General features: G+C 38.6%; 7 protein-coding genes and 2 long non-coding RNA genes across 18 annotated transcripts; 3 read left to right on the forward strand and 6 right to left on the reverse strand.

The window, feature by feature from the left end:
• Positions 1-30,319: 30,319 nt before the first annotated feature.
• On the reverse strand, positions 30,320-149,523 carry LOC134212179 (uncharacterized). Of its 6 annotated transcripts, none has more exons than XM_062689804.1 (16): positions 149,316-149,523; positions 59,953-60,202; positions 50,914-51,146; positions 44,076-44,240; positions 43,591-44,012; positions 43,400-43,510; positions 43,174-43,326; positions 33,960-34,348; positions 33,784-33,889; positions 33,329-33,718; positions 33,063-33,267; positions 32,327-32,534; positions 31,706-32,269; positions 31,324-31,644; positions 30,925-31,262; positions 30,320-30,863 (listed from the first exon to the last, which is right to left on the reverse strand). In XM_062689804.1, the coding sequence occupies exons 2-16, from the start codon at positions 60,018-60,020 to the stop codon at positions 30,511-30,513; spliced, it is 4,026 nt and encodes a 1,341-aa protein (XP_062545788.1). In that variant the 5' UTR covers positions 60,021-60,202; positions 149,316-149,523; the 3' UTR covers positions 30,320-30,510. The 6 variants fall into 6 exon arrangements, with proteins under 6 accessions (XP_062545788.1, XP_062545785.1, XP_062545784.1 ...); XM_062689801.1 differs by lacking the exon at positions 149,316-149,523 and adding an exon at positions 149,012-149,289; XM_062689800.1 differs by lacking the exon at positions 149,316-149,523 and adding an exon at positions 67,527-67,677.
• Positions 149,524-160,540: 11,017 nt separating this feature from the next.
• LOC134216284 (zinc finger protein 79-like) lies at positions 160,541-170,198 on the reverse strand. Its single transcript, XM_062695213.1, has 3 exons — positions 170,037-170,198; positions 169,840-169,981; positions 160,541-161,056 (listed from the first exon to the last, which is right to left on the reverse strand). The coding sequence occupies exons 1-3, from the start codon at positions 170,101-170,103 to the stop codon at positions 160,624-160,626; spliced, it is 642 nt and encodes a 213-aa protein (XP_062551197.1). The 5' UTR covers positions 170,104-170,198; the 3' UTR covers positions 160,541-160,623.
• Positions 170,199-173,348: 3,150 nt separating this feature from the next.
• On the reverse strand, positions 173,349-210,863 carry LOC134212180 (MTOR-associated protein MEAK7). 2 transcript variants are annotated; one of them, XM_062689807.1, is made up of 8 exons: positions 210,707-210,863; positions 187,478-187,639; positions 187,191-187,418; positions 186,938-187,125; positions 185,317-185,651; positions 185,007-185,233; positions 174,349-174,531; positions 173,349-174,286 (listed from the first exon to the last, which is right to left on the reverse strand). In XM_062689807.1, exons 2-8 carry the CDS (start codon positions 187,613-187,615, stop codon positions 174,173-174,175), a joined length of 1,413 nt encoding a protein of 470 aa, XP_062545791.1. In that variant the 5' UTR covers positions 187,616-187,639; positions 210,707-210,863; the 3' UTR covers positions 173,349-174,172. The 2 variants fall into 2 exon arrangements, with proteins under 2 accessions (XP_062545791.1, XP_062545790.1); XM_062689806.1 differs by having other exon boundaries at positions 209,998-210,857.
• A 1,567-nt stretch (positions 210,864-212,430) lies between these two features.
• LOC134212182 (bifunctional peptidase and (3S)-lysyl hydroxylase Jmjd7) lies at positions 212,431-220,717 on the forward strand. The gene is made up of 6 exons (XM_062689811.1): positions 212,431-212,673; positions 212,748-212,901; positions 214,254-214,406; positions 214,469-214,635; positions 214,697-214,861; positions 220,339-220,717. Exons 1-6 carry the CDS (start codon positions 212,619-212,621, stop codon positions 220,611-220,613), a joined length of 969 nt encoding a protein of 322 aa, XP_062545795.1. The 5' UTR covers positions 212,431-212,618; the 3' UTR covers positions 220,614-220,717.
• On the reverse strand, positions 220,639-229,601 carry LOC134212181 (uncharacterized). 3 transcript variants are annotated; one of them, XR_009979209.1, is made up of 4 exons: positions 229,442-229,601; positions 222,097-222,799; positions 221,340-221,536; positions 221,042-221,180 (listed from the first exon to the last, which is right to left on the reverse strand). XR_009979209.1 is itself a non-coding variant. In XM_062689808.1 (3 exons), exons 2-3 carry the CDS (start codon positions 222,797-222,799, stop codon positions 220,852-220,854), a joined length of 1,032 nt encoding a protein of 343 aa, XP_062545792.1. In that variant the 5' UTR covers positions 229,442-229,601; the 3' UTR covers positions 220,639-220,851. The 3 variants fall into 3 exon arrangements, 2 of the variants coding, with proteins under 2 accessions (XP_062545792.1, XP_062545793.1); XM_062689808.1 differs by lacking the exon at positions 221,340-221,536 and having other exon boundaries at positions 220,639-221,180; XM_062689809.1 differs by lacking the exons at positions 221,340-221,536; positions 229,442-229,601 and adding an exon at positions 229,080-229,207 and having other exon boundaries at positions 220,639-221,180.
• An 8,510-nt stretch (positions 229,602-238,111) lies between these two features.
• Positions 238,112-239,180, forward strand: LOC134216285 (uncharacterized). Its single transcript, XR_009980593.1, has 3 exons — positions 238,112-238,279; positions 238,498-238,612; positions 238,948-239,180. It is a non-coding gene; the product is annotated as an uncharacterized LOC134216285 (long non-coding RNA).
• A 6,688-nt stretch (positions 239,181-245,868) lies between these two features.
• On the forward strand, positions 245,869-246,617 carry LOC134216286 (cytochrome c oxidase subunit 6C-1-like). The gene is made up of 3 exons (XM_062695214.1): positions 245,869-246,027; positions 246,199-246,366; positions 246,430-246,617. The coding sequence occupies exons 2-3, from the start codon at positions 246,200-246,202 to the stop codon at positions 246,503-246,505; spliced, it is 243 nt and encodes an 80-aa protein (XP_062551198.1). The 5' UTR covers positions 245,869-246,027; position 246,199; the 3' UTR covers positions 246,506-246,617.
• Positions 246,618-258,777: 12,160 nt separating this feature from the next.
• On the reverse strand, positions 258,778-261,084 carry LOC134216287 (fidgetin-like protein 1). 2 transcript variants are annotated; one of them, XM_062695217.1, is made up of 3 exons: positions 260,820-261,084; positions 260,059-260,695; positions 258,778-259,974 (listed from the first exon to the last, which is right to left on the reverse strand). In XM_062695217.1, exons 1-3 carry the CDS (start codon positions 260,939-260,941, stop codon positions 258,856-258,858), a joined length of 1,878 nt encoding a protein of 625 aa, XP_062551201.1. In that variant the 5' UTR covers positions 260,942-261,084; the 3' UTR covers positions 258,778-258,855. The 2 variants fall into 2 exon arrangements, with proteins under 2 accessions (XP_062551201.1, XP_062551200.1); XM_062695216.1 differs by having other exon boundaries at positions 260,059-260,698.
• Positions 261,085-261,872: 788 nt separating this feature from the next.
• LOC134216288 (uncharacterized) lies at positions 261,873-262,601 on the reverse strand. The gene is made up of 2 exons (XR_009980594.1): positions 262,474-262,601; positions 261,873-262,402 (listed from the first exon to the last, which is right to left on the reverse strand). It is a non-coding gene; the product is annotated as an uncharacterized LOC134216288 (long non-coding RNA).
• Positions 262,602-269,295: the final 6,694 nt, after the last annotated feature.

The following is a 269,295-nucleotide window of genomic DNA, read 5'->3' on the forward strand; positions in this document are numbered from 1 at the left end:
ACCACGGTCACATTGTCAGCTATAAGCAAATCCTGACCCAATGATACCTTTCCCAATATCCAACTCCGTAGAGGGTGTCGCTGAGTTGGAGCCTCTCGTTAAGTAAGTACTACACCAACATTTCCTTCCCCTCCCAAGTTACGACAAAGATGGGCTTGGCCAGGAGTAGTAATCCTCATGCTTTTGTATTTTTTATCCTAGATTGAAATCAAGGACCACACCCACCTTGATTTCTGATAGCACTCTGAATAAGGATTTCAAAAGAAAAACAAACTAAGCGATTTCATCGCCACGACGGCGACAACTACAATTATTACAACGAGTTTATTATGGCCTCTTGAAAAAGACACAATCCCCGTGTCGAAACGTCGGGCAAATAATAAACTCATTGTAATAATTGTAAGACTGAACAACCGTTCAATAAATTTAATTAACACGTTTAGTCGATCTATAATCAGTAAACTTACTTTTTACTTATGGGTCCTGTACACCTCCGGTGGTGCAAAGGGCCGACTTGGAATGTTCACCTATCGCTTTAAGGCTCCCCCAGACCTAAACGATTTCATCACCGCGACGGCGACAACTACTAGCCGCGATTCTATCGCTGGGTCGCTGCAGGCAATGTTCTATTTACGCTTCCATACCAACGGCGACAGAATCGCTGTCACCAAGCGATAGAATCGCGTCGTGACTGTTGCGGTCGCGTGTGTTTGGGAGAACCTTTAACCTGTTGCCAGGTTAGATTTCGGTCGACTTATTTTATTTCTTTATTGAGGCTTCGCCGCCATGAGCCTCTGGGTCTGCCTCTGCTGTGATGTCACGCTGGGTGGATGTTATTGGGTCAGCTCACGTTCCAGTCTAAGGATTGTTTACAGATTTCGTTTCCGCCCCTACGTAGAGTGTGGACGGCCCAGCCCCACTTTTGATCCCGGATTTCCGTTGCTATCGGCCTCTGGTGACAACGACGATGGAGCTTGATGTTTGAGATACAGTTGTGAAGCCACCAGGGCCGAATTATATACCGCAGGCATCTGTTGATGAACATCTGCAGCCGTTGAGTGTTCTCCACTGATACACACCATGTTTCACTAGCGTAGAACAGAACAGATTTCACGTTAAAGTTGAAAATTCGTATGTTGATGCGCTCACGTCCCTGCCTGTTTTTCCAGATGTTTCTTAAACTCGCAAAGGCAGCCCTTGCTGTCTTGATCCGTGCGCCTATGTCGATCTTGGTACCGCCGTCTGATGCCATTTGGCTACCAAGATATTAGAAGCTTTCAACATTCTCCAATGATTGCCCGGCTATTGTGAAACTGGAATGGGTCACCGTGTTTACATCCATCGATTTGATTTTGTTGACGTTGATGAAGAAGAGAAGCGCTCGGCAAGGTCGTTGAGCTTACTCTACATATCAGAGCGCCGTTGAGCGAGGAGTGCAACGTCATCAGCGAATTCGAAGTCGTTTAAGTACTCCATGGTTATAAGCTGCCATAGCAACCCGCAGTTTGGATCACGGTCAATCGCACCAGAATCTCGTCAATTGCGATGAGGAACAGCTACAACCCGGATAGAGTCGGATAAGACCCGATTGTGCAGCACTCTACACGAGAAGGCCTCGTACTATGCCTCGATGAGGCTGATGATATTCTCAGGAACCCTCTTGCCTCTCAGGGGACCCACATATTCTCGTGAGTGAGACGGTCGAAAGCTTTTTCATAGTCAATGAATACCAAGTAAAGGGAATCATGGAATTCGTTCACCTGCTCCAGAATGATAAAGAGCGTAACAATATGGTCCACACAGGATATTCCGGCATGGAATCCGGCCTGTTGCCGCCGGAGAGTCCTGTTGTGGACAAAATGTAGAACCTTTTTCATATAAGGAAGCGACTGGTGAAGACCGGATGTAAATCCCTTTGAAATTGGCCAAGTTATAAGCATCCAAAGTCGAGGGTCTCGAGCGTGTCTCCCAGGGGTGTTTAAAATGAGAGCAACGTACCACCGACCATTACGGCGGCGATGCAGGCGTATTTGGTGCCGTGCGAAATTAAATGCATGATTATCACGCAATCTCGCGAATTTTTATCCAATTGGTAAATACTTTCCGTGCTCTGTACAGTAGTGTAGCTAGAGAGGGAGGGGGTGACTTACCACTGAAGCCAACAAGCTGAAGTTTTTAAGGGGAGACAAAATTCATGAAATATTTGTAACGAGTTGTTTTCGGACATCGTGATGCCCGTTGCATCAATTTTAGAACGATATGATATAATCGTTACAGACAGAGGGACAGAAGTACAGAAAGACAGAGAGACCTGGGATATTATATAAGTTATATATTTTTCAAACAACAGTTTTAATTTTTATAGCATAATTTATTAACTGTATAAAACTACAAAGTTATCAACAAACAACACTTATACCTATATTAATTATTTATTTCAACTGCTAGGCCTTCCTTTATAACAGAGCGAGTGCAACCTGGAAAATTTTGCCTATGCTGTTGAACAACTTTGAGAAGAAATTGAAGCTGTTCTTCATTTTGTGTCAGTTTTCCAATCTTGAACTAGTTTAACTCCTCTTTCAGCACAGTCATTCACTATCAAAAATGAATTAATTTTATTTCTACTTTCAACAAATTCTTCCAATTCATCCCGTATACTAGGATCTTGTTTGAGAAAATTTGCAGATATTCCAGAAATTTCAAAAAAATTCATCGTATTTTGAGAAACAAAATCCGTACAAGAAGTCAACTTATCGATCGTAGATACTTTCAATTTTATTTTTCTTACTTCATCACCCTTACAATATTTTGAATTGTATGCCATTTCTTTTCTCTCATCAGTAGATATTTCTGGGTCGAAAAAAGCCAGAGCGACTAGTTCTTCACTAAAGTACCATAGATGATTTGCAAATCTTGAAGCCGCAGCCATATACACATTTCTTGATTGATCAGGGAAAGCATCTCGTAAAGTTATCATTTTTTTTGCCAGGTTTAGATCATTTCGTGCTGCTGATGGGGATAAAGGAGCTTTAAACCAAGACCAAATGTAAACTCGTAAAATAAAAGCACACATTACCGAAATTTTTTTGCCTTTCATCATCAGTCATGTCAAATTGGCCTATTTTATGCCATATTTGAAGACAATATATTGCTTTCGCAATCCGTCTGGCATTGCTATGTGCTCCTGGTGGCGAAAATTTAATTCTTTTCACACCAAGAAATGCTAAAGATAAATTTAGCAACTCTTTATAGTCTTGTCGTTGCTGTTGAATATTGAGTTGGTTTTTCAAAAATTCAATCAAATGTTGTGTTTCATCACCAAGGATCTCAATAATGTTTTCGTCTACCATATTTTCATCAAAGGATTGACCCATAGTAGGCCATGCCGATTTAAATTTTATAAAAATACTTGAAGAAGGGCTTTTTGAAGGAAATAGTTCTTCCTAAGCTGCTGTCATCAAAACTTCGGCAATATGATGCCTACACGCCAGCCATAAAAGATCTGTGCCAATCCGCTTCTCGATTAGGGTACAAGCGCCTTTTTTGATTCCTGTATTTGCTGCTGTTGAATCAGATCCCATTGCACAGATGCGATCGCTTAGTTCCCATGCATTCATCAATTTGCAAACTTCGTTTTTTTTAGCGTGTTAGCTCGAATATAAAACAACGCCAGAAAATTGCGAGATTAAACAACGAACAATATCCCGGATGTGTTTTTCTACTGATAAAAAATATCCCCCCCTTGCCCTCCCTTATTCACCCCCTCCCTCTCTAGCTACACTACTGTACAGAGTACGGAAAGCATTTACCAATCGGATAAAAATTCGCGAGATTGCGTGATAATCATGCATTTAATTTTGCACGGCACCGAATACGCCTGCATCGCCGCCGCAATGGTCGGTGGTACGGTGCTCTCATTTTAAACACCCCTGGGGGACACGCTCGAAACCCTCGACTTTGGGTGCTTATAACTTGGCCAATTTCAAAGGGATTTACATCCGGTCTTCACCAGTCGCTTCCTTATATAAAAAAGGTTCTACATTTTGTCCACAACAGGAATCCGTCGACTACAGCGCCACCTAGAAGCAAAAAACTGAAACGGTTGCGTTTCCCCATACATTTGGATCACTTTTCCCATACAAACTTTGAGCCATTTGCGCACGCCAACCACTGGACCGAAAGAGCTGAAATTTTCAGGGGAGCTTCTGGGACCCCCAAACTGTCATTTAAGGGTGCAAGGTTTGAAATTCAGGATTTCATGCATTTTGGGCCAGTCTAATGGGACATGTGTGTTGCTTGGGATAATGGGCACCTGTAAATCACCTGCGCGCACTGAAAATACACTGAGTTGTATAACAGTGTGTAGTACAACCTTGTCCCCCAGTGTACTTTAATCAAATGTTATATTATATCGAATTATGGTCAATGATAATCTTATATTTAATGGATCATTTTTCTTTCATCCCATGAAGTGTAAAATTACGTCCTAATTACACTCTCATGCTGAAAAGCAATCTCACTTCTACACGATTAAAGAGATTCTTCAGAGTACAGCTTAGTGCTACCGCACAAATCACTTTAGGACACCGAAAAGAAAACAAACACAGCGTGAAATTGCCGTCTGCACATAATTTTAAATTTAGATTTATGTCATATCATTTTACTCACTACTTTTGTCATCGTTAGAGATTTTTGTCTACTCCTTTCAGCAGCCACGGTGTCTCTCGACAACAGCGGCGTGCGATAAAACATGACAACGACATCAGATAATAGAGCTGAAAAATGTAGATTACCCACCATATGACTTGGTTGTTGTTGCTACATCGACTGACTACTTGACACTCCTGGCATTCTATGGGAAAGGAAACGTAGTTTACGATGCGCGTAAGTGGGAAGATGGCGCTAGATGCATTTTTTGTTTCGTAATGTATCACTGTTTTTTCCTCAATTTTTTTAGGCTTTTGGTAAGCTTATGGCTAATTGCAATTAGTTTATAACACACTCTCAACCTAGTGTACTAGATGTTCTTCAAAGGTTATTAATTAAGGTAATTAATTAAGTCAAAATTTGAATCACTCTAATGGACATGCTTAGATTAATTTCACAATTCTCGCTTAACTTTTCAAAAGGTCCTAAGTAACATTTTTTTTCAAAATTTAATCTGAATAATGCAATCAACGTATGTCATGTTAATAAGTTGATTGCAATACTCAAATTAAATCATGAAAAAAAAATGTTACGTAGAATGGCGTAGACGGCTGTTCGGCCACATTGAGCGTTGACGTGAAGTCAATGTCAACTTCTCTCCACGAACAGCCTAGATAGCCGTGTGGTGTCGGCAGCTGGTTATCTGGCTAAGAATAACATTACGGATTGCCTGTTCCAGTGGTAAAAGTCCACCATACAGATGACCCCTAATTCTCGGTGTGATGCGGCTTTATGCTTACCGTGCCTACGAATGAATGGTTAGGGGAGTCTAATAAGAACTTAACCGCAAACGGAGCCTGTGAAGCACCAGGGCCCCCTTCACAGTATTTTAGCCCTCGCTGCGCTAACCGGAGCTATGCCGTAGTTGACTTTTTACTTCTCCGAGATAATCGGCTACTCTTATTCAACCTCATCGTGAGGTTAAATAAGAGTGGGGTTATGAATATGTGTTTTAATTAGTTTTCAACAAATTGTAACCTATATGGATTCGCATTATGCGTTTTTTACAATGTGCTTTGTGTATGTTACCTTTATGGATTCGCATTATGCGTTTTTTCACAGTGTACTCTGTGTCTCGCCCTTGACGTTTGGCTGCGGCTACTCTTGTTCAATCTCAACGTGAGGTAAAATAAGAGTGGGGTTATCAATAGGGCAAAAGACCCAATAGTGGAGGAACTAAGCTAGTTGAACCACCATTTGTTCGTTCACACCACTTCTGTACTTTATTTCGCTTACCTTAAGTATTTATTCGAAAGCTTCTCAATTATATTTCAATCTAAAAATGGTCTAATCGCAGTAGAATCCATCGTTGTTACCTAAAATGATACCTCCAATTATTGGTGCAATGTTCCAATAGTGACGGTATTTTTTAACTTGTGTTCCTATAGTTGCGAATCCCATTGTTTTCATATGATACTCGCAACTATGGGAACACTACCGCAATTATTGGTGCAAAGCAGAGACAAAGATAAGGTATTTTAGTGATACTTTACCGATTTTGATGCGATTTCCAACCTGTTTTATTTTATTTAACTTAATGACAGGTCAACAAATTGAATATTCACATGGGTTGCTGCGTTTAATACGTTGGTTATGTGAAAATAACACTACCGCAACTATAGGAACACCCACGACTATGGGAACTTTTACCCTATGTGTTTTACTTAGTTTTCAACAAATTGTCACTTATATGGATTCGCATTATGCGTTTTTTTCACAATGTACTTTGTGTATGTTACCTTTATGGATTCGCATTATACGTTTTTCACAGTGTACTCTGTGTTTCGTTCTTGACGTTCGGGTTCAGCTACTCTTGTTCAATCTCAACGTGAGGTTCAATAAGAATGGGGTTATGAATATGTGTTTTACTAAGTTTTCAACAAATTGCCACCTATATGGATTCGCATTATGCGATTTTTACAATGTACTTTGTGATTGTCACCTATATGGATTCGCATTATGCGTTTTTCACAGTGCACTCTGTGTTTCGTCTTTGACGTTCGTCCATTGTTATGTCCTCTATGTTTTTGTGACACCTCTCTTTAGTCCCTAGCAGAATGCATGTGAGTCTACATAATTGGCTTTCCTATAAATGGTCCCATTCTCCTTTCCAACTTCACTTCCTCTTCCTTTCCTCTTTTCACTTCCTTTTCCGTCAGGTAAATGATGAGAAAGGCCAGTGAAGGCGATGGCACAAATCTCCCAAATTGAGGGGAACGTGCCTCCTGAGCCGACGTTCTGATACCTGATACCTGATAGACGAATCCAAGTAAAAATAAGAAGAAGACACACGACGGTGTTAACTTTGACAGATCCTACAGTTCAGCATAGGGAGATCATTTTAAAATGCTTATAATAAATTCTAGACAAATTGTAATTAAAATCTGATTGATGTACGGTACGGAAAAAGTTCCGAATTACATATCTGGAAGCTTATCTCAATTTTTTGAATTTTTTCCAAAAATGTATCTATCATACAGTTCGGAACTTTTTCCGTATCATACATCAATTAGATTTTAATTACATTTTGTCTAGAATTTATTATAAGCATTTTAAAATGATCTCCCTATGCTGAGCTGTAGGATCTGTCAAAGTTAACACCGTCGTGTGTCTTCTTCTTATTTTTACTTGGATTCGTCTATACATCGACTGACTACTTGACACTCCTGGCATTCTATGGGAAAGGAAACGTAGTTTACGATGCGCGTAAGTGGGAAGATGGCGCTAGATGCATTTTTTGTTTCGTAATGTATCACTGTTTTTTCCTCAATTTTTTTAGGCTTTTGGTAAGCTTATGGCTAATTGCAACTAGTTTATAATACACTCTCAACCTAGTGTACTAGATGTTCTTCAAAGGTTATTAATTAAGGTAATTAATTAAGTCAAAATTTGAATCACTCTAATGGACATGCTTAGATTAATTTCACAATTCTCGCTTAACTCTTCAAAAGGTCCTAAGTAACATTTTTTCATGATTTAATCTGAATAATGCAATCAACGTATGTCATGTTAATATGTTGATTGCAATACTCAAATTAAATCATGAAAAAAAATGTTACGTAGAATGGGAGAAACTTCGAGCGACCTCAACCTGCTCATTAGACAGGACTGGTGTAGGAGAACCAGGGGTAGCACGCCCATAGGGGTCAAAACGACCCATCCTTGAATAAGGCTAAATATCTTCATTGTGATTAATTTCAATAGTCTATACGATAAAGCAATGGAAAAAATTGCCATTGGATACACACATTTCATGGTTTTACTCTAATTATACATGAAAAACTGGAAAAATAAGTCACTCTTGGAACCAATGTGATGCCCTCGGGGAACCCGTAGAAGGTGACATTTCCGTTTTTAAACCGAAATGAATAAGTGACCACATTTTCCATTTTGGAACCTACCGTGGAGCTCATAGGAGAGGACATTTCCGTGTTTACTCTCACTCACAATCGATTAGCGACCACATTGGCCACTTTGAAACCAATGAGGTGCCTCCGGGGAACCTGTACAAGGAGAAACAGTGAACTCTCCCTTACTCGGTATTGAAGGGACCATCGAGTAAAGGAGGTATCGAGATAGGGAACACATTTATATTTGGCCGTGTGCCGTTTAGCCGAACAGTTAAAATTTGTTTCCTTATTAAGTGAAGTGAAAAGTGAGATGTTCGAAGTGAATAGTGAACAGCAAGAACTGAGCAATGAGTAATGAGATGTTCTAAAAGAGAATAGAGTAGTGAGAAGTGAGTACTGAGAAACGGAAGTGAGTATTGAGTAGTGAGATGTGTGCAGTAACATGTGAGTAGTGGAAAGTGAGAAATGAAAAGTGATAAGAAAGTGGGGAGAAGTGAGATGTGATTATTGCGAAGTGAGAAGTAGGATGTGAGTAGTAAGAAAAACAGAAGCAAGGGGTGAAAAGACAGAATCACCGTCTTCGACCAGAGGTCGCACAGACTGAACACTTAACATCTAGCATCTCTGACAACGGACAGGACATTTACACAACACCCAGTGGACCAGTGGAGAACTTTTCGCTTTGCGAAAAGTTTTCTCCTTACCGGGGCGGGAATCGAACCCATACTCCACAGCACATGCGTCTACACGATTGACGTCGCTAACCGCACGGCCACGAAGCCCACAAGAGAGATGAGAAGTGAGAGATGATAATTGGGAAGTGAGCAGCAAGAAGTTGAGTAGTAAGAAGTGAGTGATGAGATATAAGGCAGAAGTGAGAAGGGAGACAGAAGAAGGAAGAAGAAAAAAGAAGGAAGAAAAGAGAAACAATTCCGTTCCTTATTCTTCATTCCTCGGTTCTCACTTCTCATTACTTCCTTCTCCTAACTCACTTCTCACTCCTCATTTCTTACTTCTCACTACTTACTTCTTATTTGCTCTTCGCACATCTCCCTTCATACCTCTCTTTTCCCACTACTTTTTTCTCATTTCGCCCTTCTACCTTCTAACTTCTAACTGTTAATTTCTCACTTCTCACTTCGCACAATCTTTTCTCACTTAGCACATCTCAATTCTCATTTTTCACTTCTCACTTCAAACTTATAACTTCTTGTATATCACTTCTAACTTCTCGTTTCTCACGTATTACTTTTCACTTCCAGCTTATAAATTTCCACTTATTACTTTTCCCTTCTTACTTTTAACTTTTCACTACTCACTTCGAGCTTCTCACTTCTAACTTCTCATTTCTTAGCTCTTATTTCTCATTTCCTTAGTTCCTACTAATTTCTTCTCGATTCACACTTTTCACTTCTCACTTAGAATTTCTTACTTCCCACTTTTACCTTTTTTCTTCTCACTATTTGTTCTTCACTTCGCACTTCTCACTTATAACTTCTTTTAACTTACGTCTGATTTCTCATTTCTCACTTATTACATTTCACTTCTAACTTTTCCCTTCTCCCTTCACTACTCACTTCGCACTTCGAATTTGTCACTCCTCATTTCTCACTTCCCACTACTCACTTCTCACTTTGCACTTCTTACTTCTCATTTCTCACATAGAATTTCTTGCCTTTAACTTTTCACTTCTCACTTTTCATATATCAGGGGCAGTATGACGGTTCGTAGGGGCCCTCCTTAGCCGTGCGGTAAGACGCGCGGCTACAAAGCAAGACCATGCTGAGGGTGGCTGGGTTCGATTCCCGGTGCCGGTCTAGGCAATTTTCGGATTGGAAATTATCTCGACTTCCCTGGACATAAAAATATCATCGTGTTAGCCTCATGATATACGAATGCAAAAATGGTAACCTGGCTTATAAACCTCGCAGTTAATAACTGTGGAAGTGCTTAATGAACACTAAGCTGCGAGGCGGCTCTGTCCCAGTGTGGGGATGTAATGTCAATAAGAAGAAGAAGAAGATGACGGTTCGTAGAATATCTAGAAATGCCTAGAATAAAAAATGTTCAAAACTACTGTTCCGTACGAAAAAAAAACTAGATGAAACTTCTGCGAGCAGTGAATTTGTCAACAACACGCTGAGCACTGAAAACGACCAAACCACCCATCGCCACCCACCGAACGACTGCAACATCAAAACAAATTGCGATGATAGTTAGCATCAGTCATATATATGACAGGAAACACTGTTGATGGTGCTAACCATCTGAATGAACATGGACCGAATGAATGACATTTACGTGAGTGAACGTGAGCTACTCTTCTCAGGCAGTGCAGCCAAATCTTCTTGAATATTGCAGATCTTTCTATTTTTCGAACATTCCAGATAATTCCAGCTCTTAAAATTAAAGTATAAATATCCTAGCTCGATGCATAACGAATCAGTTAATTTTCTACCGTCGCGAATATACCTCGTAGTGTGTAAATTAAGTGAATGTAAAAATAAAGTAGTGATTAAGTTAAAGTGAAATCTGATGGTGTTGAATCTTTTATTCCGAATCCCGAAATACAGTCCATCCGATCCAACCGGAGTTGGTCACGGTTATAGCGCCAACATAGTGGTCCTTCGAGCCGGATCCAGTGCCGCCTTTGAAAAGTGACAACACCATAACCGCCAGACACGTTTGTGTGGTAACGTGTATCCAACGTGTATCGATCCGAGGAACAGCCGCAAGACCGTCGCGTGTGAATTCATTTCGAAAGGTTCCGTGGAAAATCCGATTCAATAGCGTTTCCGAAAAGTGCTTTATGAGCAACGTCGCGTGTGAAGTAGTTTCGAGAAGTTCCGTGGAAAATCCGACCCGATTGCGTTTCCGAAAGCAACATCGCGTGTGAATTTATTCAAGACTTCCGTGAAAATCCCTATTATTGCACATTGTGAAGTGTTTAACGTTTCCGAAATTCTCGCCACTATGGATCGCACACTTATGACCAGGTCAGCTACTAAGGCTGAAGCCGAAAACAGAAACTACAAGAAAGGTGTACCAACTGGGAGACATCCGCAGACGCAGTAACGCTGAAGGAGCTGTCATCCCTTTCCCGCCAACGAGATCAAGTAAATCTGAAACTAGCGAGAGTGCAGAGAACACTTTCTTCTGCCCAAGATCATATTAGTCTTGCTCAGCTCAAAACCTACATGAAGAAAGTGGATGATGCTTATTCCGAATTCAGTGCTGTGCATACCAAACTCGTTGCAGTGATTCCGGATGAAGCATTTAGACAACAAGAAGAAGTGTACATTGCCTTCGAAGATCGTTATGATCATGTGCGAACAGCTATTGAAGAATTGATGATGGCATATGAATCAAAAACCGTTAAAACCCAAAGCTCACAGCCCCAAGTAATAGTGCAGCAGCAACCATTAAAAGCGCCTATTCCCACATTTGATGGATCCTACGCCAATTGGACAAAATTTAAAGCCATATTCCAGGACTTGATGGCTAATTCTGGAGACTCGGATGCGATTAAGCTGTATCATCTGGACAAAGCTCTTGTTGGTGCTGCTGCTGGGGTCCTTGATACTCAGTGATAAGTGAAGGAAATTACCTGCAAGCGTGGGACATTCTTACCGAGAGATATGAGAATAAAAGGATCATTGTGGAGACGCATATTCGTGGCCTTTTCGACATCCCGAAAATGTCTTCAGGGTCATGTAAGGAGTTGCGACGTTTACTAGACGACTGTACGCGCCATGTTGAGAGTTTGAAATACCTTAAGCAGGAGTTTCTAGGCGTTTCCGAGTTGTTTTTGATACATATTCTTACCTCCGCTATGGACCATGCAACAAGGATGGCGTGGGAAGCAACACAGAAAAAAGGTGAGCTGCCAAAGTATGTACAAACAATCACGTTCCTTCAAGCAAGATGCCAAACGCTAGAAAACTGTGAATTAGCGTTTACGGAACTTAAACTGAATCCTAAACAACAAACTACATCGAAGGCAATCAATATAAAAGTTCACGCCGCAGCAACAGAACCAAAAGGGAATTTTGCGATTTTTGTAAAGGTTCGCATTTTAACTACCAGTGTAACCTTTTAAATACACTGCCGTTTGACAAGAGAATGGAGAAGGTACGTGCCTCCGGTGCCTGCTTCAACTGTCTTCGTAAAGGACACGGTTCCAGAGAATGCTTATCGACAAAATCATGCCAGAAATGTCAGAAACGGCATCATACGTAGCTTCACAATGACGAGGTAAAGCAAGAACCGAAACCCAACGTATCCGTTTTGGTCCAAGATGCCCAATCAGATCTGACCAAGGAGTCATATTTTGGATCGTCAGCTGCAACAGAGATTCCAACCACATCCTTCTCATGCAATTATGCACACTCTACAAAAACAGTGTTCTTGTTAACTGCTGTTGTGAAAGTATTAGACAAAAACGATCAGCCACATTCGTGTCGTGTTCTCTTGGACAGCGGATCCCAAGTCAACTTTGTTACAGATGAGTTTGCAAGCCGCATTGGAAGTCAAAGGCACCGTGTATCTGTCCCAATTAGAGGAATAAACGATGTCAAAACGGTCGCCAATGATAAGGTGGTAGTCAAGTTCCGATCCCGCATCACAGACTATCAAGCACAAGTGCAATGCCTTGTAACGCCAAATGTGACTGGAGTAATTCCTGCATCAAAAGTAGATACTTCGTCATGGAATATACCATTCGGCGTGCAACTAGCTGATCCGGAATTCTACAAACCGAAAAATAGATATGCTTTTGGGTGCAGAATTATTTTTCCAACTACTCCGTCCAGGGCACATAAAACTCGACGATGAATTTCCGGATCTACATGAAACAACCCTAGGATGGGTGGTGGCTGGCGTCTTCAGAGGAAAATCAATGGAAAGCCAAGTTCAACATTCATTCATAGCATCCTTGGATGAAGTCGAAGAAGCTATTCAACGTTTTGGCAGATTGAAGAAGTGCCAACCGTAAGTCCATTAACCAGTGAGGAACAAGAGTGCGAAGCTCATTTCGTCGCCACTCATCAACGGACAAGCGACGGACGATACATGGTAAGGCTGCCTTTTAGAGCAAACGTCAAGGAGGTAAGTGACAGCCGGTCAGTGGCTTTGAAGAGATTCCAAATGTTGCAACATAGGCTTCAACGGGATTTAGATTTGAAAGAGCAGTATATACAATTCATGCGTGAGTATGAAGAATTAGGACACTGTAGAGAAATCCAAGAGGAAAAGATGACCCGAATCAGCAATATTATTATCTTCCGCATCACGCTATACTACGTCCGTCCAGTTCTACTACCAAGTGCAGAGTAGTATTTGATGCAAGTGCTAAACCTACCGAGGCTAATCTGTCGCTTAACGATGTGCTTCAAGTGGGTGCAACAATACAGAAGGAGCTATACGATATAATGCTGAAGTTCTGTACGCACCGGATCGCATTTACTGCCGATGTGCCAAAAATGTATCGACAGATAAACATGCATCCACAAGATACACCATTTCTACGTGTCTTTTGGCGAGAGCAACCATATGATAAACTTCGGGTCTTGGAGCTTACAACGGTAACGTACGGGACAGCAGCAGCTCCGTTTCAAGCCACCAGGTGCTTGAAGCAACTAGCTGAAGACGAATCATTCGATTTTCCTGTCGGTGCAAGAATTGTCAAGGAGGATTTTACGTGGACGACGTTCTTTCTGGGGCAGATTCACTTGCAGCGGCCATCGAAGCAGCAGATCAACTGAGGGCATCATGAAAAAGGAGGATTTTCTCTTCATAAATGGTGCTCCAATTCAAAATCCTTCTTGGAACACATACCAAAGGATCAACAAGAGCAACTGAACGGTTTGGAAGAAAGCGGACCAAACAGCGCTATAAAGGTACTTGGTTTACTCTGGGATCCAAGGGATGACATTTTCCGCATAGCTAAACCCGTTCAACGTGACATACAACATCGTGCTACCAAAAGGATCATATACTCCGAAGTGGCAAAACTATTTGATCCGCTAGGACTTATCTCACCAGTAATTGTCGTCGCTAAACTCCTTGTCCAGCAACTGTGGAAATGTAAAGTTGCTTGGGATGATCCAGTGAACCAGGAAATTCAGGACGCTTGGGACAAATTTTCAAGTGCATTATCAGCTCTGGAGAAAATTTCAATTCCTAGACGGATAACGTTCAACGATGCAATATGCTACGAATTACACGGGTTCGCCGATGCATCCGCTTTGGCGTATGGTGCGTGTATTTATATCAGAAGCATTTTCGCCGATGGATCAGCTAAATTAAAACTTGTCACTAGTAAATCGAAGGTTGCACCGTTACATGAGCTGTCGACACCCCGGAAGGAATTATGTGCTGCTTTACTGCTAACCAGGCTGGTACAAAGAGTTATACCTGTCGTACAAATGGATTTCCGTTACGTCGTTCTTTGGTCAGACAGCCAAATAGTTTTAGCTTGGATGAAGCTACCAACGCATCGACTCAAGGTTTTTGTACGAAATCGTATCCACGAGATTAACAGCAACACAGATGGATATGAATGGCGCTACATACGATCCAGAGACAATCCAGCTGACATTATCTCTAGAGGACAACTTCCAGACGATTTGAACGACAACGAGCTTTGGTGGTACGGACCGAATTTTTGACGAACCGTGAATATGAAGCAGAAGCTGTAGTAGACATCCCTGATCATGTCTTGCCTGAAACAACAAACTCTGAAACAGTTGCAATAGCAGTAGAAGAAGAATTTCCATTATTCAACCGATTCAGTGACTTCAGGAAAATAGAAAGAATCATGGCTCTAGTTATTCGGTTTATTTGCAACACCCGGACAAAGGACAAATCCAAACGAACAATACTGCGATATGTCACGGTCAAAGAGCTTCGGCAAGCGAATCATACGATACTTAAAATGTTGCAGTATTCTGAACTAGCCGAGGAAATCTGTCGAGTGGAAACAGGGGTTCCGTGTCGCAAAATAGGAAATTTGAATCCAATTCTCATCGATGGAGTGCTTCGTGTTGGAGGACGTCTTCAGCAATCTAACTTGACAATGAACCAGAAACACCCAATAATATTGCCAAGCAAACATCGTCTTACAAAATTGATGATTCAAGCTTTGCATATCGAACATCTACATCTGGGTCAAAATGGATTGACGTCTGTAATCCGTCACAAATTTTGGTTGTTAAACGCCAGGTCAACCATCAGACATATTACAAGGACTTGTGTACGATGTTTCCGCACAAGGCCACAGATGGCGACGCAGCTTATGGAAACCTTCCACCATCTAGAGTTACTCCATCACCTCCTTTTGCAGTGAGTGGTGTAGACTATGCGGGACCACTGTGGATCAAAATGGGAAATTATCGAGCACGATACACAAAGTGTTATGTGGCTGTTTTTGTTTGCATGGCAACTAAGGCTATACACCTTGAGGCAGTGTCCGACCTAACATCCGATGCATTTATTGCAGCACTTCAACGCTTTGTGAGCCGTAGAGGAATGATCCATCAGTTGCATTCCGATAATGCAACAAATTTTCGTGGAGCACAGCACGAACTACACAAGCTCTATAAACAATTCCAGGACCAATGCTTTAACGAACGTATCCAATCCTTTTGTCAACCCAAACGAATTGAATGGCATTTCATTCCTCCCAATGCTCCAGAATTCGGTGGCCTTTGGGAGGCCGCTGTAAAATCAACAAAAAGGCATTTGATCAGAGTTATCGGAGATTCTAAGCTATCTTACGAAGAACTCGCAACCGTGCTCACAGAAATTGAAGCAGTACTTAACTCTAGGCCACTGTTCTCAATTTCTACAGATCCCGCAGATGATGAAGTAATAACACCAGCACATTACCTGATTGGGCGTCCACTAACTGCAATTCCAGAACCCTCACTCGAAAATGTACATGCTAATCGGCTGAAACGGTGGAAACATCTTCAAAAGATGCGCGAGGATTTTTGGAAATCGTGGACTAAGGACTATGTTTGCAGTCTTCAACCAAGATCGAAAAATATAAGGAAGGCAACTAACATACGTCCAGGAATGATAGTGTTGATTGAAGACAAGGCACAGCCGCCACTTAATTGGAAACTCGGACGTATATCTCAAGTTTATCCAGGTCCAGATGGATTGGTGAGAGCAATCGACGTATTTTCAGGTGGAGCAACGTTTCGACGATCAATCAACAGGATTGCTGTTTTGCCGATCGAGGACAACAGTTCTCTTCCAACTTGTTGAACTTTCGTGTCAACCGGGGGGTGTATGTTCCGTACGGAAAAAAAAACTAGATGAAACTTCTGCGAGCAGTGAATTTGTCAACAACACGCTGAGCACTGAAAACGACCAAACCACCCATCGCCACCCACCGAACGACTGCAACATCAAAACAAATTGCGATGATAGTTAGCATCAGTCATATATATGACAGGAAACACTGTTGATGGTGCTAACCATCTGAATGAACATGGACCGAATGAATGACATTTACGTGAGTGAACGTGAGCTACTCTTCTCAGGCAGTGCAGCCAAATCTTCTTGAATATTGCAGATCTTTCTATTTTTCGAACATTCCAGATAATTCCAGCTCTTAAAATTAAAGTATAAATATCCTAGCTCGATGCATAACGAATCAGTTAATTTTCTACCGTCGCGAATATACCTCGTAGTGTGTAAATTAAGTGAATGTAAAAATAAAGTAGTGATTAAGTTAAAGTGAAATCTGATGGTGTTGAATCTTTTATTCCGAATCCTGAAATACAGTCCATCCGATCCAACCGGAGTTGGTCACGGTTATAGCGCCAACAACTACCATGCAAACGGATAGCATGATTAGTCTCGGTCGGGAATGGCAAAGGTCAATTTCTCAATCGAAAAAAAACACCAAATATTTCATCCAGTAGCATCATTAGCATTGTTTGTTTGTATATATATTTTCTCAGATTCTCTGTTTTTGTTTAATAATACACACATACAAATAAAAAGTAACAAATACAATATGACTTAAAAGTTTTACATCAAAAATGGCATAGATTTTGAACGTTTTTCATCTCGCGTCAATCAATACTTCATTTCTTACTTTGGTATCCATTGTTCTGTGCTGTAGGGAACGAGTTACAAGGTGATTTCAATCTGTTGATCTATTCTACTGCTGGTGCTCAAGGAAACGGATCCTGAACTCTATGGCTGTTCCAAGAATGGCATGGGAACGTAATGTTTCTAAGCATTGGTTCCTAGTGGGCTTATTTGATGATTTGTTTTACGAAGTTCTCCCGTGGTGGAATTTTTTTTCACTCGGGCTGAAGAATTAAATTGTTGGTACCAGAGATGTTTCCCAGTGCTGTAGAATGGGATCGAGTTTGTGGTGAACAATCATAACAAGAAGAAGCTTAATGAGGTTCAATATGCTATGAAGTCTCACAAATACGGCTTGATTGTGTATGAAGCTTCAAGATTGGCCGAGCCCCTTTACCGCCATGGTTTTACCACGAATCTAATAAATTAAAACGCTAAAGTCATTGCTGTTTTGCCTAACGATGTATTTTTTTGTATTTTATCGGTTTCAAAGGACCAGCCTTATTACTCATACCAGATGAGAGCATTTACTAGTTTTGTGGTTTCTTTGTTTGTTTGCTACTCGTTACAGTTTTATCCGTAACTAAGGTATGCTTTGGTATTTTCGGTTGCTTCATCAGTTTTTTTTTTCTATTACTTGCGATACACTTCTCCATTTCATGGATATTTGGATGGCGGAATAAATAAAATAACACTCACACAAATATATTACTATACAACGGCTATTAATCTTGAACTAGGAGGAAACTACAATCTGCTGTGAATGGATGCAGAACTCTATGGACGCTATTCCATGCCTATCATGTTGGATGTTTTGACACACGCGTTATTTCCACTGTATTACATAATGCGTATTGTAATGAGTGAGTAATAATTTGTTTGCGAGACATTTTTGAATAAAATCTCTTAAAGTGAGTGTAAAACAGCGCACAGATATGCAAAGATGGTTTAGTTTTGTCATACAAAATATCAGAAAAATAGCCATAAAAACTGATTGTACATTTGTTTGTGCGACTTAAATCTAAACTTTTCTACTTGAAAGTAGACCATCACTTACCTAAAATGGAAGCCTAATCACAATAAACAACCCATGAGATAGAGGGAAGATAGTATATAGAATCCAAGTTTAGACTTATGTTGTAAATTTAAGGAACAGAATGAATGTGATGTGAGAGCTCATACCCACCCATCAGTGCGATGCATTTCATACGTATTGCTCTGCAAGTGTACTTGTTGTGAGTGACTGTTTTTTTTTTTTTGGGGTTTTGGATACGACGTGACTTCTAGCCTATTGCGAAACGATTCATTAGTACTCTCCACAAATGCTCAAAATCTATAGCTCCGTCTTAGTCTAGATAGTGACCAAATTTGAATGAATTACAGCTACAGCGTCTATCTGTTGACTCGATTTAGTTGGTTCCATGCATACACATAATAGTACAAGAGTTTGCCTCTGTATTCAGCTTATCGATTAATGATTATGTTTTAGACACATTCTCTGTTCGCTTACGATTCTACGGCTTTTGTTCTCGTTTAATTTTTGAATTTTATCTAATTACATGATCTATAGAAAATGAAATGATTTTTACGAACCACCGCGAGAGCTAATGTTTGATACTTTGAGCTACCGCGCTGCTACAATACAATGTTTGTCCGCATTCCAGTTGCCGACTGTTTCGTATAACACACTAAATGAAAGCTATTCACAATATTGCTATTTTATATGCACCGGACAGCGTCAAAGTGTAAAATGGGGTTTGAAGCTTAGAAGAAAAGCACTAAGTTTGGAACATCTATTATGCAGATCGGTTTCGGGTATAGAACACAATATTAAAAGTTGGAAAATGATAACTTCAAAAATAAACAATAATCGGAAATAAGTACCTTCGAGGATGTTCTATTTGATTGGCGATTTTCAGTGTCACAAGGCCACGTATTCTAATACTTACTGTGGGTTCGGGTTCAATTTGAAAACAAATTCATTATAACAAGCGGGTGAAACAACCATGTGGTGCAGCCATACACATCAAAGACTAATTCTAGACCAACATTTGAAAAGGGCGTAGCAGCGTTCCAGTTAGTCTTCTATGTTCACGGCTATGCATGTAGACGATGAGCTAAAATTATTACATTTTGGCTGTCACGCTTTTTTGAAATGTTGGTCTAAAACTAGATTTTGTACTACAAGTATTTTGATTCTGTAAAACTGGTGATAGGTGGTATATGTTAACTCCATCGATCGGTTTATATGTTATACGTGGAAAATTTCAAGGTGTTCATTTTTTTGTTTCTTTTCATTATAACACCGATACACAAAGATAAACGCCTTGTGATTTTGGGTTGGAACAAATTGTGATTGTGATTTCGAACTGAATTTAAAATTCTTGCATATTCAAGCGGTCTCTTCTACTTTACGTTTATACAGATGAAGGTTACATTTGGGAGAATGTTCTGGCGAATTCTTATTTCTACATTGCACTAACGATCCGAGTTAAAAATTTGGGTATAGTTTTCCTAAAATCCATGTACGCGAGTTCTACTGTTTGGCATGTATACAATACTTTTAATTAAAAAATAATGCGATACTAGGAATAATTGTTTCACACAGGAATAATTGTTTCACACATTGTTTCAACAGCTAAACAATTGATTACTTGAAAAACAACCGATCCAACCAGAAAAACAAACATTTATCTAATTAAAATTAATTGCATATTATTCGGCAACTCGGCCGTACGAAAACCATTTTTTGTTAAATATCTTAACTGTGCATATGCACAGCACATGTTTCGAAATGGACAAATTGATATGAAATTTGCGAAAAATAATCCACGTGTCTTGGAGGGACAGGTGCTGTGCATATGCACAGGCAAGATATTTAACAAAAAAAATATCTAATTGAAAAGATGGTAAAATTTAAAAACTGTGCTCAAAAAAATAGAACATTGATTAGTTTGTAGTTTTTTCAACGTGTTGGCCAAAAAATTGACGTGGTGATCGAGAAGATATCAAAGAAATCTCAATGAATGTGCTTATTTAAGAAGACTCACTTAGACCCGATGGCCACGTAGCGTCTTTGAAGACCACGTGCACATAGCGTTAAAATATAACGCAAGAGTGCATCGGCGCGGCACGGTTCTCGATGCACACTTGCGTCTTTTTAACGCCACGAGCACGCAATGAAGAAGAGACGATAAGTGAGCATAGGGCCTTAGACGAACTGGTTGCTGGTTGCAGCAAGATGTTGGAACTATTCAAGCCATGTCCGAGCATCATCTGATCCGTCAGAAAAAAAAAAAAAACTGTGAGCGTCCCGTCCTCCACGTTCACGAAGTCCGTAAAACACAACGCCGGGACATCACAAAGTTAACCAAAACCTGTACCACAAAGGTATAGTGGGGTGTTGCCCGTGATTTGCATCCAGGCGATCCAGGCGATTGCAAAACAGTTACCGAGGCAAGAGTTGCCACACCACAGTTGGTTGTTCATCATGAGATCACAAAAAGGAAGTCAAACAATTTTGTCAAAAAGTTTTGGATTTTGCGAATCATCTGGGAGTGCGCGAAACTGAACCAACTCTACATCACCAGGATGAATATCTTCAAAAGCAGCTTCCTCCCATATAATGGTGTTGGACAGAGAGCAGATGTTGTATGTTATAAAAAATTATATATTTTATGAGATTCAAAAAACGTCTATCTCCCGAACTAGCCGAAATTTCACCTGATTGAGAAGTTTTGCTCCATCAGACTTCGTAAAACACCTAAGGTGTTGAAGATCGAGCTAGCTGCGAAGAAACATATGTCCCACTATCCTACAAAACAATATTAGTAGTTCCAAGAGCAAGGTGTGGGCTGCTTATAACGGCAAAAATCGAATAATGATAATGATGATGATACTACCATCTATTGTAGCAAGGCACCTGCTGATAGCACTGGCCATATCTGACAAACGATTTGATCATGTTTATATAATTGTTTGCATTTCATCAAACTCCTGTATGAAGAGCCAAAATGAATGGGGTGGTTCCATAAGCAGAGACACTTATGCGAAATCCACGGGATGAATAGAGAATCTCCTTCCAGAAGCAAGTTCGTACTAATAATAATACAAACAAGCCCACAATTCCCAGGTTGACCCAATAGATGGGGAGAAAAGCAAAAATAAACGGCAAAATCGAATAAAGCCATAAAATAACAATCTAATACTGCCATAAATACTTTGAAAGTTAGAAAAAATCTTACTTAAAACGATTACAGTCTTGATTATACGAACGAACTAAAAACCAAAATCGTTATGCAACTATAATGTTGTGACCCTTTTAAACATTTAGAATTAGCATAAAGTTATGGAGTTTTCCCCATCGATCAGCGCACTCACGTAAGTCTCTTCTGATGGACATACAGAAAATCAAATCGACCGATCCTTCTTGATGTTCGGAATAAATGCAGAGCTAACATCGCGTCTGACCTTCGAATTGGCAAAATCGGATTTCATTGCTGGAATTTTCAGTGCGCGATGGTACAAGAGATTGCGATTCAACGCACGCCGAATAGTAGATACAGCTGTGAAGAGATCGTTCGTAGAAGATCTTGGAACTCATACAAAGGGTGCTCCGGAATGTGGCAGGGTAAAAAGCAATGGACGCCCATCGAGAACGCTCTTATCGAAACTAGAGAGAACAACTCGGCGAAAAGCCTAGTCTGATACGAAAATCCAATTTCATTTCATTTAGTCCACATCTAAACAGATAACGCTGAATCAACAATTTGACGCCATAATACACGGTTCGCGGCCACATCTCTCCATCCTCGAATACGCCCCACGCTTTGACCTGGTCGGGTCCAGTAAGCTTCGCGTCACGGTAATAAGTGATCACAAACAAGCCAACGAGATTGTCACCTGTGAGCTTTTCACTCTTGAATATAAGGTTTATTTACCGTCAGCAATGTGTGAGATCGCGGGGGTGGTGACGGAGGGAACATGCGACGATTTGAAACAAGGTATCAGTCGTTTCAAGAACGTTTCTTTGCCTCCTGTTGCGATACTGGATTGCAAACAAATGTATTCGGTGTCGCAGGAGGGAGAGAAGCGAATTTATTCCCCGTTTGACTCTTTCTGTTCGGCTGTATGTACCGAAGGTGATGAATTGTGTTAAGGCTCTATAAACCGTAATCAATCCGATAATGACGATGATTTATTCAAATCCGCACCAATACTAATGCTCTTTTGAAATAAATTTTATATTTTGGGGCTATTTACCGACTTACCCTCCATCATAATATATTCATGGCATTTCCATATTAATTTTTCACTTATCAAAACTAGCAATTACTGAGAAATTGCTGAAAAAACGCTGAAAACTGCTTTTTTCTTCGGCCGACGTTCGTATGTTCATCGAACGCATACTAACGCTCGAACATTCGGATCAAACACATACACACCCGCTTGATTTTTCACTTGATTTTTTCCCACTGTTTTCGTGATTTTATCACTGCTAAAAACTATTCACCAACTTAGTTTCACATTTTTCTTTAATCCTGGACACTAATTAATTCACTCCACGTCCAAAAACTGTCGAAAACTGCTTTCCAAAAATCGAGGTGAGAGACAAATTTGACGACCGTATTGTGAATGTAATAAAATGCGGAGGACTCAAATTCACTAGCGCAATAAGTGAAATGGTGAGCACAAAATCTACGCGAAGCAACTTCATTCAACCCGAACAATACAACGTATACGTCAGCCAACACGCAAACAAAGGTGTGCATACACAAGAAAATAATCATCTCTTCACTGTTGCCAGATTTATTTATTGGAAAAAATCATTGCTGTTTGTCGGATTGAATAAATCAACCAGAAATAAATATTTAAAAATGTTATGCAAGCTTTTGTTACATTCTAAGAGGTGTATAAAAATTTGTAAACCGATAAATACCCATATATTTGATACACCGTGAACATGTGTTATGATATAAAATGAACATTTCGTCAAGTCTGGCAACATTATGTATCAGCTGGCATATTTTTCCACCCACCCCAGTTGTAAACAAAATTTATTAATCACTGCTGCAATTTTTCTTACCAACTGCATCACTATTACAAGCAAGCGATATAGTCATTAATTTGCAAAACATTGTGATGGAGTCTTGAGCCTTAATTGCAAAAGGCTCTATAAACCGTAATCAATCCGATAATGACGATGATTTATTCAAATCCGCACCAATACTAATGCTCTTTTGAAAAAAATTTTATATTTTGGGGCTATTTACCGACTTACCCTCCATCATAATATATTCATGGCATTTCCATATTATTTTTCACTTATCAAAACTAGCAATTACTGAGAAATTGCTGGAAAAACGCTGAAAACTGCTTTTTTCTTCGGCCGACGTTCGTATGTTCATCGAACGCATACTAACGCTCGAACATTCGGATCAAACACATACACACCCACTTGATTTTTCACTTGATTTTTCCCACTGTTTTCGTGATTTTATCACTGCTAAAAACTATTCACCAACTTAGTTTCACATTTTTCTTTAATCCTGGACACTAATTAATTCACTCCACGTCCAAAAACTGTCGAAAACTGCTTTCCAAAAATCGAGGTGAGAGACAAATTTGACGACCGTATTGTGAATGTAATAAAATGCGGAGGACTCAAATTCACTAGCGCAATAAGTGAAATGGTGAGCACAAAATCTACGCGAAGCAACTTCATTCAACCCGAACAATACAACGTATACGTCAGCCAACACGCAAACAAAGGTGTGCATACACAGGAAAATAATCATCTCTTCACTGTTGCCAGATTTATTTATTGGAAAAAATCATTGCTGTTTGTCGGATTGAATAAATCAACCAGAAATAAATATTTAAAAATGTTATGCAAGCTTTTGTTACATTCTAAGAGGTGTATAAAAATTTGTAAACCGATAAATACCCATATATTTGATACACCGTGAACATGTGTTATGATATAAAATGAACATTTCGTCAAGTCTGGCAACATTATGTATCAGCTGGCATATTTTTCCACCCACCCCAGTTGTAAACAAAATTTATTAATCACTGCTGCAATTTTTCTTACCAACTGCATCACTATTACAAGCAAGCGATATAGTCATTAATTTTCAAAACATTGTGATGGAGTCTTGAGCCTTAATTGCAAAAAACTGTGCCACACCGCTCAGTACTGCTGCAATAAACCTCGCTGCGCATCGTACGGAGAGAAGCATGTGGATGGCACGTGCAAGACGGCACCGAAATGTGTCTATTGTAACGAAAGCCCTCCACATGCTCGTGAAGCTTGCCCGACGAACATACAGCTCCGAATCCACCAGAAGCGTTCTCTTCAGCAGCGTTCTCGACGTGGCTACGACGAAATTTTGAGGAAGACCGCTTTACCAGTTGTTTCTGGCACCATCTACCCCTTGAACGATCAAGGTAGCTTTGGCTCCAAAGTTGGAAATGGGGCCTTTGTTTTCAAAGGCCTCCTGAAGCAGCTGGCCTCAAAAATGCCTCTCCTCGAGTCATTCGTATCCTTCGATGACTAATTTCGTCGATAAGGCTCATATGATTTCGATTCTACAGTGAAACTGTCGAAGTATTCTTCCAAAATTAGACATTTTTAAATTTTTAGTTAACAAATTACAATTCGATGTTTTTGGTTTATGTGAAACATGGCTAACACCAGATGTAAACCTTCATTTTCCCGATTTTAACATCAATCGTCACGATCGCGACCTTGGCAACGCTCTTCAGGCACAACGCCGGCCGGTGCCAGGAGCTTCGGTTCGAAGCAAACCACATAGTCCGACACAACTTTATCGCAAATTGTAATGCCTATACATGGTTCAATTCAACCAGAGGAAAAATCCCAATTGCCAGAGGCAATTGAAATGTATTAACAATTACTAAAAATGTAACATAGCAAATAAGGATGATAGTGTTAAGAAAACACGGAACACCTAGTCTAAGAGATGAATGCATGTATTAGATAATTAGCAAATAAAATTAGTTAAAAAAAAAACTTTATCGCAAGACATACGCCGCGTTTAAAGAACTTCGGAAACATGGTTGATCATACTTCACAAACGGTACATCGCGCTCGAGATCAAGTTCAAAAAACTGGTCAAAATGAAAAAACGCGGATATTGGCGCACTTTTGTTGAAGGTTTATCGCGCGAGACCTCAATGAAAACTCTGTGGACCGTCGGGAGAAAAATCCGCAACGCATCGTCAGTAAACGAAGATCGTGAAAGCTCGTCGCGGTGAATACTCGGCTTCGCAAAGAAAGTTTGTTCGGATTCAGCGCCGGTGAAGCAAGAGTCACGTGATGCTTTTGCTGGCAGGGATGATATGGATCGGACCTTTTCGATGATTGAATTCTCACTTGCTCTCCTTTCATGTAACAATTCTGCTCCAGGGATGGATATAATAATTTGCCTAAAAACGCGTCGCGAAGAGGCGCCCATTGAGCTTGTTCAACCAGTTACTGGAGTGAAACATTGTTCCCGATGATTGGAGGCAAGTGAAGGTAACAGCCATCCAAAAGCCTGGAAAACCTGCGTCGGATTGTAATTCATATCGCCTCATCGCGATGTTGTCCTGTCGGAAGCTGGTGGAGAAGATGATTCCCTTCCGGCTAGACAAATGGGTTAAATCGAATACAATGTTATGAAAACTCATATGTGGATATGTACGTTATGTGGAAGATATTGATTTGGAAAATGTATTGGAGGTAACCACTTTCCCTTCGATGGGACTCGAACCCATGACCCTACAGTACGCTAGACTGGTGCCTTAACCAACTAAGCTACGAAGGACCTCCGTCGGCCTTCGCAACCTAGCGGCTACTGAACGAGCTCGAGATTCCCAAATTGGACGCATAGTCAAATCACTCGCAATCCATTTCTCAAGCCATCACTTCCACATGTGTATGGTACACGTCCACATTAGAGAAGCGTGAGTATTTAGAATGTCTGGCGGCTGTACACATTCTTCATCAGCAACTGTACTGATCAAGTGAGGTTGTGTAAGCTATTTGCCAGTCGGTCGTCAAGCTCAGACCCGACCGCATTGCGTAGGCAAGAGCACGCAACTCAGGTTCAGTTCAATCAAAGTTTTCACGTCATTGTAAATTAACGTCCAAGTCGGGTGGTTTAATCTCCGGAAATAGGCAATTAACTTTGATTGAACTAAATCGAATATATTTTTGTCAGACACGATTTGGTTTCCGCAGGGGTAAGGGAACGAACGACTGTCTTACGTTGCTTTCTTCAGAAATTCAGCTTACCTTCGCTAAAAAAGAGCAAATGGGCTCAGTATTTTTGCACATTTGAGGGCTTTTGGTTCAATTTGCGTCGATGTCTTATCCGACAAAGATCACGCGTGTGGACTTTCACTAATTTTGAACAACAATTTGTACAATTTGTTGTCAGCGAAGCATATGAGTCTTTCTCATGGTGACTCGGCAATTTCACGAATTAGCTACATGGAACTCCCCCAGGGCTCATGTTTGAGCCCTCTTCTTTACAATTTTTACGTCAGAGACATTGATGAATGTCTCATGCTGAATTGCTCGTTAAAACAGCTTGCCGATGACTGCGTAGTATCCGTTTCGGGGCCAACCGCAGTTGATCAGCAAGGACCATTGCAAGATACTCTGGACAATGTGTCCACATGGGCTACAAAGCTGGGTATCGAATTCTGGGTATCCGTTGAAAACTGAGATGCTTTTTTATAGACTCAAAAATGGATGACTCCACTAACTTCGGTGTTTTTAACGTTTTTCATAGCGCCTACTTTAAGCTGAAAGAGCCTAGTTCCGTGGATACCGCTGAGCTAGCTGCTGTACACTATTCACGAGCATATTGCATCCCTACCTCCTGACCACTTATTTATCTTCACCGACACTCTAAGTACCCTGGAGGCTGTTCGGTCAATGAAACCTGTAAAGCACTCAGCGTATCTTCTAACCGGGATACGGAAAGATTTGAGTGCTTTATCAAAACGGTCATTCACAATTACCATGGCGCTTATTGCTCGATCCCGGGAAACGAGAAAGCGGACTCTTTGGCTAAGGTGGGCGCTGTGGAAGGTGATGTCTACGATCGGCAAATCACCTTCGATGATGAAACCTTGATCAGCTGGTAGCAGAAATGGACAAATAGGGAGTAGGGTAGATGGCTGTATTCAATTCGCCCGCAGGTGTCGATTGGACAAATCAAGCATCTGAAAGAAATTCAATTTGCAAAAAAAAAAAGCTAACCGCGGTGGAGGTTGGTACTCGGATTCGGATGGCTTTTCCGCAAACGTGACCTTTAAGTGGTCTTGTTGTGTAGGGGTTATCACGCCTATCTAGAGAGTAGGAGGTTGAGGGTTCGAGTCCCTCCAAGATACGTGGATTCTTTTTCGTATCAGTTTAATTATGTATAAGTTTCTAATTATGAGAAAAACCCGCGTTAGACGTATTTCAACATACAAATTTCTGGCGGTTTACTCATGCTAGGCTATAGGGCATTTGCTATGTCGACTTGTGTCCTTGTGTGCCCAAAAGATGCCATTTAATTTTGCTGGGAGACGGTTTGAAACGCAATTTTCGTGTCTAAGTGTTTCCCAGAAAAATGAAAGGGAATCTGTTGGGCACACAAACTGATCAGCAAGCACCTAGATGCTGGCAATGGCAGAATGAAAATCAGTCACTGCCGATAATTCATTGTGAACATAATTATATCAAATATCTTTTGATTCCATTTTGAATTAACACTTGCGAAATTAATGTTTGATCGAGTTCACTTGTTTATATTGAAAAATTTCCGACTACTGTCAGCACGGTAAAAGCAATAACAAATTACCCACCAGGGAAATAACCCAACGCCGTCTTTTTAGCACGTTTATTTAATAATACTTTTATCACAGACAAACAGACATAACACTCGTCAAATTTCCATCGTTCACTGATTTACTGGTGAATTCAAATAATCATTCGTTGGCTAATCGATCACTCGTGGCGCGCGTGTCGGATTTGCTCTATTTTGACGTTTGCTCACTACCGTCATCTAGTTCGTGATTTGCCCAACTAACTGAAATCAACAGATGTCGTTAGTGTTTGAACGACGATTAATTTGATGAGTGAATGTTCAATGTGTTATGTCTGTTTGTCTGTGCTTTTATTATACGATTTGGTCTAATGACGTATTCATTTTAATGACCGATCTCTCTAAAAGTGATATGAAAAAAATATGTTTTCCACTTTACAATATACGAGGTTTGTGTCTTCACGAAAGTTGTAGCAAAACTTCTTCTGAAAAAACTTTGTTGAAGACGCCAAGTTTGTAATTTCACCACTTTTGAATATATATATTTTTTTTTCATAAGCATACAGGCATGTGGAGTTTGGAGACGCATGGTGCATTGTTATACCAACTCCTTGGAACTAAACTTTTTGTTAATAATTAACAATTAAAAGTTTATAATATTCTGCATACCAGTGGGAGCATATTTGCATGAAATTATAATCAAAACAAGACAAAATTTTCAAAACGACTTCTATGCTTTTGTAAACAAAGATTCAAACGACTATTTGACGAATCTTATAGCTCTCCCACACAAACCAACACCATCAACAGGTAGCGGAAACCTTCTCCTACCTATTGGTGGTGTTGTTTTGGTGGGAGAGCTATCAGATTCGTCAAATCGTCGTTTGAATCTTTGTTTACAAAAGCAGATAAGTCGTTTTGAAAATTTTGTCTTGAAAACAACCTGGCATGATGTTAAGGACAAGCATCATAGAATACATTTAAAAATACTCGTATTTTTAAGGGCACACCACTCAATACTGGAGCAACGCACAACTGTCATTTTTATTATTCCACGCATGCTGCGACGCAGCAAACTGAAATAATAAAAATTACAATTGTGCGTTGCTTCCGTATTGAGTGAGTGGTGTGCCCTTGAAAACGCGAGTACTTTTAAAATTGGAGTCTATTATGCTTGTCCTTAAGGCCTACTTAAAGTTCCACAAGAGTAATGGCAAAATATCAAAGATTGATTTCTGTTTTGAACAGTAGGAAATAAATTTTTATAAAACATACTTTACATCCGCTTACAACTCGACAGTTCAAGTATTAAATCATAGTCAATAATAATAAAAAAGATTTGCCGAAAAAACAATTTTTAAGGGGTTGTTGGCATGAAATGTGAAATATCTCCAAAAATAATGAAATTACGAACTTGGATACCTCGACAAAGTTTTTCAGGCGAAGTTTTGCTACAACTTTCGTGTAGACACAAAACTTGTATGTTGAAAAATAAAAAATAAAGTGAAAATTATTTGTCTCACTAACAGGGGGATTGGTCATTAAGCTTAATACCTTCAAAGAAGCGCAACAACTTACCGATAAAATGCCTAGAAGACATTATTACGCTAAATCGCTTAAAAAAATTGTTTAAACGCATTAAAAAGAGATTAAAAAATTCACTGTTTGCTTGCCGGCGCTTGTCAAATCGGTCTTTTCTGATAGCAAAGTAGTTGCGAAAAAGGACAACTAGACGTCTTATCAAAAGATATTTTAGTAACAAGATAAAGATTGCCACTTCCAGAACATCTTTTGCTGGCGAGGATAGGGCGCTGAATGTCAATGAAGGAAAACTCCATATGATTTGACAGTACCGTACCCAACATGTTTCGGACAGCAGAGCAATGGGAACCGAAGCGATAATCTGTATCTTGTAACTAAAATGTCTTTTGGCTTATCTTATCTGATCGTGAGACTTAAAATCGATAAGGTAGATATCGGCAATGGGTATTATGCATAATACACAATGCTGAACGAGTTTTCATATAGCTATAAATTGGTGCCACACATTATGGGCCCACATGCTCATCACAAAACTGTTGACGTGGATGAATAGAAAGCTTGGAGAGGGAAATTTCCATCTCACGCGATTCCTAGTATCTATAACGATTCGGAAACAAACTTTTGCGTTGTGATCAAATTGTGACAACGTGTAAGGGACGCCAGAGCACATCCTTTTATAAACACAATCTAAATTTTGAAAAAAAAATCCAAGTAAAGATATTTCCTTTTCATACCTAATTATCTAATTGATAATATGTATGCTATGTGTAATCAGAAAATCAATAAGGCTTTGATACGTCGCTATATATTTGAACGATTTTGATTTGGAGATGATTTGTTAGAATTGAAACATACTTAATTACGAAATCATACACGATGGCGCACCCAAACTATTGTTGAGAGGACAAAAAATAATAATAAAACGCATACAATTATCAACAATAAATAACCATAAACAAAAAGTATCAACCTTAAACGTGTTACTGTTTCAAATCGAAAACTTTCCCGCAGTTTTCCTGTTTACCGTATACGATTGCTTCCTTCGCTTTATCCGGATCGGAAACGGTGCCGCCGCCCCGCAGCTTCAGCGTTATGATGTTGGCTCTGTTCTCGAGTGCAATCGCCAAGTACTGGCCACCGTTGAGGATCTCGCAGGTGGTGATCTTCTCTTGCGGTGTGTAAACGGCCAGTGATTTGCCACTGTCCAGCTCCCACAAACGGATCGACATGTCACGCCCATCTTTATCTCCGGACAGCAGTATTTTACCCGAAGGATCCAGCTTCAGTAGTGTTACCGGTGCGCTGTGTCCAGTCAGTGTGCATCGGCAGTTACCTACAAAGCGTTAGGACAACATGTGGAATTGTAAGATAAATTTATTTCACGGGCATCCTACCTGTTACCAAGTCCCATATCAATATTCGAGCATCCTCCAAGCCAGCGATGACGCACGTGTTGGTCTGAGAAATGGCTAGCGAAACGGTGTTACACGATGGTTTCCATTTCTTGAACAAGGTACCGCTCTGTAAATCGTATACCACGATGAAATTCGGACTGGGCTCTGCAAGCTCTTTGGCCACTACACAAACGTACGATCCTTCGTGTGTAATGGCAGACAGCGATGTGATGAAGTCATGATGGGGTATTCGGAGGTCGTAGAGCAGCTTCTTTTGCGATAAATGCCAAACAAGTAATGGAAACGGTTTCTGCGTTTCATCGCCACACACCAGAATTCTGGAAGAAAATTTATGGGTTTAAAACATATCATTGGAAAGGATTCCGGCAATTATTTTACCTGCCATCGCCGGACACCAGTAGAGAATTAAGGAACCTATCTTCACCAGCTTTAAACGTAGTAACGCAGTCTCCAGAGTCAATGTTCATTAAATTAACATACATCCGATTTCTTGACAGACATACCAGGTGTGACGCATCATGCAGACCAAAATATGGCATCTTCTGATTCATGACACCTTTCAACGTAACCTTGAACTTTCCTTCATCGAGGTCGACGATCCTAATCTCTCTCCTGCACAAAACAGCCACACCATTATCTCCAACTGGACAAATCGACGATGGCTGTGGCACTCCGAGCAATGTTCGCACCTTACAACACCTGAAATACAAATCGCTTCGTTCAACACACACGCTTAAAACCTTCAACTTCCAATACATACTTAGCAACATCCCACACGCAGATCTCCTCCCTCTCAGTGCTCAGCGATATTACGAAGAACCCATCAATGTTTAAGTTCATTATCAGATCGTAACCCACCGAGGAGATTTTATCATTTCCGCTTTCCTTCTTCTCGTCTTCCGTTACGAAGTTTGGTTCGCTGAACTCCAGCTTCTGCAGATATGTTAACGGGCTGGAATCAATAAAATTGCACCACTTTTTCAGCACTGCATTATCAGCCAAGCTCGACCCGTCGGCCTTCATTTCCGCCGTAATGTACACATTCAATAAGGAAATCATCTGCTGACCGTCGTAGTTCAAAGCCTTGTAGTAAGTCTCCAGAAACTTTTTCAACACCAGCAAATGGGCGAAAGCTTGAACGCCACTATTTTCAGTTAAGTTCGCTAAATAAATATCATTCAACAAATGAACACAGCCGGTAGCGGTTAGTTTCTCGTGAAGCCAGCCCAGATCGGTGAGGAAAGACGAGGAGGCAAAGGATGCTGCACTGGCTTCTAACTTGTACTTGTGGTATGGGAGTTCTATGAATTTCCTGATGTTGAAGCTAAAATAAAATTGATGTGAGAAGTCGTGCATGAGATGTGCAACGTTGGCCACGTACCTTTTATCTTTTCCTTTCTTATCGATGTAGCAGTTTGGCTGCGTCTCAAAGTAATCGTACAGTGTTTTGTGCGCCTCTAGAATGTCCTTCTCGTATCGCTTCCTAGCTACTTCTCTGAGCGTTTTGTCCACAACGATAATGTTTTTGTTGTGCAGAAATAATGGTCCCATTTTCCAGCAAAAATGTGTCCATAACTTTGTGGTGGATCCTGAGAATATAAGTTTTCAATGCCTTTTAATTATTTTAATCTTAGTTGAAAATTTATAACTCTATAAGACATCTGACTATATTTTTTGAGTAATAATCTTCTTAATTAATAGTCATATAGAAACCCATGCTAGAAAAGTGTTGAGTTCCAAATAAATGTGCTTCTCATGCCTAAAGACATGATTCCTCTGAATTCGAACACTCATAATGAAGCCACAAATTCACAACAACCCCAACAAATAAATTAAAAATCTTTCTGGCAGAGCCTGCATGAAAGCAACCAAACAAAAGTAAAAGCTAATGAACAAGAGTCAAGCAGAATGTGCAAGTATTGGGGATGAGAAAAGAAATCGAATTAAATAAACACAAACCATAACTTATTAGTAGACTTTCAGTTCCTACAATTTTTAAAATAATCTAATGAAAAGCATTTGGTGAACATTTTTTGGTTTGAGATTTAGCACAAATAAAACCTGACTAGGCTCATCAAATAGCATGCATGAGAAATCACATGGCAATTACAACTTACCTGTAACTAAATTAGAATTCCTAATAAGCGTAATAATCTCCGTTTCGAGTAGACCTTCCCGCGCCGCTAGCAGCACCGACACAATAAACCTAGTGATAACGCTAGTGAACTTTTCCTCCAGAATGTCAAACACTTTCTCGCTAATGTGTGACACAGATGTATCATCCAGCTCTGTCACTCCGAGCCACGCAAGCCACCAAAGTATCTGCAAAATTGATAAACAAATTGTGTTATCAAAGCTACACATCAAACTGCAGAAGATTCACCTTCGCCTGCACCGAAATTTTCTCGTTTGATTTCTTCCAACTGTCAGGTAACTGTAGAGCGCCATTTGCCGAGTAAATTGCCCCACCTCCGAAACACAGCACATCCTCCCATTGTTCCTGGGTGAACGGACTCAAGTACAGAAAACATTCCGCGTCGGCAATCTTCTCCTTCAGCCGTTTCAGCACCACATCATCTGCTCCGAGCTGATCCAGGCTGGTGCAGCTGGACGATACAGTCAGAACTAGTTTCACATTGTCCAACAGTTCAAGTGGTAGCCACTCTAACGCATCCAAGTCCTGAAGACCATCGACCGAATCGATTAAAATCGTAATCTGCTGCTTTGTGCCTTCTATCAATTGCTTCAGAGCTTCCGAGTACGATTCAATTGTCTGGTCATAAAAAAAGGAAAATCATGAATATATGCATTTCATGTTCGTAAATAATGATGTCTTACATGGTTGCAACGAGTTGGTACACTATTCACCAGTACCGAAATCTGTTCAGTGATCGATCCCAACAACGAGGTGACATCGGAACTCATGGCAGTTAGATTGGTATATCTGGAAAGTATTAAAAATTTGTTTCAAACGTGAATTTCTCTGGCACTATTGGTCCACCTATTCATCATACCTCAAAACTAGATGAGACTCCGGCAGCCACGTGTGAATATTCTGAGAGATTTTCGCCACAAGAACACTTTTCCCGGCACCGGTTTTCCCGAACACCACCAGCGGTTTCCGACGGTTGCTGGTGAGATATTCCTTCACTCGGTCCGTTATGGAGAAATTGGCGCAATTTTCGTTCAGAACACGTGAGTGGCGATTTACCTCCTCGATCTCACTCAACAACCGACGGTCGACTCCGTACGTGCACATGGGAATCGAATATTTACTCATATGCTCATCGGCGATGAGACCAATCTCCGTAGACAGGCAGTTTTCCAGCATTGTGGCGAACTGGTCCTGCTGCTGCGCTATGTTTGCCGAAATGCGAATGATGTGTTTTTCGCTGAGGTGATTCTGAAAAAGAGAAAATTGCTACATCAGTGAATACCCATATGTATGAAGAAAAACCATTTGAGAAACATTGCAATTCTCATTCACAATTTGTATTACTCGAGCGCATGGAAATCGTATAACTTGAATTATCACGTCGAGCTAAAATCTAATAATTTATTAATTCAATTATTTTCATTTATATTCCTATTCCAATTTCAATCCAATCTAAATCTAATACGTATTCAAACAACAATCTAACTAGACCAAACCATAATTCAGGCCAAATCGAAATTCAAATACAATCCAAATCCAAATCCAAATCAGTTTTAAATCCCATCCACATCCAATCCAAATTCAATCGAATTCAACTGCAATTTAAATCCAATCCAAAACTAATTCAAATCCAATCTGAATCAAATCCAAATCCATTTCAAATCCAATCCAAATCCAATCCAAAACCAATCCAAAGAAAATTTCAATCCAATCCAAATCGAATCGAAATCAAATACAAATCCAATCCAAATCCAATCCAAATCCGATCCAAAAAAAATCCGAATGCAACCCTAACACAATTCAAATCCAATCCAAAAACAATTCAAATCCAACCCAAAGCCAAATCCAATAACAATCCTATCAAGATCCAATGCAAATCAAATCCAAATTCAACCACAAACCGAAATCAAATCCAATTCAAATAAAATCCAAATCTAATGGAAATCCAACCCAAATTCAATCCAATTCATAATCCAATCCAAATCCAAATCAAGTCCATTTAAAATCCATTCCAAATCCAAATCAAATTCAAATCCATTTCAAATTCAATCCGAATCCAATTCCAATTCAAATCCAATTTATATCCAATCCATTTTTCAATCCAAATCAAATCAAATCAAAATTTGATTCGAATTAAATCTGATTCCAATTTAAATCTATTCCAAATCCATATCGGAATTCAAATACAATCATATCTAAATCCAATCGAATTTCAATCAAATCCAAATTCCACTCAAATCCAACCCAAATCCAATCCATAAATAAATCTTATCATAGTCCAATCCAACCCAATTCCAATCCAAATCCGACTGGATTCCAATCCAAACAAAATCTAATTCTAAGCAAAATCCGATTCAAATCCAATACAATCGGAATCCTAATCCCAATTAGGCCAAAATCCGATTCAAATCTAACTAAAACGTATTCAAATCCAATCTAAATTTTATTTAAATCCAGTCAGAACCCAATCCAAATCAAACCTGAATCCTATTCAATTTCAATCATAATCTAATCCATATCCAACCCAAATCTAATCCAAATCCGATCTGAATCCACTCGAGATTCAATTCATTTTCGATTCCAAATCCAATCCAAATCCAATCCAATTCCAATCCAAATCCAATCCAAATCCAATCCAAATCCAATCCAAATCCAAATCCAATACAAATACAATCCAAATACAATCCAAATACAATCCAAATTCAATCCGAATCAAATCCAAATAAGATTCAAATTAAATTCAAATCCAATCCAAATCCAATCCAAATTAAATCCTAATCCAGTCCAAATCCAATCCAAATCCAATACAAATCCAATCCAAATCCAATCCAAATCCAATCCAAATCCAAACCAAATATAATCCAAATCCAATTCAAATCCAATACAAATCCAATTCAAATCCAAACTAAAATTCCAATCCAAATCCAAATCCAATCCAGATGCAATCCAAGACCAATCCAAATCCAATCCAAATCCAATCCAAATCCAAAACCAAATCCAATCCAGATGCAATCCAAATCCAATCGAACCAATCCAAACCAATCCAAACCAATCCAAACCAATCCAACCAATCCAAACCAATCCAAATGCAATCCAAATTCAATCCAAATCCAACCCAAATCTAATCCAAATCCAATCCAAATCCATTCAAAAACCAATCCAAATCCAAATCCAATCCAGATGCAATCCAAATCCAATCCAAATCCAATCCAAATCCAATCCAAATCCAAACCAAATCCAATCCATATCTAATTCAAATCCAATCCAAATCCAATTCAAATCCAATCCAAAACCAATCCAAACCCAATCCAAATCCAAATCCAATCCAAATGCAACTCAATACCAATCCAAATCCAATCCAAATCCAAATCCAAACCCAAATCCAATCCAAATCCAAATCCAATCTAAATCCAACCAAATCCAATTCAAATCCAATTAAAATTCAATCCAAATCCAATTCAAATCCAATCCAAATCCAATCCAAACCCAAATCCAATCCAAATCCAAATCCGATCCAAATCTAAATCCAATCCAAATCCAATCCAAATCCAATCCAAATCCAATCCAAGTCCAATCCAAATTCAATCCAAATCCAATCCAAATACAATCCAAATTAAAATACAATCCAACTCCAATTCAAATCCAATCCCAATCCAATCTTAATCCAAATCCAACTCGAATCCAATCCAATCCAAATCCAATCCAATCCAAACTCAATCCAAATTCAATCCAAATCCAATCCAAATCCAATCCAAATCCAATCCAAATCCAATCTAAATTCAATCCAAATCCAATCTGAATTCAATCCAAATCCAATCCAAATCCAATCCAAATCCAATCCAAATCCAATCCAAATCCAATCCAAATCCATTCCAAATACAATCCAACTTCAATCCAAATCAATACAACCCTAATCCAATTCAAATCCGAATCAAATCCAAATCCAATACAAGTCCAATCAGATCCAATCAAATCCAATCCAATCAAAATCCAATTCAAATCGAATACAAATCCAATCCAAAATTCGATCCAAATCCAATCCAAATTAAATCCACATCCAATCCAAATCCAATCCAAAACCAAATCTAAAACCAAATCCAATCCAGATGCAATCCAAATCAAATCGAAATCCAATCCAAATTCAATCCAAGTCCAAGCCAAATCCAATCAAAATTCAATCCAAATCTAATCCAAATCCAATCCATATCCATTCCAAATCCAATCCAAATCCAATCCAAATCCAATCCAAGTCCAATCCAAATTCAATCCAAATCCAATCCAAATACAATCCAAATTAAAATACAATCCAACTCCAATTCAAATCCAATCCCAATCCAATCTTAATCCAAATCCAACTCGAATCAAATCCAATCCTAATCCAATCCAATCCAAACTCAATCCCAATTCAATCCAAATCCAATCCAAATCCTATCTTAATTCAATCCAAATCCAATCTTAATTCAATCCAAATCCAATCCAAATCCATTCCAAATACAATCTCAATCCAATCCAAATCCATTTTAAATACAATCCAACTTCAATCCAAATCAATACAACCCCAATCCAATTTTAATCCAGATCAAATCCAAATCCAATACAAGTCCAATCAGATCCAATCAAATCAAATCCAATCCAAATCCAATTCAAATCCAATCCAAAACCAATTCAAAACCAAATCCGATCCAGATGCAATCCAGATGCAATCCAAATCCAATCCAAATCCAAAACCAAATCCGATCCAGATGCAATCCAGATGGAATCCAAATCCAATCCAAATCCAATCCAAATCCAAATCCATTCCAAATCCAATCAATATCCAATCCAAGTCCAATCCAAATTCAATCCAAGTCCAATTCAAGTCCAATCCAAATCCAATCCAAATCCAATCCAAATCCAATCCAAATCCAATCCAAATCCAATCCAAATCCAATCCAAACCAACCAAACCAATCCAAACCAACCAAACCAATCCAAACCAATCCAAACCAATCCAAACCAATCCAAACCAATCCAAACCAATCCAAACCAACCAAACCAATCCAAACCAATCCAAACCAACCAAACCAATCCAAACCAATCCAAACCAACCAAACCAATCCAAACCAACCAAACCAACCAAACCAATCCAAACCAATCCAAACCAATCCAAACCAATCCAAATCCAATCCAAATCCAATCCAAATCCAATCCAAATCCAATCCAAATCCAATCCAAATCCAATCCAAATCCAATCCAAATCCAAACCAAATGCAATCCAAGTCCAATCCATATTTAATTCAAATCCAATCCAAATCCAATTCAAATCCAATCCAAATCCAAACCAAATCCAATCCAAATCCAATCCATATCTAATTCAAATCCATTCCAAATCCAATTCAAATCCAATCCATATCCAATCCAAATCCAATAAAAATCCAATCCAAATCCAATCCAAATCCAATCCAAATCCAAACCAAATCCAACCCAAATCAAATCCATATCTAATTCAAATCCAATTCAAATCCAATCCAAAACCAATCCAAATCCAAACCCAATCCAAATCCAAATCCAATCCAGATGCAATCCAATACCAATCCAAATCCAAATCCAAAACCAAATCCAATCCAGATGCAATCCAAATCCAATCGAAATCCAATCCAAATCCAATCCAAATCCAATCAAAATTCAACCCAAATCCAATCCAAATCCAATCCATATCCATTCCAAATCCAATCCAAATCCAATTAAAGTCCAATCCAAATTCAATCCAAATCCAATTAAAATACAATCCAAATTAAAATACAATCCAACTCCAATTCAAATCCAATCCCAATCCAATCTTAATCCAAATCCAACTCGAATCCAATCCAATCCAAATCCAATCCAATCCAAACTCAATCCAAATTCAATCCAAATCCAATCCAAATCCAATCTAAATTCAATCCAAATCCAATCTTAATTCAATCCAAATCCAATCCAAATCCATTCCAAATACAATCTAAATCCAATCCAAATCCAATCCAAATCCATTCCAAATACAATCCAACTTCAATCCAAATCAATACAACCACAATCCAATTCAAATCCAAATCCAATACAAGTCCAATTAGATCCAATCAAATCTAATCCAATCAAAATCCAATTCAAATCGAATCCAAATCCAATCCAAAATTCGATCCAAATCCAATCCAAATTAAATCCACATCCAATCCAAATCCAATCCAAAACAAAATCCAATCCAATTCAAATCCAAATGCAATCCAACTTCAACCCAAATCCAATCCTAATCCAATCTTAATCCAAATCCAATACTAATCTAATCCAATTCAAATCAAATCCAATCCAAATCCAATCCAAACTCAATCCAAATCCAATCCAAATCCAATCAAAATTCAATCCAACCAAACCAATCCAAACCAAACCAAACCAAACCAACTAATCTCAATTTCAACTCAATTTCAACCAACCAATCCAAACCAATCCAAACCGAACCAAACCAATCCAAACCAATCCAAACCAATCCAATCCAACCAATCCAAACCAATCCAAACCAATCCAAACCAATCCAAACCAATCCAAACCAATCCAAACCAATCCAAACCAATCCAAACCAATCCAAACCAATCCAAACCAATCCAAACCAATCCAAACCAATCCAAACCAATCCAAACCAACCAAACCAATCCAAACCAATCCAAACCAATCCAAACCAATCCAAACCAATCCAAACCAATCCAAACCAATCCAAACCAATCCAAACCAATCCAAACCAATCCAAACCAATCCAAATCCAAACCAATCCAAACCAATCCAAACCAATCCAAACCAACCAAACCAATCCAAACCAATCCAAACCAATCCAAACCAACCAAACCAATCCAAACCAATCCAAACCAATCCAAACCAATCCAAACCAATCCAAACCAATCCAAACCAATCCAAACCAACCAAACCAATCCAAACCAATCCAAACCAATCCAAACCAATCCAAACCAACCAAACCAATCCAACCAATCCAAACCAATCCAAACCAACCAAACCAATCCAAACCAATCCAAACCAATCCAAACCAATCCAAACCAACCAAACCAATCCAAACCAATCCAATCCAAACCAATCCAAACCAACCAAACCAATCCAAACCAATCCAAACCAATCCAAACCAGTCCAAACCAGTCCAAACCAATCCAAACCAATCCACATCCAATCCAATCCAAACACAACCAATCCTAATACAATCCAATCCAAACCAATCCACATCCACATCCAACCAAACCAATCCAAACCAATCAAAACCAATCCAATCCAAACCAATCCACAATCCGATCCAAACACAAACCAAATCTAATCCAAACCAATCCACTTCAGTCCAAACCAATCCAAACCAATCCAAACCAATCCAAACCAACGCAAACCAATCCAAACCAATCCAAACCAATCCAAACCAATCCAAACCAATCCAAACCAATCCAAACCAATCCAAACCAACCAAACCAATCCAAACCAATCCAAACCAATCCAAACCAATCCAAACCAATCCAAACCAATCCAAACCAATCCAAACCAATCCAAACCAATCCAAACCAAACCCAATCCAATCCAATCCAAATCCAATCCAAATCCAATCCAAATGCAATCCAAATCCAATCCAAATCTAATCCAAATCCAATCCACATCCAATCCAATCCAAATACAATTCAATCCTAATACAATCCAATCCAAATCCACATCCATTCCAATCCAAATCCAATTCAAATTCAATCCAAATCCCATCAAAATCCAATCCAATCCAAATCCAATCCACAATCTGATCCAAATACAAACCAAATCTAATCCAAATCCAATCCACTTCCAGTCCAAATCCAATCCAAACCCAATCCGATTACAATCCACATTCAATCCAAATCCAATCCAATCCAAATTCAAATCCAATCCAACTACAATCCAAATCCAATATTATCCCAATCCAATTCAAATCCAAATCCCTCCCAATCCCAATGCAAATCCAAATCCAATTCAAATCTTATCCAAATCCAATCAAATCCAAATCCAATTCCAATTCAATCTTAATCCAATCCGATTAACCCAATCCGATTACAATCCACATCCAATCCAAATTCAATTACAAATCCAATTCAAATTCAATCCAAATCCAATTAAAAACCAATCCAAATCCAATCCAAATTCAATCCAAACTCAATCCAAATCCAATTCAGATCCAATCCAAATCTAATTAAAATTCAATCTAAATCCAATCCAAATTCAATCCACATTCAGTCCAAATCATATCCAAATCAAATCCGAATACAATCCAATTCAAATTCAATTCAAATCCAATCAAAATCCAATTCAAAATCCGATCCGAATATAAGCCAAATCTAATCCAAATCCAATCCACTTCCAGTCCAAATCCAATCCAAACCCAATCCGATTACAATCCACATCCAATCCAAATCCAATCCAATCCAAATTCAAATCCAATCCAATTACAATCCAAATCCAATATATTCCCAATCCAATTCGAATCCAAATCCAAATCCATTCCAATCCAAATCCTATCCAAAACGAATCAAATCCACATCCAGTTCAAATCCAATTAAAAACCAATCCAAATTCAATCCAAATCCAATTCAAATCCAATCAAAATCTAATTAAAATTCAAACTAAATCCAATCCAAATTCAATCCACATCCAATCCAAATCCAATCCGAATACAATCCAATTCAATTCAAATCCAAATTCATCCAATCTCAATTCCAATCCAATTCAAACCCAATCCAAATCCAATCCACATCCAATCCAATCCAAATCCAATCCAAATTCAATTCAAGTTGAATCAAAATTAAATTCAAAATCCGATCCGAATATAAGCCAAATCTAATCCAAATCCAATCCACTTCCAGTCCAAATCCAATCCAAACCCAATCCGATTACAATCCACATCCAATCCAAATCCAATCCAATCCAAATTCAAATCCAATCCAATTACAATCCAAATCCAATATATTCCCAATCCAATTCAAATTCAAATCCAAATACATTCCAATCCCAATGCAAATCCAAATCCTATCCAAATCGAATCAAATCCACATCCAGTTCAAATCCAATTAAAAACCAATCCAAATTCAATCCAAATCCAATTCAAATCCAATCAAAATCTAATTAAAATTCAAACTAAATCCAATCCAAATTCAATCCACATCCAATCCAAATCCAATCCGAATACAATCCAATTCAATTCAAATCCAAATTCAAATCCAATTCAATCTGAATTCCAATCCAATCCAAATCCAATCCAAATCCAATCCACATCCATTCCAATCCAAATCCAATCCAAATTCAATTCAAATCCAATCAAAATCCAATACAAATCCAATCTAAATCCAATTCAAAATCCGATCCGAATATAAGCCAAATCTAATCCAAATCCAATCCACTTCCAGTCCAAATCCAATCCAAACCCAATTCTATTACAATCCACATCCAATCCAAATCCAATCCAATCCAAATTCAAATCCAATCCAATTACAATCCAAATCCAATATAATCCCAATGCAAATCCAAATCCTATCCAAATCCAATCAAATCCAAACCAATATTAATCCATTCCAAACCCAATCCAAGTGCAATCCAAACTCAACCCAAATTCAATCCAAATCCAATTCAAATCCAATCTAAATCCAATCCATACTCAATCCAAATCCAATCCAAATCTAATCCAAATCCAATCCAATTAGAATCCAATCAAAATCTAATCCAAATCTCATTAAAATCCAATCCTACTCCAATCCAAATCAAATTCAGAACCAATCCGAATCCATCCACTATCCAATTCAAATCCAACCCAGATTCATTTCGAATCCAATCCAAATCGTATCACAATCTAATCGAAATCCAATCCTTACGTAATTCAAATCCAATCCAAATCAAATTCAAATTTAAAACAAAATAAATTCAAATCCAATTTGAATTCTATCTAACGCCAATCCAAGAGGAAGTTCTAATCTAATGTAAATGCAACCCTAATCCAATAATTTCTGAGGTGTGAATCAAAGCCGTCATCTATTGATTTGTATGATATTTAAATTCACCCACCTTCAAATCATTTTGTGTGTTGGTCAATCTGCGAACCATTTCTGCTTCTACGGATGAGGAATTTTCCGTGACTTTCAACGGTGGGATGGAATTTTGAATCCAAAGACATCGCTTAGAGAGTTCCTGATTGATGAGAACGGTGTTGTTGATTTCCTAAAAGATAATGTAATACTTTTATTGCTGAATCTTAAAACGAATGTAAATAAATCACGTAAATAAGTCGCACCTGCTCAACAACCGTAGTCAGATAGGAATCTCGCAGCTCTTTGGAGAAGACGTCTATTAAAATTTTCAGCAACGTAGAGAGCTCCTTCTCCGATTCTTCTGCCGTTAGATTCTGAAATCACATAAAACAATGTCACCGTTCATAATAAAAAGCAATGCTATAAGAGCACATTTCGGCGATAAATCACTTACCGAGTTATTTTTGGCATTCAAACGGTAGCACGCTGGCTGTGACTTGTCGTCCAATGTATACCACTTCTCCAGAATAGCGCGGTCCGGTGCGCTCAACTCGGCCGTCTGTAGCACCGTAGTAAAGTCTTGATTTTCGATAGTCAGCGGCAGCAACGGGTCGCCCAAAGTGGAACTCAGAAACAAAATCGGAATCAAATAGGAATCGCACGATTGGCGAGCGATTTCCGCCAAGCAGTTTGCCGCCAGATCGTGCCCCCCTTGAGCCTCCAGCGGACCGCTGAGCCAGTTTGTCACGTTGAAACTGTTGCCCCTGGCTTGCAGTACGTGCAGATCGGAAACATGCAACTCAAAACCACGACTTTGGCACTTCTGATTCAAACCCTTGAAGACTTCCCGCAGCACAGTTTTCTCCGTTTGATACCCTGCGGGATGATAAGGAATTGGATTACGAAAGTTGTTAAATTGAAACAGCCGGTTCAACCAACCATCATCGGCCGCCAGAATGTAGAGAACAATCTTCTTATATTTATCCGTACGGCGACTAGCAGCTGGTTTCCCGTACAACGGTGTCAGGTTCTGGGGAAGATTTTGCTGAACCGACAGGATATCGCATGGTGGTGTAGCAGCCATGGGACTGTTAGATGTTGAATCTGCCGAAAATAGATGGAAACCATATAAAAAGGAAATCAATTAACATGGTTGTAGCTAGCAGTGGCTGATAGAATGGATGAAGTGATACTATTTCAAGCCAGCAGGCACAAAGTTGAATGATCTACAACGGATTTCAATAAATTGATTGCATTATAATTTGGTATGGCGACAAAATGTAAAGTAGGTAATTATGTAATTGTTCAAACAAAAATAGCTCAGCCGTAAACAGCTGTAACCCATACATCTAGTGTCACCAGTGTATAGTACAAAAGATTCACGTTGGAATTGATTATTTGGGTTTTGGTGCTATCTGTGATGGGTCTGTCTGAAAATAATGTTGCTGAGGCATTCCACGGGGGCATGTCAGTCGATCCTGAGCGACCATTTCGAAAATATTTGAAACTCTGCACAGTTTTTCAATTTCATCTAAATCGTCATTTTTCGATATCAAATCTTCATATTGAGTCACGACTAACTTTTCAAAAGGGTGTATGTGAAAATGGTTCAGAAATATTTAAAAAGCTGCACAGCAAAAACGGAATGTTCGATTGTTATGATTTTTTCAGCAAAGTTAGACAACTAAATGGTGATTCTTAAGAAAATGTGCACAGTAAAAAAAAAATTTTTTGCCTTTAAAAATATCATTTTGTCACAAAACTCAAAAATCTCAAAACCCTATCTTTTTTCGAACGTAATTTTTTAGGAAAACGGTCCATTATATTAGCTATCTACCATAAAAATTTGGTGATGGTAAACTAATAAACAAAAAAGTCATGACATTTCAAACATTTCACAATTTTCACATTTAGTAAAAAATTTTTTCTGTGTAAGTTATTTCGAGAATTGCAGTTTGATGCAGATTTTATTGTTAAGGGACGTGATTTAAACAAGTTGTTTTCATGATATTTTGATTTAATTATTCATAGCATCTATAAGAAACTTAGACACGATCCAGTGTTGTGATCAAAAGTATTGATAGTGTCATAATTTTCATTGCACGTGACTGGCGAAAAATTCTTTTAATAGTGTTGAAACCTGTTGATAATAACGTTGATAGAAACATATCAGAAATGTTATTTTTAAGACAAAAGCTGCAAAATCAAAGATTTATATACACGTGTACGTCTATAGTTTACCTGCAAAAAATATACCTCTTAGAGAATAGACTTTATGATCGGGAGGAAACGGGTATCTTCAACAACAACAAATGCATGATGGGTACATACCATGACAATGCTCACGAAAAAGCAAAAAAAATACTACTACTAAGGTTGTTAAAGATCTTATAGTAATTTTTTTCTTCAGTCAAGCAAATGACACCAAACTAGTCAGTAAAAACTTAAAAGTGATTTTGTTTATTGAAATATTACGAACAACATGAGTAGCCGCTTTCTCAACTGTTGTAGGCCGTTTGATGGAAAAAAGTGTTCCAAAGAGTTACGAAATCTCACCGAAAGCACCATAGATAAACTGAAAGCGACTGGTTATGCTCCAATGTCCACATTGAATACAAATTTACGCATTTGCACGTCCTGCCGTCTAAACGTTGACAAAAGAGCAATCTGTATATCATCGGTTGAGCAGAGCGCAGGAAGTTCGAAAACGACAGCAACTGAGGAATTGCCAGATGTATCGACAACAACTGAGGAATTACCAGAAGCAGTGTTGTAAAATGTCATTTGCATTCGTTTGTATAATTTTCCCAGAACTTTTTTCAGAAGGTAGCTATCAATTCATGTTGTATGACGAACTTATAGCGGTTAAATGGGCCTACAACTTTGTCTAACGAGACTTTGCTGTAAATATGTAATCTGGGGCTAGGAGGCAAAATGTCATTCAAATGACATTATGTCAAATGACACGTGACATTTTGGAGAGTTTTCACTCTCCAGCCTTTGATGTTATACTTAGAGCAATGTACCCTTGGACAAAAATATAACCCTACTCAAGCGTTATGAGTACATTCAAAATTATGGAAGAAATTTTGCTTCTAAAGAAAGTTATGAACAAATTAGTCAAATGACATGCAGATGACATTTTACAAGCCTGACCAGAAGTATTAAGTGCTGAGAGCCTTGCCACCGTACCATCAGCGAAATCTGTTTCAACAAATCAATCGGAAGATGAGTGTATCCAAAAGGTCAACATCGAACGCTTTAACGAGGGCATAGCTGGGATAAAAGTGACTCCGATTAAATGGAGAAGATGGACTACGTTTATTACCCGGAGAAAAATACCGTGAAATAAACGAAGCTGTACGAAGAAACCTCTTCAAATTAGGGACCTGATGGTGTGGAAAATACAGACTACGATGAGGTAATTATAAATGAAGGAAAGGTTCTCGAATGCAGCCACGACAAGGAAAGAAAAATTATTGATTTTGTCGATGCTGCCAAGTTCGTGGTCTATTCAGGATGCCATTGATGAGTTCAAAACCAATAGAAATACAGTAAAAGAGGCAAAACAATTGAAGAATAACTGTCTTTCAACCAAAAATACTAGGTCTAGTACTGCATTAACAGATGAGACAAAAGAAATAGTAGTTCAATATTTTGAAGATGATGAAGTAAGTCGAGCTATGCCTGGTCAAAAGATTATGTATCAGTAAAAAAGATGGAAAGCGTCAAGCAATCCAAAAACGATTAATGATGACGACTTTGAAAGAAGCGTACACACGCTTCAAGGAAATTCACGATAATATTAAAATAGGCTTTTCCTCATTTGCAAGCCTTCGCCAAGGCAATGTAAGCTTCTTTCCAATTCAGGAACACATAATGTGTGTGTGCACAACCCATGAGAATATTAATCTTATTTTACATAGTTTGAAAAGAATCAATTTAACAAAGGATATTAAAATGTTAACTGGTAGTCTTTTGTGTGAAAATACAACATCAAATTGCTATCTACGATCTTGTTCGGATTGTCCAGATTCTTCATCATTGGAAAATACTTTATTCGCTGAGTTTGAAGAAAAATATATTGATCAGTTATCATTTGAGCAATGGGTGACCACGGATAGGTGTGACATAGAAACTATTGTAAAACCTGTAGATGAGTTTGTGTCATAATTTTGCTTGAAATTAGAAAGTTTAATCCCTCACGATTTCATTAAAACAGAACAATCCAGCTTTTTAAAAAATACGAAAAATACATTACAAAATGGTGAATTTTTAGTCATTTGTGATTTTTCTGGAAATTACAGCTTTGTATTGCAAGATGAAGTGCAGTCCCATCACTGGAACGTACAACAAGCTACAATTCATCCATTCGTTATTTATTTTAATGGAAGTACGCAAATTGAACACTTAAGATTTATTATAATTTCCGAAGATTTAAGACACGATTCAGTATCCGTAAACATGTTCATTGAAAAATGATTAACTTTTACGCGTTGATAAGCATAAAGAAGTCAAAAGATATATTTCATGTCTGATGGAGCAGCGTCGCAGTACAAAAATCGTAAGAATTTTTCGAGCCTATGTCAATTTAAATCAATGTACGGAATTGATGCAGAATGGCATTTTTTGCTACATCACATGGCAAAGGTCCTTGTGATGCTATTGAGGAACAATAAAGCGCATGGCCACAAGAGCAAGTTTAGCCAAAGAACGTGAGCATCCAATTAAAACTGCGAAAGAACTTTTGATTGGGCAAATCGTAGAAAAGAAAAGATTTAACCAAATTATCATTTTGTTTTACTACTACTGAAGAGTACGAAATAAAGGCTTCAGAGCTCAGCGAGCAATTTAATAACGCGAAAACGATCCAAGGAACCCAAAAATTTCACTGTTTCATTCCATTGTCGGAAAATAAAATTAAAGCAAAACTATACTCAAACTGTGCTGATAATAATTCAAAAGTGTTCGATATTTTAAAATTGAATAAAAATAAATAAAAAATAAGTATTAATAAACTGTTTTCATGATATCATAACCCATACCAAAATTCAAACCCAAAACTCTTAGAGTTTCTATAACAACATTGTGTAACTGCCACATTTAATTTAATACTTAGGATAATATTAATTCATTTTTATTTATTTATACACTAGCTTTATGTACCCGGCCTTGCTCGGAATTGCCAGTTTGATTCGCAGTTTTTTTTTCACAATCGGAAAATGAATAAACCAATTGGTCAACAGGATAATTGCGTTTTCTTATCGATACTTCATCATTTGATCAGAAGAAGGCAGATTTCATTTGAAAACATTGACTGATTTTGAAGAAGGGAGCAAACCCATATTCGCCATATTCCGGGCAAACGTTTATTTCTAAAGAAGGAAAAACATCCACCGATGCCTTATTCCGGGCAAACGTCTATTTTCAAAGAAGGGATCACATTCACCATCCAGAAGGAAACACATTAATCATTGCTTGTCACTGGGCAAACCATAATTTCGATAAATGGTTAAATTGATCGATAACTAAACAATACAATAATGGGTTCAGAAGTTAGGCTGGAGCATACACACAAACATACAAACATTGAGTTTATATATCTCGGTACTTATTCAAAGGACGTATGTGATTTTGTAAACAAAGATGCATACGTCGATTTGTCAAATATGATGGCACTCCTACGCAAACCAACACAACGAACATGTAGCCGAAACCTCCCCTACCTGTATGTGGCGATGGTTTGCGTGGGAGTGCTATCAGATTGCAGAAATCAACGTTTAAATTTTTGTTTACAAAATCACATACGTCACATCACTGAATAAGTATCCGAGATATATAGATAGCTAATAGCTATATGTATCCGGCTTTGCTAGGGACTGAAAAGTAAATTATTCAATTAAAATGTCCAATGCTGTAGCACAAAACCCACAGAGGTAGATCTACCGCTCATAGAATTGTTCCTTTGTATCAATCTATTTTTATATATTTGTTTGGCCCTTCTACCTTTTCAATAAACATCTTCCAAAAATAGAGAATAAGTGTACCAAATCTGGTTGTAATTTATCCTGGGAGTTACACTGAATTGCTCATTTTTAAAGACAACCCCTTCCCCATAATTTTTCCCCAATGACCCTCCCACCTCCTTTGTTATCTTCTCCTTGGGATAGAAAATGTGTACACCAAATTTGGTTGAAATCGGTCCTGGGAGTTAGGTGTTACACTGAATTGCTCTTTTCTAAATACAACCCTTCCCCTTACCTCCCTTTTTCCCAATGATCATCCTTTGTTTTTTTCTTCTTAGGATAGAGAATGTGTGTACCAAATTTGGGTGAAATCGGTCCAGGGGTTTAAAATATACACTGAATTGCTTGTTTTCTGAACAATACCCCTCCCTCAGACCCTCCCTCTTTCCCAAATTACACTTCCATATGATCGACTACTCTTAGTGAATATGTGTACAAAATTTGGTTGATATGGGTACTGGGGGTTGGGAGTTACACTGAATTGCTCGTTTTATAAAGACAACCCTCCCCATACCCTCCCTTTTTTACAATGACCGCCCCACCCGCTTTGTTATCTTTTCTTTAGGGTAGAGAATGTGTGTATCAAATTTGGTTGAAATCGGTGCAGGGGTTCAGAATTTACTCTGAATTACCCGTTTTCTGAACAATACCCTCCTCCAGACCCCTCCCCTTTCAAAGATTACACTCTCATATGATTGTTTCCTTATATTGAATATGTGTACAAAATTTGGTTGAAATCGGTCCTAGGAGATGCAAGTTACACATAATTGTTCGTTTTCTAAACAAAACCCTCCCCTTTTCTAAATGACCCTCCCACCCCCTTTGTCAACTTCCCCTGAGGATAGAGAACGTGTGTACCAAATTTGGTTGAATTCGGCCAAGTGGTTCAGAAGTAGTTAGCGAACATACATACATAGATTGATTTTTATGTATATAGATATAATATTTATACATATAATATACATAATATCGATGAATACATAAATATGGAATATCATACAAACAACTTGTTTAACTCACGCAAGGCCCTTAACAATAAAATCAGCATCAAACTGCGATTCTTGAAAAAAAATACACGGAAATTTTTTTGTTTACTATATGTGAAAATTGTGAAATGTTTGAAATGTCATAACTTTTTGTTTATTAGTTTACCATCACCAAATTTGTATGGTAGATAGCTAATATAATGGACCGTTTTCCTAAAAAATTACGTTCGAAAAAAGATAGGGTTTTGAGATATTTGAGTTTTTGTGACAAAAATGATATTTTTAAAGGCACAAAAATTTTTTTTTTACTGTGCACATTTTCTTAAGAATCACCATTTAGTTGTCTAACTTTGCTGAAAAAATCATAACAATCGAACATTCCGTTTTTGCTGTGCAGCTTTTTAAATATTTTTGAACCATTTTCACATACACCCTTTTGAAAAGTTAGTCGTGACTCAATATGAAGATTTGATATCGAAAATGACGATTTAGATGAAATTGAAAAACTGTGCAAAGTTTCAACTCAATAGAAAATCATGAATTAAAAATTTTCTTAAATTTTGATGCTGTTGCTTGAATCGCTCTGCTGTGCATATGCAGCACATGTCTCGAGTACATAATTCATATTAAATTTGCGAAAAAGAATACCCTTGCTGATGAAACTCCTACTGGGTTCTGAGTCCCACCAAGACACGTGGATTATGTTTCGCAAATTTAATATCATTTTCGAACATTTTAAAACATAGTGTAATATTATCAACTTACCAGAGAGTGTCACCGATTGAACATTCTGCAGTGACTTCAATTGCGCCCTGCTTGCTTCGGTTGGGCCACCAGCCGCTACTGGAGCGGATCCAATCGCAGCGCTGGCAGTTGAGTTGTTCGAAACGGGCCCTGTGCCGGAACCGTCGGAGGTAACTTCCGGTGCTGCCAGAGGAGCTTCTTTTGCATCGTTGGATTTGGGTTTACCCTTTTCGGCCAGCTGATATGAGGGCGATCTGAAAGTTAGTGCAGAACAAAAGTAAAGGTACATTAGTAATAGTTTAATAAAGTTCTATAGAATAATGGTTGACTAACATATATAAGCAAATTAGTGTATTTTTCATGTTTTCAAATGAGCTTCTAGAACATTTTCCAAGAAAGGAGAAAAATTCGAAGAAATTTTTGGGGAAAATAAAAAAAATAACACTTGAGATTCATAGGCGTAACTAGATTTCCGGTCTAAAGGGGGGAGCATGGTCCAGCTGATGTGGTATATTTCTTTTAGTTGAAAAATTCCCATATACTTACTAAAGATTTTTCCTTCGACTTTTAAAATAAGCAAAAAATCAACTGATTTCCAATAATGGTGTGATTGCGTCATTACATGTCTATCACTCTACCGCGTAAATCAAACTCAACGAAAATCTATTTCTCGCGGTTTTCGCGTATCCTTTGTACTTTAAAAAACGCGTTAATTGCGTTAAGGCAGACGAAACTCGAAAATTACGATCTGTTCGTAAGAAAATCTGTTCTCAAATTTAAATTTCTATTTTTATAGTAAAATGCCAGCAAATTTTCACAGGGAATGTGTTTGGAATTATTCGAATTTCAACTTGAAAATATTTTCCTCCGAATTCCTATAAGGTACCACGTGGCACCTGAGACTAATAAAACGCTAGTTCAGTAAAATTGTTATCGCATACTTAGAAGACATGGTCTTTCATCATTAGGTCGGCGGAGGGTCCGCAAATCGTCTTTTACCTGATCGATCCACCTTTCCTTGCCTTCTTGTTCCCGTCGGATCAATGTCGAGAACCATTATCACTGGATTACAGTTCGATGTTCTGGCTACGTGCCCGGCCCACCGAAGTCTTCCGATTTTCGCGTTGTGAACAAGGGATGGTTCTCACAACAGCTGATGCAACTCGTGGTTTATTCGCGTACCATCCGCCATCTGCCCACCATAGATGGTACGCAACACTTTCCTTGAGCTTGAGCTTGATTGACTGCTCGTAGTTGCTACTCCATTATGACCAGATCAGCTGTTCTTGCACAGGGAACCAACAGATGTTTGCTTGGGACTAGCACACATCTTCAATGTACAAGTACTGGTGATCTAATTTGTTAGGTCATACTGGCGCCTGCCACGTCAGAATGCAAGTCAATGTAGGGAAGGGGGAGGAAATGATGATGCAATCACTCGCCCACTGCAAGCCGAATATACCTCTGCACTTGCCACGAGTTCATGCGGAATTTGTTGGAATTTCTGGGTTAGGTTGGAGAGGCAGAAGTCCGTCTTGGTTAACGAGCTGCCAATGTGATAGATAGGAGAAGGTAACTGATAGAATTTCTAATTGGATGTAGGAAACGAGCTCTATAAGTTCATTTCCAATTCTAGCAGATTACTGTTAGAATACTCAAATTGAAGGTATAGGAATAGTAATGGAAACGGTATGGAAGTCCGTTTCCAGTTCTAGCGATTGCTAGAACATGAGAAATAAAGAGAAAGATACAAAGTAGGAGAATGGAACGGACCTGGGATTGAAATTCACGACCTCCTGCTTATGAGGCAGAAGCAGTAGCCATATGACTACCAAGCCCGCTTCGAAACAAGAGAGACCACGCACTGAACTGATTAATTTTATTACCGGCCGCGCAATGCAGAACACAATAATTCGGCCGACCGCGCGATCGTTCTGCTGTCCGAAACATGAGAGATCACGCACTGAACTGATTATTTTTATTACCGGCCGCGCAATGCAGAACACAATAATTCGGCCGACCGCGCGATCGTTCTGCTGTCCGAAACAAGAGAGATCACGCACTGAACTGATTATTTTTATTACCGGCCGCGCAATGCAGAACACAATAATTCGGCCGACCGCGCGATCGTTCTGCTGTCCGAAACATGAGAGATCACGCACTGAACTGATTATTTTTATTACCGGCCGCGCAATGCAGAACACAATAATTCGGCCGACCGCGCGATCGTTCTGCTGTCCGAAACATGAGAGATCACGCACTGAACTGATTATTTTTATTACCGGCCGCGCAATGCAGAACACAATAATTCGGCCGACCGCGCGATCGTTCTGCTGTCCGAAACAAGAGAGATCACGCACTGAACTGATTATTTTTATTACCGGCCGCGCAATGCAGAACACAATAATTCGGCCGACCGCGCGATCGTTCTGCTGTCCGAAACAAGAGAGATCACGCACTGACTATAGATGGTACGCAACACTTTCCTTTCAAAAACTCCCAGTGCGCGTTGGTCCTCCACGAGCATCGCCCAGGTCTCGTGTCCGTAGAGGACTACCCGGTCTAATAAGGGTTTTGTAGATAGTCAGTTTGATACGGCGACGAATTCTATTCGATCGGAGCGTTTTGCGGAGTTCAAAGAACGTACGATTTCTTGCCATGATGCGTCTCCGAATTTATCTGCTGGTATCGTTATCGGAGGTCACCAGTCAGCCCAAGTACACGAATTCTTCAACCACCTCGATTTCGTCACCACCAATACAAACTCGTGGTGGGTGGCTTACATTGACCTCTCTTGAGCCTATCATGTACTTCGTCTTCGACGTATTGATGACTAGTCCAATCCGTTTAGCTTCGCTTTTCAGTCTGATGTAGGCTTCTTCCATCCTCTCAAAGTTACGTGCCATAACTTCGTCGCCGAAACCAAATAACTGGACGGACTTTGTGAAAATCGTACCACTCGTGTCGATCCCTGCCCTTCGTATTACCCCTTTCAAAGCGATGTTGAATAGCAGCCACGAAAGACCATCACCTTGCCGTAACCCTCTGCGCGTTTCGAAGGGACTCGAAAATGCCCCTGAAACTCGAACTACGCACATCACCCGATCCATCGTCGCCTTGATTAACCTTATAAGTTTATCCGGAAATCCGTTTCCGTGCATTAGCTGCCATAGCTGGCTCCGATCGATTGTACCATATGCGGCTTTGAAGTCGATAAATAGATGATGTGTGGGCACGTTGCATTCGCGGCATTTCTGCAATACCTGACGTACGGTGAACAACTGGTCTGTGGTAGAGCGTTCACCCATATATCCCGCCTGGTACTGCCCCACGAACTCTCTTGCAATTGGTGTTAGTCGGCGGCATAAAATTTGGGAGAGTATCTTGTAGGCGGCGTTCAGCAATGTGATTGCGCCGTAGTTGCTACAAACTAGCTTATCGCCCTTTTTGTAGATGGGATACACGACACCTTCCATCCACTTCTGCGGCAGAACCTCATCCTCCCAAACCTTGGTACCTCTACTGGTAGTTGGTCAACTCCAGGGGCTTTGTTGTTTTTCAGCCGGCCGATCTCCTCCTGGATTTCCTGGAGATTCGGAGCCGGAAGTCGCATGTCCTGCGCGCGTGCTCCTAGGTCCGTCACCATACCGCCACCGTTGTCTGCCATACCACCATTCAGGTGCTCTTTGTAGTGCTGCCGCCACCCTTGGAGCACCCCACGCTTGTTTGTAAGAAGGTTCCCGTTTACGTCCTTACACATATCGGGCTGTGGCACGTGGCCTTCACGTGAACGGTTTAACTTCTCATAGAACTTTCGTGCGTTATTAGCACGGTACAGTTCCTCCGTCTCTTCACGGTCTCGATCTTCCTGCTGACGCTTTTTCCTCCGAAAAATCGAGTCATGTCTGTTCCGCGCCCTTTGTATCGTGCCTCATTTGCCCTCGTGCAGTGATGCAGCAACCTCGCCCATGCTGCATTCTTCTCCTCAACTAACTGCTCACATTCGCCGTCATATCAGTCGTTTCTTTGATCCGGGGCCACCATGCCTAGTGCAGCGGTTGCGGTCCTGTCAATGCACTATGGTCCAGGATACAGATTTACGCGGAAAGATGCATTTTATGCCAAAACTATATTTTTTAGAAAAAACTGTTGTTCTACAAAATTGTTCGAAATAGTAAGGCCATCATTATGGTTCTTCCAAAAAATAGGGTGGCCCATCATATAAAAAAAATTAGAAAACATTTTTTTTATTTCTCGGAATATTGACATGTTATGTTCTACAAACTTGTAGCGTAGCTTATTCCAATCAATTTTGCTAAAAAAAAATTTTCTGTAGCTCTTGAGTTTACCTAATTGGATTAGGGTGTACCTCAAAAAACAGTATTTTTGATCTACTTTTTTTGTTTTAGATTTCTCGAAAAAGGCGTCTTCAGGTGACTTTTAGAGCTCAAAAAAATACAACTTTTGATGGGTAAATTCGCCCAATATCTTTTTCCGATCAAAAGTTAAATCGTTTTTCTGTCAAAATTACATTTTTTTCATAAGTTGATATCTCCGGTTAGGGCAGACCAAGATAATATATATACACGGCATTTGAAAGAGAAATTAATATTCTTTATTATGTCAAAAAATTGGGGATATGTTATTTTTTTATCTCAAGTTTTATCAATTTTACTAAAATCATGTTTTTTCAAATAAATTAGTATAACTCGACAACGGAAGAAGATACAGACGATATTCTTATAGCAAAACACGCATTTTGAAAAGCTCCAAAAGTCTTCAGAAGATGACATTCGTGAGAAATGAAAAATAAAAAATCTACAGCTTTAACACTTTTTATAAGTTTTATCGTATTGCAAGATTTACGAGAAAAGATGCATTTTCGGTCTGAAGCATACTTTTAAGAAACAAAATTTGTTCTACAAAGTTGTTCTGGATACTCGGGCCCTTATTATAGAGTTACCGAAAAATAAGGCGGGCCATTTTAAAAAAAAAAATAAATTTTTATTTTTTTTTACTTTGCGTAATATTGACATACAATGTTCTACAAAGTTGTAGCGCAGCTTTTTACAATCAACTTTGCTGTATAAACTTTTTATGTAGCTCTTAAGCTTACTTGTTTAGAGTAATTTTACTTACCAGGATTAGGGTGTCCCTCAAAAAACAATATTTATGATCTGCTCATTTCATTTTTTTATTTTTCACGGATGTCATCTTCTGAAGGGGGGGCTTTTTAAAACGCGTATTTTGCTATAAGAATATCGCCTGTATCTTCTTCCGTTGTCGAGTTATATCAATTTATTTGAAAAAACATGATTTTAGTAAAATTGGTGAAACTTGAGATAAAAAAATAACATATCCCCAATTTTTTGACATAATAAAGAATATTAATTTCTCTTTCAGATGCCGTGTGAATATATTTTTTTGGTCTGCCCTAACCGGAGATATCAACTTATGAAAAAATGTAATTTTGACTGAAAAACGATTATAACTTTTGATCGGAAAAAGATATTGAGCATATTTACACATCAAAAGTTGCATTTTTTTTAGCTCTAAAAGTCACCTGAAGACGACATTTTTGAGAAATCTAAAACAAAAAAAGTAGATCAAAAATACTGTTTTTTTGTGGTGCACCCTAATCCAAACAGGTAAAATTGTTCTAAATCAGCCAACTTAAGAGCTACAGAAAATGTTTTTTTAGCAAAATTGATTGGAATAAGCTGCGCTACAACTTTGTAGAACATATCATGTCAATATTCTGAGAAATGAAAAAAATATTTTCTAACTTTTTTTATATGATGGGCCACCCTATTTTTTGGTAGAACCATAATGATGGCCTTACTATTTACAACAATTTTGTAGAACAACAGTTTTGTCTAAAAAATATAGTGTTTGCGTAAAATGCATCTTTCCGCGCAAATCTGTATCCTGGACCATAGTGCAATGGCGGATCGAATATCTTTCCACCCATCTTCAAGAGATGCTGCGCCTTCCATTGGGAGTGCCACTTCCAGCTGCTGCGCGTAGTCTTGGGCTAGTCTACCGTCTTGTAGCCGCCCAATGTTTAGCCGCGGCGGACGACTCCGACGCGTGACTCCGAGCCGATTCCCAGCTTGTTGGTGGTGCCACAGCTTTGATAGAAGGTAGCCGCTCTATGTCCGCTTTTCCACACTATCTGTCTTGTCCAGCAGATTGCCTGCAGCGCTATGACGTTGAAGTTGCGGGAATGTAATTCATCGTAGATTATCCTGTCGCAACCTGCGAAGCCTAGCGACTTGCAGTTCCACGTTCTAAGCTTCCAATCGTGATCCTTTATTCGTCGCCTAGGTCGTTGCCGATTGTATCGAGTCGTATTATCTTCTATTTCCTTCGTAATGGTTGTTTTTAAAGGCGGCTTATTGGGCCTGCGCAAACCTCCTGTCTCGTCGGAGGGCCGTTGTGTTTTCATTTCCAATTAACCATATGTTTTTCTACTCCCATTTCTAAATCTACCGTAATAATGTTTGTACAGAAATTTAAGCCGATTGCTCAGCATAAGTGAATAAATTATCTGCCATTATTTCACCCCATATGCGTGTTATGGTACTCTAATACTCGTACTCTTGAAAAATTTCAGCAAAAAGCACGTGGTTTCCAAGATGGTTTTGTGGTTTTGTTGTATAATCAACTTAAGCTCAATAAACACTCTCAGCTACATAAACACTTGCAACATAAAACAGCAACACCAAATCGTTTATGTGTCGAAAGTTTTAATATTTGTGGAACATTGATGAGAATACAAAAACAAGCTCCAATGCATCGACATCGATAAAGTTTTTCAAACCGCCAACCTGCCAAACGATCTGACTACTGACTGCCTGAATTTTAATTCCTTTTCAAGTTCATGTAAATTTACGATACCTATGACAATTCTTCCAAAGACACATGAAAACTAATGTAAATTTAAGTTTTGTTATGAATCAAATTTGAATAAATAAGTGCATCAACGATATTCAAACAAATTGTTGAAACCCCGTTTGGTTGTCCACGAGCTAGCCAATCAATATTCATTGCCAGCTACCATATCCAATTGCCAAAATAACCCAATCGTCAGATAACATCAAGTGGATACGACTTTTTATCAGCTAAACACCGTTCAACGCAAACCATGATATAGCACCTGACAGTCATGTTACGCCCTTTCACGCCTATGTCCATCAATCCACGGTCGGTCGATCGCATCGGTCGGTAGCAAACGTGGAAAAACAATCTTGACGTCAACCCACCGTGTGCGTACGTATTCGCCCATTATAAGCTGGATAAGATAAATAAACAAATAGAGGAGTGATATAAAATATTCATTTGCATTTCGTCCGTTGATGGAAAACACCAATGAACGATAATTTATAGGAGCGTACGCGAAATCATGCCCCAAGCCGACCTGGTCCTCGGGTCGGCTATTCACTAGTTGTGGCTATTCACTAGTTGTTTTCCTCCAATCATTTGGTTTTCTTTGGGTATCAATTTATCCGTTGCTCAGCCTGGCGTTGTTTGGAGATAAGAATTCAATACCAGCTAGTTCGTGGACGGTAAAACCAGTAGATTGATGCTAACGTTAGCATGGCTTCCAGTATACTCAAATTATTGTTATGATAAGATTAAGTTTTCACAAATAAATTACCAAATCAAGTACAGACACCATTCGATACCCCAGTAGCACTGTTCAGATCGATTTTGCTGCAGCAACTCCAATGTGACTGGATTTGGTCGCATATGAGTCGCAGTGGCAAGTGTGCTACTCGGGATTTCACTTAATGATACCTCACACATGCTGGCACGAAATTTATAAAAAGAAATTCAAACTCCACAGTAGTTGTTTTTTTGAGTTGCAACTGTAATAACTTTTGGTATGCATCAAAAACGATTTACGACTGTGCAACAACAATTCAATCTTAGGATTGATATTTACGGTTACACATGTGTTGAATATGAGTTTTTAAACGAACCTGAATGTTTGACAGCACTAAAAACAGTGTCGGACAAAGATAAATTGATATTGCCCTTAATTTTGAAAATTTCAATTATTTTCATAATAAATTGAAAATGAGATTTTTAATGAAGTGTGCGTGTTTAAAAATTATAATTTAATTTGATACTTGGCAGTATTCGATTTGCAACAGATTGCATTCGACGGAGAATACGGTCTAGCTTTTTGCTATTAAAAATTGACCTTATCGCCCATTGCATTCTAGAAATATTGACAAAACATTTCATCCCAATGGTTCCTATTGGAAAATTAATATATTCTTTAATTGCTGTAAATAAATGCAAAATTATGAGAATAATGGAATCTATCTGAAGAAAGCTCTATCGTGTATTTTTTCTTATTACATTTTACACTGGATTTCATTTTTACACGATTTACATTTTCTCAATTTTCCACTAAATGTTTAACGCATATTAATTATCACGTGATTTTTCCTTAATTTATATAGAATTTTGAAACATGTTGCGAAGATTTTGGTGGTAAATTAAAGTCACACGATCAAAAATACGAGCAAAAAAATCGTGTAAAAACAAAATCGTGTGTATAATAAACGATTAAGGCATCACATTGCACATTGAAGAAATCCGATTTCAAAGATGGAAATAATGATAACATTCTTTACGAACAACTTTACAGAGGAGATCAAGGACTTATTCGAAAAAGAATTCTCAAAATAATTCAATGAGTGTTGTTTCATGTGGAGTGGAATATATGTAGTTATTAAGCTTCCTTCTGCAGAAGGATAGTCGTGAGATTTATATCATTACAAATATTGACCTCCTCTCACTTTCCATTCGACTTCTATAAAATATGAAAGTGATAAACTGTTAAAGCTTCAGCTTCCGGGAGCAATTACAAAATATAGGTGTCTTTAATATAATCTCACAGTGTTGATAAGTGTCTCTGAATTGTCATGGGATAGCCACTTCTAGCTTGCTAGTATTTATAGAAATTATAATTTTTATGGAAGATAAGGAAAACAAATTTTTAAGGAAAAGGAAAACACAATTTTATATCAAGGAAATAATACTTACTCTTCTGACTTCTCCGAGGAATTATCCTTATCCTTCTTGGTTTGACCCGAACTGCAATAGTTTCCCATTTTGCGGCGACAGTTCCTATACCAACTATTTCTTGCAACCGTCGATCTGCCGTAACTTTAGAAGCTTCTCTTCCAACAATCGCAACTATGCGCAACTACCACACTTTTTGATCTTCACCTTAATCACTATCATTGCCCACCCTGTCACATTTCCGTACCAATTTTAATCTGAATACACGCATCTGCAAACCAGAAAGAAAAAAAAATAAACAGATTAGAATCTGAATTTTCCTAAACAAATTTTCCGCAAGGCAAGCACGTTCAGTCGGGAAGCGCGTCAATAAACTGGCTGCAATCACCGAGTATGTTTTTTCGTGTGGAGCCGCACGGTAGCTTTCTTCTCTTCCGGGCCACTTCACAGCACCGGGCCCAACTTCCTTTATGGTCATCATTTATTTCTTCGGCACTTCGCTCAATTTTCCGCTTCATCGATCCGCTCCAGATGGAGCACTAACGCTGCAACACCAGATAACACAACACGGTTTGCACTTCACACAGCCATACGGCGAGCCCTCTTCGCAAGTACCTACATAGGATGGATATTCCACTGATGATATCGCTCACAAAGGTTCTCTCGCTCCCGTACGTTTCACGGTCCCATCATTGGAACATTCACTTTGATCCTGAAGCACTTCCCCCCAGCAGCGAGGACGACAGGCGCGTCGTCACCCACCGTCAACCATGGCCACGCTGCCGTCCAGACACGACAATTAGTTGTCCCCGTCCCATAGGCTATCTCATCGTGCCCTTTAAATGTATCAATCTCGTTGGGGGAATCTGGTGCAATACTAATATGCTTGGAAATTTCCTACATTCCACGTGGAAACCCAATCTATTGTTAGTGTTAGGTGGAGCATAATTAACTATATTTACTAAAAGACCTAATATCTTGAATCAGCACTAGCTGGTCTAGATTTGATTTGTAACAATGCTATTTAATTGAAACTTCACTAATTCAATAATACCGAAAAGGAGCATTCGCCACATTTGTCCAAACGACGGTGTTCGATGCATTTCCATCATTTCAGCGTCACATGGACATAGAGCTACAAGTTTTACCTATATGCTTGTTTTAACCACAATTACCCTACTACTCCTTCCACCCCAATAAATCAAGGGAAAATTTGTATCTGTGTCCTTCATGGTGACGTCACATCTCTCGCTATCGATGGGGCGTCGTCGTTGTCAACACATCGTATCGTGAGTATGATCAATTATCCGGTCATGTATGCTGAGGGCTTACTTTGCTCAGCTTATCGTGGCTTTATTTATTGATGTTATGCCTCGGTCGAATGTTTAGTATACCGTATTAAATGTTTGCACCATATGGGGTCACTATTCAAGTAAAAATAAACTAAGAAAAATATATAATTGAGAAAGGGTTACTGTTTCTTAACTACACAGCTTTTGTATTCATCGTATCAAGATAAAAGAAACAAAAAGCAGATGCGCTAGTTTTTTAATCTACAATCGACTCTGTACATTTCAATGCTCTATATCTCGATATCGTTTCACTCATATTTCTCTGGTATGTCCGATTTGTAATGTTCAAGGCTCATTTGAAGCATAATAAGTATTGAGCTTGAGATGTTTGACAGGATACATACTTATTTGAAAGCATGTTGAAATATGATTTAAACTTGCACAATTTGTCCAAAATTCATATAACATATCCGAAGGAATTTCCCAAGGAAATCCGAAGGAATTTCACGAGGAAATCCGAAAAAAATTCCCGAAGGAATTTCCCTTAGGAAATCCGAAGGAATTACCCTTAGGAAATCCGAAGGAATTTCCCTTAGGAAATCCGAAGGAATTTCCCTTAGGAAATCCGAAGGAATTTCCCTTAGGAAATCCGAAGGAATTTCCCTTAGGAAATCCGAAGGAATTTCTCTTAGGAAATCCGAAGGAATTTCCCTTAGGAAATTCAAAGGGATTTCCCTTAGGAAATCGAAGGAATTTCCTTAGGAAATCGAAGGAATTTCCTTGGGAAATCGAAGGAATTTCCTTAGAAATCCGAAGGAATTTCCCTTGGGAAATCGAAGGAATTTCCTTGAAATCGAAGGAATTTCCTTGAAATCCGAAGAATTTCCTTGAAATCGAAGGAATTTCCTTGGGAAATCGAAGGAATTTCCTTGGGAAATCCGAAGGAATTTCCTTGGGAAATCGAAGGAATTTCCTTGAAATCGAAGGAATTTCCTTGGGAAATCGAAGAACTTCCTTGGGAAATCGAAGGAACTTCCTTGGGAAATCGAAGGAATTTCCTTGAAATCGAAGGAATTTCCTTGGGAAATCGAAGGAATTTCCTTGGGAAATCGAAGGAATTTCCTTGAAATCGAAGGAATTTCCTTGAAATCGAAGGAATTTCCTTGGGAAATACGAAGAATTTCCTTGGGAAATCGAAGGAATTTCCTTGGGAAATCGAAGGAATTTCCTTGAAATCAGAAGGAATTTCCTTGGAAAATCGAAGGAATTTCCTTAGAAATCGAAGGAATTTCCTTAGAAATCAAAGGAATTTCCTTAGGAAATCCGAAGGAATTTCCTTAGAAATCGAAGGAATTTCCTTAGGAAATCGAAGGAATTTCCCTTAGAAATCTAAGGAATTTCCCTTAGAAATCTAAAGAATTTCCTTAGAAATCCGAAGAATTTCCCTTAGAAAATCGAAGGAATTTCCTTAGGAAATCCGAAGGAATTTCCTTTCCTAGAAATCGAAGAATTTCCGAGGAAATCGGAGGAATTTCCCCAGAAAATCGAAGGAATTTCCGAGGAAATCGAAGGAATTTCCCTGAGGAAATCCGAAGGAATTTCGAGGAAATCGAAGGAATTTCGAGGAAATCGAAGGAATTTCGAGGAAATCGAAGGAATTTCGAGAAATCGAAGGAATTTCCCGAGGAAATCCGAAGGAATTTCGAGGAAATCGAAGAATTTCGAGGAAATCGAAGGAATTTCGAGGAAATCGAAGAATTTCGAGGAAATCGAAGAATTTCGAGGAAATCGAAGAATTTCGAGAAATCGAAGAATTTCGAGGAAATCGAAGGAATTTCGAGGAAATCGAAGGAATTTCGAGGAAATCGAAGGAATTTCCCGAGGAAATCCGAAGGAATTTCGAGAAATCGAAGGAATTTCGAGGAAATCGAAGGAATTTCCCGAGGAAATCGAAGAATTTCCTGAGGAAATCGAAGGAATTTCGAGGAAATCGAAAATTTCGAGGAAATCGAAGAATTTCGAGGAAATCGAAGGAATTTCGAGGAAATCCGAAGGAATTTCCGAGGAAATCGAAGGAATTTCGAGGAAATCCGAAGGAATTTCGAGGAAATCGAAGGAATTTCCCGAGGAAATCGAAGGAATTTCGAGGAAATCGAAGAATTTCGAGGAAATCCGAAGGAATTTCCTGAGGAAATCGAAGGAATTTCCTGAGGAAATCCGAAGAATTTCCCGAGGAAATCGAAGGAATTTCGAGGAAATCGAAGGAATTTCGAGGAAATCCGAAGGAATTTCCCAGAGGAAATCGAAGGAATTTCGAGGAAATCGAAGGAATTTCCGAGGAAATCCGAAGAATTTCCGAGGAAATCGAAGGAATTTCGAAATCGAAGGAATTTCCGAGGAAATCGAAGGAATTTCCCGAGGAAATCGAAGAATTTCCTGAGGAAATCGAAGGAATTTCCGAGGAAATCGAAGGAATTTCGAGGAAATCGAAGGAATTTCCCGAGGAAATCGAAGAAATTTCGAGGAAATCGAAGGAATTTCGAGGAAATCGAAGGAATTTCTGAGGAAATCGAAGGAATTTCGAGGAAATCCGAAGGAATTTCCCGAGGAAATCGAAGGAATTTCCCGAGGAAATCGAAGAATTTCCCGAGGAAATCCGAAGGAATTTCGAGGAAATCGAAGGAATTTCCCGAGAAATCCGAAGGAATTTCCCGAGGAAATCCGAAGGAATTTCCGAGGAAACTGAAGGAATTTCCCGAGGAAATCCGAAGGAATTTCCGAGGAAATCCGGAAGGAATTTCCCGAGGAAATCCGAAGGAATTTCCCGAGAAATCCGAAGGAATTTCGAGGAAATCCGAAGGAATTTCGAGGAAATCGAAGGAATTTCAGAGGAAATCGAAGAATTTCGAGGAAATCGAAGGAATTTCGAGGAAATCCGAAGGAATTTCCCGAGAAATCGAAGGAATTTCGAGGAAATCGAAGGAATTTCGAGGAAATCCGAAGAATTTCCCGAGGAAATCGAAGGAATTTCCCGAGGAAATCCGAAGAATTTCCGAGGAAATCGAAGGAATTTCCCGAGGAAATCCGAAGGAATTTCTGAGGAAATCGAAGGAATTTCCTGAAATCGAAGGAATTTCGAGGAAATCGAAAGGAATTTCGAGAAATCGAAGGAATTTCTGAGGAAATCGAAGGAATTTCCGAGGAAATCCGAAGGAATTTCGAGAAATCGAAGGAATTTCGAGGAAATCGAAGGAATTTCGAGGAAATCGAAGGAATTTCCGAGGAAATCGAAGGAATTTCCCGAGAAATCGAAGGAATTTCGAGGAAATCAAAGGAATTTCCGAGGAAATCAAAAATTTCCGAGGAAATCAAAGGAATTTCCGAGGAAATCGAAGAATTTCGAGGAAATCGAAGGAATTTCGAAATCGAAGGAATTTCGAGGAAATCCGAAGGAATTTCCCGAGGAAATCCGAAGGAATTTCCGAGGAAATCCGAAGGAATTTCGAGAAATCGAAGGAATTTCCGAGGAAATCGAAGGAATTTCCCGAGGAAATCCGAAGGAATTTCGAGGAAATCCGAAGGAATTTCGAGGAAATCGAAGGAATTTCCCGAGGAAATCGAAGGAATTTCCGAGGAAATCCGAAGAATTTCGAGGAAATCGAAGGAATTTCCGAGGAAATCGAAGGAATTTCGAGGAAATCGAAGGAATTTCCCGAGGAAATCGAAGGAATTTCCGAGGAAATCGAAGGAATTTCCCGAGGAAATCCGAAGGAATTTCGAGAAATCGAAGGAATTTCCGAGAAATCGAAGGAATTTCGAGGAAATCGAAGGAATTTCCTGAGGAAATCGAAGAATTTCGAGAAATCGAAGGAATTTCCCGAGGAAATCGAAGGAATTTCGAGAAATCGAAGGAATTTCCCGAGGAAATCCGAAGGAATTTCGAGGAAATCGAAGAATTTCCCGAGAAATCCGAAGGAATTTCCGAGGAAATCGAAGGAATTTCGAGGAAATCGAAGGAATTTCGAGGAAATCGAAGGAATTTCCGAGGAAATCGAAGGAATTTCCGAGGAAATCCGAAGGAATTTCGAGGAAATCGAAGGAATTTCCGAGGAAATCCGAAGGAATTTCGAGGAAATCCGAAGGAATTTCCCGAGGAAATCCGAAGGAATTTCGAGGAAATCGAAGGAATTTCCCGAGGAAATCGAAGGAATTTCCGAGGAAATCGAAGAATTTCGAGGAAATCCGAAGGAATTTCGAGAAATCGAAGGAATTTCCGAGGAAATCGAAGGAATTTCCCGAGGAAATCCGAAGGAATTTCCCGAGGAAATCGAAGGAATTTCCTGAGGAAATCGAAGGAATTTCGAGGAAATCGAAGGAATTTCGAGGAAATCGAAGGAATTTCGAGGAAATCCGAAGGAATTTCCCGAGGAAATCCGAAGGAATTTCGAGGAAATCGAAGGAATTTCCGAGAAATCCGAAGGAATTTCCCGAGGAAATCGAAGGAATTTCGAGGAAATCGAAGGAATTTCCCGAGGAATCGAAGGAATTTCCCGAGGAAATCGAAGGAATTTCCGAGGAAATCGAAGGAATTTCCGAGGAAATCGAAGAATTTCCGAGAAATCCGAAGGAATTTCCGAGGAAATCCGAAGGAATTTCCCGAGGAAATCCGAAGGAATTTCCGAGGAAATCGAAGAATTTCGAGGAAATCGAAGGAATTTCGAGGAAATCCGAAGGAATTTCGAGGAAATCCGAAGGAATTTCCCGAGGAAATCCGAAGGAATTTCCCGAGGAAATCCGAAGGAATTTCCCGATGAAATCCGAAGGAATTTCCCGAGGAAATCCGAAGGAATTTCCCGAGGAAATCCGAAGGAATTTCCCGAGGAAATCCGAAGGAATTTGTCAATTAAAATCCGAAATTTGTCCGAAATCCGAATCCGAAAAAATTCCGAATAATTTGTCAATAAAATAATCTGTTCCTTAAACAGATTAAAATTTGTAAGTAAATCCAACAGAAGATTGACCAAAAAAAACTTTTTGTGATGTACGTTCTTTCGAGTGTGAGGATGGGAAGTCTACCCGACCCACTGAAACCAAAACCCTTTACGTTAGTCCTTGTCCTCCCGGCCAGCACTTTAACAATACAAGACAAAATTTTCAAAACGACTTATCTGCTTTTGTAAACAAAGATTCAAACGACGATTTGACGAATCTGATAGCTCTCCCACGCAAACCAACACCATCAACAGGTAGCGGAAACCTTCACCTACCTATTGGTGGTGTTGGTTTGCGTGGGAGAGCTATCAGATTCGTCAAATCGTCGTTTGAATCTTTGTTTACAAAAGCAGATAAGTCGTTTGGGAAATTTTGTCTTGAATACTTCAGGGGGAATATCGAGTATGATCCCACTTATGCTAACACACAAAGCAATTAAAACACTCGGCTTTCTGGCTGGTATTCTTCACCACCCGTCGGCCACGACGACCTAATGACTATGGAGGGTACGTACTATTGGGGAATGCCTGTGCTGTAAAGGATTCGTAACTCGAATAATATGTAGATATTTGATCATGTTATGACATGCCAAATTAGTATTCAGTTGTAAAAAAATGTTTTTTCTAGAAGCCAATGAACCTATCAAATATAGCCACAATTGTGGGAATTCAAATATCTAACTATTATTATATTAAAAAGCAAGTAAAATGTGAAACCAATAATTAGGATAAATACATCCGCTTCAATTGGTGGTAAGCCTTGGTTGACTAACCGATTGCCTCGAAAGCAAAGTTGTTTGTTACCACAACGACAATGAGTAAAAATGCCAGTGGAATGATTGGAGAAGCTAACTAAAACAAATATGTTTGCTGACTGGATAAGTTAATTGGCTGTTTGACATTTGCATGTGAGGAAAAATCAACTGGAGCAACCGTTTCCAACAAATATTTCATTATGCATTAGAATCATGGCACCTAATTGGATTCAGATAATTCCGCATGTTTCCATATGTCACTTGATCAAACTTGCACTTGGTCGAATTTCTACATGATTAACTTGGCCATGCAATATAATGAGCCGGTCTTCCATTATTTCCATACCACCGTAAAATCACTTAACCCTATCTCTGGAATGCGACAACGAGAACAACGGGCGACATTGATGGCGGTGGCGAAGTCAACTGCAAAAGTGCACACTGCAAGGTCAATTCTAGCATTCGAAGATGGCCAGTATTATGTTTACGATACTCGATCGCGAAACGTGCTTAAATCACACAAACACCCGACGATAACACGCTTCTGCAAGACCTACCCACTGGCTGGCTGTTCAGAGCTACTACAGCTTCTTTAGCGAAAACAACGATTTATCGAAGGCGGGCTAACAAACTCTCGTGCGCGATGTCGTTGGCGAACGACGACGGACGGGAAGAACTGTTTGCTTTCTGCTCTATAGAGCAATATAGTGCTTGATTATTGCCCGTCAGTCGTTTGCAGTTGAGTACCTACGGCAGGGGGTTCCACACATGTGCTCTACGGACCATTCACCAAGTATCACTGGAATATTCCAATATTTTCAAATCGTTCTGGCAAATAAAGTTTTAAAGGCTTAATATGAATATTTCTTCATAACTGGAACTTTGTCACTTGAAAATTTGATATTCATCAAGTACCTTCCACAGTTTTTATCTGCGAAGTTTTCAATCCAAGTTATCAATCGAGCATTCGTACTTCTCAAACAACAACCTGATGAAAATGATTGTTGCTCAATCGACATAATATTTATTGAATGATAATAAAATAATAAAATTTTGAGCTTTCAGTGGAATGTCTTCACTTGTCTTAAGACGAGTTCGTACAATTCCATTTAATTCCACGAATTGATTGTACCTTTGACAAATACGTATTTCGCTCTCAACAGCAAAGCCGTCTTCAGTGTCTCGTACAAGTTGAGTCAAGTACGAGACACTACAGATGGCTTTACTGTTGAGGTCGGAAAACGTATCTGTCTAATGTACAATCAAGTGGTGGAACTCGTCCTATGAAAAGTAATTTATTGAATACTAGACGGTTCACCTCGATCTCGCTCGGGTTGTTGGGATGGGAGCAAATTGACGGACGAACGTGTGGTGATTGGAAGGTGAAAGCAGTACTACGAGGAACATTTAAATGGCACTGAGAGTCAAGGCAGCGGAAGATGGAAGCCAACCAGCCCCCACCTTGAGGTAAGTTAAGGATGCCATCCAGAATGCTAGAATGCGTCGTGCGAAGAGCCGGAGTACGATTTCAACAGATCCAGTCAATTCATTTGTTTTGCGGATGACGTGGGCAATGTCAGCCGAACATTTGCAAAGGTGACAGAACTGTACACTCGCCTGAAACGTGAAGCAACAAAAGTTGGACTGGTGGTGAATGCATCGAAGATAAAGTACATGCTTGTGGGCGGAACCCAGCGCGACAGGGCCCGCCTGGGAAGCAATGTTACGATAGACGAGGATACCTTCCAGTTGGTCGAGGAATTCGTCCTTGGATCCTTGATAACGGCTGATAATAATGATAGTCGTGAAATACGAAGGCGCATCATCTGTTAAAGTCGGGCCTACTACGGGCTCCAGATGACACTGCGATCAAAAAAGATTCACCACCGCACCAAATGTGTTTTGTACAAAACGCTAATAAGACCGGTAGTCCGGAGACAATACTCGAGAAGGACTTGCAAGCACTCGGAGTATTCGAGAGACAGATGCTTAGAACCATCTTTGGCGGCGTGCAAGAAGACGGTTTGTGGCGGCGAAGAATGAACTACGAGGTCGTCCAGCTCTACGGCGAACCCAGTATTCAGAAGGTAGGTGAAGCCGGAAGGGCAATGACATGTTGCAAGAATGCCGGACAACAACCCTGGAAAGATGGTGTTCACTTCCAATCCGGCAGGTACGAGACGGCGTGGAGCTCAGCGAGCTAAGTGGGCTGACCAGGTACAGAACGACTTGGCGAGCGTGGGGCGTATTCGATGATGGAGAGATGCGGCCTCGAATCGTGTATTGTGGCGTCAAATTGTTGATTCAGTGTTATCTGTTTAGATGTAGACCAAATAAATGGACAAATGAAATGCCGTTTTTCAAACAAAATGGTCATTTTTGGAGATCTAAGTCTCGGTTGCGTGTGAACCAATTTTGCTGAAAATTTGACCAGAGCTCAGATATAACTTGATTTTTACCATACCTAATTTTCGATATATTCTATTTTTTTGCCAAAACAGTCGTTTTGGTATTACCGCAATATTCGTTAACCCTATGAATCACCACGTAAAACCACTTCAATATACCCCCAATAAAGTAGCCACAAGAACCTGACTTGTTTGCACTCTAAGGGTAGCCTTGTATTCGATTTTGAAAGCTTTAGAAGTGAACCCTCTTTGGAGGGTAGAACAAAAAGGCAAGTTATAGTTATAGTAACACTAGTCGACCCGGCAGACGTTGTCCTGCATAGTAGGCGAAAATGCCCATGCGAAATTTCCATACGGTTCTTAATTTTAGTTTTTCACGATTTGGTCAACCTTATTCGTGATTTTTGTATGAGGAAATATCATATAAACCCGTCGGAAACGATAACGAACATATTTGCTGAATGGATGAAGTACATCCATCCAGCCGTTTTCGATTTATGCGGATGCGAACACAGACCATTTCATTTTTATATATATAGATAAACATCATTCAGAATCAGTGTAAGCAGAACCTCTTTGCGTAACTTTAGTATCAGAAACATTGGTTTAAGGTCACTCCTGAAGGAATCCAAGTTTCAAAGTGCTCGCGTTTTCGGGGGCACACCACTCGATACGGAGGCGGCACACAACTGTCATTTTTGTTGACTTAGCTTTGCTGCGTTGCAGCATGTGTGAAATAACGCGAGCACTTTGAAACTTGGATTCCGTCAGGAGTGACCTTAAGTGAGGAAATCCAAGAGGAATTCCCAAAAAAAAATCTTGAATTCAAGAATGGATTCTCACATTGACGATAGGTTTCTGCGCTAAATTAGCAACCGAGAAGAAACGGTATAATAAAGGATAGCGATGAGGACGATGCCCCTGATGTCTCACCTGAATAGAGATCTCGACCTCGCTCTCGCCAACGATGCCGCTAAATCAACATGCAAGTCTATGAAAGCCATCAATGCTCCCATCTTTCTATACGACGACCATCTCGCTGTGGGCATAGTTGTCGATATACCGGGCCTCTGAATACGTCCTATGACGTTTCCGAAGATTTCCAAATGGCTGATTACGATAGATCTTCGTGCTGCGGCGACTGTGTTTAGTAATGTCCATAAGTTATTTGATTTATATTTAACTTTGATTAGTTTAATGTAAAGAAATATTGTAATCGTTCAGTGTTCAATGTTTGGTCAAATATGAATTATTCATAAAGACCTCCATGACAAATAAGAATGTATATAAATAACACATAAACACATTAGAAAACTGCTTCATTTTTTCTCACTAAATCAAATTCCTCATTTCGGAGAATAAAAATAAATTACTATTTTTTGCTAAAGCTCTGTCCAGAATCCGGAATGATTTATTGTATTGCAGCGGCACGGAAAGTGACCGCTGCAAGAATTATTTTACAGCGGTATGTCTACCTAGGCGCCCACTTTCTGTGGTATAAATTTCATGGTGTTTCGTGCAGCGAGTCAAAAATTATTCCAGATGGAAGCCGAGAGGAGAGAAAAAATTCTGCACACCCCCGTTGATAATCCTGCTCATCGACGGTGGAACCTACTTCAAAATGGATTTAGAACAGCTTCCTGGCCAAAAATTGTGCATGGCGACGGCACGAGGAGTTGTTCCTTGTTCCTACGAGATTAAGTTTGCTTTTATGGACAAAATTGCCAAAAAAAACTGATGATTTGTCGAGGGATATGCAGCTGCAGAGCAAAGACCAAAGTGTTCGTGACGAATAAGACGATGGACTCTAAGCTGTACAAGGAAGAATGACTTAAAACCCGCGTACTAAGTTTTATAAAAGCCCATGAAGGTCCCTGAAGTTTTGGCCAGATTTGGCGAGTTGCCACTTCAGCCGGGAAGTCATCCAGTAGTCATCCGCGATACTAACGTAGATTTCAACAATAAAAACATAATCCACCCAACTGCCCGCAGTTCTGGCCCATCGAGACATTTTGGGCAATAATGAAGTGGAAGCTTAAGAAAAGTGGATAAACAGCTCAGGGCGCAACTCAGATGACCAAAATGTGGAACAAATGTGCCAAGGAAGTTGTCTCCGGAGGTGTGCAGCGTTTGATGAGAGGAATAAAGAAGAAAGTGCGAATCGTCACTAGAAAACTAGAAATGATTTGCATTTATATTTTTTCCTTGAAGTACAGTAAATTACCTTTGTTTTGAAGTAATAACCTTATTTGTATGTCAATCCGTTACCTAGATACAGATGTTTTATTACTCTAAATGGACATAGCTTTAATATGCAAAAAAACACAAAAACTCACAACAAATCAAATTTATTTTTATTCTTTTGTATTGAACCTTTTTATTTTTTTCCGTTTTACTTAATACAGGAATAATATCTGTTACTTATCAAAATATAGGTAGGGTGAATGACGGCTTTGGCAGATTTTGTTCTATTATTGGCAGAGGGTTTTTTATGACTGACTATGCTCAAATTTGGCCTAAACATTCTTTGCATATCAAAGAATATTGTGACCAAATTTCATAAAATTTGGTCGACAAAAACCCCCCTGACAATAATAGAACAAAACCTGCCAAAGCCGTCTTTCCCCCTAGTTGAAAATATATTCCGTAAACTGAATGCTAACGTTGAACAGTAGCTTGAAACCCCTGACCTATGGTTCTACGCTGCTAAAAGATAGACACATTGGTTGTTCGTCGATGTTTTGTTCTGTTCCGAACAGTCAGTGCTACAGGGGAGTGGGGGCAATATGTTCCAACTAAGCAAATGCTTGTAACAGCATTCATTGATATTTGTCAAAAACCTCATGAAAAAGAAACATCTATGAGCTTAAACAACCATGTTGAAAGTAATACAATCAGAATCAGTCACCAAAAATGTATTTTTCCTCGATGGGCGGTCTGGGACCACTTTCCCTACCTCTGAGAAAAAGCTTCACGGCGCGGGATGCTACTGTAACAAACTTCGCCAACAAGCCGAGTGATAAATGAGTTTCACTTTATGCATCAACCAACCCACGATGCGATTTACAATCTGTATCTGTTCTTATGAGAGAGCTAACTAACGATGATAGGCGTAGAAACACAGTGGGCGAAGGTATGGTAAATGTGCGATGCCGGCTCGATCTGTTGTATGTGACGACAATGCATTGCATGTATGCCCTGCTAATTATTGGAACCGTTGCTCCGCGTATAAAGGGCCCCCGGACGGGAAGTTGCACTCTACTGATGCAAGTAATAAGTTGATTAACGACACATTTCGCACCAAATCGTATTCGGAGTTGACAGCACACTCTCAGATACTATTGAAACTTTACGGACATAAAGACTATGTCACAAAAAGCCACTTCGCAAACATAGTTTATATGATTTTTGTCAAACGGTAAACCAGTGCTCATAAAGCTCACTCAATCTCAGGAGCATTGGATACTCACTCACGAAAATTTTCCACGAAGAAAGCACTTTTCGAGAAAGAAAAACAGTCTGAAAACATGGTTACCATGGGGCATCAAAATCCGTACACTTAAGTACTTCAGTATATGTAAAAGTCTCGAGAAAATACGTATCGAGTACAATTAAAACGTTTGTCCGTACGTCCAACTTGGACGGATTTCGAATCAAAGGATCAGCAGCTTTTTTACTAAATATTATGTTTCCAGTTGAACATCGAATTTCGAACTCACGAAAACCGATTTTATTCGCGTTAAACTCAAAGCGCATCATTGCGCAACTAGTGCACATTGTTCGCAACCAGATGCGCTATACAGCGCATCAGATGCGCGGTAATAAAGCTTGCGACTATATGAGAAAAATAGATTTTCCTGAGTTCAAAAATTCGGTTTTGAGCTGCACATACAATATTTAAATTAAAGCAAACTGACTGACCATTGTAAGTAATTCAAAACGCACCTTGAGAAGCGATCCCTTAAATTTTTAATTCCGCATTCATAATGCCAGATTTTTCGAATATCAGGCAGATTTTTCAAAAATCCAAAACAGCAGAAATTTTAAAGGCAATTTTTTACTTTTGACTGTTACATTAATATTAATTTTATAATTCAAATTCATGGATTCATCGAAATAATAAAAGCTAAACTTTCAAATGCGAGCGTGTAGTTTGTTTGTTTTATACGTCTGAGTTCTGTTGTAATCTACATACCTTGGTTGTCTTTATTTTCGCTTAAATAATTGAGAAATTTTCTGGATTGTCTTGTGATACCAAAGGATTCACTTTTATTTCGATAGTTTTTATCCTAAACATTTTTTATATATTTCTATATTTCACTTGGCATACTAAGTTACATATAGCGGCCTTATTTAGCCATGCGATAAGATGCGTGGCCACAAAGCAACACCATGCTAAAGAAGGCTGGGTTCGATTCCCGGTTCGGTTTAGGAAATTTTTTGGGTTGTAATTTTTCTCGTCTTCCCTAGGCATAAAAGTATCATAATAGTTCAATCAAAGGTAATTGCCTATTTCCGGGATTAAACCACCCGACTTGGACGTTAATTTACAATGTTATATGAAAACTCATATGTGAATAGGTACGGTATATGGAAGATATTAATTTGGAAAATGTATTGGAGGTAACCACTTTCCCTTCGATGGGACTCGAACCCATGACCCTGTAGGGTCATGCGTACTGTAGAGTCATGGGTTCGAGTCCCATCGAAGGAAAGTGGTTACCTCCAATACATTTTCCAAATCAATATCTTCCACATGATGTACATATTCACATATGAGTTTTCATAACACAGTATCATAATATTCAAATGTTAAAATGATAACTTGGCATAGAAACCTCGCAGTTAACCACTGTGGAAGTGCTTAATGAATACTCAGATTCGAAGCGGGACTAACAACATAAAAACTCTCCCTAAAAAACTAGGAAATTGCCAATGAAGAAATCACGGTACCGTCGTCAGGAGTACTTGTAGAATGGATTGGATGTATCTGAAGGCAAAAGGACTGAAAAATATAATACCTTTTCAAACGATTTAGATCTAACACCTCACTATAGGATTCCAGGCGGTCATTAATCAAAAATGTCATGTCTCTCAAATCATTTTTAAATATTTTTAATAGATTATCAATATTCTGATTAAGAAAAATCCAAAATTTGAAGTCTCTACGTGCTTTAGTTCCAGAGAAAAAATGGTGAAAATAAGACAAATTTTCAGAAAAAATGTTTGTTTTTCTATCATTTCTTTAAATACTTTTTTCATATTTTTTCCATGATATTAATACATCGTTACAAAGGTTATTGTATAAGCTTTCAAATGGTGTATAAATAAGGTACAAAAGCGAAAACGAATGTAAAAAATTCAGAAACATTATTTTTTTTTAAACCACAATTTCAACTTTGATAGTGAAAAACTTTCTTTTCCTCAATATTCCCCGGGTTTTATTATGATACACATAAAATGCAAAGCTTCAACTACAATATCCTAAAGAAATTTTATGCCAGTATTTGCAATTACCAGAGTTAAATCAATTTGATTTTTTTTTTCATTTGATTTTTGTTTTACTGTGTCATATTGGTTAAAAATTTGGCCTAATTATTATTCCCCAGTTTTTTTAAGGTAAATGAATATGCAGTTCTAGGCATGATTAGGAAACAAAAATAGTCTATTTTCAGGGTAAATCAAATTGAAGGGAATAACTAAGAAATCTTCAACTCTTTCACTATCGACACATTTACGTGAAACAAGAAATAACAAAGGTAAGTGTCTTGAGCTGTAGCTTTAAAGGATGGAAGGTTACTAAATTACTAGATTACTTTGTACTTTTGTACTTGTACTTTTCAACAATACGAAGTAAGAAAAAAAATGTAATTGTTCTATAAGCAGTGAGTGTAATTTTTGAATGCCTCTTCCTTGTAGCCTTCCATAAACCACGATATGATTTATGTATGTGGGGAAGCGTTTTGATACTTTTTTTCCACAATATAGGAAAAAATTTTTTTTTCTATATTTCAATTATTTTCAATATTTACTTTCTTGTACGAGAAAGGCAAAAAGCAATAAAACTGAGCATAGCCCCTTCTTCAAAAACGTTTATTGTTCATAGAAAATTAATCAATTTTATTGCTTTTTTGCAAGGGGCAACCAACTCTAAACTTTCAAAAGTATCTAAAAATACTAACAAATACTAGCGAAAAACTACGTCGGATCTAACGTAAATTGATCAAAGAGCCCTGGTTGGGAAGTATGAAACACAACGCCACCCAGTCAATACAGTCCAACCCGTTTTAGGCAACACATGATTTCTTCAAATTTAAATTCTTAAACAATTACTGAACAATTATTTCGATTACTAATACATTCCGAACAATCTATGGGGCACCCGTTTTGGTTCGATAGCATTAGAAATATAAAATTCGGTTTGAAAATTTTCTAGAATTGTAAGAAGTAGAAATGAGGTGCTTCCAAAACGGGGTAGTACTGTATTTCAGCAACCAACTGACGAACGCCATAACAACCAAACTAGCAACCGTATCGTTGTTTGAAGAATATCATGGATACTAGAAATACTATTGCAGGACAATGAGTAATACTATCGCAAAGTTTAGAGTTGGTTACCCCTTGCTTTTTTGTTTTTTTTTATTGCTCTTTATTGATTATTTTGTGCAGTTTTAATTTTTTTATGGAAAAAAATGAATTTTTTTTTTAGAAAATTTTGTAATTGCTTCTTGCTAATGATGATTTATTTATGGAAATTTTGTGTGTTATTGATTTCCTTATAAAATTTTTCTTTTTTTTTTATAATTGCAATTTTCGGTTTTAAATGTGTTCTTTTTGTAGAAAATTCTAAATTGTTTAGGGACGCAGAACGATCGCACGGTTATCGGATTGTCCAGTCATTGTCCTTAGAAAATGGCTGTAGGTGAGTTTTTATCACATATAATGCCACCATGAAAATGATCAACCACTGCTACAATACTTTCATTTGAATCAATAAAATTCGACGATAGTAGTAAATTTTTATTCTATGTTAATGTTTTTTATCTTCAAACCGTTGTATCTCAGAAACGGCTGCAATTAGGAAAAAAATGACGTGTACCTTTTCCATTAGAAAATTTACGTAGTTTCATAAAACCTAGTTGATAAAAACGTTAAAATAAATTTTGACCATTTTTGAAAAACCAACTCATTTGAATAAATTAATAACTTTTTTTGTTCATCATTTCTCCATTATGACCCATAGTGCAAAATAATACATATATTATCTGCTTCAACATATCAAAAAATAAATTTTGAAAAATTCGGTTTTTAAGTTTTAATTTCAATGTTTGAATTTTTTTTTCACATTTTTTTTCACATAGCCCCATTGATTACATAAAACTTTGCCAAAGACATCAGAATGATCGGACAAGCCGTTTTCAAGTTATATTTTTTTAAAGTGTTCAAGATGTTTTTGCTTAGGCCCTTGTCAAAAGTTACACCAGAGTTAAAATGGCAAACCAATGATGCAGATAATGTTTTTTGAATGAATAAAGGATGTATATTCAAAATTCCAGGGAAATCAAAAAATACAAATATAAATCGATCTTCGATTTCACAGAGAATTGCTCATAGGTAAAAACGTGAGTAGGGGAAGAGGTGGTAAAATGAACAGGTGGCTATATTTAGATAAAAACACTATTCTGGCGTATGTTCACCATGCACAGGTCTTCCTCGAAATAAAATAAGGTACCTTAGCTAATACTTTGGTTTTGAGACCAAATGAATAGCTATTATATCGAGGCCGTAAAAATTGGGTCTGATGTAAATTTCAACCATTTTTCCGTGAGCTTTAATTCTTAATAAATTCATCATAACATTAGTTCAAACTACAGTGGCAAATAGGATATACTTCACAAAGATGTTGCAGGGGTAAATAGTAAAAGTTTTGGTTTGCATCGTTATAGGAAGAGTTATTCTTAACATGGCATGTATGCAGGTAAAATGAACACTCGTATCAAACTAACACAAATTTATTATAAAAGTTGTGCAATTGTTGAGCGAAAGTTCAAGAAACAAACCAGATCAAGTAACTAAGATAAAACTTTGAATATCTAAACTTACTTACAAAATATACTGATTTTCCAAAACTTTTTTTCTTCTTTTTATTATTTTGATAATTAAGAATTTTTCAAAAGATATAGCAGAATCTTCAAAGGACTCTCGTAATCTAATATAATAATATAGAATTTTCAAAGGGCTCTCGTAATCCAATAATATACAAGTGCTGGATGATGAAAATGATGATTAATTGTTTAAAGGGTTTTAAAAGTGATGTGCATTTTACCACCCGGCAGTGTTCATTTTACCCGCACTATCTTTGTACATACGAAATTTCGATATTTCTTATTTCGAAGAAAAATTATATAAAACGGAAAATTGTTCAGTGCAATATGAACATGAGTTAAATTGTTGGATTAAGTGATAAAACTAGAAAAAAACAAGAATTTTTAATTGAATTCAACATCAACAAGCCCTTGACGTGTTCATTTTACCACTTATTCCTCTATATTATTTTTAATACACGTATTTTTATCCAATCCCATAAATCGCATCACTTCCCGAAGTGAATCCAGTTAGAATATCCTTTATAACTAAAATAATATCCTATCCCAAGACAATCGTGGAGATGCAGAGTTAGATACTCGGTCTCTAGTAGCAACGAGAGTCGGACTAACAATCCTTCCCTTCGCATGTTCTGGTCACTCACGGAGTAGCAACTACGAATTGTACGGTCATAATGATCATGCTCATGTAGAAAATTCTTAATTGTTTATGGAAATTTTGCATTATATGTGTAAACTTTATATTCATTAGTTGCTCATACCCTGATTTCTTTATTGGCAGTTTCCTAAATTTGTATGGAAAATTTCTAATTCTTTATGGACACTTTATTTTGCTGCCGCGAGGCGACAATATCCCAGTGGGTGATGTAATGCTAATAAGAAGAAGATGAACAAAAGTGTGGGCATTTTGTCGTCCTGGTCTTTTAAGAATTTTCTTTTAAACCTATCTCTTTTGAAGTGATAATTGTAGATGTTTACAGAATTTGGAATGTACCATGTGGGATATAAATAGAGGTAATAAACCATAGAGGACGATTGTCGCTTCTGTTCCCTTTGCTTTTGTTCCCAAACATGTTGGGTACACAACTGTCAAAACGAACTTTCCTTTGTTGACGACTTAGCGCTCTATCCTCGCCAGCAAAGGTGTTTCGCCAGTGCCGACAGTGACAATCTTCCTCTATATAGTTTATAACCGCTATTTGTATATACTGTAAATATGTGGCTTCTCCAATTGAACACGATCGTTCGAAACAGTCGTTAAAATTGTAGTTTTTTCACTTTTTTCATTTTACTAGTAAAATCTATAAAAATTGGCAAGTCTGGCATGTGCATTTGGTTGTATCTTTCTGATTTCAATATTTTGAAATCCGTTTTGATACTCACAGAGCAAAAAAAACAAGGCAATCTACTAACATTTGTTGAGTTTGGCAAACCTTGGTACCACAAGAAGGTTTGAGAGAGATAACCGACCTTCGAATCCATTTGTCAATAAATCTACTATCTTTATGTGTAAATGTGCTCCATCCCATTTGCAGAAAAAAACACTTTAGCTCATCTCCTCTACTGCATGGTTTTTGTTTTAATTGATAAATTCCAAGATATTATTCAAGGATGCAGTCCAGCAATGATTCAAATGAGGTTCCAACGATGAGGTCAAATTTGCATTATCGCAATGATTGTACCATAACCACACCAATTAAAGGAAATCAGAACCTATTTCTAACGATATACAACCGCATTGAGACTGTGAACGCTGCTTTCGGTGACAAGTAGAGAGTTCAGTGATAAAAGCATTTTTTATCCATTCCTCGCGAGGTTAAAAAGGTCCACCCAACACAGCTCTCGTGATGCCACATTCAACACATCAGCACGAGGCGTGCATTGTAGAAGAGGAACTGATGGAAAACTATCTCTCTCCTAAAATTTCGCACGTTGAGCACGCTGGCTGGTTGGTAACCGTTTTCCCATGCTTCACCAACCAATACAAGCACGTGTTAACGAATGAAAACAATCTGCTGCACAATGGGAATGAATAAGGATAAAATAGGTCAAGCTTTCGGACAATTATAGTATGTATGGGTACTCTTTCTCAAATTAATGGAAATGTTAACGAGAACAATCGCTAGCTAGATCTCTGTTTAATTAGTACTCGTGAAACTGGTCCGATTGTCTACAGGGCACCAGCGCCTTTGGCAAAGTTTGTCGCTCATCACCCACCTCTCGTAATTTCCGCCGAGGAGAACGCTAGCCTTAAATTTTCTAGCACCGTGACCGCGTTCACCAACGATTTATTAAGAGCTGACTATCGCAGTATGTAGGTATTGTCGAAGTTCGTTTCATACTGTGTTGGGATCGTATTATGAATTCAATAAAGGTCGAAAGTACAAAAGGTCGAAAAGACAAAACGTCGAAAGGGACAGAATGTCTAAAGGACAAAGGGTCAAAAGGCACAGAAGGTCGGAAGGGACAAAAGGTCGAAAAGGACAGAAGGTAGAAACTGGTCGAAAGAGACAAAAGGTCAAAAAGGGCAAAAAGTCGATCAAGAACAAGGTGATATCAAGTTGGGTGTGAAAGGCATTTAACTTCAAGCTGAAATAACACTCATCTCATCAAGCAAAGTTGAAGAATGATCAATTTTTAAGGAGTAAGGAGTAATTACTTTGAAACAATATTATGAATAACTAGATAGTTTTGTTTGAGATAAAAAAGAGCGTTGATTTAGGAAATGAATAAAGCTTGTATTGTGCAAATCCTATACAGTTGTCAAAAAAAATTGCTCTTCTATTTTTCACTATTTTTAACAATTAAATAAAATTCATTCAATGAATGCAAATAATGGATATCTAGGTTTTCTAAATGTCACTTCGATCTGTCAAAATAGTGCACGCCGCAGCCAAACAGGCACGCATTTGAAAATGCACCGACATGTAATACACGCCGGTGTATTTGATGTGGGGCGTGCGCCATTTTGACTGATCAAAGTGACATTTAGAAAACTTAAGCATCCATCTATTAGTTGTAATCATGGAATTAATTTTATTTCATTGTTGAAAAAATTGAAAAATAAAAGAGTGGAGGTTTTGCCAACTGTGTAGGGCAACTCTGGTGCGAGATTGATTCTCGCCGTTCAGACCAGACAAGAAGTCTATTTTGACTTTTTGTCCCTCTTGCCTTTTTGATCTTATTGATCTTTTGTTTCTTTTGACCTTTTGTCCCGTTCGACGTTTTGTTCTTTCGACCTTTTGGGAAGGGAACCTTTTGTCCTTTTCGACCATTTACCCCTTCGACCTTTTGTCTTTCGATGTTTTGTCTTTCGACCTTTTGTCCTTTCGACCTTTTGTCTTTCGACCTAACCCTCTCTTATGCTCCCCAAGTTCATACCAACTTTTATTGTTGAGGTCGTCACCCTCCTCGGGAATGTCCATTCAGCTAATCAACAGCTGGTCAACATTGACGTGAGTGCTGAGCTGATTACTAAGACAGTTCAAAGGTTCATATAAGCCCGGTCCTGATGGGGTGCTATCCTTTTCTATTAAAAGAAGTATCGAATGGCTACTCACCCCAGTTCAGAGGATTTTCCAGGGCTGGCATTGCGCATCTCGACTCGAAACGAGAAAACCATGCAAATTGTCATACGAAAGAGCTGCCGAAAGGAGATACTCAATGAGGCCCCAGGTTTCGATCTCTAACGGAATGTTCCCTTCCTATTGGAAAAAAGACCGAAATGTTTCTCATATTCAAAAAGAGCACCACCAGAGGCGTTAACATTTACAAGGGAGACGGTATTGAAGCTATTTGAGCATGTCATCATTGGTTACAATAGTGCACACTGCTATCAATGCATCAATAGAAAAGCATGGCTTTATGACTTCACGCACCGCAACTGCGAATCTACTGTGTCAACAAACGACCAACAACGTGCACCGTCCGTTATATCACAAGGCAGATTTGGGACCGCTGATTTTCATCATAAGCTTCAACGATGTTTATTATGTCATTAAAGCACTGTAGGGAGAACGGTCCAAAATGCACCCCTGGGGCAAAATGACCTTACTCATAAAATCACTTATATAATCTTTTGTAGTACATTATTGAACGAATATTACCATTACAATTCTTAATTAGTTATCCATCATTGAGCTTCATTGGAAAAATTTAGCAAAATCCCTTCATATTCACTCAAATTTAACGATTTTCTATTCTTCTACCAAATCCGTAATATTGTAGTTCAATCCATTAAGAAAAAACAAACAACCATGCGTTCACCATCATTTTACATGCAATTGAGTCATTTTAGACCACAATTCGGGCGTTTCGCCCCAGGCCTATTTTTAAAACATTTTTTAAATGCGTTAGAAAGTCATGAAAACCTTATTGTTTTGAATCGGAGAACATTGTGAAATGTAGCTGGGTTTGTAAATTTTGCACCTGTACTTAGAAATGGTTGGATATTTTTGTTTATATGGGCGAAAACATCGAAAAAGCTTAAGGGGTGCATTTTGGACCGTTCTCCCCTAATTATCGTTTGCTGATGATCTCAAGATATTCCTACATATCTGCTCGGTTACTAGGGGGGTTACCATCCCATCAAAAATAAAGCAATGAAAAGGAATTTGGTTTGTTTCTCAATTTTGTGATTTTTTTTCACCAGTGAGCACGCGGGTTAGCAACAAGAAGCGACAAGTTTGGTGTTGAATTTCTTTGTTTTGCGATGAGATGAATATATGTTCAGTGAGATGGGAAACGGAACAGTTCCCGTAGTTGCAATACTCATCAAGGCCAAATAAATGCTTTCGCTGATTGGTGCACTACGAACTACGGTGCACTACAACAGTCGAACGGGTGAATCACGTAAAGGATTTTTTAGACGCACAACTGACATTTTAACACTATTTTTCATACGTTGTCTACATAGTGTGTAGAACCATGAACTTTTTCATGAAAACAGCGAAGAATTATACGGACGTTTATTGTTTGGAATCGCTGTTCTCTGCATTAGAATATTCATCATCAATATGGAGCGCATATTACAACAAACCAACAGACCGTATCGAATCTATTCAACGGCGTTTCCTGCGAATAAATCGACTGCTTTGAGCGTGCTTACAGCGATAGACGAGCTCGGTGGTCTAGTGGCTACCGCTTCTGCCCTATAAGCAGGAGGTCGTGGGTTCAATTCCAGGCTCGTCCCTTTCCTACTTTGTATTTCTATCTTAGTTCTTTCTGTGTTTTACGTTCTACCAAAACGATTCCTACTGTTATAACCTTCCACACAATCCAAAACCTCCCGTGGCACCTATGAGAGGTCGTAGAGTTCTCTGCATCTTTCTTAAGTAGGTGTCCAACTAACCATCCTTCCCCTTCCTCAGCATTCGCAAGGACGTGGCCAGGACAGATCTCGACTATTGGAGAGTGCATTGCTTCCATCTAAGAGATAGTGGTTAGTCCCAAATCAATATCTATGGTAACGGATGAAAGTGATGCTACTCTCATACAATAGCCTTGGCTTGTACCACCTACGAATTTGTGCGAATTGCTCAATGCTAATGCTAATGCTAATGCTAATGCTTTGAGCGTGCTTACAGCGGCACACTAGGAGTTAACTTTCTGAAATCAGTATGGCGAAAGGCATCTAAGGTTCGATTTCTCAAAATTAAGCACCTTAATCGAAAAAATATTTGGTAGGCGTAGTAGCGGACACCATCCCTCATAACCGGTACCAAATAGTTTTTCATGAAAAGTTCCTTATTTTGAGAAAACCAGCGTTAGATGTCTTTCGCCATACAAATTTCTGGCGGTTAACTCATGCTGGCTATTTTGCGCATATACTATAGCGCCTGGATGTGGCTGCGGCGGGTAGAAAATCAGCCACTGTCAATAATTCATTGCGCTTCAAAGAATAAACTGGAGATACCAGCAGCATCGTCCTAGTTACAAGGATCGCTGTCGTTTGATTGCCTTATGGTGGTTATACAACAAAGTCACAAATCGGCCATCTTGGAAACCACGTGCTTTTTCTTGTGATTTTTCAAGAGCACGAATTGAGAGAACCACAATGTCTATGGGGATGAAACATCCGTAGATCGTTTACTTACTAGTGCTAAACAATCGACTTTAATTTCAGCATTGTACGAAAATTATTACGCTAGATTTAAACTTTTGATAATAGGAGTAGAAACCGTGTGGTGAATTTGAAATTCACCATATGGCTTGATTGTATAATCACCTTATGGGCCAAACACATTTGATACGTTTGCGTGCGTTTTGACAGTTTTCCCATGGGAATTGGCCCATTATTGGCCCATTATTGGCCCATTAGAGCCATTCCATATCCGCTGGGATGTGGGTAGAGCCCTATTGTGTAGTCGATGTACTTCAAGGAAGAATGGATCGCGAAAGAATTTCACAACGAGTCACATGAACGTTCAACCAAGACCGTTGTAGAGCTGTGCGCCGCCGACGATTTTTAAGCGCCGCCGCCGCCACCATTTTTGATCGGCGCGCCGCTGCACTTTTTTGACTGCGCCGTCGGTGAGTTTTAGTCGCGCCGATGAAATAATTTTAGTGCCGTAGCCTAGGGGTGGTTTTTAAAATCACTCCCTCTCCCTCCAATTTGCTAGAAGAAAAATTCCGTTCAAAAACAAATACATTTGAAAAATTTCGGCTGCGCCGCTGAAAAAAATCTATATACATAAAAATGAATTTCTGTCTGTCTGAACCTTATAGACTCCGAAACCACAGAACCGATCGGCATGAAAGTTTGTATGCATAGGTTTTTTGAACCGGGGAAGGTTCTTAAGATGGTTCGTAACCCCTCCCCTCTTTGTACAGGGGGCTCCCATACAAATCAAACATAAATTTCTTCATAACTCGAGAATTGATCAGAGAATAAATCAATTTTAGGCGAAACGAAGTTCGTCGGGTGTGCTAGTATGTAGTAAATACATAATCTGTTCTTACTCGAAATTCAAGGAACTAACGATTAATGCCTTCCAATCCAGAACTCTTTCAAGCGTTTTTGGAAAATGCAGACGGTTCATAGACTTTTAGTGAGCAAACACAGACATTTGCATTTCTTCAACATTATTTCCCTGGCAAATTGTTAAAATACAAGCACGGCATTACAGGTGCTGGAGTTTAAGAAAATCTAAATCATGCTCATCTATGCTTTAAAGTAAAAATAAGATTTAACATATTTTGAATCATAGCCTAAATACAGGAAAAACTAATAAAACCCAGATTAATCCACCTACAATGAGATTTTGACCCTTCCTTAGTTATAAAGAATTTTTTTCCAGACTCCAGTATTTAAAACGAGATAAAACTACTCAGCTTCCCACGGCGATTTACCGTGAAAGTGACAAAATAATTGCCTACCCAAAGGCGGATGTCATGGGTTGAGTGACAACTCAACGAATGATAACGTACTGTACTTCATGCTGCCTATCTATAAGGCTCTCGTCGGATTGAATAACTATTGTGATATGGTTAGTAACTTACGTAACGCTGGTTGTGTATATTGTACTCGGAATATCCAGAGACCTCGATATTAATTAATCCAGAACTAACTAAATCAGTCATTGATCTGAGCGAAACTCAATAGCGTTCAATAATAACATATATTTCGCCTTATGGATGGCTAATTTGGTAAAACTAAACTTGTTTAATACCTTAAAAATGAGCGAGATTTTTATGGCAGTAAATTTCAGAATTTGCACACATACGCACACATACATGTACACAAGTGATCTATTAGTGTCTCAAAACATGCTCACAATTGCTATCTAGCTTCCACTGAAGAAATTTTTGAAATCCCTTTCAATTTTTACGTTTTTGCTTTTCTGAGAAGATTTTTTTGTACATGCTTCTATATGTTCCTCAATTAAAATCATTTGTTTCTTTGAAACAAATCAGAAAAATAGGCATAACTCCATGTCATATCATTTGTTATAATTATATTTTCAATGTAAAAGTGAATTTGTTTCAAATACCATACATTTTATTTAATAATTCACGAGATTTCTTGATAGATTAATACGTAACACACCCTCGTAACGCATACAAAGTGAAATTATAGACACTTCCGAAGGAAGGGTCAAAAAGTGTTTTATATTTTTTTTAATACAGTTTTACAGCTTTGATATCTTAACTGATCTTAACTGTAACAATTTCCGTGGATATTTTTAACTTATGCAACAGTTAAACAATAAATTTGAATCAGATTGATAATATTCACATTTCAAAAAAGTGGTGATATTTCGCTGCTGGAAAACTCATTAGGCTAAAAAACGCCTTCTAGCTGGCAGCAATTAGGGAAAAACGCACCACGCATCGGCGATTCTGTATTCTGGTATGGACAGTGTATGGAGACGCGTAATACATTGTAGGTTAGTCCACCTAGGGCCAGTGGTGGAAGTGGCGTGGGTAGGGGGTGTGTTGTGCGTTTTTGGGTTTTTTCCCATATGATGTACTAGAGAGCGTCCACAAATCACGTAACGCTTAAAGGGGGGGGGGGGTGCGCGAAGTCTGACGGTCCATACAAAATTTTTAGATTTTTCATACAAAAAGTGTGACATCGTGGGGAGGGGGGTTGGACAAAGCCCATTTTTTGCGTTACGTAATTAATGGATCGTCCCTTATTTGCACCTATCACAAATAATATAAATAAACAGATTTTTTTTATTATATCGATGAGCGAAGTGTTCTCACATGTATAATAAAATCAAAAGACATTTAGGCCAATATGTCTTTTCTAAATATTCGCAAAAATTGGAAAATGATCCGTTGCACTCATTATTTTACTTGTCAGAAAAAATGAATAGATTCTGAATCATTGTATTTGAACGGGTATATAAAGTCGGGCAGGAACAAAATCCTCAGTTGCTTAATCAAACGCAATTCAAAAGCCCCCTCTCTTAAAATAAAATTTTCTGGATTTACCGAATATGCTTTTTCAAGACATCTGATGACAAGCATTTTGTAATAAGCCATCAGAGGCTGTGATCCGCATAGCATTTCAGGCAATTGCAAAGGCCCCCGGAACCATTGCATACACAGAAGAGCTAGAAAAAATAGCGAACACATTTTACATAACTGGTGCCAACTCAGAGAATGTTTCTGGTGCAATTTATAGGAAACCCGTCCTATGAAAATTCTTTCTACCGAGATTCTGAAAAATTCATTCTCCAATAAATTTAGGTTATTCTATCAACAAGACAAGATCTGCCCTTCTTAGAATTTTGGAGTTTTGCTCTCCCCACTTCAAGTATTCTGGAAATTTGCTTCATCAAGAATTCTGTGTACTTCTTTCTTTTTTAATTCTGAGAAAATTCTCCCTCAGAAAGTTTGAAAAATTCCTGCTGCAGGGATTCTGGGAAACTCATATTACAAGAATACAGGGTTATTCCTTCTCAAGGAATTTTGGCGAGTTTCTTCCCAGGAGTTCTGAGGATTTTCCCCTTTAGAAATTATAGATATGTCTTCCTCCAAAGATTTAAGGAAATCACTGCTCCATGAGTTCTAGTAAACTGATTTTCCAAGCATTCTGGGTTCTTCCATCTCAGGTAATTCTGGAAAATTCTTTCAAAACTCTTCTCAGGGGACCCCTGCAGAAATTATGGGGAAGAACTTCAGTCTCTCCTCCCTCAACACAGGTTTTCCTTTTTCTCGATTTCTCAGGAAATCTCCAGATATTCTGGAGAAATTCTTCTTCACAAATTCTGGGCAGCCATTCTACTAGAATTGTGAAATATAATAACCTTGTTCAAGGGTTTTTGGAGAATTTCTCCTTCGGAAACTCTGGAAAATCCCTCCTTCAAGAATTCCTTCTAGTGAAATTCTCTGGAATGCTTATTCAGACATTTTAGCGAATTTTGAAGAATTCCTCTCCTAGAACTCAAGAGGAATTCCTTCTTCAAGAATTTGGAGGAATTCCTCCTCTGATGATTCTGGGGAATTACTCACATAAGCTCAGATATTCTAGATAACTTCTCCCTCTAACAACTCTTGGGAACTTCTCTCGCACGATTTATGCAAAAATCTTCTCCCATGAATCAGAATCAGTCACAATTAAGTTGCTGCGACCATGTTCGCTTGTTTTGTGCTGCTTAGGAGTAATTCTCTTATCCTTGTATTCTGGGGAATTCCATCGACTGGACTTCCGAAGAGTTTGCTCTACAAGAATTTTTATAATATTATTTTATTAATTTTTATATTATTATTTTATATTTTTATTTTGTAACCAACCGTTTGTAGGTTACAATGAAACCTTTATCGGCGAACATCGACTTGATATTTTGTTCTATGAGTTTGTTAGTTTTGTTAAAAATTCAATGTATTTAAAATATTATTAGTTATTCAGTTTATAAAGAAACGTTATTTTGTTAAAACTTTTTATATAAAACTTAAATTAATAGAAATAAAACCAATTAAAATCAATAAATAATGTAATCTAAAATGCTAAAATAAAACGACTTGCATGCAAGAAATTCAAATTCAAACCGACAAAAAAAATTGTAACCCCCCGTAATGATCCGGAATGCAAGCATCGTCGCAGCGGTTTCATCATACTGGGACGGTGAATGAAGATCACCAACGAAATAGGATAGAAGGAGGAATCGGGATTGTATAAAAAGGTTGGGAGCCCAGATGTGGCTCTCTTGTATCTTTGAAACCAGCCCGGAGGAGCGACGATTGCGGCAGCGACTTTTTCAGATAGTCAAGTTTTCTGAACACGCGTTTCGGTAGTCCGTTAGTTAATAATGATCCTAAGGATCAAGTGATCGGAAACTTAGTGAGTTTTCTAATCCGGTCGATCGGGTGGCATCTGTGTGGCAGTAAACGACATTTCTGCGGTCCGAAAGATCAAAATCGTACGTCGTACGTCGCGAGTGCATCCGAAGTCGAGGTGAACAATGCCCAGTAAGGTTCCACGATAGTGTGTATCGGGACTAGTAGCAAAAGACGCTAGTGAAGTGACCGCCTAAAATACTGCTCGTTTCCGATCAATTTGCCACCCACCCACTCGATCAGAAAATACTCGCGAAAACAGTGCACAAGGTACCGCCTGCAGAATAAGCGAAACGCCAGACTCGCCGATACACGGGCCGTGTTGCCGCCTGGAAGTTGAATCACGTGTCTTCAGCATCACCACGCCGGTGCCCAAGCCGGTGCCATTAGTTCCCTCCGTCAAAGTCCGTCCCAGTGCATCACATTCATGTCGACCAACGAGCAACGGCCGCAACAGTTAAAAGTGTCCCTAGTTAATGATCTGCGCAAGTATGCTAAACCTGGAATAATCAATTTTTCGTGCTAGTATGATTATTTAATTAAATAAATTCCCACAATGTTACTACAAGTCAATTTATAGTAGTTCTTTAATAACTAAACAGAAATTTAGCATTGGTGTTTTTGTTCCCTTATCCATTGTTCGCCGATATCGAAAGGTAAGTGGTAAGTCAGTCCACCTAATTGTTTAGGATTTATCTAGAGATCGCATAACAGAAACGACCCTGTACAGTGCGCGTTGTGAGCCTTTGTCTGGCACCTAAAACTCCTATAGAGCAGTGGTGCTCCCTAGCTTCATCAGCCAGGAGTTGCTAAGACTTGGAAGGTTCACAATCCACTCACGATGAGGAAAATTACTATCAATTGGCGCCCAACGTAGGGCACCGACTTGGGTACCGGCGTGGTGATGCTGAAGACACGTGGTTAAACTTTCCGTCGGCAACTCGGCCCATGTATCGGTGGGCCTGGCGTTTCACTGATTCTGCAGGCCCGGGGAGCGGTACCTTGTGCACTGTTTTCGCGAGTGTTTTCTGATCGGGTGGGATCGAAGCAAATTGGTCGGAAACGAGCAGTATTTTAGGCGGTCACTTCACTAGCGTCTTTTGCTACTAGTCCCGATACATACTATCGTGGAACATTACTGGGTATTGTTTACCTCGACTTCGGATGCACTGGCGACGTACGATGTACGATTTTGTTCTATCGGACCGCAGAAATGTCGTTTACTTCCACACAGATGCCACTCGATCGACCGGATTAGAAAACTAAGTTTCCGATCACTTGATCCTTAGGATCATTATTAACTAACGGACTACCGAAACGCGTGTTCAGAAGACTTGACTATCTGAAAAGTCGCAATCGTCGCTCCTCCGGGCTGGTTTCAAAGATACAAGAGAGCCACATCTGGGCTTACAACATTTTTATACAATCCCGATTCCTCCTTCTATCCTATTTCGTTGGTGATCTTCATTCACCATCCCAGTATGATGAAACCGCTGCGACGATGCTTGCATTCCGGATCATTACAGGGGTGTTACAATTTTTGTTTTGTGTCGGTTTGAATTTGAATTTCTTGCATGCAAGTCGTTTTATTTTATCATTTTAGATTAGATTATTTATTGATTTTAATTGGTTTTATTTCTATAAATTTAAGTTTTATATAAAAGTTTTAACAAAATAACATTTTCTTTTATAAACTGAATAACTAATAACATTTTAAATACATTGAATTTTTAACAAAACTAACAAACTCATATAACAAAATAACATGTCGATGTTCGCCGATAAAGGTTTCATTGTAACCTACAAACGGTTGGTTACAACCTTCCTGTAGACAGGGTAAAAAAACTAACAGTTTTTTTTCAATGCTTAGATGCGACTACTGCTCCACGAGATCTTGTTTCCAATCGTTGAATGATTTTTCTTGTTGGACAGAGGAGCTCTTTCCAACGAATTGTGATGATCTAGTGGAGTGAGCCTGTCCACTTCACACCTAGGGAAAACCGTAAATAGAGTTGTCAAAATCAGACACAACTCCTCTCATCAACCAATTTTTTTGAATCGGTCTTGACAATGTTCATGTGAAAGCTTCCAAAATGCGTCAGAATAACACCGTTCCGACTGTCGCAGTTGTTGATGAATCGATCAGAAACCCAGAATTTCCAACTACTATAACCTATACTAACCGCAACAGAACACTAAAACTAAATCATATACTTCCATTTTCATCTCAAATAATTTGGACCAGAAACCACAAACTTTCATTCAAATATCATTCATATTTTCCATTCATACACCCCCTTCATTCATTCTTCCCATTCAGCCTTCTCTACACACTCACACTATTATTTTAAACTTACACAAGTCTAGTAATGTATCTCAATTTAAGGGTACCCTTTTCTTATTGGGGATCAGTCACGTCTATGTGTCTCGTCTCAGAGACCATCGAGCATGATCCACTGTAAATCCAGCGCTTCCTTCCCAACATTTTCCCGCTGAAACTCTCTCACTGGCTGAGAGCAGAAATCGAGAGACTACTGAGAGGAATCACTGAGTGTAACAGGTTTGAAATACGGTGTACAAATACGAGGCTTGCCACACCACCTGTGGAGTCGTTGGACGATAGATCGGTTCCGATTCGGTCAATTATCAATGCGACAGCTTGAAATCGCTGTCAGGAATGGAGATCAGGATCGATCCCATATGGAGTTCAATGCGATGGGTTTTTCTTTAGCGGTGCTGGTAGCAAGAAGTAGAGCAATACACGTGCAAAACGTAAAGGTAACGTCGAGATTGTAATGAGAAGAGCTTGTACTGTCGTTATCCGGGTTTCAAATGAACGGCCAGCCAGACCCCAAGGTTTTTCCCCGAGAGATCCTCCAACTCGTATGAAGATGTGCCGTGTTTTTGTAACACCCGGCAGGAAGGAACTGACGGCCATATTTGGCGTTATAGTGCTCCGCCGCGTTTGACAGCTTCATGTTCCGTCTGTATATCAGCTTACCGGGAACAAAAGCTTTCGCAAATTTGCGATGTCGAAGGTTGTAGTTGGCGTTAGACGAATCGTGAGCTTTAGCCAAGTTTTTGTGACGATGTCGTACAGATCCGAAAACATTTGCTGCTTCCCTAGCAGCTTGTTGTTCTGGAGTTAGGTCCTCATCGTGACGGGCCAGACGGTGGTCTGTTCCTATCTCGGACAACTCATGGCCACGAGTGATAAAGAATGGGGTATACCCCGTTGAAGTGTGTACACTGGAGTTGAGAACCATCTCAATTTCCGGGACTTTAGTATCCCACAGGCGCTGATCCTCTTTCACATAGGTTCTAATAGCTGCGTTGATTGTCCGATTTACTCTTTCGACCGGGTTGGCCTGTGAGTGGTATCGGAGTTCAACCAATGAGTGATTTTAAAATTGTTGACCAATTCCTTGAATTCTTTTGAAAGAAAAACAACTTCCGTTGTCTGTAATTATGATCTCCGGAACGGAATTACGAAGGAACCATTGGTCTTTCAAGATAGCGCACAATGATGAACTCCTGATACTTCTCACAGGCTGGATCATAACCCATTTCGAAAAGTAATCAGATACAACCAGAATATGCTGATTTCCGCGACGGCTTCTGGGAAGGGGTCCGATGTAATCGACCGAAATGATCTGCCACGGACGGAGGCTAGACGCATCTTGCCCATTTCCGGTGCCACTGGGACCGATGCTGCTTTGACCTCCTTGCAGGTCTGACATTGTTGACAAAACCGACGAATATCACTAGCCATCCTTGGCCAGTAATACCTTTGTCGAGTCCTAGCTAGAGTTTTCTCATAGCCAGGATGAAAGACCGCATTGTGACACTCCTTAAGAATCTTAGGAATCTCTGCTTCTGTCGGAATCACCTTCCACCTGAAGCGAGAGTCATATAAGTGATCTAGAGTTTTACAAACTTAAGGAGCCGGCCGTTCTCTACTCTAAAATCTACGAACTTCTCCGGTTGCGCTAAGACCTTTTGATACATGGAGGTGTACCATGGTGTGGCCGATGTGTCTTGAACTACTGCAACACCACGAGACAGGGCATCAGGGACCACATTCTCCTTCCCTTTACGATGAACTACTGTCATGTCGTGTTGTTGTAGGTCAAGAGCCCATCTGCTACATCTTGAGCCCACCTTCCATTTTGTACTGAGAATGTGAGTAAGTGCAGAGGAGTCCGTGATTAGGGTGAAATGGTACCCTTCCACGTACCCACGGAAGGCTTCGATTGCTAATAGAGCGGCGAGAGCTTCTTTTCTGCCGCGTGGTAGTTTTTCTGGGGTGTTGTTAGCTTGTGGGAGAAGTATGATATAATTCGTTCTTCTCCCTCCTGCTGTTGTGTAAGCACCCCTGCAACCGCTACGTCGCTCGCATCCGTTTGGATGACAAACTCCCTTGAAAAGTCCGGACTACCGAGAATCGGAGATGTAATGAGATGTTCCTTAATCTCGCAGAAGGATCGCTCGGCGTCGTCATTCCAGCGGACGATTTTGGACTTGGTTTGTAGCAAGTCCGTCAGTGCCGCCGTAATACCGCTGAAATTTTGGATGAACCTTCTATAATAATTCGCCATTCCTAGGAATCTTCTGAGCTTTGTAACGGTGGTCGGACGCTCGTATTCGACAATCGGTCTTGTTTTGTCTGGATTCGAACGTAGACCGCATGTACCAGAAGATATCCTAGGAAGGAATTTCATTCACCCCAAACTTGGACTTCTCCAAGTTTATACTGAGATTTGCCTCCTTTAGACGCCGCGCAACTTCAACAAGTAGCTGTACATGATGCTCGAACGTTTCCGTTACGATGACGATGTCGTCAAGGTACACGAAAACGTTCGGCTCCAGTACCCCATGGCCCAACACATTGTCCATCAACCTGGCCAACGTGGCCGGACTGTTGACAAGGCCGAAGGGCATTCTGGTGTACTGGAACAACCCTTTGCCCTGCACGCTGAATGCCGTATACCTCCGCGATCCTGGCTCTAAAGCCACCTGAAGGAACGCTTCCGATAAATCTATCGTTGTGAGATATTTCGCTTTGGGTAACTGGCCCAAAATTCGGCCAGGGTGGGGCAAAGGTAGGCATCACGCACAGTTCTTTCGTTGATTTTCCGCGCGTCAAGACAAAGTCTCACCTTAGTGGGCTTAATTACAGGGACACAGTTCAACGACCAGTCGGAATTGCTACGTTCGATGATTCCCACATCCAAAAGACGCTGCAGCTCAATAGCAACCAGCTCCTGGGTCTTGGGGACATTGTATAGGGGAACTGCCTTACCGGAGGTTTACTTTTCCACTCTTCGCTGATTTCTATTCGATGCTGCGTGAGCGGAGTAATGGTCAACTGCCCTGCCCTCGCAGGGAAGAAACAAGAGCTTGATTTCTTCGATTCTTCGGTTCTCTTCCTCCGTTAAAATCGTTTCAGTGTTTATCGAATCAACGGATGCTACTCCCCTGAGTTAGGTAGCCTTGCATTCTGTAGGATTGTCGGTTGGATCTGGAATTTCCTCCAGAAATCCATACCGCATATACAGTCGAGGAAGTTAAGTTACGAACAATCAGAGTTGGAATGATCCGGATTCGGTCACGGAAGCGAAAAGGGAGGTTTGCTTGACCTAAGATTTGAAGTTCATCGCCGCTTGCTGATTGTAGTGTAATGTTATTGGGAGGACGGTGGAGCTTTTTGGGATTCATCCGAGTGAACACATGCTCACTGATGATGGTAAAATTACTCCCGCTGTCTAGGAGAGCTTTTAGGGCCAAGCCGTATATGTTTAATGGCCATGTATGGACGATGGTCATTCGGATAAGGATAAGTAATTTGGCAAATTTCGGTTGAACGATTGTAGCAGTCTTCGGTTGCACAGTCCCAGAAGACCGGAGGGTCTAGAGAAGATTCGCAATGGCTTACGCGTCTTGTTTCGGCGGACGGCGATTTTCGTTCGCTCGGTTGCCGTTTTAGACAGTACGGACAAAATCCTGTGGGGAAACCCTGCAGGCCGCAGTTTTCGCAAAACAGGCGACGCGGTTGTCGACACATAACGAGATGATGGCCTGGGGTGCCACAGTTGAAGCAGGTGTTATGATTCGGTGGTTTATGCGAACTAACAACCTGTTCAAGAGTGACCTGTGATCGAGAGTAGCTGCTCGATGGTCCAGGAACTGGCTGCTTAGGCTCAGTATTCTTCGGAGCGACCGGAATTGAAGCGGTTTTCTGAAAATTGGAAGAAGAAGCCGGGGGATCATGTTGCACTTTCGAAGGTGGATTGCGGTTGGTTTTGTTGTGACCCAACGGATCGTTTCCTAAAGTCCGCCGCGATTGTTGCGATGACTGCTGAAATGATTTCTGACGATTTTGATCAGCGCTGTGTTGGTTCTCAATGGCTTGAACCGTTTTCTCGGCGCCAAACACCTTATTGTACGCTGAAAAATTTAGCGCATCCAGTTTTTGCCCTGCAGCCAAAAGTGTCTCTAAGTCCTGTATTGGAATAAACGTCATCTGTCGTTTGTAGTCAACCCTCATGTTCTGTTGCAAAATTTGCACTTTTTCGTAATCTGAAATTTGTACGCACATTCTCCATCTCAAAATAATACTCATGAAACGATTCTTGTTTCTGCTGACGTCGTTGATAAATTTTTATTTTTATCAACGCGTCCAAGTCCGGATGCATGTACGTGCGGCGAAGCTCAAACACCAAGTGCTCCCAGTTCATTAAGCGCCCAGTTGATCTCTGAGTCATGTACCACTTCAGGGCTGAGCCCGTGAAGAGATGCACTGTAGAATCAAACAGTTCGAGATCTGAGACATGCTCAGTAGAAGAAAGAGCTTGAACTAATTCTAAGAATTCATTTAGTCTTGGCCCCTGATTATCGCCACTGTACTTTGTGATGTTCTATTTGGAAACAGGCAAAGACTGGCGTGGTTGACAGGGTGCTGAAAGCTGAGTGGATTGAAAAGGAATTGGCTGATGGTAGATTCTGAGTGTAGTTGGGACGTTGTGAATTCCTGAAGCCGGAAAAGCTATGGACTGGGGAGCCGTATACGTTTGATTCAGCGGTATGGATTGACGAGGTTCAATTGGAACGGATGGCATCTGCATTGGATTTGAATGCTTGTTAGGTGAAAATCGTACTGACGCTTGGGAGGGAAAATCACGATTATTACTCGCTGATTGGAACGGATTCTGTGAAAAGTGAGTCGAAAAGCTAGTTAAATGATCTGCAATAGGACTGTATGGACAATTCAAGTGTGGATAAGGAGCCGGAATATCGTACGGATCAGTTTGAATGGACACATCTACTTTCGCTTTTTGTTTTTCTCGCTCATTTTCAAGCCCAACAATCCGTGCTTCCAGCCAGTGGATCCAATCAAGCTCGTTCGTACTGAACCGAAGCAATCGATTAGATGCCGGCGGTGGCTGGTTGGAATCAGCCGGTTGCTCAGTAATTTCCGATACATCATCCATAGGAGGATTTTCTACATGATTATCTGTAGTAGTCCCCTCTGTGGTTTGAGTTCTCCTTGCGGTCGCAATTAGTTACTCTGTTAGTGAACCGAAACTGGTGCTCTAACTCATTCACGATCTCCACTAGCATATTCTGCATGCAACTGTGAAGGTTTAGAGGCCCCTCCATGCAGTTAATAACCTAACGATACGTGCTGCATATTCTAACAAACGATGGTGAAGAATACACGTTTTCTCTTCATCTTACTCTACCTCTAACAACCACCTTATATCCGGAACACCTTACAGAACACACATTCAAATCCGCGGTGGGATCGCTCGGAACATGCACACCAATTTCACTTTTACCCTCACTCTCTGCTTTAATGCAATCTCGCAAAGATTTTCGTTTGCGAGCGAGATTCATATCCCGAGTAATTATGACGCGACGTGCCGTCAATTCATCGTCCAGTTCCTCATCTGTGAGGAAATCAACCCTCATGGTAAAGTACCATTTTGCTATGATTGTACTAGCTTGATCGTATGAAAGGTTTGATTTTGCCATTTCAAATTTTATTCACAAAAACCATATGCCAACAGGATTCAAAAAAATCAGAAAAATAAACAAAAATAATAGCACCAATAACTGCTTAAATTAATCAAATGGTAGATTAGCAACCTTGAAAATAATTATAAAAATTGAAACTGATCCATCTAATAAATTCACGAATGAAACGAAAGTGGAAGATAGATACAGCATCACATCATTTGTACAAAGAACAATAGAGGTTATTTCACTGCCGCATCTCAGTTTCTGATCAAACTCGACACAATAGCTTCAGTATCGACGTGTGGTTTTATCATCATCCGCAGAAGCACACAATTCTATTATCGCCACCTTTTCGCCAAGTGGTTTTCAAATGAAAGTTGCTCTGATGACTAGATACGCGATTATTTTAATTAATTTCTAATTGATTGAAATTTCTTCCAGAGACCACCTGAAAAAGAGATTTTCTTTTGATTGGAAAAGTGAATCCTTTTTTCTTTTACGTTGGGCGCCAATTGATAATTGACCGAATCGGAACCGATCTATCGTCCAACGACTCCACAGGTGGTGTGGTGCCTCGTATTTGTACACCGTATTTCAAACCTGTTACACTCAGTGATTCCTCCTCAGTAGTCTCTCGATTTCTGCTCTCAGCCAGTGAGAGAGTTTCAGCAGGAAAAATGTTGGGAAGGAAGCGTTGGATTTACAGTGGATCATGCTCGATGGTCTCTGAGACGAGACACATAGACGTGACTGATCCCCAATAAGAAAAGGGTACCCTTAAATTGAGATACATTACTAGACTTGTGTAAGTTTAAAATAATAGTGTGAGTGTAGAGAAGGCTGAATGGGAAGAATGAATGAAGGGGTGTATGAATGGAAAATATGAATGATATTTGAATGAAAGTTTGTGGTTTCTGGTCCAAATTATTTGAGATGAAAATGGAAGTATATGATTTAGTTTTTAGTGTTCTGTTGCGGTTAGTATAGGTTATAGTAGTTGGAAATTCTGGGTTTCTGATCGATTCATCAACAACTGCGACAGTCGGAACGGTGTTATTCTGACGCATTTTGGAAGCTTTCACATGAACATTGTCAAGACCGATTCAAAAATTGGTTGATGAGAGGAGTTGTGTCTGATTTTGACAACTCTATTTACGGTTTTTCCTAGGTGTGAAGTGGACAGGCTCACTCCACTAGATCATCACAATTCGTTGGAAAGAGCTCCTCTGTCCAACAAGAAAATCATTCAACGATTGGAAACAAGATCTCGTGGAGCAGTAGTCGCACTAAGCATTGAAAAAAAAAACTGTTAGTTTTTTTACCCCTGTCTACGGGAAGATTGTAACCAACCGTTTGTAGGTTACAATGGAAACCTTTATCGGCGAACATCGACTTGATATTTTGTTCTATTAGTTTGTTAGTTTTTGTTAAAAATTCAATCTATTTAAAATGTTATTATTGATTCAGGTTATAAAAAAAAAATGTTATTTTGTTAAAACTTATTTATATAAAACTTAAATTTATAAAAATAAAACAAATTAAAATCAATAAATAATCTAATCTAAAATGATAAATAAAACGACTTGCATGCAAGAAATTCAAATTCAAACCGACACAAAACAAAATTGTAACCCCCTGTAATGATCCGGAATGCAAGCTATCGTCGCAGCGGTTTCATCATACTGGGACGGTGAATGAAGATCACCAACGAAATAGGATAGAAGGAGGAATCGGGATTGTATAAAAGGTTGGGAGCCCAGATGTGGCTCTCTTTGTATCTTGAAACCAGCCCGGAGGAGCGACGATTGCGGCAGCGACTTCTTTTCAGATAGTCAAGTTTTCTGAACACGCTTTTCGGTAGTCCGTTAGTTAATAATGATCCTAAGGATCAAGTGATCGGAAACTTAGTGAGTTTTCTAATCCGGTCGATCGGGTGGCATCTGTGGCAGTAAACGACATTTCTGCGGTCCGAAAGATCAAAATCGTACGTCGTACGTCGCGAGTGCGCATCCGAAGTCGAGGTGAATAATACCCAGTGAGGTTCCACCATAGTGTATCGGGACTAGTAGCAAAAAGACGCTAGTGAAGTGACCGCCAAAAATTCTGCTTGTTTCCGACCAATTTGCTACGTTCCCACCCGATCAGAAAACACTCGCGAAAACAGTGCACAAGGTACCGCTCCCCGGGCCTGCAGAATCAGTGAAACGCCAGGCCCACCGATACACGGGCCGAGTTGCCGCCGGAAAGTTGAACCACGTGTCTTCAGCATCACCACGCCGGTACCCAAGTCGGTGCCATTAGTTCCCGCCGTCAAAGTCCGTCCCAGTGCATCACATCCATGTCGACCAACGTGCAACGGCCGCAACAGTGAAAAGTGTCCCTAATTAATAATTTGCGCAAGTATGTTAAACCTAGAATAATAAATTGTTCGTGCTAGTACGATTTGTTAATTAAATAAATTCCCACAATGTTACTACAAGTCAATTTATAGTAGTTCTTTAATAACTAAACAGAAATTTAGCATTGGTGTTTTGTTCCCTTATCCATTGTTCGCCGATATCGAAAGGTAAGTGGTAAGTCAGTCCACCTAATTGCTTAGGATTTATCCAGAGATCGCCCAACAGAAACGACCCTGTACAGTGCGCGTTGCGAGCCTTTGTCTGGCACCTAAAACTCCTTATAGAGCAGTGGTGCTCCCTAGCGTCATCAGCCAGGAGTTGCTAAGACTTGGAAGGTTCACAATCCACTCACGATGAGGAAAATTACTATCAATTTTAGGGATTCTTTTGTCCAGAAGTTCTGACAATTTATTACATTTCCCAGAATGTCTGTAAGGGGAAACTCCATCAAAATTTCTGTTGTTCTTTTTTGTTGGCATTACATCCCCATTTGAAAAGTGCCGTATTGCAGTGTTCATTAAGCACTTCCACAGTTATTAACTACGAGGTTTCTGAGTCGATTCATCATTTTTGCACTTCTGTGTCATAAACCTAACATGATGATGCTCATAGCAAATACAGAAAAAATACCTACACCGTACCATGAATTGAATCCAGTCACATTTGGCATGGCTTTACAGGATTTTTGCTAGTAATTTTATTACGAATTACACTCCCTCCCGAAAGAACTATTGAAGAAAGTCATGAAGAAACTTCATAAAGTATTCCTGGAGAAATCACTGGATGAAAACCTTAGGTGAATCTTCGCATGGCATTCCTGCAAGAATTCCTGGTGAAATTTATAAGGAAGATGTTCCTGGAGGGATTCTTGGACAACAATTCTAGAATTTTTAGTAGATTTTTTTTAGAAGTTCCGTAAGATTTTTTTCAAATTCGTGTAGGATTTCTGTAGAATATTATGAGATTTCCAAAAGATTCTACTACAAATTATGCTCTAGTGTATGAGAAATACAGACATTCAAATTGAACTTATTGTTTAAAGGAAAATTTTGGACCAAGCCGCTACGAGGAGCCGCCGCCGCCGCCGCCGTAAGCAACCGTGGCGTGGCGCTGGCTGAGCCGCCGCCGGTTCAAAGTAGATCGACGCACAGGTCTGAACCGTTGCCAAAAATTTAATGCTGAGGCAACAATTTGAATGCTGAGAGGACCTTCGTCGAAAACTACACTGCAAAAACTGCAATCCATGGCCTCTACATGTAGAGAGTGATTTTGCAACGCTGTTTCTTTCGTAAACTAACGCTGCACTTGCCGCAGCGTAAAATGTTGGAATTTGTATAACTTTGCATTTGTTGACACTTTTACATTATTTTGTCTACCCTCCTTAAATAGCAATACGAATGAGCATAATGCAATGCATAGACTAGACTACTTCTCCTTGCGAAAGTCATAGATTTTTTTTATTCGACGGAACATTCCATAAAATCTATTTCATCTTCCTCTTCTTCTTCATATTTCTTCTTTGTTGGCATTATATCCCCATTACTGGGACATTTACCGCCTCGCAGTTTAGTGTTCATTAAGCACTTCCACAGCTATTAACTACAAGGTTTCTAAACCAATTACCATTTTTGCATTCGTCTATCATGAAGCTGAGACGATAATACGGTAGTCAAGAAAGTTTCCAATCAGAAAATTTCCTAAACCGGCCCTAAGAATCGAAACCCAGGCAATCTCAGCATGGTCATTAGGGTGGTTCAAAATCGATTTTGCTCCACAGTGCTTATCTGATTCTTTACCATGTTCTGAGTGTCCTCTGAAAATTTGAGCTCTTTGGATTAAAACTGATTTAGCACAAGCCGTTTCAAGTTGACATGCAAATTAGTATGGGAAAATTTATTTTTCATTATGCTGTTAATGACGCTTTCCCATTAAGCGCAGGTTAAAAGAAAACCTACATAGCTAAAAGGGATACTCAACAGCTTTCACCCAACGAAAACCGCATGTTGATTAATCGTCCCAATAATTAGTAATCGATTTTAAGACAGGTTGCGAATCTTTAGTCATGATCGTTAAACTTCTTTTGAGGGCATCACTGAAATGTGCAGTGCAACATAGTAGCCTGAATTTGTGCGTGCTATCTTTCGCGCCACGAGCAGCAATGTTGCCTGTTGATGAGTTATGCAATTAGCTCCAGAAAACCACGGTATAGATTAAATTCGATTACTAATTATTGGAACGATTAATTGAGATGCGGTTTTCACTGAGTGTAAGCTGTTTAGTATTCCTTTAGCTATGTAGGTTTCTTTAACATGCGCTTGATTTTGCTTTTCTATCATTTCTTTAAATACTTTTTCATATTTTTCCATGATATTAATACAACGTTCAAAGGTATTGTATAAGCTTTCAAATGGTGTATAAATAAGGACAAAAGCGAAAACAAATGTAAAAGATACATTAATTCAGATACATTATTTTAAAAAAACCGCAATTTCAACTTTGATAGTGAAAACTTTCTTTTCCTCAATATTCCCGGTTTTATTAATACATAAAATGCAAAGCTTCAACTACAATATCCTAAAGAATTTTATGGCAGTATTTGCAATTACCAGAGTTAAATCAATTTGATTTTTTTTCATTTGATTTTTGTTTTACTGTGTCATATTGGTTAAAATTTGGCCAATTATTATTCCCCAGTTTTTTTTAGGTAAATGAATATGCAGTTCTAGGCATGATTAACAAACAAAAATAGTCTATTTTCAGGGTAAATCAAATTGAAGGAATAACTAAGAAATCTTCAACTCTTTCACTATCGACACATTTACGTGAAACAAGAAATAACAAAGGTAAGTGTCTTGAGCTGTAGCTTTAAAGGATGGAAGGTTACAATTACTAATTACTTTTTACTTTTGTACTTGTACTTTTCAACAATACGAAGTAAGAAAAAAATGTAATTGTTCTATAAGAGTGAGTGTTTTTGAATGCCTCTTCCTTGTAGCCTTCCATAAACCACGATATGATTTATGTATGTGGAAGCGTTTTGATACTTTTTTCCATAATAGGAAAAAATTTTTTCTATATTTCAATTATTTTCAATATTTACTTTCTTGAGAAAGAAAAGCAATAAAACTGAGCATACTTCTTCAAAAACGTTTATTGTCATAGAAAATTAATCAATTTTATTGCTTTTTTGCAAGGGCAACCAACTCTAAACTTTCAAAAGTATCTAAAATACAACAAATACTAGCGAAAACTACGTCGGATCTAACGTAAATTGATCAAAGAGCCCTGGTTGGGAAGTATGAAACACAACGCCACCCAGTCAATACAGCCAACCGTTTTAGGCAACACAGATTTCTTCAATTTAAATTCTTAAACAATTACTGAACAATTATTTCGATTACTAATACATTCCGAACAATCTATGGGGCACCGTTTTGGTTCGATAGCAAGAAAATAAAATTCGGTTTGAAAATTTTCTAGTATTGTAAGAAGTAGAAATGAGGTGCTTCCAAAACGGGTAGTATCTGTTTCACAACAACTGACGAACGCCATAATAAACTAACAACGTATCGTTGTTTGAAGAATATCATGGATACTTGAAATACTATTGCAGGACAAGGTAATACTATCGCAAAGTTTAGAGTTGGTTACCCTTGCTTTTTAGTTTTTTTTATTGTTCTTTATTGATTATTTTGTGCAGTTTTAATTTTTTATGGAAAAAAATCATTTTGTTGAAAATTTTGTTAATGATGATTTATTTATTTTTATGCTAATGATGATTTATTTATGGAAATTTTGTGTGTTATTGATTTCCTTATAAAAAATCTTTTTTTTTATAATTAATTTTCGGTTTTAAATGTGTTCTTTTGTAGAAAATTTAATTGTTTAGGGCAGAACGATCGCACGAGGTTATCGGATTATCCAGCCATTGTCCTTAGAAAATGGCTGTGGTGAGTTTTTATCACATATAATGCCACCATGAAAATGATCAACCACTGCTACAATACTTACATTTGAATCAATAAATTTCGACGATAGTAGTAAATTTTTATTCTATGTTAATGTTTTTTATCTTCAAACCGTTGTATCTCAGAAACGGCTGCTTCGAAAAAATGACGTGTACTTTTCCATTGGAAATTTAACGTACTTTAAAAATCGAATTGATAAAAACGTAAAATAATACTTCAACATTTTTCAAAAACCAACTTACTTTAAAAATATATAACTTTTTTCCATTTCTCCATCATGACCCATATGTAAAATAATATATATATTATCTGCTACACATATCAAAAAAAAAATTGATAAATTCTTTTTGAGAAAATCGATTTTAAGTTTTTATTTCAATGTTTGAATTTTTTTCATGGTGTATATTTTTTCACAAGCCCCATTGATTACCTAAAACTTTGCCGAAGACATCAAAATGATCGGACAAGCGTTTTCAAGTTATATTTTTTAAAGTGTTCAAGATGTTTTGCTTAGGCCCTGTCAAAGTTACACCAGAGTTAAAATGGCAAACCAATGATGCAGATAATGTTTTGAATGAATAAAGGATGTATATTCAAAATTCCAGGAAATCAAAAAATACAAATATAAATCGATCTTCGATTTCACAGAGAATTGCTCATAGGTAAAAACGTGAGTAGGGGGTGGTAAAATGAACAGGTGGCTATATTTAGATAAAAACACTATTCTGGCGTTCACTATCGCACAGGTCTTCCTCGAAATAAAAAAGGTACCTTTAGCTAATACTTTGGTTTTGAGACCAAATGAATAGCTATTATATCGAGGCCGTAAAAATTGGGTCTGATGTAAATTTCAACCATTTTCCGTGAGCTTTAATTCTATAAATTCATCATAACATTAGTTCAAACTACAGTGGTAAATAGGATATACTACAAAGATGTTGCAGGGGTAAATAGTAAACGTTTTGGTTTGAATCGTTATAGCAAGAGTTATTCATAAATGGCATGTATGCAGGTAAAATGAACACTTGTATCCAACAACACAAATTTATGATAAAAGTTGTGCAATGAGCAAAAATCAAGAAAACAAACCATATCAAGTAACAGATACAACTTTTAATATCTAAACTTAATTTCAAAATATACTGATTTTCCAAAACTTTTTTCTTCTTTTTATTATTTTGATAATTAAGAATTTTTCAAAGATATAGCAATAGCTAAAGAATTTCAAGTCTCGTAATCTAAAAATATACAAGTGCTGGATGATGAAAATTAAATGTTTAAAGGGTTTTAAAGTGATGTGCATTTTCCACCGCAGTGTTCATTTTACCCACTATCTTGTAAATACGAAATTTCGATTTCTTCGAAGAAAATTATATAAAACGGAAAAATTGATCAGTGCAATGAACATGATTAAATTGTTGGATCAAGTGATAAAACTAGAAAAAACAAGGATTTTTATGAATTACCATCAACAAGTCCTGACGTCTATTTTACCACTTATATATATTTTTAATGCACGTATTTTTATCCAATCCATAAATCGCATCACTTCCGAAGTGAATCCAGTTAGAATATCCTCTATATAACTAAAACAATATCCTATCCCAAGACAATCGTGGAGATGCAGAGGTATACTGGGTCTCTAGTAGCAACGAGCGGACTAACAATTCCTCTTCATGTTCTTTCTACGAGTAACAACTACGAATTGTACGGTCATAATGATCATGCTCATGTAGAAAATTCTTAATTGTTTATGGAAATTTTGTATATATGTGTAAACTTTATATTCATTAGTTGCTCATACCCTGATTTCTTTATTGGCAGTTTCCTAAATTTGTATGGAAAATTTCTAATTCTTTATGGACACTTTATTTGCCGCGAGGCGACAATATCCCAGTGGGTGATGTAATGCTAATAAGAAGAAGATGAGCAAAAGTGTGGCATTTTGTCGTCCTGGTCTTTTAAGATTCTTTTAAACCTACTCTTTGAAGTGATAATTGTAGATGTTACATAATTAGAATGTACCAAGGGGTATAAATAGAGGTATAACCATAGAGGACGATTGTCGCATCAGTTCCTTTGCTTTTGTTCCCAAACATGTTTGACAACTGTCAAAACAAACTGATTTTTCCTTTGTTGACGACTTAGGCCCTATACTCGCCACTGGTGTTGCAAGAGTGCCAGTGCCGACAGCGACAATCTTCTTCAATAATGTTTATTACCGCTATTTGAGTACACTGTAAATATGTTTCTCCAATTGAACACGATCCGAAACAGTCGTAAAATTGTGGTTTTTCACTTTTTCATTTAACGAGTAAAATCTATAAAATTGGCATTGGCATGTGCATTTGTTCTATCCTTCGGATTTCAGTATTTGAAATCCGTTTTGATACTCACAGAGCAAAAAAACAAGGCAACTACTAACATTTGTTGAGTTTGGCAACCTTGGTACCAAGAAGGTTTGAGAGAGATAACGACCTTCGAATCCATTTGTTCAATAAATCTATCTTTATGTGTAAATGTGATCCATCCCATTTGGAAAAAATACTTAGCTCATCCTCTACTGCATGGTTTTGTTTTAATTAATAAATTTCAAGATATTATTCAAGGATGGTCCAGCAATGATTCAAATGAGGTTCCAACGATGAGGTCAAATTTGCATTATCGCATGATTGTACCATAACCACACCAATTAAAGGAAATCAGAACCTATTTCTAACGATATACCGCATTGAGACTGTGAACGCTGCTTTGGTGACAAGTAGAGGTTCAGTGATAAAAGCATTTTTTATCCATTCCTCGCGAGGTTAAAAGGTCCACCAACACAGCTCTGTGATGCCATTCAACACATCAGCACGAGGCGTGCATTGTAGAAGAGGAACTAGGAAAACTCTCTCTCCTAAAATTTCGCACGTGAGTACACGCTGGCTGGTTGGTAACCGTTTTCTCCATGCTTCACGAACCAATACCAGCACGTGTTAACGAATGAAAACAATCTCTGCACAATGGGAATAAATCGTGATAAAATAGGTCAAGCTTTGGGACAATTATAGTATTATGGATACTCTTCTCAAATTAATGGAAATGTGAAAGAACGGTGCTTCCAGATCTCTGTTTTATTAGTACTGGTGAAACTGATCCGATTGTCTAGGGCACCAGCGCCTTTGCAAAGTTTGTCGCTCATCACCCACCTCTCGTAATTTCCGCCGAGGAGAACGCTGGCCTTAAATTTCTCTAGCACCGTGACGGTTCACCAACGATTTATTAAGAGCTGACTATCGCAGTATGTAGGTATTGTCGAAGTTCGTTTCATACTGTGTTGGGATCGTATTATGAATTCAATAAAGGTCGAAAGTACAAAAGGTCGAAAAGACAAAACGTCGAAAGGGACAGAATGTCTAAAGGACAAAAGGTCAAAAGGCAGAGGTCGGAAGGCAAAAGGTCGAAAAGGACAGAAGGTAGAAACTGGTCAAAGAGACAAAAGGTCAAAAGGGCAAAAAGTCGATCAAGAACAAGGTGATATCGGGTGTGAAAGGCATTTAACTCAGCTGAAATAACACTCATCTCATCAAGCAAGTTGAAGAATGATCAATTTTAAGGAGTAAGAGAATTACTTTAAACAATATTATGAATAACTAGATAGGTTTGAGATAAAAAGATCGTTGATTTAGGAAATGAATAAAGCTTGTATTGAAATCCATACAGTTGTCAAAAATTGCTCTTCTATTTTCATATTTTCAATTAAATAAAATTCATTCAATGAATGCAAATAATGGATATCAGGTTTTCAAATGTCACTTCATCTGCAAAATAGTGCACGTCACAGCACGCAGGCGCGCTGAATTAAATACACCGACATATACGCCGGTGTATTTAATGTGCGTGCGCCATTTTGACAGATCAGAGTGACATTTAGAAAACTAAACATCCATCTATTAGTGTACTCACTGAAAATTTTATATTGTTTAAAATGAAAATAAAGAGTGGAGGTTTTGCCAACGTGTGGGAAACTCTGTGCAGATTGATTTCTCCGTTCAGACAAGACAGAAGTCTATTTTGACTTTTGTCCCTCTTGCCTTTGATCTTATTGATCGTTTCTTTTGACCTTTGTTCCGTTCGACGTTTTGTTCTTCTGACCTTTTAAGGGAACCTTTTGTCCTTTTCGACCATTTACCCTTCGACCTTTTGTCTTCTGATGTTTTGTCTTTCGACCTTTTGTCCTTTCGACCTTTGTCTTTCGACCTAACTCTCTTATGCCCCAAGTTCATACAACTTTGTTATCGAGGTCGTCACCCTGCTCTGGGAATGTCCATTTAGCTAATCAACAGCGGATCAAATTGACGAGAGTGAGTGATTACTGAGACCGCATATCAGCTAAAGGCGCATATAAGCCCGGTCCTGAGGTTTACCATCCTCTTCTATTAAAAGAAGTACGAATGGCTACAACCCAGCTCAGAGGATTTTCCAGGGCTGGCATTCGACTCGAAACGAGAAAACCATGCAAATTGTCATACGAAAGAGCTGCCGAAAGGGATACTCAATGAGGCCCCAGGTTTCGATCTCTAACGGAATGTTGCTTCCTGTTGGAAAAAGACCGAAATGTTTCTCATATTCAAAAGAAGCACCAGAGGCGTTAACATTTACAAGGGAGACGGTATTGAAGCTATTTGAGCATGTCATCATTGGTTACAAGTACACTGCTATCAATGCATCAATAGAAAAGCATGGCTTTATGACTTCACGCACCGCAACTGGAATCTACTGTGTCAACAAACGACCAACAACGTGCACCGTCGTTATATCACAAGGCAGATTTGGGACCGCTGATTTTCTACAAAGCTTCAACGATGTTTATTATGTCATTAAAGCACTTGACGTCCAAATGCACCCTCAAAAGGCCTCACTCATAAAATCACCCATATAATCTGTTGTAGTACATTTATGAACGAATATTACCATTACAATTCATAGTTATCATCATTGAGCTCCATTGGAAAAATTTAGCAAAGCCTTCATATTCACTCAAATTTAACGCTTCCACATTAACTCAAGATTGTAGTTCAATCCATTAGAAAAAAACAAAAAACCATGCGTTCAGCATCATCTTATGCGTACTGAGTCATTTTAGACCACCATTCAGCGTTTTGACCTAGCCTATTTTTAAAACATTTTAAAAAGCGTTAGAAAGTCAAGAAAACCTTATTGTTTTGAATAGGAGAACATTGTGAAATGTAGCTGGGTTTGTAAATTTTGCACCTGTACGGAAATGGTTGGATATTTTAGCTTTATAGGCGAAAACATCGAAAAAGCTTAAGGGTGCATTTTGGACCGTTCTCCCTAATTATCGTTTGCTGAAGATCTCAAGATATTCCTACATATCTGCTCGGTTACTAGGGGGTTACCATCCCATCAAAAATAAAGCAATGAAAAGGAATTTGGTTTGTTTCTCAATTTTGTGATTTTTTCACCAGTGAGCAATGGGTTAGCAACAAAGCGACAAGTTTGGTGTTGTATTTCTTTGTTTTGCGATGAGATGAATATATGTTCAGTGAGGATGGAAAACGGAACAGTTCCGAGTTGCAACTATCAAGGCCAATAAATGCTTTCGCTGATTGGTGCACTACGAACTACGGTGCACTACAACAGTCGAACGGTGAATCACGTAAAGGATTTTTAGACGCAAACGATTTTAACACTATCTTTCATACGTTGTCTACAAGTGTGTAGAACCATGAACTTTTATGAAAACAGCGAAGAATGGTACAGACGTTATTGTTTGGAATCCTGTTCTCTGTATTAGAATATTCTTCATCAATATGGGCGCGCATTACAACAAAGCAACAGAGCGTATCGAATCATTCAACGGCGTTTCGCTGCGAATAAATCGACTTTTGAGCTGTTACAGCGATAGACGAGCTGGGTGGTCTAGTGGCTACCGCTTCTGCCCTATAAGCAGGAGGTCGTGGGTTCAATTCAGGCTGTCCCTCTTCTACTTTGTATTTCTATCTTAGTTCTTTCGTTTTACGCCCACCAAACGATTCCTACTGTTATAACCTTCCACAATCCAAAACCTCCGTGGCACCTAGAGAGGTCGTAGAGTTCTCTGCATCTTTCTCAAGTAGGGTCCAACTAACCATCCTTCCTTCCTCACAGCATTCGAAGGACTGGCTAGGACAGATCTCGACCTTTGGAGGTGCATTGCTCCATCTGAGATAGTGGTTAGTCCCAAATCAATATCTATGGTAACGGATGAAAGTGATGCTACCTCATACAACAGCCTGGCATTGTACCACCCTACGAATTTAGTGAATTGCTCAATGCTAAGTGCTAATGCTAATGCTAATGTCTTGAGCGTGCCAGCGGCACACTAGAGTTAACTTTCTGAAATCAGTATGGAAAGGCATCTAAGTGGTTCGATTTCTCAAAATTACACCTTAATCAGAAATATTGGTAGGCGTAGTAGCGGACACCATCCCTCATAACCGGTACCAAATGTTCGTAAAAGTTCCTTATTTTGAGAAACCAGCGTTAGATGTCTTTCGCCATACAATTCTGCGGTTAACTCATGCTGGTATTTTGCGCATATACTATAGCGCCTGGATGTGGTGCGCGGGTAGAAAATCAGCCACCGTCATTAATTCATTGCGCTTCAAAGAACTAAACTGGAGATACCAGCAGCATCGTCCAGTTACGAGGATCGCGTTGCTGATTGCCTTATGGTGGTTATACAACAAAAGTCACAAATCGGCTATCTTGGAAACCACGTGCTTTTTCTTGTGATTTTCAAGAGCACGAATTGAGAGAACCATAATGCCTATGGGGATGAAACATCCGTAGATCGTTTATCACTAGTGCTAAACAATCGACTTTAATTTCAGCATTGTAATGAAAAATTACGCTAGATTTAAACTTTTGATAATAGGAGAAACGTGGAATTTGAAATTCACCATGGTGATTGTATAATCACTCATGGCCAAAACATTTGGTACGTTTGCGTGCGTTTTGACAGTTTTCCCATGGAATTGGCCCATTATTGGCCCATTAGAGCATTCCATACCGCTGGGATGTGGGTAAAGCCCATTGTGTAGTCGATGTACTTCAAGGAAAATGGATCGCGAAAGAATTTCAACGAGTCACATGAACGTTCAACCAAGACCGTTGTAGAGCTGTGCCGCCGACGATTTTAAGCGCCGACGCCACCATTTTTGATCGGCGCGCTGCACCTTTTGATTGCGCCGTCGGTGAGTTTTAATCGCGCCGATGAAATAATTTTAGTGCCGTAGCTAGGTGGTTTTAAAATCACCCTCTCCCCAATTTGCTAGAAGAAAAATCTGTTCAAAACAAATACATTTGAAAAATTGGCTGCGCTGAAAAAAATCTATATACATAAAAGAATTTCTGTCTGTTTGAACCTTATAGACCTGAAACCACAGAACCGATCGGCGAAAGTTGTCGTTAGGTTTTTGACCGGGAAGGTCTTAAGATGGTCTGTAACCCTCCCTCTTGTACAGGGGCTCATACAAATCAAACATAAATTTCTTCATAACTCGAGAATTGATCAGAGAATAAACCAATTTTAGGCGAAACGAAGTTCGTCGGGTGTGCTAGTATTGTAATAAATACATAATCTGTTCTTACTGAAATTCAGAACTAACGATTAATGCCTTCCAATCCAGAACTCTCAAGCGTTTTGGAAATGGATGGTTCATAGACTTTTAGTGAAAAGCAACACAGACATTTGCATTACTTCAACATTATTTCCCTGCAAATTGTTAAAATACAAGCACGGCATTACAGGTGCTGAGTTTAAGAAAATCTAAATCATGCTCATCTATGCTTTAAAGTAAAAATAAGATTTAATATATTTTGAATCATAGCCTAAATACAGGAAAACATAAACCAGATTAATCCATACAGCATTTATTCCCTTAGTTATAAAGAAATTTTTCCAGACTCGTATTTAAAACGAGATAAACTATTTCAGCTTCCAGATTTACCGTGAAAGTGACAAACAATTCCTACCCAAAGGCGGATGTCATGGGTTGAGACAACTCAACAATGATAACGTACTGTACTTCATGCTGCTCATCTATAACTCTCGTCAGATTGAATACATTGTGATATGGTTAACTTATGCAACGTGGTTGTGTATATTGTACTCGGAATATCAGAGACCTCGATATTAATTAATCAGAACTAACTAAATCAGTCATTGATCTGAGGAAACTCAATAGCGTTCAATAATAACATATATTTCCCTTATGGATGGCTAATTTGGTAAACTAAACTTGTTTAATACCTTAAAAATGAGCGAGATTTTTATGGAGTAAATTTCAGATTTACACATAGCACACAACATGGCACAAGTGATCTATAGTGTCTCAAACATGCTCACAATTGCATTCTAGCTCCATCAAGAAATTTTGAAATCCTTCATTTTACGTTTTGCTTTTCTGAGAAGATTTTTTGTACATGCTTCTATATGTTCCTCAATTAAAATCATTTGTTTCTTTGAAACAAATCAGAAAAATATATAACTCCATGTCATATCATTTGTTATAATTATATTTTCAATGTAAAAGTGAATTTGTTTCAAATACCATACATTTTTATTTAATAATTCACGATTTCTTGATAGATTAATATCATACAACTCGTAACGCAAGCAGTGAATTATAGGATCCGAAGGAAGGGTCAAAAAGTGTTTTTTTTTTTAATACAGTTTTACAGCTTGATATCTTAACTGATCTTAACTGTAATCTTTGTGGATATTTTAACTTATGCAACAGTTAAACAATAAATTTGAATCAGATTGATAATATTCAATTTCAAAAAGTGGTGATATTTCGCTGCTGGAAACTCATTAGGTAAAAACGCCTTCTATGGCAGCAATTAGGGAAACGCACCACGATCGGCGATTCCGGTATTCTGGGTGGACAGTGTATGAGACGCAATACATTGTAGGTTAGTCCACCTAGGTCATGGTGGAAGGGCGAAAGGTGTTTTCGGTTTTTTCCCATATGATGTACTAGAGAGCGTCCAAAATCACGTAACGCTTAAAGGGGGAGAGTGAAGTCTGACGGTCCATACAAAATTTTTAGATTTTTCATATAAAAGTGTGACATCGAGGGGGTTGGAAAAAGCCCAATTTTTGCGTTACGTAATTAATGGATCGTCTCCTATACTTTATCACAAATAATATAAATAAAACAGATTTTTTTTATTATATCGATGAGCGAAGTGTTCTCACATGTAAAATAAAATCAAAAGACATTTAGGCCAATGTCTTTTCTAAATATTCTAAAAATTGGAAAACGATCCGTTGCTCATTATTTTACTTGTCAAAAAAACGAATGAATTCTGAATCATTGTATTTGAACGACGTGGTCGTATAAAAGTGGCAGAAACAACATCCTCTGTTGCTTAATCAAATCCAATTCAAAAGGCCCCCCATAAAATAAAATTTTCTGGATATGAATATGTTTTTCAAGACATCTGATGACAAACATTTTGTAATGTCACATGAGGCTGTGATCCAAGATTTGTAAGAACAAAGGCCCCGGAACCATTGCATACAAAAAGAGCTAGAAAAATAGCGAACACATTTTATAACTGTCTAACCCAGAGAATGTTTTCGGTGCAATTTATAGGAAACCCGTCCTATGAAAATTCTTTCTACGAGATTCTGAAAATCATTTCTCCAATAAATTTAGGTTATCTCATCAACAAGACAAGATCTGCCTTTCTCAGAATTTGGATATTGTTTCCCACTTCAAGTATTCTGAAATTGCTTATCAAGAATACTGTGGACTTCTTTCTTTTAATTCTGAGAAAATTTGAAAAATCCTTCTCCATGGATTCTGGGAAACTCATATTACAAGAAACAGGTACTTCCTCTCTAGGAATTTTAGCGAGTTTCTTCCAGGAGTTCTGAGGATTTGCCTTTAGAAATTATGGATATGTTCTCCTAAAGATTTAGGGAAATCACTGCTCCATGAATTCTGTAAACTAATTTTCAAGCATTCTGGGTTCTTCCATCTCTGAATTCTGAGAAATTCTTTCAAAATCCTTCTCAGGGACCTGCAGAAATTATGGGGAAGAACTTCATCTCCTCCTCAACACAGGTTTTCCTTTTTCTCGAATTCTCGAAATCTCGAGATATTCTGGAGAAGTTCTTCTTCACAAATTCTGGGCAGTCATTCTATAGAATTATATATATATAATAACTCAAGGGTTTTGGAGAATCTCTCCTTCGAAACTCTGAAAATCCCTGTTCAAGAATTCCTTCTAGTGAAATTCTCTGAATGCTATTAAGACATTTAGCGAATTTGAAGAATCCCTTTCCTGAACTCCAAGAGGAATTCCTTCTTCAAGAATTGAGGAATTTCCTCCTGATGATTGTGACATAAGCTCAGATATTCTAGATAACTTCTCCTCTACAACTCTGGGAACTTCTCTCGCACGGTTTGCAAAAATCTCCATGAATAGAATCAGTCACAATTAAGTTGTGCTGCATATTCGCTTGTTTTGTGCTGCTTGGAGTAATTCTCTTATCCTTGTATTCTGGGAATTCCATCGATTGGACTTCGAAGAGTTTGCTCTACAAATTTATAATATTATTTATTAATTATTATTATTTTATATTTTTATTTTGTTATACCATGCAACATGAAATTCTTGATTTTATAAACTTTAAATAATTCTGTAATTTATCTGAATGCAAGACGTCGCAGCGGTTTCACATACTGGACGGTGAATGAAGATCACCACAGATAGATAGGAAATCGGATTATGCGTTGGTTCAGATGTGGCTTGTATCTTTGAAACCAGCCCGGAGGAGCGACGATCATGCGCACTTTTCAGTGTCATTTTTGAAGCAGGTTTCGGTAGTCCCTAGTTAATAATGATCCTAAGGATCAAGTGATCGGAAACTTAGTGAGTTTTCTAATCCGGTCGATCATGGCATCGTGCAGGTAAACGACATTCTGGTGGTCCGAAAGATCAAAATCGTATGTCGTATGTCGTGAGGCATCCGAAGTCGAGGTGAAATACCCAGTGAGGTTCCACCAATAGTGTATCGGGACCAGTAAAAAGACGCAGTGAAGTGACCGCCAAAATTCTGCTTGTTTCCGACCAATTTGCTACGTTCCACCGATCAGAAAACACTCGCGAAAACAGTACAGGTACCGCCCCGGCCTGCAGAATCAGTGAAACGCCAGGCCCACTGATACACGGGCCGAGTTGCCGCCGGAAAGTTGAACCACGTGTCTTCAGCATCACCGCCTGGTACCCAAGTCGGGCCATTAGTTCCCGTCAAAGTCCGTCCCAGTGCATCACATCCATGTCGACCAACGTGCAACGGCGCAACAGTGAAAAGTGTCCCTAATTAATGCGCAAGTATGTTAAACCAGAATAATAAATTGTTCGTGCTAGACGATGTTAATTAAATAAATTCCACAATGTTACACAGTCAATTTATAGTAGTTCTTAATAACTAAACAGAAATTTAGTATTGGTGTTTTGTTCCTCATCCATTGTTCTGCCGAATCGAAAGGTAAGTGGTAAGTCAGTCCACCTAATTGCTTAGGATTTATCCAGAGATCGCCCAACAGAAACGACCCTGACGCGCGCGTTGCGAGCCTTGTCTGACCTAAAACTCCTATAGAGCAGTGGTGCTCCCTGCTTCATCAGCAGAGTTGCTAAGACTTGGAAGGTTCAAATCCACTCAGATGAGGAAAAATATACAATTTGCCCAACGTGGGGCAACGACTTGGGTACAGGGTGGTGATGCTGAAGACACGTGGTTCAACTTTCCGGCGGCAACTCGGCCCGTGTATCGGTGGGGCTGGCGTTTCACTGATTCTGCAGGCCCGGAGCGGTACCTGCACTGTTTTCGCGAGTGTTTTCTGATCGGGGAACGTAGCAAATTGGTTGAAAACAAGCAGAATTTTTGGCGGTCACTTCACTAGCGTCTTTTGCTACTAGTCCGATAAACCATGGGGAACTCTACTGGATTGGCTACCTGACTCGGATGCACTCGCGACGCATGACGTCGATTTTGATCTTTCGGACCGCAGAAATGTTTACGTCATTTGATGCCACCTGATCGACCGGATTAGAAAACTCACTGTTTCCGATCACTTGACTTCAGGATCATTATTAACTAACGGACTACCGAAACGCGTGTTCAGGAACTTGACTATCTGAAGTCGTGCGCAATCGTCTGCCTCCGGGCTGGTTTCAAAGATACAAGAGAGCCACATCTTGCTCCAACCTTTTATACAATCCTGATTCTCCTTCTATCCTATTTCGTTGGTGATCTCTCACGTCCCAGTAGATGAAACCGACGATGCTTGCATTCCGGATCATTACGGGGGTTCAATTTTGTTTTGTGTCTTTGAATTTGAATTTCTTGCATGCAAGTCGTTTTATTTTATCATTTTAGATTAGATTATTTATTGATTTTAATTGGTTTTATTTCTATAAATTTAAGTTTATATAAAAAGTTTTAAAAAATAACATTTTCTTTTATAAACTGAATAACTAATAACATTTTAAATACATTGAATTTTTAACAAAACAACAAACTCATAGAACAAAATATCAAGTCGATGTTCGCATGAAGTTTCATTAACCTACAAACGGTTGGTTACAATCTTCCTGTAGAGGGTAAAAAAAACTAACGTTTTTTTCAATTAGTGCGACTATCCCCAGAGATCTTGTTTCCAATCGTTGAATGATTTTTCTTGTTACAGGAGAGCTTTTCCAACGAATTGTATGATCTGGAGTATACTGTCCACTTCACAACCGAAAACCAAATAGAGTTGTCAAAATCGACACAACTCCTCTCATCAACCAATTTTGAATCGGTCTTGACAATGTTCTATGAAAGCTTCCAAAATGCGTCAGAATAACACGTTCCGACTGTCGCAGTTGGATGAATCGATCAGAAACCCAGAATTTCCAACTACTATAACCTATACTAACCGCAACAGAACACTAAAACTAAATCATATACTTCCATTTTCATCTCAAATAATTTGGACCAGAAACCCAAACTTTCATTCAAATATCATTCATATTTTCCATTCATACACTTCATTCATTCTTCCCATTCAGCCTTCTCTAAATCACACTATTATTTTAAACTTACACAAGTCTAGTAATGTATCTCCATATAAAGTCCTTTTCTATTGGGGATCAGTCACGTCTATGTGTCTCGTCTCAGAGACCATCGAGCATGATCCATAAATCCAGCGCTTCCTTCCCAACATTTTCCGCTGAAACTCTCTCATGGCTGAGAGCAGAAATCGAGACTCACTGAGAGGAATCACTGAGTGTAAAAGGTTTGAAATACGTACAAATACGAGGCTTGCCACACCACCTGGGAGTCGTTGGACGATAGATCGGTTCCGATTCGGTCAATTATCAATGCGACAGCTTGAAATCGCTGTCAGGAATGGAGATCGGATCGATCCCATAGGAGTTCAATGCGATGGGTTTTTCTTTAGCGGTGTGGTAGCAAGGTGAGCAATACACGTGCAAAACGTAAAGGTAACGTCGAGATTGTAATGAGAAGAGCTTGTACTGTCGTTATCCGGTTCAAATGAACGGGTGCCAGACCCAAGGTTTTTCCCCGAGATCCTCCAACTCGTATGAAGATGTGCCGTGTTTTGTAACACCCGGCAGGGAAGGAACTGACGGCCATATTTGCGTTATAGTGCCCGCCGCGTTTGACAGCTTCATGTTCCGTCTGTATACCAGCGTCCGGGAACAAAGCTTTCGCAAATTTGCGATGTCGAAGGTGAGTTGGCGAGACAATCGTGAGCTTTAGCAAGTTTTTGGACGATGTCGTACAGATCGAAAACTTGCTGCTTGCAGCTTGTTGTTCTGGAGTTAGGTCCTCATCGTGACGGCCAGACGGTGGTCTGTTCTATCTCGACAACCAGGCCACGAGTGATAAAGAATGGGGTACACCGCTGAAGTGTGTAACGGAGGAGAACACTCACCGGACTTTAGTATCCACAGGCGCTGATCCTCTTTCACATAGGTTCTAATAGCTGTTGATTGTCCGATTTATCTTTCGACGGGTTCCTGTGAGTGGTATCGGAGTTCAACCATGAGTGATTTTAAAATTGTTGACCAATTCCTTGAATTTTTAAAGAAAACAATTCCGTTGTCTGTAATTATGATCTCCGGAACGGAATTACGAAGGAACCATTGGTCTTCAAGATAGCGCAAATGATGAACTCCTGATACTTCTCACAGGCTGGATCATAACCCATTTCGAAAGTAATCAGATACAACCAGAATATGCTGATTTCCGACGGCTTCTGGGAAGGGGTCCGATGTAATCGACAGAAATGATTCGCCACGGAGGAGGTAGACGATCTTGCCCATTTCCGGTGCCACTGGGACGATGCTGCTTTGACCTCCTTGCAGGTCTGACATTGTTGAAAAACGAGAATATCACTAGCCATCCTTGGCCAGTAATACTTTGTCGAGTCCTAGCAGAGTTTTCTCATGACAGGATGAAAGACCGCATTGTGACACTTAAGAATCTTAGGAATTCCTGGTCTCTGTGAATCACCTTCCACTGAAGCGAGAGTCATATAAGTGATCTAGAGTTTTACAACCAGAGCCGGCGCCTTACTCTAAAATCTACGAACTTCTCCGTGCGCTAAGACCTTTTGAAGCATGGAGGTGTACCATGGTGTGGCGATGTGTCTTGAATACTGCAACACCACGAGACAGGGATCAGGGACACATTCTCCTTCCTTTACGATGAACTACTGTCATGTCGTGTGTTGTAGGTCAAGAGCCCATCTGCTACATCTTGAGCCCACCTTCCATTTTGTACTGAGAATGTGAGTAAGTGCAGAGGAGTCCGTGATTAGGGTGAAATGGTACCTTCCACGTACCCACGGAAGGCTTCGATTACAAGAGCGGCGAGCTTTTTTCTGCCGCGTGGTAGTTTTCTGGGTGTGTTGCTAGGGAGAAGGGATAAATTCGTTCTTTCCCTCCTGCTGTGTGTAAGCACCCGTAACTGCACGTCGCTCGCATCCGTTTGATGACAAACCCTTGAAAAGTCCGGATACGAGAATCGGAGATGTTGAGATGTCTTTAATCTTGCAGAAGGATCGTGTCGTCATTCCAGCGGACGATTTTGGACCTGGTTTGTAGCAAGTCCGCTTGCCGCCGTAATACCGCTGAAATTTTGAGAACCTTCTATATAATTCTCGCCATCTTCTGAATCTTCTGAGCTTTGTAACGGTGGTCGGACGCTCGTATTCGACAATCGGTCTTGTTTTGTCTGGATTCGAACGTAGACCGCATGTACCAGAAGATATCCTGGAAGGAATTTCATTCACCCCAAACTTGACTTCTCCAGTTTATACTGAGATTTGCCTCCTTTAGACGCCGCGCAACTCAACAAGGAGTGTACATGATGCTGAACGTTTCCGTTGTAGACGATGTCGCACGGCAAACACGTTCGGCTCCAGTACCCATGGCCCAAACATTGTCCATCAACCTGGCCACTGGCGGACTGTTGACAAGGCCGAAGGCATTCTGGTGTACTGGAACAACCTTTGCCCTGCACGCCGAATGCCGTATACCCGCGATTCTGGCTTAAAGCCACCTGAAGGAACGCCCGATAAATCTATCGTTGTGAGATATTTGCTTTGAATGTGCCCAAAATTCGGCCAGGGTGGGGAAAGGCAGGATCACGCGCCAGTTCTTTCGTTGATTTTCCGCGCGTCAAGACAAAGTCTCACCTTAGTGGGCTTATACAGGACACAGTTCAACGACCAGTCGGAATTGCTAGTTCGATGATTCCAATCAAAAGACGCGCAGCTCAATAGCAACCAGCTCCTGGCTTGGGGACATTGTATGGGGAACCCTTACGGAGGTTTCACTTTTCCACTCTTCGCTGATTTCTATTCGATGCTGTGAGCGGAGTAATGGTCAACTTCTCTGCCTCGCAGGAAGAAACAAGAGCTTGATTTCTTCTGACTTCGGTTCTTCCGTTAAATGTTTCAGTGTTTATCGAATCAAGGATGCTACTCCTGAGTTAGGTAGCCTTGCATTCTGTAGGATTGTCGGTTGGATCGGAATTTCCAGAAATCCATACCGCATATACAGTCGGAGAGGTTACGAACAATCAGAGTTGGAATGATCCGATCTGGTCACGGAAGCGAAAAGGGAGGTTTGCTTGACCTAAGATTTGAAGTTCATCGCATTGCTGATTGTAGTGTAATGTATTGGGAGGACGGTGGAGCTTTTTGGGATTCATCCGAGTGGAAATAGCTCACTGATTGGTAAAATTACTCCCGCTGTCTAGGAGAGCTTTTAGGGCTGGCCGTAATTTAATGGCTACGTAGGACGATGGTCATCTGAAAGGGTAAGTAAGGAAATTTCGGTTGAACGATTGTAGCAGTCTTCGGTTGCTCTTTCCCAGAAGACTGAGGGCAATAAAGATTACTGATTTACGCGTCTTGATTCGGCGGACGGCGATTTTCGTTCGTCGGTTGCTGTTTTTAGACAGTACGGACAAAATCCTGTGGGAAACCCTGCAGGCCGCAGTTTTTGCACAGGCGACGGGTTGTCGACACATAACGAGATGAGGCCTGTGCAGTTGAAGCAGGTTGCGGATTCGGTTTATGCGAACCAACAACCTGTTCAAGAGTGACGTGATCGAGAGTAGCTGCTCGATGGTCCAGGAACTGGCTGCTTAGGCTCAGTATTCTTCGGAGCGAACGGAATTGAAGCGGTTTTCTGAAAATTGGAAGAAGAAGCCGGGGATCATGCTGCACTTTCGAAGGTGGATTGCGGTTGGTTTTGTTGCACCAACGGATCGTTTCAAAGTCCGCCGCGATTGTTGCGATGATCGCTGAAATGATTTCTGACGATTTTCAGCGCTGTGTTGGTTCTCAATGGCTTGAACCGTTTTCTGGCGCCAAACACCTTTGTACGCTGAAAAATTTAGGCATCCAGTTTTGCCCTGCAGTCAAAAGTGTCTCTAAGTCCTGTATTGGAATAACTACATCTGTCGTTTGTAGTCAACCCTCATGTTCTGTTGCAAAATTTGCACTTTTCGTAATCTGAAATTTGCTAACATCCCAAACAACTTCTCCATCTCAAAATAATACTCATGAAACGATTCTTGTTTCTGTGTCGCTGATATATTTTCATTTTAATCAAAGAGTTCAAGTCCGGATGCATGTACGTTCGGCGAAGCTCGAAAACCGCGTTCCCAGTTCATTAAGCGCCCAGTTGATTCTCGTCATGTACCACTTCAGGGCTGAACCTGGAAGAGATGCACTGCAGAATCAAAAAAGTTTGGATCTGAGACATGCTCGCGGAAGAGAGAGCTTTAACTAATTCTAAAATTCATTTGTCTTAGCCCCTGATCTCGCCACTGTACTTTGTTATGTTCCATTTGGAAACTGGGACTGGCGTGGTTGATAGGGTGCTGAAAACTGAGTGGATTGGAACGGAATTTGAGCTGTTGGTAGATTCTGAGTGTAGTTGGGTGAGAATTCCTAGCGGAAAAGCTATGGACTGGGGGATACGTTTGATTCAGGTATGGATTGACGAGGTTCAATTGAACGGATGGCATCTGCATTGGATTTGAATGCTTGTTAGCTGAAAATCGTATGACGTTGGGATGGAAAATCTACTATTATCTCGCTGATTGGAACGGATTCTGTGAAAAGTGAGTCAAAAGCTAGTTAAATGATCTGCAATAGGACTGTATGGCAATTCAAGTGGATAAGGAGAATATCGTACGGATCAGTTTGAACGGACACATCTACTTTCGCTTTTTGTTTTTCGCCATTTGCCCAATAACTGTGCTTCCAGCCAGTGGATCCAATCAAGCTCGTTCGTACTGAACGAAGCAATCGATTAGATCGGCGGTGCTGGTTGGAATCAGCGGTTGCTATATTTCCGATACATCATCCATAGGAGGATTTTCATGATTATCTGTATTAGTCTCTTCTATGGTTTGAGTTCCACTTGCGGTCGAAATTAGTTCCTCTGAAAGGAACGAAACTGTGCCTAACTCATTCACGATCTCCACTAGATATTTTGCATAACAACGTGTAGGTTGGAGACCTCTCGACGCTGTTAATAACCTAACGATACGAGCTGCATAGTAGCAGCCGATGGTGAAGAATACACTTTTTCTTCATTTTGCTCTGCCTCCAACAGACACCTTATATCCGAACACCTCAGAACACACATTCAAACTGCGGTGGGACTGCCTGGAACATGACACACCAATTTCACTTTTACCCTCAATCTCTGCTTTAATGCAATCGCAAAGATTTTCGTTTGCGAGCGAGATTCATATCCGAGTAATTATGAGCGACGTGCCGTCAATTCATCGTCCAGTTCCTCATCTGTGAGGAAATCAACCCTCATGGTAAAGTACCATTTGCTATGATTGTACTAGCTTGATCAAGAAAGGTTTGATTTTGCACTTCTAAATTTTATTCACAAAACCATATGCCAACAGGATTCAAAAAATCAGAAAATAAACAAAATAAATACAATAACTGCTAAATTAATCAAATGGTAGATTAGCAACCTTGAAAAAATTATAAAAATTGAAACTGATCCATCTAATAAATTCCAGAATGAAACGAAAGTGGAAGATAGATCAGCATCACATCATTTGTACAAAGAACAATGGGTTATTTCACTGCCATCTCAGTTTCTGATCAAACTCGACCAATAGCTTCAGTATCGACGTGGTTTTATCACATCCGCAGAAGACACAATTATTATCGCCACCTTTTCGCCAAGTGGTTTTCAAGAAAGTTGCTCTGATGACTAGATAGATTATTTAAATTAATTTCTAATTGATTGAAATTTCTTCCAGAGACCACCTGAAAGATTTTCTTTGATTGAAAAGTGAATCGTTTTTCTTTTACGCTAGGCCAATTGATAATTGACCGAATCGGAACCGATCTATCGTCCAACGACTCCACAGGTGGTGTGGTGCTGTATTTGACACCGTATTTCAAACCTGTTACACTCAGTGATTCCTCCTCAGTAGCTCTCGATTTCTGCTCTCAGCCAGTGAGAGAGTTTCAGGGAAAATGTTGAAGGAAGGTTGGATTTACAGTGGATCATGCTCGATGGTCTTGAGACGAGACACATAGACGTGATGATCCCACAAGAAAAGGGAAATTAAATTGAGATACATTAGACTGTGTAAGTTTAAAATAATAGTGTGAGTGTAGAGAAGGCTGAATGGGAAGAATGTGAAGGAAGGATGAAAAATAGAATGTGATATTGAATGAAAGTTTGTGGTTTCTGGTCCAAATTATTTGAGATGAAAATGGAAGTATATGATTTAGTTTTAGTGTTCTGTTGTTAGTATAGGTTATAGTAGTTGGAAATTCTGCTTGATCGATTCATCAACAACTGCGACAGTCGGAACGGTGTTATTCTGACGCATTTTGGAAGCTTTCACATGAACATTGTCAGACCGATTCAAAAATTGTGATGAGAGGAGTTGTGTCTGATTTTGAAACTCTATTTACGGTTTTTTCCTAGTGTGAAGTGGACAGGCTCTCCACTAGATCATCAAATTCGTTGGAAAGAGCCCTCTGTCCAACAAGAAAATTCATTCAACGATTGGAAACAAGATCTCGTGGAGCAGTAGTCGCACTACATTGAAAAAAAACTGTTAGTTTTTTTACCCCTGTCACGGGAAGATGTAACCGTTTGTAGGTTACAATGAAACCTTTATGGCGAACATCGACTTGATATTTTTGTTCATGAGGTTGTTATTTTTGTTAAAAATTCAATGTATTTAAAATGTTATTAGTTATTGAGTTTATATAAAAAATGTTATTTTGTTAAAACTCTTTTATATAAAACTTATATCAATAGAAATAAAACCAATTAAATAATAAATAATCTAATCTAAAATGATAAATAAAACGACTTGCATGCAAGAAATTCAACTAAACGACACAAAACAAAATTGTAACCTCTGTAATGATCCGGAATGCAAGCATCGTCGCAGCGGTTTCATCATACTGGACGAGTGAATGAAGATCACCAATGAAATAGGAAGAAGGAGGAATCGGATTGTATAAAAGGTTGGGAGCCAGATGGCTCTCTTGTATCTTTGAAACCAGCCCGAGGAGCGACGATTGCGGCAGCGACTTTTTCAGATATCAAGTTTTCTGAACACGCGTTTCGGTAGTCCTACTAATAATGATCCTAAGGATCAAGTGATCGGAAATCAGTGAGTTTTCTAATCCGGTCGATCGGTGGCATCTGTGGCAGAAACGACATTTCTGCGGTCCGAAAGATCAAAATCGTACGTCGTACGTCGCGAGTGCATCCGAAGTCGAGGTGAATACCAGTGAGGTTCACCATAGTGTATCGGGACTAGTAGCAAAAGACGCTAGTGAAGTGACCGCCAAAAATTCTGCTGTTTCCGAACCAATTTGCTCGTTCCACCGATCAGAAAACACTCGGAAAACAGTGACAGTCGCTCCCCGGGCCTGCAGAATCAGTGAAACGCCCAGGCCCACCGACCTCTGAGAAAAAGCTTCCACGGCGCGGGATGCTACTGTGACAAACTTCGCCAACAAGCCGAGTGGATAAATGAGTTTCACTTTATGCCATCCAACCCAACCCACGATGCGATTTACAATCTGTAGCCCTCTGTTCTTATGAGAGAGCTAACCCCGCTAACGATGATTAAGGCGTAGCAAAACAACAGTGCGGGCATGAAGGTATATTGGTAAATGTGCGATGCCGGCTCGATCTGTTGTATGTCTTGACGACAATGCATTGCATGTATGCCCTGCTAATTATTGGAACCGTTGCTCCGCGCTATATAAAAAGGGCCCCCCGGACGGGAAGTTGCATCTCTATACTGATACAAGTAATAAGTTGATTAACGACACATTTCGCACCAAATCGTATTCCGGAGTTGACAGCACACTCTCAGATATTATTGAAACTTTACGGACATAAAGACTATGTCACAAAAAAGCCACTTCGCAAACCCATAGATTTTATATGATTTTTTGTCGTAAACGGTAAACCAGTGCTCATGTGCAAAAGCTCACTCAATCTCAGGAGCATTGGATACTCACTCACGAAAATTTTCCATGAAGAAAGCACTTTTCGAGAAAGAAAAACAGTCTGAAAACATGGTAACACACCCATGGGGCATCAAAATCCGTATTACACTTAAGTACTTCTGTAGTATAAGCGGTACAAAGTCTCGAGAGAAAATACTGTATCGAGTACAATTAAAACGTTTGTCCGTACGTCCAACTTGGACGGATTTCGAATCAAGAAGGAGTCGAGCAGCTTTTTTGACTAAATATTGTGTTTCCAGTTGAAAATCGTATTTCGAACTCACGAAAACCGATTTTATTCAAGCGATTAAACTCAAAGCGCATCATTGCACATTGTTCGCCAACCAGATGCGCTAACCACAGCGCATCAGATGCGCGGTAATAAAACTTGCACGACTATATGAGAAAAATAGATTTTCTTGAGTTCAAAGAATTCGGTTTTGAGCTGCACAAGTACAATATTTGAATCTAAAGCTAAACTGACCTGACCATTGTAAGTAATCTCAATACGCACCTTGAGTAGCGATCCTTAAATTTTTAATTCCGCATTCATAATGCCAGATTTTTCGAGTATCAGGCAGATTTTTCAAAAATCCAAAACAGCAGAAATTTTAAAGGCAATTTTTTACTATTGGACTGTTACATTAATATTAATTTTATAATCTCAAATTCATGGATTCATCGAAATAATAAAAGCCTAAACTTTCAAATGCAGGCGTGTAGTTTGTTTGTTTTAACTGCACGTCCTGAGTTCTTATTTGTAATCTACCATACCTCTTGGCTTGGTTGTCTTTATTTTCGGCTTTTAAATAATTGAAATTTTCTGGATTGTCTTGTGATACCCAAAGGATTCACTTTTATTTCGATAGTTTTATCCTAAACATTTTTATATATTTCTATATTTCACTTGGCATACTAAGTTACATATAGCGGCCTTATTTAGCCATGCGATAAGATGTCCACAAAGCAACACCATGCTAAAGAAGGCTGGGTTCGATTCCCGGTTCGGTTTAGGAAATTTTTTGGGTTGTAATTTTTCTCGTCTTCCCTAGGCATAAAAGTATCATAATAGTTCAATCAAAGGTAATTGCCTATTTCCGGGGATTAAACCACCCGACTTGGACGTTAATTTACAATGTTATGAAAACTCATATGTGAATAGGTACGTTATGTGGAAGATATTGATTTGGAAAATGTATTGGAGGTAACCACTTTCCCTTCGATGGGACTCGAACCCATGACCCTGTAGAGTGCGTACTGTAGGGTCATGGGTTCGAGTCCCATCGAAAAATTACCTCCAATACATTCAAATCAATATCTTCCACTGTAACGCATATTCACATCATAATATCATAATATTCAAATGCAAAAATGATAACTTGGCATAGAAACCTCGCAGTTAACAACTGTGGAAGTGCTTAATGAATACTCAGATTCGAAGCGGGACTAACAACATAAAAACTCTCCCTAAAAAACTAGGAAAATGCCAATGCAGAAATCAAGGTCGTCAGGAGTACTTGTAGAATGGATTGGATGTATCTGAAGGCAAAAGGACTGAAATATATAAGACCTTTTCAAACGATTTAGATCTAACACCTCACTATAGGATTTCAGGCGGTCATTAATCAAAAATGTCATGTCTCTCAAATCATTTTTAAATATTTTTAATAGATTATCAATATTCTGATTAGGAAAAATCCGAAATTTGAAGTCTCTACGTGCTTTAGTTTCAGAGAAAAAATGGTGAAAATAAGACAAATTTTCAGAAAAAATGTTTGTTGCAAGGGAACCAACTCTTTTTCTGAAAATTTGTCTTATTTTCACCATTTTTTCTCTGGAACAAGATTCTTAATCAAAATATTAAAATATTGAAAGACTTTCTTTGCAGACGCCTGATAATATTATATTTTCTATCATTTCTTTAAATACTTTTTTCATATTTTTTCCATGATATTAATACAACGTTACAAAGGTTATTGTATAAGCTTTCAAATGGTGTATAAATAAGGTACAAAAGCGAAAACAAATGTAAAAGATACATTAATTCAGATACATTATTTTTTTTTAAAAAAAAACCGCAATTTCAACTTTGATAGTGAAAAACTTTCTTTTCCTCAATATTCCCCGGGTTTTATTATGATACACATAAAATGCAAAGCTTCAACTACAATATCCTAAAGACATTTTATGGCAGTATTTGCAATTACCAGAGTTAAATCAATTTGATTTTTTTTTTTCATTTGATTTTTGTTTTACTGTGTCATATTGGTTAAAAATTTGGCCTAATTATTATTCCCCAGTTTCTTTTTAAGGTAAATGAATATGCAGTTCTAGGCATGATTAACAAACAAAAAATAGTCTATTTTCAGGGTAAATCAAATTGAAGGGAATAACTAAGAAATCTTCAACTCTTTCACTATCGACACATTTACGTGAAATAAGAAATAACAAAGGTAAGTGTCTTGAGCTGTAGCTTTAAAGGATGGAAGGTTACTAAATTACTAGATTACTTTGTACTTTTGTACTTGTACTTTTAAACAATACGAAGTAAGAAAAAAATTGTAATTGTTCTATAAGCAGTGAGTGTAATTTTTGAATGCCTCTTCCTTGTAGCCTTCCATAAACCACGATATGATTTATGTATGTGGGGAAGCGTTTTGATACTTTTTTTTTCCACAAAATAGGAAAAATTTTTTTTTTCAATATTTCAATTATTTTCAATATTTACTTTCTTGTACGAGAAAGGCAAAAAGCAATAAAACTGAGCATAGCCCCTTCATCAAAAACGTTTATTGTTCATAGAAAACTAATTAATTTTATTGCTTTTTTGCAAGGGGCAACCAACTCTAAGCTTTCAAAGGTATCTAAAAGTACTAAAAGCGAAAAACTACGTCGGATCTAACGTAAATTGATCAAAAAACCCTGGTTGGGAAGTATGAAACACAACGCCACCCAGTCAATACAGTCCAACCCGTTTTAAGCAACACATGATTTCTTCAAATTTAAATTCTTAAACAATTACTGAACAATTATTTCGATTACTAATACATTCCGAACAATCTATGGGGCACCCGTTTTGGTTCGATAGCATTAGAAATATAAAATTCGATTTGAAAATTTTCTAGAATTGTAAGAAGTAGAAATGAGGTGCTTCAAAACAGGGTAGTACTGTGTTCAACAACCAACTGACGAACGCCATAACAACCAAACTAGCAACCGTATCGTTGTTTGAAGAATATCATGGATACTTGAAATACTATTGCAGGACAATGAGTAATACTATCGCAAAGTTTAGAGTTGGTTACTCCTTGCTTTTTAGTTTTTTTTTATTGTTCTTTATTGATTATTTTGTGCAGTTTTAATTTTTTTATGGAAAAAAAATCATTTTGTTGAAAATTTTGTTGCTAATGATGATTTATTTATTTTTTTATGCTAATGATGATTTGTTTATGGGAATTTTGTGTGTTATTGATTTCCTTATAAAAATTTTCTTTTTTTTATAATTGCAATTTTCGGTTTTAAAATGTGTTCTTTTTTGTAGAAAATTCTTAATTGTTTAGGGACGCAGAACGATCACGGTTATCGGATTATCCAGCCATTGTCCTTAGAAAACGGCTGTAGATGAGTTTTTATATAATGCCACCATGAAAATGATCAACCACTGCTACAATACTTACATTTGAATCAATAAATTTCGACGATAGTAGTAAATTTTTATTCTATGTTAATGTTTTTTATCTTCAAACCGTTGTATCTCAGAAACGGCTGTACTTACAAAAAAAATTGATGTATACCTTTTCCATTGAAAATTTAACGTACTTTAATAAAATCGAGTTGATAAAAACGTAGTAATAATAATTCAACCATTTTTGAAAAACGTACTTATTTTTAAGTATATATAACTTTTTTGTCCATCATTTCTCCATCATGACCCATAGTGCAAAATAATACATATATTATCTGCTACAACATATCAAAAAAAAAAAAAAATTGATAAATTCGTTTTTGAGAAAATCGATTTTTAAGTTTTATTTTCAATGTTTGAATTTTTTTTTCATGGTGTATATTTTTTTTACATAGCCCCATTGATTACCTAAAACTTTGCCAAAGACATCAGAATGATCGGACAAGCCGTTTTCAAGTTTTTTAAAGTGTTCAAGGTGTTTTTGCTTAGGCCCTTGTCAAAAGTTACACCAGAGTTAAAATGGCAAACCAATGATGCAGATAATGTTTTTTGGATGGATAAAGGATGTATATTCAAAATTTCAGGGAAATCAAAAAATACAAATATAAATCGATCTTCGATTTCACAGAGAATTGCTCATAGGTAAAAACGTGAGTAGGGGAAGAGGTGGTGAAATGAACAGGTGGCTATATTTAGATAAAAACACTATTCTGGCGTATGTTAACCATGCACAGGTCTTCCTCGAAATAAAATAAGGTACCTTAGCTAATACTTTGGTTTTGAGACCAAATGAATAGCTATTATATCGAGGCCGTAAAAATTGGGTCTGATGTAAATTTCAACCATTTTTCCGTGAGCTTTAATTCTTAATAAATTCATCATAACATTAGTTCAAACTACAGTGGCAAATAGGATATACTTCACAAAGATGTTGCAGGGATAAATAGTAAACGTTTTGGTTTGCATCGTTATAGGAAGAGTTATTCTTAACATGGCATGTATGCAGGTAAAATGAACACTCGTATCAAACTAACACAAATTTATTATAAAAGTTGTGCAATTGTGGAGCGAAAGTTTAAGTAACAAACCAAATCAAGTAACTAAGATAAAACTTTTAATATCTAATTTTTTTTCAAAATACACTGATACTCCAAAACTTTTTTTTCTTATTTTTATTATTTTGATAATTAAGAACTTTTCAAAAAAAATATCAGAATTTTCAAAGGGCTCTCGTAATCTAAAAATATACAAGTGCTGGATGATGAAAATGAAAATTAAATGTTTAAAGGGTTTTAAAGTGATGTGCATTTTTCCACCGGCAGTGTTCATTTTACCCGCACTATCTTTGTACATACGAAATTTCGATATTTCTTATTTCGAAGAAAAATTATATAAAACGGAAAAATTGATCAGTGCAATATGAACATGAATTAAATTGTTGGATCAAGTGATAAAACTAGAAAAAACAAGGATTTTTAATTGAATTCAACATCAACAAGTCCTTGACGTGTTCATTTTACCACTTATATATTATTTTTAATGCACGTATTTTTATCCAATCCCATAAATCGCATCACTTCCCGAAGTGAATCCAGGTAGAATATCCTTTATAACTAAAACAATATCCTATCCCAAGACAATCGTGGAGATGCAGAGGTATACTGGGTCTCTAGTAGCAACGAGAGCCGGACTAACAATCCTTCCCTTCGCATGTTCTGGTCACTCACGGAGTAGCAACTACGAATTCTACGGTCATAATGATCATGCTCATGTAGAAAATTCTTAATTGTTTATGGAAATTTTGCATTATATGTGTAAACTTTATATTCATTTGTTGCTCATACCCTGATTTCTTTATTGGCAGTTTCCTAAATTTGTATGGAAAATATCTAATTCTTTATGGACACTTTATTTTGCTGCCGCTAGGTGACAATATCCTAGTGGGTGATGTAATGCTAATAAGAAAAAGATGAACAAAAGTGTGGGCATTTTGTCGTCCTGGTCTTTTAAGAATTTTCTTTTAAACCTATCTCTTTTGAAGTGATAATTGTAGATGTTTACAGAATTTGGAATGTACCATGTGGGATATAAATAGAGGTAATAAACCATAGAGGGGACGATTGTCGCTTCAGTTCCCTTTGCTTTTGTTCCCCAAACATGTTGGGTACACAACTGTCAAAACGAACTTTCCTTTGTTGACGACTTAGCGCCCTATACTCGCCAATGGTGTTGCAAAGGTGTTTCGCCAGTGCCGACAGCGACAATCTTCTTCAATAATGTTTATTACCGCTATTTGAGTACACTGTAAATATGTGGCTTCTCCAATTGAACACGATCGTTCGAAACAGTCGTTAAAATTGTGGTTTTTTCACTTTTTCATTTTACGAGTAAAATCTATAAAAATTGGCAATTGGCATGTGCATTTGTCTGTATCCTTCGGATTTCAATATTTTGAAATCCGTTTTGATACTCACAGAGCAAAAAAAAGGCAATCTACATACTAACATTTGTTGAGTTTGGCAAACCTTGGTATCACAAGAAGGTTTGAGAGAGATAACCGACCTTCCAATCCATTTGTCAAGTAAACCTACTATCTCTATGTGTAAATGTGCTCCATCTCATTTGCAGAAAAAAACATTTAAGCTCATCTCCTCTACCGCATAGTTTTTGTTTTAATTAATAAATTCCAAGATATTATTCAAGGATATAGTCCAGCTGAATCATTGCAATGAGGTTCCATCGAAGAGGTCAAATTTGCATTATCGCAATGATTGTACCATAACCACACCAATTAAAGGAAATCAGAACCTATTTCTAACGATATACAACCGCATTGAGACTGTGAACGCTGCTTTCGGTGACAAGTAGAGAGTTCAGTGATAAAAGCATTTTTTATCCATTCCTCGCGAGGTTAAAAAGGTCCACCCAACACAGCTCTCGTGATGCCACATTCAACACATCAGCACGAGGCGTGCATTGTAGAAGAGGAACTGATGGAAAACTCTCTCTCTCCTAAAATTTCGCACGTTGAGCACGCTGGCTGGTTGGTAACCGTTTTCCCATGCTTCACCAACCAATACCAGCACGTGTTAACGAATGAAAACAATCTGCTGTACAATGGGAATAAATCGTGATAAAATAGGTCAAGCTTTGGGACAATTATAGTATGTATGGATACTCTTTCTCAAATTAATGGAAATGTGAACGAGAACGGTCGCTTACCAGATCTCTGTTTTATTAGTACTGGTGAAACTGATCCGATTGTCTACAGGGCACCAGCGCCTTTGGCAAAGTTTGTCGCTCATCACCCACCTCTCGTAATTTCCGCCGAGGAGAACGCTGGCCTTAAATTTTCTAGCACCGTGACCGCGTTCACCAACGATTTATTAAGAGCTGACTATCGCAGTATGTAGGTATTGTCGAAGTTCGTTTCATACTGTATTGGGATCGTATTATGAATTCAATAAAAGGTCGAAAGTACAAAAGGTCGAAAAGACAAAACGTCGAAAGGGACAGAATGTCTAAAGGACAAAGGGTCAAAAGGCACAGAAGGTCGGAAGGGACAAAAGGTCGAAAAGGACAGAAGGTAGAAACTGGTCTAAAGAGACAAAAAGGTCAAAAAAGGGCAAAAAAGTCGATCAAGAACAAGGTGATATCAAGTTGGGTGTGAAAGCGCATTTAACTTCAAGCTGAAATAACCTCATCTCATCAAGCAAAAGTTGAAGAATGATCAATTTTTAAGGAGTAAGGAGTAATTACTTTGAAACAATATTATGAATAACTAGATAGTTTTGTTTGAGATAAAAAAGATCGTTGATTTAGAAAATGAATAAAGCTTGTATTGCGCAAGACACATTTGTCCTATACAGCTGGCAAAAAAAATAGCTCTTCTATTTTTCACTATTTTTAACAATTAAATAAATTTCATTCAATGAATGTAAAAAATGAATATCTAGGTTTTTCTAAATGTCACTTCTATCTGTCAAAATAGTGCACGTCACAGCCACGCAGGCGCGCGCATTGAAAATACACCGACATGTAATTTACGCCGGTGTATTTAATGTGCGGCGTGCGCCATTTTGACAGATCGAAGTGACATTTAGAAAACTTAAACATCCATCTATTAGTTGTACTCACTGAATGAATTTTATTTAATTGTTTAAAATGTGAAAAATAAAAGAGTGGAGGTTTTGCCAACTGTGTAGGGCAACTCTGGTGCGAGATTGATTCTCGCCGTTCAGACCAGACAAGAAGTCTATTTTGACTTTTTGTCCCTCTTGCCTTTTTGATCTTATTGATCTTTTGTTTCTTTTGACCTTTTGTCCCGTTCGACGTTTTGTTCCTTTCGACCTTTTGGGAAGGGAACCTTTGTCCTTTTCGACCATTTACCCCTTCGACCTTTTGTCTTTCGATGTTTTGTCTTTCGACCTTTTGTCCTTTCGACCTTTTGTCTTTCGACCTAACCCTCTCTTATGCTCCCCAAGTTCATTACCAACTTTTGTTATCGAGGTCGTCACCCTGCTCTGGGAATGTCCATTTAGCTAATCAACAGCGGATCAACATTGACGAGAGTGCTGAGCTGATTACTGAGACCGCATATCAGCTAAAGGGCGCATATAAGCCCGGTCCTGATGGTTTACAATCCTGTTCTATTAAAAGAAGTATCGAATGGCTACTAACCCCAGCTCAGAGGATTTTCCAGGGCTGGCATTGCGCATCTCGACTCGAAACGAGAAAACCATGCAAATTGTCATACGAAAGAGCTGCCGAAAGGAGATACTCAATGAGGCCCCAGGTTTCGATCTCTAACGGAATGTTCCCTTCCTATTGGAAAAAAGACCGAAATGTTTCTCATATTCAAAAAGAGCACCACCAGAGGCGTTAACATTTACAAGGGAGACGGTATTGAAGCTATTTGAGCATGTCATCATTGGTTACAATAGTGCACACTGCTATCAATGCATCAATAGAAAAGCATGGCTTTATGACTTCACGCACCGCAACTGCGAATCTACTGTGTCAACAAACGACCAACAACGTGCACCGTCCGTTATATCACAAGGCAGATTTGGGACCGCTGGATTTTCATCATAAGCTTCAACGATGTTTATTATGTCATTAAAGCACTGCACCCCTGGGGCAAAATGGCCTCACTCATAAAATCACTCATATAATCTGTTGTAGTACATTTATGAACGAATATTACCATTACAATTCAGAATTAGTTATCGATCATTGAGCTCCATTGGAAAAATTCTAGCAAAGTCCCTTCATATTCACTCAAATTTAACGATTTACTATTCTTCCACCACATCCGTAAGATTGTAGTTCAATCCATTAAGAAAAAACAAACAACCATACCATGGGCCCTCCTTAGCCATGCGGTAAGACGCGCGGCTACAAAGCAAGACCATGCTGAAGGTGGCTGGGTTCGATTCCCGGTGCCGGTCTAGGCAATTTTCGGATTGGAAATTGTCTCGATTTCCTTGGGCATAAAAGTATCATCGTGCTAGCCTCATGATATACGAATGCAAAAATGGTAACCTGGCTTAGAAACCTCGCAGTTAATAACTGTGGAAGTGCTTAATGAACACTAAGCTGCGAGGCGGCTCTGTCCCAGTGTGGGGATGTAATGCCAATAAGAAGAAGAAGAAGAAGAAGAAACAACCATGCGTTCACCATCATTTTACATGCAATTGAGTCATTTTAGACCACCATTCGGGCGTTTTGACCCAGACCTATTTTTAAAACATTTTTTAAATGCGTTAGAAAGTCATGAAAACCTTATTGTTTTGAATAGGAGAACATTGTGAAATGTAGCTGGGTTTGTAAATTTTGCACCTGTACGTAGAAATGGTTGGATATTTTAGTTTATATGGGCGAAAACATCGAAAAAGCTTAAGAGGTGCATTTTGGCCCGTTCTCCCCTAATTATCGTTTGCTGAAGATCTCAAGATATTCCTACATATCTGCTCGGTTACTAGGGGGGTTACCATCCCATCAAAAATAAAGCAATGAAAAGGAATTTGGTTTGTTTCTCAATTTTGTGATTTTTTTCACCAGTGAGCACGCGGGTTAGCAACAAGAAGCGACAAGTTTGGTGTTGAATTTCTTTGTTTTGCGATGAGATGAATATATGTTCAGTGAGATGGAAAACGGAACAGTTCCCGTAGTTGCAATACTCATCTAGGCCAAATAAATGCTTTCGCTGATTGGTGCACTACGAACTACGGTGCACTACAACAGTCGAACGGGTGAATCACGTAAAGGATTTTTTAGACGCACAACTGACATTTTAACACTATCTTTCATACGTTGTCTACAAGTGTGTAGAACCATGAACAACAGAGCGTATCGAATCTATTCAACGGCGTTTGCTGCGAATTGCGCTTCAAAGAATAAACTGGAGATACCAGCAGCATCGTCCTAGTTACGAGGATCGCTGTCGTTTGATTGCCTTATGGGCCAAACACATTTGGTACGTTTGCGTGCGTTTTGACAGTTTTCCCATGGGAATTGGCCCATTTGGCCCATTAGAGCCATTCCATATCCGCTGGGATGTGGGTAAAGCCCTATTGTGTAGTCGATGTACTTCAAGGAAGAATGGATCGCGAAAGAATTTCACAACGAGATAACATGAACGTTCAACCAAGACCGTTGTAGAGCTGTGCGCCGCCGACGATTTTAAGCGCCGCCGACGCCACCATTTTGATCGGCGCGCCGCTGCACTTTTTGACTGCGCCGTCGGTGAGTTTTAGTCGCGCCGATGAAATAATTTTAGTGCCGTAGCCTAGGGGTGGTTTTAAAATCACTCCTCTCCCTCCAATTTGCTAGAAGAAAAATTCCGTTCAAAAACAAATACATTTGAAAATTTCGGCTGCGCCGCTAGAAAAAATCTATATACATAAAAATGAATTTCTGTCTGTCTGGACCTTATAGACTCCGAAACCACAGAACCGATCGGCATGAAAGTTTGTATGCATAGGTTTTTTGGACCGGGGAAGGTTCTTAAGATGGTTCGTAACCCCTCCCCTCTTTGCACAGGGGGCTCCCATACAAATTAAACATAAATTTCTTAATAACTCGAGAATTGATCAGAGAATAAATCAATTTTAGGCGAAACGAAGTTCGTCGGGTGTGCTAGTATGTAATAAATACATAATCTGTTCTTACTCGAAATTCAAGGAACTAATGATTAATGCCTTCCAATCCAGAACTCTTACAAGCGTTTTTGGAAAATGCAGATGGTTCATAGACTTTTAGTGAGCAAACACAGACATTTGCATTACTTCAACATTATTTCCCTGGCAAATTGTTAAAATACAAGCACGGCATTACAGGTGCTGGAGTTTAAGAAAATCTAAATCATGCTCATCTATGCTTTAAAGTAAAAATAAGATTTAACATATTTTGAATCATAGCCTAAATACAGGAAAAACTAATAAAAAAGTGTTTTATATTTTTTTAAATACAGTTTTACAGCTTTGATATCTTAACTGATCTTAACTGTAACAATTTCCGTGGATATTTTTAACTTATGCAACAATTAAACAATAAATTTGAATCAGATTGATAATATTCACATTTCAAAAAAGTGGTGATATTTCGCTGCTGGAAAACTCATTAGGCTAAAAAAACGCCTTCTAGGGTAAAATGCCCAATAGTGGACCCTCAACCAATAGTGGACCCTCCAGACATTTTTTCATTATTACAGCACAATAGAAACATTTTGCTATGAAATTCCATCGGGAGAACCTACCTTACAGTCCTATGATTTGATTACATGTATTGAAAATGCTCTGGAAAGTAAAACTAGTTGATTTTTTACAATTCTATAAAAAATAAACACAAGAGTGTCCATTATAGGAATATTTTGGGGGGTCCATAATAGGGAAGAAGAACGTCCCGAAACGAAACATGAAAATCAAATGAAGTGTCGACTATAGGGTAGCAATTTCATATTATGGACCCCCAGGGGGTCTACTATAGGGCAAGTTTAGTCCAACTTTAAAATGTTAATTTCAAAGAATAACGTCGAGTATTTGAGTGTTTTAAGTATGTATCGTGAAGGAGAGATGCAGAGCTTGATATTAGATATCACGCAAAGTTAATATTTTGAAAATTTCCACTCCTTATACCAGGAAGAGCAAAATTTCGCTACTAGGGGGTCCACTATTGGGCATTTTACCCTAGCTGGCAGCAATTAGGGAAAAACGCACCACGCATCGGCGATTCTGTATTCTGGTATGGACAGTGTAAGGAGACGCGCAATACATTGTAGGTTAGTCCACCTAGGGCCAGTGGTGGAAGTGGCGTAGGGGTGTGTTGTGCGTTTTTGGGTTTTTTCCCATATGATGTACTAGAGAGCGTCCACAAATCACGAAACGCTTAAAGGGGGGGGGGGGGGGGCGCGAAGTCTGACGTTCCATACAAAAATTTTAGATTTTTCATACAAAAAGTGTGACATCGTGGGGAGGGGGTTGGACAAAGCCCAATTTTTGCGTTACGTAATTAATGGATCGTCCCTTATTTGCACTTATCACAAATAATATAAATAAACAGATTTTTTTTATTATATCGATGAGTGAAATGTTCTCACATGTATCATAAAATCAAAAGAATTTATGCCAATATGTCTTTTCTAAATATTCGTAAAAATTGGAAAACGATCCGTTGCGCTCATTATTTTACTTGTCAGAAAAAAACGAATAGATTCTGAATCATTGTATTTGAACGACGCGGTCGGTATACAAAGTCGGGCAGAAACAACATCCTCTGTTGCTTAATCAAATTCAATTCAAAAGAGGCCCCACCCCATAAAATAAAATTTTCTGGATATACCGAATATGCTTTTCTAAGACATCTGATGACAAACATTTTGTAATAAGCCATCAGAGGCTGTGATCCGCATAGCATTTCAGGCAATGGCAAAACCCCCTGGAACCATTGCATACACAGAAGAGCTAGAAAAAATAGCGAACACATTTTCCATAACTGGTGCCAACCCAGAGAATGTTTCTGGTGCAATTTATAGGAAACCCGTCCTATGAAAATTCTTTCTACCGAGATTCTGAAAAATTCATTCTCCAATAAATTTAGGTTATTCCATCAACAAGACAAGATCTGCCTTTCTCAGAATTTTGGAGAATTGCTCTCCCCACTTCAAGTATTCTGGAAATTTGCTTTATCAAGAATACTGTGGACTTCTTTCTTTTTTAATTCTGAGAAAATGTGAAAAAATCTTTTCCAGGGATTCTGGGAAAATCATATTACAAGAATACAGGGTACTTCCTTCTCTAGGAATTTTGGCGAGTTTCTTCCCAGGAGTTCTGAGGATTTGCCCCTTTAGAAATTATGGATATGTCTTCCTACAAAGATTTAGGGAAATCACTGCTCCATGAATTCTAGTAAACTGATTTTCCAAGCATTCTGGGTTCTTCCATCTCTGGGAATTCTGAGAAATTCTTTCAAAACTCCCCTGAGAACTTACCCCTGCAGAAATGATGGGGAAAAACTTCAGTCTCTCCTCCCTCAACGCAGGTTTTCCTTTTTCTCGAATTCTCAGGAAATCTCTAGATATTCTGGAGAAATTCTTCTTCACAAATTCTGGGCAGTCATTCTACTAGAATTATATAATATAATAACCTTGTTCAAGGGTTTTTGGAGAATTTCTCCTTCGGAAACTCTGGAAAATCCCTCCTTCAAGAATTCCTTCTAGTGAAATTCTCTGGAATGCTTATTCAGACATTTTAGCGAATTTTGAAGAATTCCTCTCCTAGAACTCAAGAGGAATTCCTTCTTCAAGAATGTGGAGGATTCCTCCTCTGATGATTGTGGGGACATAAGCTCAGATATTCTAGATAACTTCTCCCTCTAACAACTCTTGGGAACTTCTCTCGCACGATTTATGCAAAAATCTTCTCCCATGAATCAGAATCAGTCACAATTAAGTTGCTGCAACCATATTCGCTTGATTTGTGCTGCTTGGGAGTAATTCTCTTCTCCTTGTATTCTGGGGAATTCCATCGACTGGACTTCCGAAGAGTTTGCTCTACAAGAATTTTTATAATATTATTTTATTAATTTTTATATTATTATTTTATATTTTTATTTTAGGGATTCTTTTGCCCAGAAGTTCTGACAATTTATTACATTTTCCAGAATGTCTGTAAGGGGAAACTCCATCAAAATTTCTTCTGTTATTTTTTGTTGGCATTACATCCCCATTTGAAAAGTGCCGTATCGCAGTGTTCATTAAGCACTTCCACAGTTATTAACTACGAGGTTTCTGAGTCGATTCATCATTTTGCACTTCTGTGCCATAAACCCTAACATGTTAATGCTCATAGCAAATACAGAAAAAAATACCTACACCCGTACCATGAATTGAATCCAGTCACATTAAGTATGGCCTTTCAGGATTTTTGCTAGTAATTTTACTACGAATTACACTCCCTCCTGAAAGAACTATTGAAGAAAGTCATGAAGAAACTTCATAAAGTATTCCTGGAAAAATCACTGGAAGGAAACCTTAGGTGAATCTTCGCATGGTATTCCTGAAAGAATTCCTGGTGAAATTTATAAGGAAGATGTTCCTGGAGAGATTCTTGGACAACAATTCCAATTCTAGAATTTTTAGAAGATTTTTTTAGAAGTTCCAAAAGATTTTTTTTCAAATTCATGTAGGATTTCTGTAGAATTTTATGAGATTTCCTAGAGATCAAATTATGCTTTGGTGCATGAGAAATACAAGCATTTAAATTGAACTTATTGTTTAAAGGAAAATTTTGGACCAAGCCGATCCGAGCCGCCGCCGCCGCCGTAAGCAACCGTGGCGTGGCGCTGGCTGAGCCGCCGCCGGTTCAAAGTTGATCGGCGCACAGGTCTAGACCGTTGCCAAAAAATTTAATGCTGAGGCAACAATTTGAATGCTGAGAGGACCTTCGTCGAAAACTACACTGCAAAAACTGCAATCCATGGCCTCTACATGTAGAGAGTGATTTTGCAACGCTGTTTCTTTCGTAAACAAACGCTGCACTTGCCGCAGCGCAAAATGTTGGAATTTGTATAACTTTGCATTTGTTGACACTTTTACATTATTTTGTCTACCCTCCTTAAATAGCAATACGAATGAGCATAATGCAATGCATAGACTAGGCTACTTCTCCTTGCGAAAATCATACTTTTTTTTTATTCGACGAAACTTTCCATGAAATCAATTAGATTTTCCTCTTCTTCTTCGTATTTCTTCTTTGTTGACATTTCATTCCCATTACTGGGACATTGCCGCCTCGCAGTTTAGTGTTCATTAAGCACTTCCACAGCTATTAACTGCAAGGTTTCTAAACCAATTGCCATTTTCGCATTCGTCTATCATGAAGTTAACACGATAATACTTTGTGCCACGGAAGTCGAGAAAGTTTCCAACCCGAAAATTTCCTAAACCGGCCCTGAGAATCGAAACCCAGGCACCCTCAGCATGGTCATGCTTTGTAGCCGCACATCTTACTGCTAGGCTAAGGAGGGCCCATAAGGAGTAAAATCTATTTCATCACTATCGCAATACCTCTCAATCTGCAACAATAACCATGTTGATTTGGCTCAGATTTTGACAGTTCTTAATGCTCGATTAGCTCCGCTTACCCATAGGGGAACTGTACCGGTTTTGGCCATGTTCCTAATTTGGCCAATTTTGCGAATAACTCAAAAATAAAGCAATTCGCGAGGGTTTTATTAGTTCCATCAAAGATATATTCCTCACGGTTCAACGCTACTTTCAACTGATCGATTATTTTGGAAAGATATGTATTTTCCAGGGTTGGCCAAATTAGGCACTAAGTTGGCCAAAACCGGTGCACTTCCCCTATCTCTGAATGTTAGATTCCTATTTAGGTATCTGACAGAATGAAGATGATGTCATTCTGACAGTTGTCATTTATTTGCAACTCGAGGTATCCAGTAAGGTGGCTTAAAAAGCACAAGTTATTGATGGGCCGCCCTCTATTTGGTACCCTGAGGCTTTGGGCAAAATAAATAAACAAATTTTGGATGCTTCCAAAACACGTGTTTTTTATTCTTGCTCAGTATCTTTCGATCAGTGACGTAAAGAAATGATGATGGTTCAAAAACGATCTAATGTTCGAAATTGGAATGCTTTGAAAATCAAAACCCAATTTTTTCGATGAAATGATTTTTCGTACTATTTGCATAGAATTTCAAAATTTTGATCATCTACATATATATGTAGATGTATATATATCCATATATATCTACATATATATGAAGATGATCAAAATTTTGAAATTCTATGCAAATTGTACGAAAAATCATTTCATCGAAAAAATTGGGTTTTGATTTTCAAAGCATTCCAATTTCGAACATTAGATATATTAAAAAAAAAAGTTGTAAAAACAAAGTTTGCCGGGTCAGCTAGTTTTTCAATAATATTCACGCATTTTATTTTTAAACCGCTGATGCCATCTTACGGAAACGTTTAGTTATAATTACCCGAAAAAGGCGAAAAATTGTCGGCCTTTGAAAGTGATGCAACATGATGTGGACATTTTTGTGATTATTACAATTTAGTAATGTGCTTTTTTTTCTTGGTGGGTACATTTTCCACTGCGACCAGTAGGTTGATCTATTGTGGCAGGCCCCGTTTTAACCTTTCCGTCCCCAACGTCTGTTTTTGAGGGCTTTCACAAATCTAAACTGCTGTAAAAATCGCATTTCTTGACCGATTCTTTCGCAACAAGTTGCATTCCATCCGGATGGATCCCAAGTTTCGATTTATACTAGTTTCGAGGCTATCCACAGTACGGTTCCAGAATTATTACAGATTCCGTTGGGGTCAGTTGTCCCCGGAATAAGTGGCCATTTACAATTTTAAGTCAAAACAGGTCGTGCGACACCTCAAACTTCATGATTTCACAAAGCAATGATGGGAATAATATTTTTGGGGTTCCTGGTCCACTCGGACTCAATCTGGCCACATCGGTCACAATCCGGGGACCTACAGAATGGCCATTTTCTAAATTGATTCAAAATAGGTCGTGCGACACTTCAAACTTCATGATTTTACAAAGCAATGATGGGAATAATATTTTTAGAAATCCTGGCCCCTATCGGATTTAATCTGGCCACATTGGTCACAATCCGGGGACCTACAGTATGGTCATTTTATAAATTGATGCAAAACAGGTCGTGCGACACTTCAAACTTCATGATTTTACAAAGCAATTATGGGAATGATATTTTTAGGGCTACTGGCCCACTCGGATCCATTCCGGCCACAATCCAGAGAACCTACGAAATGGCCATTTTCTAAATTTATTCAAAATAGGTCGTGCGACACCTCAAACTTCATGATTTCACAAAGCAATGATGGCAATGATATTTTTAGGGTTCCTGGCCCACTCGGATTCAATCCGGATACATCGGTCACAATCCGGGAACGAATGGAATGGCCATTTTCTAAATTGATTCAAAATAGGTCGTGCGACACCTCAAACTTCATGATTTTACAAAGCAATGATGAGAATGATATTTTTAGGGTTCTTGGCCCACTCGGATCCACTCCGGCCACAACTCGGAGGACCTACGGAACAGCCATTTTCTAAATTGATTCAAAATAGGTCGTGCGACACATCAAACTTCATGATTTTACAAAGCAATGATGGGAATGATATTTTTAAGGTTCCAGGCCCATTCTTATTCAATCCGGCCACATCGGTCACAATCCGGGGACCTACGGAACGGCCATTTTCTAAATTTATTCAAAATAGGTCGTGTAACACCTCAAACTTCACGATTTTACAAAGCAATGATGGGAATGATACAAGGGCGTAGCCAGAGGGGGTAGGTTGGGGCAAAACAACTCGAAAAACTTCGGGCTCAAGAATTCTCCTTGAAATTCTTCTAGAAGCTCCCCTAGGAACCACAAATTCCTCTGAAAACCGTTCGAAAATTTTTCCCATGTAGTTGTAATTTCTCCTTGTCTAGAAACCCCTCACTAAATTTGTTTTTTTAGGAAATTCATGAGGAAATTCCTTGAAGATTTCTTTTCTTCTCCAATTTTTCCTTCTAGATATTTCTTTGGCTATTCTTCCAGAAAAATCTCCGGCATTTCCTTCAGGAATACATGCGAAAGTTCCTTCAAGAATACAAACGGAATTTCCTTCCAAAATTCCACTAGAAGTTTCTTTAGAAATTTATGACGGAAATCCTCCGATTTCGCTCCATAATTTCACTTGTAAATCTATACCCGAGCAACACACTTGTTATAAAGGAGTTTCTGTGACTCATATGCGACCAAATTGGGTCATATAAGAGCTACTGCAGCCAAATCTGCCAGAACTGTGCTACTAGGGTAAGAAATTCCTTCGGAAATTCTTCTAGGAACTTCCCCGGGCATTCCTCCAGGAATTCTTCCGTTAATTCCCCCAGGATAACTTTCAGGAGTTTTTCCGGGAATACCTCCATAAACTCAATGGCGAAATCCTCTAAGATTTCATCCTGGAATTCTTTCCGCTATTACTTCAGAATATCCTTCAAGAATTCATCTAAAAATTTCTTTAGAAATTTCTCCAGGAATTCGTCCATGTATTTCCTCGGAAATTCTTTCCGGTATTTTCCCTGGAATTGCTTCAGGTACTTCTCCAGGAATCACTCCCGAAATTTTTCCGCCAAATTGTCCTAGAATGCTTTCCGGACTTCACTAGAAATTTACTCCAGAATTTCATTCGGATATTAATTTGAGAGTTCCTCCAAGATATCTTCCAAGAGTTCTTCCAGGAATTTCTTCAGAACTAACCTCCGGGAATTCATCCGGTAATTTCTTCAGCATTTCATCTGGGAATTTCTGCATTAATTCCTCCTGGTATTTTTCCGGGAATTCTTTCAGATATTTATCCAGAAATTCCTTCATGAGAGAATTAGTTGAGGACTTCCTGGTGAGAATTCTTCCGAAAGAGCTGGTGAGAGTTCCTCCGGGAGGTCCTCCAGGAGTTTTTCCAAGAGTTCCTCCGGAAATGCCTTCAACAACTTCACAGGGAATTCCTGGAGGATATATGGCACTATGGCAGGAATCTCACGGGAAATGGAATTTCGGAAGTTCCTCTTGAAATTTAACTCCGTGTATTCCAACGGCTGTTCCTCTGAAAATTCCTCCGGGACTTCCACCAGTAGCTCCTCCGGGAATTCATTCAGGCTTTTGGTGGGAATTTATCTACAAAATCCTCCAGAAGTTCCTCGGAGAATTTCTCCTGGAGTTCCTCCGGGAGATCCTTTGAGAATTCTTCCAGGAGTTCCTTCTGGAACTCTTACGGAAGTTCATCCAGGAGTTCTTACGAGAGTTACTCTTGAAATTCTTCCTGTAGTTCTTTAAGAAATTCCTCCAGAAGTTCCACCGGAAGTTCCTCCGAAAATTCCTAAGATAATTTCTCCAGAAATTCCTCCGGGAGCTCCTCCGGAAATTACTCCAGGAGTTCCTTCTTAGAGAAACACTCGGAGGAACTGCCGTAGAAACTTCCGAAGGAATGCTCATAGAAACTGCCGGTGGACCTCCCGGAGGAATTCCCTTAGGAACTGCCGGAAGGACTCCCGTAAGAACTCCCGGGGGAATTTCAGGAGGAACTCTTAGAAGAATTCCTAGAGGAACTCCAAGAGAAACTATTGGAAGAACTTTGGGATCCCCGTGCGATCTGCCGATAGAACTACCGGAATAATTCTCGGAGAACTCTTTGAGGAACTGCACGTGGAACTCCCGGAGGAACTCAAGAAGGAATTTGAGCTTGAGCTTGAGCTTGAGCTTGATTGACTGCTCGTAGTTGCTACTCCATTATGACCAGATCAGCTGTTCTTGCACAGGGAACCAACAGATATTTGCTTGGGACTAGCACACATCTTCAATGTACAAGTACTGGTGATCTCATTTGTTAGGTCATACTGGCGCCTGCCACGTCAGAATGCAAGTCAATATAGGGAAGGGGGAGGAAATGATGATGCAATCACTCGCCCACTGCAAGCCGAATATACCTCTGCACTTGCCACGAGTTCATGCGGAATTTGTTGGAATTTCTGGGTTAGGTTGGAGAGGCAGAGGTCCGTCTTGGTTTACGAGCTGCCAATGTGATAGATAGGAGAAGGTAACTGATGGAATTTCTAATTGGATGTAGGAAACGAGCTCTATAGTTCATTTCCAATTCTATCAGATTACTGATAGAATACTCAAGTTGAAGGTGATGGAAACGGTATGGAAGTCCATTTCCAGTTCTAGCGATTGCTAGAACATGAGAAATAAAGAGAAAGATACAAAGTAGGAGAATGGAAAGGACCTGGGATTGAACCCACGACCTCCTGCGTATGAGGCAGAAGCAGTAGCCATATGACTACCAGGCCCGCTTCATGGAGGAACTCAAGAAGGAATTTTCGGAAAAACTCCTGAAGGATCTCCTAGTAGAAATCTTGAAGTTTCCACCGGAATTCTTTCAGGATTTCTTTGGGAATTAATCTAGGAATTCCTCCGAAAATTCCATTATTGATTTCATTTATGGTATAATTTCTGTATACATTTTTTCGTTGGAACTCCTGGGTCCCTGGAATGTGACCGATGTGGCCGGATTGAATCCGAGTGGGTCAGGAACCCTAAAAATATCATTCCCATCATTGCTTTGTAAAATCATGTAGTTTGAGGTGTCACATGACCTATTTTGAATCAATTTAGAAAATGGCCGTTCCATAAGACCTCCGGATTGTGGCCGGAATGGATCCAGTGGACCAGCAACCTAAAAATATCATTCTCATCATTGCTTTGTAAAATCATGAAGTTTGAGGTGTCGCACGACCTATTTTGAATCAATTTAGAAAATGGCCGTTCCGTAGGTCCTGCGGATTGTGGCCGGAATGGATCCGAGTGGGCCAGGAACCCTAAAAATATCATTCCCATCATTGCTTTGTAAAATCATGAAGTTTGAGGTGTCGCACGACTTATTTTGAATCAATTTAGAAAATGGCCATTCCGTAGGTCCCCGGATTGTGACCGATGTGGCCAGATTGAGTCGAAGTGGGCCAGGAGCCCTAAAAATATCATTCCCATCATTGCTTTGTGAAATCATGAAGTTTGAGGTGTCGCACGACCCATTTTGAATAAATTGAGAAAATGGCCATTCCGTAGGTCCTCCGGATTGTGTCCGATGTGGATTCGAGTGGGCCAGGAACCCTAAAAATATCATTCCCATCAATGCTTTGTAAAGTCATGAAGTTTGAGGTGTCGCACGACATATTCTGAATCAAGTTAGACAATGGCCATTCCGTAGGTCCCCGGATTGTGACCGATGTGGCCAGATTGAGTCCGAATTGGCTAGGAACCCTAAAAATATCACTACCATCATTGCTTTGTAAAATCATGAAGTTTGAGGTGTCGCACGACCTATTTTGAATAAATTTAGAAAATGGCCATTCCGTAGGTCCTCCGGATTGTGGCCGGAATGGATCCGAGTGGGCCAGGAACCCTAAAAATATCATTCCCATCATTGCTTTGTAAAATCATGAAGTTTGAGGTGTCGCACGACCTATTTTGAATCAATTTAGAAAATGGCCATTCCGTAGGTCCCCGGATTGTGACCGATGTGGCCAGATTTAGTCCGAGTGGGCCAGGAACCCTAAAAATTTGATTCCCATCATTGCTTTGTGAAATCATGAAGTTTGAGGTGTCGCACGACCTATTTTGAATAAATTTAGAAAATGGCCATTCCGTAGGTCCTCCGGATTGTGGCCGGAATGAATCCGAGTGGGCCAGGAACCCTAAAAATATCATTCCCATCATTGCTTTGTAAAATCATGAAGTTTGAGGTGTCGCACGACCTATTTTGAATCAATTTAGAAAATGGCCATTCCGTAGGTCCCCGGATTGAGACCGATGTGGCAAGATTGAGTCCGAGTGGGCCAGGAGCCCTAAAATTTGATTCCCATCATTGCTTTGTAAAATCATGAAGTTTGAGGTGTCGCACGACCTATTTTGAATCAATTTAGAAAATGGCCATTCCGTAGGTCCCCGGTTGTAACCGATGTGGCCAGATTGAGTCCGAGTGGGACAGGAACCCCAAAATATGATTCCCATCATTGCTTAGTGAAATCATGAAGTTTGAGGTGTCGCACGACCTGTTTTGACTTAAAATTGTAAATGGCCACTTATTCCGGGGACAACTGACCCCAACGGAATCTGGAATAATTCTGGAACCGTACTGTGGATAGCCTCGAAACTAGTATAAATCAAAACTTGGGATCCATCCGGATGGAATGCAACTTGTTGCGAAAGAATCGGTCAAGAAATGCGATTTTAACAGCAGTTTAGATTTTTGAAAGCCCTTAAAAACAGACGTTGGGGACGGAAAGGTTAATGTTTGTGCCTCGTCAGTGTGTCATATCACTATGAATTTGAGTGACTTCCACTTGCTGATTGTAGGCATTTTCCCAATAAGGTATAACATATCTTATGAAATGTATAGCCTTACTGGGAGAAGTCATCCATACATCTGATGGTTGTATTAGTCCTTTATCGAAAAATTTGCGCCTTTTTTGGAAAAGTGCTTCACAGGTACACAATAAATGTTCCGAATCTTCCGTGTCCCTTTCACAGAAACGACAGGTATCATCTTGAACTTTACATAGTTGTTTCAAATAATATTTACTCGGTCAGTGTCCTGTTATTAAGCCACAGAAGATAGATAGACTGAGTTGGGTGATATTATCCTTTTATATTGTCTTGCTGTTATTGTTTTTTTTTCAGATTTCATCAATCACATTTTTTCCCAGTTCTTTAGTTCCATTTTGAGGGTACATTTTGAGGCCCCACAAAATGGTTCTGGTCCTAGGAAAGGTTTTGATGATCTAAGTCTTGCTAAACAATCTGCTTTTTCGTTACCTTCAATTCCACAGTGCCCAGGTACCCAAAATAGACTTATTGCGCTATTTTTAGCCACCTGGTGTAGTAATTGAATGCATTCCCAAACTAGTTTAGAGGTACATGCAAAAGATTTTAATGCTTCTAGTGCAGCTTGACTGTCACAAAATATACATATGTTTGTAAGCATATGCGGTATTTCGAAAAATTTCGTTTCAGGTGTTTCGAAACGAAATTCCGCGGAATTTCGCGGAATTTGAGCATGGCGAAATCTGAATTATTGATTTCGTTTCGTTTCGTAAAATTACAAAAATTTCGCTAGAAAAATCTAGCTTATAACGAAATTTTACGGAATTCCGCGGAATTTCGAAACAAATTTAGATGTAAACCATACTGTCGCGTAAGGTCGTGTATTATCCAAAATTTTGACTGCGCCGCTGAACACAATCATAAAGCTGTTTTCAAAACCTAATGTTATGCTAATTTTTCTATTAATGCCTGCTAATTAATTCCATTCTGAGTCGACAAATACGCATTTAGTTTTCTTTCTATAAAACGTCTTCGGTGTTTTGTTAGAAATGTCTACCAGAAAACGAAAAATATCTTTAATTATTCTATCCCATTTTTTTTCAAAAGTTGTCTGACCTAATATTTAAGATGTCAGGCTCAGAGTGTAAATGTAATCAGAAATGAATGATATCAGTACAACTTTGTCAAAGTCCCGTTTTTTAGATCTTTTTATGCTGTCCCGTCGTAATCTACAAAAAAAACTCAATTTATCCCGTTTTTTCATTGATTTTTCCAAAGAGCTCCAAAAACATTATTCAAACAAATTCAATATTTTAGACAGGAATCTAAAACCAAATTAGTACAAAGAAAGTGGACGAAAAAGTGTGAGTTATGAATTTTGATGGTTCAACTTTTCTCAAGGTTTTCAAAAGTTAATGACAACAGGTGGCCAAAAGAGATTTTTGATCCCTTGAAAAACATTGATCGGGACATGAGAAAATGGTGGGTAGACATAATCGGGGAGTGACAAAATTGGGTCAATATTGTATAAGTATTTGTGGATACAATAAAATGCGTCTTGAATAAATAAAATTTGATATGTTGCATCTGAAAATGTATTTTAAAGCATGAAAGAAGAAAATCCGAATGCCCCCAACCCCGCTGCTGAAAGCGGGATTCATCCTGACCGGTTTTTACGTCGTTTTTCAGTTACATCGAAAATTTTACGTCGAAAATGAATTACATTGATTTTATTTGAAGGCGAAATATCAAGTACGTCAACTTTTTATTACGCCATTCAGATGTAATAATACATTATATTTACGACGGCGATGATGTGCAGCAAATCTGATGTGATATTACTTTTTATTTTTTACTGTGATTCGATTCACAATTCGGTAGATCATCGCCTGAAATGATTTGAATCAATGATGCGATATTTCCAATCAAGTGTGCAAAGGAGCAATTAAAAACGAGGATGTAAGTTTATCCCAATTTAAATCATTTTTTCAAAGCATGCTTTTGTGAATCATTCTCAAAAGAGGATGCTCTTTGAAGACTGACCTACACAGATAGAAAAATCCACTGAAATTTACGCTAAAAATGATGCACATAAATGGAACGCCATTATAAGCGTAATTCCATACGGCATCCTAAATGTATGCAATATTTGACGTGAAACGTCAATATTGCATACAAGTTGTAAGCAATCTTGTTAGTAAGAGGACCATTTCAGCGCAGAATAGAGTAAATTTCCGCATGTCAAGTTTTACGCGCTGTTTATTTTTCATTATTTTTTCTGTGTAATGTTATAAAAATTCCGCGGAAAAAAAATTCAAATTTCGTTTCGTTTCGAAAAATTTCGAATTAAATGAACGTTGATATCGTATCGTTTCGAAGTCTCGAAAGTAAATATATTTTTCGTTTCGTTTCGTTTCGAATCAACACAATCATTTTAACTTTCGTTTCGTTTCGTTTCGTTAGGAAAAAGTGTCTTATCGCATACCCTTATATGTTTGCATTTCTATAATTACGCTGTAAACAGACAGAGGCACATTCAATAATTGCTTGTATTTCTGCCTGAAATACAGTCGGATATCTACCCATAGATATTGATATGGTAACTCCAGGGCCTCAGTAATGTGCTTATAAAGAACGATATCTTCAAGCAAAGATGGCAAGAAGCAAGTTGTTTCTTGCCATCTTTGCTTCAAGCCTGTTGGAGACTACATGGAAAAATTTCTAAAGTAATGAAGAAAATTCATTTAGCCATTTTCAGGTTATGTGGATAAGAACACAAATAAATTTATTTCTATAAAACAGGTTTTGTACCTAGCACTAGTAACGGTGAAATATTTTCACATTAGATAACGATGATATGCAACAGTTTTCTAAAACAATCTTCTTCTCACATTGTGCACCGACACACAGCCACTACGTGAAAAACGTGCTGCAGCCACCGCACCGTCACTTGATTACAAACATGTGGAGCGAAGAACAAGAACACAATCACAAAGCTCGATGCACGCGGGAGCGCGAGCGAACGGCCGAGAGAGCTCGGCCCTGGACTGCATGTGTGTGAGTTTTTAGGTGACACTGGTATATTCGCGGACCCGACAATCTTGCGTCCCCCGTTCCATTTTACCTTCACTCTCGCCTGCCTGGGATGAAAGATTTTTCCACCATCAATTTTTCATCAATCCAATGGCCCTGGTTCAATCAAACGTACTCCATTATTTGACACGTTTCCATTTTCACCGAAACCTAAGTTCATGCACGATCGGGATTACAGGAACTGATATTCACGAAAATGCATTTTCTTCCTTTTAGTTTGTATTTCACTGATGCCCAGATCTTAAAATTAATGCAATGGCAAGCTTTTCACATCTTTTCGCAATAGGCGTGAAGAAACTTGACACAGGATCACCAACAATATTTCCCGTTTTCACCTATTCATTCAGCACTATTCCGTTGTTTGTGAACTAAGCCCACCGAAAATTTCCTTTTCCAATATTGTACACAGTGATTTCCCGTTTAAATTTGTGAATTCAATGCGAAACGAGTCGACTTCGACAACGACGACGGCCGTCCTCAGACTTGGACGTCCACGACAATCACGACGACCGTGAGCGACTCGATGATGACGATGATGGAAGTAGGTATCTCGACGAAAATGAAACTGTGATGCTCTTCTTGTGCACCGTGCGAGGCAAACTGTAGCCAGCCGTCGTTAGACCGCTGTGCTCGCCGATGTGTGGTGATAGCAGCCACGGCCGTCAGATCGATGTAGAAATTTTCCAGGTTATCCAGCATCGGACATGCGCACCGTGACGGAGGGGGCCACTTTTAGCGTTCTGTTCACCGTTCGATGAGAGTTTGAATATTGCGATTCGTGGAATAGCCACACTTGGCTCCTGTTGTTAGAGTTTATTGTGGTTCTTCACAGTTCAGATTGGTGTGATCATTTTTTTATCCCGCTAACGGCTTGTGGGGACGCATGGTTCATAGTAATAAGTCGATCTCTAATAAGTGTGCAATGTGCATAGTAGGGGCATGCATATAACGTTAGAAATTTAATTTAATTTCGTTTAAATCAGAGGAACGGCAACATACTGCATCTTCGTCGCAGCTCATCAAACGAGTTCCTCTAGTTTTAATAAAGGTTGCGTCCAAAAAGGTGTTTTCGATTATTTTCAGTAATTTAACAAACCAGGTAACATAAAGAACGGCATTGCACTATGGGAAAAATGGGGCCCGTAATAAAAAAAATGACTATCTCCAATTTGTCTAACTTATATTTCATATGAAAGTATATACCTTAGATAAGATAATCGGAAAATATTGAAATGTTATGTTTATCCAGTCAAAGGATATGGCCTGACGAAGTAAAAAAAGCTGATTTTTTTTTTAAATCGTTTCTAACTTTGATTTGTATGTTATGAGGCCAATTTTACTCCAAATATGAGGTTTTATACACCATTTCAAAGCTAAGTTTTATACGTGAAGAATAATATCAAAAGGTAGAAGAAAACTATCATTATATTCACCTGTCATAAGACGAGTTTATACAATCCCATTGAATTCCACCACTTAATTGTATCTTGACAGATACGTATTTCGACCTCAAAAGTAAGGCCGTCTTCAGTCTTCAGACGGCCTTACTTTTGAGGTCGAAATACGTATCTGTCAAGATACAATTAAGTGGTGGAATTCAATGGAATATAAACTCGTCTTATGACAGGTGAAAACATTCCACTTAAAAGCTCAAAATAATTTTCTTATCATTATATTAATTCTTCGCTCTAAAGTGGTCCCGCTGTCGGGGCCGAGCGAATATCCTTACCGCGAACTCAATGTATCCAAATATCCCCTCAACTGTGGGGGAATGAAATATAATTCTAGTACCATCTTTTAGAAAGTGATTTGCTTGCGCATATTTGCGATTTTACGATAACGCTGCAATCAAAATTTTCTTGAGAATTATGGTTCTTATTCTCTATACCTCGTAATGATTACAAATGAACAACATTATTACCAGAAATGTTTTTTTACTATTTTATACATGCTGTATTGAGAACAAACAAACAAAAAAAAAACAGATTAATCCACCTAGCGGTGATGGTGCCTTTCTCGTTTTTTTTTTCGAGTGAGTAATATCTACGCACTTTTGGTATGAAAAAAAAAGTATTTTGGCCATAACTTCTGAGTCCATAGTCCTATCCGGCCAATTTTTAATAGGAAACAATGGAACAGGATTCTGCGTCGAATGCAACTTGTTGCGAGTAAATCGTCTGAGGGTAAGTTCCTTAAAATGAGTGGTTTTTTTTTGTAAAAATAAAATGTATTTTGGCCATAACTCCGATTCCTATAGTCCGGTTCCGCCAATTTTCAATACAAAACAATGGGATAAGATTCCGCGTCGAATGCGACTTGTTGCAAGCAAATCCGTTAAAGATATGTGGATGAAAATGAGTGAAAATTTTGTATGTGTTTCTAATATAAAAAAAATGAATTTTGGCCATAACTTCGAAACCCATTGTCCGATCTGTCCAATTTTCAATACAAAACGGAATATTAATAATAATAGCCTTTGTTCATTCAGCATTCCGACATTATTACCTGCAAGGTCTCTAAGCCAAGTTACCATTTTGTTTTGCATTCGTTTAACACGAGATTAACGAGACTATCCTTCAGCATAGGCTTGCTTTGCAGTCACGCATCTTCCCGCACGGCTAAGGAACGCCTCCCAGAATATTTAGAAGTAGTTTTCAAAATTTCAATTGCCCCTTATACCGGACAGATACATCCATTTAAAGAAGACGTTACCCTTCCTTTCGCCTTATACCGGGCAGACGCGTTCATCTAAAGAAGGCATTATAAACTCCTTTCGCCTTATACCGGGCAGATGCATCCATTTAAAGAAGACGTTACCCATCCCTTCGCCTTATACCGGACAGACGTTTTCTTTTAGAGAAGGCCTTATCAACTCCTTTCGCCTTATACCGAGCAGATGTATCCATTTAAAGAAGGCGTTACCCCTGTCTTCGCCTTATACCGGGCAGATGTATTCTTTTAAAAAAGGCATTATCAACGCCTTTCGCCTTATACCGGGCAGACGCGTTCATTTGAAGAAGGCATTACCAACTCCTTTCGCCTTATACCGGGTAGATGCATCCATTTAAAGAAAACATTATCAAATCCTTTCGCCTTATGCCGGGTATACGCATTCTTTTAAAGAAGGCATTACCAACTCTTTTCGCAGATGCATCCATTTAAAGAAGGCGTTACCCCTCCCTTGGTCTTATACCGGGAAGACATGTTCTTTGAAAGAAAACATTAGCAACTCCTTTCGCCTTATAACGGGCGGTAGATACAGTCAGGTCGAACCCGTACCTGATGGGTTCGGGTTTGAAAAATTACTACAATATCGGGTTCGGGTCGGGTCAGGGTTTGAGAAATAAAATACTGCAAATTATTTTATTCAGTTTTGTTGATTGCGAGGCCAGTTTGTTGTTTGGGCTTACATTTTTTTCGATTTAAAAGAACCAGAAAATATCTAGTTTGAATTTTTCTGGGACAAATTGTGTGCGGGCTAAAATAATTAAATTATGTCGGGTTCGAATCGAAATTCTCTGGAACTGGTCGGGTTCGGATTTGCATTAAATGCAAAAAAAAAATGCCCGTATTTCATGTAATTAAGCAGAAATCGGTAATTATTTGAATGATAATTATTCTAACTGAATTCCGCCAAATGGCATTCCGCGGAATGACTTTCGGTGAAAAGGTACATTCCGCGAAATGTCTTTCGGAAAAAAGGTGCATTCCGCGAAATGTGTTTCGGTGAGTTGATATATTCCGCGAAATGTCGTACCGCGAAAAAAATCCGCGAAATGGTTTTCGGCGAAATAGTATACAACCGAGTAAATCATCTAAGAGTAAGTGCCTAAAAAGTGAGTGAGAATTTTTTTGTAAAAAAAATACATTTTGACCATTACTCTGAAGCTCAATGTCCGATTGGGCCAGTTTTCAATACAATCGGACAAGATTCCGCGTCGAATGCAACTTGTTGCGAGCAAATCGGTTAAGGATAAGAACCTGAAAATGGGTGAGATTATTTTGCGCACACAGATACACACACACATACACACAGACATCACCTCAAATCGTCGAGCTGAGTCGATCGCTATATAACACTATGGGTCTCTCTCTCTTTATATAGGAGTATAAAGTTCGTTTTTGGAGCGAACATATAGCCTAGAGTGGGGCGTCAAGGTCATTTTTTCAAATCAAAGGTTTTTCGACACTATTCGGTGTCCCAAACAACTGTGCAGAATTTGGGCCCACATGGTTGCTTCCTCGCTTTCCGCATCACGTTTGAAGTTTGTATGGAAATTAGTATGGGAGAACTTTTTTATTTGCATTTTTACTTCTAGATGTTTCAGTTTATCGTAAACCAAGTGACACTTTGTGTTAAAGTATAACCCGAAGGATGCCGATAAACTTTGCTGAAGAAGGTTCGTTGCTTGAATGTCCACAAAAAAGTTATAACCCTTCGAAGATTGCTTGTTCAAACCATATGCAAAAAAACGATTATTCTGCCAGCACTGTCGAATTATTCAGAATCATTTCTCAACGTAAGAATCGGGACAAAAAACAAGAAAGGTTTTTTCCACAAACAACTGTAGGTTGCCCGGTAGTGCTGGCAGAAACATTGATTTCTTCCATATGTTTCGAACAATAAATCTTCAAAGCGTTATGCTACAACATTTTTGTAGATGTTCCAGAAACGTACCTTCATCAGCAAAGTGTTTCGGCATCTTAACAATTAAATGTTTTTGCTTGCAAATTTGTTTAATGGGTCCCGTAAAGCGGGTCTGCCTAGGATGTGGTGTAGTTCGACAGTGGGCTCTGTTGAACTTCTATAAAACAGCTGCATGTGTCCCCAAGCAGGCCATTTCAAAGCTACCGTGTGCAGCCGCTCAAAGCGCACTAGTCTAGTCCTGGATTTTGGGTGGGACTTTAAACAAATTTGACCGGACTGATCGAGCGTCTGTTCACCAAGGAGGTGCGGCTCCAACAGCGGCTGTTCTGGCATCCAGCGGCTGAGTATGAAATGCTATTCCCCGGAAGCTATACCTAAGATGGCAGCCCCATCCCGGTGGATAGGGAACCTTGGGCCAACAACCTACTGTTCCCGAAACATCAATTTGTTCGAGAATCCGATAATGAAAGAATACGGACTGATTTTACGGCGACGACTCTTAGCGCGAAACAACGGACACGAATATGAACATGGAACGTTTTAAGCCTAGCCCAGCAGGGTAAATTGGCACAACTTGCCAATGAGGCACACCGCATGAAGCTTTAGATCCTGGGACTGAGTGAAGTCCGTTGGCCAAACTTTGGAGAACACAGAACGCAATCGGGACAAATTCTGCTATACTCTGGTTTACGAGGTGAACACGCTCCCCGGCATCGCGGAGTTGGCTTCATACTAAGCGCTCAGTCACATTCTGCGCTTATGAAGTGGGAACCTATAAGTGAAAGGATAATCGTTGCCAGATTGAGAACACGTGTCCGAAACCTTACTATAATCCAATGCTATGCGCCAACCGATGCTGCCGATCTGCAAGACAAAGAGAACTTCTACAGTCAACTCAATGCCGTCGTAGATAGAATTCCGAAGGGTGATATCAAGATCTGTTTGGGCGACCGTTCACAAGGTCACGTGGGTCTCCCGTGACGGCTTTACAGAAAATCAAATCGACCACATCTGCATCAGCCGAAAATGGAAACGGAGCCTTCTTGATGTACGGAATAACCGTAGTGCAGATATCGCTACCATAATCATCACCTCCTCATCGGCGAAATACGCCTGCGCATTGCGCGGATTCGTCAGCAGGAGGAAAGAGTTGGACGACGATTCAACACACGCTGACTGGAAGATGCCACGGTGAAACGGTGCTTCGTTGTAGAACTGATGACGCGTACTGCAGATATTCCGGAAGGTGGCAGCGTGGAAGACCAATGGACCGTCATCAAGAATGCCTTCATCACCACCAGCGAGAACAATCTGGGCGAACTGCGCACCCAGAGAAAACAATGGATCACCGATTAGACCTAGAGGAAGATAGAGGAGCGAAAAGAAGCCAAAGCCGTGATAGAGCGATCAAAAACCAGAGGAGCCAAAGTCTTAGCCCGTCAACGATACTCGGCTCTTGAGAAGGAAGTAAAACGCTCATGTTGACGGGACAGCGAGCGTGGGCACACTCTCTAGCCGACGAAGGAGAGAGAGCCGCCGCAATCAGGGACATTCGCTTCCTCTACGATATCTCAAGACGCTTAAGCGGGGCGAAGATGAATACAACGATGCCTGTCAAAGACGCGAATGATCAGTTATTGACCGACCCAACTGACCAGCTGGTTCGAGCACTTCGAATAACTTTTTCAAGTGCCAGCCAGGCCATCACCACCTCGGCATGATCTGCCTAGGATCCGACGTATAACACGCGTCAATACCGAAGCTCCATCACTGCTAGAGATTCAAACAACCATCCAAAGCATGAAATCGAATAAAGCCCCAGGGGTCGATCGCATATCAGCCGAGATGCTCAAAGCTGACCCCATGACATCCGCTCAACTACTGCATCGTTTATTTCGTAATATCTGGGACACCGCAACTTTCCCAGTCGACTGGACGCAAGGTATCTTAGTGAAGCTGCCCAAAAAGGGTTACCTGACTGTATGCGATAACTGGCGAGGCATTATGCTGCTGTACCTCGGTACCTCAAAGTTCCATGCAAAATTATCCTAGTCCGGATTCAGGAGAAGATCGATGCGACTCTCCGGCGGCAGCAGGGCGGATTCCGTGACGGAAGATCCTGTGTGGACCATATTGTCACGCTCCGCATCATTCTGGAGCAGGTCAACGAATTCCAAGAGTCCCTTTACTTGGTATTCATTGACTGCGAAAAAGCTTTCGACCGTCTCAATCAGGAGAATATGTGGGGCGCCCTGAAACGCTAGGGGACTCCCGAGAAAATCATCGGCCTCATCGACGCACGGTACGAGGCCTTTTCGTGTAGAGTGCTGCACAATGCGGTTTTGTCTGACCCTATCCGGGTCGTAGCTGGTGTGAGGTAAGGATGTATTCTATCACCGTAACTGTTCCTCGTCGTAATCGACGAGATTCTGGTAGATGCGGTTGACCGTGAACCACACCGTGGGCTATTATAGCAGCCTATAACCATGGAGCACCTAAACGACTTCGAATTGGCTGTTGACGTTGCACTCCTCGCTCAACGACGCTCTGATATGCAGAGTAAGCTCAACGACCTTGCCGAGAGCTCCTCTTTTGCAGGCTTAGTAATCAACGTCAACAAAACCAAATCGTTGGACGTAAACACGGTGACCATTTCCAGTTTCACAGTAGCCGGGCAGCTTGGTAGCCAAATGGCGTCAGACAGCGGTACCAAGATCGACATAGGCGCACGGATCAAGAAAGCAAGGGCTGCCTTTGCGAGTTTAAGAAATATCTGAAAAAACAGGCAAATAAGTGAACGCACCAAAATACGAATTTTCAACTCTAACGTGAAATCTGTGCTGTTATACGCTAGCGAAACATGGTGTGTATCAGTGGAGAACACTCAACGGCTGCAGGTGTTCATTAACAGATGCCTGCGGTATATAATTCGGGCCTGGTGGCCTCACAACTGGATCTCAAACAACGAGCTCCATCGTTGTTGTCACCAGAGGCCGATAGCAACAGAAATTCGGGGTCGGAAGTGAGGCTGGGTCAGCCACACTCTACGTATGGTCGGAAACGAGATCTGTAAACAAGCATTAGACTGGAACCCAGCGGGACACCGCAGCAGAGGCAGACCCAGAGGCTCTTGGTGGCGAAGCCTCAATAAAGAAATAAAAGAAATCGACCAAAATCTAACCTGGCAACAGGTTAAAGCGATAGCTGGGCAACGCTTAGGATGGAGATCTTTCAAGTCGGCCCTTTGCACCACCGGAGGTATGCAGGATTCATAAGTAAGTAAAGGACCCGTAAAGCTGGTAGATCACTTTTACGTAGAGTTTTACGCAGTAAGATCTACCAAACCGAGCCCTAGCTTAATCCATTTTTCAAGCTAGGGCAATAAGTTGTGGTATTTCAAGGATTTATCGTATACCTCTCTACTAATTGCTGTTTTTTTAATTATAACCAAATTAATTTTACCCTGCACATGGTTGAAAGATCAAATTCCTCTCGTTTGAGGCTAAATTGTATGCAGCGGAAACAGATTTTCTAGTAATTAGTTATAAAACCAGGGCCCATCGACCTAGGCTGAACTAATTGCTCGAAAAAGTTCGAGTTGGGGTTCTATGGATGTACTAACTCTTCATGAACTGGTAAACAATGGTAGTTCGAGGAACACACGAAAATTCTTGTTACTGAACAACTTCTCTAGATTGAAATGGTCTTGTAGATAGAGCTAAATCTCGGGTTTGTAGCTTTTCTGGTGATATTCTAGAAGCAAGACAAGAATGTGGCTAGGGCTCCGATGCATGGCCAATTAACAGTATTACTGTTCCTTCATGCATTCTCATAATTTCGATCGTTTTACTACGGTTTATAGCACTATGCAACTTCTAAGCACTAAGCACTACGCAAATGACCAAAAAAAAACTTTAGAGTGGGGTTTCACTTGACAAAAAAATGTTTTCTTTGTAAAACGAAAAAAAAAAAAGATTCTATAAGCTTCGGAAATGGGCAAAACAAGATCGTGCTTACATAGCACACGTATAGCAAAAGTTAAGTTGGGGTGCTGACAACCGACCAGTGCCGGCAACCGACCACCTTCCCCCAAATAATTCCTGGATTCAAGGAATTTCAGAGGATTTCTTGAAGGATTTACCAGAGGAATGCCTGAGAGAACTTTCAATGAAATTCCTAGACGAATATCCGGAAGAATTCTTGGAAAAACTTCCCAAGTTGTCAAAGAGTCAAAGAAATTCCTAGACGAATATCCGGAAGAATTCTTGGAAAAACTTCCCAAGGAACTACCTTGGAGAATGTCCTTGAGCAACATTCGAACAAATCCCTGGATGTACATGCGTACGAGTTCCTGTAGGAATTCTTGAAAGAACTTTCGGAGGAATTCCTGGACGAATTTCCGAAAAAAAAATCGAGAAGAAAATCCAGAAAATTTCTAATGCATGAAACTAGTTCATGCCGATCGACGCAGCGCGCATGTTGACAATGATCTATCACTCACCGATCAAATTTCAGTCGTCGTTCAGGTCTGATCCCAATTGCACAGGATGGGGACATGAGATTTGTTTTTCATCGTCAGTGTGCACTAGGGTAGTTCACATTTGAAAAATGTTCGCAAATTTCACCTCCCATGTGTCTATCAGCTTCTTTTTGATGATTTAGGAGTCCTGGCAAAATTTCAGGCAATTTGGAGATGGTTTATGGGTGGCGCAAAAGCAATTTATGTTTATATAGAAATTTATATGGAAAAAAAAATAAAATTTGTTCAAATTCTCCTACAAATGTCAAATATTCAAGAATTCAAATTATTATCCGTGTCAAGAAAATTATAATTTTGACCGTTGAACAACACCCAAGTTCGTGTTTCATTACGGTGGAATTAACCTTTTCACGGTGTCTCTGTGGGAAAATGTTACATATTTCACAAAAATAAGTACGTCTGAAAAACCCACTAAGCAAGAGTATGAACTCTCCTTTTCCATGTCGTGGATACATTAAAATCTTCTAAGGGGGGATCAGAACAATTTTTATTTTATTCATTTTATTATTTTCAGTACAAATTCCATAAAATTCGTGAATGGTAGCCCTTTTGAACCCCGCAAAAATGACCCCGATAGAACATTTTGTAAATGGATTTACGTGAAAGAGGAAAACCTATATTTTCATGTCGTGGGTGATTGAGAGTTTGATTTTTTTTAATGAGGTCCTTCTGCCTTGAAAAAAATAGCCATTTTCAATAGTTTCACGTTGATAATTAACAGTTTCAATGGATTTGGATAATTGCAAGATAGTGTTCCAATCGATTGATAAAAAATAGACTAAAAAAACTCTCTCTGAAAAAATTTTCTTAATAAATTGAGAAATTGTCATTAAAGAGATCAAGGAATAAACAATAAAAAAATATGAAATTTTCCCTAAATAGGGTAGAGAACCATTTGGGCAGCACCCCCTATTCCCGTCAGCAACGTTCATTACTCGAGCGCATTGCATCCGAATTACTTGTTTTTTAGTACATGGTTAGTTTCTGTCGATATCTAGTGATGTACAAACAATCAAGCCATTTGGTTGGAACGCGGTCGAGTTATCAACGTTGTGGACGGGAATAGGGGGTGCTGCCCAAATGGTTCCGCTCCCTAATTCAAAATTTCCGCAGAACAAAAATAAACTTCAGAAGCAGAATTTTCCATTAAAAATCAAAATGTTCCATTGAAAAATATACAAAATTTCCATAAATAAATCAATATTAGCAATAAACAGTTACGAAATTGTCCACAAAATATTTTTTCCACAAAAAAATAATAAAAAGCAATAAAAAATAAAATAAGAACATTTCCATAAAAAATATAAAAAAGCAATAAAACTGACCTTTTTAAACATAGATGACCCCTTCTTTTAAAGCGTTCATTGTTAATGGAACATTTAATCAATTTGATTGCTTTTTTTGCATTTTTTATAAATTTTTTTCTTTCATAGATGACTGCTTCTTTGAAAGCGTTTATTGTTCATGGAAAATTTAATCAATTTGATTGTTTTTTTTGTGGATTTTATTTTTTATTTTTCTAAGACTCTTAGTTGAGGAAAGTTTCTAATTTTTTATGGAAAATATTGTGTAAAATTTTGTAATTGTTTATTGCCAATATGAGTTTATTGGCGGAAATTTTGTATTCTTTTCTATGGAACATTTTGATTTCTTTTTGAAAAATTATTCTTTTATAATTTCAATTTTTGCTAATTAATTTTTGTTTTGTGGAAAATTCTTAATTGTTCATGGACATTTTGGGTTGTTTAGGGAAATTTCATACCTATTTATTGCCAATACCCTGCTTTCTTTATTGGCAATTTCCTATTTTGTTATGGAAAATTTCTAATTACTTATGGAATCTTATTTTATGTGTTCGATTCCTGCCCCGGTTAGGAAAAAACGTTTTGTGGTCGAAAAATTCTCCACTGGCCCACTGGGTGTTCAGACTGTACGACCTCTGGTCGAAGACGTTGTTCCTCTTAAAAAAAAAACAAAGAAAAAAAGATAAAGGTGCTGTTCTCGTTTGAAATCTCGTCTAATTTCGTGAAGGTCTCGGGTTTGGAAATTTTCGTTTTACACCCTGTATCCGTGCCTTCCCCTTAGACGTAGTTTACATCAAAAATTTGTATTTTGTCAATAACTTTTGAGTGATATCTGTCTAATTTTTAATAGAAAAAAATTTGACAGGATTCCCCGTTGAATGTTTCGAGCAAATGTTTTAAATCATCCTTGAGTATAGAAACTTTTAGAGTTTTTTTGTACTGGAGAGGGACAATATTTGGGCATACTGGAAAATATAAACTACACGCATAATAAAACCAATGAACAGCTATGAAAATAACTGAACAAACAACTGAAATTTATTTCAAACACATGTACAACTAAGGCATGATAAAATTCATTAAAATTAACAACAGAAGCGTAAACATCATAGTAAAATTAGGTCAGATTTGGAGATGTCGGTACTTGAAAATCATACAGCTCGCCGAACATTCTTCTGCTTCGCCGAATACTTCTCGCACGCCGTCGCACTATGACGCGCCATATGACGCTCCTTTTCAAACGGCTTACCACATTTGGAGCATCTCACGGTCCAATCATGGTGGCCAGTGTTTCGCCGATGAATTCCCAGATAGACCTTCGTCTTGAAGCTCTTACCACATTCGCAGCTGTGCTTTCGATCCTCGGTGTGGGTCTTCCAATGACTAACAAGCTGACGCGGGTACTGGAAGCGCTTGAAGCACTTCTCGCATCTGTACGAATTGCGCTGATCACCGTCGGATTCTTCAGCCGAAGGATGGGAGATAGTGTCAGTGTGGCTGGTGTCCAGTACGTTTCCAGATTCAACAGCGAAAGCTGATTGGTTGGGAAGCGTCGGGTACTCCATGAAGACCCAGTCGTTGTGGCTGAAAAAGTTGTTCTTTCAAATTAGTTTCAAAATAGAGGCATTGGCTATTTGGAAAAATACTATTTCGTTATTACTTAGGTTAGGGGTCTTTCACAAACTACATAACGCTTTGGGAGGAGGGAGAAAGTCAGGCCGAGTGTTACGGTCCATACAAAAAAAATAAACCTTTCATACAAAAAGCAACGGTGGATGGTGTGCAAAACTGTGTGAAGATTTCAGGCGAACACTCCAGTTCGTTCGATTCGCGTCGGGGAATAAGACAAGGTGATGGACTTTCGTGCCTGTTATTCAACATTGCGCTAGAAGGTGTTATGCGGAGAGCCGGGTGTAACAGCCGGGGTACGATTTTCAACAGATCCAGTCAATTTATTTGCTTCGCGGATGACATGGACATTGTCGGCCGAACATTTGCAAAGGTGGCAGAACTGTACACCCGCCTGAAACGTGAAGCAACAAAAGTTGGACTGGTGGTGAATGCGTCAAAGACAAAGTATATGCTTGTGGGCGGAACCGAGCGCGACAGGGCCCGCCTGGGAAGCAGTGTTACGATAGACGGGGAAACCTTCGAGGTGGTCGAGGAATTCGTCTACCTCGGATCCTTGCTAACGGCTGACAACAACGTTAGTCGTGAAATACGAAGGCGCATCATCTGTGGAAGTCGGGCCTACTACGGGCTCCAGAAGAAACTGCGGTCGAAAAAGATTCGCCACCGCACCAAATGTGTCATGTACAAGACGCTTATAAGACCGGTTGTCCTCTACGGACATGAAACATGGACAATGCTCGAGGAGGACTTGCAAGCACTCAAGTATTCGAGAGACGGGTGCTTAGGACCATCTTTGGCGGTGTGCGAGAAGACGGTGTGTGGCGGCGAAGAATTAACCATGAGCTCGCCCAACTCTATGGCGAACCCAGTATCCAGAAGGTAGCTAAAGCCGGAAGGGTACGATGGGCAGGACATGTTGCAAGAATGCCGGACAGCAACCCTGCAAAGATGGTGTTCGCTTCCGATCCGGCAGGTACGAGACGGCGTGGAGCGCAGCGAGCGAGATGGGCAGACCAGGTGCAGAACGACTTGGCGAGCATGGGGCGTATCCGAGGATGGAGAGATGCGGCCTCGAACCGTGCATTGTGGCGTCAAATTGTTGATTCAGTGTTATCTGTTTAGATGTTAACTAAATAAATGAAATGAATACAAAAAGTGTTACGAAAGGCGGGGTGGGGGTTTAAAATCATCAAATTTAGAGTTACGTTATTCGTGAAAGAGCCCTTATATAACTAGCACTTAAATGCCAATGATAAAGGAGAGAAGATTAGCAAAATTGTCTCGCATCACTACACGTTCAGAAAACAAACCTATGTTATGTTAATACACGAGCTACCTAATACAAGTGTGGTTACGCCAGAAGCAAACCCAGAAGCATCAAGCCAGATCAAGAAGCCGCATCGTTCTCCTTTATTGACCGTTGGGGATAAGTTTTACGCATACAGGTATAGGGGAACTGTACCGGTTTTGGCCATGTTCCTAATTTGGCCAATTTTGCGAATAACTCCAAAAATAAAGCGATTCGGGATGGTTTTATTAGTTCCAACAAGAGATATATCCCTCACGATTCAACGCTGCTTTTAACTGATCGATTATTTTGGAAAAATATGTATTTTTCAGGGTTGGCCAAAATGGGCACTAAGTTGACCAAAACCAGTGCACTTCCCCTACCTCGATTTTTTTCTGAACGAACTTGGAATATCAAACTGGTAAAAAAACTGAAATATCAAAAAGAAGACTTTGTATTCAAATAAATGTTATTGAATATCTCGGTATTTATATTCGTTCAGCTAGAGGCTTACGGATTATACTGATGCTGTACGGTAAGAAGAGAATTTGATTAATCTGGAATATAAGTTTGCAGTTCTCAAATGAATTTCTGCTTAAAGAAGGTTATCAATGATGCAGGCAGCAAGACTTTGAATTTTATGATGAATTTTAGTTGATAGATAAGAATGAATTCTTTTTTTTTTCATAGCTCTACTGGAACTTGTCCTGCTTCTCAACTTGTATCTTGTATGGCAAGTACAATGGACATTTCGAAACCAGTCGGCAAATACGATCCTGTTTTACGAATATAGCTTAAAATATTCACAACAATTTATTTTGAAACATTGATTATTCCACCTAACAGGTGAGGCTGCAATCGTCACAGAAGAAAATGACTCTGATATGTGTTTCTGTGAGACTGTTTCTACGCATTTTTTGTATAAAAAACATGTTTTGGCCATAACTTCTGACCCCATAGTCCGATCCGGCCAATTTTCAATAGGAGACAATGGGATTAAATTCTCCGTCTAATTCAATTCGCTGCCATCGAATCGATGAAGGATAAAATGTTTATTTTTGTTATTTTTTTTTATTATTATTTTAATTATTATGTTGGTAGGCACTGGAGTTAGAATTCGTGATCCAATATCAGGGATTGAAACCAAAGGAGAATGAAAAAATCTCTCACTTATCATGTCTGTATACACTCCCCATGATTTCATAGTTTACGTATCAACAATTCGAAATTTCAGCGAATTTAACTTACTACGCGTTTGTTAAAGTAATTCAACCGCTGCAACATCGATACGTTGCTTGTTCCAAGCCTAAAAACATGGTACCCAACATAAAATGAGCAAGAATAAAACGTTTTATCACACCCCAACGGCGGGGATCGCCTATCCGAATCAGCTTTTTTCCAACAAGTGCGATTGACTTGTTTTCATCGCTTGTTATGGTTCGAAGAGGTATTTGCCTCTTTTTATCGCTATTCTTTATATTTATATTATGCGAGAAAACTAGCTTATTTCTCCCTTTTATTAGGAAAGGAATTTGTATTCTCTCATGCGTTACGAAAATTCTTAAAAAAAAGGAATTTTATTTTCGCGCTCTCAAAAAAACGCTCATAGGGTAACGATGGTATTTTGGACATCTGAATATATTTTGGACTTTTGTCTATTTTTTCTTCAATTTGTTACATAAATATGGTGGTGGTGAGAAATGTGATTATGAAAGAAACTAAACAGACACATGATTCCTATTTATTTGAAGAACGCTAAGTAGAAAAACAAGCAAAATATAGCCAAAAGTCCAAATTTATTTTATAATTTATTTTAAAAGACATCATTTACCCTACATATGTGGACCTGTGTGCCGATTGAAAATTCATCGGCGGTGGCCAGCGGCGGCTGCGTGGCAGCGTCACGCCGTTGTTGGTAATCGGCGGCGGCGTGAGTTTATTTTTTATATTAGAAATTCTCCGAAATTCTTCCACAAATTCCACCACCAAGTTTCTCCGAGAATTCCTTTGGAAGTTACTTCGGCAATTCCTCTGGAAGTTCCTCCGGGAATTCCTACGGAAGTTCCTCCGGGAAATTCTCGGGAAGTTCCTCCAGAAATTTCTCGGGAAGTTCCTCCACGAATTCCTCCGGAAGTCTTTCCGGTAATTCCTTTAGAAGTTCCTCTACGAATTCCTCCGAAAGATCCTCCGGAAGTACCTCCTGCAGTTCTTCCGAAAGAACTCCGGGAATTTCTCAGGAAGTTCCTCCGGGAATTCCACCAAAAGTTCCATCGGGAATTTCTCCGGAAATACCTCAAGGAATTCTTCCGGAAGTTCCTCTGGGATTTCTTCCGGCGGAAGTTTCTCCAGGAATCCTCTGTGAACGTATTTTCATAAAACCCCGTTTTTGATCAAAAAAGAATGAAAGCCAAAATCTCAAACGCTCCTCCGAAAGTTCCACCAGGAATTCCTCCGAAAGTTCCTTCAAGAATTCTTTGGGAAGTTTCTCCAAGAATTCCTCCAGAAGTTTCTCCAAGAATTCCTCCGGAAGTTCCTCCAAGAGCTCGTCCAGGAATTTATCCGGAAGTTCCTCCAGAGATTCCTCCGGAAGTTTTTATAAGAATGCCTCAGGAAGTTTCTCCAAGAATACCTCTGAAAGTTTGCTCGGGAAATCCCCGGGAAGTCCTGTAACTTCTTAAATAATTTCCCATAGAATTTCTTCTACAATTATCTCTGGGCCTCCCCAAAAAACCCTCCTAGAACACTTCACAAACGACTTCGCAAACTCTACAGAGAGTGAGGACTCATCCAAACCACGAGGGCATGGAATTTCACTAAACCCACTTCCCAGGAACTCTCCAGGAAAATTGTTCAGTAATTCGTTCTTCTTATGGAAATTATATTGTGGAATCAAGATCTAGAAAATCTAAAGCATACTCTTCTGGAAATTCCCCCAGAAATTCCTATCCCAAAAATCAACCAAAGATTCTCCCGGAAAGACGCTCATAAATAAATCCTCCTGAAACTTAGTTTTCCGGGAATTTATTTAGGAATTCTTCCGAAAATTTCTCCAAGAACTCCTAGAAACTCCTATAATAATCTCCTCGGAAATTCCTCTGGAAATTATTTAAGTGATTCCCCCGGAAATCTCCACTGTAACTTCTTTAGAAATTCTCCAAGAATTCGCCCAGAAAATCAAACAGGATTTTTTCCGGAAAACTACCTAGAAAATTCCTCCGACATATCATAAAGAAATTACTCTGGAAATTGTCCTGCTTTTTCTTAAAAAACACTTTTTTATAAATTCTCCAAGACTTCTCATAAAAATGCCTGCAAGAATATCCGCGAGACTCCTTAAAAAAACTAAAAAAAATTCTCTAGAACATTCCTCAAGGAACTCCGAGAAATGCTTTTTTTATTATTTACTAAAGAGGCTTGCAGCTCTATGCTCACTTCTGGGCCGGAAATTTTCTCTTTCATGAAGAATTCACGACGGAATTTCGGAGGAAATATGCGAAGGAGTTCAGGAAAGATTTCAATGAGCAATGCATAAAGTATTTGTTGAAGAAAGTCGCAAAAGAATTTCTGGTTTGTAGCTCAGATTTTTGTTGTGTAAATTCTTGAATAAATTTCGTATGGATTGCTCGATGAAATTTTCTTGCAGGACTTGCAGAAATTTAAAAAAAAATGCTGAGTTTTCAAACGAACTTTAAATGAAATTCTGATAATATTTCCAGACCAAAATATTCCGGTACGAACTACCGAAACAGTTCTAGGAGCAATTCTTTGAACCCCTGAAGAAGAAAAGTCAGGTGGATTTTGTTTGAATAAATATTGTTTTGATTGACCGAGCATACGTACAACAAAAGATCTAGTGGTTCCCCATCAAACAATTTAGGCCAACGCATATGCTCAATGAAATAAGCCCTTCATTAACTTTTAATGTTTGTTTTGTCTAGACTTTATCGGAAATGAGAAGGAAAGAGGCATAATTCATCAGGCCAGGCCGTTCATTCGGAGTTAGGGACGTCATATTGCAAGCTTCAGTGTTGTACCGAGCCTGACGAAATGACGATACGATATAACCATATTTTCTGTTGGCGTTGGCCGGAAAGATGCATCCTTTGAAAGAAAGAATCATATTCTACCTTAACTGACTAAACGCTTGAATTGAAAGCAGGAACCATATTGTCTTTTGCTTTCTGACGAGCTAATGCATTCTTAGAAAGAAGAGATCATATCTTCCATTGCCTTAAACTGAGCAAATGTCTGAATTGAATAAGGGAACCACATTCTCTCTTGCCTTCTGTCGGGCAAATGCATCCTTTGATAGAAGGTGTTATATCGTCTCTTTCATTGAACTGAATAAATGCATACATTAAGAATAAGAACCATACATATTCTTCCTTGTGTTATGCCGGGTAAATACATTATTTGAAAAAAATACATCGTTTCTTCCTTTGTCATATGCCGAGAAAATTCATCCTTTGAAGAAGGAAGCGTATGCTTTTTAGGCTCTGTCTCATTTGGAGAATTAAACTTAAAAGTGACAGTTCGAAAATTAGCAAATAACCCAGTCATAAGAATGGCTGGTGCTACCCAGCAATTCCAATAAGACATCGATGCAAAATGATTCGATATCTGTCAAAAGTAATCTTGCTCTGCGAGCAGGGTTATTTGATAATTATTGAAATGTCACTTTTAAGTTTAATTTCAGTTTAATTCTCCAAATGAGACAGACCCTTAGACTTACGCTCGACAAAGTGTGCTTTTGAAGAGTTGATTATATCTCCTGCAGGAAAAACTTATAGAACATTTTTGCTCTTATAGAGTACTAACACTTTTGTTATTCGAGTTTCCGTCTTTTGTAGTTTGTGTTAGTCAACGACGATCTTGCTTCTGACCCAGTACCGAAATCGATGATCACACAACTATTATGCCAAATGAACATTGTGCCAAACGGCCGTTATGCCAAACAATCTCCATGCCAAACGCCGTTATGCCAAAATGACCTACCACCATCTCATACACTGAATCATATATTTAATGGAAATTCATGAGGAAAGAATTGCCGCACCACATGTTTTGATGTAAGAAAGGAATTGTCCCCTTCTACAGGTTCCTCAATGGCACCTCATAGGCTCCAAGGGGCAATGTAGTCGTAAATCGAGTTCAAGCGCATAACCATCTATTTGGTGAAAAATCAACGACGTGTTTTGGTGTAAAAACGGAAATGTCCTCTTCAACAGGTTCCCTGGGGACAACTTACAGATTCCAAGAGTGACCAATATGGTCGATAATCGATTTGAACCCATAATTGAAAGTCATGAAGGAAAAGCTGCCGCACAGCATATTTTAGTGCAAAATGAAAATGTATCATTCTACGGGTTCGCCGAGGGCACCTTGCAGGTTCCAGGAGTGGCCAATATAGTCGATATTCGATTTCAAGCGCATAATAATCTATTTGGTGAAAAATCACGACGAAAAAGCCGTCGCATGGCATATTTTGGTGTAAAAACGGAAGTGTCCCCTTCTACGGGTTTCCCGAGGACACTTTGCTGGTTCTAGGAGTGTCCAATATAGTTGAGATTTACGGAGACGAGCCAGCCTAGGGCTGAAAGTCTCCTTAATAAAGACACAAAAAAAAGTTGAGCTTTGATTTCAAATGCATAACCATCCACTTGATGAGAAATCATGAAGAAAGAGCTACCACACGGAGTATTTTGGTGAAAAATGGAAATGTCCTCTTCTACGGGTTCCACGGGGATACCTCATAGGTTCCAAGAGAGGCCAACGAGGTCTATAATCTATTTCAAGGGCATGGCCGGGTATACCCCGTTTGGCATAAGTACGTTAGGCATAAGGACGAAAGGCATTATTACGTTACGCATAACGGACGTTAGGCATAATGGACATTAGGCATAATGGACGTTAGGCATAACGGACGTTAGGCATAAAATGACCCAAAGAACAGCCTATGACATAAAGAATGCAGAATTATGCCAAACGTCCATTATGCCTAACTTACGTATGCCTAACGTCCTTATGCCTAACGTACTTATGCCTAGCGATGCGGACCCGGCATGGCCATTTATTTGATGAAAAATCACGACGAAAGAGCCGTCGCACGACATATTTTTGTATAAAAATAGAAATGTCCCCTTCTACGGGTTTCCCGAGAACACCTTGCAGGTTCCAGGAGTGGCCATTTCGATCCGAAACTCTGTTTTGGACCATACATCCCTGTTTTATGAGAATCTATGATAGATTACCCATCGAAAGACAGATATAGAGCGATTTTTATGCTCCCCTTATATGACCCACAAGGTCACCGTGGTACCATCGTGCGGGGCTTCTTTTGACAAATTTGGGGCTACTTTGGACATTTTGAAACAAGAATTATAACATAAATTACTATCAAATTTCCATTATCACCATTCAGGTGTATTGTTGATAGATGGATGCCTACTTTCTGTTTCAAATTTTGCATTTATTTCGATTATTTTTTTCAGAAAATTAAAAATCCCAAGTAGCCCCCGTAATCAAAAGAAGCCCCGCACGACGGTAGTCGTTTCCCGGGGATCATTGTCTCCGGAACCAGCATATCACCACATAGCCACCAAATTTATGAATTTATCTTTCGAAATATATGTAAACTTAGTGATTCTGATATAATTTGACTATTCTACAAGCTTTTTCATTTCTGGATCAATATGACCCTAACATCTTATTCGTAAGGTTTTCCTCCTATATGTCTTGTCGGATGGTGGAATAAAAAAGCATCACCCAGCCCCCATTTTGTTTTCGCGCTGCTGTCAGGGCCATTAGGCAAAAACATGCGGTAAGATTTTTTTTAAGTATATATGTAGCACAGACGAATGAATCACGATGTATATTAAATTTAATTGAAAGAAAATATTTAAAATATTATTATCACGAACAATGTGATAGTGCATGTTCAGCTTCACTCACTGATGAATTTAAAAAAAAAAAAGGAGTAACAACTGTTTTCGTGGGTCAAGTAAGTTGCAACATATCTTCAGAAAACAAAACAAAGCAGTTATGGCAGCAGTGTGATAATATTGTTCAGATTCAATTTTATAATCAATCTCCCTGTACAATTTCATTCACTGCCGATTCTTCTGTAATGTCGTTTTTGGTTATTGGTGGGGTTCGCCAGAGATCCACCATTAAAGCCGGCAAAACGTTCAGTTATTAAGTCGAGATGGAACGCAAACCGCCATCATAACCTCAGCGAGGTCCGCTTTGATTAATTTGCAAAATCAAATCTATGTTTACATTTAGATTTTTTATCATTTAACTCATAATATTGTGGAGTATAATAATATGAGCAGTGAGAGAAGAAAATGCTTTTTTGTCACGTTCATATTTCAATTTCAACATGTGATTCGTACTGAGCATATGGAGAATATGGTATTTTTATAAACAATAAGATAAAATAACTTACAATTCAACCTGAACTGAATTCAGCTCATCCGCACTGTTACCCGGGGAGCTTGTAACAACGGGGGCCAAAACGTGGCCGCTTCTTGTTCGTGTTCCCGAAACGACTTGTACGAACGGGGACCAAAACAGTTCGCAGAACAGCTCTGAAAACAAAAGAATTAAAAATATGCTACAATTTGAAAACATTCTTTCAAGTACCATCCCATTGATTATTGTTCTGATGAATGAAGTTGTTGTAACGCGAGGACAAATAATTTTTCGGCATGGTAAAGAACTATAGGTACTTCCTAACCTGAATAATTGGGATAAAATTCAATTCTAAATGATTGAACAATATAACAACACTTCCGGTTCAGTTGCGCGATGCACGAAGACTGCGTTTCTCGAGTTTCTCAATGACGTGACGAGTAGAAAGTAAACAAACGCATGCAGCATCCGCTCGAGCATCCTCAGCATTCATTTCTTTCTGCTTTCTTAATAGGTCGTATTTTCATTATTTATATTCTAAGTTTATAGAAAATTTATTTTATCTAAGCGTGATTCTGCTCGTATAATGTGACATGTAGAGTAACTTTGATCTCAGTAGACTGCCGTTAATACGCCACTCACCATACTTTCGATAGTTTACAGTCAATTCAACTCGTTTGCTACAATTTTGTTGGGCGTCCACTAGTTAAATTGCACTCCATTTAAACGATTTAAACCAGAGTCATTCACAATAAGTGGCCGGGGTTCTACCAAATCACACCAAGTGCCCACAAAAATAGCATTTTTCTACCCCAGCTTTCATTTAACAGATTTAATTGTTGACTAATCGTACCGAATATCCCTCAACCCCACAACTGAGGATATCTTATGTCAAATTAACTAATGAATTGATATGAAATGATTTCCATTTTCCTTTTACGAAGAAAATATCACAAGTCAGTCAACAAGTCGCTTGATGCGGTTCGGCAGAACCACGACCAAGTATCAAACGAGATTATTAAATATGGTCGGTTAGAATTTGGAAATTTTTGGAGTAATATCAGTTTTTTCGGGTTCGTGTTTGCTGCAGACTGTATTTTATTCTAGTTGCATCATTTTCTTTCTGTAAATTGCAATAAAGAGTGTCATTCAGATTCATACATTATTTGGAAAACAAAATATTAGCTCTGAGCGTGTTCGAATGCAACGTGCAACAAGAGAGATTGGCACATGCTGGGTAATGCATACCTGAAGGAATAAAATAGACCTCCTACATCCCCGTGGTACCGGCCGGGGTACGAGCAACCTTGGGGAGGATCGGGTAACCAACTCCAATGGGAACTTTGCTCATATGCGAACTGGGAAGGGGTGGTGTCTAGTTCTATTCCTTGGTGCAAATCTGATCAAGCGTCTGTTCTTCATGTTAGGAGCGGCTCTCAACAGCGTCTGTTCCTAATGTTAGGGGCTGATCACCGCCCGTTTTTTTATATTTATACTTTATTTGAGCAATTTACCTTAATAATTATTAGAGCATCGTCCGAGTGCCAGCAAAGGACTCTAAGAAAAACTTCGCACACTGCTGCATCGAGAAGGCAGCCCCTTCAACGCGATGTAGGTACCGTCGTCGGGGGTGACAATGGATCAAATGGGGGTGAGAATGGGTCACTGTTTCAAGTACTTAGAATGCTTATAGAGTAGATTGAATGTATCTAAGGGCAAGAAGACTAAAATATAAGAGACCTTTTTGAACGATTTTGTTATCCGACCTCCAGGCTGCCCCAGACCCATTGTCACCCCCGATGGCGGTAGCATAACTCTGGCTATGCAGCCGAAGATTCTACAGTTACCAAAAAGGCCAAAGTAAAGCAAACTGATGGATTCAACCGAGTATTCAACGGCAATAGACCTGGCAACGAATAATGAACAGCAATTGGAAAGTTGGATCTTGCAACGTGCCGTGAGAGATTTCAATTTATCCGCACATGTTGGGCTTGTGAGCTTCAGAAGGTCGAAGTGAACATGGCAGCAATCCAGAAAATTCGGTGGCCCAAAACCGGAGATTGTGTTAGTGAGACCAAAAGTGAAGTCTCGCTGGCAGGAGTGTCGGGGGGGGGTCAGATACCTCTGCGGCACCTCAGAATTAGGGGACACAAAAGTCCCGCTATGCCTGGCAGGTGTCGGGGGGTTGATGTTTTGCGACACCTCAGAAATAGAAAACGTGAAAGGATCTGCCTCGTAGCTACTTGTTGGTGGTCTCGCGGCTTAGGTGGGTGAGTGTTGGGGCACGTTATAGATGTAAAGCCTAACAGAGGCCCGAACATTCACTCTGATCACTACCATGTAGTTCCAAAAATTCGAGCACGACTATCCGGCGTCACGAATTTACGATATAACAGATCGATGCGTTTCAAAATCCAACGCTTGGCCAACACAGCAGGTATTTCCGTCCATCGTCGTAGGGGCTAAACCCACCGAAGCCAGTCAAAGAAATAAAGAAATAAAGAAGCCAACGTCCAACGTCTTTTTATTGGTTTCCGAGACTATGACAAAAAGATGAAAATGCCCTACATCCATAGTCGAATATTACCCATTAACTATGCTAATCAGATCATGTAAATTTACATTACCTAGCTAGAACTTGTGTTCTGGTTCCACGGTTCCCACACTGTATAACAAGAACTCAGAATTTGTTACTCTAGGGCGACTTTGGACGACGAGCAAAGGAGCATACGTTGCATACGAGCATACGAGCATGCATGTTTAGCACAATTTGAAGTTTGTATGGAAATTATCCACTTATAAATATATTTTAATACAATCAGCTAGTTCACTCCATTTAATACTCCCTAAGCTAGAAAAGAGTCGTTGTTACGAAGCAATCTGACTTTTGTAAAAAAACAAAAATGCTTATTATTGATATGGAGTATTGATGTTACTCTTTTACGTGTTAAATTAAATTTCTTAATAACTTCTCTTGCAAGCATCAAACCGTTTCGCAACAAAGACTATCTGTTCCCTTGCAGAGTTTTCTATGTTGCCAAAGTATTCATTTATTATTAGAACTTAACGAACAACGCTTCATACGAACTTCAAACTGCACGTGCCCAGTCAAGTTACTTTCAAATAAACTAAAATTTTGGGAGGAGTATTTAATTTTAAACAGAAAATAAATATCATCTTTAAGCATAGGGGAGCGAAAAAGTCAAAATTTAGAACTCTCTAATGGTCAGCCTACCCACCTACTCGTGATTAACTCACAGGTTACATACAAATAACATACCGATCTTCCAAAATTTTCTTACTGATCACTCACAAGTTATTCATAAACCTATTACGAGTCATTCATAAGTCACACATGACTGCCGACTCATGCAAGCTAAGTGAAAGAATAATTTGGAATGTGGCCGCTAAACAAGCTACATTTCATAAAATCATCCAAATGTTTCTCGTTTAAAAAGACTAGAGAATATTTTCCATTCGCCATAAAAAATAATAATATGGGATTTGTTGTGCTTTTCTCAAATAACAATAAAACTAGACCAATTGCATGTTAACAATCACTGTATATTTTCTCTCCATCTTATTCCTTGTGGGCGACATTGCGCAGCACAGTTTTATATATTGATTGACATAGAGTTTCGATCTCGACTTTCAGTTTTTGTAACAAATAGAGAACAAGATAAAAATAATGCTAATTCTTTGTTCACTTTCTAGTTTGCCTAATCATTGTACGTAGAGCTTGTATGGCACAAACAAAAATGTATACCTGCTATCAATCATGTGCGTTCAAAAATCAACAATTAAGACTACACACACGCAATAAATTAATTAAACACAAGGTGAGTAAGCGCAAATCAAAGTCTCTATATTTACAATCTCTCTTGCAGCTAGGCTTTGCAAATTTTGGAATAAATTATTACTTTTTAATTGATCAAGCTACTCTAGTGTTACTGTTTTCTGCGATCGCGATACAATTATAATCACATTAACGCACATCTACATTAAGTTCCCATAAAGCATTCTATTCTCCACACTGACACCTCTCGTACAACTCCATCTCGTACTTGCAATAAAATGTTCACACATTTTGCACATCTGAAGTAGGGCAAATCATGAAAGAAAACGAGTGCATTGCAAACGCCAGATAATGCAAATTAGAAGACAAATGAAACACAAGGGCAGATAATCCATTTGTTACCATTTCTCGACTTTTACAATCTGTTTGATTTTACTTGTATATTATCAACGCTCTTCATTGGTCACTTTCACAGGAAATTAAAATTGAACGTATCCAGCACATCGACCAGATTAATTTCTGGCGAACACAAATTTCTTCCCAGCTTTTTTCTGGCGTTTGATTTCTTTTTTTAATCCTTCGGTTCCTCCCGATACCCGTCGGAATACTGCTCGCGGCCGCTCAGTTTCAGCATTGCTTTGCTGTCCGCATTCCCATCCAGAATGGATCCACTGCTGTTTCTTTCCTGTAATTGTCAAGACAAATTTACTACCATGCACTATTCCACAACCCTCAACGGGTTATTACCGGTTCATCTTCATTGATCGGTTTTTCCCCAACGCCCCAGACTTCTATGTTGCGGACGGTGAACTTTTTGGTAGCACTCATCTGGAAGTATCCCTTATACGTGGTACATGACTCCGCACATTCTCCAAGGCCGTACTCGCTGTCCAGCCATAAGCCCCAATAGTTGTGCTGGCCACCCATGCCCTGTAATCAAAGAATTGGGATTTTTTATTAGTATAAATTTACCAATTTAACGCAATTTAATTGCATTACTCGTAAGAATAACATACGGCGTATTCCTAATAATAACTTCTTATTATTAACATTTCCATAAATCAATATGATTTGCCAAATTGGAATCCAAAATACTTTTAACAATAGTGCGACAATGAACTACCTTTTCTGGTCATCATCCATTGGTAAAGTAGCTCCATTAATAGGTGAAAAGGTGTAAATTTAATTGAGGAAAATCATTGTTTTCAATTGGCGAATAAAGGTTGCATGAAGAAGAAGAAGAAGAAGTCGAAGGATGAAATTGAAAAAATATGCATGGGAAAACATACGAAAGATTTTTTTTAAACTCTTCTCACAAAATCTAGAGGCAATTTAATTAAAAATGGTTAGCAGCTGTTAGCAGTACGGGGTTGGACTTTACACTATGTATAAAGTACAATTTATTTATAAATTTTAAATAAATTTATAAAGCAGTTCGCACAAATTCGTAGGTGGTACAAGCCAAGACTATTGTATGAGAGACGCATCACTTTCATCCGTTACCACAGATATTGATTTGGGACGAATCTCTATCTCTTAGATGGAAGCAATGCACTCTCCAATAGTCGAGATCTGTCCTGGCCACGTCCTTGCGAATGCTGAGGAAGGGGAAGGATGGTTAGTTGGACACCTACTTAAGAAAGATGCAAAGAACTCTACGACCTCTCATAGGTGCCACGGGAGGTTTTGGAATTGTTAGTGTGGAAGGTCATAACAGTAGGAATCGTTTTGGTAGAACGTGAAACACAGAAATAACTAGGATAGAAATACAAATTATGAAAGGGACGAGCCTGGAATTGAACCCACGACCTCCTGCTTATAAGGCAGAAGCGGTAGCCACTAGACCACCGAGCTCGTTTTACACTATGTATAAAGTACAATATAACAAAATCAAATTCGAAGTCGAAATAATGTGTATTATACAATATGTTTAAGCAAAGTTCAACCAAAAGATATTTTAGTTACAAGATGAAGATTGTCGCTTCGGTTCCCTTTGTTCTTGGTGGTGGCTGGCCCAATTATTACTTCCGGTCTTTTACTATACTTAGTATAGTAATAGTCAAGCATTCGTTCTACATATTACTAATATGGGGGTAAGCGTGGTAAATTGTTATAGAATTTAAAAAGAAAACGAATGCTAATACCAAGTGCCACCGGTTGACTCCAAGCGGGCCAGTGTAATGTGGGGTAGTTATGGTTTAACGAAATTAACTAATAAAAAATTAACGCACAATTTTAGGATTGTTCCTACGCATCATATTATTAGAAGGTTTGTTTTCAGTATTACTTAGCGCAAGAGAGGGTTTAAACTTTGCGTTACATTGCATTTATTTCCCGATTCAGTGAGTTACTACCCAAGTAAACACCAACCATTAATTATCACATGTAATCAATCACAGATCAGCATATTAAATGCTTATTGCATTAGATCAGTTTTAACGATGTAAAAATGCATTTATTCATCAACTGTCAAGTAACGATATAGTAGTTCAGCATCACGAATGCAGCGATGCATTACTTATGTTTTATTTTAACATGTCAGAGTAATGAAGCATTATTTCGATCGTAAAAGGACCTTTCTCCACTTTAAGTCAGCTTTATTGGCTGTACTATTTGCAAGCATATATAGCTCCATGGTTACTTGGGTATACTAAGTAATAGCAGTTTCGGGGTGGTAAGGATATCATTTTGATAACCAAAGTTGATTTGAATTATTTTTCCCTGGAGATGCTAAACTGATAAGCGGTAATAACATCTATCTCTCTCTATTTTGGTGACGATCTTTCGGTATCATAAGTGAACAGCACTCATAATATTACTTAATGTGAGGGGCACGCATGGAACATATTTTTGACGAGTGACTGACTCGGGATCGATAAGGAGTGTTTTAGGTTTGGTGTGGTTATTTTAATTCAGTTTGATTATTTATATTCTTAGGCAGCAAATAATAGGGAGCTTATTTTTCAGCATGGCGCGACGCAGGAGAGGGTGTAAACTCTGGGTTGTATAGTGTGGGGTAGGTGGTCCTCGTTTCGGTGCATTGCTGCATTGTCATGTGAAGCATAGCTGTCTCATGTCGTCGGGGTGGTGGGAGGTACATCGCATGTGGTGGCATGGGGCGGCCGTGCTTTGGGTGGCGGTGTGGTGGTGACAGTTTCGGGACAGTGCAATTAACTTAAGATTGAGTTTTAATATTGATTTTTAATATTTGTTAAAATATCTAATTATACTGTGTTGTCGAGTTGTATGATTCAAATCTTCATTATTTTATTGATTAAATAAATAGGAGCAATGTAGCAATATGATGGACACTTGAGATTCGAAACGTGTGGACCTGTGATTAAAAATCAAATATTCTAATAGTAGTGAAAGAATTCGGTTGAAAATACCTACCTTTTACAATGCATATATTCGCCAATTAATATCGTAAAAACGGTCTAAAAAACAATCACTAATGCTTTGGGGCCAATGATGTAGGCCCCCCCATTATTTTTTTGTTACAGACGACCAGCTTTTGAAGAACAGCAACATCCAACATGAAGTTACAGTTGACAGAGAGGCATGGAGTTGAATACATGGATCTAAGAGATAATCGTTATCCATCTAAGTGGAGTTACTATACTAATCATAAAATCATTGTCTCGTTTCAAACGTAAATCTTCTCAGCCAAGATTTTTTTATGTACAGGTTATCCGACTTGTCAATATCCCCAACTCAGCCATCTTGGATTTTGTATGGAATTTATGCACGTTTGTTTACGTTTTGGACTGAAAATGTATGTTTCCCCCCCGCGCTGGTTACTCTCATCTACCGACGAAGTCGGATAACCTGTATACATAAAAAATCTTGTTCTCAACTACATTTCCCTTTCCTATCAACTCTCTTTTCTTTTAATGTACCTAGCCGATATTTGTGGGACTGGTTAAACCAGGGCACCGACATCCAATTTTTTCACTATGGATTTTGACAGGTTTGCCTGTTCGTTCTTTTTTGGGGGATAAATTTATCCCCCAGTGTAAAATTACCCCAATACTGATTTATTTTGCAATAGTATGTGCGCGAATTTTGAATGTTTTCGTTTTTACAGGAGAATATGTTGCAAAACGCCCATACCACTCAATAATGCAACATGATACAATCATGATTTAACAGATAAAAGAAACAAACTGTACATTAAAACTTTTTACACTCGATTCCTTGCTTTAAACTTAAGAATGTTCAACTTATATGCTCATTTCTTCAGAATGCTACTTGCACAAGGTACTGTCTATGTCGTCGTTCGTTTTATATCATGTTCACCCTCGTAATTGTTTATGTTGCATTCGCAGTGCACTCGTATTGGTGACTTAGAAAAGATGTGACAAAGATGGCGTAGCTTGTCATCCCCGTAGGTTAAACCCAGCGCCTGCTTGTGGTTGGAAGCCGGTGTACTATAGGTCTAGCGCATGATAACGGTGAAGGCTTGGAAGGTCATCACCTAACTTAAGTGTATATGGGCGGCCAGGGTGAAGGCTGATAAATTACAATTACAATTTCAAGATAAAAATTGTCACTTCGTTCTTCTGTCCGAAACATGTTGGGTACCGAACTGTCAAATTGTATGTATTTTTCCTTCATTGACATTTAGCACCCTATCCTCTCCAGCAAAAGATGTTCTTGACAGCGACATCCTTATCTTGTAACTAAAATATCTTTTGTCCAGCCCCATACTGCTAATCGTTTTTAATTAAACTGCTACTAGAATTTTTGAGAACGGTTTTGAAAAAAGATTCCGTATGCTTTCCCGTGCAGTTTTTTCAAATTTCATTCATCAAATTATTCTTCTTCATACAACTTTTATTCGCCAATAGTTTTTGATTCGGTAGCATAGTTATAGCTTGACGCTTTAACTAAAATTATCGTAAAATGTTAATTACGAAAAATGAAATTAAAACCGATGTGGGTGCCATCTCTACTAAGGGTGCGGTTACCATAGTTTAGTTAACGCACCGGCAGCAGCCGTGGCTAACTGTACTATGTATATTAGAATTGAACTCCTTTTTAAAAACCCTAATTAATCCACCTAGCGGTGATGAAACCTTTCTCCGAATGCTTCTGCTTAACTCAACGTGTTGCGCGTAAATTGGACAATCCTCACGGAATGTAAATTTAAAAGTACTCGCGTTTTCGAGGGCTGTGCTCAATACGGAAGCAACGCACATCTGTCATTTTTTAATATTATTTCTGCTTTGCTGCGTCGCGGAATGCGTGAAATAATAAAAATGCCAGTTGTGCGTTGCCTCCGTATTGAGTGATGTGCCCTTGTACGCGAGTACTTTTAAATGTGTATTCCGTGAGGATTGTCTAAGGATAAGTGCCCGAAATATGAGTGAGTTTCTTGCATGGGTTTTGCTTATGAAAAATTGTATTTTGACCGTAACTTTTGGGCTCATAGTGCGATCGAGCCGATTTTCAATAGGATTCGCCGTCGAATGGAAATGCTTATAGCTTATACATCTAAACAGATATTGCGCTGTTCACACGAAATCGAACAACACAGTATGAAAGTATGACGGTTCCAAACTGTGATCAAAAGTGTGACGGTGTCGATTTCAATGGATTTTTACAAAAAAGAATGTCAGACGAAAGCAAACGATGTGAGAACCACGTGCCACGTGCTCCTTCCCGAGTGCTATTTTAGGATAGCGCCCCATCTTCCCACCGGTAGTTTCTATTTCAGCAGCCGAATTCCGGTCAAAAAATCTCTTGTAAGAAAAGAAATTCTCGAAGAGATTTTCAAAATTTTCTTATTTTGGAATTCCGACGAAAGTGTGGAAGAAATTTTATGACAGATGAAAAAGAAAACGAGAATTTAAATTTCTTCCAAATTTTTGTGGGAGAAATTCGTAAAGAGATTTTGGGTGAAATTGACAGTATACTTGAGTCTTCACTTTCCAAAATGAGTGTAACATAATGTGAAAAATGTTCTCGGTTTCCTGGGCATGCATTCATTGTAATTAATTACCACTCAAGATACATATTCATGCAATGGCCAGCATAGAAAAGCTTTCAATAAATAACTGTGGAAATGCTAATAGAACGCTAAGTAGGCCAAGTTTTAGATGGAATGTAGAGGCATTGAGAAAGAAGAAGAATCGTGTTTGATTGATTATCTGATAAATTTTTTTCAAGGCAAACATTTCAAAACATCCGAATTATTTAAATATCATGATACATATGTGCACAATCAACTATTATAATACAAAGTGCGCAGATTTCAAAAGCTAAGCTAAAGCTAAGCTAAAGCTTGAGCTTGAGCTTGAGCTTGATTGACTGCTCGTAGTTGCTACTCCATTATGACCAGATCAGCTGTTCTTGCACAGGGAACCAACAGATGTTTGCTTGGGACTAGCACACATCTTCAATGTACAAGTACTGGTGATCTCATTTATTAGGTCATACTGGCGCCTGCCACGTCAGAATGCAAGTCAATGTAGGGAAGGAGGAAATGTTGATGCAATCACTCGCCCACTGCAAGCCGAATATACCTCTGCACTTGCCACGAGTTCATGCGGAATTTGTTGGAATTTATGGGTTAGGTTGGAGAGGCAGGGGTCCGTCTTGGTTAACGAGCTGCCAATGTGATAGATAGGAGAAGGTAACTGATGGAATTTCTAATTGGATGTAGGAAACGAGCTCTATAGTTCATTTCCAATTCTAGCAGATTACTGATAGAATACTCAAGTTGGAGGTATAGGAATAGTAATGGAAACGGTATGGAAGTCCATTTCCAGTTCTAGCGATTGCTAGAACATGAGGAATAAAGAGAAAGATACAAAGTAGGAGAATGGAACGGACCTGGGATTTAACCCACGACCTCCTGCGTATGAGGCAGAAGCAGTAGCCATATGACTACCAAGCCCGCTATTCTAAGCTAAAGCTAAGCTAAAGCTAAGCTAAAGCTAAGCTAAAGCTAAGCTAAAGCTAAGCTAAAGCTAAGCTAAAGCTAAGCTAAAGCTAAGCTAAAGCTAAGCTAAAGCTAAGCTAAAGCTAAGCTCAAGCTAAGCTAAAAGCTAAGCTAAAGCTAGCTAAAGCTAAGCTAAATAAAGCTAAGCTAAGCTAAGCTAAAAAGCTAAACTAAAGCTAAGCTAAAAGCTAAGCTAAAAGCTAAGCTAAAAGCTAAGCTAAAGCTAGCTAAGCTAAAGCTAAAAAAAGCTAAGCTAAAGCTAAGCTAAACTAAAAGCTAAGCTAAGCTAAAGCTAAGCTAAAGCTAAGCTAGCTAAGCTAAAGCTAAGCTAAAGCTAGCTAAAAGCTAAGCTAAAGCTAAGCTAAAGCTAAGCTAAAGCTAAGCTAAAAGCTAAGCTAAAGCTAAGCTAAAGCCAACCTAAAGCTAAGCTAAAGCTAAGCCACACGCTAATGGTTCGAGGTGTTCGATAGAATAAAATAAGAGCATTCGTTATTTTCAGATAGTTAGAAATCACAATTATGTTGCTGTTACTGCATATTTTCATGATTTGATTGAATATTTATCATTTTTCCCCTTCATTATTTCGGTGTATACAAGATGCGAAAACAAGTTTAATTTTCGATATGAGGATGTTTTGAACAATCGGTATGCAAATAGTTGTCAAAAGACATCTAGTGGAAAATATGTGAACTAATATTTTTCTTCGCAAGAAATTTTAGTATTTTCTTTCTCTTCAGTCTATCGGAATACGGTATGAAGAGAAGATATTTTTGGAAAGAGAAAAAGAATTTATAAATCTCTATTTATAAAGAAATTTTTCAGTTTTTTCTTGAACCTTCGGAATTCGGCTGCAGGTATAGCGACTTCATAAACATATTGAGTTCTCACCAGGCGTTGCTAAAAGTAGCCATCTACTCTTTCAGTGGCTCTACATTCCAACTGGAACTGGGCTAGCTGCTCAACTTAGTATTCGTTTAACATTTCCCAGGTTATTAATTATTGAAAGTTTTTCTAAGCCCCCATTGCATGAGTATGTATTTTGTGTAACAAACACAATCGATACACTATGGCCAGGGAGCTCACTCGAAAACATCCCTGACCGAATCGGGAATGAAACTCGCCATCTCCGAAAGGTAATTGGGAATAACCCTACGTTTTTGCTCGCAAGGTTAACTAAAGACCCGTCATAGTACTTAAATATATTACATTAGGCATTGATATTTTTTTCACAATTATTTCTTCTGGATTTCCTTCCTCCAGAAAATTTAACTTGGGGATTCATACTTGCTGAAATTCCCGCCAGTTTTCCTACAGGAATCTCTTTTTTTTTCAAATTCTACAGGAATGCTTCCACATTTTATTCCCGAAGGATGTACCGGAGTTTTTTTTTGTAACAACATCCGAAAGAATCCGGCGAATTCTCTTGAAAAATAAATTGCTTAGCTTTTAAATGAAACCACAAAAGAGGTTATAGGGCAATTTCGATAAAAAAAATCCGGAAGATTCTGGAAGAAATCCTAAAACTATTCTGGGTGAACTGTTTAAGATTCTTAAAGGAACTCAAGGATTGCTGGGGAACTCCCGGAGAAATCTTCAAGGGATCCTAGATAAATTTCCAAAGCAAATCATGTTTGAATGGATGACAGGAAAAGAGAAACTTGCGGAAGATTTTCTGGAGGAAGAAGAACAATTATTAAAGAACCTTTTGATGGATTCCTGGAAGACCTCCTCCTTGGAATAACTAGCAAAAAAACGAAAACAGTAGGAGTTTCACGAAAAATCCATGAATATTGTGGGCGTCGGTGTGATCGGTCCTCATTGTAGCTGATCTATTACTGTAATTACTTCTTCTTGGCGGAGTTGAACTGGGGTACATGATCCGAAAAATGGAATATTTCCCTTCGGCGTATTTACCGAATTTGTTCTGAAAAAGAAATTTTCTGAAATTTTTATCAATACTAAAGCGACGTTTCATGAAAATAGCAACCCTGTATAAAAATTTAGCAACCCGGTATGGGGCGCTAAATTTGGAAACTCACAGCAAATTTTGAGTTGCGTTCTTATTAGAGGCCTTGATAAAAGCCAATTGAACCTTCAAAAACCCAGATTAATCCACCTAGGGGTGATGATGCCTTTCTCGTTCGGTAAAAAATAGTATTTTGGATATTACTTCTGAGCCCATCGTCCGATCGGGCCAATTTTCAATAGGAAATAATGAGACAAGATTCTGCGTCGAATGCAACCTGTTGCGAGGAAATCAATTTATGGTAAGTGCATTAAAAGTGAGCTAGATTTTTACGCGCTTTTTCTGAGAAAAAGTACTTTGGCCATAACTACCAAGCCCATTGACCGATCCGTTCAATTTTCAATAGGAAACAATGGGGCAGGATACTGCGTCGAATGCAGCCTGTTGTAAAGGAATCCGTTCAGGGTAAGTGCATTAAAATGAGCTAGACTTTTTACGCGCTTACTTTATGTGAAAAATGTATTTAGGCCATAACTTCCAAGTCCATAGTCCAATCCGGACAATTTTCAATAGTAAACAATGGGGCAGTATGCTGCGTCAGAATGCACTGTTGCGAGTAAATTGGTTGTGGGTAAGTGCAAAAAAGTGAGCTAAACTTTTTGCACTTTTGGTGCTACACACACACATACACACATACAAACACACACAGACATCACCTCGAGCTGTCGAGCTGAGTTGATTGGTATATAACACTATGGGTCTCCGGGCCTCCTATAAAAGTTCATTTTGGAGCGAACATATAGCCTTTACGTATGCAGTATACCCCCGCTGATCCGACAAATGTATGGCCGGACTACCGGGGTTTCTCTCGTTAATCCGACTGTCAAATCCATACAAATGAATCAAAACAAAATCACAGCACAAATTTGAAAACTGACAGCATAATGTGTTTAAATGGGTGTTGATACTTTTTAATCCGGAAAATTCCGAATTGGCGAGATCCGGACTAACGAGTCGTCGGATTAGCGAGGTCCGGATAAACGGGGGGATACTGTACTTAGTATACGAGAAAGGCAAAACAGCAGCCAATCGAGCAAGAGTCCTGTCAAGCAGCCAAAATATCAACTTAAATGCTGAACACGGCTAAATTTGATTTAATACCATTTATACCATACCATTTGTATACCAATTTTGAATGCATTTTACAATTGTTGTCAATAATATTTGCAAAACAATGATAGATTATGAAAAGTAATTGCTTCGTTTATTGAATTATATTATCATGTTATGTTAACACAATAAATAGCGGTATGTAAAATTTTACCTGGATAAAACGTTTCTTCCTTTTCATGTATTGTTCTTACATTTTCTATCCGCGTATCAAGGCCTCTACTTCCGTGAATCGCATATTTGTCCCATATGAATAGGAAACCCAGCAAACATGGGACTGATATGCGATTCACGGCAGTCTAGTTCTTATTTTACATTCACATTTAGATACTACCGGTGTAGAAGTAGGTCCCTATACAGGGCCCGAAAATAGCGATAGGGGCGCAGATGGGGACTCCCGTGGAGGTGCTCCAAATGGTGGCCAAGGTTGCCAGTTGTGCAGTTTACACAATTATTTCCTTCAGAAAATATAATTAATTAAATTCGATTACTAATTATTGGGGTGATTAATCAACATGCGATTTTCGTTGGGTGAAAGCTGTTGAGTATTCCTTTTAGCTATGTAGGTTTTCTTTTAACCTGCGCTTAATGGGGAAGCGTCATTAACAGTATAATGAAAAAAATAATATCCCCATACTAATTTGCATGCAAACTTGAAACGGCCTGTGCTAAATCAGTTTTAATCCAAATGAGCTCAAATTTTCAGAGGACACTCAGAACATGGTAAAGAATCAGATGAGCACTGTGGAGCAAAATCGATTTTTTGAACCACCCTAATGTATATGTACCACATCCCCGGAAATAATTATAAGGAATTCGCTGATTTTCATACACAATGGTCATGTTTGAGGACCAAAACCTCGATTTCTAGCGATTAGATTGAGAACATATTTGGCAGCTTCTTCTTCTTCTTCTTATTGGCATTACATCCCCACACTGGGACAGAGCCGCCTCGCAGCTTAGTTCTCATTAAGCTTTTCCACAGTTATTAACTGCGAGGTTTCTAAGCCTGGTTACCATTTTTGCATTCGTATATCATGAGGCTAGCACGATGATACTTTTATGCACAGGGATGTCGAGACAATTTCCAATCCGAAAATTGCCTAGACCGGCACCGGGAATCGAACCCAGCCACCCTCAGCATGGCCTTGCTTTGTAGCCGTGCGTCTTACCGCACGGCTAAGGAGGGCCCCTAATTTTTGTGACCCCTGGCAGCTAATTTTTGTGAATTGTTAGAAAAAGTAAAAATGACAAAGAAAATTGTTCCAATTGAATGATTTACAACATCGCAACCTTCTTTTTATATAATAAAACCATCCTTACCATTCCGTTAGGCATCGTTTGTTGATGTAAATTTAAATACTGATAATGAGGATTATATCCAGTTGATGGGAAACATCGCATTTTTGGCCGCAGTGTAAATAGGAAGGAATTTTCGTCACCCAAATAGTTGGGTCCCAGTGCCCAGGATGCTGTAGCATAACCTCCAAAAATGTATCCATTTGCGTCTTCAACAATTACTACGGTGGAGCCCTGATCTATGATGCGACCTAAAATGCAAATAGAATATTTAATGATGGCACAAGTGCAACGCTAGTCAGTTACAGAGAAAAAAAAGTGTAAATGCGCCCACCTAACAAAGTTGAAAAACTTTCCCCATGAATTTGCGAGGAGAACAAAAAGCGCCACTTGTGCTGCTGTGCATTCGGGAGGTTCGCATTAACAAACAGCATCTGCGAGAGATCGGTGAACGCCGGGTAGTCGGGCATGTACTGCAACCCCTCACAGAGAGGAAGCATGGCATGCAGTACGACCTCCTGCTGGGGAAAGTGTTCCTTTCGCCTAGCTTTGCTATCGTCCGAATCGTCCTTCTTTTTTTCCTCAGAACTGTTCTTCACGCTGCGATAGTTGTACAAATGGGAGAACACATGCTCCAGCATTTTGAGGAAAATGGGATTTTTGTTGAGCCTGCAAAAACGAAAAATATAATTAGAATCTAATTTCACGAAAGCGGATGCATCGAGGATGCCCTCCGTTTTTATGGCATGAATATCATCAAATATGCATTCGATGTATAGCGTGACGTGACACTGCGCGCCGGACTAGAGCGAATAAGTTGTACTTTGGGTTCTCATTTGAGGAATAGCTCCAAATTAATTCTTCTGGTTAGGACGATACATCTCTCACGAATTATAACGGACAATAAAAATACACAAAAAAGGAGAAAATACAAACGTTCATATTATTTACACATTTCTGAACTGAGGGAAGTTTCTTGAAAACGAAAAGATTTTTACGAAAAAATGTTTTCATGGAGATGATTGTCATAATGCCACTAAAAAAAACTTTGATAAAAGTGCTATGTAAATCATAATAATGCCAATACGTTTAATAGTGAGTTTCTGTAAAAAGCTCAAAGCAGAAAATTGATTATAATTCCTCATATCTGGAGTAAAATATATTTCGCGGCGTTTCTAATTCAAAAATATATTTATTTAAATGACGTAAAGTTGATTTTTTTATCAAATTGATAATAAGTCAACTAAGATACACACTTAAAATAAATCGCCGAATTCGGTAAAATTTTACCGAAATCTCAGCAACAGAACAGTTCGGTAAATAATTTTACTGATTTTCGGTGATTTTGACAGGTGAGCAATGAAAAAAATACAAAAATCTGTAAAATAATTACCATCGTAAAACACAGATCTGCTGTTGAGATTTCGGTAAAATTTACTGAATACTGTGAAATGAGTTAAGTGTGTATTACACTTTATCCATGAATATTTCAACGTTCACTGATTTTCCAGTCTACTAAAATAGTTGGCCACCCGTGGCGTGCCAGCCAATCGATATTGTTCGAGATTTACGTTCACCCACTACCACTATCTGTGGTCTGTGATATTTCCAAGTTTCCCGTACGTAACAGGTGAAAATTAACTTAATCGGTAAATGTTCCAAGTGTTATGTCTGTTTGTCTGTGGTCTCATATTACTCAATCTCAGCATGAAAAAATGTGATATTTCAGCATCTACTATAAAAAGTCTTGTTCATCTTCTTCTCATCTCATTGGTAACTCAATTGAAAAATGCTATTCAACTTTTTTGTTTCAATTTACTCCATCCCGACCGTGTCATTTAATTAGCACCTACTCTGCCGCTAACCGTAAGTCTGCCTTAGCTGAATCGGAAAACAAGCTAAATGCACCAGGCTGATGGTTAGCGGCAGTGCTAAACTTTTATCGAATAACTTACCAGCGTTCAGCATCCGCTCGGGTGACTTTTTGTGTGCCTTGTTGAACCACGTCATACACTAAGCTCTCGGCAAGCTTCTGGATGCACTCTTTTACGATCCGAAAGCCACGCGATTCCCAGGACTTGAATTCTGGTCCCCCTTCAAGTCTTATCGCTCGCATGTAACTGCTTACAACAGCCTCGACGTACTGTAAATAATTTCAATTTGTGATGAACTTGTAACTCTTTGTTGGCTTTGAACTCAGAACTGTACCTCCTTGATTAATGGATACGCTATTTCGGTAGATTCGGAATCCGGCGGTTGACCCAAACTGCCTAGCAGCACATTGATTCGCTCCTCCAGCGTGCCGCGTACTGTGTAGACATATAGTTCAGCAAATCGAGGAAGATCGACGAATGTTGCTCGTTGACCAAGAGGGCCAAACAGGAAATTGGTTATATACTGCGCCAACCGTGGATCCATTTGCGATCCCCAGAATTTCTGAAGGATTAACAATTAGTGTCTAGTCATGTGATCTAACTTACCCAAGTAATACTTACCATTAACTCTTCTTCTTTGCATTTGTCGGAGTTTTTACTGACTATTCTAAAAGAACTGGCTATCAGTGGCAGTTCACTTTTTTCTAACATCGGGCATTTTTCCGCCAGTTTTGAACTTGATGATGATATATTACCCATGATGGCTGGTGTTTTGGACTAGATCTACAGATTAGCAGAGATAATAAAAGTATATGAGTAAAATAGGGAAACATAATTATTTTGCGGAGAATATACTATTGCATCATTGATTACATTCCAATGAATTGGCACAGACAATTTGTCTAAGAAATAGTTTAATACATTTCTAAGATTATCACATATATAAATCTGGAACTAATTTGAAAATTTTAAATTTTGACATACTCAAACTTTAAATATTCAAATGAAAATTCTAAAAACTAATAAATATGACAGGATTAATTAGATGGCAGGATCATTCCACTTCTTGTCGATGAGTTTGAGTAGTAATAAAATCGAAACAGGCTTTTTTCAAATATATCCTTGAATTTCTCATCATATCGGATTATTGTGATCTGATGAACAATGGGAAGGAAATTGTCTTTGTTGAAACAAAGAATGAAAATATCGCTTGTTGGATTAATTATAGAATTCTCAATAAAAAAAAACTACAAACAATATTGGAGCATAATTCCGAAAAAAAATATATGAATGAACCTGAGTCAGCTACAATTTATTTGTCCATTACATTCTCTTTCTTCAGATGGGCTTATCAAACAATGGACAATTACCACTAATCAAATTGATAGCAGTAACGTACGAATGTCTCGTGCTGAAACCAGATAAAAGACTTCCACTGAGCCTAAAAGCACATGATTTAATTGCGTATTCCATACATCACGACATTAGCTGCTGCATACCTCAAACAGTATATCGTTATCTTGAAAGCTCTAAACAGTGTCACAAACACGTTGGTCATTATCATCACGGTCAAATGTTCCGTTAATAATGGAAGAAAGTGAAGGCATATAATTAGATCATCATCAGAGTAAGCACGGGGAAGGGAGCTTATCATTCAACTTGAACCAATTAATCGGTTGAGAATGATCTGAATGCACAGATTGATTTCAAGAAACGAGGTCGACTTCATATTGAATTTATGGAATTTAAAATCCCGCCTATGCTCCCATTGAAATTCATACACCTAAAAATAGCAAAAATCCAAGTGAATTGAATTGCTATCTGATCTAAATAAAGCTAGCAATAGTATTTTGGCCAACATGCTTTACAATTGTGTATCATGTCTCAATTTCATATGGTTCCGGTTACATCCACATCATGTGGGTACCAACGTCATAGACCACATAAGCGAAATACCCGGGAAGATCCATAACGCACGTCACGTGAAAAATGTTAATTTTCAACCTCCCTGAACCCTTCATCATGCTTTTTATTCTCTGAAATTTCTGTAAGGATCGTCACGCTTCTCAAAACCCACCTTCCCCCTAAAAGTATAGCGTACTTTGTGGATGGCCCCCAAAATCAGATCACTAAATTCTATACCCGTTCACTAGACTGATCCAGAAATTGGAAATTTAAAATTTTCCATCAGCGCCAGCACTAAAACAAAACTTTCTGCAAAGGCACGATTTGTACAAAAGTCATTATATTCGAAAAAGCTGTCTTTGTATTAATTTTTTTCAATAAATTAAAACTAAGAAATCAGGGTAGTAGCAATTAATGTATAAAACTTTTCCTAAATAACGCAAAATTTATATAGACAATGAAATTCCCTAAAAAATAATGCTCGAAAAATACAAAATATCCTCAAATAAATCAAAATTAACAATAAATGATTGAAAGACTTTCCATGAAATAAATATATTTAATAATGTATATATATATATATATATATATATATATATAATAAATAATTATCAACATTTGGAATTTTGGTGTGGGTTTGAGAAAATCTCCTATATTTTTTTAAACTTTTGCATTATTTAAAAAAAAAAAATTTTGTCGATTGCTACTACCCTGATTATCGTAAATTTTTACTTTTATTATTTATGGAAATGTACAAGAGTAAATTAATTGGAATCAGCCTAAAGCGCACACCTGCCCACATTATAACATAGTTTGCTTTTTGCTGCTTCATGCAGATTGATTTTTTTATCACGCTCCCTATGCCACTTATATGAGCGAATCATATGGTGTCGTGCAAAAGCATAGATACCTCTTTCAAAATCATCGCATCCGGTGCACAGGGTCGGCTCATCGCTACTTTTAGAAATCAAATCTAAGCACAAAGGGTTCTTTCTAAAATTACGTAACGCTAAATTTGGTGATTTTGGACCCCCACCCTGACCTTCATAACACTTTTTGTATGGAAGGTTTAATTTTTTTGTATGGATCGTAACGCTCGGCCCTCCCTCCCCTTCAGCGTTACGTAATTTGTGAAAGGCCCCAAAGGATTGTTGCTTGAAATTTCCGTACTGTCAGTAAATATAGTCAACTGTAAATGCGGATACATGCAGCTTTTTATAGAGGTTTAACAGGGCCCATTGTCAAACCCCACCACATCCTAGGCAGGCGCCACAACTCGCAGATGGCATGGGGAGGGATCGTCAAGCCCTTGGACATAGTCCCTGCTGCCCCCGCATAGTGGCTGGAAATCGTACGTACTTTGGACTCCGCAAGACGCTCCGTTCGAATAGAGTTCGCCGCCGTACCAAACTGACTATCTACAAAACGCTTATAAGACCGGTAGTTCTCTACGGACACTAGACCTGGACGATGCTCGTGAAGGACCAACGCGCACTGGGAGTTTTCGAAAGGAAAGTGTTGCGTACCATCTATGGTGGGGTGCAGATGGCGGACGGTACGTGGAGGAGGCGAATGAACCACGAGTTGCATCAGCTGTTGGGAGAACCATCCATCGTTCACACCGCGAAAATCGGAAGACTGCGGTGGGCCGGGCACGTAGCCATAATGTCGGACAGTAATCCGGTGAAAATGGTTCTCGACAATGATCCGACGGGAACAAGAAGGCAAGGTGCACAGCGGGCAAGGTGGATCGATCAGGTGGAGGACGACTTGCGGACCCTCAGCAGACTGCGTGGTTGGCGAAGTGCAGCCATGGACCGTGCTGAATGGAGAAGTCTTTTATGTGCAGCACAGGCCACTCCGGCCTTAGTCTGATGATAAATAAATAATCGCACTAGGATTTCTTACCCCATTCCCGGCCTAACATGCGCACGACTGCATTATTCAATTGATATTTACGACAGGAAGCAACTTTCCTGAATTTTGTGGGCTGTGTAATACTGCACTTCTACTTAAAAAATAGCTTTTCTTGCGAAACATCGTTTGAAACAGCTTTCATTTGTTTACAATGTTGTGAAAACTCATATGTGAATATGTACGTTATGTGGAAGATATTGATTTGGATAATTTATTGGAGGTAACCACTTTCCCTTCGATGTGGGACTCGAACCCATTACCCTACAGTACGCTAGACTGGTGCTTTAACCAACTCAGCTACGAAGGACCTCCGTCGGCCTTCGCAACCTAGCGGCTACTGAACGAGCTCGAGATTCCCAAATTGGACGCATAGTTAAATCACTCGCAATCCATTTCCAATGCCGCTCCGCTCATCACGGTCAATTTTTGAATCAAGAGATACGTATTTCATTTTGATAAGAAAACACTGAATAAGTTTTCAAGTAGGGAATGAAGTACGTACTGTTGAAACGAAAATTGTGTTTTTATAATTCCATACAAAATTTTCAAAACGACTTATTTATTTTTTTGGAAAAGATGTTTAATTTTGATACACATAGTTAAGTTTGCCATTTTAGGGTGTTTTTTTTTAATATTGCGAAAAAAGATTCCGATGCCGATGGGACTTGAACCCACACACTTCCATTGAGTACACGGACGTATTACCAATTATACAACAGCAGCCCTTGCGAGAAGTTCTTCGATAACCAGCTAATAACGATGGGATATCAGTCAATTCCCCGTATCTATCGAATCTGCTTTGGCAACATTTCACACCCTGTTCTCTCTACCCAACTATTGTCGAATTCGTTTTTAAACCTGGGTCAGTGCCAACCCGAACCCTGAATAAAAAAACATTTTCAGTTCCATCTGTCATTGGATATGTTGGTGTGCGTAGCATCGTATTTGTCTTGATTCGAAACATATGATCCAGGACTTGCAGTGCACTGGCAGTGCGTTGGCGTTGACTAATTTCATGATAAATAAATATGTTTAAGTGCGTGCACTGATTTTTGCGGATAGTGGAATTTACTTTTGGGTGGATATAAACAGGGAAACTGCTCCTGGAACTCATCTCCTGGCTCCGATATTCATCCATCAAAACAAAGCAATGGAAAGGAATTTGGATTATTTATTATTTTTGTGATTTTTTTTTCAGTAGTGAGCACGCATGTTGACAAAAAGAGGCGACGAAATTGGTGCTACATTTCTTTGTTTCCCATTCAGATGAATATATGTTCAGTGAGATGGAGATCGTAACAGTTCCCCTATTTATTTATATTTAATAATCCCGTGCACATTTTTATACCAAGAATTCCGTATTTTCCGTATTTCCGTAAATTCATCTATTTCCGCAGAAGTTTTTTTTTTCGGAGAGCACTCAGAAGCATGTAATAAAAATTCTCCAGGGGAGCGTCCACAAATAACGTAACGCTTAGTGGGGGAGGGGTTTGAGCGAAGTGTGACGATCCATACAAAATTTTCAGATATTTCATACAAAAAGTGTGACAGGGGGGGGGGGGAGGTTGAAAATTCCCAATTTTTGCGTTACGTAATTAATGGATCTTCCCCAGGATTCGCTAATTTTTTTCCACGCTAGCTCTCCTGATAAAGGTAGCCTCACACCTCGGGAAACATTTCCGCCGGATTTTAGGCCCCGTGCATTTTCAATTTTCAAGAATCTCCCGGAGGAATTGCTCAAGGTACTTCCGGGGGAATTTATGTATGAAACTTGCGGAGCAATTCCTGAAGAATACTTCGAGTAAGTTCCTGTATTCTAGAAGGATTTCCTGAAGGAATTATATTATAGGAATTTCCAAATTAATTCCTGGAGCAACTTCCAGAGAAAATCCTGGAACATTATTAGAGATATTCCTAGAAGAATTTTCAAAAGAATTCATCTCGAAAGGTTCCCTTGGAAAAAATATGGAGAAATCCCTGAAAGATATCGCCAAAAAATCAAGAAAGAATTACTGAAAGAATATCTGAAGTAATTTCTGGCAGAATTCCCAAAGAAAATTCTGAAACGCACGAAAGAGTTTTTGGAAGAATTTCAAAAGAAATTCTGCATAAGAAATAATTCTATTCGGTATTCCTCAAATATATTTTTCGGACAATTCTTAGCGGATTTTGTGAACGGGTGTCAAGGGGAATTCCCAAACTATAGTATACATAATTCCATCCACCGACCTGGTGTCCTAACCATCTGTGAGGAAAACCTGAATGAACTTATGAATACATAACTTCCCTAACAATTATTTAACTAATCTAGACTTTAAATCTAATTGAGCAACTAACTAACTAATCTAGACTTAAATAATTTAACTGAATCTAGACGGATTAATTTCATTTTAAAGTACAATAACAAATATCACAAAATTTCCGTAAGAAAAGATTTTCAACGCGCATTTTATTTTAATAAACAGATAGTTTCGTTTCTCCCTTCTGCTTGTTTATTCCGCCCAGTCCCACCCACCCACGTGGTTTTGACAGTTGTAGTACAGTTGTATTGGTGAACCCGGTGCGAAACCGTGAAACGACACAGTGCGAACCCGACAGCTTTGGGGTTGGAACTAGTGCGAATCTAGTTCCAACCTGAGCGAATAAAAAAACACTTTGACAGCACTTAGGTTGGAACTGGTTCCAACCTAGGTTGGAACTTTTTAAAAACGAATTCGACATATGTGTATCAAAATTGAACAACAGTCGGTTGCGTTTGAATCACAAACGTGTGCTTCTATTTGTCGTATTGAGACTTTTGTAAACAAAAATTCAAACGTCGATTTGACGAATCTGTGAGCACTGCCACGCAAACCACCACCATCGCCTTCACCTATGTAATGATGGTGTTAGTTTGCGTGTGAGTGCTTTCTGATTCGTCAAATCGACGTTTGAATCTTTGTTTAGAAAAGCAGATAAGTCGTTTTAAAAATTTGGTTTTGAATTGTGTATTTTCAACTCACCAAAAAAAATTGATGGATTTCTGTTATTTAGGGTAAATCACTACTTGGGCCTATGGACCCGATTCCCGGCTCACTGCACAGAAAACTAAGGATTTATACTTTTTGGAAGCCGTAAGTTTATGGTTGATAATTTTAAAAAAGTCTCCCATTTATTTCGCACAATACTCAATATTTTTCAACCATTTATTTCACTCCTAATTGGCCCAATTATAGAAAATAGAAATGTAGATTCCGAACATTCGCTCTCCATTGCTATACCACTGAGCCGGAGTGAATCTTTCCACTTTTACAGAACGGTATTTTCATATAAACACCTACCTGAAAATCGTCACTGTTCTCGATACAATCATTGCTTGAAGCTGTTAATCACCACACAATAATTCTAAGCTCACGCACTTTAATCTTTTCTATTTGTTGGTTTCACTAGAACTAATATAAACATATTACAATACATTTTAAAATCTATCCTCAAACCGAACAAAAATTCACCTCGGCATAAGAACTTCTAGCCGCACCGTGCTGCCAAAAGGCCAGGAGTCTTTTTTAGTATGAAAAAAAACCTTCAACGTTCATAGGAAAACTATCTAATTAGTTGACCGTATCATGTTATTTGTAATTCTCTCGATTTCAAAAAGTGACAAAAATATAGTTTTTAAGCGTTTGGAAGTAATTTGGATGAGTGAATATATCTTTTCAACCAAATAAAAATTATTATAAATAATACCATCTGGCATCATGTCGACGTTGAACGTGCATATTTTTGTTTACGTCGCATTTTCTACCGTCCCGAGAGAGAATGAGAGTAAGATGTTGAGAGATTGAGCGAAATTTTGCTTAGGCCGGGAACTGGTTTGGAAGTGGGCCGGAAACAAAATCGCTATGACTGAAATGAGTGCTGGACCTCGTTAACTTAAATCAAATAAAAGCTTTTTCAAACGATGTTTACCAAGAAAAGCTATTTTTAAGCAGAAGTGAACCCCATTGCAGTATTGCACGGCCCACGAAATTTAGGAAAAGTTGCTTCCTGTCATAAATATCAATTAAATAATGCAGTCGTGTGCATGTTAGGCCGGGAATGGGGTAAGAAACCCTATTATTAAAGGGCTATTTTACTCCTGAAATTTGGACGTTTTCTACGTGGTCAAAAAAACTTAACAGTTTTAATCAGATCGGAAAACATCAATACAATTTTTGAGAACTGGCTTTAAAAATAATGCAAATTTACTTGATTGTAATTTAGTTTGCGCTATTGAGATATATATCAAATGAAAGCTCTTTAGCTGCTCTATTGCCCTACGGGCAGGGTTTGCAGAAATCGCTCTCAATAGATAACAAACAACGATCAAAGAGAGGCAAAAACTGTTCCGAATCATAACAGGGAACGTTCAAAAATTACGTCCATAGATTTTCGGAATTTTAACCCCCCCCCCCCCCCCCCCGGTCACAAACTGTAACAAATTATTATACCCCCCCCCCCTCCCCCTTTATGTACGTCCATATGGAGAAATGTTTATTTTTTAATTTCATTTTATTTCGCATCGTTAATGAACATAACAATTAAATTACGTGACGTATTGATTCCTTAGTTGTCATCAGCCCAAGGGACAGAGAAATGTTCCTCCATTGACATAATTGGCAATGCTTCATCCAAGTATTCAACATCTTCCATGAAATCGTTCTCATCAGTCAAATCTAGTTCATCTATATCGAGCCACTCTATTTCCATTTCCTGGTGTTCATCATGTTTGGGAGTTTTCCTTTCCTTTAGACGACGAATATTTCGATGGACAGCTTGATGCTTCTTCAGCAGAACAGCAGAAGCGCAATACAAATTGCAATCACTGCATATACGCGCTTCCAATTTACTCGCAATTGATGGACAGTGCTGATCATAAGCAACATCTTTGTTGAAGAAGGCCAAATTTTGGCTAAGTGTTGCAAACCTTGAAGTATTGACATCTGTTGAAATCTGCAAATCTGGCGCGTAGCACAATGGAATTGGTGGAGGCAGAAACCGGGTTTTGATGAAACGGATGTACGCACTTCGATATGCTGTACAGCATTCCAGATCTTCACATTTCACTATTGTAATTGTAATTGTAATTTATCAGCCTTCACCCTGGCAGACACTGTCCGCCCATCTACACTTAAGTTAGGTGAAGACCTACCAAGCCTTCACCGTTAGCATGCGCTAGACCGTATAGTACACCGGTTTCCAACCACAAGCAGGCGCTGGGCTTAACCAGTCCCACAAGTGTCGGATACATTAAAGAAAAGAGAGTTGACAGGAAAGGGAAATATTAGTGGAGAAGAGTTGCGTTTGCTGAAACGAGAGAAATAAATTATGATTAGTATGGTAATTGTGCACCACGGAGGGATGCTAGTCCTTGGATCCCTAGATGTTCGATTCCACGCCTTTCTTCCAACCGATATCTGTAACTCCGTCTATGTTTGGTGGCAGTATAATCTTTTTGTTCATATGGACGTTCATTTTCTTCAAATGCCGGTCGTCTGTAATAAAAATAATAAAAGGGCCTCCACCATTTGACCCTGGAATATTAGTAATTGTCCAAATAACGTTCTTGTTGATATTGAAGTCACTAAAGAAACATTCCAAACACTGGACAACTGCTCCAAAGATACGTTACATTTAAAGCAAAATAAAATCAAATCAGTTTCTCGAAAACTATCACCCAATTCCACGCATCATCTGTTTCTCTGTACCTAATATAAATATAAAATTACTCGTCACATAATTGACCCCCTTAACAAGTATAAACTTTTGTCATTCCTATTATTGTTATTGTTATTAGTTTTCACTCAGTCTTATTCTATAGGGTTAAGGCAGGTATTTTCGTCTTTTCGTCATAGTCTTGAAAACCAATATAAGCGACACCTTTTCCCAAACTTATCCGTACCAAATCGTAAGTTCTGGAGAAACGTCCTTCTATAGTGGAGTTCCAGCAAATGAACGTAGCTTTCATTGGTTTCTGCACCTACGACGATGGACGGGAATACTTGCCGTGTCTCTACCAGATGTTTGCCTAAACATCACCAAAGTCTGTCTATATTAAACACTTATGTTATATCCAAAGGATTCGACGTAATTTTATCAATTTTGACGAGAATTGAACATATTTGAAGCAGCACATTAGTTTCTGAAAGAATCAGCTGTCATGTGAATGGAACGTTTCGGTATTTCGTAAGGTATTTTAAAAGTACACTAGAACATTTACGTGCACATGCTTTAATAAATCATATTTACTTTAGTTCAGTGGCGTAGCCAGAAAATTGATCTGGGGGGGGTTTTCTGAACATTTTTTTTTCGGAAAAAAAAATTTCTTCTGAAAATGTTGTCTCTGGGGGAGGGTTTTATGTCCAAAACCACCCCGTGGCTACGCCACTGCTTTAGTTATCCAAACTCGATCCCAACTACCCCGAAACAGCTATTACTGTAGTAGTAACGCACCGAATCGGGAAATTCATGCAATGTAACGCAGAGTTTAAACCCTCTCTTGCGTTATGTAATATGCACTAAAACAAATCTCCTAAGAAATTGATGCGTGAAAAATAAAAGTTATCAGATTGCATAAGCATAAATTTCCTATGTGTCAACTGGTGGATACCTGATCTGAACACTCATTTGTGTCAAGTTCTATTTCAGACTAGCCCCCCACATTATATAATGAAAAGTGCTGACAACTCAAGATACTTAAGATCATGCGCAGAATGGAGGTAGGCATAACTTCAAGGGATCAATCACCACCCAGATCTTCACATTTCACTATTTGTAACAAATACTGAGAAGAACGAACGTGCTGGCTAATCCATTCCACGCTTGCACTAATCAAGGAGCTTTTCTGAATTTCGGAGTTATGATTGTCGAGAAACTTTGCTGTTACCGGGTAATCATCTATTACTACAGATGAAAAAATGTCCGCCAAACACTCTCCTGCGTGTTTGAAATTTTGTAACTCTAAATCGATATCAATGGTTTTCCCACTTGAATCAAGATGAGTTCCAAAGTGGTCATGAGGCAGCACGACACCAGATAACTGTCTCGAAAGTGGAGCCATTCGCCGTTCAACTGGATTGAAAGCACTTCTGCCTGGTGCATTAGTGCAAATAAAGAGACAGTCGAGTTTTCTGGTCAAAAATTATGGATGGCGATTTCAATGTTCTTCTGAAACCGCGGGTTCTCGTCCGGGCCTACATCAACGGATATAATGATGACTGGTTTAGAATCACCATTTGATGTTTTCAAAACGCACCAAAACTGTCCAACTCATACAAATGGTCGAAATCTCTAGCGTGGCTGTATGCGGTAGATTTACTGTGCTTTCCGGATCTGATAGCGACGTATGTAGGTCCTGAATATGTCACACCAGATCTATCACCGAATGCGTTGTCTTTGATAGCGATTCCGGCATAGACAGACGGAATCAACTTGTGCCTGTCTGCTACAGCCCAATCGTGATCAGGAAGTCGAACTCGATATTCCATGTGCATTAACAGAGGTGATTGACTCGTTGCGGCGGCAATACCTAGTGGAACTCGAGCTTTGTCATCGATACTCAGCTTGGCTACTTCCGCTGGACCTAGTAACGAAGCTAGCTCATCCAAGGCATTAATTGTTGCTGTGCAAAAATATCCATCTTCGTGCATGCGGTGCAGATCCTTTCCGGGCTTCATTAACTTCACCGGAACAGCTTTCACATGGCGCTTACCATCCGTGGTCCTACTGTTTGCGTGGAAGAAGGCGATAGTAAACTGATGTTCTACATACCTCAAATCCAGCATTACGCAATCCTTCAGTGAGTTCATCTAGAGTTTTCACGGTCCGCAGTGTCTCCGATCTATAAAAATGGAAGGTGATTTTTTTTTATTATTAGCATATTTTAGAAATTTACCTTCGGCGGTCATCTGCCGATGCTCCGTGTTGCGCAATGTCAAGTAGCGTTTTGATGAACTGTGGTTAATTCACCTCAATTGCCGGACGTCCAACATCCTTCTTGAATCTCAGTTTATTAGCTAATGACGGATCAGATTCACAAGCGTGATCCATAGCTCGTTTCCTTTGGATCCGGAAATCGCGTTGCCTTTGCTGGTCGGATTTCAATTTAATTAAACCCGCCTCAATTTTACACTTTTTGTTCTTCAAAAGTTTCAGTTCTTTTTCCTGGTCAACTGATATTATTGAATTCCGTTCGCGCAATAAAAGACAGCTGATTTCCGCATTCACTGCTTCCAATTCCTTTTTTAATTCGTCTTGCTTTGGGCAAGCGAACTTACCACCTTTAGTCTCCTTGGTAGCTTCCGTAGCACATTTCGAATCCGTCTGGTGTGATGAGCTTGGAGTCGCAGTAAGCTCAGAGTCATCTGATGATGCGATCGTAGAAGCACTGGAAAGTTGCGACTGAGTGTTCAATGAGGGTACGGACGGTACGGTTTTGAAGAAACTCATTAGTGTTCCACTGGGCGCTTTGGACATGTTTTGAAGCTCCTTAATTTTAAGTTGCGCCAATTTATCGCAATCAGATTTGTCCTTAATAGACCTCCAATAAGCATGACATGCATCCTGATTCGCCTGTCGACTTTTCAACGGATATGCTTCACAAAAACCATCGAAAAGTTTCTGAACTGTCTTACCACGATCCATCTAAAAGAACATTTATTTGGGAATAAATAATATATCAGAAGGTGTACAGATCTTACCTTAAATGTGGTCCACCAAAAAATGTTTTGATTAGATTACAGTATAAAAACGATATATCAACGGCGAAACGCGACAATTCTCAATGAAAAATTCGAGACTTGAATGAATCATTCAAATTCTAATGTCCGATAAACTCCCAGTGATAAAAATATGTAAATATGTATGCACGACAAGAAAAATTCAAACGAATTTGAATATCATCATACACTGAAGATATTTCCTGTTTGGTTAAAAAGGTGTCGCATAATTAATGGACGTAACATTAGTCTTGACCCCCTCCCCTCCCCCTATCACAAAGTGTCACAAAAATCGGACCCCCTCCCCCCCCTTAATCATGGACGTAATTTTTGAACGATCCCAAGCCATGATAACAAATGTATCAAACTTGTATACAATTGGGAAAAACAAAATCAGATAGGCAGCCCACACAGAAAAATGGTGATTCTCGCTTTGTTTTCGCTCATTTCGTATTGGTTACTGCACAGCTGTGTAGAACAAGTTGAAATGCATCATCAGAGCCAGTGCTCCCCGCAATCTAAAAGAAATTTATCATGGGGTATTTCATGGGTAGCTTTCTAAAAGAAATTTATCATGGGGTATAGCCTCCCGAATCAATTCTCTATCATGACAACTTGCGAAAAAAGTCTCGCGGGATGCTACATATCGTATATGTATACAGAGATGATAAGTGAGAGACTTGCTCTTTCTCTTTAGGATTCAATCCCTGCCTACTGGTTTACTTTTTTATCCTAGATCCGTTGGTATAAAATAATCCATTTAGAAAATTGACTATTTTTTCTCGTAAAATTACATTCGCCGAAAATAAAAGATTTTATAATCATGTAAACCACTTGGCATGAAGTGCTAATTAGGCAGAAAAAGCTTCCAAAATTTGAACAAAATCGGACAATCACCGCCAAAGTTATTGCATTTTTTTATATAGTTTATTTTTTATTTAGTCCATTTTTTTACATTAATTTTTAAAGAGTCGTAATACAGTGTCGACCCGATTTTATCACGTTTTCGACCCGATTTTATCACGTCGCGATTTTGTCACGTTTTCGACCCGATTTTGCAAGTCCAAAAAATTTTGAAAATTTTAGTCGTTCTTTTTATTTTTTGTAAAGAAAACCGCAAACAACAATGATTTTCATGAAATAACTTTTACCGCCTGTGGTTTATTATAAATCATTTCTGAATACCTGTCAAGGATTTTTTAAGCCTTTTCGACAAGAAATAACAGATACCATTTACGCATTTTACCTTTCCAAGGCATAAACTGATTCATATTTGTGAAATGAATTAAAAATCGTTTTTTTTTTCGATTTTGTCACATTTCCTATTTTATCACCCCATAATTCACCAAGGGGGTGATAAAATCGGGATGTTACTGTATTTGACTTCCCTTCCATAAAAACAATCTGAAAATCTGCAAAATATCTTATTTTACATATAATATATGTAAAATAAGATGTTTTACAGATTTTCAGATTTTTTTATGCTCATATTATGAACAAATCCTGAAAATTTCAGACAAATCGGAGAACATCTTTGCAACGTCCCACTAAGGAGTATTTCAGCCCAAATCCTGGCCAAAAGTCAAAAACAATAACTTGCCCTGGGATTTTTGGATCAATATTGATTACTTGTGAGTAATGCTGGCTGCCAAAACTTCACCATAATTTACATGCTAGTTTTATCGCAATTGTTTTTATGCAAAAATGTTCATGTTTTATCGTGTTTTTCTGGGTTTTTAATATTTTTAAGATGATAATCAATATGGGTACCAATAATGAGGGTATGTAAAATCGTTCCTAAGCATGATTCGATCTGAAATTGTTTTTAGGTGATCCATAATGATGACATTAATAGCCAAGCGAAAAAATATAAATAAATATGATTTTGAGCGACTAAGCTCATAAAATGGTTGGCTTTCAAAGAAGAGCTGGACTTTAATGAAAAGCATACGCATTTTTCGGATGTAAAAGATTGTTAAGAAAGAAAGCGGTTGAAGTGCATCGAATTTATCTGATCTGCTCCATTGATTGTAATATTAATATCAATACATTATTCAGGGGCTTTAACATTATTCGATGACAATTTTATATAGTCGAAGTGAACAAACGAAGCACATTTTCGGGAAGCACACAAATCGGAATTAGATTAAAGAATGAAAATTAACATAAAAATCATACTCATTGACAGAGTCAGAGTCAGAGACCACTCGTCGTAAGCACGCTGTAGTTCCCAAAGACAGCGTTCATACGCCAAGTGGTACTCTACCTAATAACAACAACTGACGCCGCCGGTGGTCATACTTCACTACTAGTTTAATACAAAGAGCACAAAAACAACAAAAAATACGCTTTGCTGTTAATTGAATGCATTTACAGCCGACAAAATGATTGGCATAGTTTCGGCCACGTTTTAACACTGCGTACTCCTATGTGCGTCCCATGGAAAGCGGATCGCGCTTCTCGCGAACTGGCTCACCAAGCATTACGGGTGTCAAAACTTAAAATATTGTAACCGAAGGAGAATTAGAGGCATTCAAAATTCAGAAGATGCCGCTCCGAAAAAACGTCAAATAAATGTCGAGTTTTCGCCTATTTAACATATTTAACATATTTAACAAGACAAGACAAGATTTAACATGTTTTTTTTTGTTAGCTTATGACTTATGACTATAAGGGCAGCAGGGACTATGTCCAAGGGCTTGACGATCCCTCCCCAGGCCAACTGCGAGTTCTGGTGCCTGCCTAGGATGTGGTGGGGTTCGACAGTGGGCTGTGTTGAACGTCTATAAAAAGTTGGATATATCCACAAACAGGCTCCGCCAAAGCGACCGTGTGCCGCTCAAATCGAGCGGCTACCTTCTACCAAAGCTGTGACACCACCAACGAGCTGGTAACCGGCTTCATAGTGCTGGGCAAAATGCGCCAACGCGTGATTGGATGGAAGCCAATCAACGCAAGAATGTGCAAGCTGAGGATAAAAGGCCGTTTCTTCAACTATAGCATCATCAACGTGCACTGCCCACACGAAGGGAGACCGACGACGAGAAAGAAGCATTCTATGCACAGCTGGAGCAGACATACAATGGATGCCCACTGCGTAGGGTGACCATATGATATCCTAAAGGAGGACATGTCCTCCTTTTTCATTAAAAATCAGATGTCCTCCTTTTGCATTAAAATGTCCTCCTTTTTGAATATAAAAAAAAACAGTTGAATTAATAACTTTTTCTGTAGAAATTCTAGTTAATTGAACAATACTGCAACAGAGATCCATTCGCAAATTAATCGTGTTGCACACATTTGCGTTTTTTTGCTTTCTAATGTGAAATAAGTTTTCGAATAAAATCAATGTTAATATCGAAAATTAAATACTTGAGTTACAGTAACACAAGTGTCGAAGATAGCAAAAGAATCGGAATTAGGAAAAATGGATTAGAAAAATGCAAATGCTTTTCAAAATTTTCTTCGATTAAAAACCCATCGAATTGCCTTTGGAACACATCGCACGGTTCGTTTCTTGAATATGTGAGGAAAAAAACAGCCTCTATGCCATGCCTAGAATGGAAAAAAAAATCTGAACAAATATTAACACAAATAGTTGAGTCTAAATCTGAACAGTGTTGAATTTCTTCAGTCGAAACTTGGTGATTATAGAATGAAGCCCGTGGTGAATTTCAAATAGTTCAAATAGTAATAGTTCTCGTACAGTGCCGAAACTCAAATTATGATTGTTCAGCATAACTAAGCAAACGATCTACCATTATTTCAGCTCTGCTCTTGAAAAAAAATTGAAAAAGCACGTGGTTTACAAAATAGCCGATTTCTGGCTTTATTGTATAAACACCTTAACTGTATCTCATTAACGTGCCTTAAACTTTGATTTTCAGTGACATTCAAGAAAAAAATTTCCACTGGTCCTTATAGAACCTAATTTTCTGTCTGATATCTATTGCCAAAAGTTCAGAATTATATGCGATGAGCTTCTTGTTTAAATTCTCTGAAGAATCAGGTTAAACGGGAAATTAAAGAATTCCAACCGTGTAAAAAAAATATTGGGGTCTCATTTCTCTATTTGTACGTAAATGACCTCCACTTTGTGCACTTATTGGCATTGATAAACGATCTCCTGTTTTTGTTTTTAAAATCAAAAATCGATCGATATTTGTTATGTCCTCCTTTTTAACCAAATGTCCTCCTTTTTCGCTACGACTTGGGTAGATTGTTCTCCTTTGAGAAAATGTCATATGGTCACCCTACCACTGCGAGACGTCAAAATCGTCATTGGCGACATGAACGCTCAGGTAGGAAGGGATGAAATGTATTAACCGGTCGTCGGACCGGATAGTCTGCACACCGTATCGTACGGAAACGGCCAACAATGCATAAGCTTTGCAGCCTTCCGCGGAATGGTAGTCCGAAGCACTTTCTTACTCCGGAAGAATATCCACAACCTATGGTGGGGTGCAGATGGTGGACGGTACGTGGAGGAAGCGAATGAACCACGAGTTCCATAAGCTGCTGGGATAACCATCCATCGTTTACACCGCAAAAATCGGACGACTGCGGTGGGCACGTAGCCAGAATGTCGGACAGTAATCCGGTGAAAATGGTTCTCGACAACAATCCGACGGGCACAAGAATGCGAAGTGCGCGGCGTGCAAGGTGGATCGATCAGTTGGAAGATGACTTGCGGACACTCTGTAGACTGCGTGGTTGGCAACCCCAAGTAACATTTCAAGTTTTATTCCGCTCTAGGAATGGTTTTCAAGATCGAATCACAAGAACTGACAATAAAACCCATTACTACAGGATTACCTTCTGATGACCACTATAAGAGTAAGATATGTCCAAATGGCCCTCTCTAGATTACCTCTATAAACCTCTTATAAGAGTATATAAAAATCTGTTTCAAGCCACCCGCAAAAAAGGGAATTTGGCTGCGGCAGCTGTCAAAAATGTTGCTTTGAAAAAAGAGAAACAAAATCTTGCAAACAAATAATAATAAACTAAAAGTGTTGATGAAAATCATGATGAGGATGACTACAAAGTAATACTTTTTCAAGTTTTTTTTTTGCAATGCACTTTCATGAAAATGAGGTGCGCGCTCGATTTCATCGTGAAAGCTAGTGCAAAAATGAGATTAAGCACTACGCGCCCGCAAAATAATATAGTTTTGGGCAATGAATTTAAAATTATTATAACATCAATAACGTAAATCTTCACTAAATTAATTGATATTACACCCAAATTTGTTTGTTTTTTATATCTTTTACCAAAAACGTGTCTTTTGCGGCGAAAACACCGTCTGATCATAAATTCCAGTGATAAATTTCATTGACTTGAAGAAGGTTCTCCATTTCCAATATGGCCATCATAGATTCCGATCAGAAAAATGTTGCTCTTATTGAACACCGTTATAAACCCTTTGCAATGTAAATATTCTTATTGGGGTTATTCATTTGACCACATTACGACCCAAAATTATGGCTTTGATCAAGGTTTGAAATTTGGACTTATTATGCTCTTCGTTACAACCGTAGAGCTGCTAACAAGAACAGTCGGCATTTGACGTTTGAAGCTTTTCGAGCAGATTTATTAGAGGTTTATTGATAGCAATAAGATCGCCAATAAATCTGATCAACTAGTCATGGTGACTGCTGTCATAAATCCACTATAAGAATTAAATAAATCTAACAGGCATGAAAATTGTTGTGTTTGTAAATCAAAAGTTTGTTCTTAAGACAAAGTTTTGATTTTCTGTTTATAAATGGATATAGACACTAAATATATTTGTTACATTTGGCTTAAAGGCCTTCAATGTGATTTTTAAAAGTTAATTTTTGGTCCAGCAGAAGTCCTAAATATTTGGCTTCGCTAGACCAATTAATTGGAACCCCATTCATAGTGACAATATGTCTGCTAGAAGGTTTCAAATAAGAAGCTCTCGGCTTATGTGGGAAAATTATAAGCTGAGTTTTGGAAGCATTCGGAGAAATTTTCCATTTTTGCAAGTAAGTGGAGAAAATATCCAAACTTTTTTGCAATCTACTACAAATGACACGAAGGCTTCGCAATTTGGCTGAGAGGCCCGTGTCATCTGCAAACAAAGATTTTTGACACCCTGGTGGTAAATCAGGTAAGTCAGAAGTAAAAATGTTATACAATATGGGCCCCAGTATGCTGCCTTGGGGGACAGCAGCCCTTACAGGTAATCTATCAGATTTAGAATTCTGATAGTTTACCTGCAGTGAGCGATCTGATAAATAATTTTGGATCAGTTTAATAATGTACAGAGGAAAATTAAAATTCATCAATTTTACAATCAAACCTTCATGCCAAACGCTGTCAAATGCTTTCTCTATATCAAGAAGAGCAACTCCAGTAGAATATCCTTCAGATTTGTTGAGCCGAATTAAGTTCGTAACTCTTAATAACTGATGGGTGGTTGAATGCCCATGGCGAAAACCAAATTGCTCATCAGCAGAAATAGAATTGTCATTAATATGAACCATCATTCTATTCAAAATAATCTTTTCAAAAAGTTTGCTTATTGAAGAAAGCAAACTGATTGGGCGATAACTAGAAGCCTCAGCTGGATTTTTGTCCGGCTTCAAAATTGGAACAACTTTGGCGTTTTTCCATTTATCTGGGAAGTATGCCAATTGAAAACATTTGTTAAATATATTAACCAAAAAGGATAAAGAGCTCTCAGGCAGTTTTTTGATAAGTATGTAAAAAATACCATCATCACCCGGGGCTTTCATATTTTTAAATTTTCTAGTAATAGATCTCACTTCACCCAAATTAGTTCCCAACGAAGGGTCAAAAACATTATCTTGATTGAGAATGTCATCGAAGCTCCGTGTAACCTGATCCTCAATTGGACTAGTGAGACCTAGACTAAAATTATGGGCACTCTCGAACTGCTGAGCAAGTTTTTGAGCCTTTTCGCCATTTGTTAATAAAATTTTATTTCCCTCTTTAAGCGCTGGAATTGGCTTTTGAGGTTTTTTAAGATTTTTTGTTAATTTCCAAAAGGGTTTCGAACTGGGATCCAACTTCGAGACATTATTCTCAAAGTTGGTATTTCTTAGAATAGCGAAACGTTTTTTAATTTCATTTTGCAAATCTCGCCAAATAACTTTCGACGCGGGATCGCGAGTTCTTTGGTATTGCCTTCGCCTCACATTTTTAAGACGGATCAGTAGCTGAAGATCGTCGTCAATAATAATGGAGTTGAATTTAATTTCACATTTAGGAATTGCAATGCCTCTGGCTTCGACAATTAAATTTGTCAAAGATACGAGAGCATTATCAATATCACTTTTGGTATCGAGAGGAATATCAACATCAAAATTCCTATCGATATAAGTTTTATATAAATCCCAATCAGCTCTATGATAATTAAAAGTAGAGCTGATTGGATTATAAATGGCTTCTTGTGAGATTTCAAATGTCACAGGAAGGTGATCAGAGTCAAAGTCAGCATGAGTTACCAATTGGCCACACAGCTGACTTGAATCCGTTAAAACCAAATCAATTGTCGAAGGATTTCGAGTGGATGAAAAACAAGTTGGGCCATTGGGATATTGAATAGTATAATATCCCGCAGAACAATCTTCAAATAAAATTTTGCCGTTGGAATTGCTTTGAGCATTATTCCACGAACGGTGTTTGGCATTGCAGTCACCAATTACGAAGAATTTTGATTTGTTGCGAGTCAGAATTTGAAGATCAGCTTTCAACGAATTCTTTTGCTGCCCATTGCATTGAAAAGGCAAGTAGGCTGCAATAAAAGAGAATTGTCCAAAATTTGTTTCAACAGAAACTCCCAAGGTTTCGAAAACTTTGGTTTCGAACGAAGAAAATAATTTATGTTTGAAACGTCTATTGATGACAATGGCGACCCCACCACAGGCGCTGCCAAGACGATCATTTCTGTAGATAAAATAATTTGGATCTCTTTTGATGAAAAGACCAGGTTTTGAATATGTTTCAGTTATAATGGCAATGTGCACATTATGAACTGATAGGAATTTGAATAATTCATCTTCCTTACCCTTTAAAGAGCGGGCATTCCAATTTAAAATTTTCAAAGAAATATTTGGATCCATTAAAACGAAGTCCAATAACAATTTTTTGAGTAAATTTGATACCAACCTGAACTGCTTCAGTTTTGGTATTTGCTTTTAACATTGCATCAATCATGTGATGCAATTGTTCATTAAGAAAATCGAGTCGTCAAAACGAACGTTATTTCCCGTTGAAGAATGGGTATGAAAGTCATTCATCGTCGGTAAATTTTCGGAAATAAAATTTTGCCTGCCTGCAGCGATGCTAGCATAGGAGGGCGTGTTTGAAAAATTAGAATTCGACGAACTGCTCGTTACCCGTTGAGAGGTAGGAGCAAAATTTGTTCGTTGATTGTGGTGGGTATGAATTACTCGACAGGTAAATGATTGCGGATTTTGAGCGTTTGAAATATGTTTACCCGGCGAATCTGGGAGCCTATTGGAATTTCCCGTCATCAATTTTGCACGGGAAGTCAAAACTTTTTTGCGTGAAGGGCATTCCCAGAAATTGACTTTATGATTGCCCCCACAATTAGCACATTTAAATTTATTGGAATCTTCTCTCACAGGACAGGCATCCTTGGCGTGAGAGGTTCCACCACAAATCATGCATTTCAGGGAATCAATATTCGAGCAACGCCTAACAATATACCCTTTGTCATCAACAGAATTTGTTACTGACAAACGCACGTTGCAACAAGCCTTTGTCAGAACCTGAACACAATATGACAAGAATCATTTGCCTTACATGCTCTGATATTTCCGAGAATACGAGGCTATTTTTGTAATCAGCGTTAGATTCTCGAATATGAAAGTAGAAACTACGATAGCATAAAACCGAAATTTGCTCTAGAGAGAACGCAAAATAACGGAATGAAAAGTTAGCAACAAAATCGTGTTCTTTTTTGTCGTGGACAAAATTTTTCGGATCTTTGTCATTATTATCTCCGACAAAAACAAAGCTTTGTCGTTGATTCTCTTTTGTCGTTTGATTCGTATGCGCATCGACGAAAAATTGATTCCCTGTGCATTTAGCATCCATGTGGCAATGTTTAGTTCCGTGACCCCACTTTTGGCACTTACGGCACTGAGTGGGGTTTTGGAAATTTCCCCCAGGCCTGCGGAAATGTTCCCATGTAATACGGACATGGGACATAATACAGGCCTTTTCCAAACTTTTCATATTATTTAGTTCATTTTTGTTAAAGTGAACTAAATAAAATTCTTGAGAAATACCCCTCTTTGAACAATCGCTCAGTTTTGTCTTCGTATGTGAAGAATTTATGGCGCTTCTCAGTTAAATACTGGAGAAGACGTTTGCGATCGTCAAAGGATCCCGGCAAAACGCGGCAGTCACCCTTCCTAGCAATCTGAAATGAAACCTTGATCCCCTGAAGGTTACTAAAAATCTTATTCCTAAAGCCAGAAAACTCAGCAACAGATACCACAATTGGCGGAATCCTTTGCTTTTCGCATGAATCGAATCACCTGGGCTAGAGGTAAATTCGATTTGCTCAATTTCATCATTAATCAAATCGAACTGATTGCTCAGTTCGATAGGAGAAGAATTATTTCCGATAATAGAGTTAGAAGGAATATCTGAAGTTTCCAGCTTCCTTCTATTTTTTCCGCGCTTCGGTAGGACGGTCTTGAAACCTTGTTTCTTAGAAGGGAGTGGAGAATTCAGAGACTGAGAGTGGAGACGTGACCTTCTAAGAGGTTTTTTTCCCAGAACGGTGTCCCTGCAGGATTACCACCGCTTGTCAGAATTTTACTTCCGCAAACGGGTCCAACGTAAAACGAAGGCACGGGTCTTGCAAAGATCGTAACGGGATCAGTGGGTATAAATAGCGCTGAGAAGCACTATTGAAATTAAAATAGCTTCGGGTAGTATTAAAAACTTTTTTCCGCAAGAGAGAAAATAGAACCGCACAGCACGAAAGCACGATGCGGTCTGCTAACCGCAAATCGAGCACATCTATATATGGCGTCCATATACAGATGTGCTCGACTGTTAAATGTAATGTAGTATGTAAGTCAAATGTAGTATGTAATAAAAATTAAACCCATTCTATTTTTTGTAGTTTTTGAGCTATACAAAGTATTGCGCATTACATATTCACACATATTTCTATAGAACGATTTGAATATCTTTATTTGACCATATTTGCAATCAATATCTGCAGGCCGGACCTGCTCTTATAAATCCACTCAAAGGGTATACTACATGTATATCCAGCGCTGTATAATCAGGTGCATTGGATCAGCGTCACTTATTAATAACATGATAAGAGCTTGATAAATTGAAATCTGTGGCACCTGTGGCACTGGCATTGGTTATTTGTTCATATATGTGACCGACCATGCGTTTTATCTTCATAAAGGTTCCAGACTAAACACTTCAACCTTCGCACCTTTGAAAATGCAGTATCAATAGTTTTTTTTAACACGATACAAAATGCTTTATATATGTCACCATATTATCAAAATAGGTTTGCTTGTATGTTCTTACCTCGTAAATTATTGTACAAGTTACTTCAGCGTCAACCAATGTGATTTTACTATTTATTTATATCGTTGTTAGTTTACTAATATAGTAAACATTAGTCCATCTTCGCCATCCGGAAGATAAACACCTCACTATCCAATGACATCTCTAATCGAGTAGTTCGATAAACCTTGAACCTGATATGTAGCCTACAAGTGCTACAAGTCGCTCTTATTTTTGTATTCCACTCACAGCTTTTTTGCGTGGAAAAAAACACAACACAATGCACACAATATTTGCACTGACACTGACTATCCTTCCACTAGATGTAGTGATAATGTCAACAGCTTATATCTCCTTCGTTTAGAGAGAACTAACTTCAAGTGCAAAAATGGAGGCAGCAGGGTCCCGATAGATTGCTAGGATTTAGCAAGGATGCAGAATTGTAATTCTAATAAGTTTCTGACTCACATCCAAGCATCATTATAACAAAACTGTAGCATTTTCATCACATAGCCTACTATTCGTACAGATCTTGGAAATATTCACACAAATTGGAGAATTCAATAAACACTTCAATTTTTCACTTTAGGACGTATAGAGAGACCGTGCAGACATCGAATAAAAGTAGTGTTGCAAATATTTTTAGCGAATGCATAACTAGTTTCTATGCACTATAAACGCTCACGTGGATCGGAAATGGTTAGTGTAGAGTTGAAAGCAAAGTACGTACAGCGGTCACTTTGCCACACAATTCCTCCTATAGTAGCCGTAGTCTGTTCGACGACATGGGGAATTGAAAATGTAATTCAATTTTTATATTTCACCGCCGGACACGACCGTCATCGATGGACAAACAACACAAAGTAAACTCTGAAGGAGTGTGGTGCGATATGTCCAAGCTGAACGCTGTAATTGAATGTATGGTTGATGGTGAAACAGGTGAAGTGAGACTGCGCACGGTGAGATATGAGAAGGCATCTCGTGACTGGTGAGACTTGCATTCAACATTCAGTATGATGTTTTATAAAATGCATATTAAATTTTCTAAAACGTTAATTCAATAGATATTTTACTTTTTTTTAGTTGGACGTTACATAATGTGTATTGTTACGACGAATGAATAAGTTTTAAAAACTCGTCCTGCTCAAAGCATAGTAGGCCAATTAAGCACTCAAACTTGAACTATAAAGAAGATAAAGAAGGTCAAAGATCTCAGTGTGATTTCGGATAGTCAAGTGACCGGGGTTCTGCCAAATCGCACCAAGCACCAACAAAAAATTACCAATCTCTCTGCCCAAGTTTTCACTTAGCAGATTCAATTGATTGAAAATCGTATTGGATTTACCACTACCCCATAACTAAGGATGTCATATAACAAATTTGTGGAAGAATTGATATGAAATGATTTCCGTTTTACTTTTACGATCAAAATATCGCAAGTCAGTCAATAAGCCGCTTGGTGCGTTTTGGAAGAACCCCGACCAATTGACATTCGAATCACACTACTCCGCTATTCTAGATACAGCAAATCGTTCGTCTGGATTCGTTTTAAAAATTTGCAAAGTCTTCAAAGATCCGACTTGCTTGCACTACTGTTCTATCGTCAGATCTATCCTAGAATTTGCATTGTTAGTGTGTTTCCATTATGAGGCAATATGGATTGCAAAGGTTGAAGCTGTTCAACGAAGATTCGTTAGGCAAGTACTGAGAAACTTGCCATGGCGTGACCCATTAAACTTGCCCCCTTACGAACATCGCTGCGCTTCGTTAGGTATTGAACCTCTGCTAGTTCGTCGCCAAATTAATCGATCTATATTGTCCAAAGATGAAACGGCTTTATTGGAACTAGGTCGAACGAGTCCGTTTCTATATGCTCCCGAGCGTGTTGTTCGGAGTCGACAAAATCGACAAAATGAAACAATTGTTCAACGAGTAACACAAGCTATGGAGCAAATAACCCGATGAATTATGTGTTCAGAACAATGAAGCTCATCTTTTAAACAACACAGATAAAAATATGTTGTGATTTTAAAAGTATTTTCATGCAATTATTTGGAGCATGGAAATAAACGTAACATGCAATCAATATGACTGTTCTTTTAAATCGAAATAAATTTGAACCGTGCTTGCTTGTAAAATTGAATCAAATTTAATTGAAAATCGAGTGTTTATTCGTTTGTTGGGACTAGCTTCAATTTTACACGTCGTTGAATTTTCAAAATTATTTGCTTTGAACGCTTGAGGATGTCACGATTATTAAAGGATTCACGATTATTAATGCATTTACGTATTGCATATGATGAAAAAATTGAAATGATCAACTGCTTATTACAAATTTTTGGAACGTAATATGCTAAACTTATGCGATGGAAAGAAATATGCACCTTTTGCGATGTTTTTGGCTTGTATTTAAATTGTATGAAAGTTTTACTTCTACCTCACGATTCATTCATTCGCACACATCAACGCCGCTCGAGAATCTGTTTTTACACATCCGTCCACACTTTGCCCTCGAGGCGGGATATGTTTTCGTAAGCGTACCATTGATGTTTAGTTTTAGTTGAGCGTCGAGCCAGAGAAGTCGTACAATAAGCAGCCGGTACTGCAATAGAAATAAATACGATCACATTGATAGTGGAGACATGGAATATCCTCTGGTCAAAGATGCTTTCGAAGTCCTGACAAATGAAGCCAAAGGTATGTTGATTCTAAAGCTATTACTCAATCCATTAGCGGTACTTATTTATGTAATCCTTGTCCGAAAAAAACAGATCTATTTTTGGGACCAACCCTGCCTGAAACTTATGGAACACCGACGGCACTGGAATTTGTTCGGGACAACGTGGCGAAAAACATGCCGTTGATCATACGAGAAGCCACCAACGATTGGCCAGCAGTGGAAAAGTGGAATTCCAAATATTTTAGGTATGTTTCGAAACAAAGTCTGATAAATTTACATCACTTAAGATTGATTACGCATATTCTGTACACTTTTTTTTGGCTCGATTGTTCATAAATTTGAATCATTTCCAAGTGCATGGCAGGAAATGGCACTCACTATTTGCACGACAGCCAATAAAATTGTGCATCATATTCTAATAAATGATGCATCTGCTGTTCATCGTTGTAAATATTCCTTCCTAATGCATCAACTGAAAGAGGTGCTATTAAATAGCTTCTGTTTGCGCCAGCTGTGAACTTTTTGGATATATGTTGCGAACGGTAGCAGACCGTAGGCAATATTGACTATGTATGTCTATCTGTAATCAAGTACTATTTATCCAATGGACAATATTCATCGATATTTTGATGATTTATTTCTTTTATTGCCAGAATCGCTTCTGAGATTCGTCAAAAAAATCGGTGAAGGGATTAGTGATGGTAAAATAATCAGTATGCGTTACTCTGCATATTGCCTGGATATCGATTTGCATAGAAAGAGCGATAAATATGCATCAAACTATAAATAACTCGTTTAAATTAATAAATACCAGGTCTTTACTTTGCTGCTAGTAGATGTCTTCATCCTCACAACGTGCTTTGTGCCGTTTAGCATTTTAAGTTTGCAGAACGAATATCGTGCATGTTTCTTATTTTCTTTGTATTTTGCTCTGATACATATCTTGCTTCTTTTCTCGCACAACTAACTTCTATCAAACGGCTATCATTTCTTACAACATAAAGGTCTGATTTCAAATTCGAATCATTTAGTGTTTCGACGAATTAAGCAACAATTGCGTAGCCGTGAGTACTTTCAAAAGTTTTTACTAAAATAGTGCAGATACTTGTATCAAGTTGCATGAGTTTATGTCTCGACTAAACGCGAGAAAATCATCCTCGGATCCTCCATAGTATTGTACATTGGATTGGAAGGACTCAAGCAATAGAAAGATGTAACATACACAGTCATACACGAACATCTCCAGCGGCGCCAGCTATTAATAGCATATGTTATTTAGTGGAGCACCGCTTGGCACAAGAACAATAGTCTTTGTGGACAATGGTGTGATTGCATCGTATGGTGCCCCACCTTTGTCTCCGCCAACGTCGAGCTTAGACTTGGCTATTCTAATTTCGATTTATAGTTCATCAGTATACATACATAGAAATCAGGAAACAACTAAATTACGAATTAACTTGCATTAATATACGTTAGCCAATCAAACTGTGTTGTCCATGCTGTAGATTAGGCAGAACCCATTTACGGCCTTTTTCTTTGACGAGAGTGAAAAACACCAATCTAGAGAAATGTGTTCTTATTTACGCTAGTCCTACAGAGAAACGTTCGCGAACAAGGAAGTGACCGTTGCAATCACCCCCAATGGATATGCCGACGGATTGGCGAAACATGAAGGCGAGGATTTCTTCGTACTACCACTGGAAACACAGATGACGATGGGCGAGTTTCTGAGCACTCTGGATCGCAAAGAGTAAGCCAGTCATGCAATGTCATGTCGATCTTGCAATAGTTACCAATATCGAATTCTTGCAGCGAACAAATACTCTACATACAACGACAGAACTCTAACCTCACGGAAGATTTTTATGAACTGTGGCGGGATATAGACACGGAGAAGTTGAAATTTGCAACAGAAGCATTCAACAAACAACCGGATGCGATAAACTTCTGGATGGGGGATGATCGTGCCATCACTTCGAGTATGTTGAAGGGTTTTCAATAATTTGCACTTATGAAAATTCACTTTTCGTTCGATTGCAGTGCACAAAGATCCGTATGAAAATATCTACTGTGTAATTTCCGGATATAAGGACTTCATCCTGATACCACCCGTCGATTTGCACAACGTTCCGAGAGACAAGTATCCTATGGGAATTTATATGCAGGAGGATGACGGAACTATGGTTGTGGAGCCGATTTTAGATGGTATGTCCTTTTCAAACAATTACTCTCAGAAATGAGCGTACAGCTCGGATTATACATATGAGTAGGTATTCTCGGCAGGCTATTGCACTTCGTCACACCCTCTTCAAAGTCGCAAGTCAATTTCAACTTTCTGTATTGTAAATTCTTGAGTGAGCACATATGATTACGGAGAAGTTTTGAAAAAATAATGTTATATCTTTGGTTTTTTTAAGCCTGTGCCGGGAATACCATCCGTAACTCTATATTTGAAAATTTCAATTGAAAGTAAGTTGTTTTCTATTAAAAATCGAGCTTATGGATACCAGTTATTTCAATCAAAAACGTGTTATAGTTTAAGAGCAATTAATGATCTACGCCCACTCAGTGTTGGTAGAATCATACTCTAATCTCAATCATCGAAGCTTCATGCACAAGCTAACTCGCTTGCGATTCTGTAGGGAGAGCATCGAGCTTAAGTTTCTCGGACAGAACTGAATCGTTTCGCTCACTTACCGAAAAATGATTTCGCTCTAAAAAGCGTCAAACCGCAATCGAGACGTATGTTTTGTTTACATGTGGAATTATTAGTCATTGTTTAAGCGAGAAAAAAAAGTTAATTCAATGCATTCAACAATGGTGTTCTTCATTTAAAATCATGCTATGATGTAAAATACGATTCGAAATATGAGCGGTTGTCTGGGTCATGATTCTGATGGATCTTCCGCATGATTTTGATTTTGATATTTTACCAACACTGCGCGCAACCATTATTTCAGATGCCTGTTGATTCTACCTCACCTACACATTCCGGGTACCCCGCAAAGTCTGCAAATCCGAACCTATGCAGGAACTTTTTAAAGCAACCGTGTTCAGGCAATACCTGTGAAAGGTGAAAGTTGGCCTGACCATGCTTTCTGTTAACCCAATTCGACACATGCGGAATTAGCCTGTGGGTCAGACGACCTTCAAATGCAGTGTCCAATGCTTTCTGCCATTTGAGCAACGAGGCTGCTTTCTGGACTCGTCGCACTTGTACCGAGTCCCTTCCGTTGAAGCAATCCACATCTCCTCTAGGAGTATGTCTATCGGCATCATCCCAGCTAAAACGCACACCGCTTCGTATGATATGGTGCGATATGCACTTGGACTCGTAGACACATCAGCCGGTGTACTGATAAGTTTCTGTACATTGTACTCGGCATTTAGTGTCACGGCCCATGCTTGTGTTACACCTGCTATAAATCTACGCACCTGACTATACACCGCCGATCTGTTCGACATCGTTCGTGATAAAGATTTTATCGCCAATGAAGCCCTTTGGAATACATAAGCGACGTGGCTCGTAAAATTGAGCTTATCGTCGATTATCACGCCTTCAATGCTTCAATGACCTCACGGAGTTAACTGTGCAGGTCCTTGGTGTAGCCCTAAATGGTCGGAACAAAATTATTACAACAAATCTCCGTGGATGCGAATGGCACGCCGCGAAGATCTGAACAGAAGAGGTATAGTCATGGCTTGCTGCTCGCCGATTGACACGCTGAGGTGTAGATCTATAAAAACACGCTGATGGAATTTTACTCAAACCCCACATTCCCCTTTTTCTCTCATTGCAAACCCAAAAAAATCTTCTAGCATAGGATGCAATGCTCCTGGGTTATTTAAATGAGACGAAGGTGAACATCTGTTGCCTTTGAGTAACCGGTTAAGAGTAAAATCAGCAGTGATTCAAATCGTTCGGGGCTGTCTGTTTAAATATGAATCTGAAACAATCATTTTTCCAGTAGCTGTTCTAGATTCATTTTTTTATACTAGTCAACTGTCAAAAAAATAAAACTGGTATAACGCTCAGTTCTAATTTCTGCAGATTTGAACCACGAATAAATCATGAGATTCAATTTTTTCAATTGTTTTGGTTTATGAATGCGTAATTTTATCTATAGATATATACGGATCAATCCACTTTCCAATTACGGCGCCTTTCTTGGCGCCAACATGATGATTTCATTCAGGAAGTCAACTAAGCGTGGTCTGCATATGCTGAGGTGGAAATGCCTTAGCGGGTACAAACAGGCATGTGCAGGTTGAGGATCAAAGGCAGGTTCTTCAACTTTAGCATAATCAACGTCCATAGGCCTAGCCCACACTCCGGATGCACTGATGATGATAAGAACGCATTCGACGCGCAGCTCGAACGTGAGTACGGCAGCTGCCCAAGCTACGACGTCAAAATTATCATAGAAGACCTGAACACTCAGGTTGGCTAAGAGGAATAGCAAAAGTTCTGCGCTCACTAGTTGACGAAAAAATGGTCTACGACTAATTGATTTCGCTGCTTCCAAGAATTGTTTTGTAAAGCCATTAACACCACTGCGACCATATAGGAATATTGTGGGAAGCCTCCAAAAATAGTCAAGTCCAGGAGATCCCTACTGCAGACAAAATTACCGACGGCCGCCTTGGTCCAACCTACAGCGACTGATGCAACTTGATGTCGCTAATTCGTATGCGCAGCATCTCGAGGCAGTATTTCCGGAAGAAGGTGAGGTCTATAGGACCTTTCTTGAGGACTACTAGCGAAGAGCAATGTCGTGTATGTGGGACGAATTCGACAGAATGATTGCTTCGACTAATATTGCGGACAGAGGAGGAGAAGAACGCAGCGCACTGCAGCAATATATAGACTCGTCAAAACGTGAATCGCTAAATCCGGAAACGGAGACAGCAGACAAGCCTCTTTCAGAGGAAGAAACGCTGCCTAGAATAAATAGAACAGCTGTGCCGTTATCAAGAAAAACGCAAGTTTTATCAGAAGGTCAACACATCCCGCAATAGCGGATAATAGACAACGCTACTCCCGATGTGAGCCTACGCACCTTACGATGCACCTCCGATCATTTGGACATCATTCGTGATAATGATTTTTTTCGCTAGTGATGCCCTTTGGCATGCATAATCGACGTAGCTCGAAATAATTGAGCTTATCGTCGATCATCACACACATATGTTTTTATGCTCGCACGGACTTTACTGTGCAGGTTCCTATACTTTTACCTAGGCTTTCTGCAACCCAAGGCGGTCATGCAACACCCCGACTCTGCTAATCGCATATGTAGCTTTAAGTTCAACTTTATCGAGAGAGTCGCAAGTAAGGTGAAGCATTACATCATCCGCAGAACTGTCTATTCTTGCACCGACCAGGAGATTTAAACGTAATACGACGTCATCTTGTCCATCTCGGTTCTAGCAATCGCAATCTTTTCTTAGTTCTAAGATAGGAGATGAAACTATTTCATGGATTGGGTAATTCCGCATGTCCAGATTGACACTGTTCTGGACTATCCCGCAATCAGGCTTGTAAAATGTCATCTACATGTCATTTGACTAATTTGTTCATAACTTTCCTTAGAAGCCAACTTTATTCCATAATTTTAGATGTACTCATAACTCTTGAGTAGGGCAACATTTTTGTCCAAGGGTACATTGCTCTAAATATAACATCTGAGGCTGGAGAGTGAAAACTCTCCAAAATGTCACGTGTCATTTGACATAATGTCATTTGAATGACATTTTGCCTCCCACGCCCCAGATTACATATTTACAGCAATGCCTTGTTAGACAAAGTTGTAGGCACATTTAAGCGCTATAAGTTCGTCATACATAATGAATTGAAGCTACCGTCTGGGAAAATTATACAAACGAATGCAAATGACATTTTACAACACTGCCCGCAATCCTACTGGCGTTCTCTGCAGGGCTGCAATACGGGTCCAATAGCAGGGCAACATCAGTCTTGTTCTCTCGGGAGTGTGAGAACTTTCTAGCGATCACCATCCTAAAGGCCGCCTACAAAGTTATGCCCCAAATCATTTTTTGCCGTCTGTCACAAACAGTGAATGAGCTCGTGGGAGTTATCAAGTCGATCGGCTTCGTTTACTGCCGCTCAACGAATGACCAGATCTGTACTGTAGGCAAATCCTCAAAAAAAATGTCGTGAATGTCAGGTCTTATTAGTTTATCGATTTCATAGCGCTATTGAAAATCATGGGCGAAAACGGCTTTCTCGGGAAACAATATACAACTGTACCGAAAGGATCCAAAGAAGATCTGCAGTAGAAAGTAATAATTACTTTAAAAATATTAAAAGTGCAATAATTTTATAGTTTTAGTTATTTTTTTTTTAATTCAAGCAAGAAGAGCAATATTATGATTGACTATGCTCAAATTTGGCCTAAACATTCATATCATTCATATCATGCATATCAAAGAATATTGTGGCCAAATTTCATAAAATTTGGTCAACAAAACCCCCCCTGACAATAATAGAACAAAATCTGCCAAAGCCGCCTACCCCCCTACGTTATAAAAGTTTAAACATAATTTGTTTTAAACCTAATTTGCATTTAATTAGCATTTAAAATAATGGATTTTTTGCCCAACGGTTCTATCGGAATTCTTAATAATGAGTATCATAATTACTATGATACTCATTATTAAGAATTTCGATAGAACTGTTAGGTAAAACCCAGATTAATCCACTTAGCGTTGGTGGTGCCTTTCTCGCATTTAGTTAAGACACCAAGCTTATATATGGTCCGATGTATAATTTTCTTCATAACTTTTAAACGCAATGACCGATCATTATAAAATTCAATAGTGATCAACAAGGCTTTGTCCCCTGTCGAATAAAACTTGTTGCGAGAAAATCGGTTAAGGATTACTGTACGAAAAGTTGTCTAATGTTTTTTATAGCTTTTGTGCACACACATACACACACACATACACACGGACAGACAGACATGTGCTCAGCTCGTCGAGCTGAGTCGATTGGTATATAATACTATGGGTCTCAGAGGCTTCTATAAAAAGTTCGTTTTCGGAGTGAAATGATAGCCTTTCGGTACAACTTAGTTGTACGAGAAAGGCAAAAACATGATTGTTAATGCTAATTAAATGAATTTAAGTTTAAAATAAATTAAGTTTAAACTTCTGTGACGTATTCGCACTTCTAGCTTGAATTTAAAAAAAATAACTAAAACTATCTGCCGTGAATCGCAAGTCAGTCACATCTGTATATGGATTCCATATGCAGATGGGACTGACTTGCGATTCACGGCATTATAAAACTATTGCATTTTTAATTTTTTTTAATCTCGCCCTCCCCTATCCCCAAATACTTCAAAAATTAAAAAGACAGAATCACCGTCTTCGACCAGAGGTCGCACAAACTGAACACCTAACATCTAGCATGAGACAACGGACAGGACACATTCACACAACACCCAATGGACCAGTGGAGAACATTTCGCTTTACGAAAAGTTTACTCCTTACCGGCGCGGGAATCGAACCCACACTCCACAGCACATGCGTTTAGACGATTGGTGTCGCTAACCGCACGGCCACAAAGCCCACAAGAACCTATTAATCAGGCTCAGCTGTTAAAAGTTCTGTAATACCTACTGTAAAATAAGTGAGATTTGTTTTTTTTTCTTTTCAGAGATTGGTAAACCTCGCTCCATTGAGTGGGTCAGTATCGACCCTTTGGCACCGGACCTGACCAGATATCCACAGTACGCCAACGCCACTGCCTATGAAATCAGAGTCAACGCCGGTGATATGTTGTATCTTCCAAGCCTGTGGTATCACCACGTTCGCCAGAGCCACAAATGCATCGCCGTTAACTTTTGGTACGATATGGATTACGATGCCCGCTACTGTTATTACAAAATGATGGAAAAGCTGTGCGGTTATGGGGAGAACGATGTTGACTAGATTTTCGTTATTGCAAATGAAAGCATTGTTATAATTGGAATAAAATATTGCTTTATTTTATTAAATGTAGGTATTTTTACGATTGCACCACCCGCTGACCTAGATGAGTATTGACTGTATTTTATTTTTGTCCTTAAAAACATAAAACGAAATGTCTTAAGAAGGAATCTATATACGAACACTGGTTGGTAAGAGTTATTTTAGAAGATTCAAATTTCAACACGCACAACATCGAAATCTACCTCGACGATGCCGCTGTGTATATCTTTTCATGCTGGCTTGGAGTAAACCCGTACGCCTGGCGCATGTTGAGCATATCTATCGGCGCTATTCCGCTATCAAGACACTGTGCTTCCAGATCGTAGATGATCTGTGACATAAAGTTCTGCATAGCGTACAGTTCGGCATTTTCACTGCGATCGAATTCCAAGTGCATGTTGGTGATTTGCTGAGCGATTTTCTTCTTAAACCGAGACTTCCTCGAAGCCAAGTTGTTTCTCTCCCTTTCTGCTGCCTCCGTTGGACTTACATATGCCTTCCTTAGGCGTGATTTATTGGGGTTGTATTCTGAAATAGGCAAACGACATATAAGGTCCATGCTACTTTGATATCGAGAACAGTGAAGTTAAAATGGTAGGAACAAAATTCTACAATTCAAACTATCTGCATGCTGCTAATTATTAGATAAAAACAAGTAGAAAGTAAATAATTACGTTAGTAACTTACCAATAGAATTATTATTTCATGCGATTATCACCTAATATTTCAATTCGTATTCGTAAGGGATGATAAATTTCAATTAATGAATCGAACAGAAGCGCTACTACGTGTCCTGTCGTTCACACGGCGACTCAATGCTTTTTCTCCAGTATCCACTAGTAAGCGAAATGAACTATGGTCCAAACGCAATGCTGATATAATTTCTGTAATTCATTGAAAATTAAGTTCATTGTCAACTTTTTTCAGTAACAAATAACTTAATATTACGACAAATATCCAGGTTTGTCTCACAAATTTAATTTTATGTGCATCAGCAACAATCATCAATTTCTAGTTACTGATAACACAGTCCAATGGCAGCTTATCCAACTCCTAATCGTAAACTAATGACAAAGGATGAATATAATCTCACACCTTAAACATAATGATGAAACGACCTTTGCTTTAACATATTTTCTCAATGAACGTCAGGATATTTATAGCAATATGACAAGCGACAGCATTATTAGTAAGAGGTAAACTGTTCTGGGAGAAAGCAATAAATCCTTTCTAATATGTGTAGCACCATAAAACACACCCACAACTGCCTCAAATGTAAAAGCCAATCGAAATAACAATTTACCTGCCCGGGGGCAGTTACAACAGGTAGCAGCAGCGCAACGAACATGCAAGGATATGCATAATCCACCAAAAAGGACTAAGTATATGGGTTTTTCCATACGAAGGAATTACAGAAGGAAAATAAAGTAACGAAGCTACTCACCCAAGTCTGTTGGCAGTTCAGGCATCCGCATTGACAGGTATTGCTCCTTTCTTTGCGCAGATCTAGCCTGAATCATGAGATGCACTCGTTGCGATTTGGAAGCTATCTCATGATTCTGAAATATTCTGAACCAATCATCCATTGACACTGGTCCGATCTCACCCGTTTCCGAGGGAACGGTCGAGTTGCCCGAGTCAGATGTGACCCGGGCACGAGCTGGTCTATTTTCCGGTTCCGACGAATTCGATATAGGCGGCGAGCTTTGCGGCGAATCCACGGCATAGCTGTGCTCCGGCCTCTGAGCATGGTCGGGTGGTGGTTGTTGGTTGTTGAACTGGAAGTACCGCAGTGGAGGTGGATCTACAGGGCGTTGCGGATAAACCGCAAACAGAGGAGATGAAGCTTGACTTCCGTTCAATGTCAAATCTGGAGACGGAGTAGAGGAATAGCCATCCATTGAGGAAACTAAGGACGATGATGATGAGATGGTGGAGTACCGATCGTCCTGCATCCTGAGTGCCTGGCTTCTCTGTTGATTGTAAATGTACTGGTTTTGCATATTTGTGTAGCCTGCCCGAAAGATCATGTTTTCGTAGGTACTGTCGTATTTGATTCTTTTCGGGGGGTTTTCATTTGGATCTTGGTCAGAATTTGGCCGGACATTATTGTAGTCGTCGGAATGTTGTACGTCGTTTGGCGCCATCTGAAACGGATGTATTGGATAAGTTTTATTTACACTAATGGCCAAAACAATACTGTTTTCCACCCTTTTCAATATTTTTCTTCATGAAAATACATTTCAAATCGTTCGTTAGGTAAGCAACTTAATATGTCCACACTCTGTCATTTGTCAACTTGAAGCTAATTTACCTGAGTTCTTATGAAACAAATGTTAACATGTTAACATGTTAACAAATGTAAACATGGTACATTTTCTCGGCATTCTTGGGCATAAAATGATTCGTGCTAGACACCTTCTTGTACTTGAAGAATCGGAAGCGAACACCATCTTTGTAGGGTTGTTGTCCGGCATTCTTGCATTGCAACATGCCCTGTCCGTCGAAATTGTGGAATGCGATGCCAATTTTAATACAAATCAGTCAACATGTGAATGTGTACTACACACATGTGAAAGCGTTGGTTCGTTGCGTGCTTCGACTTTGCGTCCGATTTGGGAGTCTCGGGCTCATTCAGTAGCCGCTAAGTTGCGAAGCCCAATGGAGATCCTTCGTAGCTTAGTTGGTTAAAAGCACGAGTCTAGCGTACTGATGGTTATGAGTTTGAGTCCCATCGAAGAAAAGAGCACGAAAGAGGTTACCTCTAATACATTTCACACATGATGTACATATTCACATCAGAGTTTTTCAAAACATTGTAGATTAATGACCATGTCGGGTGGATAATACCCGAAAAATAGGCAATTAACTTTGATTGAACAGTCAACATGTGTTTAGTCCTAATCTTCTTCTTCTTCTTATTGGCATTACATCCCCATACTAGGACAGAGCCGCCTCGCAGCTTAGTGTTCATTAAGCACTTCCACAGTTTTTAACTGCGAGGTTTCTTAGCCAGTTTACCATTTTTGCATTCGTATATCATGAGGCTAACACGATGATACTTTTATGCCCAGGGAAGTCGATACAATTTTCAATCCGAAAATTGCCTAGACCGGCACCGGGAATCGAACCCAGCCACCCTCAGCATGGTTTTGCTTTGTAGCTGCGCGTCTTACCGCACGGCTAAGGAGGGCCCACGTCCTAGTAAGTGTGTTAAATCCTAAACTCATGAGAAGTATATCAGAAAATGTGTGGCTATCGAAGCATTGATATCCATTATTTTGTCATTAGACTCGCCCAACTCCTACATTTATTAATGCCCAATGTTGACCTGAAAGCAGAACAAGCATTTTACTGGACTGCCGTAATCTGACAAAGTGACGTATGCACCAAATTATAACCTACATGATTTCCATTTTTCTGTTAAAGAGACCATTTTCGGAAAATGGCGTGTACGTCACTTTTTCAGATTACGGCAGTGGAGTGAGTTGCTCAAACAAAACTTCTATCAGTAGTAGTTCGTAAAAATATTCGAAATAATCTTAAATGATTTTGATATGATATTTTTTGGGGAGTTTAAAAATATCTTGAAGGCCTTTCGATGAAGCTTTGTAAGAATTGCTAGAAAAAAATTGTCATAAGTTCCTTTAAAATTGTCTAGCATTGAATTCCTAGAGCAGCGGTTCTCAACCTGGGGTACATGTACCCCTGGGATCATCTTCGCTGGCCCCAGGGGGTCTCTGGGACAAGAATACGTAATGGCGGCTGTACAGTCGCCTCTCCACATTCCGATATTGAAGGGACCTTCGATATAAGGAGATATAGGGAGATAACAAGAAGTGGAAGGAAAATTAAAATGCGTACTAGATCGAAAAAAGCTCGTTGCTATAAAAACGACGACAAAACAAATGTCATCTCTTGTTTTTGATGTGTTTGTTATTGTCCAAAAATGGTCTAGTAGCCTAGAAATTCGAATACATCGACATAGGGAGTGAGAATTCGGAACAAAATATGACCAGAAGACATCGAGATAGAGAGATATCGAAATAGGGAAGTTATTGAGATGTAGAAAGCCCAAAGGTGTGTAGATTGAAGGGACCGATAAAACCATCGACATAAGGAGAGACATCGAGATGTAATATCGACTGTATTAAAATTCCAATCGAAACCTTATGATAAAGTTTGATAATAATTGTGTAATTTTTTTTATTTCAAAACTATGTCTTGTACATAATATGCTTGGCGATTAGTAAATCAAAACCTATTGAATCCTGCCCTCCAAAACAAGCACAGTGTATAAAGTGCTGTGTGATAAAAAGATCAAAAGGACAAATTTTTGAATGAACAAATTAAAAAAAAACTTCAGTGCAATCTACCTATTCGAAACACAATATTGAATAATATGTTAACAACATGCTTCTAAACTAAAATCTAGAATCTGAAGGTACGAAAGCCTCCATTTGAGAGGCAATGAAGCATTTTTTCAGTTGCTTCGTTGCAAATAAATTGGAAACATCGTTCTACCCTTCTCGGAAGCCTTCCAAGAGGCTTGGAAGCGTACTTTCAAGATCCTCAGTAGACTCTGAAGCCTTCATTCAAAATGCTCGGAAGCCTCCTTTCAAGAAAACCTTTCATCAAAACGCGCGGATGTCTACTTTCAAGATGTAGGGTCCCTTCAAGAGGCTCGAAACTCTTCTTTACAGAGGGTTGGAAACATACTTTCAAGAGGCTCAGAACCTTCTTTTCGAGAGGCTCGAAAACCTCTTTTCAAGTGGCTCTGAAGCCTTCCTTTGAGATACATGGTAGCGTTCCTTCAAGAGGCTCGGAAGCCTTCCTTCCAGAGGCTCGGAATAATCCCTTCGAGGAGCTCGGAAGAATCTCCTCAAGAGGCTCGTAAGTCGTAAGCTTCCTTTCAAAAAGCTCGCAAGCTTCCCTTTAAGAGGCACGAAAATGTTCTGCCAAGAGGATTATAAGCATACTTTCAAGATGCTCAGAAGCCTTAATTTAAGTGGCTCCTAAGCCGCTTTCGAGGGGCTTCGAAGTCTTCTTTCAAGATACTCGGAAGCCTCCTTTCAAGAGGCTCTGAAAGCCCCTTTCAAGGGCTCGAAAGCGTCATTTCAAGAGGCTTGAACGAAACCCTTCAAAGGCATGAAAGCCTTCTTTCAAGAGGCTCGGAGGCCTCCCTTAAAGATGCTCAAAATTCTTCTTCCAAGTGGCTAGGAAACGTACTTTCAAGACACTTAGAAGCCTTTTAAGTGACTCAAAATCCGCTTTCAAGATACTCTGAAGCCTCCCTTCAAGAGGCTTAAAGACCTCCCTTCAAAAGGTTCGGAAGCCTCCATTCTAGAGGCTTGAAAGCTAGGAATTCTTCTTTCAAGAGGCTTGGAAGCATACTTTCAAAAAGCTCAGAAGCCTCCTTTTAAGTGGCTCGAAAGCCCCCTTTCAAGAGACTCTGAAACCTCCCTTCGAGATGCTCGGAACCCTTCAATAGTCAACAAAAAATCATGTAGGATGCTTGATGTATAAATTTACTTTGAATTGGAGTTTTTCATAGAATAATGAAAATTTCGGCCAATTTCATGGAGAGTCATATTTTCGTTAGTTTTCAAATCTCTTTTTCATATATTTTATCTATGCTTGTTTTCATTTACAGAAAAAAACAATTAGGGGTATCTCAAGTAGTGCAAAAGTTCGAAGGGGTACCTCTCAGGAAAAGGGTTGAGAAACGCTGTTCTAGATAATTTCAGAAAAAGGTTGTATATATACCTGCTTATGAATTCATAGAAGGCGCATGAAAATCTGAAGTAGGTAGGAAAATTGAATTCCCCATAGAAATATGCTAAAACAAACTTAGGATTTTTTTAAAGAAATTGTGTCAAAATTCCGAAAAATTTCCCAAGGGGTTTCCGAAGATTTTTTCGAAAAAGTTTCGGAGAACTTTCCGAAAAAAAACGAAGAAAACCTTGAAAAAAATGGGTATTTTTCATATTTCGACATTTTTAACATGCGCTTCAGAGTTTTGGCAACGTTTGCTACGATTTTACATTGAATGACAAATTCTCGCTTAACTTTTCAAAAGGACCTAAGTAGCATTTTTTCATGAATTAATTTGAATATTGCAATCAAAAGCTTTCATATTGTACGTTGAATTCAAGACTGGACCCGACGGTTTGAAATCGCCGGTCCACCTAATCGACGTTGAAATTGTCGGTCGATGAAAGAGTGAGAGAGCTACTATATTTTGTTCATTCCTCGCATTGGCGTAACGCATGCGGAAGATCCTTGCCTTATTCCCGCACTTTCATTGCTGTTTGTTTTGATTCATTTTGACAGCTTACCCACGTGCTTTTGCTGTTGATTCTGAGCTCGGCTAGGCGTCGCGACGTGTCGAAGGGTAGAGTACTATACTTTTGCAAGTAGAAATATTTGCAAGAAAGTTGGAAGTATTTTTTAACGCATTCGATAGACGAAAAATGTGATCTAATGAGATTTAAACACATATTGCAAATGCATTATGCAAGGTATTAGGAATTTACAATTACACAGCTTAATTTCAACCAGTAATTAAAATATTTGTAATACCATCTGCATCAGCCGAAAGCATGAACATTCTCCCTAGATTTGAACGGTGATTTGAAACAACCAAAGGCAAAAATTCCTTGGAATGCACACTTCGATTAAATCTACAATATTGGTCTGTTGATTACAATATTCAAATAAATTCACGAAAAACATTTTACTTAGGTCCTTTTGAAAAGTTAAGTGAGAATTGTTACACTAATCATTAACATATCATTGAGAATTGTTAGTCTTCATGTAGTCTACTAAGTCAAATAAAAAATTATACAAATAAATATTTCAACAAAAATTTTAAAAATATGTAGAAACGAGCCAGCCAGAACTGAAAGTATCTCAAATAAAGAAAAAAATTCCGCGAACAATAGTATTGCCACACCAATTCACGCTGCCACCGGCGGTTAAGGACAATCCTCACGGAGTCCAAAACTAAATGCGCTCGCGTTTTCAAGATCACCCTATCAAAACAGAAGCCACGCACAACTGGCATTTATGTTATTCCACGCATGCTAGGAACTGCTGCAATAGTCCAATTTATTATTAAACTTAGTTCAAGACACAATCAGGGTATGTAGTTCAAACCATGATACAATCACAGAGGTAGTTATTAGGTGCTTTTAAATTAAGTAAAGCAAAAAAATGTAATTCCATTAAGATCGAGTTATCAGCAGTAAGATAAATAAAATTATTGGACATTGTTTTGACAATACTTCGAACACCAGCAATTCGGTTGGTTTCCATCTATTGAGAAGTGAGATTGATAGAGTAGAGACTTCTTTAAAAAGTAAATAGCATCTGCGCTCCTATGAAGCGATCGAAGTCTAGCATAATTTAAGTAGACAAAAGAGCATTTTCATTACTAAGGTTCTGTTCCTGTTTTTCGAAACATAGCTCCCATACTGTAGGGGTGGAAAACATCCGTTATTTCGACAGTGATTTTTTTCGATTAGGTAAATGGATTCGATGAAAAATGGAACGCTACTCTCCAACTATAATTTGCGTATATGTAAACGGATCTATCACCTTGATTACAAATTAGGCACATTGTTCTGACTGTTATAACCTCAAAAAGGAATAGAAATCTGTGCTCAATACTTGTCCATATATCATCATAACTACTTTTTAGTCTAGCTCGTATTCGCTAGGGTTATTGCTCAAAATAATGCAATTAGAATGCCGTGAAAAACCATTTATTTTTCGCATACTCATGCAATTCGGTATGCCCAACTGAGTTACATGCTTCAAAAGATCTATCCGTTACAACTTCAAAACGGTAAAAAAAAAACAAAAAAACAAATCCTTCAAAATAATTTATCTGAAGTAATGCTAAAACTGTATGCGGCTAACAAAAGCCTTCATTTTTAATGGTGGTTAGAACAATTTGAAATGTATTTCATGATGTATCAATGATTTGTGGCTATACACTTTAGATCCCAACTATCTATAGTACCTATATTTTAGCAACAGGTTTTGCTCTTTCAATTTTTGTAATAAGTTTTTAAATCATATTCATCATTCCATTCCCATAACATTTTGATCACTTTGATGCTTGTGTTGCCGACATCCGTGGAGTTCTAGCCGTACTACAGTTTTCAAAAATCTATGCAATACGACTAAACGCCACGAATGTACTACAGCCTGTTCCATTCTGTATACAGACTAATTTTGATCCACACACTATTCCGATCGTCCTTAACACCATTGTTATTCACACTGATGATCACAATTGTACTACTAGCGCGTAGCTTTTTTCATTTTTCATTTCTTGCATAGATGATTTGGCGAGTTCCTTAGTACCTTGGTATCGAAAGAATACTTGATGCTAATCACTGATTTTGTAGGCATTCTTACCTTCAATTTAATATCACTGGTCAACCGTTGTTGAAGTAACGAATGCAACCATCCGTGGAGTTCTAGCCGTACTACAAACCATACTTGAATCACAATGTAATGCAGCAGAGCTTCACGAACAGTCACCATTCTTGCCAACAGCCAATGGACACAAAGGATGGAGTCGAAATGATGGACTTTAATCCCCATATCTTTTCCGTACTACAAATAGTACAAAGAGATGCAGTGCCGGTAAAAATATGGCGATCATCACCCATAAACAAAACCGTAGCCATATATCACCACAATAGATTCTTTTCTTCACGATCACTTCACTTGCATAACCATAACCGTCACCAGAAAAAAAGTAAAATTCGACTTACCTCAGTACTGCCGCTCGTACGGAATATCACAAAATTTGCACAATAGACCTAATCAAAGCAGAACGCACGGCTTCGGTCCGATTTCGGTGCCCTTTTATTTGGTTGTGTTCTACGAACATCCCGAACGTGCGTTTATATCCATTTTCCGAATTGATCTTCGCTCTGCTACCGCTTCGCTCATCCTCGATATCTACCCGAGATCGGCCGGTAATTTCCTACACCGCACTTACCCTCGCCCCATGTATGGGTACGGTACCGTGCCATGGTGCACGGTCGGTATCCAAAAATTCTACCCGGACTACCGGCGGCTCACTTTCTAACGATCGTTTTCAGTGGACGTAGGTAAATTTGCAAATGGGATAACGAACAACTGATCTCTCGAGGTCCTTGTCCCGCATTTTGACTCGATCATTCTCGAATGGGGTGGATGATTGCTAATCAGCTAAATTGGTTGCAAACAAGGTGTTATTGCCATAATTGATCTTAACGGTTACACCCCATTGTTTACAGAAAAATAGATTTTTAGGGGTTTTTCTTCCAAACGGACAAGTCCGCCCACGGCGTCTGCCAACGGAAAGTTTGTAACGGAAAACATGATTGGACAAGAACTACCGGCAATGCGTACTATCAGTAACGGATTTTTTGCACGTCGAGATACCTGTTACTTAATCGTATTCCTTGCATTTTTTTTTTCAATAAAAATTTATGCAGTTGGGCGGTTGGTTAGCATTTTCGAGATACAAAGACAAGTATGGAACAGTTCGGGACGAGATAGACATATCATTGAGCATCTAGCTAGGGTAGGGTCTCCATATAAAATTCTTCCAAAGGAGGACGTTCATCCATTTTTTTTCTTGAATACCAACGAGAATCGAAGGTCAAGATGTGTGAATGCACTTAGACTGTTTACTACGAAGCCCGATATCGTTGATTTGAGTAATGACTCCGTTTTTTATTTTCAAGATGTTCATGGTGACTACTAAGTTTTTCGTGAATTCAGCGCGAATTTATTTCTAGATAAAATGATGTTTCCAAGATCGATTACAAAGAATTTGTCCATTTGATGTAATTTTGAAACTTAGACACTTAAAATAAATCGCCGAATTCGGTAAAATTTTACCGAAATGTTAACAGCAGAATTGTTCGGTAAATAATGTTACTGATTTTCGGTGATTTTGACAGTTGAACAATAGAAAAAATTACAAAAAATCTGTAAAATAATTACTGAACAGATCTGCTGTTGAGATTTCGGTAAAATTTACCGAATACTGTGAAATGAGTTAAGTGTGTAATGTTTGATCACAGACCGTCTATACCCGTAGGTTTGAGTCCTATCCCTGTTTCTCAAAAATTATTTCTTAACAAATCTTCCTTCTTCTTCTTCTTCTTCAATTGCTCTACGTTCCAACTGGAACTTGGTCTGCGTTTCAACTATTCTATACTATAAGTATTCTATTAGCATTTCCTCAGTTATTAATTAATTAATTTTCTATGCCGGCCATTGCATGAGTATGTAGTATCTTGTGTGGCAAGTACAATAGATACACTATGCCCAGGGTGTCGAGAATGTTTTCACCCCGAAACATCCTAGACCGGACCGAGAACGGAACTCGCCACCTCCGGATTGGCAATCCTACGCCTTTGCTCGCAAGGCTACTGGAGACCCCCAACAAATCTTCCACAAGCTGTAAATATGGACAATGAGTTTCCAAATATAGTCCACGTTGGATGAAAGATAGCTGTAGAAGTTTAACTTTGACTTACTAGGTTAAAATACTTCAATCCTCCATTTACTTCCGCCATATTAGAATATAGCGGAAGTAAAAGGAAGATTGAAGTATTTTAACCTTGTAACATTTTCCCCTAAGACACTCAATATTAATTATTTCATTTGACTTACTGTTGAAATCCATCCTGGCACATTTAGTAGATTTCTCCAAAGCATTTTGGAACAGACATGATCATATCACGGAGATGGCGTCCATGCCGGCTGTTTTTCGCCTCACGTATGCAGGGAAACGTACCATTCTACCAATTCCGAGAAAATACCAAACGTTTGTTTCAAATCAACTAGCTGGATATTATTTTAATATCTTCAAATTAAATCATTTGATGTTCGTTATTTACATTGATTGTATTTGAAAACTCAATGGAAATGTCTATGATTAGAAAGCAAATGCGAATGAATCTCTCCCGTAATATTTTATTCAGCACGATCAAGTATAAAACATTCATCAGAAATTGATGTTCTGTAAGCATTAATAATTGTTTCTTGAAAGTATGCAAAAAGGAGGACATTTTAGCACAAAAGGACATCCGATTGTTATCGAAAAAGGAGGACATGTCCTGGGAATTGATCCAACCTAAAAAACGGGGTTAACGGAATTAACGGTGTCAAGAAAATCTCTTTGACTCTTCTTGGCTTGACTTTTTGACTTGAGACTATATGAGAAATAGAAAAAATCAGTTACGATGTGAAATAAAAACCAAGGAGCAGTCCAGAAACCACGTTGTTGTAGGGAGGGGCTGTGTATTGGAATATGACCACGATAAACCATATAGGAAAAGAGGGGTTAGGCGCTCGAGTCACGTGTTTTTGCCTTTCTCGTACACTAAGTACGAGTAAATGGTCTATATTAGAAATACTATAATAAGAGATCGGCAAAGACGCCATCTTGTTTCCAATCGAACCATCAAAAGCGGTTCCAATTCGACTTGTTCACATTTTACATCCATAATGGAACATGGAACGTACACACGGTCAGGCAGTTTGACTAACATTGACTCCACCTCTCGTTTATTCAAACATCCATCAAGTTTTACCAACAGAGGCACGAACAACCAATTTATTTGACCAACAATATCACACACGAACGACCGAAGCGCCAACTTGAGCACCAACCATCAGAAAATATATGGGGGTTTGTGCAAGTTCACTACCAATGCTCAAACATATTCGGCGAACCTTGATTCCACCCCCGACAACTCAAACCAAAATCAAACCGTTTTGATTTTTTCCAACCGAGCCGCCAACTGTCAAATGGTTGTTCGAACGACTTCACACGCTTCACACACGTTCAAACAAAGCAGTAACCGAAGCGTTTTCTTGGGGGTGTAGTCAATGTTCGTCAAACTGCTTGACTGGTGTGTACGCTGCATGATAAGAGGCAAGCAAAAAGTTCAAGTGCTGCCAGTATTATTTTCACGATTTCATGCATTTTCATACGTTGCCATTTCGACAGTTTTTCACTCCGCCGGTTTCTGGTTATAGGGTTGCTAGTCTATATTCACTCACTCCATTAATAAATTTTTAAATAAAGCCCCATAGTGTTAAACACTCATCCCTCTTTTTACATCACTTCGTTGTACGTCCCTCTTTTTACGGCACGTGACGGAAAAAAATTTGAACATTATTGACATCCAAAAGCAAACCTATACACGTAAAAAAATTTAATGTTATTTATTATTAATATTTCTAATACTTTTTTGCCAAAGCTGGCGCTTAATGATATGTATAAGAAAAAACTTATACATCGCATTAGTCACATACATTCCGAAATTTATACTTTGCATTAACTTATGAATGTTATTAGCTTTTTTATATGGGATCATTAATTAGGTGGTATAATGAAGAGTAATAGAGGTAGTAAACTATAGATGACGATTGTCGCTGCGGTTCCCTTTGTTATCGTCCCCAAACATGTTGGGTACCTATCTGTCAAAACGTACTGATTTTTCCTTCGTTGACATTTAGTGCCCTATCCTCGCCAGCAAAAGATGTTTCGCCAGCGACGACAGCGACAGTCTTCCTCTATAGTTTATTAGCTCTATTTAAAGAGTATATACACTGATAATAATCTTGTAGTAAATGCAACAACACAAACATGTTTAGCTCTACCATACAATAACGCAGTAGAGTTGACATTGAAATACTATGAAGTCGACCATGACCAAGTCGACTTTACTATAGAATACCATCGAACCGATTATTTAAATGTAGACATCTATTTAGTAATCCCAACCACACATTTTGTAAACAGGAATGGGACTCTACTATTTTACCACCCAGGAAACCATTAAGCACTTTAATAAGCCTTATGTTAACCATATATCAGCTTTTCAGTGCCTAAAAGCTGTATATATGATTTTCAAGTGCTTATTGGCAGTATAAACTTTAAGCCAGAGCATTAGTAATTAATCATAGATTTAATCATGATTAATGAATAATGGGTAATTTAATCATTATTCATTAATCATAATCATACAAAAAATACGATTCAATCATTAATCACTAATCGTTAATCATAGATTTTTACATTTAATCATTAATCACTAATCATATTCATGACTGTTTTTTGTTTATTCATTATTCATCAATTTTAATCATTGCATACCTTGCTTTTATTCATTAATCTTTAATCATAATCATACAATTTTTATACCTTTTAATAACACAATTTGATAGAAAGGTTACTTGATTATTGATTAATATGCAAATCATTTAATTTGATTATTCATAATCATTAATCATTAATCATATCGATCGTTAATCATTAATCATACACATATTGTGTCAACATTCAATCACGATCGGTAATCGTTAATCATACTTCAAACATTTTATTAATTAATCATAATCGTTAATCATTGCCAAAAATTAATTTAATCGTTAATCATAATCATTAATCATTGTCAAAAATGAATAAATCATTAATCATAATCTTTAATCATAGAGCTGAATGATTTAATCATAACAAATTTAATCATTCATTGGAAGCTTTATTCATTAACGCTCTGCTTTAAGCAGTAAAAGAAGTCGTATATCGGTATATAACGCTTAAAAGAAATGCTGACCAGCCCTGTTGATACAAGCCGTATAAGGGAACTATCATTGCCAATTTAGAGCTACAATCTTTGACGTTTATGTGAAATCAACAACAATAACGCATAGAATTCCATAACCTGTCTCTTTTACTCGCATTTGCAACAGAGATTTTTTTTTAAACCTGTGATGAATGCTATTCATAACATAATTACGATTTGTTTAGAGAACTGCAGCATATTGCATGGTGTATGTATGCCAGATAAATGATTCATAATCTGTTAATTTAGTCTATAGTCATATTTATTAGTAGGCACTTGAAGAATTGATTCATAAATACTCCGATAAATACAAAAACTTCCATGTTATTACCGATGTTTCATGTTTCCATTTTCATGCTACCCAGTCCTTGAATTGTAGGCTAACAGGATCCTTCTGTTTATTAACCCTTCCCAGACACATATCTACCCAATTCTGAGGTAGATCAGATGGCTAACTCATCGGCCACCCGAAACCACATACTTCCTCCAAACGCAGCAAGCGTTCAAATCCGGAAATTAATATAATTATCAAAAAGAATCAAATTTCCAATGGGAAGGAAAAGGAAAGAATGAATTAAAAAGTAAATAAATATTTTTCGTTTCATTTTTTTTTGTTCCTTTCCCACTCGTCTAAAAATTTTGACATTTTGGCATAGGCGTGGAAAAAATGGTAGGGGCATGCAGTATATCAGCCAAATAATTCGCCAAAAGCGGCTTTTGAGCAGCACTAAAGCATAATTCAGGACTTACTAGCATTGTAACCAGCTTTTTTATGCGACTATAAAACCGAAATAATACCGGTTTTAACGGCTTAGTGGTTACTTGGGCAGTCATGATTACAGTCAACGCAACGTAAATTTCATTTGTGTTCATTTCATCTGCGTCAAGATGAAACTCTTCATCTGTCACAGGCAGTGGCGTAGCCACGGGGGTGGTTTTGGACATAAATGAGACAACATTTTTAAAAGAACCTTTTTTTTAGAAAAAAAAAAGTTCAGAAAGCCCCCCCCCCCCCCCAGATCAATTTTTTGGCTACGCTACTGGTCACAGGTATATTTTTTCAAAATTGTTCCACTCCGAGTATCAGTGTTTGTCTTCAGACTTTTAAATTATTTTGGTAAGTGGTTAAAACAAAATCTTGTATAAATAAATAACAAATCTAACAGTTCTCGTTTTCCTGGAATGATTTCAGTTTCTGCGGAAAGCCGGCGGCACAGAACACTACTTCCCGTGAGTATGCTGCTGATGATGTCGGATCTAAAAAGCACTGGCAACACCCTACTGTCATCGCCTATCTCTCCAATGAGAAAAAATGGTGGCTAGCATCTCTGGGGTTAGCGCGCGGTGGGCCCCACTGACAATTCAAAATTAGTAAACAAAAACATCATTTCAGGACTAATTTTCGGTGATGGAGTAATTGTTGTTTAGCGATTTGTATAAATTTATTACTATTTTCGTTATGTACCACGAATTCCGTGCCGTGAAAAATGTGTTCGATTTTCAATTAAAATGTAATAAGACCGTCATTCAACACAACACGGTTAGTACGGTGCAAAACAAATTTGAATATTTGGGAACAATATTTTATCAGAAAATAACGCCAACAGCAAAATAATAACGTGAATTTTATGCTGGAGCCAGAAGCATAGCTGTGTGTCATCCGGCTGACTGGCAATGATCGATAGTTTCCACTAGAGGCCTTGATAAGAGAAACGCGGATTGACATATGCCGCCAATCGAACCGTCAAAAAACAGCAGCCAATCGAGCAAGAGACCTGTCAAGCAGCCAAAACATCGCTCAAATACTGAAAACGGCTAAATTCGATTTAACACCATTTATGAATGAACCAATTTTAAATGCATTTTTAATTTGTTTCGCAAATCAATGATAGATTATGAAATGCAATTGTTTTATTTGTTGGATTCGATTGTCATGTGATGTGAACACATTAAATAGCGATATGTAAAATTTTACCTGGATAAATCATTTCTTCCTTTTCATGTGTTGTTCTTTGATGAACAAGATTGGCTGCAGTGTTGGCAGAGCTACATTTCCTATCCGCGTTTCTCTTATCAAGGCCTCTAGTTTCCACCTGCAGGAATGCTATTATGCCGCCCTCATCAGGGAACCACAATATGTATAACCAACAAACACGCAGAAGTTCCTGGCGGCAGAGCATTTACGTTGAGTTTACGGATTGATCCTCACTATCAGACTTCAAGCAACAACTAACGAAGAAACGAGCAAAGACATTTGGTTTATTAAAATTTGCATTATTCCCTCTCCGCATTAAAACGTTATGTGTTATACGGTCAAAAATCGTGCCCAATAAAAAAGTTTTCATTTAAATTCAAAATCAAATTATTGCTGGACAGAAATCAAAAATCCTCACCATACTATGGAAACCCCTCTTCATAGTTCAATTTACTATGTTCATGTCATTGCGTGCATAGTAAATTCGACAACAAATATAGTCAACCATGCTAAAATATGTCGCTCAGAACAGCATAGTAATGTTGACTACAAACACAGTACTGTCAAATAGATTTTGCATTCTACCGAAATCAAGTGGTAAAATGTATTTAATTTTACCCCCGATATGGTAGGCGTTACCATGCCATTCCTTTCAGTGTATGTATTTTCGAATGATTTTTTGCCATAACATGTAAAGGTTATTTTTATACGTGTAGTGTGTAGTGTTCATTAAGCGCTTCCACAGTAATATTAACTGCGAGGTTTCTAAGCCAAGTTACCATTCCTGCACTGCCCTTCTACGCATAGTTGTCCCATGTTAGTTTTTGTGGATTTTGACTTTACATCATAGAGGAGTGCGTGTTGGCTCTTGTTTAGGACGGTAGAACGATCGCGCGATTTGCCGAAATTTTGTGTTCTGCATTGCGCGGCCGGTATTAAAGTTAATTAGTTCAGTGCGTGTTGGCTCTTATTTCGAACGGCAGAACGATCGCGCGATTTGCCGAAATTTTGTGTTTTGTTTTGTTTTTCCTTAGGACGGTTCGTAAGTAAATTGATGAATATATTTTATTATTTTTACAACGTATACTGTTATTGACAAACGCTCTATATTGTCGAATAGAGCTCCCTATTATTCACCTTTCCCACTAACACAAATTTTCCTTCCCGAGACATCTATGAAGGTAGTATGGGTTCCCTGCATCTTCACTAGTAGATGTTGAACTAACATTCCTTCCCTTCCTTCCGTGATTGTAAGGACGTGGCCAGGTATACAACTGCTACTGTATAGGAAAAGGTAAAAATTGGTACTAATCCCAAGTACCAATTTGCGACAATATACAGTAGATTGCTCAATTGAGCATTGTATACCCGGATAAAAATTTACAGTACCTTGTTTGGTTTAATCCATTGGAATATCATAGATTGTATGGTAAACAATACAATCTACTGTTCATTGAATGTAGATAATTTACGTTTGAAAATCATCTATATTGTACTTACCTCAAAGGAACAATACGCCCAAATGTCCCCAATGCTTTTTATAATATTTGTATTATTCGCTAATGTTAATCAAAAACTTGACCGAATTTTGAAAATAAGTCCATTTCGTTGATCAGATAATTATTTTTAAAGATAAAAAATCTGAAAAAATAATAAATTTTTAAGTTTTTAGCGACAATTGAAAACTATAAAATAACAATAGTTTCCATTGTTGAGTAAAACATTATTTTTCTAATTTTTTATATGTAATTCATTATTGCAGATCTTGAAATGTTGAAATGTTCGTATAACTATAACAATTAAAATTAATGAAAAAAAGTTTTTAATTTTTTTTGCTCCGTGGAAAAAAACTAATTTCATTTGAGCGTGTAATGTTTTGTTTGCGGCTAGGGAAAAATAAAAAAATCAAATGGGCAAAATTCAGGACGCTTCCTTTCGTTGTTTTCTGCTCTTTTAAGTAAATAATGTTTGATCATTGGCTGCTGTGCCGTGTAATGGTGGTAAGTATACCTAGTGTTGTTATTTATCATAGCACCGGAAGATTTCGATTTACTAACCATGGGGAGATATATTTAAAGGACTTTCCGGAGGGTTACTGTCGGAGTAGTTCTAACTCTAGTTTGGCCTTTAGAACAGGAACCTTTCAAATGATCGGGATCTTCTATGTGAGTTAGTTAGACCGTTTTAGTTAAAATATTGACTTGTTGACTCTTTTCAGAAATATGAAACTAATTGAAAACCGCTGCTTGTCATTCATCGTTAACGTTTCCAATACGGAACAGCACTTGTCATTCATCTGTAACATCAACCGAATATAATACGAGCTGAAACAGGTAACTTTTATACATATTTTCAGCACAGACAAACAGACGTAGAACAATTTCCTGAATAACAATATATAAATGAATTATTTATCGCCCAGTTACTTTACCACCATCTCGCGTGCATGTTGCTCAAAAAGTTGTATAGTTACGACTATGTCAACAGGCGGTGCTAATGTGATATGTCAAATCTAACGGTAAACGATGCGTGAAACGAGTAATCCGTGTAATTTAGAATGACCGTTCAGAGCGTGAACGATGGGAATTTCATCAGTATTGCGTCTGTTTGTCTGTGTTTTCAGTGTGCTCTCGAAGAACATTGACATACTAATGTTCATCTTCCATAGGTGCATACTTTCGGAAGTTCCTGATAATGGTTATTTTAAATCAACTCAAGTCCTAAAACGGATGCCGGAAGATAGCGATAGCAACAGGGCCGCCATTATTATAGTTAAACCACGAACTCCACTACTCCTCATCAACAGCAACATGATCGGCAAGTGGCTTTGAAAACCCAACATCAGAATTAAATGAAATCTAAAATAAAATTAAAATCAAATTGAAATTGAGTTAAATTAAGTCAAATTTGAATTTAAACAGATTAAAATTCAATTGGAATCGAATTAATAAAATAAATTGTAAGAAATTAAATGTATTGTATTTATATTGCAATATTTGAGTAAAATGTATTCCAAATCCTATTATATTTTTACTGTAAAACAATAAAAAAAGTAAGAGAAAACATTTAATACACATTGTTTTCTATTTTTTGTCCCTCGAAATCAACTCATTAAAGGACCGTAAAATCAGTTGTTTTGCTCTGAATTTTGTATGAAAAATTTTCGATTTTTTTATTGTAAAGATACATAACAACCCCCCTTTTTTGTTGTAAAAGTCCCATTTACCATTCATTTTATCGTGGAAAACCATTATTTCTTATGTGATTTAATTGTTCAAATTCCATTATATTCAATGGTAATTACTATGTTATAAATGGTGTTGTAGCAATAAAATTTATGATATTTCAATGATATTTTTTATCCGGGTAGCCACCCACGATTTGTACAATCACATATGCTATGCTATTTTGACTTTTCACCATAGAGCAGTCTATTTTGATGTATAATTTTTGAAAACTCTAACAGATTTCGAGTTTTATTCGGTAAATCATTGAAAACAACATCAAGTCTATTTGTCCCATTGCTTAATTTCTACGCTAAATTGTCTCGGGGTGAATAAATTAATCATCATGGCGGATTCTGTTATTTTATGGAGCAACACACATTGAAATAGCATTTTCTGTTTAGATCTTGCAATCTTAGTCTGTATCACTGGTTTAAAGGGGGCAATTTTTACAATACTCATTCTATGTGACATAATCACTTCAACCACATGGAAGGTTCACTTCCATAGATAAAGCATGTGGAGACATATGTCATTCACGAAATCATGCATTGAACGGGGCTGATATGCGTAGAAACCATATAACAAGTGATCTTTTTCTCGGCATAACTGTCCCGCCAAACTATTTTCATGATCGTTGTCGCAAATTCTATTTGTGGGTGAAAAATAAGAATGAATACAATGAAATTAAGTCTTCTGAATGGTTCTGTGAGGTTATAATCTTAGATTGCATTATGGTTATACGCCAGCAATGAAAATTAGTGTTCAAATTCAAATGCCATTTTCTCGTTTGTCGTTTTTTGAATTTGGTATATACAAGCATAGGGGCCCTCCTTAGCCGTGCGGTAAGACGCGCGGCTACAAAGCAAGACCATGCTGAGGGTGGCTGGGTTCGATTCCCGGTGCTTGGAAATTGTCTCGACATCCCTGGGCATAAAAGTATCATCATGTTAGCCTCATGATATACGAATGCAGAAATGGTAACTTGGCTTAGAAACCTCGCAATTAATAACTGTGGAAGTGCTTAAGTGAATACTAAGCTGCGAGGCGGCTTTGTCCCAGTGTGGGGATGTAATGCCAATAAGAAGAAGAATATACAAGCATGCGTAGAACGGTAGTGCATTTGTATATTATAGCACAGATAACAGACATACAGGCTAGAACAAATTTTACTCAAAAAACTGTGTAAATCAAAGTACGTTAGAATACTGACTGTGGCAATACGTCGTTTGGTGGCGCTAGGTGTCATTCATGGAATCATGCGTACCAGCTGTCACATTTCATCAAACAAATATTGCGCGCCAAAATGAAACCAAGCTTGCCGCCTTTTCCAGCACGTGGTAACTGTTGATATTTATTTTTCGTTCACTATGGAACCAACAAGGTCAAAATACAAATTCTACAAAATGCATTTTGTTCTCTCAAGCAACCAATTACCAAGTAGAGTTTACTACTCGTGTCACTTCTCAATGGGCCTTTTCACGAGACGTTTAAAAACAGCTGATTCCATCGTCAATTGACAGTTCTTCTATGAAAGTGACAGCTTCGGACTTGCAGGCCTGTTCAGCGGTTGTAAACAAGTGCAGTCTCGGCAGTGTCACATGAAAAGGCCTATTGCATATTGTTGAGGGTCTGTCTCATTTGGAGAATTAAACTTAAAAGTGACAGTTCGAAAATAAGCAAATATCCCCGTCATAAGAATGGCTGGTGCTGCCCAGCAATTCCAATAAGACATCGATGCAAAATGATTCGATATCTGTCAAAAGTAATCTTGCTCTGCGAGCAGGGTTATTCTATAATTATTAAAATGTCACTTTTAAGTTTAATTTCAGTTTAATTATCCAAATGAGACAGACCCTGAATAAATATATGTTCTTAATAATATGTTCAGATTACTATTAGTTAATATTGTTGACTACTATCGAAAAGAGAGATAGAGTTCCAAAACAATTCACTGCCGGAAATGCTAGTTGGTTTCCTAAGCATAACCCGAATGGAACGACTAGGCGGAGCATAAATGAATGGTAAAAAAAAATCATGAATATCCTTGAGCACAAATTATGGCCGTTTTCATTCTTTTAGTGCTTCGCTGCTGGCTGTGACGATGACTGTGGCTGTGGCTAATGGAAGGGACAGTAAATTAAGACAAAATTTTCAAAACGACTTATCTGCTTTTGTAAACAAAGATTCAAACGACGATTTGACGAATCTGATAGCTCTCCCACGCAAACCAACACTATCAACAGGTAGCGGAAACCTTCACCTACCTATTGGTGGTGTTGGTTTGCGTGGGAGAGCTATCAGATTCGTCAAATCGTCGTTTGAATCTTTGTTTACAAAAGCAGATAAGTCGTTTTGAAAATTTTGTTTTGAAATATTGAGAAGAATGACAATAATGATAATACAGTCAAAGGTGGTTGCTTCTGTTCACCAACGAAACATCTCATCACAAAACAAACAATGCACTTCTTGATGGCAGCAAAATCACTTGCGTTAGTGTGAGAAAGAAACATCGCATATGGAATTGAAACCAGTGTGATGGGGACTGCCCATGATCACATAGTTGACGTATAAGCCAAAATGACCAAAACACACTTTTTTGCGGATATGGATTCTTCGTACGGATATACATATTCTCCATGAAAAAATATTCATGTTTTGTTCGGAAACATTCGAGTTATGGCGATAATTGTTTTTGGAAAAATGGTCATTTGATCGCATAAATTGACGTACCTCCATTACCTGCTGCAATATTGAGCAAAAACCTGTCTCATATATTTTCGACATTCACAATCCACTTGGCTGCCTCGGTTGCGACGAGACGGACGCAATGAGAAAACAGAACTGTGCAATAAAAATCCTATTCGACTAAATGCTGATGTCATATTAGAAATTTGGAGACAGTACTCGTCGATAGCAAATCCTTCCGCACGCGATGGCATATGAGCAAGTCAAACCACCTTCCTTTTGCCAGTGGAGATATATCAGCTTCCACACTGATATTCTTCCCTCCCCTTCATACGGGAGCTTGGCAGAAGGAAGGTCGTGTGATATGTGCCATCACAAATTTTGCCCTCCGCTCGCTTTCAAATCGACTTCTATAAAAACATTCTTCATGCCTGCCGTATCCTAACGGAACTATCAATTCTATACTTTCGCCTCTAATGCTATCATGAACATGTACGTCCAAGTTTGGAAGATGATATTAGCATTTCCATATCATTGTAAATCGTTTAACTTCACGTAGAAGTAACACACACGAAATCATTAATTTAGTATCAAAATGTGTTTTGGATAAAAACAAACTAATAGATATTAATCACTTCTTCCAAATACCATTAACTGATTACCTCATGATATTTCAGAGCAAATTTGGATATTGTCGTCTGATATTTTGTGCTTCTATATCCTACATATAAATCAGGCCCATTCTCATTTTTCAATCTAATCACGATTGATTTATTTCTAATCCTCGTCTACTCGGGTATTTTAAAATAGGGATTGGAACCATTTTTGCTTAAAATTTGGTTAGAACGAGGGCTTTGGCCAATACATGAAAACGGTAACTGCTTGCACACTTGTTACAGAACCATTCTAATGCTGTAATAGTGCAAAAATCCCCGTACGGTACTGGTTAAATTCTTTGCAACACGAACTCTTCCACACATAATTTTATCTTTACCACATAATTTTAATTTTCATGGAAAGAGCTTTCCGAAAAACCTTTCCCGGAAACTCGAACTTTTCAAAAGATTTCGCTTCCTCAATCAATAAATCGTTGAAACAAACTAACTACCTGGTTTTTACGCCATGTTATGGGAACAAACATTTCACAAAACGTTTGTTTGATCGCATAAACTGTCGTATGCATATTTTGACCACTTCAATCAAAGGAAAAATAATTGATTCCCCGCGGCCTTAAAATAACCACTAATATTGTCCATTTAGACAGATTAGTTCATGTATTTTGTTGATGGATATGATGATTCGGGTAAAATGAATAAAAATGCGTTTTCCCAACATCGATGGTGCTGGTTGTTACGTCAACTATGAAATCATGGGCAGGGGAGGATCTGTTATTTATGTTTATGGTGGGTGGTGGCGCCTAAAATGTTGACAGCTTCTTGATGAGAGAAACTTTGCGATGCCAGCGCCGCCACGAGATTGCCACTTGTGTTGCATTCCAAAATGACCGTTAAATTCCTTACACACGATTGAGAACGGACTTGTATGTCTGTTCTCTGTGATTATAGGCCTTTACATGTGACACTGCCGAGACTGCACTTGTTTACAACCGCTGAACAGGCCTGCAAGTCCGAAGCTGTCACTTTCATAGAAGAACTGTCAATAAGGCAAAATAAAGGTGCTGTTTGAAAGAGATGGCGCCACAACATTTAAAGTAAAATTAATTTCCTTGTATGGACAAATCATCCGTTCTCATTTATTGTAGGTGGATTTCCCTATTGGACCCGACCGTTCGAAATAGTCGCTCGTTGAACGGTCGTTGAAATCGCCGTTTTCACCTTCACACCCTTTTTCATGGTAAAATCTGTCAAAACTGACAAGTCTGCCACGTGCTTTTTACTGTTTCCCTCGGACTTCTCTTTCTTTTTCCGATGTTTTGACATCTGTTTTGATAAAAGATATTTTAGTTACTAGATAAAGATTGTCGCTGTCGTCGCTGTCCGGAACATCTTTTGCTGGCGAGGATAGGGGAGCTAAATGTCAAAGAAGGAAAATCCATACGATTTGACAGGTATGTAACACACATGTTTCGGACAGCAGAACAAAGGGAACCGAAGCGACAATCTTTATCTAGTAACTAAAATATCTTTTGTTTTGATAGACAAGGAACAAAAAACAAGGTAATCTACCAAACATTTATTGATTTTGGCAAACCTTGCTGGAAAAGAGGACGTTTGAAATAGGCGAATTTGAGGATCCAGTGGTAGAGTGCGCTGCGAGAGTTTGGGAGAAAAGTCGTCAGAAGCGATTATTTACATTCAAAATCAAATTTTCTCCATAAAATTTACTTCACTTTTTGGTATATTGTCACATGTTTTCCACTGGCAATGGCTTCTTACAGTCTTTAAGCAGCTGTTAAAGACAAATCCCACCCAAATAAGCCGCGAATTAAAAATCTGGGAATTCATAACTGGGTACCAGTCAAAACGACTTATGCAAGAGATGGCGTTTTTTCAATGGTAGTAAAATCGAAACTGCATCACTATTAAACTACTAATCAGTGCAAACTAAGTGCAGGAGATAATCTTTTCACCTCATACTTCATTCCTTATCACTACTTTCTTCTAAAACACCACCATTTTCCATAAATTTGCAAAATACTTGATTTTCCCATACATTTTATCGATTTCCAACTACCATTCTTCCATGAGCTCATGGTGAAAATTTTGAAAATCTCAGAACATAGAGTAGCAGGCTTAACAACACAGATAGAAACGCCGGTATCGCCACTCAGTGACGAGTACCGTAAACATGGTGCACGGAAGGTTGTTGTCTACACTTTTTACGGCTGCTGCACCCTGGAAGTAAATGTCATCGAAGTAAACAGTCGGTCCCTTATTGAAAGCTTACGATATCGAACAGCAGATTGCACTAGTGTATATGCAATATTACATTGATACAAACACGCAGCAACACCACCTGTCGCCTGATAATGGAAATATTGCAATTATACCAGGTGTAGTGGCGGTATTATATCAGGTGTAGTGGCGGTTGTTAATACTAATGACACACTGGTGGTATAAGTACCATGGTACAAGAATCTTGAAATGAGTTCCGTACCGATTATTGTCATTATCAAAGATAGTCTTGGAATAATTTTCTTGTCCTCTTGTACCATGGTACAAGTACCACAGGTGTGTCCTTAGTATAAAATATTTTGAAAGGGCCTCAAGCGGAATTTTTGCTAGAATGCAACTGACGACCTCCTATTGACGATAAAATCAGCTGTTTGTAAACGTCTCGTGAAAAGGCCCATAATGCTAGGGGCCGTACACTAATTACGTAAGCAGTTTTTCTGGGTTTTTCAACCCCCCTCCCCCATGTAAGATTTTTCCCATACAAATAAATTTTTATTTATATGCAGCGTAAGAAAATGGCCGACCCCTCTCCCCCCATAAGTGCTTACGTAATTATTGTACGGACCCCTAACACGAGGATACAGGGAAGTCGAGACAATTTCCAATCCGAAAATGGTCTAGACCGGCACCGGGACCGGCCATCCTCAGATAAAGTTTTATTTATTTCCTCTTTGCAAGTCCCGTCCCAGAGATTTATCCTCGTAGGACTTTTTCAAATGTTTAGTGAGAAAACGGCTTGAAAAATATTACGAAGCAAAGAATATTTTGCTGATCCCAGCAACCTTGTCATCAAAACGATAAAAAGTGTTGCTCGTTTTTCATTCATTCGAAACATTCACGTTTGTCATTTGTGTTTGCTGCAGAAATCGTTTGCCAAGTGCTTTTCTGACCAATTTTCGGGCAAGAAAACTATATTTCAAAGTGAGTTTTTAACATTATTTTACAGTTCTATGGATTAGTTCTACAAATGTAAAACCATCCCATAGATTTTTATGTTATTTAGATATTAGTTGTCGAAAAACTGGAAATACAAAAATGCATGCCAAATTACGTAATGGAGTTTACCTTTTCCATTTTTCTTTTTTTTTTCAGAATGTCGGAAGTCACTGCAAAGATCCCAAAGCCTGTTCTGCGTGGATTGCACAACACATCCATCAAGCGCAACCTGGTTGTGGCCACCGTCTTATCTATTGTTAGCGGTGTCGCCTTCAATTATTTGTATGTGGAACCGAAGAGACAAGCCTATGCCGATTTCTACAAGTAAGGAACCAGAATTGGGATAGTGGAAGAAACTTTATTTGCCCATTTTTTTTCTATCTACAGGACCTACGATGCTAACAAGCATTTCGAGCGAATTAAGAATGCCGGTCTGCTCCAATCCGTACCTAGCGATGCTTAAGGAAATAGATTTCCACGTCGGTCAAATGAATAGTTTATTGCCTCTTCATGTGATTACAAGTAATAAATAAAAACAAAAAAAATGCCTCAATTTTTTTTATTGAGTAGGTAAATACGCCGAATAACGAAGTTCTTAACAGACATAAGAAATTAAGGCATATAAGAATGAGTAATAAAGGGCGGGGACGGAAATGAAGTGTGTGCTGCACAATGTATTTTTTCATATTTGATTAATTGCAGTAACTCATTTGAATCCATATTGTCTGCTTTAAAACAAACAGTTTTTCTACATATCAAGTACCTGATGCTTGTTGATTCAAGTACATAAAATTCAGGGAAATTTTACTTATATTCTTTACTGTTACGTATCTCACTGAGAAATTTCCGTCTTCCTTCTTATGCCCATCAGGTATTAAGTCGAGAAAACGCCCAACTAAAAGATTTCGAACCGGAGAATGAACGTAACCACCTTCAGCATGTCCTCACTTTGTATTCGCACATCTTACCACCGCTATACTGCCCACTCGCATAACAGTCCCATTTGACTTTCCATCATTTTTTAGTAAACCCAAAGAATAGTGTTAATTTCTATTATACTTCCAAAAAACATAATAAAAACAGCGATTTAGTGTGTCTCGCCGTGAAAAAAATGCCAAGTCACGTGCGTCCCATATTACAAGCACACGCATAACAGTCCCATTGAGAATTTACACGATTGTACAAAACTAAACAATGTTTCAATTGTGGGGGTCAAGCGCAAAGGGATGTAAGTTAGTTTTGAGAAAAATGAGTGCAGTTTTTCAATATTTTTTTGATATGGAAATGCTAATATCATCTTCCAAACTTGGACGTACATGTTCATGATAGCATTAGAGGCGAAAGTATAGAATTGATAGTTCCGTTAGGGTACGGCAGGCATGAAGAATGTTTTTATAGAAGTCGATTTGAAAATTCTATAAAAACATTCTTCATGCCTGCCGTACCCTAACGGAACTATCAATTCTATACTTTCGCCTCTAATGCTATCATGAACATGTACGTCCAAGTTTGGAAGATGATATTAGCATTTCCATATCATTGTAAATCGTTTAACTTCACGTAGAAGTAACACACACGAAATCATTAATTTAGTTAATATTTTTTTGTTTCATACAATATGTATGGAGGTTCAAAAATATAATAATTTTCTGTGAATTCAAGGATGTTATCGATCATTTAGTAATCTGGGTTCGATCATTTAGTAGTTTGCCAATAACTCATTCTAGAAGATGAATATCAAAATGTGTTGTATGGTGGATTTGTAGTGCGAAGGTATTTCTACAACTGTGTCCAACAGTTCGTTGTTTGAATTCCACTAAAAAGGAGTTATAGCGCTATATAGTTTCAGTGACTTTAACTAAATGATTGATATTTTGTTATCATTTAGTATAAGTTAAGTTACTACAATATTTCATTTTTTCATTTTCATTTTGGCAGAAGAGTCCTTGCAGACCACTTGAACGCCATGGCGTAGGATAAGGATTGGGGCAATGTGAGGTTCGGATTTGGGATCGACTCGACACTAATGCAAAATGTAATTGAATGCAAACTAGTCAATGATCAAAGGTTAAAATGATAATTTCAAAAATTCTAGTGCAACCTTTTTTCTAGTTTTTTAAAAGCAATGTCTTCTTATTTTGCCTTGGAAGTAGCTGATGTGGTTTGAAAAGTCATATAGTCATATAGTCCAATTATAAGTTATTTAGTATGTTAGCTTTATGTGACCACATTAAAAATATAAAAAAATATTGCGTATTAATGTTCTATTTTATAACTTTTTTTTTTTTTTTCCTGTTGGGTATCTTAATCAGTGCGACCATTTTTTAGATCTATTGTGATATATGCCCCATTTGATCTAGCTTTGTCAAGTTGACGCATCATTACTATTTAGAGCAATTGCATTTCCTTGACTACCAGCGTTATCCCAATGCGGTATTATGGTTCTGATGAATCGTACTACCATATTGGGACTTGTTCTCCAAACTTCTGAGGGTTCTATAAGCCCCCTATTGAAGAACTGTAATCTCTTTCTAAAAATTGCCGGACAATGGCATAACAGATGTTCCGAGTCTTCTACATGTGTGCCGCAGAAACGACATACATTTCTTGAAGTTTTCCTAACAGATTCAAGTGATATCGGCTCGGGCAATGGCCTGTTACAAGACCTGTATATGTGTTAAGATCTTTTTTGGAAAGATCTAAAATTTTGCGAGTGATAAATGCGTTTGGTGCGATGAAACGTTTAGATTGCCTCGCAATCAAGGTGTTTTTCCAGATGTCCTCTATTTTAGAATGTTCCCAAGATTTGAGTTCCATTCTAAGAGAACACGCAGATACACCACAAAATGGTTCGGGACCTATGAATTGTCGAGATGAAACAAGTCTGGCCAGCATATCAGCTTGTTCATTGCCTTCAATGCCAAAATGACCAGGAACCCAATACAGGTTCACTTTGTTACGACTACCCAAGGTTTGGAGTGACTGAACACATTCCCAAACGAGTTTGGATGTGCATGTTGCTGATTTCAAAGCATTCAATGCTGCTTGACTGTCACACATTATGCAAATATTTGAATGCCTGTAATTTCGGCGTAAGCATAAATTAGAGCATTCAAGAATAGCCTGAACTTCAGCTTGGAAAACAGTTGGCCACTTGCCCATGGAAATCGAGATATTTATCCCTGGGCCAGTTACGCCTGCTCCAACTTGATCGTTCAGCTTTGAACCATCGGTGTAAAATACAATTGATCCTGAGCGAAGACTTGGTCCACCGTTCGCCCATATATTTCGCTCAAGATTAATTACATCAAAGCATCGAAAAAATTGTATTTTCTCCTCATCCAATCATCATTGCTTGTGATCAGTGAGTTGATTCTTGTTTTGTTTATAATACTAAGATGATCGTTTAGGTCACCTTCGAAGAGGTTTGAATCTCTCTTGACCTTCAAAGCACTCTTCTCTGCTTCTAATTGAATAAATTGATCCAATGGTAGCATGTGGAGCAAAGCGTCTAGCGCTTTATTCGGCGTGCTCCTCATTGCACCAGTTATTGAAAGAGTAGCTAATCTTTGAAGTTTTTCCATCTTCTTCTGAACCACCCTTTCTTTTGTTTTTGGCCACCATAGTAATGCGGCATATGACATTCTGGGTTTCACAATCGCCGTATAAATCCATTGAATCATTTTTGGCTTTAGTCCCCACTTTTTACCGAACGTCACCTTACTTATCCATAAAGCATTTGTAGCTTTGCTTAATACTTCCTCAAGATGTAAGTTCCAATTCAGCTTACTGTCAAGTCTAACTCCAAGATGCTTGACTGAGTTTGAAAGTTTCAAATCTTCTCCTTTCAACTTTAAAGTAGGAAGAGAATTATTTCTTCTCCTTGTAAACGCCACTAATGTGGCCTTTGAAGGATTTATATTTAATTAATTTAGAGCGATTTGCATTCGGTCCGAAATAACACAGTCATATTTTCCTCTTACTAATATGACTATATCATCCGCGAAGCCAATTATTTCAAAGCCTCGAGCCTCCAGTTGTTTGAGAAGATCATCAACGATTAAAGACCACAATAGAGGTGATAGTACGCCTCCTTGAGGACACCCTTTTACTGCTCTCACACTAATTGATGAGCTTCCAAGGTTGGCTGATATTTCTCTTTTTGATAACATCTCGCCAATCCAATCAACAATACATACATCAAAACCTCGTTTTAACATATCATTCTTCATTGAACTGTGAGATGTTTATAACTTTGCAGAATGATAATTAATTAACTTGGTTTGTTCTGGGTGTAGGGTATGCGTTCGTCAAATCACTTTGTTTACCTAAGTCATTGTTTAATGTTCTTTAGCTGTGTCGACACTACAAACTTAATGTAAGATATAACATGTAAAAGTGGAAACTGTTAAATAATTTAGTCTGTTCTATTATATATTTTTTTGTCAAGGTTGCCTATAAATTTAAACTGTTCTAACAAGTAGCTTTATCGTTGATTAATTACGGTGATCATCTATTAAGTTCTAATCAAGGTCAGCTATAGGATTCACTTTTCGGTGGCAAAATAAAGCTTCATCACGCCATATACCATGATTATAATGGGTGGTATTTTTTATTATTGCTCTTCGAAGTTAGGCATAACAAAATAAAACCGAGACCACGTTCCTAGTTTTAGAAAAAAAAAAAACTTCTACTCAGTGAATCCGGCAGTCGATTCCCTACGAATGTCTTGAATACAATGTTTTTCAATAAATGCCTTGCTAGCTAAATGTAAGCGTGGCTATGACTCAGCGTCACAGGGAACGTATCAGAAAAGTTTTGCCGAAAAGAAGAGAACTCACATCATTATCACTGATGAAAAAGGCCTCTGCCTGACTGCACTACCATTCAAGACTCCAAGACACGATGTCCGTTGGATCACATGCACATACGTTAAATCAGTACGCCAATGCCAGATATGTGACGCGGCAGTTAACAAAAATATTCAACATGTGATACCACCACGACTGGATATATCTTTGGTTGCCATATCAGTGCTAATGGCGTAAGCTCACCCATCGCGGCAAGATCACATATCCGAGGGGAGGGCATTTAGTATAAGTTACTATGATATGCGCTTTAACTCCGTCAATAGTAGGATTCAAGTAACGAACTGTTTGGCAGTGTTGCAGAAAAATGATCCCACCCAGATTACTAAATGATCAATAACATCCTTGTAGTGAATTTTCACATTTATTTTAAATTAAACATCGTACAAACTAGGTATAACCAGCATATTGTTGCAAAACTCTTAAACTGAAGAATTTTATGCTATAGTCAACCCAATTTTGACTAAAATGTAACTTACTTGAAACAAAACGGAAGATATGATTTGCAACGGTATGATATGCGGCAAGGGAAGGGCAGTGAGGACAGTATAGACTCAAGAAGGTCCCTGGAAAATTGAACTGGGAAGATTTCGTAGGACTCCTGTATAATTGTAGACATACTAACTAATATTCACAAGGAAAAATGAGCGAAAGTTGGAATGTTTTGAATGTCCAAAGCGCGAAGAATTCGAGAAGTCCATGAAGATTTTTTGTACTCATCATTCCCTAGAAAATGATCACCTGAAAAAAGTGAGTGCAACAGTGGTTCGTTCCACTTCCACTTTTTGCTGATTTCCTTCAACTTCCTCTACTTCATTCTGATCAGTTCTTTAAAGACACTTTCCAAAAAAACCTTTCCTCGAAGTTACCTCAAATATTCAGCGTACATCAACTGTCTCTCTTTAAAAACATGTGCATTTTCGGTTGTATGTCAATGCCCAGAATACCAATCCCCAAAATGGTATTTCCCAGAACGACCAATTCTCCAGAACGATATTCTCCAGAATGCACCATTTCCCCGAAAAGAAATCCCCAGAATGACCCATTCCCCAGAAAAAACCCAGATTAATCCACCTACAGTGAGATTTTGACCCTTCCTTAGTCGTAAGGAAATATTGTCAGACTCTCGTATTCTATATATCAGGCGCTCGTCGGATTAAATAGCTATTGTAACATGATTAGAAAATATCGTAACGCTGGTACATATCCATATACTTAAAATTTCCAGAGACCTCGATATTAATTAATCCAGAATTAATTAAATCAACCATTGATCTTAACGAAACTCAAAAGCGTTCAATAATAACATATATTTCGCCTTATGGATGTCTTACTTTGTAATACTAATCTTGCAAGATTAGGCTGCCTGTCTTGGCACGGTGGTTTCCATACCACTAACCAAGCCGTTCACAACCAGGGCGTTAGGCAAGAAGATTCACGCTTCGATTGTGTGCTGTTCAATAGATGGTCTTCCTTTCTCTCTTTCACCCTCTATCGCTTCATACTTGTTCGTGCCCTAGCGAATGGCTTTCAATCTAATGATTTTCAATTATCTTTCGATTATCTACTCTCTCATACTTTGAGTAGAAATGACCGATAAAGCCGATAAACAAATCGTTCAAATTAAAAATGGTTCAAACGTCATTTACCACGTGGAATCGAGAGAAGAAAAATGGAACATCGTGAAACGGAACGCTGAATCAAAACAAATCGGCAAAGATAGCAGCCAGAAACCAGTTTTTCTGATGTTTATAGAGTAACCAGAAATTCAAATTGAAAATGAACCCCGTTAATTTGAATGAGATACCGTTCAAATTATCGGGGGTCCACGGTATGATTTCCATTTTTAGAAGTATGTATTCACCTGGAATAAGACAAAAGAGTAGATGACTTCTTTTTTAAAAGTATGCGTTTGCCCGGAAAAAGGCAAACCAGTAGATACAGTATCCCCCCGCTTATCCGGACCTCGCTAGTCCGACGACTCGTTAGTTCGGATCTCACTAATTCGGAATTTTCCGGATTAAAAAGTATCAACACCCATTTAAACACATTATGCTGTCAGTTTTCAAATTTGTGCTGATTTTGTTTTGGTTCATTTGTATGGATTTGACAGTCGGATTAACGAGAGAAACCCCGCTAGTCCGGCCATACATTTGTCGGATCAGCGGGGGTATACTGTAACTACTTCTTCAAAAGTATGCATTTGCCCGGAAAAGGCAAAAGAGTAAATCACTCATTTTTTTAAAGGTACGCATTTGCCCGGGATAATGCAAAAGAGCAGATGACTTCTTCTTTAAAAGTATGCGTTTGCCCGGAAAAAGGCAAACCAGTAGATAACTACTTCTTCAAAAGTATGCATTTGCCAGGAAAAAAGGCAGAAGAGTATTTAAACGACTCATTTTTTAAAAGTACGCATTTGCCCTAGGGCCTAGTTAATGGAAAAGAGTATAGATAACTCTTTCTTTAAAAGTACGCATTTGCCCGGGATGAAGCAAAAGAGTAGATGACCCGACCAACCATTTCTTCAATTTTCTTCCAAATTCTTCATATAGATCGTTAAAGGTATTCATATCAACCGTCGATATCGATCGATGCCATTTCATCTTTTCCAAAATGTCAATATCAATTCAAGCATAATTTTTCATAACGACGTATGTAACAAAAGTAAACAAAACGAGGTTTTTAATACAACGTGACAATCACACACGGCTTTAAATAATACGCATCGATTTTACTGATTTCAGATCTTAAAATTCTTTAATTCAATCTTTTTGCGAATCGACGTATGTAAAAATTTCTATTTTTGAAGTCTCACTGTTACATACTTCGTTTTATCATATGGGAACTAAGAGCGACCTATGTACCAAAAAAGCAAAACAAAACTGCAGTTGCGTCAATCGTGCAATATGGGAAACCGATCAATGTACACCGACGTACGTGCAGCATACCGGTGTATGTATAAGTTTATCGTTTTCACAGTGAATTTGAATGAACTGAGCTTTGATGTGAAGCACGCTTATTACGTGTCATGTAATGATGCATGCCAGCGGAAAAAAGTATTGAAAAAAGATTTAGTTTTAAAACAGTTTTAGAAAAAGTTTTGCCAACTTTCTGCAAAGGATTTCTTGAATCCTCATTATTGTTACATACGTCGTTATGAAAAATCATGCTTGAATTGATACCACACACTGTGCCAACAAAGTACTCTTTAATGGGTAAAATAGTACCCATTATGAAGTTAAATAGTTCAACTCATTAAAAGAGTAAACAGCGTTTACTCATTAATGAGTAAACCACTCATACGTCAAACCAGCGAGTAATTTTTACCCATTATTTGCGAAAAGCTTGGCAGGAAAATGTGTAAAAATCACTCTTTATTATTTAAAAAAATAACATTCGCTGACATAAAAAAATGTTGATATAATTTAATAATTGAGCGGGGCATGTAATTCGCATAGCTTTTATTCCAATGAAAACATATATGCACCAGGATATACAAACTATAAATATAAACAAAATACGCCATAACGTACTAAGAATAGTGTTTTCACCGTAGGATCAAAACTTTTGCCATCCCGTCGCACTCTTCTAGTGGTAACTGGATACAAACAAACAGATCCGTCCCTTTGATGGTTTTGCAGGTTTTTAGGAAGTTCCATTCTTCCCGGAAAATCCGAACAGCGTCGTTTCAACCGACGATCCCACTTATACGGCGGCATTCTGAATTGATGGCGATCTACTTCGTATTTGTTTTCCGATGGCGGTAAATTGTCCAATGTCTCCATGAGCTGTTAGCAAACAGTTTGTAGTTAGTTTTATTTCAAAAGTTTAATTAAAACGAAAATAATACTCACAACTAAATCTCTCGGGATTCCTCCGCTCCCATTGTGTTTTGTTCTGCCAACAATGTGAACAAGTTTATTTTCACCCATTAATGGGTAGTAGCTTTGAACTTTGGAATGGAGGAAAAATACACATTATCAAAAAAATAAATGTACCCATTATTTTGACAGTTCCATATATCAGTAAATAATGGGTCATTTTTACTCTTTAATGAGTATTGTCGATTTACAGTGCACCAAAAAGTTATTTATTTTTACAGTTCTACTTTACCGACCTGTCAAAATTTCCAACAAAAACAAAAAATAGATTCTTCAGAGGTTTGCTTTTACATTTTTTGTTTATTTATTTGCTTAATCTGGAATCGAACCTGAAGAAGTTATGATGTTATAAATTTGCCCAGAGAACTTAATAACCACTAGCCCACAATGAAGTGATGATTGTAAGCAGCTAAGTTGCATCAACATGCTAAGACTTGAAATTTTCATTCGCATATTACTATAGCATATAGGGGGATTATTTCCCACTTTACACCATTCTCACATTCATCTTACTTCAATGCGTACATAAAATGACAGCTGCTGTTAATTGGTTCGTAAATTGGAACTATATTACGGCTTTTAGAGTAAAATCAGTAGTGATACAGTTTCATTCTAAATTTTCGACCACTATTCTAGTTTTAATCTGGAGCAAAATATAACAAACTCGCTGGTTTCTCCAGCAGTGTTCCATTCATGTTTTCAAATTTTCAATTAAATGAAATCATTATGTTGCTGCCAAGGCACCGTAATTGCAAAGTGAATTGATCCGTAAATAAAATGACGCATTCATATACCAAAACAATTGAAAAATATTTGAATCTCGTGATTCAATCGTGGTTCAAATCTGCAGAAAATAGAACGGAGCGTTATACCAGTTTTATTTTTTTGACATTTGACTGGTATAAAAACGAATCTAGAACAGCTGCTGGGAAAATGAATGTTTCAGATTCATATTAAAACTGACAGCCACGAACGATTTGAATCACTGCTGATTTTACTCTAGAATTGAAATCCAAGTGTCGTTTCATTCATTCAATATCCATTAATTTTTAGAAAATTTCTAAATCATATTTTTTGAAATGTAAACAAACCGCAAAATATCCATCGGTGTTTTGGTATCCAACGATATGAATCGATGGACTAAAACGTGATGAATGTGCAGCGATGTTCGACAGTAAATTCGTTGTCAAAATATATCATAGCGTTGAGATCGTACTTTATCAGAAATCTGATAACGTTTCATGAATATTCATATCATTATTGCGATTAATTTGATGGTAACGATGTAGCGATGTTCATCTTTCAAATATGTACTTTGTCAAAGTATATCGTTGCGTTGATATCATACTTTCAGGGAATCAATATTCGGGCAACGCCTAACAATATACTCTTTGTCATCAACAGAGTTTGTTACTGACAAACGCACCTAACGACAAACCTTTATCCGAACCCGAACACAATATGACAAGAATCATTTGTCTTGCTTGCTCTTATATTTCCGAGAATACGATGCTAATTTTGTAATCATTGTTCGATTCTCGAATATTACCATGAAAGCAGAAAGTATGATAGCATAAACCCGAAATTTGCTCTAGAAATAATGCAAAAATAACGGGTTGAAAAGTTAGCAACAAGATTGTCTTCTTTTTTGTTGCTGACAAAATTTTTCGGATCTTTGTCATTATTATCTCCGACAAAGACAAAGCTTTGTCGTTGGTTCGCTTGTTTCGCACGCGCATTGCAGAAAAATTGATTCCCTGCATACTTTATATGAACTATGATAACGATTCACTAAGATTTGTATCATTTTTGTGAATAATGTAGTGTAAAGAAATACCAGCAAAATTATTTAATGTTAGATAAATAACTTTGAAGAAGTTTGACGAATCGATCACTCGTGGCGCGCACATCAGATTTGCTCGGTACCGCCACCTGGTTCGTGATTTGCCCAACACAGTGAAAACAACAGATGTCGTTAGTGTTTGTATGACGATGAATTTGATGAGTGAATGTTCAATGTGTTATGTCTGTTTGTCTGTGGAGAAAGCATGCACGCATTTGGTTGGAAATCTAATGAGTAGATCATTTCTCCGTTCAAAGTACGCATTTGAAAAACTTTAAAAAATAACAATTTTTCAGGAATAAGGCAAATTAGCACATCATTTCTTCATTTAAAAAAGTTAAATTTAAATTTACCCGGTATTAGCTTCTGCCTAGAGTTTTATGATTCTTTTAATGTGTATATAAAATGGTCGTTATGCCAAATGCCCTAAAATCATTGACTGTTTTTCTTGCCAAACGGTCGTTATGTCAAATGGTCTTTATGCCAAATGGCCCCTGGTCATTCAACTCGGTATGCCAAATGGCATTATGCCAAACGACATCATGCCAAATGGCATTATGCCATTTGGGGTAGCCCCGTTCATATTTAGTATTAATTCTCAGGTATTAATACGAACTTTTTGTGTGGTATTTAGTCAAATCTAGGAAATGGTGCATTCTGGGGTATGGTATTCTGGGGATTAGGACATTCTGGGGAATGTCTTTCGGGGGATTGTGGTATTCTGGGGAATGGTTTTCTGGAGAGTAGTGCATTCAGGGGAATTAATTTCTGGGGAATCACTTTCTGGCAATGGGTTTCTGGGGTATGACATACAATCGGATTTTCTAATAGAAATCATAAAAAGGAGGTGTAAATAGGTAACAAAACACCCTTTATTTCTCAAAATAAGCCAAACGAGACAAAGGTACGTTCTTCTTGGAAAACAGGATATGAATAATTTAATTATATATAAATATAATAAAATAATAAGAATAAAGAATTATTCTTCTAATTCATGCATTTACCGGGTTTATGGCAAAAGTGGGTATAATTCCCGGAATATTTATCTGCAATTCACAGAGCATGTGGAGATTGTCCTTAAAGTCATCATGTTGCGAACAGAATTCATGTATTAACTGTGGTAGCAGCAGGTATGTATTTGCTGCCTATATGATAAGCTAACGGAGTATATTACACGCGTCGTTTTTACGCATATTTGGGATTTACGCGATACCATTAAACATTTTATCCCGTTTTATTATGTTTGACCAATTATTGATTTACGGTCAATTCTCCCAAAGAATCCATAGCAGATGATGAACTTGAGCCATAAAAAATTTAAATGTCAATTTGAGAACAGTTTTTTTACAAGCATATCGTAAGTTTCGAGTGGAAGAAGGATTTTCATTTTTAATTCGTTAAAAAAAACGACAAATACCTATATATTTTTCCACGTTGGTACTAATTATTTTGAATCTCCTGTGTTAGAGTATGGCGTGATTAGCGCAAAAAAGGTTTGCCTTTTTGTATATTTGGTTTTTGAATTTTTGACGAAATAATTTCAATCAACACAATTATTGTGTTTTTTTCCAAAAGCGCAAAAAAAATGTTTTTCACTTATAATGCATTTTCCGACTTAGGGCTCTTCACTAAAAAATGTAACGTACCTTGATTTGACTAATTCTACGTAAAACCTAATTTTAATTTTTTTTAGGTACTTATTTTTGTTGTTGCCTGTTTTCCCGCTTGCAAGGCAGTGGCAAATATATTGCCACCAATGTTGTCTTGCTTGGCGGGCAGTGGCAACTATATTGTCACCAATTTTTCAATGTTTCTAAACTGTTTAATGTATAACAAACATATACATTTGAGTTTAATAATACAGTCAAACCTCCATGAGTCGATGTTCTATGACTCGATATCGACTCATGGAAGCAAATTATTCCATCTCAAAAAATATTGTCTGGGTTATTGTGATGGTCCCTCCAAAGAGCTTTCCAAAGATTTCCTATTCCACATCTCGATATTTCTATGAGTCGATGGTCCCTTCAATATCGACTCATGGAGGTTTGACTGTATGTCAACATTGTGTCCTATTGTTGTTTTTGTTAATTTATTGTTTAGATTCGTTTGCCTTATAAAGGGTTAATCAAGGAAGTCATCGTTTCAAAATTCGCCAATCCGATCACAACAATTTATTTAATAAGAACTCCCAACCATCACCGAACTTACCTGGCGGAATTCAACCAGATGCACCAGAACCGTAGAGCCGATCCCACTTAACGTACTGTGCCAGATCGTTTTGCGAAACACTTGCCCGTACCCGACTAAGCGCTGTCTTGAAATCCTCATGACATACCGGTCGCACATCATCCTTCCCAATTAGTCCAAGCTGGTCAAACGGAATCGATCGGATTGGTCCCATGGAAGCTTCGTGGCACAAAACCTTCATGTCGGCACCGGAAAATCCCTCGGTCAGTTGTCCGATCTCGTTGATCTCCATGATCGAGAGTGAATTCTTTTCGCTTGCTAGCAAACGAGTTAAAATTTGAACTCTAGCGGAAAGCTCCGGCAGAGGGATGTATAAACGTTTGACGAGTCGACGACGGGCTGCTTCATCCAGTTCCTGTGGCCGATTGGTAGCCCCAACAATAAGAATTCTTTCATCTTCCGCTGTGGCAGCCCCGTCCAGTTGTACGAGGAACTCCGTTTTCAACCTTCGCGAGCTTTCGTGTTCCGTTTCCGAACGTTGACAAAGAAGGGAATCGATTTCATCTATGAAAACAACCGCCGGTTGATGTACTGATGCTACCGCGAAAAGGGCTCGAACCATCTTCTCCCCGTCACCAATCCACTTTGACGTGAGCGAGGATGCACTGATGCTGAAGAAAGTAGATTTAGATTGGGAAGCAATACACTTCCCGATCAAAGTCTTTCCAGTTCCTGGTGGGCCAAACAAAAGAATTCCCCGAGGTGGTCGACGCAAACCGGTAAAGATGTCTGGTCGCAGAATCGGCCAAACAACAGCTTCCTGAATGATAGTTTTGGCATAATCAAGTCCAGCGATGTCTTCCCAGGTCAAAGCAGTGAACCGATCCATGATTTCGCTGCGAATCAATTCTACCATTTTAGGATCTATGTGCCGAAGACGTTCATCAATTTCTTCTTCTTCAGGTTTTTCTTCCTGGCTGAAGCGAGATGAATTTGGTGAACAGTTGGTAACAGGTTTATTCGTCCCATCACTGCCATCGTTACGAACCGGACATACAAATTTATTTCCCAGCGTTCGGCGGCCACCAAGAGATTTTTTGCCGTATGAAAAAAGTGGAGTTTTTCCTGGAGGATTGGCGCTTCCATATTTCTTGAATGATCAAAAATGATTCGTTAAATTATTTATCAAGTTCTATTTAAACAAATGTGATGCGACATTAATACACCTACTTACTTTGATATTCTGGATCTGCAGTTCATCTTTCGCTGTACGAAAGTCGCTTTCTTCAGTCTTATGTTCTTCTTTAGTGCCACCATGCTTTCTGGAATCCGATGAAGCAGCAACGGTGGCTGTTGCTACCTTTGCCGAGAAAAAGCTTCTGGTGGACGTGGCAAACACTCTCTTGGATATTTCTTCCAAGGCCACTGACTCACTACGCTCTATTCCTCTCAGATGTGTAGGTTTTTTGCTAGATGACTTCACAGATTCTTCATGAAGATTTAAAACCCTGCCTGTTCTTATTTCCTGTTCACTAGTTCCATTCATTCCTGGCACATCGTCACTAATTGTGCAACTTTTGTACGGGATATTTCCATCAAACACCGATTCTACCAGCTCGTCGTTCAATTCCCAACTGGCGCATTCTTCATACCGTCCTCTGCACAACCGTTCCGTAGTCAAATAAGTCAAGGGATTGTCCAAAGCAGTTTCTGTAATCACTGAATCGTCAGCATCGGCATCGTCCGGTTGGGTGGCTAAAAGCTGCATAACTTCGTCACAGTAATTATTAACGGAATCGGGATCAATCACCAGATCTTGATAGTCGTTCAAATGTTGCTGAATCATCGAGCTTGCCAATTTTTCGTCGTTACTGCTATAAAAATTGAATTAGGAACAAAGGTGAATATACCTACTTTTTATTAGCACTAGCTAAATGGTTGGTGCCGCAAGATTATAAAATGCAAAAAATGTTTTTTTTTTCTACGAATACTCACCCAGCGAGGGCTTCAGTAAATAGAAGAGAAGTCACATTTCGTAGGGTTTGGACTTTTTCAAACGGATCTTCTATTTTTTTAGCATTTTCATTGATTTTAAGCAATTGAAATATACTACTCATTATGATTTTACACAAAATTAATAGTATTCCATTTGATTAGAATATAGTGATTATTCGGATTATTAACTATTTTTAACAAAAACAAGCAGAACAACACAACAACGCGCGCGAAACATGTTTTTTTCGTTTTTTCATTTACTGACTATAAGGTTTTACATCAAATAAACATAACCTCAAAAACTCAATCGAATGAACTCAATTTGACATTTATTGGTGGTAGGTTCATGATGTTCATCCTATCTCCCGCAGCAAGCGGATGAACCTTTGTTTATATACAAACCACCGATACCTGTCAAATATGGAAGAAATTCACCAGGACGCAGCCGTGGCTACATACGTATGACGTCACACTGTGAAACCATTATATGGTGGGCACTGCACGGAAACATCTCTTTCTCTTTCATATCTCATAAATTTTGACGTTTACTGGCCTTGTTGTTTTCTAATTTCTTTGCAGCGAGAAAGGGACAAAGCAGTCCGTGCAGTGCCCTATAGGGATGTCGCAAATTAATCGATTACTTCGATTAATCGATTAATCTTTTTTTCCTTTGCTTTTGAGACGTCTAGACGCTCAGCTTGATTATATTTTGAATCGATTACTACACGGAGAAATTGGAATACTCAGAAGTGGGTGTTTTTTCACCCATCTCCGAGATAAGTGGACTACACTGTGCCACCAAAGTACTCTTTAATGGGTAAAAAAGTACCCATTATGAAGTTAAATAGTTCAACTCATTAAAAGAGTAAATAGCCTTTACTCATTAATGAGTAAAACGCATATACGTCAAATTGAAGTGTAATTTTTACCCATTATGGCAAATTGAAAAAATATCGGGGTGGGTAAATTTTGCTCATTTTATTATTTGTGTTTAATAAGCAGATCAAGTAAAATTTTCAATCGATGATAATAATGTTTGAAAAACGAGGAAAATGAGCGAGCAAACGAATTTTATTTATTTAGGTACTTATATTAAAGGAAAAACAAAAGAATATAATGACTTAATTAAGATAACATTATGAAGTTGACAACAGATGGCGACGACGATTTGTTTTGATATGTCTTGCCAAAATTCGACTTTCCAGTGCCGGATGATGCTCATCCTTTCGACGACGCTGTCGGAGACGCTGATGGTCATCAAGATACGGTGAAGTACTGGGATCCAACGTTTGCCTTGGGCAGAAATTCGGGACCGGTGTGTCGCAGGATAAAGTTCCATTCTGGTGCCGTTGCGTGTGGGAATTCGCCACCCTGTTACATGAAGTCCACACTTGTGCCGAAGCCCTTTCCGATTCAGAGAAGTTAGCATATCTTCGGTGTAGGGAGCGAGAAACACCAACAGAAAACGATGAGTTACTACATCCATTCCCACAAACGATCCGCTCCAGCTCTTACGTCGTCCACTGACTGGCATCCACCGACAACATTGCATTTTGTGGCCAGGATAATTCTTCTAGCGCAAACTAAAATTAAAGATAAATATTTTTACATAAGCATTCGGTTAGACCGAACGGTATTAAAGTTCAAAACTTACCGTATTTGAATATTATTTTAAAGCCTCGTTTGAAGCTCTCATGATTGTTTTTAAGAATTTTAAAATTTAGCCTCGCACGGCCCGCTCGACCGAAACTGAAATGAACACTGTGACTTATAAGATGTTTTTCACCCATTAATGGGTAAATGCTTTGTACAGGAAAATGGATAGAAAATCCCCATTAGTGCCCGAACACAATGTGAACGGCAATGCGGCAGAACGGAACTGCGGCAGAGCGGAATTGTTCTAAAACTGCCGTTGCCGTTCTGCCGTTGCCGCTTTGCCGCTAACCAACCCACAATGTGAACGGTTCAAAGGCGATACTGACAGTTCAAAATAGCCACAAACAGTTTATTTTTGTAACATTATTGTCATTATTTTCACTTTTATTAGTATAATAAAAGGAGGGTATCATGACTTGCTGTTTCTTCAAAAATATATACATTCGTGAGCAGATTTTTAGGCAAAATTATATTTGTTTACAAATCATCTTAAAAAGTACCTTAGGCATTCTCATTCGTTGATCTTGATTGGGACGTTTGACGTTTACCGCTTTGCTGTTTCGCCAAGTTCCAAATTTCTGAAATTTAGTACAATGTCACTTTTGCCGCAGCGCCGTCATTGTGGGCTGCACCATAAAGTTCCATGTGTTGGAAATTTGCCGTTACCGTTCTGCCGCATTGCCGTTCACATTGTGTTTGGGCACTTATCGAAAAAAAATATATACCCATTTTTTTGACAGCTCCATATGCCTCAAAATTATGTATACTTTTTACTCATTAAAGAGTATTGTCAGGTTTACAGTGTAACCCATAAGGTGCACTCAGAAATAAATAAATGCTAAATAGATTAAAAGTCATACTAAAGGTAGCCTCACACCTCGGGAATTTTGCCCACGGATTTTTTCCCCATGCATTTTTACATATGCGATGTTTTCGGGATTTGGGCACGGAAAATCAAAATCCCGGCCCCATTTAAAATGCACGGGGACCAAAATCCGCCGGAAAATTTTCCCGAGGTGTAAGGTGGCCTTAAAGGTGCCGTCAGACGTTGCAAGCAAATCACTCGCAACGAGCATTTTGCTCGCAGAAAGCGACAACTGTCAAAAATTTTCCTGTCTGACTACACTGAAAGTGATTGCATGCAAACAAATGACAACTCGTAAGCAAACGCTCGCTTGCAATGTGTGACTGCTAAGCGTTAAAAATTTTCAACTCGCAGAAACGAAATTGCGCTTGCTAGTGCAGCACTAGCAAATTTTTCGCTCGCAAAATTGAAAACGTTTTCAGGTGGCAGTGTTGCACTGCAAAAATAGGAATGAAATTAGATTTTGTGGCCGAAAAACAAGTTTTTCGTTTTTGTTTATATTTGCATGAGAGTAAATCTGTCATTTGCTTACAGTAAAAAATTGCTACGTGTGACTGCAATTGCGAGTGCTCTCAGAAATCATTCGCTCGCACGAGTGATTTGCTTGCAACGTCTGACGGAGCCTTAACTGGCTATTCGCCTGGTTGACCCCGCATTAGTTTAAACTTGAACAATACTGAGATAGTATAACTTTAATTTATTAGCGCATAGTATAACTTTCCGGTATATATACATAGTATAACGTCGCTTTAATTATTTTGGTTTAGTTTTGATTTGTCAAAAACAATAAACAACAAAATGTCCCATTTCTTTATAAAATTTCAGTTCAATATTTTATTGATACACAAGCATAAATTAATAAATCACATACAATTTTAACGGAAGTACTTTATATTGATCGGCAAACTCGATGATGGTTTCCACGGCAAAATCTCTGGCTCGGAGCAACAATTCGATGATGGCAGTCCCATGCTGAACCCGTTTCGCAACGACGACATTCACCGCATCTCAATCCTCCGCATTTCCTCCTCCGTCGCAATTATTGGTGCAACTGAACGGCATCTATCAACTAGTCGCAAGTGACGATACCGTTCCAACACCTGGGTATATCGTTCCAGATACCCGCACACAAAAAAAAATCGTTGGTAAAAACCAAAGAAACGTTGGTAAAATCAAGAAAATTAGTTAGTGATTTTCAGTAGAAAGTATACAACTGTTAAATTTACCATTAGAAAAATGTCATCTCAGCAGAAGTTTTGACAAGAGCTACCTTTTCAAAATAACAATTTCTTCTTAAATCGACATGTGCATTTTGCATTAGAATTAACTATTGATACTTTCAAATCAACAAGTTGTGATCATTCTCAATTTCACAAGAGCATTTTTAATCGTTTTTTCAAAATAAAATTCTACAAATTTATATTTTATCATTTTGATTCCATTTTATTACTTTATTTTATTCATTTCATTAAAAGACTGTACACATTTTCACATGTTTTACAATTGAAAACTTTTGAAAACTTGAGGAATCATAAAGCCGATGTGCTGGATGGTCTCTGATATTCTGGTGATTGATGATGATGATGTTGCGAATCTGACCTGAAAGTAAAAACACCCGGAAAAAGTTAAATTTCGTAGGCTTCAGAAGCTGGTTGTAGATGGCCACGAGTCCAGTAATAGTGGATATGCGGAAGTATCTAAAATTTAAGCATTTTTTTACATGCTTACCTTCACGGGAAAACCTCCCATATCCTTTCTTCAGACACATGCTGCGAATGACACCGGTTTCCTAATTCGTTCTCGGATGGTACAGGAACAGGGTCATCATAGTGTCACTTTATACTAATGACACACTGGTGGTACAAGTACCATGGTACAAGAATCTTGAAATGAGTACCATACCAATTATTGTCTTTATTAAAGATAGTCTTGGAATAATTTTCTTGTTCTCTTGTACCATGGTACAAGTACCACAGGTGTGTCCTTAGTATTACATGCTGTTCTCTGAAATACATGAATCCCAATTAAAATTAAACTAAAAAGCCGCACCACAAACAAACTTACTCGGTCTTTAGCACAAACGTTGAGTAAACTTTTTGTTTCTTATTTTCAATAATGACGGGTCAGCTAAGCTGCCAATTTCATTATTTTCGTTGTCCGTGTTGCCAGAGATGCATAATATGAAAGTTAATTTGACTATTCTACAAATTTTGATTTGAGTGCACTCACTGTAAAAATCACAATTTTAATCTGAAGAAAAACTTTCAATTTATTCAATTTTACATTTGACTAAAAAGTTTTAGCTTTTAAAAGTACCACATTTCACATACTTTTAAAATGAAATTAGAAAATGTTGGAATCCCAACTTTTTTTTTCTCTGTGCGGTGTCCTTGGTTCGTAGGGATACATGTCGTGGACGTTTTCACCAGGAGCCATCTTCCTTGAATCCAGCGCGTATAGAAGTTTTTCCCGTTCTGGTCCGGCTCCAGTCCTGTCTGTTTGGGAGTACATTCTAAGTTTCCTTGAATCTCTGCCAGAACAAGGTTTTGCCTTCGTTCGTTTAATATGTTCCGACACCTTTTTTCCATTTGCCGCTTGTTGAATATCTCCGCGTTGGTCACGGTGGAAGTCATAGTCGTCGTAGTTTAATTACTGCAATACGGTCATTTCATGTTCCGTCATTTATCGCAACTCGTTTGGTGAAAACTTTGACCTATGGAAGAACCAGCAAAATTGATTTAGGTACTCAATAAAAATCGATCGCAACAGAATTATTTCGATAAACTTACGTTTTTTTATATATCATTCGCCATTCGCTGCAGAACTTCAATTTGCTTGAACTGACAGAAAACATGTCTCTTCAAACTTTTCAGAGAAAACATAATACATTTCTAAATTTTTAAGCACAAATCGGACTTAGTATAAATTTTATTGTTGAATAATATTCTTTTTATACTAGGCTATGTTTTAATATGATAAATCACTAAAATTATTTGATTTTAAACTATACTTGTTTAACCTCAATTCTGAGTGTGGGTAAAGTGGCTTTACCCATAAGTGGGAAGAAGGCTTGTACGTCAAAATTGATGTGTACTTTTCAACCACCTTTAAGAAGCAAATTTTCTGTTCGGATGGGTAAAAAACACCCACCTGCAGTAAAAATAATGTCAGCATTGAGGATTTTCGTCTAATAATTAATTCTGATCACAAATAAGTACATTTCAAAACAACACAACAATCGAGTAATTTATTTTCTCTTTGATGTTTTAAATTTTATACATTCGAAGTTATTGAAAACATATATTCACAAAACGTATATAAGATATATTGAGCCTGGCATTTGTGCTTTTTCATATGAAGTCCAGCAATGTCCTTTTGCATAATAGTTGTTTCGTTTTGAAGCCATGTATAAAGGTATCCTGACCCCGCCGTTGTTTTTTAATATAATACCGTGTGCGACACTTATATAGCGATTCAAAGAAAAGTTATCTGAAAAATAAAACACAAAATGAGTTAAACTTAGAATCCGGAACTTCCTAAAACAAAATTTTAACTTACTTTCAACGCTTATCATCTTCTTTGAAGGTTCCCACATTTTACTTATTGTGTAAAGCTTCAGCGTACCACATTTTACTTCAGCGTCAGTACAGCTTACTAGTACTTTATCTGTTTCAAATAAATTGCTTTAAATAAAAAGACAGGTATTTCTTGAGACGCCATTCTTCAAATTGCTAACTATTTTTTCAACCATAAAGGCATAAAAAGAACTCACATTTCTAACACAATAGAACTATTTGAAGATGGGTACTTTTCCCCCATTCTGCATATTATAAAATCACTCACCTTTTTGACAGCTTCACTCAGAAATAAAATAAATCCGTAAAGGGTTTGAAATTAAACTTTCTATTCATTTTTGACATATATACTTTACATAGTATAAAATGTATACTATCTAAAATTAGAAATTATACTTAAACGGAATAACGAGAAAATATTTGTGTTAGCATTCTGTCTTTAGTTTTTTTTTTCAATTCACGTGATTATTCTAGTTAAGTTACCGCGTTATTTAAGTACCTGGGCTAAAATGATCCGTAAAATTAAATAAGTTTATACAATATATCCGCATCGATAAAAATGTAAGCAGCGGCGAAGAGTAACAACTGTAAAACAAGATGTTATTTATTCTAACAATTTATTCTTTTTCTAGATCCTTTCCGATCAGATCTATGATGGTATCGCAAACAATGGAACGAGGAGGAGCGGCCGCATCAATTCTGAATTCCTCATGCAGAAATGGAAATTATGACCGCTGGTACTTATTATTACTGTTGTTCCTCCGAGAACGGATCACACTGGAGAAACATCAGACATTGCAGCATTCAGCACCGGCTGCCTATCCACGGAAAACACTTCCCATCACCGTTGGTATGCATGCTCCGGTGTCTCGTCCCGAAGAATTAAGATTATCCTCGGTAGAGGATCGCCAAAAACCGGGTCAAGAAATGCTGCACGCATCCACTATCAGTTCAACGAGTCAATCAGGCCTCGGCTTCGTATCTCCAGGTGATCCCTCGACCGTCTCCAGTGTGACCGCTCCGGAAAACAACGGAATGCCGAGAATGAACTACAAAATCATGTCTGGGCCAAGTTCGATACCTTCGTTGTGATTAATGATATGTAGTACCCACCAATTTATTTTCGAAGTTTTAGTTTTTGTAATCGGCACGTCTGAACCGATTTATGATTTATTATAAATTGTATATCAGCAATAAATAAAACAAATAAGATTGTTCTACTTTGATTTTCTTTTCAAACATTATAAAAACAAAACAATAACAAACAAACATAACCTATAAAGAATAAGACAATCCACATTAGGCTAAACAAGCATAAAGCTTGTTTATACTAGCGAACGATTTTCTTAAAGTTATACTAACTTGGTATTTCTGGATTGAATACGAATTTGGGGTCAACCAGGCGAATAGCCATTTAGAATGACTTTTAATCTATTTAGTATAGATTTTTTCCAGAGTGTTCATATAGATTCCGAAGGTGGGTGATTTTCATACATGAAATGTGTATTCTCAATTCTCCGTGTAAATAAATAAGCCTGCACGGAACCGCGAAACAACTCACCTTCCCTCTAAGAAATCTGAGTCCGACAGGAGCTTGACATCAAAGCCCCGATCAGTGAGACAGAGCCTGATCTGAGAGTGAGCAGAGCAAGAGGATCCGCCTTACATCTCGCGATTCTGCACCGTTTGCGTCGAGCCCGTCGGACTTCGAACATGCGAAATGGCTTTGACGTTTCAGCCTGATATGGGTCCGATGTCCTGCTATGGAACATCAAGCCACATCGAGCTCCTGATTTGGGGTTCTTCTTCTTGTTTTTGTTTTCTTTCGTAAAATAGAGCTTGCTGATGTCTAATCATCTTTCTCTTTCATGCGCATAGAAATGATAGAGTTTTCTATGCGCTTGAAAGAGAAAGATTATTAGACGTCACCAAGCTCTCGTAAGAGCTGTTGTTTACATTTTTTTTTATCATTGTTTATTTAGGAATGGGCGTTTTTCGGAAAAATATCGATACTGCCGAATCGATGTTTTTATTGTCGAAAAATCGATGCCGAAAAATATCGGCGTTGAAACATCGATATTCCGATATATCGATACGCCCGGAAAATTAAAAGCACGAGCAAAAAAAAAAAAAAAAAACGGGGTTAGTTTAGATTTTTCATTTCAGGTCATCGAATCGCACATCAAAGTTTCGCTGTTTCGCAGTTTTTAACAGATTGTGCCTAATGTGCTATATTTTTGGAATTCAAAAAATCGAAATCCGATATCCGCTAGAAAAAATCGATACAGTCAAATATCGAACTTAAAAAAATCGATACGAAATACCGATTAATCGGAGCGAAAATATCGATTCCCGATATATCGTATCGGTATCGCCCATT

Source organism: Armigeres subalbatus, chromosome 2, assembly GCF_024139115.2.
Source record: "Armigeres subalbatus isolate Guangzhou_Male chromosome 2, GZ_Asu_2, whole genome shotgun sequence".
NCBI lineage: Eukaryota > Metazoa > Arthropoda > Insecta > Diptera > Culicidae > Armigeres > Armigeres subalbatus.

Coding starts and splice junctions, on each gene's coding strand:
- LOC134212179 (XM_062689804.1), bottom strand. CDS start 60,020: ATGGGAAACTATTGCAGTTCGGGTCAAACCAAGAAGGATAAGGATAAT. Junction 34,349..43,173: donor ACACACAAAATGATTTGAAG/GTGGGTGAATTT, acceptor TCTCTTTTTCAG/AATCACCTCAGCGAAAAACA. Junction 32,270..32,326: donor AAGAAAGGAAAAGATAAAAG/GTACGTGGCCAA, acceptor ATTTTATTTTAG/CTTCAACATCAGGAAATTCA.
- LOC134216284 (XM_062695213.1), bottom strand. CDS start 170,103: ATGCCGAAAAATTATTTGTCCTCGCGTTACAACAACTTCATTCATCAG. Junction 169,982..170,036: donor GAACAATAATCAATGGGATG/GTACTTGAAAGA, acceptor TTTTGTTTTCAG/AGCTGTTCTGCGAACTGTTT. Junction 161,057..169,839: donor AATTCAGTTCAGGTTGAATT/GTAAGTTATTTT, acceptor CAACTTTTTCAG/CCACAACGACTGGGTCTTCA.
- LOC134212180 (XM_062689807.1), bottom strand. CDS start 187,615: ATGGGTAATATATCATCATCAAGTTCAAAACTGGCGGAAAAATGCCCG. Junction 187,419..187,477: donor GCAAAGAAGAAGAGTTAATG/GTAAGTATTACT, acceptor TTAATCCTTCAG/AAATTCTGGGGATCGCAAAT. Junction 174,287..174,348: donor CGATCAATGAAGATGAACCG/GTAATAACCCGT, acceptor TGACAATTACAG/GAAAGAAACAGCAGTGGATC.
- LOC134212182 (XM_062689811.1), top strand. CDS start 212,619: ATGGAATATCCTCTGGTCAAAGATGCTTTCGAAGTCCTGACAAATGAA. Junction 212,902..214,253: donor TGGAATTCCAAATATTTTAG/GTATGTTTCGAA, acceptor CTAGTCCTACAG/AGAAACGTTCGCGAACAAGG. Junction 214,407..214,468: donor AGCACTCTGGATCGCAAAGA/GTAAGCCAGTCA, acceptor GAATTCTTGCAG/CGAACAAATACTCTACATAC.
- LOC134212181 (XM_062689808.1), bottom strand. CDS start 222,799: ATGGCGCCAAACGACGTACAACATTCCGACGACTACAATAATGTCCGG. Junction 221,181..222,096: donor TGAACTGCCAACAGACTTGG/GTGAGTAGCTTC, acceptor TGCCTATTTCAG/AATACAACCCCAATAAATCA.
- LOC134216286 (XM_062695214.1), top strand. CDS start 246,200: ATGTCGGAAGTCACTGCAAAGATCCCAAAGCCTGTTCTGCGTGGATTG. Junction 246,367..246,429: donor GCCTATGCCGATTTCTACAA/GTAAGGAACCAG, acceptor TTCTATCTACAG/GACCTACGATGCTAACAAGC.
- LOC134216287 (XM_062695216.1), bottom strand. CDS start 260,941: ATGAGTAGTATATTTCAATTGCTTAAAATCAATGAAAATGCTAAAAAA. Junction 260,699..260,819: donor TTTACTGAAGCCCTCGCTGG/GTGAGTATTCGT, acceptor CAATTTTTATAG/CAGTAACGACGAAAAATTGG. Junction 259,975..260,058: donor TGCAGATCCAGAATATCAAA/GTAAGTAGGTGT, acceptor TGATCATTCAAG/AAATATGGAAGCGCCAATCC.